A 209625-nucleotide genomic window follows, 5' to 3' on the forward strand; every position below is an offset into this window, starting at 1 on the left:
AATCTCACAACTAACAATGTCAAAGTTGCCCAAAACAATGTCTTTCAACCAAAAGATAATCTAGGTGAACAGAAATATTTTTAAACGCACTCTAAATGTTAGTAATGAGAGGGACATACCCACCTCACCAATGAAGGCATTCTATCAGCAGGGGGCTACTAGCAAAAAGGCATGGATATGAGACAGTGATATTAAAATAAAATATATTTTATTAAGGTGATTTCAGTTAAAAGAAATAAAGAGATACAGCGGGGAAGGGAAAGTGAGAGGGAGAAAAACAACAACAACAAACATACAAACATACATACATACATATAAAGCGAAAATATGCAAAAAGGGGGGGGGAAACAATATACGATATTCCCATACATTCTTGAATAAATTGGTAAAGTGTCATTGTCCTTGTGCTTATGCAAATGCTAATAGCCTACTACATTTTGTATAAGCTCATTGCAAATGTTATCGTATTTATCCATACAGAGTCTGCGTCAGTCCAGCATCATACTGTATCTTTATTTTTCCAATTCCTCAATATCAATTTCTTGGCTACCATTAGGGCATAGAAAATCCATTTCCATTGTCCCATTGATAATTTCCGTACTGCAGGTATATAGTTCAATAAAATAGTATCTGCTGAAAAATTTAACTTTTTCTGCACAGTCATAGTTACACAGTCTTTCTCCCAAAACTTGTTAATTAAAGAACACTGTACAAGCATGTGGTTCAGAGAGGCATTGTCCTTGCCACAGCTCCAACACTGAGCTATCCTAGCTAATCCTTTTTTATACAACCTTAAAGGAGTCCAATAAACTCTAAATATTATTTTCTGTTGTATTAGTCTTAATTTTAAATCTAATGAAACCTTAGGTATTGAAGCTAATACATTTCCCCACTGTCTGGGTAATAATGAAAGTTCCAATTCTTTATTCCAATCATCTCTTACAGTCTGCATATTGAACTTGTGTATTGTTAATAGAGATCTATAAAAAGTAATTGCTGCCTTTTTATTTTTGAAGGAGTTGTCCAATTACTTCAATATCTCAGGTATCTTGGAAGCCACACACCTTATTGAGAAAAAGGCAATATTGATTTAATGTTGTGAGCAAGGATCTGTGTTGACAGCATTGTAACTTTAAAATATTCTATCTATAGGCAAGGTGCAGCAACAGTGCAAACTGCCTCATGACCTGTCTTGGAACAGTGGCTTCCAGAGAAAAAAATCACTGAAAACTGAAGAGTAATAGCAGACAACCTTCCACTTGCCTTTCATCTTCCCTGATGAGCATAATACATTGCACTCATAAGGTTACCTACACGCTAGAATAGCCTTCCCAACCTGATGCTGTCCAGATGTTGGCCATGCTGGTTGGATCTGATGGGAGTTGTAGTCCAGAATTTCTGGAGAGCACACTAGGTTGGGGAAGGGGAAGTCTTTTCAAGAACATGCCCTAGACTCTTCTGCAACACCTGATTTCAATGGTGGACATTGCAGTTATTTTGGAATTAACATGGGGAAGGTTGAAAATTATTGTCCTAGAACAATGAAAGCAAGAGTGAGAATACATCCCCATTCTTAATTGCACTCTAATATTCCTTTTCCTTATTATTCCTTCCCTGCACAAAACTATCTGGTCACATACAAAATGATCACAACCAGAACCAAATGCTGACCACATGCTCACCCTCTCCAAGAGCAACCATTTATGTAATGCTGGACTTCAGTTCCTGGTAACCTGTATCACCTTCAAATGGTCCTGTGCTGCATCTCAAGATAATCACCTTCTGCCTCCAAATGAGAACACTTTTTTCATTATTTCTTGAAGACCAGCTTCATTACATCTGCTGATTTTGCTTGCAATGACATATTGGATCAGGTTAAGTTGTTACCTAGGCCCACTAGCCTACTTCCGAGCTACTTGGTCATAGTGTAACACAGCACCACACAAATGGCATGCAGTAAAGCTGCAGGCATTTCATTATTTGTAGCTCTGTCAGCTAAATACTTTAATCCCAACACATCAAATAATCTATTCTAGACAAATGGAGAAAAACCACCATCACCACTAAAAAACAACACATGAGCTGTGGGATTTTCCCCACATCATGTAGGCTTCCTGGTATAAAATGTAACACAAATGTTGCCTGCACCTTGGAATGCAGAAAGAGCTTTCCTTCGCCCTTCAGCCACATTGCAAAAGAGGCTGGTGGTACAGGTTTGGACTCAGCAAAAAAATATATATCTCTGAACAACCCTGGAGGAAGGATTATAGCTGTCTGTGCGTCTCATAATTCACCCTGCTTTCTGAGTGATGTTATCTGTGCATCTGTAAGAGTGAAAGGGTGTTCGAAGAATGGAAAATATGCAAAGTAGTATCAGTGACCTCTTAATTCTTTTTTAAAAAATGAACCCCCCTTCAGAAAAAAAATAGCTTTAGCACAGGATGACACTAGACCAACAATGCCATGATATAGATCAGCGACATGATCTCACCCTCGTGCAGTAAACATAATGGTCGGATATGAAAGAGAAATCGAGTCCATAGTGGAGCCATTCTGTATGAAAATAATGGTAATGTGTTGTTATTTTTAAGATGAGTTTGGTAAGATTAAAGCGGCTAGTTAAGGAAGACGATATCTACCGTGCATGCTACCCCAGTCTCTGAGCAATGTGAGATTGCAGGGATTCCAGGCGTTTACCCAGGATTTATGTTTCCTTTTTTGCAATGAGGCACAGTGGAGGTTGTGGTGTTTTCACGATACAGTGATACCTTGGTTTACGAACTTGATCCATTCCAGAAATCCATTCTTAAACCAAAACCATTCTTAAACCAAGGCGCGCTTTCCCTAATAAGGCCTCCCGCCCAAGGCCGATGCGTCCATAGAGGCAAGCTAGGCAACTTCCTAGAGCGCCGTCATCCGACGGGCGCCGCCAGCCTGCCGCCCACTCACCCTCCACTTGCCGCTTTCCCTCCTGCCGCTGCTTGCTGCTGGCTGCAGAGGCGCTTCCCTGCAATGCCCTGCAGGGGGCGCAGGGCCGCGCAGGCGGGGAGGTGGTGGAACCTGAGCGCACGCCCAGCTCCTTCCCCTTCCTCCGGCCGCGCTCACTTCCTCCGAGTCCGAGGTGACGAGCAGCAGCTGCAGCAGCAACGGCGCCGCCCAGCCGGCCGAGCGCCATGAGCCCAGGTGGGTTAGGTGTCCGGCTCCCTGACGGGGCAAACCCCGCACGTGGCGCAATGCTCCCTTTCGCAAAGCGTGCACAGGAAGAGGCACAGCCCACGGGGCCCAGGCACCTTCGCCTCCCCGGGCGCCAGTTAGGCGCTACAATGCCCAGGGCATGATGCCCCGAGGCATGGGCAGAGTGCGTGCTGCTTCTGGGCGTGTTAAAAACCAGTTACCAAATAAAGCAGAAAGCCAAACAAAGTTCAGATTATAGATAATAATAAAAAACCCAGCCCATTTTTTAATTATTATTTTTATTAATGGGGGGGGGCGCCAGAAGGTAATCTTGCCTAGGACGCAAAAAAACCTAGCACCGGCCCTGCTCCCGCCACCAATGCCCTTCCACCATTCAGATTCTGTTCTTAGACTGAGGTAAAGTTCACAAACCGGGACACTATTTCAGGTTTTGTGGAGTTCGTAAACTGAATAGTTCGTAAACAGGGCTGTTCTGAAACCGAGGTACCACTGTATATGGTTTATTTACACATATATACAACCTGAGCCTGTGATGAAGCTCTGAAGGCAGCCCTGTTTAGGGAAGCTTTTAATGTTTGACGGACTATTGTATTTTAATATTCTGTTGGAAGTTGCCCAGGGTATAAATAAATAAATTATTATTATTATTATTATTATTATTATTATTATTATTACCCCCAAAGGATCTTGTTTCTCTCATATCCACAGCCTTGGATTAAAACAGAAATCAAACATTGCTCTCGAATGTTGCTCTGACTCTCTCACCAGCTTGTTGCTTTCCTTTTAGGTCTTATCACTTCACACTCTATAAACTTAGCCTTTGTCCTTCTAACTATCCCAACTATCATTGAGACCCAAAAGCATTACAGAAAATACCTTGCAGGTACATGTGGGTTTTTTTAACTAACCTTTCCAGTTGCATCCCAATGAAAAGTTTCCCTGAAGGTCACCCTCAGACACAGCAGCCAATAAGATGCAACAAACCAACTGCTACCTTTTTTGTTTGGACAGATGCATGCGCCTCTCAGGATCCCAGCCAGAAGGATTTTTAACCTCACCACACCTACAGCATCACAGTTTCCTTGCTGCAATACTTACGTACGTTAATATGTGTTAATATGCCTGAAGTCATTTTCTCTCTCTCTTCCCTCCCACTCATGTCCTATTTGATGGCAGGAGCTTTTCCACAGAAATGCACACTTTGCTCTGCTGAAAAGATGCCAGGTTGTTTGGAGACAATTCAGGCTCAGATTCAGTGGGATGGACCACATATTCCCGTGCCAATTGGTTCTAAGGAATCTGAAGGGGAAGCAACAGGCAGTTTGCTTTCAACTGGGTGAAGGACAACAGAATGGTGCCTATCGCCACAGAGAAACATGTTTGGGATTAGAGATGAGGGCATTTGAGCTTGTGGTCACTAGAAGATAAATTGCCAAGCTCAGTCATGGAGAAGTATTCTTGGATCAAATAATAGACCTAACATTTTATTTGAACCTCAGGCATCCAAGAAGTATGAGGTTGAATGCTTACATTCCCACCTGAGCTTGAAGAAGTGTCAATACCAGCTTACACGAGGTGTAATATGTAATGTTTTATTATGTTTTTATATATGTTGGAAGCCACCCAGAGTGGCTGGGACAACCCAGTCAGATGGGCGGGGTACAAAAAACAATAACAATAAAATAATAACATGTTATCTGTGGAAATACAATCTCCTATTGTTTTTGGTTATTTAACTTATATGCAGAATTTGCTTATTTAACTTATATGCAGAATTCATCATGCGAAAGGCTGGACTAGATGAATCCCAAGCAGGAATTAAGATTGCCGGAAGAAATATCAACAACCTCAGATATGCAGATGACACAACCTTGATGGCAGAAAGCGAGGAGGAATTAAAGAACCTTTTAATGAGGGTGAAAGAGGAGAGCGCAAAATATGGTCTGAAGCTCAACATCAAAAAAACCAAGATCATGGCCACTGGTCCCATCACCTCCTGGCAAATAGAAGGGGAAGAAATGGAGGCAGTGAGAGATTTTACTTTCTTGGGCTCCTTGATCACTGCAGATGGTGACAGCAGTCACGAAATTAAAAGACGCCTGCTTCTTGGGAGAAAAGCAATGACAAACCTAGACAGCATCTTAAAAAGCAGAGACATCACTTTGCCGACAAAGGTCCGTATAGTTAAAGCTATGGTTTTCCCAGTAGTGATGTATGGAAGTGAGAGCTGGACCATAAAGAAGGCTGATCGTCGAAGAATTGATGCTTTTGAATTATGGTGCTGGAGGAGACTCTTGAGAGTCCCATGGACTGCTAGAAGATCAAACCTATCCATTCTTAAAGAAATCAGCCCTGAGTGCTCCCTGGAAGGACAGATCGTGAAGCTGAGGCTCCAATACTTTGGCCACCTCATGAGAAGAGAAGAATCCTTGGAAAAGACCCTGATGTTGGGAAAGATGGAGGGCACTAGGAGAAGGGGACGACAGAGGACGAGATGGTTGGACAGTGTTCTCGAAGCTACGAACATGAGTTTGACCAAACTGCGGGAGGCAGTGCAAGACAGGAGTGCCTGGCGTGCTATGGTCCATGGGGTCACGAAGAGTCGGACACGACTAAACGACTAAACAACAACAACATTGTTTTTGGTACTTGCCAATAATCCTTTTGTTTACAAAAGCCTACCCAGGTATGTAAGGTTGATATGCATTTTTACAGGTATATTTTTACTTATTTTATTTTGGGCAGTTTGTTTTGAACTCCAGACTTCAGTGTATATTTTCCATTCCACATAAACTGCTTAGAGGTTCTGACAACTGACCAGCATACAAATTCATAAAGCAAACAAGCACCCCCTGAGATAGGTTAGGCTGAGAGATATTCACAGACCTAAGATCATGAAGGGAGCTTCCTAGTTAAACTGGGATTTGAACTCAAATCTCCCAGGTCCAACACTTTATTCACTGCTTTGTACCAACTCTCATGACCAATGAATTGTGCACTTGTCTGAATAGCCCACATTTTCATTGGAAGACAATTCCTGGTGTAAGGTATTCCTAATTTTGAATAATAATAAAAATCTGTGTGAAAAGAAGAAGAAAATAAATTGACCTTCTTCATTTGACAGTACTAATGCACAATTTTGTTCTCTTCAAAGGGGAGGAGAAGGAATCGATGATCTTGGGGGGGGGGAAACATAAGGCACATGTGAAGAAGCTCCAGGTAGCTGGCATATCAATGGTTGTAGACCCCCCCCCCATAGCCAATTGATAAAATTATGAATAGCACAGTTCTGTTTCACTAGCTTTTTAAAAGATGCAGATCATTCAGGAAGAATAGGAGAGTCCTTTGTTGTGCAAGGTGCAGATGGATGTCTCCTGGGGGTATCTGTAACACACCACTGGCACTTCATGACAATGGAAAGCCTTACTGCTGAGCCCTGTATCCTTCCCAAATATCTAATGATCTTGCTTCTGGCTCAGATTTATACAGCATCATTGAGTACAAAATTACAGTGAGTATAAAAGCAAGTCTCTTTTCAAAGTCAGTTTCCAAGAGACCTACTGAGCATGGCTCATGCAAAAAGATCTTTGAAAAATCTGTCAAGCAACTCTTCAGAAAAAAGTACGCTATTAATGCTGCCATTTTACACAATTTATTTGTCATGTGATTTGGAGTGGGTGGGTTCAGGAAGATAAAAGCGGAAGATGTGAATAGAATTGGGCAGTATTCTCCCACCGCCCTCCTAATCTTCTCCAACCCACCTCAAATGTGAAGAACAGATAGTTTTTAATAAAAAAACAGACAATGCATTTATTTACAATATTGCTGCAGGAAAAAGAAAACTTGATTGACAGGCAATGATGTCAGATGAGCAAATAGGTAAATTAATACACTTTTTGTGGAAAGGGAAAAGGAGAGGAAAATGCAAGTGGTAATTTCAGTTTTGCTTTCATATTAAATCACCTGGAAATTGAAGAATACATATTACAGTATATAGAATGATGAGGGGGTCTGCCTTAGCTCCTCTCTCTCTCTCTCCCCCTCCCTCCCTCCCTCCCTCCCTCCTTCCCTCCCTCCCTCCTTCCCTTTTTTGGCTGCCTGCCTGCTTTGTTGAGCAAGTGACCCTACCCATGAGGCATTAATCACCACCACCTCCTGTGTATGATGTCATGGACCAGGAACTGACATCAGGAAAGATCCTGAAAACTAGCTTTGGAAAAATATGTCACACAGCCAATATTCATTGGCTTTGTTTTGTTTCCTCACCATCAGGGGAGACTAGACTAATTTTGAAAAGAGCTTTCATTTTGGCTGGAAAAGGGAGCCTCGTCTCCAGCAATTACACGATGTTGGATTCTTTTACTATATTGGTTAAAAGCTAAACAACACCCATTGATTTCACCGTATTTATTCCCAATTTAGCCCAGGTGCAGTGAATTTAATCTTCTGCACTTTTGACAGAGAACTAGCTGGAGTCAACCGCACCCCACAGCTAAGAATTCAAACCTATTTTGTAAGTGGGCCTTCTGCCCTTTGTTATTGCCTGCCTCACTATTCTGGGACATGCGAGACAGAACCAACTCCAGGACCGTTTAGCTTTAAAAAGTTAATTCTATGTGCAGATCACTGTGTGGTAGAGTAGCTTTGGTTGCAGTATTAACTAGGAAGGAGCAGCTGTTAGCCTCCCCACTCTGCAAATGAAACACGGAGAACTGGGAACAGATTGATGCTAGGATTCTGCCAATTTGAGTCACCCCTAGTGGTTGGAGACCAACATTTGCATCTGCCAGATATCTGAGCCAATTTAGCTATCCCAGGTCCAAAACAATGAGGACAGAGGCAGGCTTGCCAGCCAAAAACCTACACCCTGTTCCTTCCTTGAATTTCCAAGTGGTTGCAGCAAATTGATAATGATCACCATTCAGGTGACCAGTGGTCAGTGATGAAAAATGATGACAAGAGTCAGAGCTAGCTGGCATTTATTTATTTTATTTACTTGTTATATTTCTTCGCCAGCTCATGCATGAAGTCTCTAGGTGATGCCCAATACTAATACAAAACAAAAATTAAAAAGGATCTCTATCTTGGTTCTCCCCCCATCTTCTTCCCAGCATACCTTGCTAAAAACACTATTTCCCCTTCCCCTCTCTCTCTCTCACCCCATCACCTTGGCAACCTCTGTCTGCCAAGGCCCAAGATTCCTCTTAGATGAGCCATCAACACCTTTTGGCATGTTAACGCCTATATTCCAAGTGTGGAACTGGCTTGAAAAGGAAGCTTAGCTTGTATTTATCTACTGGGCTTGCATTTCCCCCTTCAAATAATCAAAATCCTACCATTTATTAATTCCTTAGGTTTAGGGAGCCCCTCCCCCCCAACTCACAATGATAGGAAGAGGTGTTCCTTTTGGTACTGAGGTCCAAAGTTGTGTAGGGTTTGTCAGTGTTTTGAAAAAATAAAAAGGTTCTGACCTCCTTTCCCTGGTCCTCGGACCCTAGTCAGCACAAAGGGTCCTCGAAAAAGCAGAATGCTGCTTTTATTACAAAAACAAAAACTTCTCCAACCATGACCAACAGCTTTACATATAAAAAAACGCAACCAGCTTTCTGCCCTTCAACCAACCAACCCAACCCAACCATCCGCCACTAACATTGACCACTCTATATATACAGGTACAAGAGTCATTGAAGGCCGCTGACTCATGCTGACCTAGTTCTTTTAGCATTAAAGAAACAGAGGCCAATTTTTAGCCATGATAGGGCTTTGTAGCACTTTGAATTGGGCCTGGAATAAACTGAAATCCAGCAAAAGTGAGGAAACACTCAAGTAATGTGTCAATATTCCCTGGTCCCTGTTAACTGTCTCCCCACCATGTTCTGCACCAGCTGAGATTTCTGGACCACTTTCAAAGGCAGTTCCACAGGCAACACAGTACTTGTAATCCAAACAGGAGGCTCCCACAGCACGAACACCAGCAACTGAATCTGGATAGGGATGTAGCTGGGATACCTGCCTAAGCATGTAAAAGGCTCTAACACCACGGGCACTTGTACTGCCAGGGATGGTGATAGGACCAAGAGCACAACCAAGGGGGAGTGTATGGAAAAGGTCTCACGTTCAACCCCAGAATTTTCATGTAGGACTGGCCAAAATTCCTTTCAAAAACCCTGGAGTGCCACTGCCAATCAGTATTGACAATGCTGAGCTAGATAGATCAATAGTTCAAATTGCTATAAGGCAGCTTCCTAGGTTTTACCACCATGCTTTGTTGGTGTCCTATGTTCAGGAATAAGCCAGGGAGGAATGCCACCCCTCCCCCATGATGTTTCACCAGTCCTAGACTTGACCACTCCCACTCCCCCACTTTAGTAGCAGTGATTTGATCTTCCACAGAACTATTTTTTTTAACGTGGCCATCATGTGACACAGAGTGACTGATACCAAGAAAATCTAAAGAAATCAAAGACTGTGGTCATTAGAGATGGAGTTAATAGCAAATACTGGACTGAATGCTTTTGAGGGGGCAATTTTAAGATCTGTAGTGGCTGCTCTGGGATGCCCATGAGAAGGAGGAGGACTTTTTTATAGAAGATGGTGCCTCAAGGACTGGCCTTTTCCAAGGGCAGGGGTTGGTCAAATTACTATCAAAAGGTAGCAGGGGAAAAATATTACGTCTGGCGTGATACAATTAATTTATGATGTTTATGAAACTCACTTCTTCTCTAGGTGAGGGTTTTTCTTCATGAAGGCAAGAGACTCTTCTTATTGTTCAAAAGGATCTTGGGCTCAATATCCCCTATGTATGGTCTCACAAGTGGCAGCAGCATGCAGTTGCATTACCATAAGGATGCTTCCAGGAGAGTTTGTTGCAGAGTCAATATTGCTCATGGATGTGCACGTTTTGCCACATCCACAGCACCAGAATTCCAGCCCAAACTTACTCTTTTTAAAAAACATGGTTTATTTGTATACCGTTTTTAGTGGAAAGGCCCCCATGTGGTGAACAATACAAGTACATAGCGTTGTGAGCAGGATTTGGGGCGCAGGCAGTGTAGGGTAGGTCTCTTCTCATTCCTGGGTCTATTCTCATTCCTGGATCCAGCAAGGACTTGATTGTTGAAATAACCAGGTCATCTTCTTGACAATAGCCCCCTAAGTATGGGTTGTTAAGGTAACAAAGGAAGAGGGCAGGCAGAGTTATGTGTGTGAGCTAAGCTAGAAGCAGGCAGCAACTGGAGAGACAGAGCCATGCTTGATTTCTGTTTGAATCTAAGGCTGTGGCTATGGGGGGGGGGACTAGACTGCCTTGGGGTATTAATGCTGTGAGCTCCTCCATCATTGGCTCAGGTTGTATATGTATGTGTAAATAAACCATAATATCATGGAGATGCCACCACAGTCTCTGCTGTCCCTCATTTTGAAGAAACTGAATCCTGGATAAGCGCCTGGAACCCCTGGAATCTCACATCGCTCAGAGATTGGGGTGGCATGCAACAATATCAATATACAGGAAACATGCAACAAAAATACAGCACAATTAATACATCAAACAAAACAACACAATAGCAAAGATTTTCAGTGGTCAACGCAAGTAAAATAAAAGAAAGGGGGGGGGAAACCGAGCAGAACTTTTCTCATTTAATCCGGATTTCCTCTTACCACAGAAACTGATCTGTTATACAGCTGCAATCACAGCTGGGGTGGAAGTTCATTAGCAGAACATTTTTGGCAGGCAATATGTTGTCTCTGTGGTGATGTTTTGCTGGGTGCCATCTATCGCCACACCCCCTACCTCTGTTTGCTCCTCAGGTGAGCACAACACAGCCATTTTGTTTCCAGTGGCCCAAATGATACAAGGGTGCCTATTTCCACCAACTACTGCAGGGACTCGGGTGGCACTGTGGGTTAAACCACAGAGCCTAGGGCTTGCCGATCAGAAGGTCGGCGGTTCGAATCCCCATGACAGGGTGAGCTCCCGTTGCTCAGTCCCAGCTCCTGCCAACCTAGCAGCTCAAAAGCACATCAAAGTGCAAGTAGATAAATAGGTACTGCTACAGCGGAAAGGTAAACGGCATTTCTGTGTGCTGCTCTGGTTCGCCAGAAGTGGCTTTGCATGCTGGCCGCATGACCTGGAAGCTGTATGCCGGCTCCCTCGGCCAGTAAAGAGAGATGAGTGCCGCAACCCCAGAGTCGGTCACAACTGGACCTAATGGTCAGGGGTCCCTTTACCTTTACTGCAGGCTGGAAGGCACATTCAAAACTTCAACAACCCGGTTGGGCAGAGCTATTCTCCCCAAATCTCCACACAACGAGCATGGAGACTGCAGCTGCAGAACATACATTGAACTTTTTTAATTTAAAAAAAATACAGATACAGAGGTCTTGTGCAAGACCTCTTATTCACTCTTGTGCTAGCCTTGGGGCAGCAGTGGGCATCTCAGACCCAGGAGCCAAATGAGAGGTAATGTGGTGTAGTGCTTAGTGTCAGCCTAGGATCTGGGAGATCAGGGTTCAGATCCCCACTTGGCGTTGACATTCACTGGGTGACCTTGGGCTGATCACTGCCTCTGAGCCTAGCCTACCACATGGGGTTGCTGTGGGGATTAACCATGAGGGGGAGAAACATGTTAGCTATAGCTGGTAAAATTTGCTCTTGCACGCTTCCTATGATTTTTTTTAAAAAAAAGTGTGCTGTGTCTGCGTGTCTGTAATGGAGAGGAGGAAGTGAAGAGCAGAGAAGGACTGTTTGAGGAACAAAGTAAAACACAACCCAGAGACATCTTGTCAGACTCCGTCCACCAGTGTGGATGGCAAGCAGCAGAATAGCAACAAATATCAATGACTGAAAACAAATGAGAATGCCTGGAAGCTGCCAGGGAGCCTCCTCCCAGTATGGGGCTGGCTGTGCTGCAAGAGGCAAAAAAATAAAATTAAAAATCCCCATTCAGTCCAATGGGAATGCTTTGCCTGTCAGAGCCACACACCAGGGGCCCACACATGACTCATTTGACCCAGGATCACAGCCCATGCTGCTCGGTGAGCTTGCCAGCGCACTGGAGCCCTTCCCAAGTCAGAGCCTCTAAAAGGACGATTACTTGGCTCTAATGTATCAGATTACTTTGTTCTTAGAGTTACATTTTAACTGAGAAAGTTTAACAGCGATGACTTATGGGCTTCTACAATTGGCAGCAGAAAAATGAGGAGAGGAAGTAATGGAAAATAACCACAAGCAAGGCCATTCCACGCTATGCACAATTCCTAGGCTCTTTGTCCAAGGTTTTTTGTTGTTTTTTTGGAGGGCGAGGATGAGGGGGTGGGGTGGGGGATTGTGGAAAATATTTTCCAGATACACAGGCCTGGCCTCACGAAGTACTTATTTATGCCAAGTTTATAAAAAGCAGCTGCAGACGGGACTGAATGGAAGGGTTACACTGCTGTCTGCCTTCCAGAATGTGCTTTGGTTCACACCCTGTCCCAGAGAGCAAAGCTGATTTCTCAAACCTCCGTAAATTTGTGTATACAGTGCTACCTCGGTTTATGAACACAATTGGTTCTGGAAGTCTGTTCATAAACTGTAGCGTTCATAAACTGAAGCGAACTTTCCCATTGGAAGTAATGGAAAGTAGATTAATCTGTTCCAGACGGTCCGCGGAGTACTTAAACTGAAGCGTTCATAAACTGAAGCGAACTTTCCCATTGGAAGTAATGGAAAGTAGATTAATCTGTTCCAGACGGTCCGCGGAGTACTTAAACTGAAGCGTTCATAAACTGAAGCGAACTTTCCCATTGAAAGTAATGGAAAGTGAATTAATCCGTTCCAGATGGGTCCGCGGCGTTCATAAACCGAAAATTCATAAACCGAGGTGTTCGCAAACCGAGGTTCCACTGTACACATGTTTGGATGCTGAAAGTGTGTGTGTGTGTGTGTGTGTGTGTGTGTGAGGGAGAGAGAGAGAGAGAGAGAGAGAGAGAGAGAGAGAGAGAGAGAGAGAGAGCGAGAGAGAGAGAGAGAGAGAGAGAGAGAGATTGTGAAGGCCCCTGCAGATGGGTCCTTTACTGGAAATGTATTCTGCAACAAGTTCTTAACACAATAATAGTGCCTTAGTGGTAGATTTATTCTGGCTTGGTTTGGTATCCTATGCTTCCCCAGTGCTTCCCCATTATTGCTGTCCAGAGGGACTTGAGCACAACAAAAGCAGGACAGAAATAAACAAGAACCTTTGTAGAATAAAAACTTACAGGCTTTCAGCAGGAGGTTACAAGAGCTGCACTGATGGGCAGTGAAGCAGTGTGACCAAGCCAAAACTTATGCAGGCACAAGCTCTTTTGCAAGTGCAATTGTGTGTGGCCACCCCAACAGCATCACGAGCACAAATCATCAGGAAAGCACAGCAAAAAGGATGTCTGCCGAAGCCCAAGAACTGTTCCTGTAGAAGAAAATTCATCCAAATATACATATTCAAAGGGTTGCCAAGTTTTTTTGTTTTTTACAAAGCCCTGCTCCAACGCCTTCAGCACCAGTACGATACACAGAAATTACACAGATAAAGCATTCCACCACCACTTTAATTCCATGCTGGAAAATTTCCCAATAGGAAGTTAGCATATTAATCAAATGCACACAGGCTTGCTTAACATCTCCACGCCAAACATCAGAAATAGCATGGTTTCAAATGTGTATCATGAGGTCTGGAAGCACGGTGTAAGGATACTTCCACAGTGTCTCTGTGTTGCATGTGGGATTCAATCACCTGCCAGCCAATTCAGGTTGCACAACTAAAGAAGATGTGACGATCCTGCTGGCCACACCTGCTTCAATAAAACTGGCCATTGTGCAATAAGCAAAAGGATGGGGAAATGCACTGGGAAGCATGGGATAACAATGGCTTGATGCAGCATCATATATATCATATGTATTTATGCTCAATAAACAATTCATTGTGCTATATAACCTCCCCACGGAACTTCATGCAAATAAATCAGGATGGCCACTCAGTAAACAGGTCATCTGGAAGCAACCTAATAAAGCAAGGGGGAAACTAAAGACACTGTGCCAACTATGATATGATATTCTGCACTGAACAGAGTGTGCCCTGCATAGTCAAAGATAAACAAGTCACTGTTCCTTACCTTCTCACTGTGTTGCTAAGCCCACATTTTGATCCAGGACACTTAAGACGGAATGAATGGACTTACAGGATCATGACTTTAATACTGAACTTGGGACTGGATTACTCTGTACTGTTATTAGTAAAGTTTCTGCAGTTTCCCTCCCTTCGTTTGTATCGCACACTGCAAACGTCTGCTATAGGCCGCAGGCTGAGCCAAGAATCCTTTGGGGTTTATTTTCCATATTTCACTTGGAGTGCAATTCAAAACATCTATCCTGATTCCTGGCCCAGAAGAAGCACAGTATGGCTGCTGTACACAGCAGAAGGTGATGTCAGAACAAGAGTCCCTACAGCAGAAGTTTTCTTTTAAGTTTAGATACCTAAAATGTTCTTGCCAAAGAACAGCAAACTCAGAGCAGATTCCATCGAATTTTGTCCCCAGTAGGCTGGGAGAGAGTGGTGAGATCCTTGGGAAGGAAAGAGGATGGGATGCAGTCAGTTTGTGTGCGAATATATATTATTGTTTCCAAAGATAAAGCCGCCTTTGCTCAAACTAATTATTGTCTAATGTTTTAAGGTATCCCAGATAGGTGGGCTGAGGTGCCAAAAATCCTCCATCAGGATTCTAGTCCAAGAGTGGGAGACCTCGGGCCCAAGGCAGCATGCGGATTTGAACCCCTGTGCTTTGGAAGCACTCGGAATAACAATGCTGAGAAAGCTGACATTGCATCAGAAATATCGGTCAGGACAATATTTCCTGGCAATTGTTTGAGAAAAGCTTTTCTCAGAACTAATTGCTCCTAAGGGGGTTGCATTTACCTGTTTTGGGAGAGGGAGCAAGGATGGATTTTGAACCATTGTTTCCTACAATGAGACACAACGCTGGGAACGGGTCCAAAACTACAACATTTGTAATGGATCATCAAACAATTTCCCCCTCTGTCTTCATAAGGCGGTGGATGAAATTATCAATTCGTGAGAGATAAAGTGAGGGGGTGGGGGGGGTAGAGTTTTACAGGAAGGAGAGGAAATAATTTCTCTAACTGCAAGAGTGCCACATTGCCATCTAGTGGTGGAGGTGTAGAACTCCTGCTTCAACCTCCCTGTTTTGGAGTGATCTCAGGCATTGATATATCAAGGTTTATATTTCCAGAAAATTTGGGTATTGTCATATCTTCTTACATCTCTAGAATGGGAGAGAAGTAACTACTGGATCTGAATGTTGTTACATTTGTAGTCCAAGTCTTTCACCGCTACTGGTTTTATCAAGACTGCCTCACCAGCGGGCACTCCGTTTAAATCCTGGGCTTCTTGATTTAGGTTTTTTCCTTTCAGGAGTGGTAGCAGCCATGGCTACCCATTTTTAATTTTGTTTCAACCCTGTTACATTATGTTTCCAGTCAGCCTGTAGCACATAATGCAAAGTGAACAAAAGCTAGTGGTTATCTGGAGCCCCTTCAAAAGTCTGAATTTAAAAATTCTGTGGTGAACCAAAACTTGCTTTCCATTCTAGTGACTTCCACACTTCAAGTACAGTACTGTCATATACATCCCCCCCCCTGCCCAACCATCACTTTTTATTTCAGGAGGAAATCTGGTATCTAACCATCACCAAACTGTTCCTCTCCAACTTCGGACTACAACTCCTCGCTGGCTTGGGCTGATGGGAATTGTAGTTCAAAACAGCTGGAAGAGATCAGGGTGGTGAAGATTGGCATATGGTGCCTTGGATAGCTATGATTTCTTGTTCCACCATGACCTATACAAAAGGTGCGGACCAGGTTTTGTGTATACACTTCCTGTCTGCTAAGTTACCTTACAGCCAAGCTCAGTCACCACAGCTGTCAAATGCAGTGAACTGGCTCAGATTCTTAAAAGAGGAATGTTGCTAACATTCCTTTGTCCCTCATGGTCCTTCACCCTCCCCTCTGACCAATGAAGAAGCTGTGTAACTTGTGAAGAAAGACCCTTTGCATGAGTATGCAGCTTCTAGACCTGACGTAGCTGGTTCTCCAAAACAAGCTAGTTCTCTTTATTTTCTTAAAGCACCATTATGCCCCTGCCAAAACCTTATTCTTAATAAATTATCATAAAAGTAGATAGTGGGGGGTCCTTGTGTGCATTTGACTGGACACAAAGGGATATTTCCTCCTCATGTGGCTAGGCTATCTGGCTTCATACTATGTGTGTGGGGTCAGACAGAGAAAAGCAAGCTACCTTATGCTCAGGTAAGAGACAGGGGGAAGCTGAATGCTCTGTCTTACTTTGTAAATATTTGCCTTGCACCCTGGGGCTTCACTTTTCCCTGAGGTTAGAGGGAATGGAAGGGGCCTGCGGTGGGAGCCTATTTACCCTGCATGACTGGCCTGTTGTTGAGAAAAGCCTTAGTTACAGCCCATAACATCACCTCTCCATGTAGGGCAGTGGTGGGGATCCTTTGGAACTCCAGATGTTGCTGAACTCCTATCATCCCTAGCCATTGGTCATGTTTGCTGGGGCTGATGGGAGTTGTAGTTCAGCAACATCTGGAAGCCCAAATGGTCTTCACACCTGATATAGAGTTCTGCTGGGCCTGTTACATTACTGTCTGATATAAAAACCCAAGAAGCCTATGCAATCCAACATCCTGCTTTCCACAGTGCCTAACTTTACTGGTCTTTTAAATACGATTTCTATTAACATGAGATGAGAGCCTGACATAACTCCACAAACTAGAGGAGGCAGGGCATGAGTGCAATAGCCTTTTCCCAATCCTGTTCCCCAGCAGCTGGCATTTATTTTTATTGAAATATTTTCATGGATAACAAGGGTACATATGTCTGTTTTCAACCCATAGAGCCCTTTCTACAGGTCAGTTATATTCAGTTTTAGATACTGCTGTCATAGACATTGTGAAGGAGAGAATCAGGGAAAGAAGAGGTGGGGATAATGATAACAACTGGCATTTAGAGGCCTGCTACCACTGATACTGAGGACGCGGGTGGCGCTGTGGGGTAAACCACTGAGCCTAGGGCTTGCCGATCAGAAGGTCAGTGGTTCGAATCCCTACAACGGGGTGAGCTCCCATTGCTCGGTCCCAGCTCCGGCCAACCTAGCAGCTCAAAAGCACGTCAAACTGCAAGTAGATAAATAGGTACCGCTCCAACGGGAAGGTAAATGGCGTTTCCGTGTGCTGCTCTGGTTCACCAGAAACGGCTTTGTCATGCTGGCCACAACCTGGAAGCTGTACGCCGGCTCCCTCGGCCAATAATGCGAGATGAGCACTGCAACCCGAGTCAGTCACGACTGAACCTAATGGTCAGGGGTCCCTTTACCTTTTACCACTAATACTGGAGGTGATAATATAGCCATCAGGAGTTGTAGCCATTGATACCCTTGTCCTTCCCATGTATTTGTGCCACAAGTTCACTGTTATATTGAGTCATGGTAACATACAATGACCAGGATTTCATTGGGGGTTGGTGTGTGCACTAGCTAGACATAGTAAGATTGGTTGGCCAGATGCAACTAAAACCACCACCAAGCTCACATCCCAACTGAGTACAAGACTTTACTTTTTGTGCTGCTGAAACCAGATCCAGTCACCTGGTGAGGAAGCCACTTCCCAAAGGAATTATATGAGCTGGCACTCAGCAACAATTTGTGATGGAAGATGGAATAATCCAAAACAGTATTGTTTATACTGAACTGTATCGATCATTGATAGGAATCTACCTGGACCCTCAGATCTTCATCCCAGGCCTCTCTCCAGATCGCTCCTCTGAGGATTATGACAAGGGAGAAGGCCTTTTTCAGTTGCAGCTCCCACCTGTGCCATGCTCTTCCCAGTGAGGTCTGCCTGGCACCTTCACCGACATCTTTTTGGAACCAGGTATAAACTTACCTTCCCCCCCCCCCACAAAAGGCCTTTGCTGGGCTGAGTTGATTATGTTTAATTGTTAGTGTAGAACCAAAGCTTTCTGTTGTTGGTAGGGGCTGCTATACATTTATTAAAAAGTTACATATTTTGTGGCTTTTCTTCCTTTCATGGTATGTTTTTTTTAATGTTTATAAATGCACGTCATTTGGAGACCTTTCTAGGTAACAAGCAAGTACGTAATGAGTAACAATATTTTTGCTGACGTTACGATTTTTAAAAATACATTGGGACAGAAAGTAGTTGTGAGAAGGAGACAAGTTGATGTGAGTCCACAATACATGCCTTGATAAATGCTGTGCCTAACCCTAACTTGGACTAATACATCTGCAGGGCCATGTCATGATTAGCTATAGAGTTCATCTGTCAGACCATTGAGCTAGCGCTCTCCACTTACTTCAGTGGGAGAACTGCAACATTCGTTTCACAAGAAAGCCTTCTACCGGCATTGGAGGTGAGCACAACTTCAGTGTGAGCATAGGATTCCAACTAGTCTCCACTCCTTGACCCCAACCTCTGCTCCTTTTTTGGCTCCTGTACCAACAGTGCACCACCGCTTCTAGTAGCTACAGCAGCTTAACAACTAGGTCAGTGTTTACAATGCCCGCAAAGCATTAAGGGATTTAGTAGCGATCCTTTCCTCACCCAGCACATCTAACCAGTAATCTGAATTATAGTTAAGCTTGACTTACATCAGCTGCACTGCAGTCTGCATTCCCCACTCCCTTCAGGCAGTGAGTTTAAGATTACCTTTCAGTCCCCATCTCCTCCTCCAAGCAGCATCACATTCCAAGCCTTTTCCGAGACTCCACCAACCTTCAGGAGATGTCCTTTTTCGGGGGGGGGGGGTGAGGAGCAATGAGGGTGGCAGTGGAGAGAGGGGATGGGAAATTTTCCCTTGGGCAACTGCTGCTTTGGATGCAACCCAGTATATGTATTTTATTTGGCCGGCTAATGTTAAGTAATGTTAAATAAGCAGGAAAATATTTCATTAAGGAAATATGTATGGACACAGCTGGGTTAAATCAATGATAAAGAATTCTGCAGGGAAACAAGTACATACTGTTGACTACATGGTCTGGACATTTCCTGGAGAACAAAATTGTTCAGTGTGTAATTCTGTCACTTAAAAAAAAATACAGCAAAGTTGTCCATCCTGGCAAACAATATTAAAAAAATCTCGACCCCTCCGTGAGGCTGGGCCTTCGCCGTCACGCTCCTGCGACGTCTCTCCACCTTCGCCATCGCGTTCCTGGGCGGCATGACCTCCAGGAACGCAACGGCAAAGGTGGAGAGGCGTCGCAGGAGCGCGACGGCGAAGGCCCGGCCTCGCGGAGGGGTCAAGAGAAGTGAAGCCGGGCCTTCACCGTTGCACCCCTGCAGGGTGGAGAGAGACATCGGCACGGGGTCGAGAGAAGCAGCAGCCGCCGACGCTCTAACCAGAGCTAGACGCACCGCAAACCACCCCGGCCAGTCCTGGCATCTGGCGGTGGCCGCTCTGAGGAGGAGGAAGGTCGCCCGGCCAGCACCGCGGAGAGAGAGGGATGGAGAGCCGCAGGCACTGCCACCATCATGCAGCGAAACGACTCGCCAAGCCACTCGCCGATCAGGGCAGAGGCTGTGTTGTGCAGGGGCTGCGGGAGCTGCAGCAGGGGTCTCCACCATGAAGCGGCTCGGGAGCGTCTGCCTGCCTCCTCCTCCACAGCTGCTGTTGCTGCTGCTGCTGGGAGCCCTTTTCTATGCGCGAGGTAAGAGCTTCTGAGGGGAAACACACACACACACACCCTGGGTTTCCAGCGCTGTTCTCAGCCGCCTTGAATGAGACGCGGCCGCAGTGCAGGGCACTTGTATCGGGGAAGAAAGGCTCCTTTCCGCGCAGTTTGCCTCCATGAAGGCATCGGAGCGCTTCCGTGACTGCGTCCCAGTCGTGGACGCTCTGATGCCTCCGTGGAGGCCTCCATAGGCCTCAGACACCTCGGGTTACTTACTTTCGGGTTTCGATTGTTCGTAAACCGAAAGTTCGTAACCCGAGGTGTTCGTAAACCTTGGTACCACTGTAATACATTTTTCTTCTCAGTTACCGGTATATTTTTCGAGATTGATTACAGTAAAACTGCATTTAAAATGATTTAGGAGTCATTTTTAAATTATTGTTTTGTTTTGTTATTTTACTTGGTATAAGGTTCCTTGTAGGTCCATTAGAGCCAAAGAACCAAAGACAAAATAAAGTTAATAAGAGCTATCTGAAAAATAATAGTCCCGGGCACTGTACAGAACATGCTGAAATTTGTCACAATCCCTTTGACATTTGAATGAGCACACATACACATGGGAGGGTAGGTAAGTCTTTTAATGCCTTAGCTTTGGGTTTTTCAAAAATGAGCACAGGGTTTTTTCATGTTGTAGTAATACATCTTTTATATGTACAATGCTGCAACCGTATCGGTAATAAATGACATGAATGATAACTCAACATGGTGTATTTATAAAATGAATTTATCAAAATACACTTTGCACTAGATAATAAATAAAGTCCAGCCAAACCAACCCACTCAAAGTTAAAATTAACTTTGGTCGGTTCAAATGTGGTATACAGTTCATGAGTTCTATGCTTACTCCTTTACCCTGCTCTCCCCTCCCTCCCCCCCAAGTGATGCTCATATTTTGGGCTAAGGAAATACTTGTTTTTCCAGCTGAAATTTCTCATTCCACATCATCTTCAGCCAAGCACTGTGCACTTACAATTCTCTGTAAAAGAAAATATTTGAACCATCTTAGAGTAATAAGACTCGTCGGGTGAATTACAGAATGAGTTGCAACCTGCAAAATTAAATTTAGATTCTCCCTCTTCTGTGAAAATCAACATTAGTAAGAAAACAGCAGGTAAACAGCAAGTGCAGCAAGGATCTAATAAGCTTGCTAATCAAAATACAGTATTTATAAAAATGAAATTGTGCAATATTTGGCCAAGCGAACATCAACCAAACTTGAGGCACCTGCGATCCAGTAATTAAACTTTCATCTATTACTGCTGTTAATATTTTACTCCACTTTATTTAGTTGGTTTGAAATTAACTAAATGAAAGAAATACCAAGAAATCTTGGTTATGCAGGTCTCTTATGTTAAGCCAGAATGAAAACACTGAAATAGCCCTTTAGCAGCTATAGTGTGGCCCATTTTCCAAATTCTAATTGCAGCTGCAAGGTCTTAAAAAGCCCAGGTCTGATTTGTTTTTGTTTGTGTTTAACTCAAGTTTTAGATCTGTCAGAAATGTCTGACGAGCAACAGGCTGTGGGTGAAATCCAAAGGTGTCCATTTGCCAGTGGAAGGAACATCCAGCCATGCTATAGGAGTCCACTTCCTGTCCTCTGCAACGAAGTGCTACCTAAAATATGATCAAGAATGTTGGGAGACCCTCCAGAGTAGGTTGGGGGCATGGGGAAGAAAGTGGAAGCCTGCTTACATGGCTTCTAATGTAACCCAGTGGTCTCCAACAAAGGAACTCATGCGCAAATAAGGGTTTTTACTGCTCCTCGTGGTGCTGCAAACACTTTTGGAACTCCTCTCTTTCAGGAATATCTTGTCCAATTCATACTTCCAGACATGCTCACATGAACAATATGGTTTGAACTAACCTCCTGAACAGATGAGGTTGCCAAAATGGTATAGGGAAAGTTCTATAGTGAGGAATCCATCACAAATGCCACTCTGCCCTTTATCAGGTGGCACTGACAATTAAAGCATGACTGTACCACAGAACAGGGGTAACAAACATCGTGGCCTCCAGGAAGTTGGACTAAAACTGTCATCAGCCCCAGCCAGAATCGCAAATGGTCAGATATGATGGGACATGAAGTTAAGGGCAAGCTCTGAACCCCAGTCATTTAGGATTTGGGAGCTGGGTGGACGGCTGCATCATGAACCAAATGAAGTTTACAGACAATCCTCAAAAGTGGCCTTTCACAGAACACATTATCGGAGGACATCTTGGGAGCTAGGAATATATAAAACTGCTAGATCATCTTTTCCCTTTAATTCTGAGTTATATGTGAGTTTGTTCAGACATAGTAAACCCTTCTTATTAAAGGGAAGCAAATAATTGCTCTTGCACATTGGAAATCTGCTTCAACCCTTTCAACAGGGTTGCATCAAATTGCGTTGTTCCACTCACAGAAGGCTCACTGATTCAATGAAAGCTTCTGTGAATGGAAAGCAGGAGGCAACTAATTCCCCCACCCCTCTCTGCAACCACCTTCCACGCTGCCCAGGAGATGGCCTGAAGGCAAAATGAGGCCACTAACTTGCTGAAGCTAAGCAGGTCTGTGTCTGGTCAGTGACTGGATAGGAGACTGCCTGGGAACCACATGTGTGCCATCTTGGATTTCATAATGGAAAAAAGGCAGGATAGAATACAAACTGCCGCCTCCTTCCATTCACTTCCTCCAGGAAGTTGGACTAAAACTGTCATCAGCCCCAGCCAGAATCGCAAATGGTCAGATATGATGGGACATGAAGTTAAGGGCAAGCTCTGAACCCCAGTCATTTAGGATTTGGGAGCTGGGTGGACGGCTGCATCATGAACCAAATGAAGTTTACAGACAATCCTCAAAAGTGGCCTTTCACAGAACACATTATCGGAGGACATCTTGGGAGCTAGGAATATATAAAACTGCTAGATCATCTTTTCCCTTTAATTCTGAGTTATATGTGAGTTTGTTCAGACATAGTAAACCCTTCTTATTAAAGGGAAGCAAATAATTGCTCTTGCACATTGGAAATCTGCTTCAACCCTTTCAACAGGGTTGCATCAAATTGCGTTGTTCCACTCACAGAAGGCTCACTGATTCAATGAAAGCTTCTGTGAATGGAAAGCAGGAGGCAACTAATTCCCCCACCCCTCTCTGCAACCACCTTCCACGCTGCCCAGGAGATGGCCTGAAGGCAAAATGAGGCCACTAACTTGCTGAAGCTAAGCAGGTCTGTGTCTGGTCAGTGACTGGATAGGAGACTGCCTGGGAACCACATGTGTGCCATCTTGGATTTCATAATGGAAAAAAGGCAGGATAGAATACAAACTGCCGCCTCCTTCCATTCACAGAAGCATCAAAAGAGTTAACAGAAACACACTTCTGGATATAACTTAGAGTAGCTGCATATAGTAGGAATGAATGTTATGGGGTTTGAGAGCTGCAGTTGTTCTGACAAGCAGTCCTTGGTCTCAAGGACAGCAAGCAAGCAGGCAGTAGGCACAAGTGCCAGAAAAGCTGCTTGCATGAGCTGCTTGAGAAGTCAGAATCGTGCCATAATATGAGACAGGCAAAAACACCACCAGGTTCCTGCTTCTGTTCCCACTCGACTGATCCCCAGGGCCTTTTAACACCAATTGCCTTGTGGGATGCTAGTTCCTGCTCAAGTGGAGCTGTTTTGTTTTAAGTGTCCATTGTATCTTCTGAGCTGCCTTGAGGACTAGAGTTGAAAATGGGATGTATTTGCACTAAATGAAACAAAACAGAGCCACCACTTGCTCAATTCCAGTTAGAATACCTCCCTAATTTTAAAGCCAAGTCTACCAATGTGATGAATTAGACACTTGTCTCAGTATCAGCAAAACCACCAAAATCAATTTGTAAAGTTGCAATCCTGAGCACACTTTCTTGGGAGCAACAACCCTGTTAAAAATCAACGGGAACAAACATGCACAGGAAGAGGCAAATAATGTTGATTGTGACTACTCCTATTTCAAAGTACGAAAAGGAGTGCAAAAAACAGCTTTTCATACCTGGCTAATTGTGGGGAGTTTAGTGAGAAGCATCTGGAACACTGGTGGCGGAAGTGTCTGCTGCAGAACTTGTAGTAACTGCTGCGGTTGTCCACACACAGCAATGGCATTCGTCAAGTGATCAACACCCTTTTCATAGTCTCCTGTAAAATATGAAGCATATTAAATTGGCTTTAAATTGCATGCCCTAAATTTCACCTTCAAAGTAGGTTTGGAAGCATCAATGGAACAAATGGACTATTTAGAACAAATGAACTAAATAAAGTATAGGGAGCAGAGCACACCAGCTCAATCTCCAATAGCCTTCTTGACTGCACCCTGAACCTTCTCACATTCAATGGCAAGGTCTGAAGAGGGATTCTTTGTCTGTTTGCCTAGACAATGACATACTTAGAATCCTACCATGATTCTACCGTGGTCTTCAGGAGGATTCTAGCTAAACACACTTAGAAAGGCACCCCTTCAGAATTCCGGCATCAATCCATAAAGGGATGGGGCTGTTAGGAGTGGGAAGCAACCCTTCCATGCTTTAGTTCCTCATGTAACCTCTGAAAAGCTGAAGAGGGCTTATGTTTTATCTCAAAGCAAAACTGATTAAACAATCAGTTTATGATTTGTCGCCAGAAAAAAGGACAACCATTAGCTTTGCACTTTCAGGCTTCATTTGTCACTCATCTTCAGTTAATAGCAAATCTTACTGTACAGTATATCCAAAGGAATTTAAATCAATTTACCAACACTTTATTCCCAGGTGCCATTTTTAAGTAGAAATAGAAATAATTCCTAACTACCCTTGAGACTATATTTGGGTTGTATGGATAGCTTAGCATCCAAAAACTGAGAAGGCATTCTCAAGATACTCATTACAACTAGAATAAAATTTTCAAGTAAATGGAAGACAGCAAACCTCCATTTGCCGATGGATAACAAAATACATTATTGACTTGAGACTTTGAGAAAGGCAGAAACGCCCAACTTGACACCATTTCACTGAGTACTGGAATGGACACTACAACCAGAAAATTCCCAGGTAGATTTTTTATCATTTATTATGTCATCTTTTTAAGATAGGGTGGTTGTGATGATAATGTAATCATGGTAGGAAATTTCTGACTTTTAAGAAAGCAATTTTAAATATGACTGGTCTTTGGCAGCCTGGATCAGGGTAACCAATGTGGCAATGCAGTTCCAGATGTTACTGACTCCAATGCCCATCATCCCTGACTACTGGCTGTGCTGGCTGGGGCTTGCACGAGTTGCAGTTCACACATCTGGCCAGTACATTGGTGATTCCCAGTCTGGATAGGGTACTAAATCTGTACAGTTGCGGATGGGATCCATTACGGAGTTCCAGTCGGATCCTGAGGTTTCCGCAACCAGAGGAACCACTTCTGCACATGTGCACAGGGCGAAACCCGGAAAAATACTTCTGGGTTTGCCGCACACGTATCCCGAAGGATACGTAACTGGAGGTGAACGTAAGTAGAAGTTCCACTGTATTAGATTTATATAACATGACAGTTAAGATATGCTATCATGTTAAACAATGGCTGCATCCGGATGATGATATCTAGGCTTCTTAAGCTGAGATATAAACAAATCTCACTGCCTTGCACATAGCCACTTCACATGCATACAAACCAGGAAGCCCTCAGTTAATTATTGTTCCCCATTATGTCCCATTTCAAAAATTAACATTATTTGAACGGTAATATCTTTTACTCCCCCATTCCCCCACATTTGTAGAAATTTCAACAACCTTGTGCTAGTAGTTCCTCGCCCAGCTGTATCTCTTCAAGGAAGAACTTTTGAACAGCTTCAGCATCTTTTAGATCAGGCAACTGTAACAATGATATTTATGCAATCAGCCATTTATAAGTCACAACAACCTGTTCCTCACATATGCTTTTAAATACAGTACTTAAGAGCATTCTAGTAGGGTTTTTTTTAAGTTAGGTTTTTAAGCATTGGCAAAATGCCTGAACTCCTGAGATCACCTCCATATCAGCATTTGCTACAGAACTGAGCCACACTCTGTGAAACTTCTTTCCATGGAAACAATTAATTTAGAATATATCCATGGAAGGGGTCCCCAGCCCCTCAACACTCCCCCCTCAAAAAAGCAGTCTTCTGAGGGTCAGCAATTCTCCTGAATTGCCTATGATTTGGGGAGCAAGGGGGACTGCCAGAAAACACAAAATACACTTTCGGTGAGTGGTGCAGGAAATTATCTGGATTCAAGTTGGCTAACATAGATCAAAACAGTTGTTAGTACAGACAACAACCATTTTACGTGTCCGATTAACGCACAATCATGCACACGCTTGTCGCTGCCAACCCAGAAGTGGCCCCAAAATGGGGTGGAATGGAGCAGGCTTATGTGTGCTTTCAAGCCAAAATCCAATTTGAAATTAATTCTGTACACCCTGTATAATGTACCACAACTAAAACTGAACTCAAGTCAACAAGGTATCAATACCTTTGAAAGTCCTGCTCTTTCTTTGGCGAGTTTCTGCTTCTTCCGTCCTATGAATTAAACACACCACACATTTTCAGTTTCTATATTTAGGTAATCTACTGGAAAAAAAGGATATATAGATCTTTGAATCACAATACTATTTGCACTCCAAATTGACTGGGGGGGGGAGAACAACACTTGGACATTTCAAAATATCATCTAGAAATAAAACATAATATAGCTAGGGGTCCATATTTGGACAAGCAACCATCTACAAAGGCCTGTATATAGAGCAATTATTTATAAGAACTTATGCAAAATTACATTTTATACTGCCTGGAAACATACTTCCTAGGATATCACTGCAGGCCCTATACAGCAGCAGGACCACTGCTACCAGGGAGTGGAGGTAACATTTTCATAACTGTGAGAAGCCCTACCACCTAGTGGCATAATTAAATACAATGTTGCCTTGAAGCACACTTCTGGGGTGGGGGAGCTATTCTGCCTCAATTTGTCACATGCCCTATAAGAATAGCGACAGAATGGCAGGAATACTGGACAGCTACAGAGAAACAGTTAACATATCACATCTCCCAACATCACTTGACTGCCCCATCACCCAGAAACAAGTTAACTGCTTCCTATTGTATTATCATGCTCTACTGCAAACCGTACTGGAAGACAATGTTCTCAAGAAAGGAAGACAAAGCACAAAATATTTACAATGTCTGTATAAATCCCTGAAAAAATTTCAGCACACACAGAAAAGCTACCAGCTCAATTCTGAGAACATGTTTTACAATTTGGCACTTTCTGTGAGCGTGTGTTTTAAGAAAGAACGATCACATTAAAGAATATGAGTTTTTTATTGAAGAGGTGAAATAATGCAGAAGTATGAGAGAACATTCTGCATTTTGGATAACTCTACATTTTTCTCTTGCATCCATCCTTATCCTGGAAGTTATAACAGCAACAGTACCAGGAGGGTTTGAGAATGCGTAACAGTATAGCAAGTACCTAATAAGTCAGGTTAACTTTACAAAATTCTTTCCCCACTCCCTGTGAGTCCACTTCCTCCATCCGGGGTCCTTAGAGGCTTCATCATCTTTCAGGGGGTACTTGTGTACTAGGGGACTTTGAACTCTCTAGGATTCTAAATCACATGGGAAGTCTACATGAGCAGAAAAGGCTGCATGTGTTCACTTTGCAATACTGTACTGTACTGTACTTGGAAGGTGACAAACCCAATCACAGCATGGGAGGGATGAACATGGGACAAAAAAAACCTAGGTGGGCTTTGGTCATTTTTCCATGCAGGGGGAAAAATCTCAACAGCTTGATTAAGATACTTAAGTTTTTTGGAAACCTGTGCAAAACAAAGTATCAAAAATGCAACAAGCTTCTGCACTCCCAGGGACCCTTCTCAAAACACGTGGCAGGAAACACGATATACATCACCATGCATATCCACCGCAGAATGCTACAGCCCATCCCAAACTCCAGTAGGATTCATGCAGCAGGGAGCATGTGTTTGCTACACACACACACACGATTTCTGCGTGCATCCAGCAAAAAACACACACTAGGTGGGTCATAACAGTGTGTGAAGCGATCCTCATCCAAACATATGCACCTTGTGACCTTTGAAATGAAGGCGAGCCTGGCGATGCAAGGGAGCAAGTGGAATAAGACCGCCCACGACAGAGGCATGCCCAGTTGGGAGGCCTGGTTTTGCTTTGTCCTCGGGGCCACCGCAAAATCCCCGCACCCGCTAATGGCGAGCAAGGACCCTCCTCCATCGCGCCGCGGAAGGAATCGCAGCCTCGGAAGCGGGCGAGGAGCCAGCGGGGCTTCCCCGGAGGGCCACCCTCACAGGCCCAGCCGCCAATCGAGCGGGGGACGGGGAGGGGGGGCAGGTCAGAGGGGCGATCCAGGGCCGGCTACAAGTGGGGTGGGGAAGCCCGGCGGCTGCACGAGGAGGAGGGCGGCCGAGAGAGAGAGCGCGACTCACGTTCCCGCAGCCGGTTCTTGAAGTTGGGGTCGCTCCTCCTCTTGCGGTCGAAGTAGATGCAGTAGCCGATGAAGAGAGCCCCGCAGAGGCCCGCGGCGATGGCGCTGCTCTTTCCCCCCATCATCCTGCCCGCCGAGCCCGCCTCGTACTTCACAGGCACCTTGGAGCGAGCAGAAGAGGAAGACCCCGCCCACCGCGGCTCCTCTACACACGCTCTCTTCGGCAGGCGGAGCGCGTCATCAGTCAGCGACCGCGGGCCGAGCGCATGGGCAGGAAATCGAGCCGTTTCCTAGCGGCACTGCGCACGCGCGCGTTGTTTCCGCGAGAGCGCGGCGCATGCGTTGTGGGTTCACGCGGGACTCTTCCTTCCCCCCCCCCGCCCCCTTGAACTATGTTGAATGAGTCACGTCTGTTTAGTGTCCCCGAGAGTCCGTTTACTCTAAGCGTGTCCCAGGCTAACCTCTACGTAAGGGTGCCGCGGGCTCGTTGCGTTTAACCGCCGCAGAGGCTATTACGTTGCAACCATAAAACTGCTAGGATACAGTACTACGGTAGCAAATATTGTGGGATCATCACTGCTGCAGTTTCCATGTAATATGTTTGATAGTTGGTACAGAGAATTCCCCAGTAGTTTCCTGTACTAGATTAGAAGTCAAGCAGGTGATCGTCAAAGAAACAGATGGTTTAATCAAAGTTTACCTACATTAGACAAATGCGTCTTAAATTTTGTTATTCATTTCCCCTATAACCTGTCACTGAACTGACCAAAATCACAAATAAATTGTTTACATGATGTCTCAGCCAGCTCTGGTGGCAACCTGGGAGTCAGTTGGGTTCATAAACCAAGTCTATCAAATATGTCTGTTCTGTTACACAACCCACAATAATCCATGATTAGCATGGCCAAATTTCTCCTGGACCTTTTTGGGATACCCGCTGCAAAGATAACAATACAACAGGAACAGTTGCAAGTCTGAAATACAGGAATGAAGTAAAATGCATTCTCTTAAAAAGTATTTTCATCAATTGGTTCAAATATGGGAAATATTTTTTTAAAAAAATCATCAGAAGCAGGAACATTTAAACTTGGACATGGAGAAGCTATTTGATAACGTGGTGAATTTCAGCTTAAAAGTACTGTTATACCGGTAAGTTTTGGTGGGTGGAAGTAGGCTATATGCAGAGACCCTTATAATTATTGGATCCAGCAAGGGCTAAAATCTAAGGAAGGATTCAAATTCCTGGAATAGCCAAGCTCGCTTCCTGGTGTGATAATGGCCCTCTAAATATGGGTCTTTAAGGTAACAAAAGAAGTGACTCAGCACCAGAGGACAAATAGGTGGGTCCTCTCCATCCTGGAGGTGGTGGTGGGCATCAAATGTTGCCAAATGCCACCCAAAAAGGCCTTGAGGGTGATGGATTGCCTTGAGCTAGAAGCAACAGGCTGGGAAGCCAGAGACACAACACTGCTGGAATCCAAGGCTGCAGCTATGGGAGAAGCAAGACTCTCTTGGGGTGTTAATGCTGTGAACCCCTCCATTGTAGGCTCGTGGTATATATGTGTAAACAGACCATATATCATGAATACACCTTAGTCCAGTGTTTCTCAACCTTTTTTGGGCCAAGGCACACTTGTTCCGTGAAAAAAATCTCGAGGCACACCACCATTAAAAAAGTTAAAAAATTTAACTCTGTGCCGCCCTATATTGACTATATAATTATGACTGTAAGAAACACTTGCCAAAAAGATAGTAATTTGTGTCTCACTTAAGATTGTATTTTTAAAGTTTGGTTGTTAATTTAAAAGAAATAGTGAAGCTTTTGTTTCATTAGTTTGATGAATAAAAATGATGTCCTTTTATGATTTTGTACTCAATAAATGGGGTTTTTTTTGGGGGGGGATTCCCTGGATGTGCACTTTAATGAAATGTGTGGCGTACACCTATGCAAAATTGTTTTGCTGGGATTCTCGACAGGAAGTGCTGTGTCATTAATCGAAATGATTTAGCCTGCCTAAAATGAAAATATGTGTTAATATCATGACAGACTTATGCTGAAGAGTTTATAAAGGTAAAGGTAAAGGGACCCCTGACCATAGGTCCAGTCGTGACCGACTCTGGGGTTGTGCGCTCATCTCGCATTATTGGCCGAGGGAGCCGGCGTATAGCTTCCAGGTCATGTGGCCAGCATGACAAAGCCGCTTCTGGCAACCAGAGCAGCACATGGAAACGCCGTTTACCTTCCCGCTGTAGCGGTTCCTATTTATCTACTTGCATTTTGACATGCTTTCGAACTGCTAGGTTGGCAGGAGCTGGGACCAAGCAACAGGAGCTCACCCCGTCACAGGGATTCGAACCGCTGACCTTCTGATCAGCAAGCCCTAGGCTCAGTGGTTTAACCACAGCGACACCTGGGTCCCTGCTGAAGAGTTTACTTTTCATCAATAAAAGTTTAAACACACCTACACGGAGTTCAGAGCCCCGCTGAAGGAGGAGGAGGAGCGGACCCAGCGACACACCCGCCCCGCGGCCGCCTGCTTGGAGCCCAGCTGGGTGCGCGGCGGCAGCCATGGCGGGAGAAGGGCCGCCGGCGGGAGCCGAGCACCTGCCTTGACGGCCTCTGGGCGCCCCGTGAGCTGCGCCGGGCTGCCAACCTCGGGAGGAGACCTGGCTGGCAGAGTCGGGAGACCATGAGAGCGTCAGCCCTGCCCCCTCCCACACAGCGCGGACTCCGGCGGGCGCCTCGCGACCGTCTGGAGGGCGCCGGACGACTACCGACGTTTGGGAGAAACCGCCGGAGTCCACAGCTGCGCTTTGCGCATGCGCAAAGGACTCCCGAACGTCGGGAGCGTCAGCGTCAGCCCCTGCCCCCTCCCACACAGCGCTGCTGTGATGACGGGCGCCTCAGGCGCCGCACGGCTCGGGCGCAACTGCCGCGGGCGCCGGACGACTGCCGCGGGCGCAGCGGCTCGGCGCCCCTGGCAGCCCGGCACCCTGGTGCATTGCGGGCGACAATCGCCCTTCTCGTCACCGCACGTCGCGGCACACCAGCCAGCGTCTCGCGGCACAGTAGTGTGCCGCGGAACAGCGGTTGAGAAACGCTGCCTTAGTCTCCACTGTAACTCATTCCTATGGAAACACAAACCCTAGGTAAGCGCCTGGAACCCCTGAAATCTTACACTGCTCGGAGATTGGGGTGGTGTGCAACAGTATACAGTGGAACCTCGGTTTACAAACACCTCGGTTTACGAATTTTCTGTTTACGAACAATCGTAACCCGGAAGTAAGTAAAACAAGGTTTCCGAGGCCTACGACGCTCTGATGCCTTCGCGGAGGCCAGGTCTTTGCTCCTGGCCTTCGCGGAGCCATGGGAGCGCTTCCGTAGCTGCCGCCCAGTCGTGGACACTCTGGGCAGCTGCAGAATGGCAGGAGAGAAGTGATTGTGGAAGAGGACCCTGAGCCCCCATTCAAACAATGACTATCATCAGCCCAGGTAAGAATTTTTTTTAAAAAAATTCATCTACAATACTGTCTTAATTATTTCATAGTACAGTACATTGATTATTGCCTTCATTTTATGGATCAATGGCCTCATTAAGACAGTAAAATTCATGTTCAAGTTGCTGTTTTAGGGGGTGTTTTTCATCGTCTGGAACGAATTAATCCACTTTCCATTGCTTTCAATGGGAAAGTTCACTTCAGGTTAAGTACGCTTCGGTTTAAGTACAGACCTCCGGAACCAATTGTGGTTGTAAACCGAGGTACCAGTGTACTGCTGAAGGTTTGGACAATCACTAGTAAAAACAGGTTTGTAAATGATCAAATTCTTGTGGTTAGCAAATCTTCTAAGTAAACTTTACTGGAGTAGATAGTTTCTTTTCCTTTTAGACCCCAAATCACTACATAGTGAGTGGAGATGGGTTGAACTTCCTTAGTGTGACTTCTGTTGTTAATATTATGAATTAATCCAGCTTAATTTCTAAACTCAAACTCTGGAGACAGAATATGCAGAACTCCCCAAAGACTATGAAATAAATTTTATTAAAAAATACAATTCAAAACTTGCAGTGTAACTATTTCAAATGGATTTTCTCGGTTTTTTCTTCATTATGTGTTTTGACTTGGTTTTTTTGCTCTTTGTCATTGGGGTTACTTTTTCACCAGCAAAAGAGTTACTCGATAATCCTTTTGCATTTTTCAGTGAAGGAGACTTTGAATACTTCAGTCCAACAGGGCTCTTTACATTCTTGACTAAACTCTTCTGTGGAGCTTTTTCTTTTTGAACACAGTGTTGCACTCGTAGCTTTCTTCCTTTCAGTTCAGAGTTGTTTAGCTTCAGTGCAAGGTGTACAGAATCTGTAGTCTTTAAGGAAAATAAAGGGCAACATCTAAAATTAGGCATTCATCTTACATCTTGGTAACTAATATTTATTTTCCTTTCAGAAAAATTGACAAAAAAATAAACACTTTACAACATAATCAATAAACAATAAAACAAAAATATTTAAAGCACCTAAATTAAAAAAGGGTTTTTTTTATAAAAAAAACCATGCCAGCACATCCACTTTAAAACTAGGCAAATACAGGTCTACCCAAAATGCACAGTACCGGTAACATAGCCACTGGAAAGCTATCCAACTGCCTACAATTTTCTTATTTTGCATTCAACTATTATTTGGAGCATGAGTATGCAAATTTTCCTGCTTACAAACACATCAACTGTGAGCAAGTCTGTGCTGCAAACAAGGTTTCCTACTTCAACTTCCTTCCTTTAATCCCCCCCACCCCCACAGACACACATGTACATTTCACTGAAAAATTAAATACAGATGGCCCGGCACATCAGCTTGGGAGTGTGTTGAAAAAAACCTGACTCTGTGAAGGTATTAGAAGTGAGACAAGAGTAAAGACACCATCTTTACTTTAGTTGTTGTCTCAGTCTGCAATCTTAACCCCACTTACTTGGAAGTAAGACCACTGAATTCAGTAGGACTTGCTTCTGAGTAAGAGATGATGAGGACAGAGCTTTTAGTTCTGATGAGAACAATTCTATTTGCTTGGCTACAAATTCACAGTTATAGATATTTCTGAGCGGAGAGATGATACTCAGCAAAACTCAGGAATCATGTTGTGTGAGACTGCTTGCTTTGAACTGTGTTTTCAATTTTGCAGAAGTTACTGCATGATAACGGGTGCCTTCCCTATGCCAGGGATTGGGAACCTGTGGGGCTTTGGACTTCAACTCTCAAAATCTCCAGTCAGCACAGGCAGTTGTCACGGATGATGACCTGCAGTCCAGAACTCAGCTCCCCAATGCTGCACCATTCAGTTCTAGAGGTGTCTAGCTATGATGTCACCCTCTGTGGAGTTGGCAGCAATTTCTATCAACTCTTTAGAAGGTGCATCATTGTGGCTGCCATTACAGTTTTAATGTTACAATGTTGCTAACAGCTGAGCATATGATCAGCTACCCTTCAATCACAGCAAGTGTTAAGTGTTAATACAATGTTAAGTTTCTGTCATCACAAATACTGAATAGCTGTTGACATACCTCAAACAGAACGTAACCAAAACCTTTGCCAATGCCTGTGCTCCGATCTCTCACAATTCGTACACTGATTACATTTCCACATTCAGAGAAATAGTCTCTTACTGTATCATCATCAATTTCTGTAAGCAAACATTTTTTTTAAAAAAAAAGTATGCTGGTGTTAAAACATAAAGAGTTTTAGGTATGTGGCAAAAATTCAAAATATTTTCATTTAAAATTTAAATGTAGGACTTTTTACTACCAGCAACTACTTTAATGTGAACAGTTGCAATACAATATATATATTTCTGTTAAGCTGTAACAATACATCATGAACATCATCTTGCTGTTTGTGGCAAAACAAATTATTATTGATATATCTGAAAGCAGCTTTTAAAAATGAGTATACATTTACATTAAGAGCTTTCCTGATGCAGTGTAAATCTTTTATAGTCTGCAAAAGCTACAAAAAAAAACATATTTCATAAGGGTTCCTGAAACTGTCATTTTTCTGCAAGAGAATTCTACATAGATTTGAAAAGAGTGTAAAATTTCACCTAACACTTACCATAAGGGAGATTTCCCACAAAAATAGATCTTTTGTTATCGTGCTGTAAAACAAGTGGAGAAGGAGAATTGAATCAGACTGTTGAGGAAGCAGCTGAGGGGGAGGGGGGTTTCTTCCAAAAGCAATTGAATTACTTACACATGCAGATTTTGAAGCAAGGTCAACTCTTATGTGGAACCCACTGGTAAATTCTGCTCCATTACTATTAAGGCCATAACAGGAAAAAATAATCAGAAAAAAACAGTCAGCTACCTTCCTAGTTTGCACAGTGTGTTATTTCAGAAAAGGTATTTACAATTTAGGATATGTCTTTTGTTAAGATTTATTTAATTAAATGCATGTTGTAATACTTTATAAAATCCAGCATCAAGTATTCTTTTTTAAAAAAAATAATAATACCATTTTAAGGCGTTATTGGCTCCACATTCCTCCTTGAAAACGACGTAAGCATTAATGTACTTCATATTAGGATGCACCATTCGCCTGAAGGGGGAAAAAATGAAGTTTACTATACATTTAATTACAAATTATATATGTACGTTTGCAAGCTGAATGGATGGCTTTAGAACAGGGGTAGGGAAACTGTGGCCCTCCAGTTGTAGTTGAACTACAACTCCCATCATCCTTTGAATTTGAGTCCAACATTTGAAGAGCCAAAGATTCTCTACCACTGCTTTAGAACATATTGCACAACCCTCAGCATGTTTGCTAAGACACAAATTCTACTGAATTCAATGGCACTTAGCAAACTTTTTAAGGAACTGTCTAGTTGTATACGTTCTTGATCCAGAATACACAGGATCAGTCTCTCTTGATATTTTTTCATCAGTACAAAAATGCAAGACAATTTTGCTGGAATAAGAGAGACAGGGCCCCTTCCTGCCCCGTTGGGAAGCATCTTAAGGAGTCTTCATTTGGCTAAAAAATGCACTAGTTTGGCACAATGGATGTTGAAATCAATCAGCAATAGTAAGGAAGTGGCTAGAAAATAGTTTCTACCTTTTCCAAGTAGGAAGCTGGGCATGGTTTTATTATGCCACACCTATAGCACAAAGTACTACTCATTGCTCTACCATTTACACCAACCAACACAATGAATGGCAGAATAACATCAGTTCCCAATTTGTTCCAGAACAGTAGAAAGAACCCCTGATCTTTAGCAAACTTACTGAATGTATTTATTTTTGAAAATAACAATTAACAAAATTTAACTGCTAAAGAGAAAAAAGATAATATTAAATGAAAACGTGTACAGTTTCCCTTTCCTAAAAATTAAACACATTTTATAAAAAAACTAGCTGACCCGGCCACGCATTGCTGTGGTTCTTTCCTGTGATCCCCCCCACCCTGTCCCAATCCATGACATATCCTGCCCCTCCTCCCTCCACCCCGGCTCATCCCTTTGTTTCGGTAGGATACCCTTCCTTCTGTTGTCCCGGGGGGGGGGGTTGGCCCCTCCCCCATGTATCTCCATACTTGGCCCCCACCCTTGGAGAAGGAACTGTCAGCTTCTAGGTTCTATTTCCCAGCATGCACTTTTATCTGAGCCCTCTGTTGTCCCTGGGGAGTGTTGGCCCCTACCCAATCTTCCTACATTGGCCCCCACCCTTGGAGAAGGAGCTGTCAGTTTCTGTGTTCCATTTCCCAGTATTTACTTTTGTCTGAGCCCTCTGTTGTCCCCTCCCCCCTGTATCTCCATACATTGGCCCCTGCACATGCATCGTTTCTATATATTTCTATATATTTAGATTAAGGATCGGGGGTGATGCTGCACCCTGGGAACCAGAGAACTACTTAAAGAATCCCGACGGGGGGGGGAGGTCAAATAGCGAAGCCCCACAGCCCCGTAGCAACAGACAGGCCCAGACAGAAGGAGGGAGTCATATGGGCCACTTGGCACGGGCCTCTGAATCCAAAGGTGGCCTTGGTCAGCATATTCACAATCAGTAAAATGAAAAACAGGGCCACATTATCTACCTGGCCTGGGCCTGGCAACAGAAGGCGCGTTCTGAAGCACCCAAGTTGTTCAGTTCCATAAAAAACCCAGGAAGTGGCATGGGGAAGGTAGGGGATTTTAAAAGGGGTGGGGCTGGCCACTGCAAATATCTGAGGATTTAAACTGGGAAGAGAAAGTGCATGGTTGTTGTTTTTTAAAAAAAGACACAGAGGCTTACAATCACTTGTAGTATATACCGTAAAGCTTAGGTTAAAAGGGGCACGACTGCCCTTACTTAAAATGGCCGCCGGAGCCTCGCATGTGACACAACGCCCACTAAATTATAAAGAGAAACCCCCTCGCTGTGCCTAGGGGTCTGATAATGGCCGACTTGGTGGTTTCAGTTGCTTGGTTGATGATGTCATTTGGTTTGTGGGTGTGGCTTAGATTTCACAGGAAGGGAGGGGGTGGAGGAAGGTATAATGCCACTTGAGGGCGCTGTTTGACTTGGTGGAAAACCAGGTCTATACCTGGCCAGGTGTGTGATTTGAGGGATTTTTGTTCCCAACAATGCTCGGGGAGTGGCCTGGATCGTTGTGTCAAAATTTCAGGACGATCGGTCAAGCGGTTATGGAGAAAAGTGGAACACACAGTTTCACGATTTTTACATTTATATATATATAGATGTATTAAAAATTATAACTTACTTTATGGCTGCCATTTTTTTGGATACAGTAGCCTCAGCTGGAATCTGGAAAGGGAAGGGGAAAAAGTAGTGCATTAGTTGGTAGGTGTTGTTCCATTATCATATCACATTATGAACTCAACACCACACTAGATCCTTCCCTAATCTCTTGCTGGAGGAAGGACATGGGTTTCTGAGGTCATGTTGATGCTACTTCCTGCTAGCTACAAAGCCCAGCACCATTTGGAAGAGAATGGATAGAGAACTTGGCAAGATGTGTGCTAACTAGAAATTATGCCTTGGCTAAGCCAAGCCAAAATTGGTTTACACTGGGTAAGATGCTTTTCTGTTCCTATCCTGCCATATTCCCCCTCACCTCCTTTGCTCCTCCAGCTTTACTTCTTCCAGTTCCAAATGGCAGCACCATCACAGCTGCCTGTTGTGGCCTTTTAAGACTGGAACAAGCAATAGGTAGGTAACAAGGAAAAACCAGCATCTTTTATACTATGACAAATTTCAAGCCACAAAACTACCGTAACCCTTTTGCTAGGGAAGCTGTATGAGAACAAAGTAGCAATAGCTCACGGGTAAAAGTGGAAGGAGCCACTACTTTCCCTACAAACAGCACAATTTTGCTCTTGCCCAGAGACTCTCTCCCCATGAAGATTAATCCAGCTAATATTATAAAAATCAACAACCAAACAAAACATACCAAAGAGCGGAAACGAACTGATTCAATTTGCCCATATTCTTTGAAAAACGTCTTCAGCATCTAAATTGAAACAATCATATGGTGCAATTTGTCAGAGCAAATGTGAGCAAAAATAATAAGCAGCAAATATTTCATCCATACACAACTTTTATCTGGCTCATGGTATTAAGGACAAGAAGTACAATATCATCTTTTTAAAAAAAATGGGGGAGGGGTAGGAAAACACAGAACTGGGAAATCTGATTTATCTGTAACTGAATTATATAATCTTCAATTAGGTCAAAGAAGCAGAGAAAAATATACGGCGCTAAAACTTCTATAAGGATTAAAAAATGGGGGCATGGACAACAAACTCCTGAAAACACTTGCTATACTGGGGACCACAACTCCTCTGCCCACATATTACAAACTTACCTGTGCCTTACAACTAACAGGTAAATTGCCCACAAAAATAGTTCTTTTATTCTTTAGCATTTCCTCAGCCAGGTTAACTTGTGTTTTCTTTTGTTTTAGTCCAGCATCTTCATCTGAAAGCTTTTGGGAAACCAATTTAGAACGTTTATTTTTCAGTTTTTGTTTAATTTGTATTTCTTTTTTCTCCTCCTCTTCATCTGCTTCATCCAAAGCACATTCCCTTGATAAACCATGAAAAAGTAAAACAACTTTGTTAGCAGGTGTTTTCTTAATAGTCACAAAAAAATCTACATTTTATCTCTACTTAACCACTGTCTGGGGAAGCAGCGGGTGGGGTGGGGGGAACGGACAACATTGCTAGAGAGACTGACAACAACTATATTGAAAACATGCAATTACTGTCACTCAAGCAACAAGCAGTCAACAAACCTTAGTGGGGCTGAGTGTGAAATAAATGAAAGCTACATTCTTACACACTTATAAGGGAGTAATTCACACTGAACGGAATGCGACTAAATGGGACTTGCTTCTGAGTAGATGATACAATTTATACTCTAGGAGTCAGTGCACATTTCACATGCTTTCACATGCTTATGTAGCCTCAGTTAATGCAATTCTGTGCATATTTACCTGAGAGTAAGCCCAACTGAACTCACGTTAGGTTTAATTCTGAAGGAACATGCACAGTTTTGTTCTATTAATCATTGCTGGCCTTCAAATTGTTTTAATCTAAGACATAGCACCTTTACTTCTACAACAGTGCCATTCTATAAAATGTACACTGCTCAATGAAAAAACCCAAAATTTATTGGCCTTAATTCGCTCTATATTTCTAAATTCTGTCTCATTCCTAGGACCCAGAGAAGATAACCAATCAACAGAAATGACAAGTATGATAAAATTTGGTTTATATTAAGTGCTGCAAACTAAAACAAACAGTTTAGACCATAATCCTAACCCCACCTACCTGGGAGTAACTGCTATTGAATTTGGTAAGATTTACTAATGGTCTTCAAGTCAGACCATAGGGGAGTGAGGACAGGTGGTTGCCTTTAATAGATTATTCTGAACTTAATCAGTTTTAAAGTGTTTCCACTTACCTGCTTGCTACTCTTTTCTCTGCAAGAGAGAGATCCTTCTTTTTAGCTTTTAGCTTTTTTTTCAAAGGCTCTCCTTTACTAGACAAACTCTGAACTTCTGTGGCAGTTTCTTCTTCCGTAAGCTTCCGTTTCTTATATTCCTTTTAGAAAAGTGATTTTAAAGAATTAGTTAGAACGTGGTCATACACGGGGTTGTGTAAATACAAGGTCACCGGGCAGCAATAAGATAACATGTACAGCAATAAGATAACATGTACAGTTTTATGATGCCCCCGCCCCATTCCTTTATTCATGTATTTTTATGTGAAAAAATACCTTAAGCAACTTCTCACATGTGATTTAAGATACAGTGGTACCTTGGTTCTTGAACTTAATCTGTTCCAGAAGTCCGCTCGACTCCCGAAACTGTTCAAAAACCAAGGCGCGGCTTCCTATTGGCTGCAGGAGCTTCTTGTACTCAATCAGAAGCCGCGACGGATGTTTGGCTTCCAAAAAACGTTCGCAAATTGGAACACTCACTTCCAGGTTTGCGGGGTTCGGGAGGTGATTTGTTCGGGAGTCAAGCCGTTCGAGTACCAAGGTACCACTGTATAAAATAATCTTGAGGATCTCATACTTTTGAGATGGTTTTTGTAATAGTTTGCAATTTTAGAATGGGAGATAATTGCTGAAGGCATTCAAGCATAATACCTTGTTTTGTTACGTTGAAAGTTATTTTTAAACAGCAATTTCAAAAAGGTACTGATGATTAGAATTAAACTGAATCAGGTTTAAAGGGCTTATTGACTCTCTTTTTAAGGTTTTTTATTTCACACACAGGTCATTTCATAAGCTGCATCTGAATAATCAGAGTCGATACTACATGGCCTAGTAGTCCCATACTACAGAAGCCCCGCAAGAAGCAGGTGAGTTGGGTTTATAATGCAGTTTCTATTGACAAACATGAACTGTGCAGCATTGGACCAGCCTTAGTGAAAACAGTTCTCACGCAACACTGGTGAAGTATTAATCAGGCCTCTACCAAAACTGAAAAACACATGTATTTATTTTTAAAAGAAAATTCTATGTTGTTTTTATCAGTAATCACACAACTAACAAGATTGTATTGGGTGGGTGGGGGGTTTTCATCAGGTAATTTGAGGGGGGGGGCATCTGGATAAAATTCTGCTTTCAGAAGCCCAATGTAACTTAGAGGCTCTGTCTATAATACTTGTTGGTAGCAAAGCACTCTGTTGATTCTCCTCTGTCAGAAAAAAAAGATGAAGCATTACCAATGACAGCTGACAAATATATTTTAAGAGCACCTTTAAGTTTCATAAGCTTTCAACGAAGGAACAATCATTAAAATATTTTATGGCACCCAAGACTTATCATGATGGCACAGCTGCTGTTTCAGATAATCTTTTTTTAAAAAAATTATCAGCTGCTTGTTCCCCCACCCGCAACACCAAAAAGGATGTATAAACAGTTTTAAACAAGAACATAGTGTGAAAAATACGGGTGCTATGACCATCCTTATGTTAACAAAATGATCTGTCATCTTCAGTGTCTGTAACATGAATGCAAACAATAGTCTCACAGCCTTCTTAAGGAGTTGAAATATGGAACTGTTAATAGTTAACATCTACAGTTTGCAGTCTTATTTAAGGGATGTAAAGCATTCCAAATGCCGGCATACTTCAGTACTGGGAACTGAACTCACATTTTGGGAATTACATAGGAAAAAATATGTGCTTACTCTTGGCACAGCAACATACACCGGCTGTATTTCAGTCTCAGGAGCACTGAAGAGTTGGACCAGGGAACCTGTGTCACGTGCAGAGGGTTTATTTTGAAACAGACTGTTGGCCACTTGACCCACAACATAATCTTCCTTTGATACAGTGGCAGCATCTTTCTCACATGCTTTGCTATTAAAGAGATAAATTTGATCATCAGATCCCATTTAGTACTGTCCTATAAAGCATAAACTACAGGTAAAACAAACTAATAATATCCATGCAAACAAACAAGCAGATTGTGCATATCATTACTTTTGAAGAATTAGTACAATGTGAGTGTTTCATTTGCTGTAAGTACACATACGGAGAAGTCTCTGCACATATGTCTGCTTCCTGAGCCAATGGGCCATGGACTTCTGGAAAAATAAACACATGGCACATCTCAAGCAATAGCCTGCAGTTTTTCCTACTTCTGCTTAGATGTTTCTACCTTGCCTTTCAATCTTACAAGATGATTTCCGCAGCAGTTTTCCAATTAAAGGAAAATGCAGAAATCATAGACCGCCAGGAAATAATCACTATGTAGGAGGAGAAAAACAAACAGGAGACAGCTCTGATTCTTGTATGATTACTTTTACATTGCCAGAAATCAATTTCAGGTACGCACTTGAGAGGAGGTGCAATTATACAGTACTGTCTTTCCAAAAATACTGCAAATGGCTTGTCTCAAAATTATTTTTATAACAAAACTTTATTAAGTTATTTTGTTGTGTGATGTGACAAATATTAAATTTAAGGGGTACCAGTCTTGGTATATTAGGAAAGATTCATGCAGGTCCTGCAGATGTCTGTGAGAAGAGGGGTATTGTTTTGCTATTTTGTTTTACTTAGTTACTTGCTTTTATTCTTTATTTTATTCTCTGATCTGCCCTGAGATCTTATGATGAAGGGCGGTATATAAATCTAATAAATGAAATAAATAAATGTTAGAAAAATATTTGCCAAGAGTGAAAGGCTACAGAAGTGCATAAATCTTCCCTAGTGTACCAAGTCTGGTACCCCTTGAACTTAAAGCTCTGTCACATCTCTGTCATATCACATAACAAAATAACTTCTTACAGTTTTGTTATTTAAAAAATAGCAAGTCAGACCACTTGCAATATATCTGCCATACATACTCAGATTAATGTGTAGCTTTAGCATTTTACTTCCTCTAGCTTTAAGGGCTAAAAGCCTTCTAAACTACACACTAACCTGAGTAAGTATGGCAAATTCCTTCATTTAACTATATTTAGGTAATTTATAGAAATCAGAAAAATCAAAACAAAGGCAGAACTTGTGTGCATTCAGCTTTACACACGTCAAAAAGATTTCTAAAAAGAAAAAGAAAAAAGTGGTGGGGATCCAGGGAAAATTATTTTGGCAATCTCACCTGCTACTGGACCCAATGGGTTTATGATTATACGCGATTTTAGCTTTAGGCACAATCCCCAGGAATGTAACCCCCTCATAAGCTGCGGGCTTGCTGTAACACAATTCCACAATTTAAATCCCCCACCACACACAATTAGAAACTTGCACAATGGGTTGTGTCCCCCGCCGCCCAAGGCCTGCTTGTGGTTTCCGATAAGTATCTGGCTAGCCACTGCCAGAATAGGATGCAGGACTTAGAAGGTCCACTAGCCTGATCCGGCAGGCTCATCTTATGTTCTTAAATGCTACAACAGTTCCAACTACCAACAGCAATATTATGTTTTGTTGATAAGGAGCAAGCTAACCATTCAGACGCTATAGGAGGTGTTCATGTTGAGAGACTCCTGTTTATGTGTGTGTTTCTTTTAGTCAATCTTGGAGCCCAATCTTGCTTCTATGAGAACTTTGGGGGCAAACTACTGCACAGATACACAACTGCTCCCATAATTGAACTTCTGTGGTGCAATGGGTCAGTGCATTTGGCTGTTAACCAGAAGGTTGTTGGTTTGAGCCAATGCTGGGACGGTGGTGAGCAGGAATCCTGCATTGCAGGGGGTTGGACTAAATGACCCTCAGGGTGCCTTCCAGGGCCAGATTTATTTACGGTAGGTTTGATTAGGCCCTAAGGTAATGGGGCCATTTATATGTCCAGCTTTCCTTTGTCAACAACAAATTGTTGCTGGGTTTTTGTGTTGAATATATGCTATATGGTAATTTATGGAGCTAATAGGTATCTAAAGCCACTTGCACATGCAGAATGTAGGCACTCTATATATAGAAATGAGCAAAACAGCTATATTTTAGGGAGCACTGTTGCTGTATGTAGGTTTTATTTCATTTGTTTTTTATCTTATATTTTGGAAATGTACATCCAGGTGTTTTTTCCTTTAATTTTTTTGGGGGGCCCAAGAGAGTGGGGCCCTAAGCTACAGCTTGTTTAGCTTATACCATTCTGTGACACAGGCTCTGCAGGGGACTGGGGCCACGAATCATGCCTATACAGTAGTGCCAAGTTAGGGAAGGGCATGTTTTTCAGCACCGGCCACAAGACGCGAGGAGCCGTTACAAAGAAGAGGGCAACTCTGAGCATCCGCAGAGCACCTCCGTGCTTCTTGCAAGCGGCATTCCCACATGTGGAGAAATCCTAAGGCGAATGGCGTGACTTGAGCCCCGGCACATCTAGGTTTCAGAAGCTACACGCGCGCAAAAAGTATCGCAGGCGGGGTCTGGAGGGTCGGCGGGCAAACGCCGGGGCAGGAGGGGATCTGAAGGGACCGCGACGGCGGGCGCCCAGGACTCCTCTAAACATTCGCTCCCAGCACCCGAAATGAGGGGAGCCTGGGAGCCGCAGGGCGGCGGGGAGAGAGGGCATGACGCGGGCCACGTTCCTCACCGCTTGGCCGCCTTGGACTGCTTCATCTTCATCTTCGCCTTCGACACGCTCCCACTTCCGCCCCCGCAGCGCCGCGTGAAGCTCAAAGGAACAGTCGGACGTAAACTTCCGGTTGTTTTACGCCATTTTACTTCAGCCTCCCCGTAACTTGGTGGCCACCAGCTGTTCTGCACTTCCGCCAGCCCCAGCCAGTTTGGTAGGGGATGGGAGATGCAGTTCAAAATATCAGGAGGGCATCATTTAAGTGTGTGTGTTGTAAGAATATAAGGAAACATTACTATGTTGCTGATGCTGAATTAAACCAAAACAGGCCCGGCGCCCTGTTCTTCTCACTCTAGGAAGCCCGCAAGCAGAGCGGGAGCACAACAGCGCTCTCCCCCGCTTGTGACTCCCAAGCAAGGAACAATGGGCTCTGCAGATGTTGTTGAACTACATTTCCCATCACTCCTGGTCATTGGCCATGTGCACTGGGGGCTGATGGGAGTTGCAGTTCAACATGATCTGGAGGGCTAAAGGTTTCCCCACAATTGAACAGCCTGGGACTAGCTTTCGAGTAAACCTGAACTGTGAAAAGAACAAAATAAAAAAATTCCTTCAGTAGCACCTTAAAGACCAACTAAGTTTTTATTTTGGTATGAACTTTCGTGTGCATGCACACTTCGTCAGATACACTGAAACAGAATCCACCAAACCCTTATGTATATTCAGAGGGTGGGGGTGGGGGTGATGGGAATGGGTGATGGGTTGATGGGAGTGGTAAACCTGTAGATGGCTGTAAAATAAAAAAATTCCTTCAGTAGCACCTTAAAGACCAACTAAGTTTTTATTTTGTTATGAGCTTTCGTGTGCATGCACACTTCTTCAGATACAGTGAAATGGAAGTTGGCTGTAGATGGCTGTTAACGACTGCTGATGACTGCAATTGGTCCTGGGGGGGAAAAACAAGGGCTGAGGCGTTAAAGAAAGCTTGATCATGCATAATGAGATAAGAATCCAATGTCTTTATTCATCCCAGGTGGGTAAGGCGATCTCATAGGACACTTAACTGTCCAGAGGTCCTTAAATCATTTGAATAAATAAGCAAAAACTCTCTGTGTGATTGTGAGCATGGTGAGGTGCTTAAAGGTGAAGGTAAGAAGTAACTTAAGCAAGCCACCCAACAGCTATGCATGAGTGCCAATTAGTGCATGGAGGGATTAAGATCAGAGAGTTCTGTTCCTAGACTGAGCTAGGCCACACACCCTCTTCTCCATGAGGGAGTGAAGCTGCTTCTATTCCTTTCATCAATCTCTTCTTGTCATGGATAGATGTGTCTGAACTTGGGAGTATGTAGTTCAGTTTACATGTGGTATTTTGCATCGAAGAGTAATCTACCATTGTTCTACCTTCTGCTGCACAGAATAATGCATGAACCAGACATTTGGCTATAGTAAGTAAAGCTTTTAAACTTAACAGTGTATGATTTGTTCATTGCAAGAGGGATAGGCAGAGTAGCCAAGAACTGTAAGCAGACATGCAAAGCCTCACATGTTGAATCTAGGCACCCAGCTGATTCTTTTGTTAATTGTTGTTGTTTAGTCATGTCCGACTCTTCGTGACCCCATGGACCAGAGCACGCCAGGCACTTCTGTCTTCCACTGCCTCCCGCAGTTTGGTCAGACTCATGTTGGTAGCTTCGAGAACATTGTCCAACCATCTCGTCCTCTGTCATCCCCTTCTCCTTGTGCCCTCCATCTTTCCCAACATCAGGGTCTTTTCCAGGGAGTCTTCTCTTCTCATGAGGTGGCTAAAGTATTGGAGCCTCAGGTTCGGGATCTGTCCTTCCAGTGTGCACTCAGGGCTGATTTCCTTCATAATGGATAGGTTTGGTCTTCTTGCCTTCATGGGACTCTCAAGTGTCTCCTCCAGCACCATAATTCAATAGCATCAATTCCTTGGCGATCAGCCTTCTTTATGGCCCAGCTCTCACTTCCATACATCACTACTGGGAAAACCATAGCTTTAACTATACGGACCTTGGTCGGCAAGGTGATGTCTCTGCTTTTTAAGATGCTGTCTAGGTTTGTCATTGCTTTTCTCCCAAGAAGCAGGTGTCTTTTAATTTCGTGACTGCTGTCACCATCTGCAGTGATCATAGAACCCAAGAAAGTAAAATCTCTCACTGACTCAATTTCTTCCCCTTCTGTTTGCCAGGAGGTGATGGGACCAGTGGCCATGATTTTAGTTTTTTTGATGTTGAGCTCTCCTCTTTCACCCTCATTAAAAGGTTCTTTAATTCCTCCTCACTTCCTGCCATCAAGGTTATTTCATCAGCATATCTGAGGTTGTTGATATGTCTTCCGGTAATCTTAATTCCGGTTTGGGGTTCATCTAGTCTAGCCTTTTGTTAATTACCCCCACATAAATCAGATACATTTTCCTCCCACCAAAATAAATTCAGTTTCTGATGCTACCGTGTTTCTCATATTTTAAGACATGTCTTATATATTTTTTTACTCAAGAAAATAATCCTATGGCTTATTTTTGGGGGTGTCTTATTTTTTGCCGAGCCACGACTGAGCGGGAACCAGCTTTGTTGGAGCTCGGCAAAGCGCCGCTGCTGCCTTTGCCGGCTCGAGCTCCAAGCCGGCGGCGGGCTGCTGCTTCGCGGCTTCTCCTCCTCCTCCTCCTCCTCCTCCTCCTCACTGCCGCATTTTTTGGGCTCCGGCTCCTTCTTCCCCACAGGCTCCTCCGTGGAAGGCCCGTCCGGCAGCTCGGCCTCTGAGTCGCCGCTGCTGCTGCCGCCTCTTTCTCCTTCTCCTCCTCCGCCGCCGGGCTCTCCTCCTCCGGGCCCCTCGTCCTGGGCGGGAAGAGCGGCGGCGGGGGTCTCGGCGGCCGCCGGGCTCTCCTGGGTCTCCTGCATGGGGGGCTGCGTGGCCTTCCCGCTCGCCTCACACGCGCGGCGCACGAACAGGCAAGGTGGCGTGCTGGGCCGAAAAGGGGGAGGGAGGGGGCTTCCGGGTTCAGCGCCAGCGCCGATCGGCGGGGTTTCGTCTCGTCTCCGAGACGGCCCGTCCCTGCTAGGAGTGGGGAGGGCAGCGAGAGCGACGCTGCGCCCCTTAGAACCTCGGGAAGGGCGTCCCGGGGGCAATTTGCTCGGCACAGGCCCAATCCGGACTCCCCAACTCTTCGGTTAGCTCTAATAAGAGCTCCGGAGCGAGGAGGGTAGAAGTCGCGGGGGCCATTTTGAGCGGCAACGTTATTCTAGCAGGGAGAAGCTTCAAGCCGAAGGCGGAGAGCGCTGGATTATTCCGAAAATAAAACGATTGGAAAAGACTGTAAGTAACCTCACGATTTGGATTATAAAACAATTTGGATCTGGGAGAGAGGGGAGAAAAGAGGAAGCCACCCCCCCCACGGCAACAAAAGAGACAGTAAATAGAAACCCGAAGCCATAAACAGAAGATTTGCAATTCAAAAGGATCCCTCAAAGGCATCAAAGAGAATCTCCCCTTTGATGCAGGGTGAGAAGGGGAGAGAGACTGTGGTTTATGACTGCCCTGCAGCAAGAGGTAAAGACTGAGAAAAATCTTTCTTTTCCTCGGGAGCCGGCAGCCCAGACAACCCAGTGAGTTGATCAGGATTTATGAGTCAATTTTTATTTCACTTTGTATTTCTGGACTTTCTGGAATTTCTTTTTTTGGTTTAAATGTTTGTGAAATGTGAGTTCGAACTTTATTGTTAATAAGACTTGAAGAATGCAGTCAGCTTGTTAAAATGGAGTCGAGAAAATAAACTGTGATCATATTCCACCTCACGTGACAAGTTTTGACCTTGGCAGGATTGAATTATGTCAACAAAAAAGTGTTCCCCTGAGTTCCAGCGGTCTGTTTTGACCTTAATGTGGGAAACAAGAATAGAGCTATGTCAAGAGGAGACACGACGGCAAGAGTTACAGCAAAAATTTCAGATGGTGATGGCAGAATATGATTTTTTAGGAGATGAAGCTTTTGACACTGAAAAAGATGAATGTGAGAATGACAATGATGATGACTGTGATTTGGAAGGAAAAGATGAAGATGAGGACTGTGATGATTCAACACAAAATGAAGCACACCACGAAAAAAATGAGGACTTTACTCTACAAAAAGTTGGATGGAGTGCCCTGCTTTTGAGGGGGGCACGATTGGTATTATTGGAACTCCAGAACGCCCACAGGGAAGAAGGAAAAAATATGCAGAGAAGAGAAGAAATTCAGGGGTCCTGTATGGTGGCCTGGATGGCAAAAGACTGTAAACAGGGGGTGGGGTGAAGGGAAAGTGATGTTGTGATTATATGGATGGATTAACAGGTTTATAACTGGTCTGCTGATTATGGAATTTGCTGGATTGGGGGGGTGGAGCCGGTAATCGGGGATGTAAGGTTAAATTGAGAATAGTTATAGTTTTAAAAGTGAATGGATTTTGGAAAATGTGAAAATATGGAGGCTTATAGAGGGAGAAAAAATTAGGCACGGGAAGATAAAATGGGAGTTTGATTTTTCAGTGATTTGAATATTAGATGAAAATGTTAGCAATTGATTTATAAGTTGTATAAGATACAAAGGTGTATTTTTATAAAGTAAGAAACTGTTGCAGATGATAAAAAAGGGATGAAAACCGGGGAAGGGGGGGGAGGGGAAGCCCACAAAATATGGTTTTACAATCATGAATGTAAGAAAAATTTTTATGTTTTGTATTGTTTTTTTCTCTTTTTTTGCCCTTTCTTTTTTTTCTTTTTTCCTATTTCTATTTTTCTCTTTTTTTGGTATGACAATAGATGGTTGGATGGATGGCCTCCTGCGTACTGCCCTGGTTTGCTGGAGCTCCCTGGTGGCAGGGGGGGGCTTTGGGGTCAGGGGAGGGGGAGGAGGACAGAAATCCAAGCATAAAATGGACCATCTCTGACTGTTCACATACATGGGATACTTCTGTGGCAGGGGAGGACCCATGTGGGTGGGTAGGAAGGAGGTGGAAAAGGTGTTTATGTATGTTATGTTTTTTTTGTTTTTTTGTATTCTGTAAAATTAATAAAAAGTATGTTTAAAAAAAATAAAAAAATAAATAAAAGGGGGAGGGAGGGGGAGGGAGAGCGCAGGCGCGTGCGCAGGGGAGGCTCCCTCTCACCGGGCCATGTGCGCGAGAGCGGACCCGGCGGCGAGTCTCGCGAGAGGGGGCAGGGACCAACTCGGCACAGGAGGGGGGGAGGAACGGATTCCAAAAGCGGTGTCTTACTGGGTTGTATATGTTAATCTCCTATGTTAATGGGCTAGGACAGGGTTTGCTATAGGTTAACACCCAGTTAGGCTTTCCCCTAGGAATTAGGCGTTTCGGTCTTGAAGTAAAGCTCGCTTCACATCTCACCCCCTCGTTAGAACAATCCTGGTGGTTAAGTCCAACATGGCGGCTCGAGGCCCCCGCATTAAGCCCGCCCTTAGGTGGGGTCGGATGGAGCATCCCAGAAGGAGGGTGGAAGTGAAAGTAGTGTCGTGAGTAGTGGCATCGTCATTGCGTCCTTTCGCTTGTGGCAGTATTGTCGAAATTGAGCGGGAAAGCTGCTTCTGATTCCTTGTGCTGCAAAGAAACAATTATTTGGAACTCACTCAGGTAAAGTCTGCAAGGATTGCCAATAGCTCCACCACATCACCCTCAAGCTGGCTCTTGTCTTTAATTGTAGCATAATAGAAATCACTGGGTTAAACTATACTGTTATTAAACTACAAAAGCATTGGGGTGGCGGTGGTTTATCTCTTATGCCAGGGACTGTAATCAGGCCAGTGCAAGTTGCAAGAGCACCATCCACTTGATGAGTACTGAAAAGAAATGTGAACTTCTTAGCATAAGGAGTGATATATAGCCATGTCTGCAGTAATAGGCTTAAGACTTGAAATCTCCTGTGAAATTAGGCTGAATTTTAAGGACTCATATTCAATAAAATACTATTCTTTGGGGGGGAATTGAGTGCCTCAATTTAACTTTTCGCAGAACAGGACATTTATGCTTCCTCCTTTCTGTTGCAGCTCCAGAAAAGCCACCCATGGGAACTGGGGGACCCGCAGGCCCAGACTATGATGTGGTAGGGGAGCTGGTGGAAACTAGAGATACCCCCTTGAATGCCTGCACTGTTGTTGCTTTGCTGTGATGACAACAAATTAAGTTATTGACAGAACCTGAAGTTTTAAACATCAATCTTTTGACAGTCATAGTGACTAAGTGGTGGCATCACAGGCAGTCACTGGGTGACCTCACCCACAATGCCTTACTCTATGAGGAAGGACTCATAGCTGCCAAGTTTTCCCTTTTCTCCCGAGGAAGCCTATTCAGCATAATGGAAAATCCCTTAAAAAAAGGGATAACTTGGCAGCTATGGGAAGGACCCCTTCCACCAAGTGAGGAATGGAAGCAGCAGGGCTGCCTCTGCTTTGTGGGCAGGCGGGCAGGGAGGGAGGAGGAGAAGTGGCTGTGTTGCTCAACTAGTCAACTATGGGTGACTGATCACATGCCCTCACAGACAGGACACACAGCGTTTTTTGTGAAGTCTAGGCAAAAGTCGGATAAATTTGATCCACCATCAAATTAAAACTTGCACTGCACTGTAAAATCACATATCCAGTACAGTCATACCTCGGTTAAAGTATGCTTCGGTTTGAGTACTTTCAGTTTAAGTACAGTACTCCGCGGACCCGTCCGGAACGGATTAATCCACTTTTCATTACTTTCAATGGGAAAGTTCGCTTCAGGTTAAGTACGCTTCAGGTTAAGTATGGACTTCCAGAACCAATTACACTCATACTTCGGGTTAAGTATGCTTCAGGTTGAGTACTCTGCGGATCCGTCTGGAACAGATTAATCCACTTTCCATTACTTTCAATGGGAAAGTTCGTTTCAGGTTAAGTACGCTTCAGGTTAAGTACAGACTTCCGGAACCAATTGTGTACTTAAACCGAGGTACCACTGTACATGCTAGTGCTACTATGGCATAGAAACATGGATCCTTGTAGATGTTTATGAGCATTACATAGGATGCCAACATCATCACCATTAAATCACAGAGCATATATGGAAACAGAGTAATATGATTGGATGGTGTAAAAATCATGAGGATTGATCAAGACTAGTTTCTCATATGTTTTTGATAATAGTGGTGCTGAAAGTGGTGGTCTGCGATTTTTATGCCGGGCACATCTCATATAAAAACTGTACAAGTAAGTTCAAGTGAATCGTTATTATGGGATTCCATTTCTACCTGTGGGTGGGTGTCTTGTTGCTCCTCTTTTCTGATCACTGTGCCGCCCACTGATTGCTCCATCCCCCTACCCCTGTTGCTCTGCTTTATCTCCTCCACCTATTCCTCCTAGCTTTCCCTTTTTCCCCTCTGGTTGCTTCATTTCTCTGTTTCCCCTGAGATCCCCATTTGAGTGGATACCATTTTAGGCTACCGGATAATATGATTAAGTTCACGTTAGGCAATGCATTTTGGGGATTCTAATTTGCTGCCACCCAAGCAGAATGACAACAGAGTGGCACCTACACAGGATTGCTGCCAGTGCTTTTGGGGGGGGGGCGGATAAGAGCCAGCTGAGTCACACCACATGACTTTGTAGCCACTGTTGTTCTTGAGGGCGGTACATGGCATGGGGGGGGCACCTACTGTAGACCTATCTTCATAACCTTCTGATCAAACACTCATCCAACCCAGCACTCTTGTAACTGGCTTCAAACAGAAGGGTGTCAAGAAAAGCAAAAGTGACATCAAGAGGATCTGTAATAATTAATTAAAAGACAGCTCTTTATATACCACAACTGTAAACAGATGCAATGCACAAGAAACATTTTAAGTTACATTTTCGGTGCCAGCTGTAAAATCTTCCTCGTTCTTCCTGGCCTTTCGAGTATCTTAGATGTATGGACCTGTGGATTAACATGATGACAGATGGATTTATTGTTTTCTGGTACTGAACTGCTTATTTATTAAAAATATATATTCATTTTAAAATCTCAAGACAATATGCAGCACTGTATTTTGTTTTATGTTCTTGCTGGTTTGATGCTTCTGCTGGGTTAAGGTAAAACGTAACTTTAAAAGTTGTCACCTGCCCCAAAATGATCTATGATGAAGGGTGTGATACAAATTCTACAAATCAAGAACGCTTGCTGTGCTTCTGTTTTTGGGAGCTCTAAGGACTGGGCCCAGCCATAGGAGAACCTACAGCAAGAAGCCTCTCTGAACAGAACCATAGTCAGCAACTGTTCTGGAATAGTTACAGGTAGGTAGCTGTGTTGGTCTGACGTAGTCAAAACAAAATAAAAAAATTGCTTCCAGCAGCACCTTGGAGACCAACTAAGTTTGTCATTGGTATGAGCTTTCGTGTGCATGCACACTTCTTCAGATACACAGAAACAGAAGGCACCAGATGCTTATATATAGTGAGAGTGTGGGGAGGGGTATTACTCCCTCCTTGTAATACCCCTCTTTGTAACTGCTCATCTTCTAACATTGTGTATGCCATCAAATGCCAACAGTGCCCTTCAGCTCTCTATATTGGACAAACAGGCCAAACCCTACACCAAAGGATAAATGCACATACGGTAAATCTGACATCAGGAATCACAAGGCAGAGAAACCAGTAGGAGAACACTTCAATCTCCCAGGACATTCTATACAAGATCTCAAAGTAGCTGTCTTATTTATTACAAAAGAATTTCAGAAATAGACTGGAAAGAGAAGTTGCTGAACTGCAATTTATTACCAAGCTTAAAACCATGGAGAGACCAGGACTGAATAAAGACATTGGATTCTTATCTCATTATACATGATAAAGCTATCTTTAGCCATTTCACCCCTTGCTTTTTCCTATAAGACCAATTGCAGTCCTTAACAGCTATCAGTCTGTCAATCACCCACTCCCACCACAAGGAGGGAGTAATACCCCTCCCCTCTCAGTATATATAAGCATCTGGTGACTTCTGTTTCTGTGTATCTGAAGAAGTGTGCATGCACACGAAACCTCAAACCAATGACAAACTTAGTTGGTCTCTAAGGTGTTGCTGGAAGAATTTTTTTTTATTTTGTTCTGGAATATTATCAGTCCATTGAGGTAAAGAAGGTATCAGCCTATTTTAACCGCACTATGTTTTGATCAATGGTGTGCTGGGCAAGGGGACATTCCTAGGTGCACTGCACATGAAACAGCATTTTGTAGTGTACTAGACATTTTTACAGTTTAAAGAGCCTGTTAGGTGCTGGTGTGAGTGAGTGCAACATCAGTGTCTGCAATGGAATCCAATGTTCCCAACTAATAACCAAAACAGTAAATATTAGAGCCCATCAGATACTTAATAGTTAAGTAAAAATGTCTCTGTCTGTGCCAGAGGGCCTGGAAGAGAGGTGTAGTTCTTCACTTTGTAGAGAGGAAACAGTGAGAAGGACCCTGCTGTTTTTTTACCTTCTCCTAGGCATAGTGCACATGGGAGAAATTCTTGCTTCTCCTCCAAGCCTTCTGCGTATGCCAAAGGAATTGGGAAAGAGGGTTTGATTGCAAGCACAATAGTGGCTGGCTAGCAAGCCTCGACGAGATCTGTGGAATCTAATGCATCATCAATGACAATGGTACCAACATTGTAGATTAGATTAACTTGAAATTTGGTTCATAGGTACATTTGTATGATGATTTGCTCCCAACTTACACTTGGTATAACTGACACTCTGGCAGAAGACACATGCCTAAGATATTTCGTTATCTATGGTTTTTTTTAATTGCTCTGGTTTTATATTTCATTTGTTTTCTCTATACTATATGGAATTAAGAGGGAAATGATAGAAATGTTTACCAAAAAAAACCCGGGTAACCACCTATATATTAGCTAAACTGAGTTTATAGCTGGTAATCTTGAAGACACTGAAATGTCTTAATTAAACTGTTAGAAACAGAATCCAATATTCACAAACTATGGCATTTTATTTCGGAGGCCTTTGCTTACATTTATACAATATATTACATAATTCCATTGTCAGCAGAACCTAATATATATTTTATAGCTTTTCTTTATATGTCTTTCCTTCAATGTTTGTCAACAATTTTTTACAGTCCTGTACATATCTAAATAGCTTGAAACCATTTTCAATAAAATCAGTTACCTTTTAAGCACACACTACTAAGACTGAAAATGCTTTTCTTAGAAAAGTCGAATGTAAAGATTCTGACACTCTAGCATCTACAAACAGAAGGTTTGAAATTCTTACATGTTGTATTGCCAGAAAAAGAAATAAAACAAAAAAAAGAAAAACATGCCAGCCCCAATAAGCCCAGCCAAAAAAAGTACACAGAACTACAATTAAAACAGTAAAACAATCTGTACAATAAAGTACTGTGTATTAACAGTGCCAGGTATTAAATAGCTTGAATGAACACTCCGCAATATACAAATGTCTTACAAAGTTGTGTAATTAAATACAAGTGCCAACCGAGAGAGGGCTTGGGATCCATACAACATAAAGTCAATAGAAGTGAAAACAGTTGTTGATTTGGGGTTTTGTACAAGGCAATTAAAAAAAAAGTATCTACCACTCAGTTAGCTATTTATATTATAAACAACTATCCCTTCTGTGGCAATGTTCTTCTCGACACCCATGTATAATATTAACACAGTTTACTCCTTCTTGAAGACCTCTCAGTTGTAGCTCATAATAAAATAAGCATTACAAATGAAATATTTGTTGCTTTAACTGAAAAGAAACTTTTACAAGAAAACACAAAAATATAAGTGTTATAATTCATTATGAATAAATATACACTTTAAACTGGCTAAATACAATCTTTATACATTAAGATTTAATACAGTTTGTTAGCCATTTTCTTCTTTTTTCACAATGTATTTTTATCAAAATTAAAAAAAATACTGATTCATAGAAAAATGGCAAAGTACAGTAGTTTCATTCCAATTCCTGGGTTATTTAAAAACCCACAGTAACCTATTTAGCCTAATTCAAACCTGTAAACATTAGTCAGCCTTTTAAACAGAATCCTTATATTTGGTTATCAGGTCTGATGAGAAACATCCTATTGACGGCAGGTTTGGAATTAAATTACATGTGCTTGACTTGTACAGTTATAGCCACCATAAGGTGACTTAGTTAAAAAACAATTGTCTTGTAAAAATGAAAATAGGTTCATTTTTCCGAAATAATGGAAAAATATCAAATGCTCCAGCTTTAACAAAATACCAGGGAATAGGTGAACAGTAAGCCACTTTTAACACATTAATTAGGCCTACCCAACAACTGTATGCTTACCGTATCCATTCTACTGGCAGTGAACAGCCTTCATTTGCCACAGTGGAAGGCCTTCAACTCACCACACAATTCCCAGACAAGTTGGAAACAATTATTGCTTGAGGAAAAGCAGTTTGTTGTACTTTTTCTTCAAAAAAGTGCACTTAAGTGCAAAGTTAGCTTGTCAAGAAAAAATTTAAATACAAAATAGTGCTTGTCTGAATTTTGTGCCACTGTGCAGTATAAAAAGTGGCCCTCAGCAGCCATTAAGTGCAAAGTGCTTAGGCAAGTCTTGCTGTCACCTGCACTCAACTGACATTCCATTCTGTGATGAACTCGACATAGGTGGATCTGCTAAACTTAACATAACTGCTGCTGTAATGGAACTGGAAGAAGGCGAGGAAGAGGATGACGACGTGGTAGCAGCACCTGTAATGTAGAGCAAAAAATTAAATACGCCCTGAAAAGAATAGTTACTGGAATCAAATAACATTTGGGGCATATATCGGTATGTAAATACCTCCTGTGTGCTTTTATAGTTGTGGTCGTCTCTTCAGTGATACGTGTTGCTATATTAAGCAATCTTAAGGGCATTTACAGCACCATCATATACATGTTTATACTGAAGTAAGCCCCCTGGTTTTCAGTGGGGCTTACTCACAGGTAAGTGGGTAAGACTGTAGCCTCAGTTCACTTTGGTGCACACAGACTGACACATGTTAAGAAGGTATAATTCATTTTAATGGATTCACTTCTGTTACCAAGTTCATTTTTGCATTGAAGAAAAGCTCTATGAAGCCCAGTCTTGCAACAGAAGCCCAACCAGTTTCTCACAAACGTGTGCGCTTCCTTGTGATTATTTTCACGTACACTGAATCATAGAATCATAGAGTTGGAAGAGACCACAAGGGCCATCCAGTCCAACCCCCTGCCAAGCAGGAAACACCATCAAAGCATTCCTGACAGATGGCTGTCAAGCCTCCGCTTAAAGACCTCCAAAGAAGGAGACTCCACCACACGCCTTGGCAGCAAATTCCACTGTCGAACAGCTCTTACTGTCAGGAAGTTCTTCCTAATATTTAGGTGGAATCTTCTTTCTTGTACTGTAGCTTGAATCCATTGCTCCGTGTTCACTTCTCTGGAGCAGCAGAAAACAACCTTTCACCCTCTTCTATATGACAACCTTTTATATATTTGAACATGGCTATCATATCACCCCTTAACCTTCTCTTCTCCAGGCTAAACATACCCAGCTCCCTAAGCCGTTCCTCATAAGGCAATGTTTCCAGGCCTTTGACCATTTTGGTTGCCCTCCTCTGGACACGTTCCAGCTTGTCAATATCCTTCTTGAACTGTGGTGCCCAGAACTAGATGGGAAAGAGGTCTACATGGAGCAATTCCTGCCCTCTTCTTTTACAATGCCTGCCCATAGAGAAGGGATGAGCATGAGCTTTATTAATGCCCCCCTTTTTTACTTTGCACTGGTTTTGTTTTTGTTTTTTAACTTTGCTCAAGTACAGAATCAAAGAGGAAGCCACTGAGCATGTGAAAAATAACAATGTGAGAAGCAAGGGACAACATTCAGGCTCAGATTAGGACAAGACTGAAATGGTCCCTTAATACAAAATAATACCAAGAGTCAAATTCTAACTTTGTCAACATGTTCAAGACCTAATTACTTACTTTCCCGCTCTTTTTTCTTCAAACGTTTTCTTCTTCTGTCAATGGAAGCTACTTCAGATTTTAAAGACAAGTAATGTTTCCTGATTTCTTGTAGCTTTTCTTGTAGGATTGCTATGCGCTCTGTGCTGCTCATATTTTCTAGCTCAGCTGCAGAGAAAGCAACATTCATTAGCTCAATGCAAAATCTTAATTCTTCCACCTTATGAAAAATAACACAAAATGAGGGATAGACCAAAACTGAAGGAGATGCAACAAATTTATAGCATTATACAAATTTTAGATTTAATTAAATAAAAGTTGGGCAGTGTCAAGAAATAAATGATTCTTTATAGAAAACTGGGAAGACTGATTGAGCCTACTTATCAAGGTTATTCTTGTATCAGTAGCTACTGCCACTAGGAAGCAAATAATCACCACCCACAAAAACCAACCAACCAACCAACCAACCAACCAACCAACCAACCAACCAACCAACCAACCATGTGTATTTATTTTGCCATAAGATTTCAAGGCAAATAGTCTGCTTCATTAGATGCAACATGAAAGCTTATGCTATAATAAATCTCTTAAGTCTTTAAAATACTACAAATGTATTTGCCTTTGTTGCAAAGCAGGGCAAACCTTGGGGTTGCAGAAGGTACACATTCAAAAGTGCAGGCACAGCAACAAGAAATCCATACTCACACATCTGAAAACTCCATTTGTAAAGTTTTGGCAAGCGATTGTTCTGTTCCTTGAGATCGGAATCCTTCTCTCCATTTTTGCCACACTTTCCAGGAGACTGTGTTCTTGCTGGAGATTTGGTATTCTGAGACTTCATTGCTGCAGGAACTGATTTTGCTGGCTGAGATTTGGTGATACTTTCTCCAGCAGACAATTCTTCACTATCGCTGCTGTTTGCTGAAGAAACACACAACAAATACATTGTATAGGTTTAGCATATTCCTAAAAATTTCAGCACCCCTTTGAATGTTTGTTTTCAATTATAAGACGCATCTCTTACTGCGGGGTAAAACTAATCTTGACGCAGACAATCTGGCTGCAATCTTCCAATAAAAACAGAATGGCAGTTTTAAATAAATAACTGGAAGAGAAAACGTAACACTTGTTTCCATAGAGATGAATGATACTGGCCCTGGTGCCAGAGGGCAAGGAATTCCACAATTTGATATGGGTTAGGCAGCCCTTATCACTTATGAGAACTCATTCTGATGGGGGGGGGTGGAATTTACAGATTTTTTTTGTTCGTACAGATTCTATAACTTCTTCATTCCAACAACAATGCAAAATGCATTCAGTTGTGAGAAACATGAATGATATTAAGGTTTGAGCCAAAAGCAGGCCCAAAACTGTTGCAAAGACATTTTCTAAAGTTTGAAGCTAAAGTTTGCTATACTTACGTTTGCTTTTCTTTTTGTTGTTCACCACAGATGCTTTGTGACTTCTTTTTTGCTTTTTTGAGGAACCACCTCCCTGGACATCTTTGAGCCTTTTTTGGCCTGGACAAGCTTTAGTAAAATAATAGCAAGAACAAGATATTACACAATGTATTTTACATACCAGAGACACCAATGTTTACTTTTTAAACGATGAAGTGGAATTAACTTAAAATATCTGCTTCCTGCTTCAATGCAAATTCTCTAAAGTAAGTAGGCCTAGACCAAAGAAGAGACATACCCATGTGGGGAAAAACCGCATGCACAACCTGAGCTTTGCTTGCTGCTTTTGTCTCAGCAGTTGCTACTGAAGAGGCAAACCACTGTTCAGTTTAGAAAGCATCTTGCCTCTAAGGCAGTGGAAACTAATGTGGCAAAAGCAGGATGTGAAGTTGCAGCTGTGTGTGTGGTCCTTTCCTGCACAGCCATATCCCTTTTTTGGGTCCCAGCCATAGAAAATATGAATGGTAGATACTCTGATTTATTCAAAGCAAGGATTTTGTTAGATGATTCCTTAAAACTGAGAGAAGAAAAAACAAGACATATGTTATTAAAATAAACTTTCAAGCAACAGTCTCTTCATTTTAATAGAATGATAAAGTAATGGCCACTCTTAAGTTTAGAAATCCCTTTAGGAAATGTGAAAAAATATGCAATACTCCTGTAATAAAAAGCCTACCATACTAGGGATGAAATTTAATAAAATAGGAACACTTAATCATGCTTGTACGTTTTTGAAATATTTAGTTATTTTCAACTGTCTATTAATCTAACTAAGTCTGATACAATTTTATCCTAGTTTCTAAAGACAGTAATCTACATTTCACAGGACATGTAAAACTACTATGCTGAACAACAGATAACATGAACAGAGCAGAAATGGAAGAATGCTGTAGAGCAAACCAGGATTGGTTGGCAGTGACAAGTGGATAAAGAAGATCAAATGTGCAGTCTGATGTCCTCTTCAGTCAGCTGCACCATTCTTTAGCAAAATATATAAATATTGTACTGTAGTTAATACTGTACTGAAATTCAAAACAATTTTGTTAGATACCATGGTCAACTATAATCTACTAGACCATATAATATATTAGACTGTAACCATTCAATTACATTTTTGGGGTAACTTTTGAGATAACAAAATATTTTCATTCTCATTTGTGAGATAAACTTGTGCAAAGAGTAGTGGCACATTAACATAGTTCAGTATTAATATCAGATTCCTAACATCTCTCATTTTAAATAAAGAATAAGAGGCATTCTTTCAACTTTAAAATATATGGGGCTGAATCTGTTCCCGGAAGGGAAGCCTTGGGTCCAACCCACTGATAATTATATTCCATTTTCTGAACAGTGCAGTTTTCACAGAGATTTAAGACATATTGAAGACAGACAGAAACCCTTGAACTCAACACATTAATAAAGAATTTGGAAAAGTGATAAAAGCTAAACAACACAATGTTTATACCTTTCTCAGTGTGTTCTGGTTGATTGCTGCTGCTGGAGCTGACACTGGCATCAAAGCCTGTAGGAGATATATTTCCTTCAGACTGCAGGTCCTGCAGTTCCCCTACAACACTGTCCACCTCAATTGTGCTATCCGTTTCACTCTTGATGCTTCGTACCTCTTCTTGATTTGGTGCCAGTGGTTCAGACACAGACGCGCTGGACTGATGTCTGCTGGATTCTGCTACTGTTACAGACGGGGGCGATTCAGGTGTTGTGGGAGGGGTGTTTAGTACGGAATTACTGCCACTGCTTGGGAATTCAACTTTTTTGTCATTCATTTCAGCTGGCTTCTCCTCAACAGGTTTCATTTCTGAGCTGAGAGGCAAAGGTATTTCAGATTTAGAACTGGGCAAAGAAGTTTCTTCTACGAGAGTTTGCAGGTGCTGCTCCGGTGTAGCATCCTCGGAAGACACATGTGGCGGGGAAGCTGCTGCCTCTGTGTCAGAGTCTGAAAAAAGCTCCTTGAGGGTTTTTTTAGGCCACTGCCCCTGAATACTCGACCAGACATCTTTTCGATCTTTAGCTCTGGTATTTTGAAGCCTTTCATCAGAGTTAGTTAGAAGCTTTACTCTCTTCTCTGCCACTTCAGAGAAACCTGAATAAAAAGCATTTGTCCGTAAGGATTTCCTTTTCTCATCCAAACCATTGTACTTCTTGGTTGGTGTTATTTTTAATTTGGTTTTCCCCTCATCTTCATCTGAGGAGCTGTTGCTACTGTTTTCCAAACTTAACATGTCTTTGCCATTTGATTTTTCATCCTTGATATTAGGTGACCCAGTTTTTACACAATCCTCTGGGACGCAATATCTTCGTTTTCCACGTTTTACTGGGGGCTTTGTTTTATCCACTGCCTCTTTTTTGACCTCTTTCTTCTTCTTGGTGGCTTCATTCTCTCCCTCATAATCAGTATCATCAGATAGTTCTGCCAATTCTTTTTGTAGTCTTTCTGGAGATTTGGATGCTGGTTTGGATGCTGTGGCATCTGAAAGGGATTTGACTTCTTCTGGAAAGGGGAAGCTGTTCTGCTCTTTTGGACAGAGTTCATTGTTACCTTGGCTCATAGCCTCATCTTGCGGTTCTTCCTTACCATTATTATAAACACTTGGAGGACTTTGGTCATCATCTTGCTCGCTGTCATCAGAGCTTTCAGAAGCTGGGGGAGGAACCAAGAAAATCAACTGCAAAAACCATCATCTTAACTATATTTCTGGATATATTACAATTATAATGATACAAAAACATTTGTTTTAGGCTTCAAAATCTTTATATCTATTAAAATTAGGCATACAAAAAAATCTTAAAAAGCAAATCAAACGTGGTTTTTTAAAATGCTAGAGCTATACTGGTGGCAGTTCTTGTTTTGCAATTCTCACAATGCTGCTGGGTAATTATTATACCAAGGAACTTGTATAGTATTTTGGAACTCTATAAAGTGATTGAGGCCCTGAAAAATACATCTTCACTCATAGGACCACGATACACATATGCATGCATGCAAAGATCTTCCCAGTTAAGCATACAAATTACATGCTCATCTCTTATAGCACTGATAGATAACCTGATGGAGAGAATGGGATGCCTAGGTTTTACACCTAATATGCAATCACATATAAGTAACATTGCTAATCACGTGTTTGGCAGTGTGTATGAAATACATGGGGTTTGTTTTTGCTCGTTTTTATTGTGTATTCTGAGTTTTTTATATTGTATTTTTATGTTGTGAACTGCCCCGAGATCTATGAATGAAGAGCAGTATACAAATTTAATAAATAATAATAAAGAATGAATATTATTTTGCAAATGCTGCCCATGATCCAAAATGGTGATCCCTGTGCAGAAGGCTTGTTTCTGTGTGCAGCTTGTGCTTGCCAAACTGAGAATGTAATGAAGGTTACTAGTTTTTTTTAAAATTTAAACTAGAACTTCGGCTTGAAACCTGGAAATGAGGTCCTGGGCAAGTGTACCCAGCTGCCCCATGCGTCTAGCCCTGGGCTAAAATGCCTTACCAGTCCTCAATCCAGTTGTGTAAAATCAGTCTCTTTTTATTTTTTAAAAAATCATTTAAGTGGACACTGGAAGCTGTAATAGAGTTGGAATATTGGTCCATCTAGCTAAGTATTGTCTAAACTCTAAACTGATTTACACACTTCTCCAAGTTTACAGGCAGGGGTCTCTTTCTCAGCCCTAACGGAAGATGCTGAAGATTGAACCCAGGTATTCCTGCACACAAAACTTGTGTTTTACCAATGAATGATAACACTTCTATTATGGGGTTTGTTGTTGTTTTTTCAAAAAGTAATATTATTCCTGCTTCTCCACAAGTTTTTGCAACTAAAACCATAATTTTTATGTTTATTAATGCAAACTGGATCTCTAGATACAATTAATAAAAACCATTACGCAAACACCACAAAAATAAATATTATTTTCACAAAAAATCTAAGATAACTTGTAACTTGCAATACAAATGATGAAACAGACTCAAAGGAAAGTGCACGAGACGAGAAGGAAATGAGGATGGTTTCAAAAGGCTTTATCAGAGAAATGGCTTTTAAAAGGAAATGCAATATTCTTTGGAGGATAAAAGTGAATCAATCCCACATGTTCTAAGAGTATAGAATTAGAAAGGAAAGGAGAACGAACACTCCCTAAAGAAGCAACATAAAGAGTATGCTTCCATTGTGAGAAATGACAGATTGATACCATATTGTATGGGACCAGGTCCAACATTCAAACAACTGAGCAATCAATTCCATGAGCCCAAGGGGACTTTATATTTATCTTCTTGATCAGCAGCTTGCTGATCAAGATGGCTTTTAAAACTTAGAAGACTTTCATGGAGAGCGGCTGTTCAGAAAAATCAGCCAATAATTCCATTCAGCAAACACGAGCCTTTGGGCTCAGCTAAAGTACCGCATTTTTCGGACCATAACACGCACTTTCCCCCTCCTAAAACGGAAGGGGGAACGTCGCTGCGTGTTATGGAGCGAATGTCAGAGCCAGAGCCCGCGCAAGAGCCTGAGCCCACGTGAAGAGCCAGAGCCGCGTGCAGCGGGAAACCAGCTCTCAGGCTGCTTCTGCAAGGTAAGAGGAGAGACAGAAGGGAGTCCCTTCCGCCCCTCCTCCCAGCTTCCATCCTTCCTTCCATTCTTCCTTCCCCCCTCTCTCTTTCTCTCTCTCACCCCTCCCTCTCTCTCTCTCACCCCTTCCTTCCCTCATTCCTTCCCTCTCTCTTCTTCTCTCTTTTTCACCTCTTCCTTCCTTGTCTCTCTTTCTCTCTCTCACCCCTTCCTGCCCTCCCTCCCTCTTCCAACTTTAATAAAATATTGGGGGGGCAGGTAAGCCCCACCTCACATACCGTATCAGCCTCCCCCTGCCTCCCCCAAGAAGCGGGGCGCAGCGGAGGGATGCTGCTCGTTCTTCCCCGCCAACCTCCGCTGCCTCCTTCGCTCCTCCTCCAGCACCCCCCTCCCAGCCTTTTAGAGGAGGAAAACCAGAAAAAAATCTTCAAAAAACTAGGGACGGGGGGGAGGAGGTCAAACCCAGCCTTAAAATGGACCCCTTTGACTCGTCACCCCCGCGGGTACTACTGGTGGCAGAAGTGGGCCTATGGGGGGGAGAGGATGAAGGGACAGAATTTATACTGTATGTTTTGTTTGTTTTGTCTGTATTAAAATCAATAAAAAATTATTATAAAAAAAAGGAACAGATGAATGTAGATGGTAGGAAACTGAAGAACAAAAACGGAGAGGAGGCAACTCACTCACACAAAGACATTCTGCTAGGAGAATACATGATTACTTACTCTGGCCTGCTATAGTTTTCCTGTTTCTTAATGAGCCTAGATTCTTATCCATACTTTATACTTAGTAAATGAATGGTCATGCTTAAGTAAGTCACCAGTACTATTGATTTAAAAATACATGAATGTGTTTCCCTCTTTCTTCTTTATCAGCTCTTATCTTTGCCTTCTGTTCTCTCTTTGGGTGAGATCCAACATAATGTTAGCACAAGATGTTTGAGAGTTGACATTGTCATGTGAGTCGGAACACACAAGCTTATGTGTCACAAAGACTAATAAAAATAATAATAATAGCAGTGGCGTTAGGTGTTACACACAATACTAATTGAATTTGGCTTTTGTGCTAAGCTAAGAACAATACTTCCATGATGGAGAAATAATTTCTAGAACCCTATATTTAAACAGATTATATCATTAGAGATAATTTCCTCAAGTATTGTAATTCTAAACATTCATGCTAGTGTGGTAGGAGTAAACATGTATTGCCTTGATCACTGCAGCAAAATAAGCATCATTTGCTCCATTTTACCTTTGGGTTGAACCCATGAAATGTAAAGAAATAAACAGAAAATTTTGAGAAAAGTATTTGCTTCAAGAAATAAAGACTGCATCTCTAGTGCAGACAATCCTTATACAAAATATTACTTCATTGCACAATGCATGCAGCATATGCCCAAAGTACAAAAAAACTAACAAACCAATTAAAACTTCCAAAACTTAATAAGAAATAGCTCTTTTCTGTGCAATTTTCCGGTTAGTGTTGGATTGTTTCTTAGCATCAGCCTTACAAATGTGCCCACAGAATTTACTAGTCCACCAGTGGAAAAATTAAAGAATTATTAACACGTATTCTGAAACACGTGTTTGCATAACTGTTGCCCTTGACACTGATACATATCACTACACGAAAACATTTAGAGATGAGTGTTTGTGTTAGTTATTAATGGCAGTTTGACAAGGGCTCACCAAGGCTTTCTTGTCTCCTTGTCTGAATGAACATGGTTCTTATTCACTAAAGGTGACTAGACGAGGGTCTATTTAAAGCCTGTGCTACATAAAAGATTCTCTTCCCTAGTACTAGAAAAATGTTTGCGCAATAAATTGGAATGTGTCTATTACCTTGCAGTCCATTAAGGATAGAAATAATCTCTGAAGATTTATTTGGAGCAGTTTCAGAAGTTTTGGCTTCAGCGCAGTCTGATTTGGATGCCATCTCAGGTGATATACTGGCATGAAAAGGTGGTTTTGATGAGCGCCGCAATATGAACGTTTTAGAAGAATATTTTTCATCTTTCTCTTTGTCTGCTTTATTCTAGTGTATAAGAAAAATATATTCAGTTAATTAAGCCATACTTTTTATCATAAGAATTTTGAGCGTAAAAAGGTATCACACATTCTGTGGAGAAGGAAGCCTAAGGGAGCGGATACAGTATTAAGCTTTCTACAAGAGTTCCATAAGTGGAATTTTATCTTTGTTAAATAATGAATTTCTGCCAACAAACCAAGAAAAATACAAACCCCAAATATGTGTATAGACACATATACACATTTTCCTGTGAAATCGGTGAGGGTGTATCTTCTGAAATTTTGGAAACAGTTCTGCTGCTGCGCAGAAGCTGTTCACGTCCCTCCTCATAAATGAACCTGGTGCTAAGAATGTGAGGGTTGCATCCAATAGTGTCACTCAGCTGAGTAAAGCTTCCATCAGTGGAATGGAGAGGGAAGCGTTATTTGGCAACCGCAACCCCCCCACAGACCCTCTAAATCTGTTCCAGAGGTTTGGGGAACCTTCAGAGCAGATTTAGAGGAAGGGGCCCTGCTGTGTAAAAGGGAAATAACAAAAAATGGCTTTCCTCCTTGCTCCACTGATTGAACCCTTTGTCTACTGAATGACATCACTGGATAAAAGCCTGCCAAGACAGAGCATTATTAAGACCCATGCTGAGTCCTGCTCACTCTCTGGGGAACAATGGACTAACCAGATGGTTGATTCTAGGTCCTGTCAAGGGACATCTCAAAACAGTGTGAAAACTGTAAGTAAGTGAAGAGCTTCTTTATATGTATGACACTGGAAATAGTCTCAGTGTAGTCTTAAATGGAATCTGGGGGTTTTCATTATTAAATTGCACTTCCTTTTCCTATCATGGATTTCTCATATTTGCTTGGAAAAAAGCTCTATGGTATTGGAAATTGTGAATGTTCCATACTGGATAAAGGGCAGTATATAAATCTATATAACAAACAAACAAACAGTTATCTAACTAAGCAACACTGGGCCAATAAAAAAACCCACACTGCCTACTGCTGTGTTTCGATGAATAAGTTGCCAAACGCATAATATGGGTCTGATATAGGATGACTGGCTTTGTCCTTCACAGTCAACAGTATTATGCAGTTCGAAAGCACGTCAAAATGCAAGTAGATAAATAGGAACCGCTACAGCGGGAAGGTAAATGGCGTTTCCATGTGCTGCTCTGGTTTGCCAGAAGCAGCTTTGTCATGCTGGCCACATGACCTGGAAGCTATACGCCGGCTCCCTCGGCCAATAATGTGAGATGAGCACGCAACCCCAGAGTCGGTCACGACTGGACCTAATGGTCAGGGGTCCCTTTACCTTTACCAGAGGTACATATGAAGCAACATTCTTGTGGCACTGAAATTCCCTCCAACTAGAACAGCTGCTATCATAAATGAATATGTGGTCTTTTCTCCTCCACTTATTCATATGAATATATTCAGCAGTACTCCAAAGTCATCTACCTTTATTTTCTTCCGATGCTTTATTTTTGGCACATTTTTGTCAGCTGGTCTCACTATCTTGTCTGCTTTGATCCATTCATCATACCTACAAGGAAATAAAATACATAAAGTTACACTTTGGGAGATATTCAAAGCATAGTCTTCAGGAGGGGTAGCCAACATGGTGCTTCCAGATCTTGTTAGACACCAACTCCCATCAATCCCAGACAACATGACAGATGGTCAGAGATGATGGGAGTCGGAGTCCAATAGTACCTGGAGGGTCGAGATTGGTTTTCCCCAAGTCTACAGGAACTACAAGTAGAAATATGTATTTTCCACTAGAAATGATATTACATGAATAGCAACAGCAACAAAACCTAACATTTATAGAGTACCTGAAAAACATGGAAGGGCAATCTTCAACATCCTGGCACTAATATGCTTTTTTCTTTAGAACTCCAAGGTCTATCAAACAGAGCCAGAAACAAAATCATGGGTGACAGCCTGATGCAACTGAAAACTCAGGTGGGGATAAATACCTCCTTCACTTCATAAGTCTTTCATTGGGATAACTGGCAGATGCAAGTAAAAATCTATATATGAGTTACTACAGGCAAAGGGTTCCAATCAAACCCTAGAACTGTCCAGCAGAGCTGTAATACTCATTTTGCAGTTGAGGAATCTTTGAGGCTTAGAGATTAGCCAGCCAAAGCAGTTTAAAAAACTATTGTTTAAGGATACGTGGATGAGCCGAAATAAGCCTGAGCAAAGCACAGAGCTTACATTCTCTCTCTCCCACATTGCCAGTAGGAGGGCTTCTACTAAATTTATTTTGTTTCAAAGAACCTCCTGGCTTAAAATGAAAAGTGGTTAGTTGTTAATGAATCTGGCTTGTTCAGCAGCTAACCACTCTAAGGCAGGATTCCTGCTTTGCACATTACACTGATGAGATTCTTTGTAACTGAACAAAACCAGTAGAAGCCTTCTTCCTATGTGAGTGGAGGGAGAGCATGTTAGTCCTTGGGATTGTTGAGGCTCATTCATACAGCACTAAACCACAGTGTTATGTGTGAAGAGCACAAAGAGAGTGAGCAGCTTGCTTTAAGACAATCCAATGAGTTCATGGATGGTACAAAATTAACACTTCGGAGTTCCAGAGCTCAAGCTCAGTTTCTAAGCCACTATACTATACGAACTCGCTTTTGTACTCTAGTTCATTTTCCTGGGACACAGAAGTACTCCCATTATTTAAATATGGAATATGGAAAGCTGACAATTCAAGCTAAAGACCACTGAGCAGATTTACATGCCGGAGCAAGTTTTTTAAGAGTAAGAATAACAAAATCAGCATTACTAGTAGTTTAATAATATCAGGAGTTTAACCCCATGAACCAAACCAGGTTTTATTCTGAAGGCCAGAGTATGAATTATTATTAATAAAGTATTGGTTAAAAAATCCTTCAAGATAATATCTTTTTAAGCGCACAAGAAGAGCCCTGCTGGATCAGACCAAAGTCCCATCTAGTCCAGTATTCTGTTCTCACAGTAGTAGGCCAAAGCACATGGGAAGCCTGCAGGTAGGACATGAGAGCAACAGCACTCTCTGCAGTTGTACTTCCCAGGAATGGGTGTTCAGAGGAATAACCAACACCATTACTGGAGGCAGCACGTACTTGGTTATCTCCAGTAATCACTTTGAAATAGCTCAGAAAATTTTCATGGCAATTAAAAGTAGCTTATGCTTTGACTAACTTTTACAAAATGAAAAATAGAATATTCAAAGCAGGAAGAACCATAAATACCTTATTTTAACTTACTGATAGCATATAATACAGAATTCTGGCAGTCATATTCATCCAACTTAGGAGACAGAATGAAAGTGGCTTAACATTTAAAATTCAGCAGAAAGAGTATGAATGAGTTGCTACCTTGTTAGTACTAGCTCTGTTGAACACATAGTTAACAGCTGTTTCAAGCTGAAGGCCACATTTCCCTACCTCAAAGAAGTGTCTAAACAGAAATTGTATGAGTCAGGCTATGAATCAATGCTATTTTCTTCCATAAAAGAAGACTGCAGGGTCTACATTTGATTGACAGAACTGAAACTCCTAGCTGTCTCTTTCCTTCCAAGAACTCCAGTCACCAAATAACAAACCTTCACCTATTGCTGGAACCTCCTAAAAATAACTATCTACTCACCTAAGCATTCTGAGTCTCTTAATGCACAAATGTATGTAGACCCTCCACCCATTCTGTCTCAGGTCCTGTAGCAATTTAATTCTGATTATGCAAAACTGACAATTCCTTGATTTGCTTAGAATTCACATGGGATCCCTAGCCTAAATCATCTGTGTAAATATTGATGTACAATAAACATATGTAGTCTGTCCAAGGATTATAGAATTACAAACAGTGAAGGGTCTACAATTATGATGTGAGGCATACATGATATATTATTAGTTGAAAGACAGATGTGAAAGGCATCTCAATTTGCTATTGCTTTTTTTGAGTTGGAGCGTGGAGGAAGGATACAGAGAACCACAAAGGTATGCTTTTATTATTAAATTGCTTTGAAGAGGCCGCAAAAGTAATGAGAAAGCAACTTATTAAGCGCACACACGCTAAATATAACCAGCAAATATCACTCTCTTGTCTCTCTCTCTTACTGATGCACGCACACACACTTCTGTATGCCGAGATTTCAGGACAAAAAGTTCTACTCTGTTTTCTACTTTATGGTCTGAGGCTGAAAAGTCCAAGCTACAGATTTAGAGCTTACATTTCTTGTAGGAAATTTGCTAGAGCCTCAGGGGACAACCTCTAGGGGAAATTTAAACTAGTGTCACATGCCTTTATGTTGAAAGTCTATTGAGTACAACATTTCTACCGTAAGAGTCACACTCAAAGTTAAACATACATAGGTAATAGAAACCTTTCAGTAACTAAACAATCACATGATTTAAGAGGATTCTCTAGCCCTTATATTGAAGTATTATCTCACTCCATCCCTCCAAAGCTAGAGTTTCAAACCACAATACATTCAACAGGAATCACCCAAGCCACAATTAAGACTTTATAGTCAACCGCTCACAAATCTATCATTTCTACATACTAACACCAATATCATTTCAAAACTTAACTATAGCTGCTCTTGGATCTCTTATAAATAAAAATAGTTTAAAGTCTATAAATAAAATTTCTCTTTCACAATGAAGCAAGTAAAGCCTGAGCTCAAATTTCAACTTCTTTCTAATGTTAGGGAGAAATAAAGAGTGTTGCTTAAGTAGTCTAAAATATACATCTCTTTCAAAGGAAATGAAATACGAAAAAACCAAAGGCTTTATACAAGTTCATTGCATCAGTTTGCAAGTCATATGTTGTGTATTCACTATTTACACTTGAACATAGAAGGCAAAACTCTTATTATTTTGCAATACATGCTCAACTTGGTTTGAAGACACATGTGAGCGAGTCAACAGTTAAGGAAACTAAATACTGCAAGAAAAACAAAAACAAAATCTTACAATTCAAAATCTTTACTAGCAGCCTCTTATTTGTCTGATTAGCAATGACTTCATTGAACACAGCTCCATTATGAAAATAAAGAAGGTAGCATGGCAAGAGTTTCTAACTATGACTCATGGTGGCTGACTTTGCCAACATCAGAGAAGTCTAATATGGCCTCTCTCCAACCTTCCGAGACAAAGATAACTATAAAAGCAATGTAGATCCAAATGGCAAGCAAAGATGATAAGAAGGTCTACATGAGTATTAAATGATAAATATGGGGCCTGTTACAAAAGCCCTTGCAGAAAACATATCCATAAAACAAACTTTTGAAAGAGCCTGAGGATACAGCAATTTGAGAACTGCACGGAGTAGAAAATTCAATTAATGGCATAAAAGACGTCAAGAACATTTTTGGCAAAAATTAAACCCACCATTTCCCCAAAGCACTAAATTACGGCAGCAAGCCATAATAAGAGGAAGATGCTCAGACATAAAATCAGTGACACAAGTAACTATGGCAAGATGAATATTCTTTAGAGGTGTATGGTAACAAGAAACCAGGTCTGGCCAAGTGAAAGTCAGCTATGTACTGTCCACAAAGGTGCACATAAGGATCCTAGGTGCTCAGAGAAGCTGGTCATTTGGTTTAAGTGCTGAAAATGAACGATAGATTCTTGCATGCATGCAATCATCCAGATAGAAATCCAGTTATTCCAAATGAAACCTCCCCTCTACTTCATGGTAAAATGTATGCTTTGCTTTTCCATGCTAGACTTTGAGAAATGTGTAGAGATCTAGCTGTGTGTTGCCCAATACTACATGATGAACAGAGCCATAAGCTATTTCTCTGTTATGTACTAATTAAAATAATGCTGAGAAAGGAGACCGAACAAGATTATATTTCTTGATCTATATGCTATTCAGTTGGTGCGGCTATATCCTATAATATAATTTAATACAGTACAATGATCTCCAAAGTGCAGCAATATTGAAAAAAATTCAATATTCAGTGTGTTTTAAAATACACAAGTGTATTTTAGAAGTATTTTTAAAGTAATCACTAGCTAAATCTCAATTACCTCACATTCCATCCGCAGTAGTGCACCAAGTAAAGGACTTCTCCACCTTCAATATCAGAATCTTTAATACTAGCTTCATACATTTTTTGATTTTTCCCTCGTCCATACCGCACTTGGACTTTCATGCCTGGTGGATAACACTCAAATTCTTCTTCTTCCTCATTGTTGTCATTGTTGTCATCTTCCTCTTCTTCCTCCTCCTCCTCTTCTGCTTCTTCTTCATCTTCTTCTTCTTCCTTAATGGTGCCATTGCTTGAAAGGTTTAAAAAATGTCAGTTAATAAAAAGATTGGAAAAAATGTTCTGTGCCAAATGGCGTATATTGATTAATACTGCGGATGCATAGAGGGTGAAGAACAGCAGGCTCCATATATATATGTAAATATATATGAAATCCCTTAAAAGATGAGAATTTTTAATTTATATTGTCAACTGACAAGAATATAGACAAGAATATAGCAATCAGAATAGTGACAGAAAGAAGTTTTAAAACTTACAAAAGATTGTAAAAAGATGACTTGTTTTAATGAAAAAAAAATGTTTACCACCATCTATGAAGATTAAAATTGCAGTCATAAGCCAAGATGCTCCTGAAGCTGTCTATCCCTAGCTGAGACCTCTTTTCCCCGCCTCTTGGGCCCATATTTCTCCGTCTCACCCTACAGAATGTATTTGAATTTTTCACTTGGTGCTTCATACATAACTAGTTTTCAGAACATAGAATCCTAGAGTTGTAGAGTTGGAAAGGACCACAAAGGTAATCCAATCCAAACCCTTGCAATGCAGGAATCTTTTGCCCAATGTGTGGCTTGAACCCACGACCCTGAGATTAAGAGCCCCACACTCTACCAACTGAGCTACAGTATATATAGTATACACTGAGGTCTTTTTTGTTTTGGAACATAACATTAATTGACAAAGGACTGCTTTAAAAGCACAGGTATGATTTAGTTGCTAAGGCCTCAGTTCAAAAAAATGTGCAATTAATTCCATACACTGAAAGCAGTAGCAACTCAAGCCTCATGATTAAATCTCTTTTGGCATTGGGAGGAATGTCAAAAGGAGCTTGTGAAGAAGGAGGCGGGTAAAATCTCAATGGGCACACCCACACCCTTGGGCAGGTATAAAATAGCTCTTTGGATCCTGGTCATGACACAGAGAGTAGTGGCCTAAGTTTTCAAAATTAAAACTCAACCCAATATTTATGAATTTTAAATAACAGATATTTTTTCAGGTCCTCTCCCTAGAAGTCGTGGACAGGAAGTATGGCACATTTCCCACTGAATTTAATCATGACTTTTGAAGAGACAAGCATCCAAAATTGGCGGCTATTTTTCATAAACCTTGACAAAAATCCAAAGAGGGACAATTTGGATGAGAGAGAACCACATGCACAGCAGAAGCTCTCCCTAGATGTTTTTGCCATAGCAGTTTCTGCTGCTGAAGAACCAAGCCTTTGTAGAGTATAAAAAGCAGTTTTTCTCATACCCAGCGGCAAGTGCTGTGACCAGAACAGATAGTTTAAGTTATGCATGTTTTCTCTCCTGTTACACACATCCATTCTAATTTGTCTCCAATAATAAACTGGATTTGGCAATGTGCTTACTTCATTATGCTTAATAAGTAAGCACTTCCTGGAGAAAATCTCAAAACCATAGTAAAATGTTTTTGAACAAGTTACAGCTAGAGAAAGAGGCTTTGCAAGAAATTTACAATCTAAACTTTATTTTTATTTCAACTTTATTATTTCAACTTTATTAGTATTTCATATAGAAAAAGCCCCTTCTCATATAAATGAATATTAATATGGTTTCCTCTCCCAGTGTTCCAAGGATACAAATTTCATTGTAATTCAGGTGCTTTTCGAACATAAAAAGGGATCAATTTCCCAGAAAGAACACGCTAAACCTTAATTTGCCCATGTGTCTTCAACAGGAATATCAATGAAACAACTGTAGGGATTTTGAGCTCAACAAGCTTGTCATAAAATAGCCCCCCCCCCACATGCAGCATATTCAGCCACACCTTTTCAAAGAATTGGAAGGGACCCTGAGGAATGATCATCTCAAAATGTATTGATTTTGTTATGCAGCACAAGGGGTGGGAGCATAAAGCCATTCTGTAATTTAAAAAGCAAACAAAAAAGCACTATTGGGTATGCGGGGTTAGTAATTGATTTTCAGTTTCTTATCTAAAAAGGGATCTAGGAACACTTGCATAGATTTCAGCATTTCTCTCTCATCTGTCCCCTGCTTTCTAACATCAATTTTACACCATGAGTGCTTTCAATTCTTTAAAAAAAACCCCACAAATCTATTAAATATTAGGCAGCACATTAATGAATAAGTTCCTGTTAAACAGAAAATTCTATTTTTTAATATTATGTTCATTTTTTGTATTAAGGTATTTTGAAATCTTAATTATATAAATCAGGAATAGGCAAAACACAGCCATTGGCGCCCTTCAGTTCTCACTCTTTTAAAGTGAGTATCTAACCTTCAATGTAGGGGAAAAATATTTAAAAGCTTGAAAAAATTATGGAAGCATGAAAATCTCAGCAAATTAAATAATCCTCAAATCCTAAGAGCAAGTTGTAACATCTTCGATGCAACCAATGTCCAGGGAACAGCAGAACTGTCAAGAATACATGCCTCCAAGTTTTTCAATAGATTTTTTTTAAATAGATCTATACTATGAAGACCACAGCATTCTATTCCCAGATTGAAAATCTTGCCATACAGAAAAGCAAAGCACTGAATACCATGAAGCAGAAGTCCTGAGGGAAAATGTTGCCAGGATAGGCCAGTATGCCTTCAAGAAACCTTACTTTACGTATCTGCATACAGACAGAAGCTAGATTTCTTGTATTCCAGATTCTGGTAAACCTAATATGAAAAGCATTTACATAACAGATGATGATGTCTATAAGCTTTTAAATAAGATTTAAAAAACTCCAGTAAAATGAAGGTTTTGGCAAAATGGTAGTGTTGTAAAGCAGACAACAGAAAGGTCAGTTCATTAGAACGATGGATCCCAAAGTACATCAATAAGATAACACAGTAAGATGATGATGCAAGCAGTTCCCATATGTAAGCTGCCTCAAGCAGTTCAAGTAAAAACTGTCCCAAAGAACAGGAGCTTCAACCTTCAGAAAAGGAAAGTGAAAGAAATCAGCCAGAAACAACAGAAGACTGCAACTACGTTAAAAGTTTATAGGGAACAGACACACTTGATAATCATCAAAGTAAATACTGTTAAAAGACCAGCCTGAATATTAGTGTATAAAGGATTTACTATCACAATGCAGTAATCGTTCTGATTACGGTATACAGTATTTGAAAGAGGAAAAATATTAATTGCCCCTGGAGTCTGCTTAGGGTAAATCCCTCTTCCAAATTTCAAACTACTCTGTTAGTTCTACATTAGTGGCCATTTTGCATAATATACAACATTTACTCCGATAATTACTCTCTTGAGAAACATCTTTTGCAAATCTCCAGAAACACAATCTAAGGAACCGAACACTTCACTCCTATATAATCAATAATGCAATTCAACCGAAATAAGTATATCAAGTAGCGCTTTGATATGCCTAACTAACTTGGACCCCCCCCCCCGGAAAAAAATCAATTGTGAGAATAGCACAGTATCCCGTGAAGAAAATCAATTGTGAGAATAGCACAGTATCCCGTGAAGTTTCCTTATTTCAAACCAAGTACAGTCAAACAACAGTGTCTAGTAGAAATCAATGAGGCTCGATCAGCGTCATCATTTTCTATTGCCCCTTACAATACTCATCTTAGTGGTCCTATAAACTTGATGGTACAAAATGATTAACCAATGATGTCCTCTGTGTGAACGACACAGGCTTCTACTTGCACAATGGTATTTCCCTTTCCCCTCTTCACCCATTCAGTCCACCCCAAGCCCCCAAAATCAGCTCTAACATTTGGGGAGTGTTGGGGGGGGGAATGGGAGGAAGGGCAAGTCCCATCATGGAAGATGAAGTCCACTTTGCTCTTTGCACTTCTAGGAAAAGCAAGTTAATTTTTCAGAAAAAAAAATCTGTTTTCACTATGCAGGCATCCCCACATACATGCACGTCGCCATGAAATAAATAAATAATTCAATTCACATGGCTCCTGAGGAGGGCCAGTGGGGGGGGGGAGCCCCAAACAGCCTGGAGGTGCAATGGGGCTTTGTTTAGGCTGCTCAGCCTCCCCCACCCTTTTCCATGTATCCTCCAGCCTCCTGCTGACCCCAGAGCTTCAATTCTAGTTGTGGATATTGTTGGATACAGTATTTTGGGGGGGTCTGGATTGGAGAGAGAACTTCAGATAAGATATTTAGATATTCAGAGAGTGCTCCCTATCTACACAATTTTTGCTTAAGAGTGCGAGGCCCGGAACATATAACTCCCATGTAAGTGGGCAGACGCCATATATTTGTTTAAGTTGCACATTTTCTGCTTGTTATCCCTAGGTTTCATATCTCAGGTGGGGACCTCAGGCCCAGCATCTGAATGTAACCCTTCTCACCTCTCTATCTGGTCTTTGGGACTTGGCCCAGGGAGCACACCCTCACCAGCCCTACTTCATAGGTGCTTTTGCCTTACTGGAAGAATGTAAGTTCTTCCTGATGTTTAGTCGGAAACTCCTTTCTTGTAACTTGAATGCACTGGTACAGGTCCTAGCCTCCAGAGCAAGAGAAAGCAAGATTGCTCCAGCCTCCATGTGACAGCCCTTTAGATATTTGACGATGGCTATCATATCCCCTCTCAGTCTCCTCTTATCCAGGTTCTTCATAAGACCCTTAGATCCTTTTCACATGTACTGTACTTTTGGCAAGCCAGGTGTCCCCCAATTTATACTTGTACAGCTGGTTCTTCCTGCCTAAGTGCAGAACCTGAAGTTTGTCCCTATTGAAATTCATTTTGGGCCCAATTTCCCAATCTGTTTAGCTAATCTTCAATCCTGATACTGTTACTCAGCGGCATTGGCTATCCCTCCCAGTTTGGTGTCATCTCCAGATTTGATGAGCACCTTTATCCAAATTACAATGGGCCCAGGACAGAACCTTGAGGCACCGCACTTGTCACTTTTTTCCAGGATGAGGAACTGTTATCACAGTTTCACAGGCTAACCAAATAGCATTTGGAAGTTTTCTGCACTTCAAAATGTATTCTGCACAGCTACGCAAGTTCTCTCAGTCTTTTGGACTACCCTCAAAAAGGTGGTAGTGGGGACAGGTTGTGGCAATTTTGACTTTGCTACAATTAACTAATTTCCTGATGGAAGCACACCATAACTAATCTCAAAGACTATGAAAGAAGCATAGCTATATTGCTTAATTTATTATCATTATTATTACACATTCCAATCACTGATTCACGAAGTCATATCTATCATAAGCGTTAGCAGATTGCCACCCCCACCCCCTGTAACTTGTAAATCTGTGTCCAAGCATTACTATATCATAAGTCACAGAAGCATGACACAAATATAGCAAAGCATAAGAAATCTGTTCTCTAGAAAAAATATGACGCCCATCACTATTGCAACTCACAATTGTAATTGACCCAGACAAAACACTAATAAACATATAGACTAAAGAACCAGGGCCTGAGGAATCAGAGCTTTCAAAATGTTAGAATTTGTATATTTGTGACTATAACAAAAGAGGCAAAATGTGCAAAACACAAGTACTGGATACATGATTTACACATTATTTTAAACCCATCTGTAATAACCACATAAATTAATGTATGTTATAGGAAGAGCAAAGACAACAGAACAACTTGTACAAAAGCCTCCTTTTGTATCCCAATATGCTAAAATGCTCTTCATTTCAATTAAATCCAAAGAGCAATGGTTCTCTTTACTACCTTATACCACAATAGCTGTTTTATTTCAATGAAGCTATTTAGCTAAAAGTTGCTAACCTCAGGATTAGTGGGGGTTTTAAAAAACAAAACTATACTTCCAGAAGGTTTTGATGAAAGTAGAACCACACAAAAGACTCAAGTGTCTGATCTATGCATTTTAACATTATGGTAATTACAGACCGCAGATACAATCTTTGTATGTAGTTGTACCCGAGATTCTTCAATTACATGTGTAACTTGCAAGAAATCTGATAACAGTGTTTGCAGATATGAAAGGGTGTACAAAGCTGAGGGTTGTTTTGATAAGTATTTTTATATGTGGGACTAAACAGCCCACTGCTGTTTCCTGATTGAAAGCGACCACAGAATTGAGGAAATGCAATGGCTAGCATGCTCCTCTAACAACAACAAAAAAGTGTCTAACAGCACAAGACTGCATATTCTAAGGCAATTCACTAGTGAAACTGAATTGCTAAAGATTATCAAGTGTAGAAAGAAAGAAAGAAAGAAAGAAAGAAAGAAAGAAAGAAAGAAAGAAAGAAAGAAAGAAAGAAAGAAAGCTCTCCCATGTAGCAAAAATATGTACAGATACAGTAACTCTGATATACAAAACTTACACAGCGAAGTGCTCTAGTGAAGTGTTCCTAAGCCCCAAATCAAGATACAGTACTAACAACCAATGTTTTAATCACATTACAGTATTAACATATACTAGATATACAGTGATATTATACTTGTTTGTCAAATCAAGAAGCGTATCTGAGATAAAGATGACTAGAAATGCACATTTTGAAAAATAATAGTTTATACTACACAAAAACACAACAGGGGCCACATCAGGCCACGGCTTGTAGATCCCCGACATAGCACAACCAAGTACTAATATTAGTAGTAGTAAACAGGAATGTGAGTGCTACTTTTTATGAGACAATACAGTGCACGGTTACATTTGCATCTTCTGTAAAAACATGTATACAGTACAAGGAGGCACATGGTTGCTTATCTAAGCCTAGAGCATGTGCAAGAAAAGAGCATGCATATTCCTCCCTTCATTGCTACAAACATCTTACAAACAGCTCCACAAGAAATACTCTTCCCTCACAATGCTTCCCTTCAGTGACTTTCCTGACTAGCTCCTTTTTACATTATTTCGCCACATTCCTCACAGGTCCTCGTAATAAGCAGCCCCCAACACCAGAGCACAGAAATCATGTAACACACTGAACTGGTAACAGCAGACACAATTCTCACTGTAGTCAAATATACAAACTTAAGATAGGTACAAACTACAAGTGTAAAACTGAGGATCGCAAATGAACTCAATAGTTTCACTAATAATGTCTGAAACCTGAACTGGAAAAAGCTATACTTTAAAAAAAAAAGTGTGCCTGAAAGATTAATTCACAATAAAGAAATCCACATGCTTCAATATCAATAAGCAGTGAACTCTACATGATACCAAAATATGAGAACACAATGGGTCAATTCCAACATACCATACATGTAAATCTGCATTTCAAAAAAAGGGAAGCATTATTTTTTATATACATAAAAATGATCGGTCGATTACCATTTTGCCTGAAAGGCACCACACCTTAATGCATGTCTGAGGGCCAACTACTCAGGCTTTTCGACTTGAATCTAGTCACATGCATGACACGCTGATAATAAGATACTCCTTTATTCATTTCAGAAGCAGAATGGCAATAAAATAATTTCATTCGGATGTTCAACATAGTGTCAAACCACAGCAGCAAAATTTGGGAAGTCTTGGCAGATCAATACAATTACAGTCATACCTCGGGTTGCGTACACTGCGGGTTGCGTACTTTCATGTTAAGTACTCGGCGGACGCGGAAGTGTTTACTTCCGGAAGTGTTTACTTCCGGGTTCCGCCATGTGCGCATGCGCAGAAGCGTTCTGCGTACTTCACGCGTGCACAGAAGCACTCTATCGGCACTTCGCACACACGCTCTATCGCCACTCTGGATACGTACTTTTTGGGGTGCGAATGGCACTCCGGATCGGATCAGGTACGTATCCAGAGGTACCACTGTACTACATCAGGTGCTTCAACAAAGTAGCGGTACCATCAGTGCTGATCTATAGTCAGCTGATTTCTGGATAAGAAATTGTTTCTTTCCTTTTGGTGATCCACCAGAGGAGACAAATCTTTAAAAACTCCAACCTATAATTCAGTGTTTTTCATACAGTTGCCTAGTGTCAAAAATTCCTTGCATGTTGAGTAAAGACTGGGAAAAGTGGGAATTGAAAGGAAGTTCTCCCTCCTCTGAGGGGGAAGGGTAAAGGGAAATGTTAAAGGTGAGATTATAGGTTAATATTTTTACAAGCTAGGAATAGAAAGTAAGAGAATGAGAGGAAAACTGTTGTAGGAGGAAGAAATTAATGCAAAAGGATTAAAGAGGAAGAGTTGAAAGAAACGCAGTCGGCTGGGGTGTGTGTGTGAATAAGGTACAAGTTGATTGTGAAAGGAAAATGGGAGAAGATCAGTAAATGTGGTAAGATGAGACAGTAAAAATACTTTAGAGGCATGTGGGAGTGTGAAGGGGGAAATATAGAAGAAAAAGCCTTCTCCACTTAAAGAGCCTCTGAAGAAGCAAATTCTGCCAAAAATAGGGAGTCACAATACCTACAGAGCAAATGTCTGTACTTAACCTGAGGAAAACTAGAGCTACCGGTATGGAACTCCTTGCCCCAAGGAAAATGCTGTGACAAAGAAGTCAGCAATTTCCAAAGATGGATTTGATATCAGTAGAAAATGATATCAGCAACTGTCAGCTGATTATGCCAAACTCTGTTTCCATCTGTCACCATTTTGTGACTAGCTCTGCCACTGCACCATTTTGTGACTCGCAGGCCTCAGGAAATTTAAATGAGCCTCGCGGGCAGAAAGTTTGAGAACCCCTACTGTAACTTCTTTTTTTGCCACAATTTAAATCCTACTCCACTAGTATCTTTCAGTATTGAAGTCCATCTGCCCACGATTACCAGTGTGGAGAATGCTGCTGCAACCCGGCCCTGCTTGCAGCCCTACCTTGGGTATCTGGATGACCACTGTGAGAACAGAATGCTGGACTAGAGGGGCCTATGGCTGCTTTCCCATCACTTTTAATTATCTTTTTATCAGAAGACAGCAGGTGACTTCTCTTACACCACCTTTATAGCATTCAGAATAATGAAGCAATTTAACTGGACATCTCAACTGGACAAAAAAAAGCACCAAAATAAGATGGTATTTATTGAGCTTTTTGATATAAAGGCTGCATTCCTAAACAAGTTGACAAAAGTAAGTCTCAATGAATTCAGTAAGACTTACTCTGAGGTAAATGAGGCTAGGATTACAGCCTAAGACATCTAGTTCCTCTTAAGTTCTAGTTCCTCTTTGACCTTTTAGAGATCAAAGGCAACTCTGACTTGAAGCCCAGTATTGCTCCCCTCATACAGAGGTTTTAGCTGAAAATTAAAGATTCTTACTTTTTCTCCCTCTCTTCCGTTTCAAGACTGGTATTCTGATTTTCCAAGTCCTTACTCTTCTCATCCTCTTTATGTTCCACATTGGCTTCATCTGTTTTCAGTATTCTTAATTCCTTTTCCTGGTCAGTGTGTGATTCCTGAAAACCTTTTTTGCTTCCCTAAGAGAAATAAAAACATTGATATAGCTCACAATTTAAAAACAAAACAAAAAACTGTTAGTTTTCAATTAGAAAGAATCTGCACCAGCTATTGGTATCTATACTGGATTTGAATCAACTTTATGTAAGTGCTGATGTTGTTTTAAACTCCCTGTCTGTCTGTCTGTCTGTCTCTCTCTCTCTCTCTGTGTGTGTGTACATTTTTTAAAAAAATGTTTTTATATATGCTGCTTTTTTATATATGTTTCATTATATTGTAAATCACTTTCATGAAATAATAACACATCTCTAAGGAAGTACTGCTGCAGTTTGCATTGGATCATGAATGCTGTCTCTTGATCCATTTCCAGGTTGCTGAAACATGACCATTGGTCTTACCTGTGAAGGGTATCTTTTTTTAGTGAAAGGATATTCTTAGGTAGAATGAGAGCTCCCTCAAGCACCTGCAACCACTGCAGCTAAACTAGAGATTTATCCTCTCAGCTGGCCAGCCCCCAAGCTGCAACATCCTGCACTCAACACATTAGTAAGAAAACATACCAACAACATGTAGCAACAACAACACACCCTGCCCCAACACACAAGGCGATCCAGATACAGACTCAATCAGATAAGAACAAACCAAATAGTGAATGGGTAGAGTAAGGCTATGAAAACATCTTTTCACTCAAAGAAAAGTAATCTTCATGTGTCCAAGTTGCCCAAAATAAGGTGGGTCTTGGCTGCCTATATCCCTGGAAACACATGGTGAAGCACGTGCCTCTCAAAAGTGCCCCTGAAGAGATGTAGGTATCAATATGGCAAAGTCTTGTAGAGGAACGAGGGCTCACCCAGGCCGGAGCATAACACAGAGCATTTAAAGAGAACGCTGCAGTCTCATGTATGCACTAAGGTAAAAGGTAAAGGTCAAGGACCTCTGGACGGTCAAGTCCAGTCAAAGGCGACTATGGGGTGCACTGCTCATCTCGCTTTCAGGCCGAGGGAGCCAGCGTTTGTCCACAGACAGCTTTCTGGGTATGTGGCCAGTAGGACTAAACAACTTCTGGCGCAACAGAACACCATGACAGAAACCAGAGTGCACGGAAACACCGTTTACCTTCCTGCCACAGCAGTACCTAATTATCTGCTTTCACTGGCGTGCTTTTGAACTGCTAGGTTGGCAGGAGCTGGGACAGAGCAACGGGAGATCACTCCGTTGAAGGGTTCGAAACGCTGACCTGATCGGCAAGTCCAAGAGTCTCAGTGGTTTAGACCACAGCGCCACCCACGTCATGTATGCGCTATTGGTATGACCGTAATACTCCATGACTTAGGGCACCTCTTTCTTTTGATCTGTTTGCATATCTGAAAAGTGAGTAATATTTTTATTCACAGATAATGCCACCTCAAATCCCCCAAAACTCCTCTTCAGAGGAAGTTTCCAGAGGGTTCTGAGGTGTACCCACTCTTTACACAGAACTTCCTTATCACAATCAATCTTAAAAGAGTGGGAAACTGAACCAGACATCCTCGGGTGGCCCACCTTACACATGAGTGTTTTAGCAATATTAGTCCTCTCAGCCATGGTATCCATGCCAACAGAGACAGAACCAGGTTTTGTGCCCATGGCAGTAAAGGTAAATGCCATCCAGGAGCATGGTGTTTATGAGCTGATTTATATGCTGCCTCAAGGGCTTTAGCCTTCAACTGCTATATCTTGCCCATGGCCCCAGAGTAGCTGCAGCTGATTACTGAGACCTAATGGGTGGTCACAAAAAATATTAAATAAAAAAAAGCTACAGAGCTGCTAGATGAGAACTGTGAAAAAATATCAGCGTTCCGGCAGGGAGGAAATATCCCCTCCATTGACCAAAAAACAAAATTGGGACACCGGGGATGAGGGGAGTTCACTTTAAACCAGGGACAAGCAACAGGGGAGGTGGTGAAGGGGAGATACAGAGCAGAAAAAGTGGAAAGTGGCAAGGCACATAAGAAACCCCAAAACTCACACACAAACAAGCACTGTACATCAAGATAAAAACTCACGGGACTCCCTAAGAGAGAAACAGCATAATCAATGCAACCTCCCCCCAAATAAGCACAGAAACACTAACAACAAATGATAAGCAACAATGTCATAAAGATAAGCTCCGAAAACTGTAGACAAAACACAACTCTGAGCAAAGCTGAATGGAGAATGTGAGATACAACCTCACAATGTAAATGCAGTAAAAACTGCTGGGAGCTGAAGAGCAGAAATCTCTAATTTAGCTGTGCTAGAGGGAGCTCTTATCCCACCTTACAACATCTCTGCTCAAAGGAAAAGGAGCATAAATATCATAGGAAACATTGTTCACCCGTAACTTTCCAGATATTTTTGACCAGGAGAACACCAGGAACATGGAGCTCTGATTTTCCACATGGTGCAAATTATAGCTACAAGGAATTTGTAAGGTCATGTGTATGTAAGGAACCTTCAAACTGTGTTATCAATTTTGTAGCTTGAGACTTCCTAGCTTAACGGAGCTTAGCAAAAGGAGGAGCAAAGGGACTAGGTGTTAGGACAAAAGTCTGGTTCGTATCTTGGGACACAATCTCCGAATGTGGCCTAGATATAGCAGACACAAGAGTGTTTGATTTCTGCCTAAACAGAGTTTTGAGGGCCTTCTTTAGAACTCTGAAAGACACCCACAAAGGTATTTCTTCTGTCAAAGTGAATCTGGACTGCAACAGGTTCTTATTAGCTCTGAAAATGACATCAATACTTTGAGAAATGTAGAAAGACTAGCAAACAGTATATTAATGCTAGAATGAAACACATTGCTTTATAGGCACAATAGCCACTCAAACAATATTTCAGCTTACTTTAACAGAACACTTTAACAGATTTACAAAATCTACAAAAGATATTGGAACAGCTCTTACCAAGGAGGACGTATCATTTTCTTTTCTTTCACTCTCATTCTCAGCTTGTGTGTCTTCTTGTTTCATCGTTAGTTCATCATCTCTTTCTTTGGTTTCCACCTTTATTTCTTTTACATTTTGCTCAGTTTCTTCATGCTTCTTCATATCTTTTTCAACGTCCTTACAGGGCTGGCTCGCTATTTTCTCTGGTAATGCCATTTTAAATTCAACATTAGCTGATGTACAGTACTCTTCAAAGCCATAGAGGTATCTAAAAGATGGCAATAACATAAAAGATTAGTTAACCATAGTTTGGTTTACAAGACAACTACACTTTTAAGGATGTAAATTAATTTGCTAAATAATGGTTTAAGATTGCTTTGTTTTTAAAAAAGAAACCAACAACATGGTACCAACTCAAAATTGTGTTGTTGTTTTAACTGCCCCAAATGTCAACTTGTTTTTGAAAGAAATACCTGAAAGAAGTTAAGTTGAGTCTGGTTAGTCTAGCAAAATGGAAGCTCAGGAATAAAATTTAATAACCTTCCAAACAAATTTGAAAGAGGGCTTACGGTTAGCTGCCAGAACAGCAGACTTGATTTGGGTAGTTACTACTACACATGGCATGATACAGCCAAAATAGATAAATACACCTTAATTAGAACTGTATCCTCCTATTTGGGAGTAAGCCCCGTTCCAGAGATCGTCCAACCCTTCAGAGCAAGGGTTGCAGACAGAAGGGGGAATTGGTGAAAACTACTTCCCCCATTGTTTTGTTCATGGAAGGCTCCACTGAAACAAAGCTGTTTGTGACTGAAGAAACACAACTGGATATAGCCCATTATCTTTTTTTTCATTTAAATGATGACAGCTTTAAAACAGAATACCTATGCAATGTTTATTTTGGCCGAGATGAAGCATTCAACGTTGAGTATCAAAGTGAGGGACACAATTTTATATATACAGGTCTACTTACTTTTTGTATGCACATTTAACATTATATCCAGCAGCGGAGTTCAAGACAGGGATCCCAAGATCCTGATACACTTGCTTCCAGACTGCTCCACTTTCAATCTATAAAGCAGAATGAAAGTTGTTACCCCAATAAAAAGCATTATGTCTATGTTTAAATGAATAATTCTGCACAGCTGTCTAAATAAATAATTTATTCTGAACTTTTAGGGTCTAAAATAGCACACACAAAAAATAGACGCCCATACTTTAAGAGTATTCTAATTCACTTCCACCTCCTGTGCACAGATTAATACATATGTATTTTGAAGTAAGTCTGTCTTCTATGGGGTTAACACTCAGATAATTGGGTATATATAACGACTGCAGACTTCTTACTAAACTACTATTACAAGCTGCTTTCTTTTTTAACCTAGAAAAGAGTCTTAGTGTTAGAAAAATTAATGCATAAAAGTCCTTAGTGTGATGTCCACCTCATCATCTACAAATCTCTTTTCCTAGTGGTTTTGAAGCTGCACTATTAACTTTTCTTCAAATTGCAAAATTATTTCTACTGTGATTAATAGTACTTACATTATCAAATCCTCCAAGCTTATGTACAAGTCTGAATAATTTGAAGAGATTCAAGTTTCTGTATCCAAGAACAGGTCGTTTATTAATAGGAGTCCCTGTGAAAGAAAGTATTTTGAAGTGCGGCTTTTTAGCTTGGAAAGGACAACTCATATTAGTGTTAATGCACATAAATCAGTCCAGTGTTTCAATCCCAGACTATACCACACATATATATATATATACTGTGCTGCTTAATACTCCTGCATATTTACTCAGAGGTAATTCCAATGGGGCTTACTCCAGGGAAATGTGCATACAACTGCAGCTGTGGCCTTATCTTCCTAATTAACAACCATGTAACAGAACTCATATTACACAGTTTTTCCAAGTAATTGGAAAAGCCATTATCAAATATGTGTGGGCTCCAAAAGTTGCTAAATGGTATAAAGGGAACAGAGTTCTCTGACATAACTTCTTTGCAAAGCTGAGATGAATTAATTTAATTCAGTTTGCTTGTCAAATCCATTCATTCTGCCCTATGATTACTAAAGGGCAGTTGGACAACTGGCATTATGATACAGTTCAAAATCAAAATATAATGAAATAGTATTTGCCCTGCAATCATTCTTCTCTTCAGGCCTGTGCAACATGTAACCCACAAAGTTGAACACACCACACCAGCAACATATGGTAGTCATGAAGGGCTTGATAAACTTCCAATTTTAGCTGCCTGCATAGGATTGCAAAAAATGGAGTCATGTCAAGCACCTGGCAGGCCACAAAACTTGGCTGGTGAGCTGTGTTTGATTTTGGTGGGTTACAAGTTGTGCAGGCTTATATATAATACAGAAACACAGCGCATAAGTTATTAGTTACTCTGTTGTTTCTTTACTTGCTGTATTTTCCTCCCATTTTAAAATTGCAATGCTGTTATTATATTTTTACTTTGATATAACCTGTCCAGGGAACACAAACTGGATGTACAGTACATGTAACAGGATACATGTTTTAGAAAAATAAAAATAACAGGTTTAATATATAAATGAAATATTTTACTGTAGTATACCAGCTAGAATTCATTTTTATTTCCAAAAAGATAGTGCTGATTTTTAAAAGGAACAACTTTCAACTGGCCTATGTGATGCAGTGGTTGAAATGGGGTGGGGGAGACTTTTTGAACCTTATGGCTGCATTCCCTTCTGGGCAACTTTATGAGGACAGGACTAGAAGCAAAACACTGATGTAAAATTTATCTTTGTACAGTAGGTTAGCTTCTAAACAAATGCACAACACCCCTCGCTATCCTCCATCCAAGCAAGGGAGAATAATTATCAGAGTTCAAGGATACATTCCAGCCAGGGAAAAAGCACCATAGGAGGATCTGAAACAAGGCCAGTGTGGCCTGGCAGGCCACCCAAAGGCTAGAGAGGCTTGAAGAGTCACATTTGACCAGAGGTTCCTCACCCCTGGACTAGGACCTAGGAGACCATGGTTTAAACCCCAAATGAGTTCTGAAACTCACTTTATGAAAAGCAACAAGACAAGTTTTCAGGGATGTACTACATTCTCGTACTGTACTACATCCCCTATATCGTAAAACAAACTATATGATAAATATAATGACATGCTTACCCCTGTCTTCCATGAATTTATAGAGTTGTTGTAAGAAGTTTTCTCTTTCCTCTGGAAAGGGTTCTATTTCTTCCTAATTTAAACAATGCGGTAACAAAAGCATGTTAGATTGCCCTGTTAATCGCCACAGTTTTCTTTAAAAAGTACTGCAGGGAATTACATTTATATTTTAAAAGTTCAGGAACCATTACATAATGCTTCGGTACTTTGGCTTTGAAGGCAAATGTCATTTCTCTGTATCTTACACTAATAACTGTTATAAGTGTATTTTAATTGCAAAACGTTTAGTTTCACTATGGGGAGCCATCAAAATACAAATAAATGCATACTTATAGCATAATCTTCTGCATGTCTACTCAGAAGAAAATTGAATGGGGCTTGCTTCCAAATAAGTGTATATAGGGCTGCCGTCTTAAAGTGCCGTAATAAAAACATAAAGCAAATTTGAAATAACAAATTAATTGAAATTTGTTATCTGTTATTCAGTCAAACTGAAATTCCATATTCCTCTCCAAGACAAAAATATTTCATTGTGGAGATGGCAACTTTTGCAGAAAGATAAACTAACTCATTTCCACGGATGTTCCACATATATTTTAGCACCATTTTGAGGGAGGTGGGTTTTTGGGTTGTACTTTTTAAAGTTTCCTTCTTCTTTGTAAACCAACAAAACAACTCCAGAAAAAATTCAGAAAAGCAGATGTTGCTGATGTTACAGTTAATCATGCATGTTAGAAGCGGGATTTAGCAAAACACAAAGTTAATATTAAGGAGGATTCTTAGCCATTCAATGCATGCCTGTGCAGGGTTTGCAGATCATGGTGTGTGTGACTGATTTCCCCCCTACTCGTATATGCTGCTAGTTCAATGTCTTATCCCTAAAAGCTATGGTATCAGCACAACATTCTTTTTTTTTACAAACCCAAATAAGAGATAATGTCCCTTCTTTATTCCAGTCAAGCACACTTATTACCACAATCATCCTGCCTATTTCTTTAATTTAAATAAAATTGCAACATATAGGTCATATACCATCCGTTAGTAGTTTTTCCCCCTTGCAGAAGTTCACGCTGATCACACACTAGTTTTCTTTGTTACATAAAGAAAACTGGTTTCGTAGACTAATCAGGGTTCACAAATAAGGACAATATACAAGTAAGAGGTATGCTAAAGACAATGTAATAAAAGGGTTGATATTGTCTGTGCCACTACTGTAATTCAACAATCAATATACTCCAAACGGGGAAAATTCCATGGCTCAACCAAATTACAGTGCTGTACTTGCCTCTTCTTCGCTGCTGTTATCTTCCTTTTCTTTTTCATCTTCCTCCTCCTCTTCTGCTTCGCTACTGGAGCTTTCCTCTTTCAACTCAGTCTTCCAGTTACCGGGAACGGTTTTGTTTTTACGGAATTCTAAGGCTTGATCAAAAGCTGTAAATTGAATGAAACTTATTAGCACTGAATGTCTAGTTTGCTCCTGCATGTAAAAAAAAAAACTAAACAAAAAAATAGGCCAGTTTGGCAAAACACAAAAAAAGAGAAATGGGACGTGTTCAAGTTTTCTCCTTGGGAACGTACTGGTGCAGGCCATATGCCTTTTCCTTGTGGGGAAAAGATGGTAAGTGTGTGAAGTGATCCTACTTTTATTTGAACATGGGATTTCCCTCACCCTAAGAAATAAAAAGCCCACCTTTGTTCTAAAGGAGTTTGGCTAACATCTCACAGTAAGCACATTCACCATCTATGCTTTCAGCATTACAAAACTATCTGCTATAGCTAGATACTATTATATTACTTTCAAGAAACCTTTAGCAGATTGGCTTGGAGCCACAAGTCCAACAGCCATGACAAACCGCTGGTATAAGTTCATAACTTTTGTGCATCAAAGTACTGCCATGTGCTCATTTAATCACAGCTCACCTCTCACTACCTTATACGCTAATAATGGTATAGTTTTATAAATATACAAAATTAAAAGTGCTCTCTGTCTTGATACAGTTTGCCCTGTTTAGAATGGAGTTGCACTTGGGTCTCTAAAGGATCAAGTCTGCAGCCTGGGTGTGGCTATTGATCTGGTCTTGCAAATGAATGCTCTGTGGGTCATATAACAAATTCTGGTGGGATCTGGCCACTAGATGGGTTTGAAGACACTTATGATGTGTTTGAAGACACTTGGAACTTCAGTTAGTTCTGAGTAGCAAGCATACCTGTTAATTGCCACAAATAGCAGGGAACATACCTTGTCACTACTTGAAAAAAAAGATCACTATGCCTATTTATTTCTGTACATGATTAAAGCTGCTGGCTTTGACTTATTAAGCCTTAAATGGCTTGGGATCAGGGTATATGAAAAACCACAAATTTCCATCAAAACATGTCTGAGTATTAGGATAATACACCCTGTTCACAATGTCCCATTTCCTGAAGTATGGTGGGTGGCAGTGAAGGACAGGACCTTTTCGGTTGTGGCACTTCATTTATGAAACTCACTCCCTGTCCATTAGCCTAGCAAATTCTGATAGCTTTCAGCTGCCAGCTAGAGATACTACAGTTTGCACAGGTGAGGTATCACTCAGCTGTTTTCTTCTGGCTGTTTTTAAAGCTATTTAAGATGGTATTTAACATGGTCTTTAATGATGGTATTTAATGACGCTTGTCTTGTATGGTGTTTGTTTTTGTTCTTCTTAGTTCAATTAGATTATTAGCACCCTCAGAAATTATAACTGAGAGGCAATGTGTACATATTTCAAACACATGAAAAGAATAAGTAATGAAAATTCAGCTGAACCCTATTTACCCCTTCTCTGATATTACAATTTGGGGGTTGCTTTTTTTAAAAGAGAAAATAAAATAAAAAGATCCCAACTGGGCTCAGAGGTTGTCTGCAGGATTCATCTCCTGGCTGTCCCTATAGCAAAAGCCAGAGACTGCCTGTATGGTTATAACATGAAGGAGCTGTGTGGGAGAGATGTAATGGAGCCAGACAGAACCAGCATATCAGGTGGCTGCTGACTGGAGAACAGCTGCCAGTCTGAAATTTCATGCTTTTTGTCGTCGTTCTTGAGCTGCACTGCAGGCTGGAATAGAGGACTGCTAATAGTTCACGGGGGGGGGGGGCAACCTGTGGCACTCCAGCTGGTGCTGGGCTACTACAAACATCATCCCTGTCCACTGACCATAATGGCTGGGGCTGATGGGAGTTGGAGTCCAGTAACATCTGGAGGGCTACAGATTCCCCACCCCTCCTGTACAGGAGCTTTGGGAAAGCACAGATGAAAGATGCATTGAGTTTTTCTTTCTTTCTGTGAATGCCCAAGGGATGAATGTATGTGGTGTAAATTAGCTGAAGAGGAACAGATTTGGGAGGTAACCTAATTAAAGGGAAATTTAACTGGGAAGTTTGGAGGTGAACTTACTCGGGCTCACCTCAGGGGACACCAGCCTGGAGCCTGTGAGTGCCATGGCGCCCACAAGAGTCTTCATTTGTGCTCCCAAACAGGGGCCCCAGACTGAACTTTCTTTCTTTCTTTTTAAGCAAGTCTCTAGCCCTGCTAGAAACATAGCTATGAAGCAAAATAGGCAGGAACACTCTTCTAATGAATTTCTGTAAAATGAGCAAGCTTGGCTCTCCCACCTCGTCAAGTGTTTTAGTCAATGTGTGAAGTGATTGATACTGGCCAGTAGGAATCCTGGGGTCCTAGAGAGCTGTTGCTTCCACTCCCCTTTAATGCACTTTTCCGGCCTCTGTCTCATTTTCTATGCAGAAATTCAACGGGTTAAGCACTCTGTCTAATTTTGTGTGAAGCCATGCTCCCCATGGTAGCCATTTTGTGCTTTGCTCACACCCCTAAGGCAGCCATCTTATGACAGAACCCTTTCAAAATTCAAAATGTGTTCCCTGGTCCAAAAAGGAAGGCAACTCCAGCTCTTCCTTATACTTAGGTTCTGGTTTTGGGTAAGTCACCCATCCCTCAGCTTCAGTCATTCACCTTCTTTAAAATGGTTTTTGCAGCAACAAATGTGAGAACACGGAAGTGGTCTGGTGTTTAAGACTCGGTTTCTGCCTGATGTTTTCTTTGAAGCCTTGGGCAAGTCACTCATCTCTATTTGGTCTAGCACTCTTGTTGCCAACATTGGTCAGTCAAATACCAGTGCGAAACTTATAAGCAGGTCGTGAAATGAACAAATTCCCCTGCTGTTTGTCCCCAGCATCCAGTATTCACTGAGTGTACTCAGTGAGTATACAATTCAAAAGTATACTACCAGAGAACATTAAGGTTCCATTTAGCTATCATGGCTAATAAGAGGAGCTTTCTGGGGTAGAGCAGGAAAGAGCAACTGTGAGTTGGCTGAACTGCAGGAAAGTATGGTAGGAATTGTTTAGCAGTTGGTGGGACATGTAGCACCCTCATGTTTGGGTAGCACAGCTGCCCCTCATAGTCTGTGCCAGATTTCTAGCCAAATTCAGCTGAAAAATGCTATCTTTTCTTAATTCTATATTGTCTTTACCTTGCTTTAATGCAGCATCAGGCTTTGGTGAAGAGTCACTAATTTCTCGAACATCTTTCCTTGGTACAGAAGAGCTAATAATAATAATAATAATAATAATAATAATAATAATACAGTATTACAAAACTTTTAAAACAAAAAATTTAAAACACTTTAAATAACAAATCATTCTTTCCATCCATGGATCAAACATACCATCCTGGTATTTTTTAAAAAACAAGGTCCACAACCATTATAATTAATATAAACCTTGTCTGCTGTTATTATGTTCATTTAGCAAGAGTATCAAGAAGGTACTGATTCCTGGGTCCATTACCAGAGCAGATTTAATTCTGTGCAAGAGCTTTCAATCCAAGCTTTCTGTGAGTGGAAAGCAGTGGGAACAGACAAGTGTATCCATGGCAGCTGCTTAACAGCGCAATCCTTACAAAAACCCTGCCTTCTTGTGTCAAGCAAGAAGACAAATGAGAGACGGGTGAGTAGTTCAGACCTCTCAAAAAATGGCTCCTCATTCCTGCCTTCCAGAGGCAGAACCTAAGCCACCTAGGAATGTCTGCCTCTCAAGTGAAGGGAGAAAATGACTTTATAAAAGGAGACAAGACTGACATTTCCTTGTTGCAACTTTCTTAAAGAAAAGAAATTCTTCTCAAGTGAAAAAGTGGCATGAATTAGGTCAGAAATGGGCCCGCCATTTACACTATTTTGAAGCCAGCTGAAATAATACTGTGTCATAGTGATCACTGATACACAGGCATGTTAACCAAATCAAGAAGAGACTATTTAGAAATTGTCCATCACAAAAACAAACTTTGACATATAGAACAAGTATGTAAAGCGGCCACCCTTCAACTTATGCAGCTGCACAAAATTGCAACCTGATTCCTAACACACATGCTAGCCACTCTATGTAAGTGACATGAGTGGGGTAGAAGGTAGAATGAACAGTTGGTTTGTGCTTCCTGCCCCTCCCTTTTACTGGCATTTAAAAATAAAGCCCTATATATGTCATGTCAGTGAGCAGAAATGACAGATTGTATTAGCTAGTTGGTATAAATAATGACACTGGAAGTATTTCTACTCACAATTTGCCATCCTTGAAAGAACGAACCAGAATGTTATCCTTTTTCACTGCAATTTCATCACTGCAGTCTGGACAAACCACCTGCGTAAAAAGAAAGGAAATACTTAAAATATTTTATATCAATATTTGGTACCATTCTGAGATATTTCAACGAAGATATTTTTTGTGTTCATATTCTAGAGTCCGAAAAATTGGTCACAGAGGTGACGGACTGCCCCTGTCATGGATGCTCAGCACACACAAAAATCCTTCCCAGAGTTCTCTGAAAACTTCAGAGAACTTGTGTGAAGGCTGTCTTCCATTGTGACATGCATGAAAAACAAGGCTTTGTTCCTCTCCAAGTGTTCTGACCTGTGCAGAGAATTCAGGGGAGATGATGTTGTCTTATTTTGCAGTGGGCTTTGAAGAAACAGAAGCAATAAGGAGGACAGGACTTGCATTCTACCTTCTCTTTAAGTCCAGTACTGAGTGAGATAAAAGGTACACACACACTTGCCTGAGTCCTCTGTTAGGGCTTTAAACCTAAGACGCTGGCAAATTAGCAAGGTCATGTGATTTAAGTTGTTAAATTTTGGATTATGCGGAATGCTTTATCTGAGTGGATGTAGCAACCTTCGTTGTTCCTGCAAGGGGACAATGACAATAAAGATATCTTATCTTATCTTAAGTCGTTAAGTTGTTAAGATGCTCAGTATATATAGAGCGTTTGTTTTGTTTGCCTGTGGGGTGTGGAGCAGTCATGTCTGAAAGGTCTGGAGGTGTTTCTGTTATCTGTCTGCAATAAACCTGTCTGTAGAAAGTTGGGCTTCCGTGGGTCGTTTCTGCTGCAAAGCTACAAAGTTTTACCACAACAAGAATACAGCCGCTGTGCTTGATTAATGCTCTGCGAAGAGAACTGTTTCTGGTCTGTGCAGCACAGCAGAAGCATTTTACTGGACCAGTGCAGAAAAACTCTTATCCTCTATGTGCACAGAGGACTTGGGGGAGAGCCCTTTCATCTCATTTCCCACAGAGCTTCAGAGAAAGAAGTGATGCTCCTTTAAACTGCTTCCTCAGTGTCTGGTGCAAAAGTGAGAGAAGGCAGAAGCCCCTTGCTGCCTATGTTTCTGAAAAGCCCAGCAGCAATTGAGATACCAATCTTTCCTCTCTTCAGAGTCTTCTAGAGCAGTGGTCCTCAACCCCTGGGCCACGGACCAGTACCAGTCCGTGGATCAATTGGTACTGGGCCGCCCAAGGAACATTAAATAAAATTAAATTAAAATTATTAAATCAAAACAATCTAAATAAAATATAAATAATCAACGCCCCCCCTCGGCGGGCCACAAAACAATCAATGGCCCCCCCTCAGCGGGCCGCAGTAAAATTATCAAACGTTGACTGGTCCACGGCGATAAAAAGGTTGGGGAGCACTGTTCTAGAGGACTTGGGGAAGGAGATGGATCAGTGGTGAACAAAAATAACGGTGGGTTAGTAAGCTAGGAAGAAATTTGTGGACCCCTTTTCAACACTGATTTCACAAAGAGTTTTAAATTGCTCAGCAATTTCACTCACATCATATGAATTAAGCCACTTGTTAAATTACCTTCCCTATTTAAAACTGGCACATTGCTTCTAAGATCTTTGATTTGCCTTATTTCAGTTTCTAAAAATGTGACTTTATGGTGCAAATTTCATGCTTCAGCCATTCCTTTATAATGGCTGTGACATGTGCATTGCTTTTGAAAGCCAAAACAATAAATTAAAAATAATGATGATTTATTTAATGTCATCTGTACAGTTTAGGATCTCATTTACAGTTCTGCAAATATTCATTAAAATTTATGAACAAGTTTTCTATCTGCGACCACTTAAATGTTTGTAATTAATGTGACATGATTTACACAATTTTGGGGAAGGGAGCATTTTATTTTAAAAATGTTAATATTCTCAAGTAAGTAAGTGTAAAAAGAATTCCATGCAGTAAAAGGATTGATAAAAACATTCCTGACTCAGGGTCAATCTAGTCTAGCCTGTTCTCCTAACCATGGCTAGCCAGATGCTTTCAGGAAGCCCACAGGGAGGGAATGAAAATAGTAGCCCACTGCTGCTGTTTCTCCCTAGCAACTAGTACACCACTTCGGAATACAGATCCAGCAATCTGTATGTTTTGTAGCATAAAATAGGAACAATACAGCAGCTTTTGCCTTTGACCTTCCTCTGCAATTGGAAGCTGGACTAATAGCACGGAAATTAATAGGGACCATGAAATAGGTAAAAAGAAAAGAAGCAGTGCTCTGTTTTACTTTTGTTTGTTTGTTTGTTTTCTTTAAAAAAATCTGCTTTATTGTATACAGACTGACTTGGCACTTACGGGTTATTAAACTGCACAGTTTTTACAATATATGCACTTTACTGCCCTGTGTGCTCAAACGAATTGTAGATAGTAAAACTATTCTGACCTTATTTGTTTAACGAGGTGGTTTTAAATTATGAAAGAGGAATATCTCAAAGTGCAAAATATAATTTCTAGGTACATTTTACTCTTCAAAATAAAGCTATTAAACAATATAAAAGTGAAACACTTACCAAAGCTGGGAACCAGAGGTTTTTCTTTTTATCCACACTAACGTAGTCTACACAAACAACTTTTCCTAACAGTTCATCAGTTTGTTTTCTGTCATCTTCATCTTCATCACTTGAGGATGAGGAAGATTCTTCCTCTGGGCTATAAGGAAAAGAGCTCCAAGTTAAATTGTGCTATATAGTTCAGAATTTTGATTAGGGTCAAACTACAAATGAACTTTAGCTTGAATTTTGGGAAGTGAGGACTGCTATAGGGTCCATCCCTTTCACTCTCTCTTTTTGTTCTTTCCCAACCCCCAACAGTGATGGTACAGTGATAGCAGTCTCCCAGGGTGTGAAAGCTATCTTCCATGCTGGTAGCCACCATGTTCCTCATAATGCCCTTGGAATGACACTACATCACATAGTATTGTTCTGAGCGGAATTGCGAGCAAGTAACAAATGGTAGCCACCACTTTTTAAATCCGTATGTGAAGGACGAATTCACATATGATGGTCAGACTCAGAAACCTACCAGGGCTGGGTGGGTTGTCATCCAATCAGAGGAGAGGAGCAAGTTAATAGCTAGAACCTGACAGTTTAACTGGTTAACCATTTGAGGCAAGTAACTGGACAAAATACATATGTCATTATTATTAATTATTGGAAATAAAGGGATCAGTCTTGTTCCCAAAGCTATGCAAGTCTCACTAAGAATCCTGATACAAGCAAAGTAGCAAGTAAAAGAAAAACCTGTTGATTTCAAGCTATATTAAAACCAACTACAAATACATTGTGTATGAAAATGAGAGGAGAGTACAGATGACACAAAGCTTTTAACAGTACAGTGGTGCCTCGCTAGACGAATGCCCTGTTAGATGATTTTTTCACTATACGAATAGGTTTTGCGATCGGAGGTTGCCTTGCAAGACGACGAGGTTTTCTATGGCCACTGCTTCATCTTGCGAACCTCTGATCACAAAACCTACAGGGCATTCCTCTAGCGAAAGGGGAACAAGCTGTAGCGTTGGAAGAAGGCAAAGGAAGATGAGCTGTCAGTGCCTCTCAGCTGATCTTCCTTTGCCTTCTTTCCGCGCTGCAGCTGGTTCCCCTTTGTGTTCTGCTGGTCTCTGCCGGTTGCCACGAGCAGTGAGGGGCAACCAGCAGAGACTAGCGGAACACTAGCGCGGGAAGAAGGGGGGAGAAGCAATCCCGGCTCTGTCGGGCGGGGTGGGGGAAAGGCGGAGAAACGGATCGTTCCTCCGCCTTTTCCCCACCCCGCCTGTCACACAGCCGGGGGACAGAGCCGAAGATCGGAGGGCGCTGCTTGCTGGGGTTGACAAGCCCCCCCCGGCAAGCAGCGCCCACAAATCTTCGTGTGACAGTCGGGGTGGGGGAAAGGCTCCGGGGGACGGATCTGAAGAGTGACGGGCGCTGCTTGCCAGGGCTTCAAGCAGCACCCGCCGCGCTTCGGCTCCGTCCCCCAGTGCCGAAGCGCAGCGGGTGCTGCTTAACAAGCCCTGGCAAGCAGCGCCGGCCGGCTCTGTCGGGTGGGGGGGAAGCGGAGGAACAATCCGTTCCCCCGCTTCTCCCCCCTCCCACCGCCTGGCACACAGCTCTCTTGGCTGGGGAAATAAAAAAATTCCTTCAGTAGCACCTTAAAGACCAACTAAGTTTTTATTTTGGTATGAGCTTTCGTGTGCATGCACACTTCTTCAGATACTTCTTCAGGTATCTGAAGAAGTGTGCATGCACACGAAAGCTCATACCAAAATAAAAACTTAGTTGGTCTTTAAGGTGCTACTGAAGGAATTTTTTTATTTTACTTCGATCCAGACCAACACGGCTACCTACCTGTAACCAGAACATTGGCTGGGGAAGGCAGACAGGCAAGAGAGCAAGTGCCTGCTTGCCTGCCTTCCCCGCCGCCAGTCCCCCGGAGCCCATAGAACGCATTGATTAAGTTTCAATGCATTCCTATGGGAAACCGTGATCTGCTAGATGAATTTTTCGTAGGACGAATTGAGTCCTGGAACGAATTAAATACGTCTAGCGAGGCACCACTGTACTATTAACAAGAACCAAGACTAGTCAAGAATAAGCCATTATCGAAGTGCTTGTATTCACAGTGCACTTGGAAAGGATTCTTCAGTGGAAAGGTTTCTGGTACATCTTTGCAACTTTTTGAAAAAAGATACAAACAGTGTTTTGCCATATGCAAACACACACAAAAAGACTAATATAGGTGCTTCATTACATTTGCAATTATGCTTCTATTTCAATGTTTGATCTGCTGAGTTAAAATTCAGAGAATAGCATCTCTGTCACCTCTGCCCCCCATAACCTATATCCATAATCTGATATCAATGACTACCCCCACTTTTTTCTGAATGTGCGCAATGCCCACCATATAGTCTACAACAAAAACATATTTAAATAAAAAAGAACGGCAAGATCCAATACCCATATCCAGTAGTACAAGCAAGTATGGCAGACTTAGAATCATAGAATCATAGAGTTGGAAGAGACCACAAGGGCCATCCAGTCCAACCCCCTGCCAAGCAGGAAACACCATCAAAGCATTCTTGACATATGGCTGTCAAGCCTCTGCTTAAAGATCTCCAAAGAAGGAGACTCCACCACACTTCTTGGCAGCAAATTCCACTGTCGAACAGCTCTTACTGCCAGGAAGTTCTTCCTAATGTTTAGGTGAAATCTTCTTTCTTGTAGTAACAGAGTAGCCTCTGTTAAGCCCACTACTAAATACAAGGGGAAAGTTGTACTTACATTAGGAGTTCAAGGCTGATTCTACCATACAACTACCAGAACATGAAGCCAACCTCCAAAAATAATGAATAGTCGATTCAGGACTGTCTAAAAAGTACCTCCTTATATAGACATATCTTACTTATGACTGGGCATTCACTGCCACAATATCTAATGATGGCCACTGGCTTTGATAGTTTTAAAATGAGGAACTCATGCAAGATCTTTATAGAAATGGCCAAACTTCTAGGTTCAGAAGCAGTATGGCTCTGAGTATTAGTCACTAGGAAACAGAAAAATAGTTTTGTTGTGTTTATGTCTTTTTTGTGTTACCCTAAAGCACCTTATTGTCCACTGTGGGAAAGAGTATGCTGGACAAGATAGGTCTTTACTCTAGCCCAGTAGGATTCTTCTTATGTCACTCTAAGATACAGTGGGTCAGCTGTGGCCTTGCCCCATTCCATTAACAAATTTGTCTGGGTTTTTTAAATAGCCCTTATGTCCTGTTTCCAATACACATTGGGCCACATAACAGCATTTTAGGTTTAAATTATGTAGTACATTTCTACCAACTTCAAATTACCTGCTGAAAATTAAGATAATAACAAATCAACAAACAATTACAAACAAAAACAACTTACATGTGATTAGATCTCCTTCCTCTATTTGTTTTCTTTCCTATGACAGGAGTCCCAAAATGTTCAGGGTTAGTAAGTGGGAGCTGATCTAGTGTCTGTTGAAAAAATACATTACATTTATCACCATTTGAACTGACTCAGGAATTTTCATCAACAAAGTATGTCTGAATATTAATGAATGCATTACACAGTACTGAAACCTGCAATTAAATTAAATTGAAAAGTGATCTTCTGGAGTAGGCAATGGCTCAGATTATACATAATGCTAAACCACACTTTTGTGCTATATGGACAGGGCTCCAATGGCTTGAGAGAAATGCTTCCTCATTTTCCTCCTGCACAGTCAGGAGGGTGTCCTCCCAAAAAATCAATTTGGGTTTAGCATAATTTATAAAATCATGAATTCTAGTTTAGAACAAAAAGTAACTAACTGCCAAACAAGCCAACTTCAAACCATGGATTTATTGAGACTGACCAGAATATGTTGTAACCCAAGATTCCTGGCCCAGACATAATGCTAAGCCAAGATTCTTTGAAAGTGAAACTACACTTGGCAGAAGTCCTCATGCAGCAGAAGGAGAAACGAGCACACAAGAAGTCTAAACAGAGCATTTGGATGGTAGGCAATTCCAACAAAATTTTGGAAGTGCTTTCCATAGCCTTTTAAAAGTTTTTTTAAAAAAAGTAAATTCTCAGTTATGAGTCTCTAGGCAACATACAACAGCAAAAGAAACAAAATTATAAACAAAGAAATTCAATTATAAAACAATAAAACCGGCCCAGCAATACTTCAGCAATAAGATCCAGTCATAAAATCCAACTCAGCATAAAACAGATGTAAACCAGCCACCAGCAACTAATTCAATTAGCATGTTGACAAGATTCATCCCCAACAAAAGCTAAAACTGATCAAATAATCATCTCTCTGCAGTGACTGGAAGAAATTATATTAAGAAATAAATAACAAATGATGCTATAAGGCCTGGGAGAACAGGAATGTTTTGCCTGGAGTCAAAAGGACATTAATGTAGGTGTCAGGTGAGGCTCTCTAGGAAGAGCATGCCACAGATTGGAAGGAGCAGCACTGAACAATATAATCTGCCTATCAAAATACCTAACATTTGGACACAAATGTGTAAGTACAGTCATTCCTGTTTTCTCTCCCCTACACCCTCTATTTAACTTTTGATTCTACAGCACTCTCAATGGCATCAGCTGCCCTCTGCAGCAGGATGAAGAACCATCAAGAGGAAATAATTAGAAAGCAAATAAGAGCAGGGTTGTAGGGATACAATGCATCTAGGGATCCATCTTAGGAGAAATTTTAAAATATCTGCTTCTCACTATGCTAAACAGCAGCAACATCCTTTTTTAAATCACTGTTGCTGCAGAAATTCCAAAATATGACATAAATAGCATTGAATTAGAGTCTGGGAATAGATTAAGGCAGGCTTCCCCAAACTTTGGCCCTCCAGATGTTTTGGACTACAATTCCCATCATCCCTGACTACTGGTCCTGTTAGCTAGGGATCATGGGAGTTGTAGGCCAAAACATCTGGAGGGCCACAGTTTGGGGATGCCTGGATTAAGGGCTACATTCATCCACACACCTGGAAGTAAGGCTCATTGAACTCAATGGGACTTACTCTTGAGTACAGTGGAACCTCGGTTTATGAACACCTCGGTTTACGAATTTTTGGTTTACGAACGCCGCGGACCCACCTGGAACGGATTTATTCACTTTCCAGTACTTTCAATGGGAAAGTTCGCTTCAGTTTATGAACGCTTCAGTTTATGAACAGACTTCCGGAACCAATTGCACCCATGCTTCGGGTTAAGTACGCTTCAGGTTGAGTACTCCGCGGACCCGTCTGGAACGGATTAATCCACTTTCCATTACTTTCAATGGGAAAGTTCGCTTCAGTTTATGAACGCTTCAGTTTATGAACAGACTTCCGGAACCAATTACACCCATGCTTCGGGTTAAGTACGCTTCAGGTTGAGTACTCCGCGGACCCGTCTGGAACGGATTAATCCACTTTCCATTACTTTCAATGGGAAAGTCCGCTTCAGTTTATGAACGCTTCAGTTTAAGAACTCCGCGGACCGTCTGGAACAGATTAATCCACTTCCCATTACTTTCAATGGGAAAGTTCGCTTCAGTTTATGAACGCTTCAGTTTATGAACAGACTTCCAGAACCAATTGTGTTCATAAACCGAGGTACCACTGTACTGTACACATGTATAAGATTGCATCGTGAAGAGCAACAGTTCTCAGTTGCTTATGCATTTTTTTATATTTTTCTGGAGAGGTAGCCACACATGTTAGCAATTTTCAGTTGCAAATTCATAGACTTTGGAGTTACTTACCAGGTTACCATGGTGTAGAAAGGTGTACACAAACACATCAAAGTGTAGAGAGACTATAGCTTATATACGTTTTCACAGCTAATTAAATGCTTGGGTTTCCTGTTATAGAATTTATTTGTCCTGTGGACATGTTGATGTTAGCTATTTGTTTTACGTCTGATTTACATAAGTATGCTTGTATACATTTAACATACACATTACCACCACTGAAAGCAAACACATTTAAGCATAATTTATGTTAAAATTTGTATTGTACAAATGGCACATCTTCCCTGCTCCACTTTCCATTCTACACAAAACTAATCTGGGAGTAAAAGATATTTTGGCTCAAGACATGGTAGCATGAGCATATGACTTCAACAGCAAGGTCTCCTCAATAAGTGGTAATGATTTCTTAGGCTCACATCATGGTCCATTATTTTCAGTAAGTCAAGTTACTTTAATTGGTGGGATAACTTTATAAGAACATGCCACATTCCTTCAGCATAACTAAATAAAATTCAGAATGGCATGGATCTATAAAAAGAAGCTACTTCTCATTAAATCAGAATACTTACTTCACTTTCAGCAAAATGTCTCTCTCCTTTCAGACAAAGCGAAGAACGTCTAAGAGTTTTTTCATCTCCATCATCAAATACTGTTACCAAACATAAAAAGGAAATACAATTAATCTATTTGTCCAATTACAATAAAAAGCAAGCAAATCTTGTTTTATGACTTAAAGTTGATTCAGTAGAGACCCAAGTACAATTTAAGTCCTATTCACTTAAACAGTAACTAAGAATTAACTGTTCATAAATGTGCTTTGGCATCTACCCAAAGTATGGCAGGAACATATCGAACAGAGTGTACAAATTTTAAAAATGTGTCTGTGCATGTGTATATATAATTTTTAATTGTATGTTTAATGAAACCAACGCCTATGCAAGGCATAATACTCTTAAGAGGTTTGATCAGTGACAAACTGATGAAGGCCAAGCTATTTATTGAAGTAAATCAACAAAGAACTCAAGGCATTCTCTTTCACTTTTAAATAGGTTTTGCCCATTACTATAAATTCATTGTAATCCATCAGGCATAATTTATGAACTTTCTAAGGACAAAACCATTAGTTATCCGTATAACCAATTGCAGTAGCAGAACGTAAAAGAATTATTAGCCTATATTTTTTGTGTCATCTGGCAATATTTTTTATAGAATTCAAATTAAGTGACCAGGATCCAAAGGACTACGATTCACAGGCTTTTCTGCTCCCCGGTTCCTTACTAAAATCCTCCTCCTTCCCCAAAAGAAATTCATGAAAGGTCAAGGGATCCCCTGGAGCACAATTTGACAAGTGGATGCATCCAGAAAAGATCAGCAACCTGCCTATCTGTGGACAAAAACACCTTCTGCTCATTCAACAAATTCCCAACCAATATTTATATCATGCACTTAGACAGTACTCTAAGAGCACATTCTCCTAAATGACTTATCAACTTGAAACTACAATTCCAATTTATAAGATTACAGCATCCAAAATCAAGCCAATGCTCCATGGAGCCCATAATCCGATTATTTAAACTGGCGTCTAAATGCTTCTTTGATCTCTTTTCAATAATTAATAATAATAATAATAATAATAATAATAATAATATATTATTTATACCCCGCCCATCTGCCTGGGTTTCCCCAGCCACTCTGGGTGGCTTCCAACAGAAAAATAAAATAAAATAATTGATTAAACATTAAAAGCTTCCCTAAACACGGCTGCCTTCAGATGTCTTCTAAAAATCTGGTAGCTGTTTTTCTCTTTGACAGCTGATGGGAGGGCGTTCCACAGGGCGGGCGCCACTACCGAGAAGGCCCTCTGCCTGGTTCCCTGCAACTTGGCTTCTTGCAACGAGGGAACCGCCAGAAGGCCCTCGGTACTGGACCTCAGTGTCCGGGCAGAACGATGGGGGTGGAGACGCTCCTTGAGGTGAATTGTGCTCGGAAACGTACTGGGAGCCAATGTAGATATTTCAAGGCCGGTGTTATGTGGTCACAGCGGCCGCTCCCAGTCACCAGTTTCAATGACCATCACTAATAATAATTCCCCATATTAGTCAGTCAAAGCATTAAGATTTACTTTGTCATTCAATATTTCATAAAAGGATAAAATGTTAATAATGGGAAACTCTTGCAATCTTAATGTTTGTTGCAATTTTGTTGTGTAGGTATTTTTCTTCTTGAGAGTTTTGCAAAGCAGAGTCTGGAGATGGCTCAGTAAGGGACAATATTCCAATTTATCAATAAAATACTCAAGAGTTTATTCCTGTGTTACATTATCTTTTTGTAGACATGTGTATCAGCAAATAGTATCTGCTAGGTCTAGAGATTGTTTCCCCTTTTAGGTACTTAGGGTCCCTTTTTGTGTACCACAGACTAATTTTGATCAAGGGTCCCTCTTCTCCTGATGCAGACCTTGACTGCCCATCTTGATCAGGAAGCTCCATATCAAGGTTAACCCTGAAGTCCACAAACCTAACAAATTTTCTACCTTGAGTAGAACTCAGATCTCTGAGTTAAGGCTACTGGTCATCTGCAACTATTATTGTTGGTAAGATCTGCCGTCAGCCTTATGCAGACAATTAAGAAAACATCTTCTGCAATAGTTAGCTGATGATCTCCAATTTCAAATTTTTACATGGATCTTATTGCATATTTGAATAGTTGTTGTAAACTGTGTAGATGATGTAAATCCAGTCAGTAAGGAGCATAGGGTCTTTATGCAGTATCTGCACTTCTGCAGATGACGAAGGATTCTTTGGAAGTCCAAAATTTAGTGAGTTTCCCTTTTCCTGAATATAACCCCCTGTACTTTGCCTTAGTGAGATGCTAGCTAGTTTAATGTCTTTAATGGAGGAAATGCTGAAATGATGAGGTGATCCTCTGATATTTGGACAATGGACAGGAAAGAACTTCTGAAATTTCATGGCATGACATTCTTCACTGTTTTCAGAACCCTTCCAAACATTTGAGAGTAATATCCAACCGTGATTGTGGGCTTGTGCTGCCACTGCCATCTTGGCTTTGAGTACTTGGAGGGCTGCTTTTAGGAGAACTTATAAGCACAAAAGAACTGAAGTTGTTTGGTGTCTCCTCCTCCGCTTTGGGATTGACACAGTCTTTCTCTTGTCCTTCGTTTCAATTAGTCCAGCTTCTAGAGAATCTTCAAATACATTTTCTTTCTTGGTGTTGTCTCCCCAGTTACATAGCTGGAGGATTTTACCTGGCTTGCATGCTGGATAACACTAGTTATCCATCTCCACTGGGGGGGGGGGAGGACTTATTTATGGTAGAAATGCAGCCTCTAAACAGAGCTTTTACAAATCCATTCACCAGGGTAATTATGGTGATAGGCCATCTCTTCTTTGGTAAATGGGAGGGTACTTTTAATTTTTTTACTATTGTTTGTAATGTTTAAATCAAACTAAAAAAGAAGTGTGGAGACAGAAGAAGCCTTGTGGGAGAATGCTCACTCTGTTATCCTATGACTAGTCCACTGCAGCTTAAAGAGACCGTTGGTGAACATGGAGGGTACAGCTTGATCTTCCCCTTCAATCGCCTTTTTGCATTCACTCAGTTCTAACATTTCAAACTATTTTGAACTGCAAAAGACTAAATAGCAATAAGCAATAGAAACAGAAAATAGTAAGAGTGAGGAATAGCATCAACAGATGCTGGTTACTTATTTCCTTTTCTTTGGATGGGTTACTATTTCAGACCAAAAATTTGTCTATATTTCTAAGCCATAAGGTTTGGTCAATTAAACAGTACTGTGAATGGGGTGCATGCTCATGCATACAGCCCTAGTGTTCCCATTTTGCTTCTCCCTTCCACAAGTGGATAAACAAACCAACAGGTTATTTATATTATATTCATTTATTTTTGCATGCATTCATTGCTTTATACAAATATAATGAAATGCAAACAAATAAAATCAATTAAAAGCCAAATTTAGGCTTGGTCAGTGTAAAATCTACACCTGGGATCATGGTTTGTTTCAGCCAGACAAAACAATTAACTTGAAGGTCATGCTTTGTTGTTGGCATAGCAATCATAGTTTGCTGCGTGAAGCAAATCAGAATCCCAGGTTTGTATGTACCTCTAAGCTTGACTGTTTGTGCTTTATCTACTGTAGAAAGGAGGAGTGATATGGGAACACTAGCACACAGCTCATGCTTGAGTTGTGTGCAAAAGCAGCCTTTGTAATATTGCTTGCATTTTTAATTAAAAGTAAAAGGCTGGATTTCTTACTGAAAAGTCTTCGTTAAACAAATGTTGGATGTTTACTCAAAACTAAGAAGTAAGTTCAAGTGGAGCTCACTCTCAAATAAGTACACTTTGTATTGCAGTCTTAAAATCAAATTTGTAAGCTGGAAGCTAGGCAGTGTTTTACAGGAGAAAGATCTACTGGATTTTTCCTAACCAGCCCTCCATGAATCTGAAATCTTTACTCATTTTAAAAAAAAGGAACAAGGCTTATGGAAATATTAATTAACTCTGGAAATGCATGCAAATAAGTTTTGCATCTTGAGAAATGTTATCTTTTCTTAGTAGGCATCAATATTAAAGTGATACATACTTGTCATGAAGGTTGTTGGAGGAGGAAACAAATCATCATTCTGAAGGCCCTAAATGCATGAGCTTACTAACCAGAACTATAGTTTCATCATTAATTCTAATTTAAAATCAACTCCAAAAATGTGGCTTGGAAAAACCTGCATCTAAGAAGTAGGCACTCTGTGATTTCTCACATGTTAAGTCTTTAGGCTTTTTTAAGGTACCACAGGACTCATTGAAAATCGATTGGTCCCCTTTTCTTGCCCCTTCTTTCTTAGACAGAAAATTAATAGGAACATCTTATTAGAAAAATTCTACACTTTCCCCACATGTTGTGGTTGTAACAGAAAACAGCAGTGTAAATACTATTCAATATTATAGATTTGAATAAAACTATATGTTTTTGTGTGGCAGGGAACACTCTTAAAATTTCAAAAGGTGGGGGAAACCCTTTCAAAAGTTGTTGAATAATCTCAAATTAAAACTAAAAAACCCACCAATTTGCATAAATCTGCATTATTTTCTTTTCTTCTGCCATATTTTCTTCATTTTCCCTTCCCATCTCCATGCCTACTGCCTGTTGTTGTCAAGCAGCAAGTCCAAGAATATTCTTAAGAAGCCATATATAGATTTCAATTAAAGTGATAATTTTGAGAGTAAGAAAACACCCACTAAATATAAAAAACCAGAACTCAATTCCACTACTTATTATGGAAGAAAAAAGAACATTTTTTCCTGACCTGTAATTTTTGGATTGGTGAAAAATGGAGTTGTTTTTCCTTACCTACAGTGTACCAACTAGCATCTGTTAATTTGTTGATGACAGCCTCCTGATATGTTCCATCTGGATTCCTTACTTCCACCACAGTTCCTACCTAAAACATAAAAGCCACTTAGGTAATCTCCAAGGCAATAATTAGAAAATATTGAACATTTCATTTTTTATTCTTTTAAATTCAGTTTCTGCTCTCAAAAACCAATCTACACATACAGTGTGCATGGCTGGATTTCGGGGGAAGGGGAAATCTGGAAAGCATACCATCTACACAAGAGGGTGGCTTTGTAACATGCCTCTGAGGCAATCTAATATATGTCAGGTTTTACTTTTCAGACTTCAAAATATATATCTATTTGTACCAAGAGGGTGCCTTTTAGAACTACTTAACAGGATTATTCTACAAGTGAGATTTTTTCCCCACTCAAACCAAGAAAGCTGTAAATATCAGAACACGCAATGTATAAAATTATATTAAGGCATTTTTTAAAAAAATAATAATGACAAAATATGTTCTATGATGAAGATTCAAAAAGAACTGTGTGCAAAGAGATAGGCAAATGGGGCAAATGGTCAGTTTTCTTTTCTGGCTGCAGCCCTTCCTGCTACTCTGGCCAGGGATGGAGGAAGTTGGACTTCAGGGGGGGAAATGGGAGGACCAAAGGTTGCCCACACCTTCTATGGAGGGTGATGATCTCCTGAAATTCAGGAGTACCTGGGCAGGGGAGATGACCAGCCATGGTGCACTGACAATACATTTTGGATCCTGGCCTACAGAAATTGCAGTTTTGAAATTACCCTCCAGATGTTATCTTATACCTCTAAATATAACTATAATAACCAATAATCCGGAACTGAGATTTTTAAAATTTTACTAGTACATATGGCACAAGTTCATGGGAAAACAGACATACATTACTGACTTCCACCAAAGTGAACACATACGGTAGTAATGTGACTGCTCAGACATGGCTGGAATGTATAGCACACCTGCCCAAACATTCAGTGAAGTTATTATTTATGGGAAACACCTCCTTCAGTTGGATCCAGTGAACAGAAGGGCTTTTGGGGACTAGGATCCAGTGGAAGCCACCACTGGAGTAAGGAAAGGAGATAATTATCACCATTTCCTCTTGGAGTCCCCTGTGCTACCTATTCTGAAGGGTCCTTCAACCCACCAGAGCGGGGGGGGGGGGGGGTGTTGGCTGGGAGGGGGAATAGGAGGCTGAAAAGGGAAGGATAAATCAGTGAAAACTGTATCCCCCTTCTTTTAGAGAAAATGTCTTATGAGTGAAGCTCCACTCATGGAAAGTCTGGATTCAACTCAGTATATAGAACTATAAGCCAAAGAAAATCAATTTGTTAGAATAGAACTGCTATTCTGGAGTAGACAAAAATTATGCTTAGAAACAAGTGTTTCTTATAAGTCAGTATGCCTAAATTATTTTTAAAAGACAGCTTTCCCAACATTTACCCCAAAATGCTTCCAAAAGTCACTTTTCAGAAATGCTGATCTGCCTACTTACTACTTCCTTACTGCCAGCAGATGGTGAACAAGAGCTAATGGTCAAAGTTATTCCCTAGAATAGTTGCCTAAAACAAAAACCAAACTTCTTTTTACTGTGTCTTAAAAGTCTAAACAAATAGACACTGATGTTTCAATTTGTCTGAATCTCAAAGATTAAAGAAAGAAAATCTCTAATCATTATAGCTATTAGATTTTTGAGGATGGCGGAGGGAGAAAGTCACCCATTTTCTCTCTAAAGCATTATTTTAAGTTTTCCTGTAAAAGAAGCTGCACGCCTCTTTAAATTAACCACCATCTTTCCTTTCTGGCTCCTATCTTATGCTACCTGGAGAGTTCATATGAAAGGAGAAAATTATATTATAGCAAACAAAAAGGAAAGCTACATTTCTTCCACCATACTGACTACCACTTGTTTTACATTTTAATGGCAGTTATGAGATCTTTAGTTACCATTCATTGTTTTCTAGAAGGAACAATGTTTTTCTGCCGTATGCTGTTTTCACTATTAGATGAGTGACTGCTGAGCTTTATTCAACAACTTAAGGAATCAGCAAGTAAAACACACACCATTTCAGTAAAGTCTAACGGTTACACTTGCTTATTTTAGGGGGGGGGGATGAAAAACCTCCAGCTTGTTGGCACGCTTGGCCCACCAAGCCATTTCCCCCAAATCACGTCCATCTGTCCATAAGCTGACATCATTTGTGATGTCACCTGATGGTTAGGAGGGCAGAGTTAAATGCTGCATCGGCTTTCCAGCAGAAAACAGGGAAACACACCCAAAGCAGCAGGATTTAACTCCCACACATATTCTTTACATCACACCACGAAAAGTGAAACATGTTACAAGGGATAGCAGGTCATCTCTGCGTGAGGTAGGATGTGTTTATGAGAACTCCATTGAATCCTGGAAGACCTTCTCCCTTCCTTGCTGGCCTTTTCCCCACCTGTCCTAGGAAGGGAGGGCATTGACTGACTCCTGCTACAAAAGCTGAGGCTGCTTATGCGGGTTTTGCCTAGCGGGTTTGTTGGGGAGGGGGATGGTTGCTCTTATTTTTTTGCATCTTTGTTTTAGATATTATGATTTACCGGTAAGTGGGTCTTTTTTCAATTTGGTTTTGTACTTTTTGACATTTCTTTATTGTTGATGACTACTTATGTTTGTAATTATGTCTTTTTCTTCTGTTGTAAGGCACCTTGATCATAGCTTTAACTATGGAAAGGCAGCATATAAATAAAAATATTTAAGTTTATGAGAAGTCTCTAAACTATTCATTCTTCTGGTTGGAACCCGGCATATGGTCTTGTTTACGCAGCACCAGCCAGTGAATCAGTGAGCTGAGCCGAATAGCTAGAAGTTGCTGGTGGAGAGATAGGCTAGTTCTTGTCATAAACATTAGGAGCTGCTGCTGAAGCAAGGGGTCTCACAGTCTGCACTGTGAAAGAGAGAAAGGGGGGAGGGAGGTTGCTGCCTGCCAGTATAACAACCCCTCTTGCCTGTCAGCAACAGTGTACTTCCACAGTGCTGACCACAATGCTCCCCTGCCTCCTAGCACATAACAACAGGAATTCCCTTCTCTCTTCACTGCTCTGCAGCAGCAACCAACAATTCCAACTAACAAACAGCTTTGCTGGCAACTACTGGATTTAAGGAAACCTTTCCAACCACTGTGGGAGTGAGCAAAGTATGCAGCTGCATGAATATGGTCAAGGCCACTGTAGGCAGCAGTTACCGTCTGTCCCATTAAAACTAAAATTTTGATACTGCTTAAAATAATAAATTCATAATTTATCTCAAAACCAACATTATATATTCCATAAAAAGTAATATTTGCAGGCATGCAGTTCTGAATGTACTTAATTGAAAACTATGTGTTTTAGATGTGCCAAACAACTGGAAAATACATGGATTTTAATGAAAGATCTGTGAGGAGAAACTGACAGGAATTTAACTATCCTGCTCATTTATCTTCACTGCAAAATTCACAAGATTATCCATTCCCAACACATTTTTCTACACTTATTCATTCACTACAATAATTTCAAGAAATTGCTGTAAACAAAGAATCACAGAATTGTAGAGTTGGAAGGGACCACATGGGTTATCCAGTCCAACCCCCACAGACCAAAATTGTCCTGGACTCTAAAAAATTACCCAGCTAGGCACTGTTTCCTTAACATGCTCAGTCAAAAATCTAATAGCTATTAATGGGGGCTCAAGACTTTTGTCCTTGTACAGCAGCCCCTCCACCACATGGCGAGCACTTTTCAAAATAAGGGGTATATCAAAAGCAGTTTGTGATAGGGGATGGGGGTGTGGTCCAGCTGTTCATAGAAGAAGAAGAAGAGTTTGGATTTGATATCCCGCTTTATCACTACCCAAAGGAGTCTCAAAGCGGCTAACATTCTCCTTTCCCTTCCTCCCCCACAACACTCTGTGAGGTGAGTGAGGCTGAGAGACTTCAAAGAAGTGTGACGAGCCCAAGGTCACCCAGCAGCTGCATGTGGAGGAGCGGAGATGCGAACCCGGTTCCCCAGATTACGAGTCTACTGCTCTTAACCACTACACCACACTGGCTCTCATAGGGGGTGTGAGAGACTTAAATTCAAAAAGACTAACACAGGTCCCTTGCATGATTCTCCACACAGCATACTAGACCTGGCCTAATTTTTTCTTCATCAGAAGAAATTGCATAAGCTACGCCAAGACACCGTACAGGACACTTGATCCAAGATCCAAAGAGGCCCATAAATGAACAGAAGACACTTCCACATGTGCATAGCAATGTGTGTTGTCAATTCCTGGCACACATACTGCACACCATTCTGCACTGTTCCCTGACCCTCAGGAGTGGCTTTTCTGGGTTGGGGAAGGGGAGCCCAGGAAGCTGCAGTGAAAAGGGGAGGCCAGAACACTGTGTGTTATCCTTTGGATCCCAACCCATTTATTTGCAGAATCTATTCTATCACTGTACGTACCATGCCAGAAACAAACTACTCTACTTAAATTCTATCGATCAGAACAGCTCATATTTTAATACTATGCGAACTATATTACATCCTGCTTAAATAATAACTATTCATTCTTCATAAGGTAATTGTGGTGCAATGTAGTAGGATTGTTCAACGTCTAACTTTATATCTATATATACATCACTGTAATATATTGATTAGTTAGAAAATATTTTTCATGGTTAATCATTCAAATATATTACCTTTAAAGGGCCTTTTATGTGATCATCCTGAACTTCCACAGTTGATGAATCATGCCTAAATGTTACCTGGAATGCACAATTTAAAGGATTGTTAAAGCAGTGCAAATGTACGTATAGCTATCTATTTACTGTATTTATTTAGGATGTTTCTAGGCCACCCTTCATTATCACCAATCTTGTGGTGGTGAACAATGCAATTAAAACTCATCCAAATTAAACAATTATAATTTAAAAAATCCACTTCATAACAAGAGCAAATATGACAAATATAATTAAAGCCCAAATCATTAAAATACAGGCCTTTATTCAAGCACAGAGTGAGCCTGCAACCTCCAGCAATTAATAAAGCTAATATCCTACGAATGCCTGGGCAAATGAATAGTTTTTTCACTTGGCAACAAAATGAAAAAATAGGCACTAAACATACATCTAACAGAAGGGCATTCCACAACTAGGGGACATCTGTTTTCAACATCCCCACATGGTGTACAGATATTTCAGAGTTTGAGCTTAGCCAGTCTATAGTAGCTGCAAATTATGCCATTAGCAGACAAATAACACTAAGATCTAAAATATTAGAAGCACCACCCATTTTATAATCTCCATTAACTTATTTTGCTTTTTTTTTCTTATAAAGGAAAATGAGACATAACGCAAAGGACATAGTGCTGGACTTGAACTAAGAAAACCTTTGTTCATATTCCTGCTCAGCCATGAAGCAGCATCAATTGTTGTGAGATTACCACATGCATGCTTCCCTAACTCCTTGAAGGAAGGGTGGCACAGAAAAGTAATCAGTAATAACACCATTAGCTTGGGACTGAAGTATTACACACAAACAATAGAAGATACATACATTTATACTGTCTATTTGTAGAAAACTGAATCCCATAGAACTTGAGGGTTTTGAGCAGGAGCTTTGGATTTGACTAACTAAACTGCTTAAAAACAAACAGCACTTTATATTAATACAAATAATTATTTTATAAAAGCAGGGTTTTGAAATTGACAGGGAACATGCACCACATGAGGCTTCCTGCTTCAAAACTTTGCCTTCCAACTTGTGAAGGGTGACAAAACAAGAAGGGAGACAGATGGAGTGTGCTTATTCCTGTAGCCTCCCCAAATCCAGATGAGAACATCTGAAGAGGGCTATAGTTTTTCTTTATTTTCAGATATATTGGTGGCATAATGAAATTTAGCAGGATTATTAAATGATTATGCAATGTCTACGTTTTGGTGTTGCTCTTAAAACAACACTAATGACATTTTAGTGCTACTTATGATTTGTGTCACTCCCTCAAAGTGATCTTAGAAACCATTAGGAAGTTAATCTACTGAAGGGAGAACAACTGGGTACTCAGTCCTAGTGAAGTATTCACTAACTCATTCCTCTTAAAATGCCTCACTGCAAGACCCATACTGTACATTGTGGAGTGTTCTGAATATATGCTATTTTTAAAATGAAAAATTACACACATACATACCTTGACCTTGACCAGTCTTTTTGTTGTCTTGATTTTGGCCTCACAGAAGGCCCCTCTATATTTTGCACTCACATCAGTGCCCACTGTCAAATATGGAGGCTCATCAAGGGCCTAGAAGAGAAGAAAAAGGAACACAACTGGCTTTTAATCTCTCGCTTGATATTTCAAAAGAGGCAAAATTACTACACTTATAAGAATAAGCAATTCACAACTAAATTTCAGTGAAAACCTTTCAATGGGAATAATGAAATTGATAGCCATCTTCAAATATCTAAAGGGCTGACACATGGAAGATGGAACAAGCTTGTTTTAGTCTGCTCTGGAGGGTAGGACCCAAACCAATGGCTTTAATGGCTAAATATCAGGAAGACTTTTCCATCAGTAGGAGTTGTTTGCCAGTGAAATACAGTAGATGCCCTGGGGAGGTGAAGTACTCTACTTTGTATGCAGAGGCTGGATAGCGATTTGCCATGTATGATTTAGTTGAGATTCCTGCATCACAGGGTGTTGGACTAGTTCAGCGTTTCTCAACCGGTGTTCCGCGGCACACTACTGTGCCGCGAGATGCTGGCTGGTGTGCCGCGACGAGAAGGGCGATTTGCATTGTCACGTCGCTGACCCGCCGGAAAGGAAGCCGGCCGGGTCACGACGCGAGGCGAGCGCCCGCGTCGTGACCCGGCCGGCTTCCTTTCCGGCGGGTCAGTGTTGTGTATTGGCGGCCGCCAGGCACGTGACAATGCAAATCGCCCTTCTCGTCGCCGCACGTCGTGGCAAAATTTAGAGTCGGCATCCAGCCAGAGGCCAGAGAGGGCGCCGCCGCCTGGGGAGGAGGAGGCAGACGGGGAAGGCTGTGCAGGGCTTCCCTTCGCCAGGGCCAGAGCAGCGGCGGTTGCCTGGGGCGGCTGGGAGGGAGGCGGCGGCAACTGCGCGCCCATGTCTGCCCGCCTGGGGTCTGTGCGTGCCGTCTAACGTGTCCCCGCTCGCTCCGCAGGCTCTGCGCCTGGTGGGTCCGCCTGGCTACCGCGCAGCAGTTCTTCAATGGCATGCTTTACGTCTCCCCTCCAAACTAAACTAAATATAGGGCGGCACAGAGTTGGTGTGCCGCAGGATTTTTTTTCATAGAGCAAGTGTGCCGTGGCCCAAAAAAGGTTGAGAAACACTGGACTAGTTGGCTCTCAGGGTCCCTTCCAATTCTACAATTCTATGGTTCTATATTGAACTTTTGAAAAAAAGAGTCTTCATATTGTTCTAAGTAAATCATGAATTATGCTCATGATAGTTCTCCATTCATTCAGTTCCCAAGCACTATGCCTGGCAAATTTCATCTCCTTCTATCCTTGTGAAACAGGACCTGTTTAAGCAACTAGGAAAGTGCACTGGTTTTTTATACTTGATAATGGGATTCCAACTCAAACCTAACCTGCTTAGACCTTGGCTAGACATTGATCACATCAAAAAAAAATAGCTAAGTCAGTCAATATTAATCTAGATCAGGCATCCCCAAACTTCGGCCCTCCAGATGTTTTGGACTACAATTCCCATCTTCCCCAACCACTGGTCCTGTTAGCTAGGGATCATGCGAGTTGTAGGCCAAAACATCTAGAGGACCGCAGTTTGGGGATGCCTGATCTAGATCCTACGAAATTAAAAAATCCTTCCAGGAGCACATTAGAGACCAACTATGTTTGTCATTGGTATGAGCTTTCGTGTGCATGCACACTTCTTCAGATACACTGAAACAGAAGTCACCAGACCCTTATATAAAGTGAGATGGTGGGGAGGGGTATTACTCAGAAGGGTGGTGGGAATGGGTGATTGGCTGATAGGTGTGGTAAACCTGTTGACGACTGTTAACGACTGCAATTGGTCTTACAGGAAAAAGCAAGGGGTGAGTTGGCTAAAAATAGCTTTATCATGTATAATGAGATAAGAATCCAATGTCTCTATTCTGACCAGGTCTCTCCATGAACAAAACAAATGCACAAAACAACAGAGGAGACTGAAGATGGGAAGGAGGCAGGGAGAGATGGGAGAAATGGGGGCAGAGGGGGGGGGGGAGAAGGAGCACTTACTGTATTTGAAGAGACAAGCTTGGCTGCTCCTGTTTACTCCTGGCCAACACTCCCCCCCACCACCTTTCAAATTTCTCCTCTTTGGCTTAATGGGGGATCAAATATATATGGCTGCCCTGCTGAACCAGCTGTGTGCATGTTGAGAACCTGCTTTTCCTAGAGTGAATAAGAGCTGCTCCCCCATTTTCCCTGCCTTTTCTTGCCCTTTTTTCCCCACTCCCACACCTAGCTATGCACCTGTCTTGCCCCCAGCCGCAATATTTTTCAACAGAAATGGATCTAATGGGACAGTGTGTGCTCATATGTGGTGTCAATAATGAGGGCTGGTGAGGTGGCATCTATGGCTGCTTCCTGTGTGTCTCCAAGCCCCTAACTAACATTAGTGCAGGGATCCAAGGGCAGCAATGACAGGGGCAGCACTCAGAGCTCACACAGAGGATGGAGAGGGAGAGAGAGGCGGCAAGACATGCACAAGCACACAAGGAAGAACAAAGAGGAAGGTGCTCCCAGGCTCTTAGGCTGTACTTTATGGGCTGAACTGCAAGCGCTCCTTTCTTCTTCTGCCCAGTGGGGGCAGACGCCATAAATAAACAGCTGGCTCTTAGGCATGAATAAACCAGGCTCAAAGCCCTGAACCAGCAGTGAGCCAGACACTTGCCTGTCAGCTTGTGGTATCCCTTCCTGAAGTTAAACTCAGGAGGAGGGAAACTAGTGCAGGTGTAGGCCCTAGATCAGGACCCAACAAGGAAGAGCTCGAGCAGCCTGCTCTGCAGTCTCTGCCCTGAGGAGTCTCTGTCTCCTCAGGGAGCCAGTTTCCAAATCTAAACTGCAAAGCAAGCCCCTTCTTTGCTGGGCAAGGGGCTAGACATCCAGGGACAGACTGCTGAGGGGCAGATGCTTTAGGCATCATGGGTGAGGGTGACCTCTTTCCCAAACAATAAAAGTGCAGGCCTCTCATCACAAATAACTTTTACTTCCTGTATAAGCTTATTGCTAATTCAAAGCTCACACAATCTTTTAGGTTTATTTATTTTTCAATCAGAAAAGCAGTAAGTAAATTTAAAAAGGTGTTTGTTTCCATTACATAGGAATCTAGAAATATTGGTGCACTTTTTAAATGCACCAATCATTCCCTAACTCTCCTATTTTTGCTCTTTTTTGCATCAGGCTCTTACACTTATCAAGAGCACAGAAATATTTCAACAGGCACTAATAAACTGTAAGATGAATAGATCTGTTTCAGATGAAATCAAGAAACATTAATTTGGTGTGTAAAAACCCAGGTATTTTGATACCTTTGTTTGGGCCAATGTCCTTTTTAAAGCTTTTGAGCTTGAAGTATTCTATAAAATATTGAAGTCACTGTCCAACAAACAGAATTTGATTTTTTTAAAACCAATTTTAAGATTTCTATATACAGGTATTTGGCAAGGAAACCAACCAAGCCCAGGCTGTTTACTAGGTGTGGGGCTCAGTTTGAACATGAAATTTTTATCCAAGCTTTTATACAGGAAAATGAAACACAGTGCAACATATTCCTTTATAGAATTAATGATGTACATTGTGTTGTATAAAATATAGCCTTCCTTGAAACAGGGAATAAAAGGGCCAGTTGTGTGCAGAAAATGGTAGCTGCATACAAGTGTTGGGAAATATAGCACAGTGTTATTTACCAGACAATTACATTCTGTCACTTGTGGCTTGCCTTGTGATTACATTGTTTTTTTCCAACAAAAATCACATTAGATGTGTTAATTAGCATACCTATGGCAGAATATTTTTGTTATCTGCCTGTTAGCTTAAAAGAGCTAGGAGTTCACTCATCATAGTGCTCAGCTGTGGCTGCTGGCAATCCTGGCTTTGAAGAAGCAGGCATTTTCTAGGCATTATGCAGCTGTGGTGTAAGCAGTGGTGTTGCAATGTGGGGGCGGTGCGCTCCTGGTGCCATGGCTCCAGGGGTGACAAGGCGGCACCCCACTGCAGCGGCGCAAGCAGTGGTTTGGCGGCGGCGCCACTCCTGTGCCATACAGACGGTACAGGGATTCTCTGCTTACAGCTGCAGCGTCATACGTAGTGACGCTGCACATGCGAGCTATGTAGCGATGCCCCGCTCATGGGTGCACGTCATGTTTGCTGCTCCGGGTGCCCGAGCAGCTTCCTCCATCACTGGGTGTAAGTGCACAAAGCTATACAGGGAGGGAAAGAGAAGTGCTTCTTTGCTACTGAGCAGTTTTCCCAAAACCAGTTGCTAGCACACTACAGCCTTCTGTGCAAACAGTTCTGATCAAAGAAGATAATTTAACTATCAATCAATGAAATACATTTCTATGCTGCTTCATACCAGAACAGTCTATAAGCAGTTTATAAAAAGACAGGAAACACTACACACACCCTACACCATAATGGAAATTTCCTCTCCTTCCATATCCCCCACGTCCTCCCGAAATCTGCTCTGGAGGGTTCAGACATAGAATCATAGAGTTGGAAGGGATTCTGAGGATCATCTAGTCCACCCTCTGCAATGCAGGAAAATGCAGCTGTCCCATACAGGGATCAAACACTGAAGAAACGCCGAAGGAACACTCCAGAACAATTTTTTTTGGGGGGGGGGGAGGTGCAAGAAGAGAGCAAAGGAATCTTCCGCTGCACAGTCAAAAGTTATTGTGTTAGCGGAACGACATCACTGGCTAACACCCAACAGATCCAAATGGAACAATAAAATCCCAGAAAAGCAAGAACTAAGACATGCATGGTTTTTCTGGGTGGGTTAATATTTTTGCCCAAATAAAAACCATGCCAACTTTGCCTAGCCTTGTGATACAAAATTACACTGTAACAATCGTAGATGTTTCGGACTTATGAAAGTTGTTATATGAGGTTCCAATCCAATCCACCATCAATTTATACCAGCTGGGCTGCTGTAGCGCAACTGACATCCACAAACACTTACACTGTAACCATTACTGAATAGCAGTGCTACTATAGCTAGAGACTATCTCACCTGCACAAGGGAGGTGTGATATCACAGCAAAGCACAATATGGTCTTTTGCTGCTGCACTACCCTACAGACGCCTTGATTCTCCTGGCAGGTGTGGGGTTTTTTTGGGTTTGGTTTTTTTTTTTTTTTGCACTGTGAGGCTGCCTGGTCTGGAAGCGGGGCAGCCCCCTCCAAAAAAAATGCCTAGACATTTTGTTTTGCCACCCACAACCTAGGTCCCAGGAGCCTCAGGGTTCCTAATGTTCCCCAGTTTCTAACACTGAATCCTTCTATTCATAGAGGGTAAGCCTGGATCCCACCCATTAGATATATTTGGGAGTGGAGGGAAATGAAAACTAAAGGTGCAAGACACAATATTCTTTGTTAACAGTGTTCTGCTTTAACAACAACAAAAAGATTCTTCTAGTTTAATGAGAATTATTGGCTTTTTAGGAAAGTACTTTTGAGTTCCACGACCATGCAAAAGATTAAGGAACAGCAACAGAAACATTTCATACATAATAAATATAAGACAATTTGTCTCCCCCCCCCTCCCCAAGTAGCATCTACAAAAAATATTTTTCAAAATCTAAACTAAAAGGTGTGATTTTGAATATTGAGGGTTATTACCACTACGGTATTTGGTGATCCCAGCCAGCTGAAAGACTCAGCTGGTGAGAAGGAACCCTTCACATTCCAACATGCCAGAAATTGTTTCTGCCAAAGAAATCCCACAAAAAGACACAGTTAAAAATATGTGGCTTAGAGAAAATCAAATGCTGCTAGACACAACAACTATACATTTCATTGAAGTCCAATCAGTCTTTGAAAAATTTCAAATGAATTTCATGTGGCTTACAATATGTGTCAAAAACTGGCACTGTGGGATAAACCACGGAGCCTAGGGCTTGCCGATCAGAAGGTCAGCGGTTTGAATCCCCGCGACAGGGTGAGCTCCCGTTGCTCGGTCCCAGCTCCTACCAACCTAGCATTTCGAAAGCACATCAAAGTGCAAGTAGATAAATAGGCGTTTCCGTGTGCTGCTCTGGTTCGCCAGAAGTGGCTTTGTCATGCTGGCCACATGACCTGGAAGCTGTACACCGGCTCCCTCGGCCAATAACTGGACCTAATGGCCAGGGGTCCTTTTACACACTTGCCAACAAACCTAAGAATGCAAACTAAGAAATATATAAACATATTGTCATCTCCAAAGCATTCAAAGAGCTGACATGGTATAACATTTCAGATGACGTATAAGAGACAAGGTGAAACAGGCAACATATCCTCCTGTCATGGCTTAGCAATACATCATGTTTCACACATGCATTCACATTAGGTGTTAATGGGGGGGGAGTCGCTACTCTTTGATTAAGGCTACACACAGGAATACAACTGGAGATGCACCTCAAAAATGTAATTTTTATATGATGTTATACCAAGGAGTTCAGTCTTGCTGCCAATTTAAGTCTGCCCCAGTAATGTATCTGACTCAATGAAATCCCATTTTGTCTGAAAGATGAACTATTTTTTTTAATATGAAAAAGACTTTATTGTTTAAAATAATACAGAGTATAACATATGCATGATATGAATACAACGATAATTTCCTCCTCGTCGTATCTCATACAAAAGAAAAATAAATAAATACAGAAGAACTAAATACATAATTCAAAATACAAAATAAATTCTTCTTCGCAATGTGAACCGTGTATTATCTTTATGTTAAATCCTATTTCTTCCTTCCTAGAAACTTCCCATCCTTCCAATATTACACTTCCAAATTCTTTGTTTTCTACGGGTCTTCGTTATAATTTTCTTCCTTTCTTCTCTATTTTCCCTTAATCTCATTTTTATGTTACAAACGTTAATCTATATCTGCCAGTATGGAATTATTAGGATAATACATTTTTAAGTATTTTTTGTAGACCTTCCACTCTTTGGATACTTTTTGTGTTGGTGAATCTCTTATTGAGTCAGTGAGTTTAGCCAGTTGTACATATTCTAGCATAAGTGTTTGCCACTCCAATATAGTGGGTAAGGTCTCACTCTTCCACTTTCTTGCCACTAGTACCCTGGCCGCGGTCATTGCATACAGCAGTAAGGATTTTGTTTCTTTTGGAGTTTCTGGTGGTAGTATGTTTAATAAGAATAATTCCGGCCTTTTTTTTATTGACTGTTTAAATAGTTTTTTGATTTCTTCGTATATATTATTCCAATATCCTTTAATTTCCTGGCAGGTCCACCACATGTGGTAATATGTTCCAATTTCTTTTTTACAACGCCAGCATTGGGGACTTGGTCCTCCATACATTTTTGCAAGTTTTTTGGGGGTATAGTGCCACCTATAGAATACTTTCATATTATTCTCCTGCAGACTATAGCATGCTGTGAATTTCATATTATCAGCCCACATTTTCTCCCATTGATCCATTTGTATGTTGTGGCCGATGTCCTGGGCCCACTTAATCATCACAGCTTTAGTCTGCTCCTCCTTTGTTTCCCACTCCAGGAGGTGATCATATACCAAGGAAATATTCTTCTTTTTAATCCTGATTAAATTTGTTTCAAATTTTGACGTTTCAGTTGCCAATCCTTCCTTTATATCTGTTTTAAATTTTTGATTTAATTGAAAGTATTGAAACCAATCCGTTAGATGTTTTTTTATTTCCTCATGCTCTTTCAACACTAATTTTCCTTCTTTGATTTCTAATACATCTCTATATGTTAGCCAATCATTTCTCATATTTCTTCTTTTCACCGCTACTGCTTCTAGCGGTGATGTCCAGAGTGGAATTTTTGGTTCTAATATTCCTTTGTATTTGGTCCAAATATTAAACAAAGATTTCCTTGCTATATGATTTAAAAACCCCCTGTGTGCTTTGATTTTCCCATATATTAAATAGGAGTGCCATCCGAACCTCGTGTCGTGGCCTTCAAGATCTAAAATATCCGTTCTTTCTAATTTAATCCATTCTCCCAACCAGATTAATCCTGCCGCTGCGTGATAGAGTTCTAGATCAGGCAAGGCAAATCCTCCTCTTGTTTTCTTATCAATCAGAAGTTGGTGCTTTATTCTAGGCTTCTTGCCATTCCACACAAATCTTGCTATCTCCCTTTTCCACTCTTTAAAGCATTTAGATCCTCCTAATATTGGGATGGCTTGAAATAAGAACATCATCTGAAAGATGAACTAAACAGGTGAAATTAGGGGAACCAGAGCAAGCTCATCCCTTACCATCTGCAGCAGGAGAGACTCTCACAAGTTATGCAGAGGGAGGTGACAACTGGAATATGCAGGGGCGTGCCTCACAAATCACAGGTAGGTAGCCATGTTGGTCTGGCAAAATAGAAAAATTCCTTCCTGTAGCACCTTAGAGACCAACTAAGTTTGTCATTGGTATGAGCTTTTGTGTGTGTATCTGAAAAAGTGTGCATGCACATGAAAGCTCATACCAATGACAAACTTAGATGGTCTCTAAGGTGCTACTGGAAGCCATACAAGATGTATCTACTACTAACTGGCCATCTTTCAGCCTTGGGGAAGGAAACTTGATGCCTGAGGCACTCTGAGCACCAGTAAGCATATCACTACTAATTAGCATCCATCAAAGTGAGGAATGTCAACCAAAATGTTGCACATGAAACCTCTCTTTCATTCTATGTACTTTGCACTTACCGGTATCTCCCATGGTGGGAAAACTTGGGTCCTACTAGGACTCCAGGTCCCCTTCTCCCCTTTTTGCTGCAGAAAAACCCACCCCACATACAGCTGAACCTTCATGAGAAGTAAACAACTAGAACTCTGGGAAGTATTCAACTTTTTGTGCAAGCTCAAGGATTAGCACTAGCACAAAGGGATTCTCCCCTCTTCTCCACCTGTGCAGTCTGCAAATCTGCTCTTGAGGGTTGGGGAAACATCCAGAACAGATTTAAGGGGCAAGGCAGGGGACAGTGTTCCATCACACAAGCAGAAACCTTGTTTGTCTATTCCCCCTCTTACCCTCTTCTCCCCCAGTTCTCCTTCTTCAACTGTATCTTTCTTACTGGTAACTATAGCTTACACCAGGCACCCCCAAACTGCAGCCCTCCAGATGTTTTGGCCTACAGCTCCCATGATCCCTAGCTAACAGGACCAGTGGTTGGGGAAGATGGGAATTGTAGTCCAAAAAATCTGGAGGGCCGAAGTTTGGGGATGCCTGCTCTAAATGTTAAAGGATGTTTTCAGGTACTTGAGTAACATTTCATGCCAAAGACAAGGGTAGAGAATTCCTGGGACATCCTGAGTGTAATTAATTCAATGTCATGCCACAAAGAAGAAATCGAAGCCACAAGATGTTTCTGCCCATTCAAACTGTTTTCAGCAAAATAATCTTGCTTTGCTGATAAAAAAGGTCAAGCTTGGAAGTCTTTAGAAAATGCAAACAGGCTTCTTTTTCACTTCATTAACACAGACTATGAGTAATGTGCCTTTGTCCTTGTACAGTATGAGGTTTGGGTTTCGTCTAAAAGTCAACAAGATTATTTTATTTGGGTTAGAGTGGGGTATGCTATCAATATGCTAGTGACTAGCATGTGTTTTGATTATCCCCAACATATATGCTAGACCTTTCCCTGTCCACCAATGTAAGCCTCCTTCACTTCATCTTGGAGAGTTCTAGTTGAACAGAGATTCTCAGCGACAGGCCCACTGGACTATGCAGAACATCTTGTGGTCTTTGTTCAAAAAAATACAGGAGCAGAGTCCAAAGAGGTGATTGTTGCTATCTAAACCTGGACGTGTACTCCTGGTCCTGGGTGGTCCCTGGCCACTATTAGATGTTATTCAATGCTCCACTGTGGCTTCAGGTGCACAAAGAAGGTTGGGTGGAGATAGTCCTCTTGGGTTCTCAATTAACTTTATGCAAAGGGAGGGAGGATTCCAACAAATTGGCCACTTCTAAGTTCTTTCCCCACACAACCGCAATTGTGCTCCTGGGCCTCTCCCTCTCCTTGTCATCCTGGCTCCAACGTCCATGGCAAGAGCAAGGGAAGTGACCAGCCTGAACTAATTGTGGATTGCATAATCCTATCTATATGTTGAGTAGACTTTAATGTGATCGAAACAAATTACGAAGATACAACAGAAATAATTCTAGACTAAGAACAACTTCACATTACCTTTTCTAACAAAAAACAAGCATGTATCAATAAATATCTACAAAAGTTACTGTTTACTTCAATACAACTTCCACCTCCAAGTATTCTAAAAATTGGTCAAGAAGCAAGAGAAAGTCATTCATAACCGAATGTATTCACACACATGGTTTCTTTCCCTAAAGCAGGCATGTCCAAAGTCCGTTCCGGGGGGCGTAATCCGGCCCGCTGGTCAGTTTAATCTGGCCCCTGTGGCAGTTTATTTCCTGGGGTAAAAACCTTAACAACTTCAATCCTAAAAGAAGCACAACAACTTTGGGATAAAATCCTTAAAAGCTCAAAAACTTTGGTCGGCCCTTTGGTCGGCCCCCACGGCCCCTCACTTCATCAAATCTGGCCCTCTTTGAAAAAGGTTTGGACACCACAGCGTGGGTGCTTACTCCTCTGTAGCATGGGAAGCATCTTAAAACAGGACCGTCAGTACCACTGCATTTTGTACTACTGTTTTCGGCAGTTTTGCCAATTTTTTTGCAACACTTAGCAATTCCTTCAATTGCAATTCCTTCACAAAGGCACCAATCAAAACATGTTGGAGACAGTGTCCTCAGCACTGTCTATGTAGAATTTCTGGTATCACACTGGGACTCAGATCCTTTTGATGTGTTATATAGAGAGGCTTATTGATCACTGAGATAAAGAGTTGTCTGTTGGGACTGAAATGGTAGTACTTACTCAACACAAAGCCACCAAGCCCCACCCCATGTTCCGCTCAAGGAAAAAGTTTAGCACATGGTTATAGTCCAATGTAGATGTAATGATGGCTCCCTACAAACAGGAAACCAGTCTAAGGCATGCTTATAAGACTTACTTGCCTACTTTGGAGCAAATATAGCCCTCTCTTCCTGTACTTGCCTCAACCATGATTTATTTAGCACATCTGTATCACTACTAGCCATGGCCATAAGAACTAGGATTCTCTAAACCAGAATTTGTTCGTAACCCCCGCTCTATATCAAAGTTGATTAGCCTTAACTATGGTTGTCACCAGCCGATGAATCTAAACCGTGTTTAGAGCAAACGAAGGAAGGAAGGAAGGAAGGAAGGAAGGAAGGAAGGAAGGAAGGAAGGAAGGAAGGGGGGAAGTCACTCCAGAAAGATAAGGGAAGAAGGAGAATATGCACACATTTCTGAAGCTAGCTCATGGCTTGATAAATCTGCATTGGACCCAAATTGATTTCCTTGAAATCAGTTGAACTTGGAAGTGTCCACCCTTGGTTGGAAAATGTCCATAGATATTTGCTTCTATTACTGATTTACAGCTTGACTATTATATTGTGCAGGTGTGGGAAAACTTTGGCTCTCCAGATGTTCTTGAGCTGCAACTACTCTTGGCCAAGCTTGCTGGGGCTGCTGGAAGTTGTACCGGTAGTTCAGCACCAACTAGAGTGCCAAAGGTTCCCCAAACCTGATATGGGAGGGATGAAATAAATATACTCATAATAAGCTCTGGGAATCAAATTCCCCCCCCCCCAAAGTATTTTGATTCAAACATACAGTATCACTGTAATAAAGTGCCCCATAATTCTTAAATAACACTGCTCTCCATGGGAGGGGGGCATGCAGTAAATGAACAGTTTTAATCATCCTGTTTGTGAAAATGGTATATGCAGTTATCAAGCAACATTTAGGATTATTACAACTGATGCAAGTTTATTCACTTTAGGCCTCCATGGATTTATTGTTGTGTGTGCTATGGTTCCTGCTCAGGGCCACAGCAGTGTCTAGCCTCCGTACAATACAGAATAGCTATGAGCCTGGCTCTCTAATAATCTGACAATATGCTGGCATTCTATTTAGCCTAACAATCAGAGTTCTAGAGCCTTTCCAGAGGTTTGGATTTCCAACTTTCCCAAGCTACACTCCTGCTCTCACATGTAACACCCTTCAACTCCTTTCAACTTCCCAAAGCATTTTGAGAAACTGCACCAGATATTTCCAGCTTCCAGAACAAATTAAAAGTAACAGAGATGGGCCAGCTGCTATGAAGCCACAGCTGTCTTCAACAGAATAGAGGAGCAGGCTTGCTTGATCATCAGTAATTGTGTCTGAGTGGGTCCAGGAACAAATTCTCATGGGTTCCCTCCTTACACAGGTGTTTCCTATGTAAATACCTTCACAGAAGAATAGATAGTAAGCACATTATTTATCTAACTCCCAGTCCCTCCCCCTTGATCTTGGCTCTTAATATTTATTTTATTTAAATGCATTTCTAAACCACTTAATATTTCAAAAATCTCTAAGTAGTGCACACTATGTAGTACATAAAACATATAAAAGCAAACAAAACAGATATTTGTGTGTTCTCAGCATCCCGTATCTCATACACAAGCACTAACAATCCCATTCTTTCCTCCCATATCTTGCTTGCTAACACACCTACCCAACATTTTTACCATTTGTAGCTAAGCAGCTGGGAGAAGCTGCAAGATGCGACACCATTAAACATTCCATCTTGATTCTACTAGCTGGGTCATTATCATGAAAGACTAAAACAGTTTCAAACAATGAAAGTACATAAAACAATGTCTTTTTGTTTCTCTGCCCTATTAAAAACCTATTTATTAATTAAATTTATACCCCATCCTTCCTCACAACTAAAGATCCCAAGATGACAAACATGGCAGTATTATTATTTTTAGGTTTATTGCCATCCCTTCATGAGACGCTTCCAGAGTTGGTTACAGCAGTATAAAAGACAGCATTAAAAAACTTTAAAATGCTTGATGTTTATTTCTGTATACGATCTTTCCTTTATTATTTCAAGCTTTAATAAAAAAATATTTTTAAAGAAAAATTACAGCCACAACCTGAGTGTGTCCTAAGAGTACACATTACAATTCTCAAAGACCAAGGTCTTCAGCATATTGAGAAAGTGGTAAAACAATGACGGCGCCAGGAGTGGGAATTTTTCCCATGAAAATTTTTCCTTTTCATAATTACTTTTCCCTGGAGGGTAACTATGAGAAGTAAATAACGAGTGGTGAGCAGCACCTCTACCCAGCACCATCCCATGCCACAGGTTCTGTTGCCACATTTGTTCTCCACATTTGTTTTGCTTCAAGATTGGAAAATGGAGGTAGTTTGAATTTCATTCATGAGCCCACTTAACCTGATCTCACACTTTCTCTGCATGCCTTTGTTCTGTGCCTTAGACTACATTTAATAAATATATTGTTCCACAAAAACGTGACAGAATGACACACGAACTGAATCCCCAGAGTGTCTCAAGTATGTGCATCGCTTAACCTCTGCAAGCATCTGCAGTGTTAACTGCATTACTTGCGAACTCAAAATACTATGGGTGATATCAAGCTAGGCAGGTCACTCAAGTTCTTAATGAGTTAGCTGCACAGTGGAAACGGGATTATTAGAGTTGTACAAATGGTTCTAAATATGGTCTTCCTGTAAATTTATGTAGTGGTAATATTACAATACTGCTAGAGATTTCAGTCGAGCAGAACTGTCCCCTACTAAAATTTCTCTACCATTATAATCCTTGCACCACTTGTCCCTCCCTTGTAATATTAGATGACTGTAGCCTAGCTTTCCACCTTGTTCAGTTCTTCCTCTGAAAAGGAAAAAAATATATCTGTCTACTATGAACAAGGAAAGAAGGTATGTACTAGAACTAATCTCTCAGAAGTATTTGCTTCACTCTGGGCCACTAATATAAAGCCCATAAAAGTTCTCTTCACTGCATAAACTTTGTTAGTTAATTTTTATTCTGCTTTCCTACCCAGAGATGCCAACTTACATTAGAATACCCAAAAGCCACAATTACATCATAAATATATTTGTTGTAAACTACTGGTTTTTAAAAATGAATAGCAATATATATTTTAATCAATAAATAGTCAGATTTTGCTACACCTAATCTTATAAGAAGGAATAGCAATGGTGGATATTATCAGTACAAGGGGCCAGTGGAGGTCCATCAGACCCTTCTCCCATGCTTGACCTTACAGAGAGGACTTCCTTTCTCTCCTCCTCACTAGGACTGTTTATTACTCAACATTAACGCACCTAGTGAGCTAGATAAAAGAGCTTTGAGAACTTAAAGAAGAAAAGTCACTTGATCCAGGGACAGTATTTTGGCCTATTCTGACCTCTTTTTTCTAATGGTGACTGCTCCTGCTCAGGCTACAGAAAAAGCAATTTGATTACAAAAAATTATTCCAATTTAACAGATAAAATGTAACTGATATAATTCCATAGGATGTGTTTGAAAACAGTCCAAATCCAATGATCCCCAGGTGGTAGAGATGTCAGGCACTATCCTGGCACCCAGGCTATTGCAAGCAGATCTTAGGTTTGTCCCAGGAAATTAATCATTTTGCAAAAGGGCTCCTTCCTTTTCCCTTTGTGGAAGGATCAAATTTAAATTAATCCATATTGTGTTTCTGTATCACTAGAAGTACTCCTATTAAAGGTGCTTTTCTCCTCCCAATGATATTAATATTTTGCTGCTTTTAGCTGTAAGTTGTTTCAAGAACTTTTCTGTGATTGGAGAGATTCTTCATTAGATCAGGGTATTTTGGAAACAATGTGAATACTTGTTTCTTGTGTGTATTTTATAATATTCGCAAATTCTCCCAGAGTATTTTTTCAGCTTCCCATTAAATATGCCATGTAGTATACCTGTTAGTAACTGAACCAGGAGTATCTAAATTTGTGCTACTAACTGAAGGTATGGGTGAAAGCTCTTGAAATTGTACACTTCAAAAGAAGTGTAATTTGTTACAGGCACTTAACGGGTATGAGGGTTTATCTGAGTGGAATAATCTGATGTGAGGGGCGGGGGGGTGGAAGAAATACATGACTGGATGACAAGTGCAATATGGGCGAGAGGAAGCCTGTTTCAATCATTACAGACAATTTAAATTGTGCAAAGGCATGTGCCAAGGCTGTTCCTTACATATTACACATTGGACCTCCAGTAGTTAACAGACCAAATGACAGAATCAGAGGTTGTGTAGATAGCATAAGCACTGCCAACAATATGGTCACATAAAACATTTACAATAACAAAAAAATTGAAACTAGAAATTGCTTTGAACAATTTAGGGATATAGAGTCACACCTCATGTTACATCCGCTGCGGGTTACGTCTTTTCAGGTCACGGACGCGCAGAACCCGGAAGTCCCGGAACGGGTTACTTCCGGGTTTGGTGCGTCCACATGTGCAAAAGTGCTAAATCGTGCTTTGCGCATGCGCAGAAGCGCCGAATTGCGGCACACATGGCATTTCAGGATGCGACCTTTTTATGTTGCAAACTGCCTCCAGAACGGATCCCGTTTGCAACCAGAGGTACCAATGTACAAGACTAAGTATTGCAGTTATGCTTTCAAATAATCTACCAGTTTTTAAATTAGTGTAATGCAGAATTAAGTTAGCCTCCCACAATGGAACATAATGCTATTAATTTTTCTCTAGGGTTAGAAAAATAACCCTAGAATTCACAGAAAAAACTATGAATTATTCTATTTAATTGAAACTTAATTGAAATAGTGTCCTCATGCTTGCAATTTATGTTTCGTTACATTCTGGTTTAAAGTACCATGTCCACAATACAGGAACTTAGAACAGGAATGTACCTTCATAAAATATTTCCTACAGAGAAGATGGAGTATATTTGCCTTACAACATATTTTATCTGAAATATTACTAAGTATCTTGGATAAACCAAAAGTTATTTGAATCTAGGATGTTCATATGCGATATGATTCTACCTTTTTGTGCATGTATGTTTATCATATAAGAACTACTGGTAAGTGGCCCTGATAGATACAAAAACTTGATAAACTGAACTATCTTAGGTGGAGAATAAAGAGGAAACTGCAAGGTGAGTTATTTTTGAATACCTACAGACACTGCACTTCCTGGCTAAAGCAAATCATGCAAGACAGTTAACCAAACATGAAATCTTTGTAGAAAAGTTATATAACCTGAAAACTGTTATATTCTTTGTACAACAAAACGATCACTATTTATGTGTGCAAGCTCCAGCAAGTGTTTAAATTCATATGGGATATGAATATACTAGCAAGAATCCCACGATGTACCAACAATGGGTATAGAAAAGCTGAAAAATGAACAAGTAGTGTATAAGGTGCTCTGAGAATGGCAAAATGAGTTAATTTTATATTATCAGTACAGTATTATTATTATTATTTCTCATTTTTTGATTTAATTTATTAGTTCCTTTTTCACAAAAGCAATCTAAAGCAACTTAGAAACCTGGTACATTCATTAAAATGAAGTATAAAAGCCAAAAAAGAATAAGAACCACTATACATACATGAGAGGCCATAAATACCTGAACCACTCCAGACTAAGGACTAGGAAATGTTTTTGCCTAGCACCTAAAGTAGATAGTGATGGTGCCAGGCATGCCTCCCCTGACAGAGCATTCCACAAGTGCAAAGCCACCCTTGAAAAGGCCCATTGTCGTGTTCCCACCCTCTACTCCTTACTCAGAGGACAAACACAGGGTCTGGGTTAGGTCATGTTTTTAAAAAAACTGATCTGAAGAATTATTTACAAATTAACTGAATTAATCCGACACATTCAAGAAAAAGAATAATCTTCCGATAATGTTATTATTCTTCAGGGGGCAGGGTAACTACTATTTTGTTAACATACAGATGTTAAGACCATATCAAATGTGAAGTACATTATTATACTTTCAAGCATGTACTTTTTTCTTTGGGCCTAGCCACTTATCATGCCGAATCAGTTTAATACAACCCTGGTGATAGGGTTTGGGCATTATTGCTTTTAAAGAAAAGCATGGGTTAACCCATGATTTGAACCCAGCTAGGATCTTTTCTGTTTCTGGAACTGTATAACCTAGATTTAGAAGCCAATGCATAAAGGACAGACATGGTAGCAACCGGCTTTCGTCTCCATGTTTGCAAGGAATAAAGGAACAAACATTCTAAGAAAATTTGAGTTCTACTTCTCCTAATTGCAATAGTATATAATTTGCACTAGACAGCTTCTTCATCGTTTTAAGTAATGATTTTAAGTTAACTAGGCACTGTACATGATTTCAATGCAAAGGTTCCTGCTCATGATCTAGAGAACATGAGAAAAGAGGGACATGATTGGAGGGATAAAACTTTGCAGTTGTTGAGTGATTTTACACAGAATCAAAAAGAAGAGAAGCTAAACAACAGGGAAAAGAATCAAAGGAATAGAATAGATCAAGAGGGAAATTCTAGAGGAACTTTAAACAATTTATTAAAAGAGGAGCAAATATAAGGACTACAAATGCCCCAAAGGAGAGAAATCAATATATAATCAAGATATAAAAGGTGACAATGAGAATGGTTAAAGATAGCAGTTGCCACGCCAGAGAGAAGAAACACATACCAGAGACCACTACAACTTAAGTGCCCTACTTGCCTACGAGCAAAGTGACTGTTGTGAATGTTCTGACAGAGAAAGATCTAATTTACAGAAAGCCATTACAGAGCAAAATCCTAAAACCAATCCCAGCAGTGGGTTTTAAGCTTGTGAGACACCAATGAAAGGTCAAAAGAGAAAACTATAGGATGAACCTATCGTACCTGCAAGCCAAGTATAGTACAGATGGGGAACCTCTGCCGCAATGAGGCTGTTTTCCCCCCAACCATGCCCACCTGCCTGGCATCTGATGCAGCAGGTAAAACTATGGCTGCAAAGGAACCACCAGGAGCCTTAGGAAGCACTCCTGATGGTTTGTCTGCAATAAGGGCTTAGATTTGGCAGCTTTTAAATCTGACATCAAATTCTAGGCCCACTAATTCTTAGATATGCATGTCGGCCTCTTCTGAGATAACCTGAAGGGTTGATATTTTGGAGGGTGATATTTAATGTTGCACAAGTGGATTTCCCCACCTCCCCGCCCCCACAACCCATCATATCTGCTCTAAAGGTCCTTCAACTCTTCAAAGTAGATTTGGTGGGTGTGCAGGAGGTGGAGGAGATGAAGGAAATGTTTCACTGGTAGACAGGCAGAATTGGATATTACCCAGCAACTTGCAATTTTGTTCCTTTTTCAGTACCCCAAAGAGTTGCAAACCTGTGAATTGTTAGGAAAACATTTGCTATATTTGCATAGCAGTAAGTTTAATGCTAACTTAACCGTATACCATTTACTAAATTATACTGCTCAACTGTTAATTAATTGTGAACATGCTAGGGACCAACTTTGAATGAGACCCTTGGGGTGTCCCTTTGTTTCTTCATTAATTGAAGACATTTACTGCCAGAAGTGGGGTTTGAATGGATTACTCCCTATTAGTTCTGTGTTTGTTACTGATGATTTACAGAGTGAGACTACTAGAATACTGGTCATGCTGGCCTTAGTAGCCAACAAGACTCTGCGGACATTGTAGGTCAGGAACCACCCCACTCCCCCAGCTCAGAATGGAAGTGGTAGCTCATCTTTGTCATACTGTGCTTCAGAGCCACTTGAAGCACTTCTGAAGTACTGTGTAGCTGCAGAGCTAATCTATTTCCCTCCTCCCCAGCTACAAATTTGAGGGGTTGCCAGAGGGGAGGGGAATGTTCAATGTAGTAAGATAATTTATGGGCCTCTGAAAAGGAAGTTCTCCAGGTTGTTGTTATTACAGGTGGTTATTTAAATGATTGCTTTTCCCCAAGGTTTTTTAGTTATTTTTATCTTATATGTAAGCCACCTTGAGTCCATGTCAGGGAAAAAGGCAGGAGACATGGACTCAAGGTGGCTTACAGACAGGATAAAAATAGTTTAAAAACCTAGGGGAAAACAATAATTTTAAAAAAATAAAATAAAAAGGGATTGAATAAATTCAATCAGAGATGTAATGTAATGGATAGTAGCGCAAACTAAAGAGAATTTAGAAGTCAAGTGATGTGTGGTGATTGGGAAGTTAATTTCTTTTTTAAAAAAATCAGTATCTGTTTGAATGATGTATTTTTTTGTATTGTATTTTAATTATTCAAATAAAGGTTACTTTTAAAATTTAAAAAACAACAAAAGAAAAAACAATAATTTTAAAAAATAAACATTAATAGAATTGAAACTATCTATATGATCTATTTAAAACATACAGATAATTACAATAAAAACAGCGTGGCACCAGCCTTTTCTTCAAAAGTGATGACCTGGTAATTCTACATACTATCTGGGTTCATAGGAAGCAGTTATATGGTGTATGAATTTGAAATATCCGCAGCCTCTAAATTTAAACTTAAAGTTTCTCAGATTTGTTCTGCAAAATCTTTACATGCTTCAGCATGTAACAAGACAGTGCTAGTAAATTGCTAACATTGCAAAGGCTGCATTATGCATATATGTTTTAAAACAAAGTAGTCTCACACTATACATGTATTATTTGTGGTATCCCAATGGAAGCCCTAGTCCAGTGGTGGTGAACCTATGGCACGCGTGCCAGAGAGGGAACTCAGAGCGCACTCTGTGGGCAAGTCCGCCGTCACTTCCATGACTTCCATAGTCCACCATAGCTTCCATGCGGGGGGGAGGGGGAGAGGGCTTGCGCGTGCCATCCAAAGCCTGCGGTACCAGGGCCTGGTGAGCATCGAGGGGCTGAGCAGGCATTAACTTTTGATGCGCTAGGGCAGGCATCCCCAAACTTTGGCCCTCCAGATGTTTTGAACTACAATTCCCAGCATCTCTGACCACTGGTCCTGTTAGCTAGGGATCATGGGAGTTGTAGGCCAAAACATCTGGAGGGCCAAAGTTTGGGGATGCCTGCGCTAGGGCCTCCTGCCAGTCCGTTTTCCCTAATCGGGAGTAAGCCGCCTTGAGTTCAGCAGGGCTTAACTCCTAGGTCAGTAAGCATATAAAGACGGCAACCTCAGAAGGGGCTGTGAATTTAACAGCAGAAATTCGCTGTATCCATTTTTCCTGATTTGAACTGTATTTATTTTCCCACGGTGATGATTTTCTTGAGTCAAACTGAGAGTACTCCTAAACATTTTTTTAGAAAAAAAAGACTGAGTTATATCATAAAATTATATATCAATGGAAAGATAATTTAATGAAGAATGTAATACAATAACTTTCATGAAGGATTATTAATTACAACAGCAGTCATAAAGAAGAAACGTGAAACACACAAAATGAGATATGTAGGTTAAATTGCCGGGTTGGCACTTTACGATAAATAAGTGGGTTTTGGGTTGCAGTTTGGGCACTCGGTCTCTCAAAGGTTCGCCATCACTGCCCTAGTCTGAACTATGCAGGGACAAAATATGTTTCAAGGAAACACGAATATGCAAAATAACTGCATCCATATTCAAATTCAGTTGTTTTTGTCCTAGGGAAAATGACACTTCCAAGAAGAAAGTGTTAGCATATCATTGTCCAAATATAAAGGGAAAATAACGCACAAAAACATTTCCCTGGTTTTGTATTTTATGATAATCTATCATTTTGTTTAAATTCACAGACAAGATACCTGCTACATCTGTCACTCTGGATTCTCTTGCTAAGTTCCAAACATTACTAATACATTTTCCCCTTCTGACCAGAAGATAGAAATGATGAGAGATGGGGTCTAACACTTCCTGAAGGACTGCAGTTTCCCCATCTCTGTTTTATTGTATTATATTTCTTTATATATATATTTAAAAATCCACACAACACCAAAACAATGTCTCTTATTTAACTGGGATAAACCCCACATTTTCTTTCACGCATTTGCCTATTTCTTGTTAGTTTCTTCTGTAGAATCAAAAATACGGTACAACTTCTCTACTCAACCCTTTAACAATTTGGAATTTTAAAAGAAGTTTAATGACTCACTTTTCCTATAAACTAAACTTACTCTTTTGACTCCAGAATTGTCCTCATGGGAGTTCCACTCACACAAGAGAAAGAGGGCAGGGTGGCAATTGTCACAAATTCTTCCTCCCCTCTGCAGCCACCTGCAGTGTTAGAAACTCAGCTAATCTCCAAATGGCACATCTTAAACCTAGGTTATGGTGCTACAACATTTCGTCTAAGCACCATTTTTTTGCAATGAAATTTATATTATTATTATTATTATTATTATTATTATTCATTTCTACATCACTCTATGTTTTAAGGAAAAAAATCTCAAAGCAGTTTACAACACATTAAAACATCAAATTAAAAAATCCAGAATAAAACAAAATCAAGCTTCCAAGAAAATATTTCAGATCCTTCTCTAAGTGATATTTTGCTTTCCCCATATTTATTTACCGACTTAATTTACATAGCTGCCCCATAGCAGAAATACTCTAGGAAGCCAGAGTCGTGTAGTGGTTAGTGTGTTGGACTAGGACATGGGAATTTAGGGTTCAAATCCCCACTCAGTCATGCAGCTCACTAGGTGACCTTGGGCCAGCCACTATTTCTTGACCATTTAAGGCAAAATAATTCTAACTGGGGATCCCTATCCTAATGTACACAGTCAACAAGGTTCTTGTCTGCCTCTCTAGTGCAGATATCCGCACTTTCAGCAAAACCAAATTCATAAGGCAAATTCACCGCATTTCCTCATCCAGGGGCGTCTTAGCCATAGAGGCTACTGGCGCAAGGCGCCATGGCGGGAAGTTCTGGAGGGCGCCTCTGCCATGCCGTGCCATGCCTGGAGCCTCCTCCCTGCCGGAAGAGCCGCCCTCAAGCCCCACCAGCAGTGCTGCCCTCGCCCGCCTCTTCTCGGGCTGTGGGCGCCGTTACGGGGAAGCTGGCCGCAAGCCTCCATTCGGCGCGGCAGCCAGGGCTCCATGGACGGCAGCGCCGCTTCGGCTGCGCAGGTGGAGCACAGCTGACAGCGTCCCCACCCGTCAGGCCGCCCCCTCCGGCGGCCCGCTGTGCCTGGCCCTGCCCACGGTGGGTGAGAAGCAGAAGACACGGCATGGTGGCGTCGGGGGGAGCGGTGCCTCGGAGGTGCACAAAGCGCAGTTGCTCAAACGAAGTGTGTGTGTGCGCACACACACACGTCCCCAGGGCAGCGTGCGGCTCCGGCTTTCTGGCTGGGAATGGGGGGGGGGGCGTGGCGCCGGAGGGATCTCTGAACCACGGCGCTGGATAGACTTAAGACGGTCCTGTCCTCACCCAAAGTCAGCTTGGAGGAAAAGAGTTTCTGTCAGGTGCAGAGCTTCTATAGAGAACTTGGGGGACTTGGGATCTTTCTGGAAGCTATGCTGCTAATGACCAGCTCCTAAATAATCCCAGCATACAGAAGAGAATCCCACCTCCCTTTCTCCACAAAGGATGAAGGAAAGGAGTAGTTTCTTATTCCACTGGATCACTGTACAGTATAAGGTAACAGCAGTCAAGATACTGTTTGTACCTTCCACTGAAGTCTACTGCAAGGGCAAACAACTTTCCCTTCTATGTGTTCTCTGCAATTGCCACTGGTCTCAAGAAAGCATGTGGTGGTGGCAACCACAAACAGATTTGTGAATTCCTAGTAACAAACAAACTAAACAAAATTATTTCAAACATTTCTTCATCACAATGTTTTGCAATTAAAGCAGATCTCTTGGATTATTCTTTGTAAAGCAACAGACCTAATAAAATAGCATACAATAGCTTTGTGTAAGTATTTTGTTTCTGTTATTGCATTAGAGTTACGTAAGCAAGATGGAAGGGGATGGAAAGGAAAAAAAATAGGGCAATAGCAGGTTAGATAGGTTATGAAAGTAGCATTTCTTTAAAGAAACACTTGTTTACATACCCTAACAATCAGTTCTAGAGATAAACATCCCATAACTATTTCCTTCCTGCCTGCCTTAACTTACTTGTAGTGTATGTACTCTTAAAAGCATTCCTATTCTAATCCTGTTTGCTTCTACACAGTTGGCAAGAAAAGTAAAACATTACTACATTCTTAACTAGGTTACAGCACATTGTCTGCAAGAACAATTGAGCTCTCAACCAATGCATGATAGTACTATTTCTCTTCAGGCTATTTGTGTAGAAACACCACCACAAATGGCTGGTATTCCTTCATAGTATTATATTGCAAAAAGACAGCACTGAAAACAATTACAGCCTCTCTTATTCATTACATCAGTGATTTGCATGGTGGCAGAGGTCATTTTTTTATAATAATAAAAAATAATTGAGCAGGGAGTTGGTAACGAGGAGTGTATATATAAACTAAATAAATGTTAACATACACTCTTCACAAGCAGGATTAAAGATACAGTATTTCACACAACCTGTGCCACACATCCAGTGTACACACCTTTAATGACTAAATTTTAAGACAAGAGCAACAGCACGTGTCTATTTGTCCTTATTCACTTATGTTTTATTTTTATTTATTTGTGTTTATTTTCAGATATAAAAAAGAAAGCAGCAATAACAATAGGATCAATAGCATAAAGCATGCATCAATTCATTCACTGTGCTATCCATCAGATTTACAGATTATCCAAAGTTGTTTTCTACTACTACTAAAAAGAAATTGTACCCTGCCCATCTGACTGGGTTGCCCCAGCCACTCTCAACAGAATATATGAGAACACAACAAAACATCACACATTAAAAGCTTCCTGATACAGCTGACTCATATGTCAGTAGCAGACCACATCCATGTTCCATGTTAGTAACCAATTTTTATTTTATTTTAAAAATTTATAGACTGCTTGATTGTCTATAAGCAACTCCCATATTGCATGAAATTGCTAGCAGTTCCTTTTCTCGACACTGTGTGTAAATTTTTCATGAGTGCTAGGTTCAAAATTTGCCAATACCAAGGATATATCATATTGAGACCCATCACTTTCCAGTGTTTTGTTATTGTGATCCTAGCTACCACCATCCTAGCTGTCACAAAGTCTTTATGCAATATATTCCTGGAATCTCCACAGACTACCATAAGACCAAATATGAATCTGTATTAATTATCTGATTGGTGACTTTATCTATATCTATGATTATTGCAACCCAGAATGTCTGAATGCATATACTGTACACTGCCACCAGATATGAAAAAAAATGTTCCCATCGCCACACATCCTCTTCCACATGTCAGACATATGAAATTTCCTAACATTTTCTAAAAGAAGATGGGGCACAAATGGCTATCAACAGACATTTATGGAGGAATCAGAAACGCAACAATCCATTCACAGTATACTGTATTAGTTTTTATACTGGAAAGCTGCATATACTGATCCAAACCTTCCAAAAATTTGACTCAAAGACTGAAGACTGCTGCTTCTATCAAATGCCTCCTTATAGTGGAATGTATGTTGCAAGCATTCCCTCTGATATTGGATAGTTAATATAATATATTCATCAATAAGAGTTGTTCTATTGAAGTACACTTATAATCTTGCAAGATTGGCTATTTGTGAAGTCGAGGGAAACGTGTAATAATTCCCATCATACATACTGTGAAGGCCAAAGGAAATATATAATAATTCCCATAATAAATAAATTACTACTGTTTTTCATGCTGTCCACTGGCACACTGTGCAAATCGATATGTAGTTATTAAGAGCACTATGTGATTAAAATGGGGAAAGATATATTTAACACATATTTGCACATCCAATGTTTCAGGATTTTCAGTTGATCACAAATCTATAACATATGAGTTTTGATACCATGCATTCATTCACACAAAGGGACTAATATCTTGGAATTCATATAGATGCTCCTAGGCAGTATCAATAAATCTTAATAATAAAGGCAACTTAAATAAGCCATAAGCAGCAATGTGAAACTATATTTTTACCTACTTTACGATGTCTAGATCCGAGAGTGTTCAACTCAAATTATATTTATCATCAAGTTGCCAATAAGGGCTGCAGCACAGAAAGGTCACTTGTGCAACTTCAAGCAAGAGCAAAACAGCAAGCTGGGAACAGAAATGGGAGTTTCCAGACTGATAGCCTTGAACATGAACCAAAGAAGACAACACTGCCTCCTTCACTTAAGGGAACAGCCAGTAGCCCCATCAGTCAGAGCTTGTGGCATTGTTCTAAAAATAATTTCAGTTCCTCAGAAGTACCTCTGTAAAGCTCTCAATTTCACTGCTTACTTTTATCTACTGAAGCACTACCCGTACCTTTAACATCACTTTACAGATCACATTCATTCTAGCAAAACATTGAATTAACAGAAGCAGAAAAACAACCACCCTTGCTTCCTGACCTATTACTCTAGTTAGTGTTACCCTTACAGTAGTAAAGGTATGCTAGTACTGTATAAAACATTCTTTAAACATGATATAAAGGGAAACAATGAGTACTTTTCTCAAAGTTTAGAGCTGGAATTTTAAACAATACGCTAGCCATTTGCAAATAAAAGGCAGACTGTTAAATTGTGACACAGTGAAACAGAAGAAAAGGTACTAGAGGGTATATAACACAGAGCCTGGCAACTTCTTCCACCGTACAGGGCAAAAAGGAGATGAGTCACAGCACTAACCATGCTACGGGGTGAGCTCCTGACTAGCCAGCTCTTAATTTTTCCTTCTGTGCACATGTATCACAACTATTAATCAAAGCTCTGACATGCAACAGAATGAGGTCTGAAGCAGGATATGCAGAATTCAATGCTGCCAGAGCATACTGAATGAACGAACTATTCTCTCTCCTATACTACAGCTGTCAGCAACCAAAGCCATACGGCACTGAGGATGTTTTCTTTTGTCAGCTAGTCCTCTCTATGGAGTGGCAAAAGTTTGCACCCTTTTGTTTTAGCCAAACTATACTTTCACAAAAGGGCAGAAGTTACTTCAATCTCTTAAGTAACTCATATGAGAATCTGGGAGGAAGCAAAGTGGGCATTTCCCAAAAAGTAGGTTTCCGTCATGATTTCTTTTTAAATAATATCTGAACCTCTTTATAACAGAGTGATCTATTTTATTTCAACCCTTTCAAACCAATTCTATGAACTTTTATTTGGGATTAAGCTCTGCTGAACACAGTGATACACTTCCGAGTAAACATATATATTCCAGACAAGTTTTTAGATGCTAAAAGCATTGGCCACTACAGAGAGAGTAAGCTTGTACAGAATCAGGCTGTGCCAAGATTGATATGACCCAAACTATAATGTTATGGGACTAAAATGCTAAATGCCTGACTATATCCATTTCTGAAGTATGAAATACACTGTAACTTTCATTTTACACACATATCCTAAGAAACTGAAAAAAAGCACTCAGCACTTTCGAAAGTGTTTATATTTAACACAGACAGGGTTTAAAGTTGTTACAGAGTGAAGACTGCACTGCATTTCTTACATTTTCAACAACACACAAACTGCATAGTTCCATACTTCAGAACTGCATGGCTTGCTATAATGATAATATCTGATCATGAATCTTTCATCCTACATAAGACTTCCATACATAAAGAAGAGTGAGTGCTGCATATTTCTAAAACAAATAATCTCTAGACTAAAAAGACTATTCTTTCACTATCAAAACAATCTTAATGTATATATATATATATATATGGATAAAACTCACCAATTCTCTGAAAACAACTATTTTATCAAGAGAAGACAGCCATGGAGCTTATTTCCAATTTAAATTGTATGAAACATTTGATTTTAAGTCAGTGTTTCTAGCACAACGGATGTAGCTTTCCACATCCCTCAAGAAAGTCCTTACTCAACAGAGGAAGTAGCTTACAATATTTAATAACAAATATAGTAGGCAGTACTTATTATTCAAGTACTGTGCAATATTCCATTTTCAGTTATTCAGTAAGTGCCTCTAACAGGTTTGTAAAGCCTTGAAAGCCAGATTTGGCCTTTGATAAGGGGCTTGTTCTGGATGTTTAGATAATATGCTACACCAGGTTCTGTGTTCATGGACAGCACAGATTTAAAAATAAGGAACACATTATTAATATTTTTTTTCCATCTCATTCTCTTTAAGACACTGACCACCAGCTGTCAGTGCCTTTCAGTTAACGGGCACATGTCATGCAAACACTTACTGCATCCAACAGTGAAAGGCTGTTTTAAATTTCTTTCTGCATCTTGCAGCATTTTTTTTTTTTTTGCTGCAGCTATTCCCTCCCAAACATACCCCTTCAAGCAGCCCACAAATATCAATTTAACGGGGCTCGTACAAAAAAAGTAAACTGAATCTATTGTTTAACCCCAACTGATTACAGTAAATAAAACTGCTTAGAGGAGCCTCTCGCCGCACTTCATACTTTACGATGCCCCCTATTCCTCCGCCAAACTACCAAGGGCTGGCCCAGGCAGACATGTCCTCAATCCCCACGGAAAGGGTGTTGCAGAAAAACTCCAGCATACCAGATTTATATTATGCTCTCAGCACAGTTCACGGAGGGTTTACCAAAACCGAACCAACACACGTAAGCCGGAGGGCAGAAAACAGCCTGCAGTCGAGGTCTGGAATCGTCTCCAGTCCTTACACCGAGGCAGACATAACCCTCCGCCGGTTCCTCACCCGCCCCGCCGCCCGCCCCATTAGTGCTTTACCTTCATGATGAACTCAGTCTGCAGTAGAAAAACCCGAAAGAGGTTGAGCTGCCGAGGCTGGACCTGAAATTTAAAACAAAGCACTAAGCCACCGCACCACCCCTTTTTCCGCGGTCCGCGAGGAGAGCATTTCTGCACGAGCTTCTTCCCCCACCGCCCCCCCAAGTACTCCCCCTGCCTCTCCCATTCCCTCTCCGCAGGCCCCTCTTTTCTCCACCGCCACAAACCGCGACCTCGCCGCTCCAGCTCCAGCAGCCGCTTCCTCTCGGAGCCTCACACACGGCGGCTCGGCTTCCCCCTCAGTCGCTGCCTTTGACGCCATTTCTGTCAGAGGAGAAACTTGCCACAACAACAACCGCTTCTTAACACCCCCCTCCGTCCCCGTCCCTCCTCCTCTCCGTCCGCTCCCCCTCTCCGGGTACCGCCTGAGGAGGAACGAGCCCTTCGCCTTCGGCTCTCTGGAAGCGGCTCCTAGCAGCCTCCTCCCCCCCCACAAAAAGTGGGGAGGGGGTGTCTCTGAATAAGGGAGACGAGAGAGGCAGGTTGCGGGGTGTCCAGCCAGGACGGAGAGGCGCTTTCTCGTCCATGCAGACTCACACTCTCTCTTCCCTGCGGGAGGGGAGGCTTCTCCATTGTACTAGGACAAGGAGCGAAGAGTGGAAGGGGGGGCTCCTCCCCATACCGTTTAAAGAAAAGCGGCTCCCCGAAAGATCTTCCAGCAACCTGTCTCGATGTCGCTGTCTCTCTCTCTCCGTGTCCCCCCCCCCCCAAATGCTGACTCCGCGGCAGGAGTTTAAGCAACAGCCGCAGCTCCCCTGCTCAGAGCTGGTCAGCGATCGAGGAATCCAGGAAGGCGACGGTCAGCGAAGGAGAAACAAGGGACGCCGTGCCTCCATCTCGCCTCCTCCAAAGGCGGCTCCCGGACCAGTATCCTCCCACCCCGTTTGCCCGGCTCCGTCCTCCGAAGGACCCAAAGATTTCGGATTCGGGAGAGGAGGGAGGGGGGCGATCGGCGAGTCCCGCCGCAGCCTCAACAAGGAGAAAAACAACAAACCAGGAGCGCTCTTTCCCCCCTTTCTCTCTTTCCCCCCATGGCCCCTGCAAAAGGCTCTCGCCTGCACGGAGCGACCCCGCCGGCCACTTGAGGCCACCGGGGCCAGAGAGATCTTCCCCGGGGCTACGTTACCTTTGTTCCTCGGCTGTCGCCCGCTTGCTCGCTGGTCCCCCCTAACCTGCGGAGAGGGGGGGCGAGGAGGATGGAGCCTCCTCCCAACGCTGGACCTGATCCCCAGGCCGAATACCACGCTTCTACCGAGCAATCGCTGGCCTGGCTCCGAAGGCAGCCGAGGGCTCCCGCCCGGCGACACCGGGGGCCAATCCCGCCCGTCCGAACCCCGGTGGCGACGGCGACAGCAGCGGCTCCTCTCCAAGCTGTTCACTACCCTCCCCCAAAACCCGAAGCGTGAGTGACAGCTCCAAGCCCGCCCTCTCCCCGCCTTGCCTCTCCGCCATTGGCTTCAAACCAGAAAGGCCCGCCTACTTCTCAGCGCCATTAGCCCCGCTCTCCGAAACACTGATGTAATTCTCTCGCCAGTTCTATGGAAACGGAGACTCGGGCGGCGCGCGGGCTTCTGGGTAGAGTGGTTTTCCATCCGTTCCTCTGCCGCAGCCCGCGAGGGGACTTGCTCCTCCTCTGTACTACAATTGCCGAAATGCCTCAGGAAGCAGAGATGAAAATGAGAAAATGGAGCGGGGCGGGGGCGGTGGAGGGAGCAGAAGGGAGATTATGGAAGCGGGGGTAGGAGGAGCTCGCGCCTGCGCCGACAGGCCCCGGTGGCGCATTTTCTCCCCCATCAGGCGAAGGTGGCGGTTGAGGCGGAAGGGGGTGGGGCTCTGTGCCCACCGCCACCCTGGGCTGAGACGGGCGGAGAGCCGGCGCGGAAGGCCGCCGCGGAGAGAAGGGGCTCGCTCCGGGGTGGCGGAGAAGCGGCGGAGACCTCGGAAGGTGAGAGGCGGCGCTGCTTAACGGGGGGGGGCTTGCCTCCGCCTCCTCCCCCCCACCCCGCGGGGCGGCAGAAAAGGGGTGTCGGGTTTCCTGACTCTTCCTGTCTCCGGCCCCCGCCCCGCTCGCTCCTCACAGGAGGCTCCTCCCTCCCCGGCTGTTATAAAGCGGAGGCCGCCGGGGAGGACGAGCAGCTGCGCCTTGACTGTGGCGGGAGAAGCAGGAGCTGGCCGTCCTCTGGCCTCGGAGCTCGCCTTTCCCTCCTCGGCCTTTCTCTCTATCGGTGTTCGCGTTGGAGGGAGGCTGCTATCCTCTGAAGCGGGTTACCTGTCTCTCCGTGGCAAGTGCCTCCTGGGTCTTGGCTGAGAGGTACAGGTGACTTTATGTTGCTATTTTCTTTGAAGTTTAGTTTTGTTCCCTTACAGTGTTATTCGTAAGCTGTCTTGAACTTTTGACACAGGGTAAAATGGGATCTATAGGGGTGCTTGTTGTAGGTCTGTACAGTATTCAGAAGTGCCTGCTTTGGAGAAGTTGGCCTGTTCAAAGATATGAGGGAGGGCTGCTTTGTGAAGCTCTGTTTTTCCTGAAAAAATTGATTTGTGTTTTTCCACTGTGTGTAATGTACAGAACTGTAATGTAACGTGTAGCTACGTTTTGATATAAAACTCAGTTTATTTGTTAACCATGTAAACAAAAGATGGAACCCTAATAGGTTCTACTATTTAAAATGCATAAGTTAATTATTAGCGCAGATACTGTACACATTTACAAATAAAGCTGTACTCGATGGATGTAAGGACATATGATTTTGGACATGATTGAGAATCGCATAGCCAGGGACGGAGAACTTTAAAGGTAAAAATCAGAATGTGGAAAATAGGGGAATAACAAGAAGGCAGGAATGAGAGATGGGAGATATACTTCAAAAGGTCCAGACTATGGCAAGCCTGGGAAAAAATTAATAATAATTTGGATTGCAATTTAGTCTCTTTTTTAGTTTGTTATTAATTGGATTATGATTATGTTAATTGACTTTTTATTGGGAAATTAATAAAAATGATTTTAAAAAAATGATTTCTGAACATAGGAGGGCTGAAATAGCTGCCTTGAACAGAACAAAATCAATTACCTAGATATAAGTGCTACTTTATGTAGGTGCGCTACAAAAATGTTTCTATAAGAGGACAAGTTAGTAATCTCATATATTCTGCACACTCTTTTCTTTGTTACTGCAGCAAAATAACAGAAAATTGCTAAATTGATTAGGTGTGAAGAATAATATGTAGCAGTTCGATGTAAAAATAATGTCATGTCATGTGATGTGGTCTTGACTCTTGACACTTTAGCTGGCGGTTTATGGAATAATTAAGTTATAATGGCAACCATTGAAATGTGTACATATATGTTGCTCTGGGCACCTGCTACAATTCAATAATGGAGACATATATGCATATGTATGCTCTTTTCTCCTTTATTAATATAACCATAGCAAATATAATAAATGACATAAGGATTGTGAACCTCTTCTTACTGAAAGATTCCGGATTTAAAAATGAGGTCATCATTAGGATGCTGGCCCAACGTGATTTAGGCATTAAGTGGCCATGTTCATTACCAAAGATGTTGGTAATGAACCTCCTGAAATTCTAGGTCAGCATTGAAACACAATTAAAACTTTATTGACATATTAAGGCATGCTTGGTGGAAGCTGATTACTTGGCTCTGTTCGAGTCTGGTTTCAGGTCTGATCATGGCACTGAAAGTTCCCTGGTCACACCCTGGTTGATGACTTTTGTTGGTAGGGAGATCAAGTGATGCCACTTGGAGGCTTTCATTTCAATACTGTTGATCACAGTTATAATTCTCAAGCCTCTCAGTGCTTCACTGGTTTCACTCCTACCTCCAGGGCTGTACAGTGGTACCTTGGTTCTCAAACTTAATCCGTTCCAGAAGTCCGTTCCAAAACCAAAGCACACTTTCCCATAGAAAGTAATGCAAAATGGATTAATCCCTTCCAGACTTTTAAAAACAACCCCTAAAACAGCAATTTAACATGAATTTTACTATCTAATGAGACCATTGATCCATAAAATGAAAGCAATAAACAATGTACTGCAGTCACACAATCAGTACCTGAACTGGGATCCACACAGTCACAAAAACAAAACAAAAAGAGCCGCAAAAACTCAAAATAAATAGCAAAAACAGACAGACCTCAGCATAACTCAAAACAGAAGTGTAGCCCTCAAATCGGAAGCATAACACTCAAAACAGAGCACTTTCAGCTTCCAAAAAAAGTCCACGGAACACTTACTTCCGGGTTTGCAGTGTTTGTTTTCCAAGTTGTTTGACTACCAAGGCATTTGAGAACCAAGGTGCCACTGTATTTAGAAAGTAGCCATAGAAGGTTACTCTTTGGCACCATGGAAGTTGTCCTGTGGTGTCCTGGAGAGATCTTCCTTGTCCCTCATGCTATTTAACATGTTTAAAAAGCCCCTGGCAGCTGTCATTGGGGGATTTGGGAGTGAAGTGTCATCAATATGTTCAGGACACCCAGCTCTGTCTACCCATCTGAATCAGGAGAGGTGGTTGAAGTGTTAGATCAGTGCTTGGAGGTGGTGATGGGCTGGATGTGGGCCAGTAAACGAAGCTGAATCCTGAAAACATGGGTGTTACGTACCCCAAGGGCTAACATCCTGGTGGAATGTCATGCACAGGTTTGCACTCCCCTGGAAAGGAGAGTATTAAAATTGGCAGTAGAAACCCTCTTCATTTTTTCACAGCATTCAGACGTTTGGGGACAGGTAGCCCAGGAGAGGGCATTCTGTGTGGTAGCCCCAAACTTGTGGAACTCCCTACAGAAGTGTATCTGGCATCTTTTATCATACAGCTTTCAGCAAATGCTGAATATGAGCCTCTTTACCCTGGCTTTTGACACGAGATCTATATTTATAGGACCCACCTTTTTCTGTGATTGTGAGCTGTTTTAAACTCTCTTTAAAACCATATTTTAATTGTTGTACAGTACTTGTAACCCATCCTGGGACTTTAGGGTGAAGAGTGGGTAATTAATAATAATTGAGATATAAAACTTCATGGGGGGTTATGTAGAATATACATCAGTATTGGTCTTCTGTAACTTTTCACTTTCCACACAGTCTGTGAAAGTGCTTTGTGGATTTTAAACTGGATAGTCAGCATTTAACATACAATGATAGATACTGATTTTATATTTGTTTTTTTGCTGCTTAAGTGTTTCACTATTTCTGTTAGACAGAACATTGGTGAAGCTTTCAGGAAATTATATGTTGGGCCACAACTCGTTATCTGCATGCTATTCAACAATGGCTGCAGAATTAATTTGGGACGATGATATTACAGCAGTTTCTGTATTTAAACTGCACAAGACAGATTGTTTCAGTTTGAAGCAGTTGCATCTGCAGTGCAGCAAGAAACATTGTAAATGAGAGGGAAGTCTACAGAAAAACAGGCCTACAAAACATGAGATTATAGGTTTCAAATATTTAGGAAGACCTAGATGAGGAAAGCTGTACAGGACAACTAAGAATGTAGCCCCAATTTCCAAGCAGTGCAAGATTCCAGGGGTCTAGGTCAGGCATCCCCAAACTGCGTCCCTCCAGATGTTTTGGCCTACAACTCCCATGATCCCTAGCTAACAGGACCAGTGGTTGGGGAAGATGGGAATTGTAGTCCAAAACATCTGGAGGGCCGAAGTTTGGGGATGCCTGGTCTAGGGGCTTACCCAGGACTATTTCCTAGCCTTTTAAACCCTGATTATGCTTGCTGGATTCTGCTTTGGCACAAATTAAGACCTTTGTCAGGGTGGGTGCGAAGAACAGAAAGCCTGCCTAAAGCAAGGGAGTTAAGAGAATTGGCACAAGGAGTATTTTAACTGTGCAGAGTTTTTGATGGGAGTTGGAAAACCATGACTAAATATTTTGGGATTGTGTAATGAACTTGCATTAGGGAGTTTCTGGAAGGGACATGCAGGGGACTCAGGCTTATGGGAGAACAATGTCATCTACATTATTAGGTCTTCTCCTTAATTCTATGGAAGGAATAGGGTACAATTCCTATGTAAACTCTTACTATATATTCTTGGTGGTTAGCAGGACCTGATTTTCAGACCCCTGGTCATTAATAAGGGTTTTTCTTAAACAGATTGAACTACTCCAGAAAATTTTAAAAATGGAACAAATAGAAGAGTCATCTAAGAGAATTCTGTTGGAGCCATACAACTACCTACTTCAGTTACCAGGTAACATTTCACTCTTTAAGTTCTAGTAATGTCTAAAACTAGTATCTAAACTGATGCCTGTAGCAATCACTTTGTTTTGTCTACTGCATGTTTTCAGCTTAAAGCCTAGGGTTGGTGTCACATATATTTCAAACCACCCTTTAATTTCTGACCAGTGCTATCCAACCATCACATATCCTGTGCTTTCTCTTTTTAAATTATACTCTTATCCTGTTCTTAATACTGGTGTTATCCAAACTTCTCCATCCAAATTTCTGACCAGTTCTAAATCTGTTTAGCTTAAGCAATACCGTGACCTCTTGAAATTTCCAGACTGCTCACTCCCTGTGTCTGATCATATGCTTTCTCAGTGTTCTGGTTGAAGAAGAGTTATAAATGGCTGTGCTTCTGCTCCTGGGTAAATGCTTTTATAATACCTGATTCTGATCTGTTTGGATTTTACTACTCACCTTTCTTTCATCTCTGTATTTGCTGTCCACTATAGCTAGCGTATTTTAAAGATCTTGGATTTTTAATATAGATTTGCACATGTTTGAAGATTACCTATCCAGATCCTAAAGTTATCTTCAGAGGCCTTTCTCCAGGTTTCCCCACCAAATGGGATATGATGGGTGGGTGGCTATATTTTATATTCATGGTTTTAATTTTTTATTGTTAACCACCTAGAGAGTATGTGTTTGGACTGTATACAAATGTTGTGTAAATATGTTTAACTATCTCACTGTACCGTTTTCTGATGCACATCAGGGCAATTCAAACCATGTAATACATAGATAACACCCATTAACACCTCACTGATTCTAGCTTGCTTCAATAAAATTTAATGTTACATCCAAACCAACAATTTCTCTTTAATAACAAACTGCAGTTAATTTAAAGCAGGAACTATGTGGTTATACTAGAGGAGGAAAAGGAAGAATAAAAGCCTGAGGTTCAAGTTTGCTCATTCATGTACCACTAAATAGGGACTAGGGTTGTGTCAAAACCAGATCACTATGTCTTAATAGACTTGGCGTTCAAACATGTTTTCACTGCCAGTACTCAACTTAAGCTTCATGCAAGAATACTTTGATCATTTCCAAAATATTGGGTATTGAGGTGGAGGCGGTATTAAGAGATCAGTAACCAATATAAGAACCTCCTTTGTGAGTTTATGCAAGTTATTCTTCATAACTAAATTTGCAATGTGGCAAGATACGAACACCCATTGAGCAAGGTATTCATCTTCTACATGCATCAAAATCTTAAGATAAGTAGAGATTCTGTGGAATCATCACATGGTGTGATGCATTTTTCTGTTTCATAACCAAAGCGTTAAATTACAGGGAATGTTTACTCATGCCATTTCACCTACACTGGTGGCATTCTACCTACACTTTTTTTACAATGGCGTGTCTTGCATGTGCATGCTCAGTTTCCTACATAATATCACCTCAGTTGAGGGTGGTTATTGATCTACAAGCTATATTCAGGTTTCTGAGCTCTGCTGGCTTGTTTCTGTTTTTAAGATTGTTTGAATTATGAGGAATAAGTTGTTGATGAAATAATTCTCCTGTATTTTCAATAAAGGTAGTATATGTGGGAAAACATTATTTGGCTGCCACTGTGCCACAAGCTTTAAAATACCTCCCGCCCTCTCAAGTGCTTGTGTATGATTGGAGGCCTAGATAAATCTCAACATAAGCTTTCATAATGCTAACTTGTTTAGCACACGGCAGCAGGATGAATACTAAATTGCTCTCATTCTCTCTTACTGCAAGAAGTAGTAATTCCTAAGCAATGCTTTCCTGTATGTTACTCATAGTTCCAAGATGCTTTGTTGCCAATTTCATATAACTCTAGAAAGGAATTCAGTTGTCTTTTATTAAAAAAAAAAGCAAGAACACAGTACAGTGGCGCCTCTACTTACGAATGACTCTACTTACAATTTTTTCTACTTACGAAGGGGGGGGAGTAAAAAATGGCGGCACGCTTACGAAATTTTTGACATCCGAACGGCTGCCCTGCGCTCACCGCCACCGGTGAATCGGGCCCCTGCCGCTGCCGCCGCTGTAAAACCAGCCTTCTTTGGAGGTCTTTAAGCAGAGGCTTGACAGACATATGTCAAGAATGCTTTGATGGTGTTTCCTGCTCGACAGGGGGTTGGATTGGATGGCCCTTGTCTCTTCCAACTCTATGATTCTATGATCAAGGGTTTGGAAACTAAGCCTTATGAAGAGCGCTTGCAGGACCTGGGTATGTTTAGCCTGGAAAAGAGGAGACTGAGAGGAGATATGATAGCCATCTTTAAATATCTTAAGGGCTGCCACTTACAAGAGGGAGCCATCTTCAGCTATCTCAAGGGCTTCCACATGGAAGAGGGAGCATGCTTGTTTTCTCCTGCTCTGGTTGGTAGGACTCGAGGCAGTGGCTTCAGGTTACAAGAAAGGAGGTTCTGACTAAACATTCAGAAAAACTTTCTGAGAGTAAGGGCTGTTCAGCAGTGGAACAGACTCCAATGAAAGGTGGTGGATGCTCCTTCCTTAGAGGTTTTTAAATAGAGGTTGGATGGCCACCTGTCATTGATGCTTTAGTTGAGATTCCTGCATTGCAGCGGGCTGGACAAGACCAACTATTAAGATTCTATGATCAGTACTATGTGTTTTAGGAAACATTGTTTTGGGTTAGGAGAACTTCTAGTATGTGCTTTTAGCCATGATTTGTGTAACATAGAATCATAGAATGGTAGAGTTGGCAGGGACCCTGAGGGTCATCTAATCCAACCTCCTGCAATGTAGAAACCTCAACTAAAGTATCCATGACAAATGGCCATGCAACGTATTTGTAGTTTGTATTAAAAAGGCATTTTTTTTTGCTAATGTTAGCAAATTCTAGTTCATTATTCTTCTGTTGCTAGGCAATGGTTTCTGGTCAGTCAGTCTCCAGATGTATGGAAGGTTGTTGTTGTTGCTAGGCAAGATTCTCCCATACCAAGCTGTGCCCTTGAAGAGTTTACAGTTGAAAAAGGCCAAAAGGGTAGAAGTTACGTGTGACAGGTGACGGAGAAGAAATTGCAGGAGAGGAGTTTAAAAGTTTGGGAGGTGAGGGGTAAATACAGTATCTGAATGCACAGCACAGATGGGCAGCTTTTTAAGGCATAGAAAGAAAAGGGAAAGGGGATATGTGTACGCTGAATCTCTTATATTTCCATTACATCCTTTAAAAGCTAGGCTTGCCAGTTAACCTGAAGCCCTGCTTGGCATGCTCCTATACCTTTAACAATTATACAACAGGCAGAAATCAGCCAGGGTGATTGTAGGGCATGGGAACAAACATGACCTCCATAATGAGCCAGTTGTTGGAGGTAGAGAGTCGGTCCAGATTTTCACTGTTTGAAAAATGGCAACCCTAAATACTGTAAGTTGCATGTGAATTATTTCCCTTCTAAATGGTATGATTTATTATTTCTTCCTTTCTCATTTTCGATTTCAGGTTGAAGCGTTATAAGCATAGATGCAAGACATAATCAAATTCAATTGACAAAAACCTTTTGATTTAGTTTATATGTCACCTTTCCACAGTGAGCTGTGCACTTCTGATGTTAGCATGCTGGGATAAGGGATTTCCATGTTAGCTCATGTTCCAAAATTCTGGAAAACTGTGGCTGTTAAGGGCCACACCATTGGCAAATGTGTTATTTAGGTGATGTTGTATAGAATCCTATCCTGTGATTAGTTCTGACTTCACTACTACTTTGGAGCTGGACAGGTGTCAGGGGCAGAATGGTGAAGTTAAGCCCCAGATTCAATTTTTTGTTAACTTGAATATATTAATCATGGGAAACTATTAAAATTGGCCTCTTTTTCTTGGTAATCTGTATTGGTCTACCCTGGAATTAGTAAAAAGCCCATCCCCCCACCTTTAAATTTCCTTAGTTTTGAATGCTTAAGTGATGGGATCTGGAGCCCAGTGTGCATGCTTAGGTGCTTCTGGAGTTTTATCCTTTTCCTCTTGCAACCACAATTCTCAGTACTGTTGGATACCACATAGGGCACGGGTGTCAAACACAAGGCCCGGGGGCCAAATCCGGCCCGCCAGACCTCATCATGTGGCCTGCCGAGCGCCCCAGCCAGCGGGACCTTGCTGCTGAAGCGCCGCGCCGACAAACAGCTGGGGCCGGGGGGGGGGGTAGAAAGGCGGCCGTAGCAGCGCTGCGTGGAGCGCCCCGAGCCACAGCAGGAGAAGGAGGAGGCAGCTTGCCGGGTCAGCGCCCGGCAGCGCCGCACAGAGAGTCCCGAGCCTCTGCAACGCAGCAGTGCTCTGTAGCACTTTGAATCCTCCTCCTCCTGCCACGGCTCGGTGCCTGGAAACGGCTGCTGCTGCTGCTGAAGCACAGACAAAGCACCCAGCAGCGCCGCGTGGAGGGGGAGGAGGATTCAAAGTGCTACAGAGCACTGCTGCGTCCCAGAGGCTCGGGACTCTCCGCACGGCGCTGCCGGGCACCGACCCGGCAAGCCGCCGCCTTCTCCTCCTCTTGCCTCACCTCCTCCTCCTCCTGCCGCGGCTCAGCCTCATGAACGTGAGCTCAGCAGCGGCTCAGCCTCACGAACGTGCAACTCTGAGGCTTTACGCACTTCTCCTAAAACGGACACCCGCTGCCTCACGCTGCACGGGAAATGCTTTTTACCCCTGGGTCCCTTCGCGCTCTTTTCTGGCGCTGAATCAAGGCGGCGACCCCCCCTTCCCTTTCTCTCTTCCTCTCTCTCGTTCTTATTCTTTCCCTCTCCTTCCTTCCTTCTTTATCTGTCTTCTCTCCCTCTTTCTTTTTCTTTCCTTCTTTATTCCTTCTTTCCTACTCTTCTTTCTCTCACCTCTTTCCTTCCTCTCTCCCTCCTGCTCCCTTTTTCCTTCCTTCCTTCCTTCCGTCCGTCCGTCCTGCCGTCCTTCCCATCTTTCTTCCTCTCCCTCATTCTTATTCTTTCTTTCCCTCTACTTCCTTCCTTCTTTCTCCCTTTCCGTCTTCTCTCCCTCTTTCTTTTTCTTTCCTTCTTTATTCCCTTCCTTATTTCCTACTCTTCTTTCTCTCCCCTCTTTCCTTCCTTCCTCTCTCCCTCCCACTCCCTCTTTCCTTCCTTCCTTCCTTCCTTCCTCCCTCCCTCCCCCCTCCCCCTCCCCTCCCCTCCCCTCCCTCTCCCTCTCCTCAGAAACATAGGATGCTGCTTTATACTTCTGGCCCTTAAACCCTGGAACCAGGAGAGCAGCTCCAGTGAGTCAACCTCAGCCAGTCCCTTTGGTGAAGGGTGGTGGCTCACTGGCAGAACATCTGTCCTGCATGCAGAAGGACCCCAGCATCTCTAGGTACTAGTAGCTCTGCAAAGGTCCTGCATGAAACCCTAGCGAGCCTCCACCACCCAGTGCAGTTACCAAAAATCATTTTTCAATAAATTGTACAATAATTGTACATTTGAATATCTACTTGCCATTAATCTGACTATGTTTCTGCTTTCAGAGCTAGTTATTACTTACATTATTACAAAAAACAGTAATAATTGAATGCAGTGACAATAGTTTATGATAATAAAGAGTGGACACATAGTCCTACAGATACAACCGGCCCTTTGAGGGTGACCAAACTGCTGATGCGGCCCCCGATGAATTTGAGTTTGACACCCCTGACATAGGGAATCCCTAACATCCAGTCACAGTTGTTCAAGTTGTTGCAGGAAGAAGTGGGAGCCTAATGCGCTCCTACATGCATAAAGAATTCCCATACCACATTTTGGAACCTAGCAAAAAGCTTCTGAGTAGATTTAAACTTAATCCTAAATTTATTGAAATATCTGGTAAGATAAAATTGGCATGTCACCCAGCAGTGCTTTGGGGGCAATCATGATCCTCAGAAATGGTGTCCATATTATCTATAATAACATGTCAACAAAATATGTGAATCATCTACATTCCTCTGGCTTGTTTTAACAGATACAGCTGCCTTATATACAGATTTGAACAAATGGCTGCCCAGAAGTAGTGGATTGTGGTACAACTGGGAGTGGTTTTTTCATAATTTTTGTTCTCTGCCTACAGCCTTAGTTTTGAAAGTACCAAATTAAAACCACACCTTAATACCTTAATGCTATAATCAACATATTGTATAAGTGTGATAATGTTAGGATTACCTGTGGTAGTGTTCAGTAGGTAATGAAATTGTAAAGCAACATGCAGGTGTGTCTGTCCTGGACTTCTCAAATCCCAATATGTGTCCTAGCAGGACCCTGAAGTACCATAATTAAATACTGTACTCCAGCTAGGCCATACAGCATGTATCATCCACTCCACCCCATACTATGAAAATAACTTTTTCTAAACTTTAAAAGTATTCATTGGTGAGCTACATAGCAAAGTTTTCTAGAATTTGAATAACTTGCACACACAAAAACACATGTTCCACTTGACCTAGTGAAGTGTAATTACTATGAGGAGAGTAGTGGCTTGGAAATTCCACAGACCTTAATGATTTCTCCAGGTAATAATACCTTTAACTTTTTTTAAAAAAATTACAGGAAAGCAAGTCAGAACCAAACTCTCCCAAGCTTTTAATCACTGGCTGAATGTTCCTGAAGATAAGCTACAAGTAAGTTGCATTCTTAAACTGATTTACCTGTAAATTTATCATTTCCAGACTGAAGCTACCAAGTATTTAAATGATCACAATAACGATTTTTACATGTACCTGGTTTTCACACTTGATAGGAGGTTTGTGTTTTTTGTATACCAAATCCGGTCCGTTTCTAAGGCTAGGTACTGGAACTATGCAGCGATCCACAATTATGCATGCTGTGATCATAAACCTTTTTGGGCTGGTGAGTACATCTGTAGTCTTGAGTGGAGGGAGACACAAAATGACTGACATGGTGGGTGTAGCAAATCACAAAACATCCACTTCACAGAAGGCCAAACTGGTGAGGTTGAAAGACATTCCCAAGAACCTGAGTACGTCAATGATGGGGTCTTAGCTCCCAAAATCAAACCACTCCTTTAAACCAAGTTTCCTGCTCTAGTAGAAAACCCATTTCATGGAGGGCATGCAAACTAATTTTAACAATTTACCTCTCAGTAACTGTGGGTTAAACCACAGAGCCTAGGGCTTGCCAATCAGAAGGTCGGCGGTTCAAATCCCCGCGACAGGGTGAGCTCCCGTTGCTTGGTCCCAGCTCCTGCCAACCTAGCAGTTCGAAAGCACGTCAAAGTGCAAGTAGATATATCACCCAGGCCTAGTCAGCCAGTTAACTCTGCTTCCAATCTCTTGTTTTCCTTCTTACACACATTTCCTCTTAAACAGGTCCTAGTTGCTCTGCTTTTTCTTTCTTGCTCTGCCCCTGGCTGTTTCGTTTTTCATCCACTCGCTTGCTATCCCCTCAGAGTTGTGTCGCTCACTTACTAGAACAATCCAGTCAGAATGGTTCATTCTCTTCTTTTCTGTGTCTGTTGACCAGTCAGAATGGTTGGAGGGGAAGTATGGGCAGCACAAGGGAGAGAGAAGAACGTGAGAGTGAGCACCACCATTATATTTAGTGGGCACACAAAGAAGTGGAGAGCCTGGTGTGCACTCTGCATGTCCTTTGGGTACACTGGAACCCACAGGTACCATAGCCATAACGCAAAGAGTTGAGATAAAATTGATACATTGGGATCAGAAGTTGAGATCTGCAACCAGGCTAAGGGAAAGTAAAAAGCTATTGAATTGTTAAGAAACAAGTAGAATACAAGACTTGATTACTGTTCTCTTTTTTTATTAGGTTATTATTGAAGTGACAGAAATGTTGCACAATGCAAGTTTGCTTATAGATGACATAGAAGACAATTCAAAACTACGACGAGGTTTTCCAGTGGCCCATAGCATCTATGGGATACCATCTGTAATAAATTGTGCCAACTTTGTGTATTTCCTTGGCTTGGAAAAAGTTTTAACACTTGATCATCCAGATGCTGTAAAAGTGTTCACCCGCCAACTGCTGGAACTTCATAAGGGCCAAGGCTTGGATATTTACTGGAGAGATACCTATACCTGTCCTACAGAAGCAGAGTATAAAACCATGGTTCTGAAAAAAACAGGTGGCCTTTTTGGACTAGCTGTTGGCCTCATGCAATTGTTCTCTAGCTATAAGAAAGATTTAAAACCACTCCTTAACACCCTTGGGCTCTTCTTTCAAATTAGAGATGACTATGCAAACTTGCACTCCAAAGAATATAGTGAGAACAAAAGTTTTTGTGAAGACCTAACTGAAGGGAAGTTCAGTTTCCCAACTATCCACGCCATATGGTCTAGGCCAGAAAGCACTCAGGTGCAGAATATTCTGCGACAAAGGACTGAAAATGTGGACATAAAAAAATATTGTGTACATTACCTGGAGGATGTGGGTTCTTTTGAATATACCCGGAAAACATTAAAAGAACTCGAGGCTGAAGCTTACAAACAAATTGAATCTCTTGGGGAGAACCCTGAGCTTACAGCACTACTTGAATATTTAAGCAAAATGTTCAAGGACGACGAGAACTGATATAATTGGTGATTATATTTGCAGGAAACGATTTTGAAATAATCAAGGAAACTAAACTACAATATTTCTATCACTGCTTCATAGGAAATGCTCTCAAGCATGTATTAAGGGGTTATGGGGTTTATATGTGCCCTAAGTGAACTTTGGACTTCTACTTTCAGCTGTGTATGCAATATTGCTGCACATTTCCATTAAAATAAAGTTGCCAACTACAACTTTCATCTATAATCCTTTTTGATTGTGAGTTTATTTTAATTCTGACTACAAGGCACATTTCCAAAAATGACTACAGAAGAAAATGAAGTTGCTTTTTATCTTGTTCTGATTTGTCCTAACATGTATTCTTAATCACACTTACATTTCCTTTCACATAGCCTTTGGGCAATGGATTAATGCAGTGCTTTTTTCTTTAAAATGTTTAGGGGTTCTCATTTTGACTCAAGAAAATTACCATTTTATAGTTCAAATAGGGAAAAATAAATACAGTAAATGGACAAAAAGTACAAATATTCACAAAATGTTTAGGGGTATGCATCCCCGTGCCCCCCCCCCAGAAAAAAGCACTGGATTAATGTATGCTTTAAAATGGAAATGTGTTGTCAAATAGGGTGAAGAAGGCAAGTAAAGCAATCCAGGGCCTAATTATAATGGGTAATAGCCACCCATCCCAATTGAGCCAGTGTTTTGTTGAAGCATAGGGACCACTGAGATAGAATGTGAGAGAGTTGGTAGCCATGCAGTTTCAATAGCCCACTCTTCCCATGTTTACCTATATTTAAGCCATTTTTGTTCTCATCTGCAGTCTTCTAAAAAGTGGCTGTGTGAGGTCCTGAGATTTCATAATAGTTTTTGGGGTAGCATTTCAGGGGACTGCAGATGTATCACACAGGTCACACTATCCAAACATGAGGAATGAGTATCGGAAACCTGCTTTATTTATTTATATATTACATTTGTATATACACACCGCAGATTCAGATATCCAAACAGCCAGACCTGTGTGTAGTAAGTACTGTAAACAAAAAAAGTAAAAAACAAAACACCTCTTCAGTGCACAAACCTGCTTTCTAGGAGAGAACTGAAGTTTAGCTTTGTTTACTTACAACTTTGTTTACTTCACAAGTGTACTAGTAAAGAGAGCCTGTTGTTCCCTGATGACTAACACTAGACTGATGCAGGAATGGAATGTAAATAGCATGCAGCTGCCCTCTGACCTGTAACGCCCAAGAAATAAGTAGGTCTGTCCTCTGTGTCCATTAGGCCACTCTCACACATCCGGTTGACTGAAAACCACTGATCTCTCCCACCTGCTTTTAAGCAGTATTGTTGTGAATGTCTGAGCTCTCCCAGATATGTGGGTGCGCTTAAGAAATACACAGTACAGTAGTTCTTTAGGAGTCCAGATTTGTTATAAAGACCTTTCATCTTGGTGACTTCAGAAAAAGAATTTCATGCCGGAGATGTGAAAATTTCAGGAAAGGTTTGTCATTAATCACAGAATGATAGAGGTGGGAAGACCCAATGGTCATCTAGTCCAACCCCCTGCAATACAGGCGTCCGCTAAAAAAAGGAGACACAAACCCTTTAACAACTTTTTCAAAGTGTTTAAAAGCCTGTGATTTTGGTTTGCTAAATATTCGAAGGCAGGCGAGGGCTTCCGCACGGCGACAAAGAGGCTAATCCCCCCCCCCCGTCCGAACTCCGGTGGGGACGGCGACAGCAGCAGCTCTTCTCCAAGCTGTTCACTGCCCTCCCCCAAAACCCGAAGCGTGAGTGACAGCTCCAAGCCCGCCCTCTCCCCGCCGTGCCTCTCCGCCATTGGCTTCATACCAGAAAGGCCCACCTACTTCTCAGCGACATTAGCCCTGCTCTCCGAAACGCTGATGTACAGTAATTATCTCGCCAGTTCCATGGAAACGGAGACTCGGGCGGCGCGCGGGCTTCTGGGTAGAGTGGTTTTCCATCGGTCCCTCTGCCGCAGCCCGCGAGGGGACTTGCTCCTCCTCTGTACTACAATTGCCGAAATGCCTCGGGAAGCAGCGATGAAAATGAGAAAATGGGGCGGGGCGGGGGCGGTGGAGGGAGCCGAAGGGAGATTATGGAAGCGGGGGTAGGAGGAGCTCGCGCCTGCGCCGACAGGCCCCGTTTCCACATTTTCCCCACCCCCATCAGGCGAAGGTGGCGGTTGAGGCGGAAGGGGGTGGGGCTCTGTGCCCACCGCCACCCTGGGCTGAGACGGGCGGAGAGCCGCCGCGGAAGACCGCCGCGGAGAGAAGGGGCTCGCTCCGGGCTGGCGGAGAAGCGGCGGAGACCTCGGAAGGTGAGAGGCGGCGCTGCTTAACGGGGGCGGGGCTTGCCTCCTCCCCCTACCCCCAGGGGCGGCAGAAAAGGGGTGTCGGGTTTCCTGACTCTTCCTGTCTCCGGCCCCCACCCCGCTCGCTCCTCAGGAGGCTCCTCCCTCCCCGGCTGCTATAAAGCGGAGGCCGCCGGGGAGGACGAGCAGCTGCGCCTTTGTTGTGGCGGGAGAAGCAGGAGCTGCGAGTCATCTTGCCTCGGCGTCTCTCTCCCTGGATGCTGGCTGGGAGGCCCAAAGAGAGGTGCCTCCTAACACTGCCCCAAAGGGACCTGGGAAGAGGATGCACCCAGGTTAGTGGCCCAGCGGAGACACCTTACCTTACCTTGCCTTGAGGTAGCAGTGTCAGCAAGGAGCGCTGCCGGGCGTGCATGGTGGAAAGGCTCCCCTTCAGCCCCGGGCTTTCGGCTGAGCTCCCAGGCAGGCCTTGCACACAGCAAGCCCAAGGAAGGATAGTGCAGCATTTGGCTGCCTGCCTGGCCTCCCACTTGGCTGTCCATTCCCAACAAGCAAAGGTTGCTGGGCTGGCTGGCATCATAGCTGCCAAGTTATCCCTTTTTTAAAGGGAAATTCCCTTATGCTGAATAGGCTTCCTCGTGAGAAAAGGGAAAACTTGGCAGCTATGGCTGGCATCCCTCACCCACTTGCTTGCTTACCCCGAGGATGCCTCAGCTCTGGCAACCAGCACCCCCTGGCCCAGTCCCAGAGGCACCATTTGGGGAGCTTGTAGCCAGCGCTGTGCAAGCCTTTGGGAGGCAGAGATGCAAGCATTGGATAAAAGAGGGACAGATGCCAGTTTTGCCAGACCATTCTTCAAGGCACCCCAGGGTGCCATAAGTGTTGTAAGACATCCTAAACTCTTGGCACTGCAACAACAACAAGAAATGTGTTTTTATTGAGCTTCAGTGATGCTTGTAGTGCGGCATGGGTGTAGCCCGGGGGGGCACCTCCGCACTCCCTAAATCAAGGAAATCAATGAAAATATTAACTAACTGTGGTTCTGCCCTGCTAACTTAAATTCTGGCTATGCCCATGTATTGAAATATGGCTAGTTTGCAGGAGTTGATCTGTACAAAAGTGTACTGGTGGATTTTCACTCCTCAACATTTTTGTGAAGCTGTATGTAGCAGGGGTACTCTCTAACCCTACCTCTTATTTGCCCTTATGGTGGGGGGGGGGTCTTGGCACCCTTAGAGCTGTCATAATATAGAGTGCTCTTGAGAGTTCCTTTAGTAGTTCATCATTTGGTGGAGGAAAGACTTAGAAAATACAGTATAAAGCCTTCTTGGAACTAGTTCCTTTTGAGTTTTGTCTACACTGCCTCTTTACCAGCCTCTTTATATTTCTTTAACATACCTTGGTTGTGGCCTTTAACATTCGTTAAAGAAACCATATTGCTGTCACCCCCCGCCCCAAACTTGCTTAACTATTTTAGACTGGTAGGTAGCCGTGTTGGTCTGAGTCGAAGCAAAATAAAAAAATTCCTTCAGTAGCACCTTAAAGACCAACTAAGTTTATATTTTGGTATGAGCTTTCGTGTGCATGCACACTTGTGCATGCACACGAAAGCTCATACCAAAATATAAACTTAGTTGGTCTTTAAGGTGCTACTGAAGGAATTTTTTTATTTTATTTTAGACTGAAGAGTGTGTTCTCAAGGAGCTCAGCTCAACTGGAACTCTGTACATGCCCTAAGGCACTGCATGTGATTTGGGCTTGTTCTGATCAATGACAGCATTGTTGTCACCAGGGAAAGGTGGATACATCTTGGCTGAGCTGTAGCCCTATGGCATGACACTTCGCTAGCATGACTTGGATTGCCCCAGAAAACACTCTGCCAATGTCTTTACCAATATTGTGTGAAACAATCCTTTCACATCCAGAGAGATAAGATGCCCCCTCACAACACCTATAACTGGAAATGGAGGTGTTGACTTCATGAATGAAAATAATTGGGTTATGCAAGTTTTTCAGACTCATGTTGCTACAGAATGTTGCCCTGGTACTTCATGTAGATGCTTCTAAGTGTCAAAACTGTTAATGTTTGACAGTTCCTTTATAAGTGTAACAGAACTTGAAGCAAAAAGCTTGTATAATAACTGTTGTTATATATACTGTGTGTAGGTATTGCCCTCATCTTTTTTTCCTAGACTGCAGCTATACTAATACTTTGGTATTAGATTGAATTATTGCAGCTGCTTTTATTTTTATTAATAATAATAATAAATCAATGAAACCATTTCTAGTGATAGCCAGGGTGTCTACTGATCTTGGGTGATAGCTAGCTACGTCATATTCTTCATGTCCCCTTCTTCATGTGCCCCCTCCACAAGAGGTCCAGAGGGTGGCAACACAAGAACAGGGCTTTTCTGCAGTGGCTTCCCATCTGTGGAATGCTCTCCCTAGGGAGGTTCGCCTGGTGCTTTCAGTGTACACCAGGCATAGGCAAACTCGGCCCTCCAGATGTTTTGGGACTACAACTCCCATCATCCCTAGCTAACAGGACCAGTGGTCATGGATATTGGGAGTTGTAGTCCCAAAACATCTGGCGGGCCGAGTTTGCCTATGCCTGTTATACACCTTTAGGCACCAGGCAAAAATGTTCCTTTTTAACCAGGCCTTTGGTTGATTGATATCCTATGCCCTTTTAAAATGTCTTGGGAGGCGGGTTACTGGGTGGCTCTTGTTCTTATTTTGATTATGTATTTTGTGGTTTCATACTCTGATTTTATCCTGTGAACTGCCCTGAGACCTGCAGGAATAGGGCAGTATACAAATTTAATTAATAAATAATAATAAATAAATAATACTCTCAATAGGCCCTAAAGTTGGATATCAACATAGCATGAGTTCCTGATTTATTGGGGCAACTGCTGGAGGCCACATTCTGCAGTAGGACCCACAACCCCATTGGGCCCCTGGTCAGCATTGCCATCATCACCAGATATACGCAGCTCACCTGTTACTGCCACTAGTCACTTCCTCACCCTTCCAACTAGAGTTACTCAGCAGGCAACAGTGGTGCTTTGGATGGCAACTGAACTACTGCTCACTTCTAGTATGCACTAGCAGCTGACATCTTCGATTCCTCAGATGTTGGGGCTGTCCAAAGTACCACTGCTCCCTTCCAGGTAAGCATGTCCTACTGGTGTGTGTGTGTGAGAGAGAGAGACTGACTGACTGACTGACTGACTGACTGCAGCACTAAGCTAAGACTGATGATGGCAAGGGCAGCAGCAATGCTGGGTGGAGCCCAGGTTGGTGCTGGGGGCTTGTCTGCAGCACCTTGATGATGAGACATTAAAGTCTTGCCCTAGGCATGCTTCTTAGGAAAGGTGGGATAGAAGACTTGAAAACAAAGCAGGGGTGGCCAACTCCCAAGAGACTGTGATCTACTCACAGTTAAAAACTGGCAGTTAAAAACTGGCAGTGATCTACCCCCTTTTAGGGGGTTCAGGTCAAAATTGTTGAGTTTTTTTAGGAAGGAGGAACGCCCATTTTTGAGGGGTGCAGGGCAAAAGTGTTGAGCTTCTTTTAGGGGAGTCAAACTTGTTGAGCTTCTTTGGGGGGAGCCAGTGATCTACCACAGATGTCAAGTGATCTACCGGTAGATCACGATCTACCTGTTGGACGTGCCTGAAATAGGGTATCCAGATTATGTTTTCCTGGCTCACACATAGATGTGGTCATATTCCACAGATCTTTAAAGAAGTATCTTGAACTCCAGTTTCTCATGATGACCAGCAGCATTCCTTCTGATGCAGTTGGTCGAAGAATCCTCCGTAATGGTGAATATGGAACTGTGCTCTATGCTGGCAAAGTTCCTCCTACAACAGGTAGGGAAATGTTTTTTCATTTCATCATATACTATCACTGGATGGCAAGACAAACAAAGTGATAAAACATTAATTCATTTTGGTATGTTGCTTCAGAAGGTTAGCACACTATGTTTTAGATAGTATCAATCTTGTATAGGGGTTCAAGCGAGCCCTTTAAAGTCCTAGCTGGAAGTAAAGTTGATTGTATTCAAAATGATACACAAACATTTATTTTAGTGGTGCTGGCACAGCAGAAATGAGTGGCAGGAGTTGGCTAGGCCTTGGATATGGCTGTGGCTGTCACTGACTGTGATTATGATTGTTCTCCGCAGGAGGCAGTTGCTTTCAGTGCTTTAGGAAGAATGCACTGCAAAGGAAAACTTAAATAAAATGTCCAGGCCTGATTCATCATTAGCAAATTGAGCTTAATTTCTGTTTTTGCAGCTATTCTGTAGCATGAATTCTATTTTTAGCAAAAACTTATTGAAAAATGCTAGATACAGGTAGGTAGCCATGCTGGTCTGACACAGTCGAAATAAATTTTAAAATTGTCCAGTAGCACCTTAGAGACCAACTAAGTTTGTTCTGGATATAACCTTTTGTGTGCATGCATCTGAAGAAGTGTGCATGCACAGAAAGCTTATACCCAGAACAACCTTAGTTTGTCTCTAAGGTTCTACTGGGGGGGGGGGAATTAAAAATTATTTATTTGGAAAATGCTAGTTACTCATATTATTATACAAATAATATCCAAGAATGGCAAGTACTGATAAAATGGAAGAATATCAAGCTGAAATTGTTTTTAGCTGATGTTTTACACAATGTTCATTAATCAGTTCTGATGTCCAGGGTGAAACATTGATTAGCTATAGGTCTTCATGTTTTAACAGCAGACTTTTTAAAAATTCATTGGGCAATAATATTTTAAAATTAATATTGGGATTAGAAGTAGCATTCATACAAAATTGGTGTCAGCTTTGAGGCAAAAAGCACAAACTAATCAGATGGCTTTTTGTTCATTCCTGAACCTTCAAGAGTTTTGACCTATTAAGCCCAGAGCAGAGAGTGTGGTGCTGATTAATTTTGCTCACTCATGTCACATTAAACCATGCTTTAGCATGTCATGCAGACTCTGCCAGTATATGCAAAAAAAATTATGGGCAGATTTCTTTTCACGTTGAGTTTTGCACTTGTAAAAGCAAAGTTTATAATTACTTTAGGATTTTGGCTTGGAGTGGAATGGGACAACCCTGAAAAAGGAAAACATAATGGTAGTCATGAAGGAATACAGTATTTCAGATGCAGGTGAGTTAATATTGACATATGCAGTACTCTTTTTTTTAATACCGTGTTTCTCATATTTTAAGGCATCCCTACAAAATAAGGCATGGCAGGATTTTCCTGAGGTGGAAAAATATAAGGCATACCTCAAAAATAAGCCGTACCGGGTGGTGGAAGAAGGTCTGTGGCAAAGAAGGGTTGCTGCTGCCGCGTTAACCCCCGAGACCTGGCTGCAGCCTCAGCGCACAGCGCGTGCAGCCCCAGAACCCGGCTGCAGCCTTTGCGCACCGCGCGCGGACACCCGGGACCTGGCTGTAGCCTCAGCGCGCAGCCCCAGGACCCGGCTGCAGCCTTTGCGCGCGGACACCCGGGACCCGGCTGCAGCCTCAGCGCGCAGCGCGCGCAGCCCCAGGACCCGGCTGCAGCCTCTGCTTGCCGCGCACGCAGCCCCAGGACCCGGCTGCAGCTTCTGCCTTCCGCGCGCGCAGCCCCAGGACCCGGCTGCAGCCTCTGCCTGCCGCGCGCGAAGACCGGTGGGAGCAGGTCTGTGGACTGTACAGATACCGGTACCGGTACTTAATTAAAAAATAAGACATCCCTTGAAAATAAGGCATGCTGTGTTTTTTTCAGGAAAAAATTAATATAAGACATGACTTATAATATGAGAAACATGGTAGCAAACAGATGAACCAGAGGATTTCGTGTGTATTTGTTTCATTAAATAAATTGTAAAAAAAATCCTCAAAGCAGCTGTCAAAAAGATAAAACAATAAAATGAAGAAATGTTTACAATAGTACACTAGAATATACAAAGTTAAGATACTGGGACAGATTAAAATTACCTCAGCTCCCTGAGCATCTGAGCAAGGCGGTTGAGTGGGCAAATGTGAGGTAAGGTGCTCTCCTGGGTAAATTGGTCCCAAATTGTTAAGGGATTTCTGTCTGATAGAAACACGTTAAGCCTGGCCTGGTAGCAAATCAGCAACCAGAGCAGATCTCTAAAGCACAGGTGTTATATACTGACAAGGCCTGTCAGGAATCGTGCTGCACCATTATGCACTAACTGCAGCTTCCAGATCAAGCGTGAGGGAAGCCCCACACAGTGTGCATTGCCGTAATCCAGGCCTGAAGTAACCAAGTGACAAGGAAGAGGAAGATTTTTAGCAAAAAATAAAAATTAGACATTTAATATAATGTCATGTTGCATACAAGAATTCTGAATATCTGCATAGTATTTTTGTGGCAAATGTTACTAAACTGTTTGAGAAATGAATGAAAGAAGAGTTTCCAGGCGCAGCCTTTGTCTTTTTCCTAAAAGCTCTCTTGTTTTAGGCTGTTTGCAATACTTATTAGGTTTGGAGGGGCGAAGACTAAGCAATTGACCTATGAATCAGTTAGAGTCAAGTGTCTCAGTGCCCCTGAACAAGTGTACATTTATTAATTTTGCAAAGCTCTGGAGATACAATAATATTGACACCTTGCAGAGCTACTGTAAGGATTGCTGAGAGTGTATGTGAAGCTCTACAGTGCAGGTAAGTGTGTTTATTACATTATTATCGTACCCGCCTCCACAGTTCTGAAACAAAAGTATTACTAAAATGTCAACAGCAGAAGCTTTTTCTTTCTTTTTTTTGGACAGAAAAGTGGTTTATAATTCTGTAATTTTCTATATTTTCCTTTCAGGCATCCCACAGGTGGATCCTTTATTCGTCCAAGCAAGGCAAATTTTGGAGTAGATTTCCTTTCTGCTGTCAAGAAGCAGTATGGATTGAATGAAGATGAAAAAGATGCTGAGGGTGGGACAGAATCATCATTAATGTTTGGAAGCAGGACCGTAGAAACTGTTGGGTTTGATTCCATTAAAGAAAAACAAATGCAAGTATGCTTTCTCTAGCAAATGAACAATATATAAGAATGCCATTTAATGTGTTTCTGGCAGTTAAGGAGGGTACAGAGCGGGGGGGGGGGGGAGCATGACCTAGGGAGAGACCTGTCAGGCTGTGTTTGGACCAGTGTTTGGACCAGGCACCCCCAAATTGTGGCCCTCCAGATATTTGGGCCTACAACTCCCCTGATCCCTAGCTAACAGGACCAGTGGTTGGGGATGATGGGAATTGTAGTCCAAAACATCTGGAGGGCCGAAGTTTGGGGATGCCTGGTTTGGACCATAGGCTGAAGGTTCCTCCCTCCTGCTTTTCACTAAAGTGTTTTATGCTAAGACACTCTTTTCTTGCAGGCAATTGAATACATTAACTGACATCTCAGTAGACGAATGTGCAGTAAGCCTTGCTGGTCCAGAAGAAGAAATCAGAAAAGCATGCCCCAGTATCCTTTTTTTTAAAAAAAGAAAACTGCTGAATTAGTTGTTATCAGTTCCCGCAAGTGGTTTTTTTAAAAAAAATTGTGAAAGGTTTTATCTTTTGCACAGTATTGACTGCAAGCTGTGCAGAGATTTAGAGAAACAGGAAATTGTCATACGGCAAGTCAGTCTATTCGTCCATGTAGCCCAGAATTTCAGACTTGTAAATAAGTGTGCAAAAGTTACTAGTCCGGGTAGGATGGGAAAGATTATTAGCCTGCATATGGACAGAACCCAGTTGCAAAAGGTGTTACTCAGAATAAAATCTCCCTTTATTCACCTGGAAAAAACAGTCATGGTTAGCGGTAGGTCTGATTTGGTTTGGAAACACAGGTTCAGAAGGCAGCACTTCTTAACTTTACAGCAGAGGAAGGAGGTAGCATACTTATAATCAACTAGATAAAACATTCTAATTTTTGCAGCTAGGATCACTTAAAGTGAGAAGTATATCAAAATGTCAAAGAATTGGGTGTTCTACTTAGGATTGATAGAACGAATGCAGATGATTTGAATTAACTCTTTGTTCTTGACTTTACTGACCAAGGTGCTGGGTGAGAGCTATACCTTTAAGCAGTACCTCTTTTCAAGGTGTTTTACTAATGACCCGTTCTAGAAACATTGACTGTGAAAGTAACAAGATGCAAGGTCCTACTTCTTGAACCTCACAATTCAGTTACATTTTTCTTTAATGTTCATGCCCAGATATCAAGCAAATAAGTCTATCAAAAAATCTTTTGTCTTCTTGGAAGGAAGTGATAAGCATTGCAAGCCAAGTTGAAAATCTAGAAATACTTAATCTCAGGTACTTATGAGGTATTTCATATTTCATGGAATGTAAGTGGTTATCAGAGTAGTTCCATTGAAATCAATTGACTTAAGTAGGACCAACTTGAGTCCTAATCTCAGTGGGTGCCCTCTGACTGATTAAGACAGATATCATCTTTGCCTTGCTTTATTTTATGTGGTATATTCTAATTTTGTCAAAACCCATGAAAAGAGCCATTTAAAAAGTCCTACCCTTGACTGTTGTTTGTATTAAAATGGGCACGGGGATCCCCTTGTAGGCTCAGCTGAACTGTCAGTGCTTTGCAAATAACTTGTTTCTGACGTACAATTATGTGTTTTTCAACTATTAATTATTTGATTTTCAAATTAGAAAATAATTTTGAGGTTAGTATGTTTTGAATCCAGATGTTGGCAAAGAAAAGTTTATTCATTAACATACTAGCAACAAAGAAACTGAAATCCTTTAAAAGCTTTGCAGTGTTGATCTATAACAGGCATGTCCAACTTTAAGTAGGCTGTGATCTACGATCCAGTATAAAAACTGGCAGCGATATACCACCTAGGGATGGGTGCAGGGTGGGCAGGTGGGCGCTGGCTGCCTCCCCCGAGATGGGTGCAGGGTCAGCAGCAGTGGTGGGTGCAGGGAGGAATGCACACGCCGCCGGCTGTCCCCACCTCCAGCTGTGTCCCCCCCCCCCCCCGCCGTGGCTAGGGTGGATGCAAGGTGGGTGGGCGGGCACCGATGGTAGGTGTGGATGTGCACGCAGCATCAAAACAGCTTGCTTCCCCTGAGGTGGTGGCTGCTCAGGCACATCTCCAGTGGAGAGGGGTGGCGATCGGCCAGAATTTATCCTAGGATCGACTGGTTGATCGCAATTGACACCTTGAACATGTCTGATATATAAGAAGTAAGAATCTTATAAGTGTTTCATACTTATCCATTCCAAGCTGACAGTAATGTGGAGCAGCATAAAGAACTTAATGTGTATTGGGCAAGGAAGAGTGACACACTGTTTCTTTCTGGAAAATCTAAGAATCAGGCAGCTGAGATTCTAAACTTGGGTTGTCCACACAACATGAGAAATCCAGGATCAGATCTATTTTTAGTTAAGCATCAGCAAGAGGCTCTTATTTGTAGCAGCAGGCGATGTTTTTCCAACACATTCCCTGTGCTGTTTTCCTGATCTTAAACCTACACACGTCCTAGCTGCCATATGCTCTTCTGGGGGAAGCCTGGGGAAATGGCACAAGGGAAAGGATTCATCCCTTCACATGCATGCACCACTGTTCCCATCAAATCTGAGACCCCTTCAACTGCTTTACACTAAAAATAGAAATATTGGGAGATTGGATCATGAATCAGATTACTGGCCCTTGGTTGAATGATTTGCCAGTTGGTTGGCACTTCGCTGTGGCTTGCATCACTGACATCTTATTAACACTTGACCATACATAAAAAATAGTTTGGCTTAATCTATCTCTGAAATACAACATTTGCACAATTTGTTTAAAATATAATCTGATTACTTCCAGTTGATATTTAAACTGTGAGCAACTCTCAGTTTATGTGAGGGTTACTTTACAGGGTTTTGCATTAAATCAAAGTTGCATATACCGGTAGTCAAAATGCATTGGGTACAATGACAGGTGGGATTGCTGAAGTTTTTTTCCTGGACGCCTGCCCCATTTTTTATTTTTTATTGCTAAACGTGTGAAGCTAAATGTGCACAAGTTAAATGTGCATAAATTGTGAGTTACCTGTATTATCTTAAACATGATAGTAATTTACAGGAATTTAAAAGAAGGGTTATAAACTTACTTTGCCTTAAGCACAAGATTTAAAATGTGCATTAACCAACAAAGATAATTGAGTTGAACTTATTCCATTCACTAAAAGCAAGACATTTTTTTCTATTTTTACATAGTCAAAACAAAATGAAATTTCCATCTACTCCACCACCTCCTTCAACAACATTTTGTAATCTCAAGACTTTAGCACTTAATCAAACAGGAGTGACATGGACAGAGGTAATGTAATTTAATATTGCATTGGAATTACTTGGCATGACCGTAATCATACGGCTTTGTTTTTGTCACAAAATATTTAAAGATTGTTATGGGTCTTCACTTACAAAATCATATGTAATTTATATGTGACATGAGTTCATCAATTGTTGTTTAGTCGTTTAGTCGTGTCCGACTCTTCGTGACCCCATGGACCAGAGCACGCCAGGCACTCCTGTTTTCCACTGCCTCCCGCAGTTTGGTCAAACTCATGTTGGTAGCTTCGAGAACACTTTGAGTTCATCAATACTTCTGTTCATAGCAAGAGCACAAATAATGAAGGAGATCTTCAATTGCCTTCAATTCACAAATACAAAATTAATCCTCTTGTGAGATCCTGAAAAAATTTCCCTATCAAAACTCCAGGGGAAGTGCACATATTTATGTTAATAGAACATTTCATCGTACCCAGCCAGTATCTGGCTGAAATATACCCCAAGAAAGCCATACAAACAAGATACTCAATAAAAGTTATTAAGGATGACACCATTTAAGACCTTCACTTTTTTCAATAAAACAATATTGCTGCACACAAATAATTGGTGTCAACAATACCGCACCATGTAAAGTACAAAATCCTAATAAAATAGATTTTATTAACTTTCACCTAGACAAATCATGTGTGTTTGCTTTTCTAATCACATTTAACTTTGAAGTTCTACTGAGGTCACTGGAACGTATCAGCAAAGATGTTTAGGGTTGAGTTGTATGTTCAACAAAATTGCTGTGAATATTAAAGCTGAAAATACTTCATTGTGATGGAACACCTCCAGTTACGTTTGGGAATTGCTTTTAGACACTTTAAACATATCTATTACTAAAAATATAGCAAAACATAGTATTGGCATTTTTTATTTGAAGCATAAAAAGGAAGGTTTCTTAATACCTCTGAAGGAAAAAAGATAATGCCTTATGTTACCTGTTGTGAGACACCTGAAAATGGCTTGATATACAAAATGGTATTTTTATGCTAAGTGAGGTTTTCCCATTAGGTTCTTTCATGTGCTACCGGGTGGCCAGCTCTTGAAGAACTACATCTTACTGCCAATGACATTTCACTTTTAAAAAGGTATGAGAGTAACTGTAAATGCCATAAGCAGTCTTCTTGAATTGTGATATTCCTTATTAGAATGCTGGTTGAACATTTAGTATTATGCCATGCTAACCATTTTGAATGATGGTGCTGGATCCAATTGATTTCTGAATGCTCTGGAGGATTTTCCTGTTGAGAGAACATCAGTGTTTTCACTTGGTACTTCGTACAATGGGGAATTTTCAATTTTGAGCTCCTCAAGTTGTGGACCTTGGGTACCAGGTTTGGGGGAAAATATGAGACTGACCAGCCATGCTAGTTAGAATGAACGGTACTGAGCTGGATGACCCAGTGGTCTGATTTGAGAATCTGCTTATACTCCATTCCTTGCATCTTGTAGGTAAATACCTCTAAAAGCTAGTGAGAGCTGGCAACTTTTCAGTTCTTCATCAAGCACAAATTCGTGGAACCAATCCTGGATAAATAGTTCTCTGTGATCATTGAGTTTGGATATAGCATTCCAATATTACAGGGTCTAAAACGAACAGTTCACAAAATCTTCAAAGCGGAAAAAAATTCCCACGTTGTATGATGTGGCAAAGGGATAAGAAATCAGTTACATTTCTTAATGTTTTTATTGTACTCTTAAATATGGTATCTTCCCTCAGACCTATTGATGTCCTACATAACTTGAAATGGTTAAACCTTTCAGACAACCTGTTAACAGATGAAAATCAACTTCATCTACTTGCAGATCTCCCAAGGTAAATGTTATACTGTACTACTGCTAATTTCACCGTTTGTGTAAAACATAACCATGGGTTAAGGTCAGCTGGGTGAGGACATGCTAGAGCCAAAGATCTGAGGGGGGCAATTCACAATCTTGTGTCCCCCTCCTGATTTTTTGGTCATGGAAGCTTTAACATCTGTGGTGCACCAGCCATATGGAATGATCAAGAATTATATTTTTTGCAGAATGTATTGGCGATTCCTCCAAAGAACAGATGTAGTTATTCTACTTTGCTCTACCACATAGCCATTTCATTTCTACCACATTCCCATTTTGAAGTCTGTAGTCTATAATCAATTTCTGTTCATCCCCCCCCCCCCTTTTTAAGTAACTTAATGGGATGCCAAGTAAGATGTTGTGCACTGAGCTTAAACCATGTTTTGTTTATACCAGACAAAAACTCCATGAATATTGGCTGCAGCTTATGCACTGTGGGCAGAATCCAATGATGCATAAGCGGACTTCTACTCAGCTGGATTTCACCTTCCTGTTGTCTCCTCTGGGCGCCCCTAAATCTGTTCCAGTCCCCTAACCTGCCTCTGGAGCATATTTTGAGGGTGCATTGGGATTGGAGGGAAGAGAGGAAGGTGAAGTTCCTGTGGTGCAAGCAGAGGTCTGCTCTAGTGATGCAACAGACAGCTTTAAATACAACTTAGACCATCAAAATGAGTTTGAATCTATCCCTTGAATCACTTGCTGCTTCCTGATGTCCTTTTCTCTAGATCTGGATTTGCTTTTCTTACCTTCAGTTTTCTCAAGCAATATATTCCTTTCCATAATTTTATTTCCATTGAGGAATCTTTCTTTCTTTCTTTCTTTCTTTCTTTCTTTCTTTCTTTCTTTCTTTCTTTCTTTCTTTGGATTTGATTAATCAGAGCATCGTGCTTGCTTTAATACCTGCTTATAATATGTTGTATATTATTAGCTTATATTTTAACTGCCTTACTCTATGACTTTAAATTTCAGATTAGAAACACTAATATTTTCAAACAATGGAATTTCTTCCATCCATTTTCCTGATGTAAAATTTGGTAAGTAAACTGAAGTAAACTGAGCACCATTAACATTTTTTGTGTATTCATTTTTCTTTACTATCATCAGTTTATTCATTTTTCTTCTTTTTCTTCTTTGAAGGTTGCAAGACCAGAATGTTCCCTTCTTTAACACATCTTATAATAAAGGACAACAGAATAGCAGAAGTAAGTAAAATATTGATGTAATGCATTGAATTGTGTATAGAAGGGTAGACACTGGTGTCTTATAACTTAACACTGCCTTTTATCTTTTAAACTTTCAAAACAGACTTTCAGTCAATTGAGAGTACACAGTGAAAATGTTACAATGTCAGGCCAGGGCATTTGGCTGGTATGATATTTGTGGCATATACTATGCAAGGGGTTGATGTAGGGACTATACACTATGTATTGTATCCATCCCATAATCTGCACCCTAGATTGAATTAATAATAGAGCACCTTCAAAATCGAGAACTTTTGCTTTTGTTGAAAAGTTGCTGGCTGTTTTTTCTTAGCAATATGAACTGTACAAAATAAAATGTAAAGGATTTATCTAAGTGATAATTAGAGCAGAGCCATAAAAAACCAATGGACTGAAATTAGCCATGTCTTGTTGATTTCAGTGAGTTTCTCTGGGTATGAATTTGGTGTGTGTGCACTATTTTTTATTTATTAAAGGTTTTCTTGGTTTACAGAGATATGTGCAATGTCTCTCGTAACATTTTTACAAATCAGTTTCATTTGTTGAGACATTGGGAAGAAAATGGGGAAAGAGGTGGGTGGGTGGAGGGTGGGGTATGTGTGTGCATTATTCTTGTTTTCATTAAGATTTTGCTATGGGGCAAGTACCACAATAACAGTAAGAGTTAACACATTAAGTCACTGCCTCTACACCAGGCATCCCCAAACTGTGGCCCTCCAGATGTTTTGGAGAACAACTCCCATGATCCCTAGCTAACAGGACCAGTGGTCAGGGATGATGGGAATTGTAGTCCAAAACATCTGGAGGGCCGAAGTTTGGGGATGCCTGCTCTACACAGCCTATTGAGATTTTCAGCCCCTGATGGTTGCAAGCTGATTTCTGGGTTATTTTAAGTAAAATCTGAGCAGTTTCCTCATTTTAGTTCCCTTTGCCTAAAACAAGAATAGTGTTAAAACTGCTTCAGAAGTATGATTCTTTAGCTGTAGAAGTTGAAATATATTAGTGTGAGACCAAGCAAGGTTTGTTTCCCCAGCTTTAGACTCCGTTAGGATTTGCCCCCAGTTTCTAAGCATTATGTAGATAATTAAGTGAAATGACTTATTCCTGTTTAATGTAATACATTGTCATTCCAATAGTGGCCATTACGAGAGCCTCATGTAGCATTTAATATGCAGCAGAGGAAAAATTTGTTTACATGTTGGCATATTTTTCCATTTTCTTGTTTCAGTGGTCCGTTATCAATGAACTTGATAAACTACAAAAGCTTCAATCTCTCGATTGCCGGAATAACCCTTTAATGGATATAGACAAAAACACAGCGACTGTGAAGCAGCTTATTATTGCCAAAATAGGCCAGTTAAGTTTTTTGAACAAGTCTGAGGTATGTCCTTTCTTTTCAATTAGCAGTGTTGAGGAGCATGAAAAGATTTCTTGTACCTGAGAACTTTAGGCACAAACCATAACATGGAATTAATTGTTCTTGGCGTGATCAGTTTTCTCAGATGACCAAAAATGTGATCCCAAAGAAGAGACTTTAAAAATAAGCTTCAACTTTTGATTGTGTTGTTGACTTTTTGTGAATTTGGGTTATTTAAACTTGGATGCTGGAAAAGCATCCCGTTGCTGAAGATTGTGTAACTTTTGACAGCACACAGAACAACTTGCACCAGTGTAGCAGAAACAAGGCAAGGGTAGCATACGCATACTGCAATGTTGAAATTATATACAATAAACCCACAATTTACCACGTGGGTTACATTCTGGGGATCACACCTAAAGTAAAATTGCATGAAGTCAAAGCACAGGTTCAGTGGTGGGTGAAATTGCCAAAGCCTTTTTTGTCCCAGGTGCCTGTCCCCTTACCACTTATGATATATATATATATCATTTGTCAAGCATATAAAGCTGAATGTGCACTAGTTAAATGTGGGCTTACTGTAAATACGTTTTAAATCCTAGTACACATGTATTATTTGAACCATGCTGGTTCTATGTATTTCTGATTCATGTAGTTCTGTACCTTTTGGTACTGTACCCTTTACTAAACTGGGTGAAGCAGCAGTAAAGCACCCAGGATATTCTGTTGCTCAGGGTCAGCAGTTGTTATACCCAATGCTGGCTGTTTCCTTTGGCGTTGATGTTTAGGGCTGGGACTTAAGACCCCTTTTTTCTATGGTAATCAATTGATGTTTATAGGTACCTCAAATGAAATACGCTTACCTTTCTTTCTGTGAGATGGTGGGCTAATAGTCCCATTACAGAAACTATGGCTTCAGGCACCCCCAGGGCTTGAGAAATTTTGCCTTTTTTTTCTTTTTGCCACATTACAGACTGTTTTCAGAAGTCCTCTTAGTGTACAGCAGCAGTTTGTAATGTAGAAGGGTGAGTGCTGCTTGAGAAATCCAAAGCCCAAAAGCCATTTATAGTAGAAAAGGAGCTGGAGCTGTGTTAAGTTGTATCGTTTGCTAATTTGAAAACCCTGCTGGAGTTGAAGCCATTCCCAGTTGCTTACATGAAAAGACCCGGCAGTTTTCATGGTCCAAGTTACAACCAGAAATGACATAAACTATAGCCTTCTGATCATACACACTTTTCTTTACATAAACTGGTAACAGCTGTTCTGGGGATACGTTGCAGAAACATGTCCTTTTTTTGTCACAGATCACCACTGACGAAAGGAAGGGAGCAGAACTTGACTACAGGAAAAAATATGGCATAGATTGGTTAAAGGCTGGTGGTAATCAGGATCCAAACAAAAACAATCCAAGTGAGGAATTCCTTGCTGCTCACCCCAGGTTCCAGTTACTCTGTGATAGTAAGTATAGTGTCAGAAGGAAGGGTTTTTCCTCTAGTGTTTTTGACTTGTTTTCAGATGCCTGCCTGCCCAAAAAGTAGTGTGACTATCCTTTTCACTATTCCCCTGGGTTAGTTGAATCTGGCCCAACACTTCCACCGCTTTCCAGAACCTTTGGGCTCAGTAGTATCTAGCCCACATCTTTCTAGGATGGAGAGGGGGAGCCTGTCTTCCAGCAACCTGCCATGGGAGAGGGAGGAGAAAGCATATTGGCACGGAACACATATTTGCAGCTTCAAAGAAATGTGGCTCTCCAGTCGTCTCTGTTTGGCTCTCAAGACTCTACAGCCCATGCCCACCCACAAGCCATATCCTTCACCAGCCCTGCTCTGTGCCCTCTCTGGTTGCTTTTGCTTGGCTGGTACGTGTCCTTGAACTGCAGTAATACCTGTTGGTTGCCTGGGGGCGATTTTGGAGGTGGGGCCAAGTAGAGACCTCTGGCTTTTGCTGTAGCTGGAATGTAGCCTGCTGAAAAAGGTAAAGTAACATCCATTCTTGAACCAACTTTTGCCTCTTGCTCAACGCAGCACTGGCACGCAGCTCTCAGAAGGTTGTCCAGGAAGCAATGTGGCCCTCCTGGTCCAAGAAGGTTTCCTGCTCCAATCCCTTGGAACTACAGAGAATAAAACTCAATAGTCTTTATTTTTGGTGGGGCAAAACCCGCTTGCCAGCATCATCTGGAATGCTGAGTGACCGCATCGTCCTCTCAGTATCCTTGCAGTGTAACCTGTCTGTAGCCAAGAGGAGATGCTCTTCCAGCAACTGCCTCCCTCTTGCACCCTGGCAGAATTCATAATGTAGAATAACAAAACATTGGCTTTTCTGATCCTCAGGTGATATGTGTTTGCAAGGTCAGTCAGTGTAGGACACACCTGCTCTGCACACGAGCTTTTTGATTTGAGCAAAGGTTTGACCAGGGCTTATAAGTATGTTCTTTCTGGTACTGTAGGATTCCTGGGTGCATAGAAGCTTCTACAGTGGTACCTCTGGTTACGAACTTAATTTGTTCCAGAGGTCCGTTCTTAACCTGAATCGTTCTTAACCTGAGGTACCACTTTAGCTAATGGGGCCTCCCGTGCCGCCAGCGCGCAATTTCTGTTCTCAGCCTGTGGCAAAGTTATTAACCCGAGGTACTACTACCGGGTTAACAGAGACTGTAACCCGAAGTGTTTGTAACCCGAGGTGTTTGTGACCCGAGTTACCACTGTAATTCCTTTCAGATGAATGTGCTTATGAGATCTTTCAGACCGTTCTACATCAGATCTTTTTCTTCATTGTTGCCCTTGTGTAGCCATTAAAGCCCCAGTCAGAAATGTCTGAACCCTTGAGACGTTGCAGTCCCTATTTTACCTGTTAGCATGAGCAAACCTACCCACAATACTAGTATTCTGTTTTAAGCATTAAAAGTGAATTGTTATTCTTGTCATTTTTCCTTAACAGAATATGGTGCCCCTGAAGATGGAGAGCTGAAAAGAGAACAGCCTTTCTCACTAAAAAGTCAGCTGTTGGGTAAGATATAAAGGCAAACTAAAGAAAAGTATTTTTAAAAGTTTGTAATCCTACAGTGCAGTATTTGTAGAGCAGGTAACTTTTTTAAAGGATGTCTCAGTTATGATGATGTACACATCCCCAACAGACTATTTAACTGGTGACTCCTCCCCTCCTCGCCATATAGCTTCTGCAGCCTTAAACCAACAAGGATGTGGGGTGTTAAGATCATGATTCCTATTACTATACATCAGGGGTGTGGGACCTGTGTCTCTCCAGAGGATGTTGGCCTCCGAACTCCCTCAGCTCCAGCCAGCATGGCCAGTGACTGAGGATGATGTGAGTTGTCCAGCAACACTGGGAAGGTTGCATGTTCTGCACCCCTGCTATATGTGATGAGCAACATGTGATATTACTGTACAACTAATTCTTGAATCTAAGTCTAATATTCTTCAGTACACTCAGGATTCCTGGTGAGGCCAGAGGTTTTTTAAAAAAAATGCTTTCAGATGGATGTGCTTATTTTAGAGGGGAGGGAATACTCTTAATGTATTTGGTAACAAGGAGGCATGGTGACTTCCCCTGTCCTAAAGACATTTTAAACTCTGCTTGTACCATTGTGGTGTGACCCAGTTATGTCAAGCAAAGTTTCTCTGTTTCTTGGCACCCTGAAATTGTTTCTTAGGATATAGTCATGCCCAGGTATTGTAAGTTATCAGTATTAATCTATTGCCTTTGAACTTGCCATATGCTTTTCAGTGTCAAGAATTCTTACACCCAACAGTGCATTAGGGGTTAATTGGAAATATGCTTAAGGTTTTTTCCCCCCTTGCCTATATCTAATATACATTTTATAAAATGTTAGGATTACATAAGCTTTTCACTGTTCTTTATTTTCTAAGCTTTGACCTTTAAGTGTCCTGACAGACCTGATCAGAAGCCCATAGAGAAGAAACTGCCAGGTAAGGACAAGAATCAGTGTTGATTTCAGGCATGATCAAATCCCGGCTTGATAAGCCAAGATATGCATGAGTTCTGTGCACCAACATAAAACTCATTCAGGTGACTAGGGAACTCAGGAATCCAGAGTTAACTGTAACTTCCCATTACATGGGAACCAGGGTTAATGCCTTCTAAACAAACCAATATGGTTTAAAGTTAGCTTAAGAGTCCAAGCTTCTTTGAAAGTCATAAACCATAGGTCCCATTTGGCATGTAATGGGTAATTTACAGTTAACTGTGGCTCCCTGACTTGTTTCTCAGCTTGCACAAAGCGACTGTCTGCTGGTGCACAGAGCTTAGTTATATCGTTATTATTATTATTATTATTTATTAAATTTATATCATGGCATATTAAGCCAGGATTTCATCATTTGACATAGCCTATTGTTTCTGTGTGTCAGAATTATTTTGTGCTTCTTGGCTACCTCATTATTTGTTTTCACATAAAGTGGATTAAGCTCTTGAAGGGTACATAAGGCACTATGCAACAAAGTTAGTTGGATTACAGCAAGGATTTTTGTTGATTTAACAGAACTTCTCCCTGTGCACCCCAATCTCCCTTCCCAAATCTGCTCCAGATTAGGGGGAAACCCAGAACAGATTTAGGAGATGAGGACCTGACCTGTAAATTCTGTTGCGCAGCCACAAGTCCTTGCGTTAACAGAATTATTTCATTGGATACCACCCAGCTTTCCGCCTATTGTAAAAGGCATTGAGAAACTAGCCTCATTCTGCCTTTTTGAAGGCAGCAGAATCACCCTCAGCCTGCACACTGATGTAAGAAGCATCTTTAACAGAGTATTCCTTTGAAGGAGAAAAGGAGAAATTAGGCTATTGTAAATTTTTTACAGAGTACCCTAATTAGGATTCCCCCCCCCCCCCCCCGGTTAGGTTGGATGACTGCTTAATACATTCAAAACTTCAGTCTAGTTGTTCAAGTATGTATTTTGAATAAATGGTGAATCCTCTTAAAGCAGCATCTGCTTAACGGGGAGTATTTGTGGGAAAGCTAAAATAAATTAGGAATATATGCAAGATTATCTTTTGGGTAAGATAATCAGCAACATTAGAGGATAATTCCTGTTGTTATTAGAATACAACATTCAGATTCAAGATTAATTTCTGCACCTAGAGGGTGCTACCTTCTTAAGAACATACAGGGCCATCATTTTCTTGCCTTATGCTGGCTGTCTGGTGATCTTGTTTGGAGGCATTAGGAGCAAGTATCCTGTGTCTGCTGTCCTTTATACAAAACTCAATGCTGCAATTCTATACTCAAATATGATTGAACTTTAATGGGACTTACTTCTGAGAGACATGTATAGAAGTGCAGCATAAAGTATTTATACTTTTGGGTCTGCAAGCCTTTGCGTGCTTACCTGGGCTTTACTTATGAGTAAATATGACAAATAATACCAATTTATATGCTAGCTTTTTGTTAAAGCAGTAAAATAAGTTTTAAAGGAAAATTGCATATTTCAATTCCATGTCCTGTTTTCCCTTAAAAATCCCAGTTCTCTGCCCTGCTTCAAAATTTTACACCTTTAGTACTTACTTGATGAAACAGCATAGAGTAGTTTCTGCTGACTTAATTGTTACATTGGAGAAAAGCATTTAAGCAGCAGTTGCTTACACAATTACATACAGGTCCCAAGTAAAATAAATACCAGTGTGACAAAGTGGAAGTATTTTTCTGGTGGATGGGGACACACACAGCCAAGACCCATTTCCATTCTTGTGTAATATCCCAATATAGGCAAAACTGACCTGACTTTAGAATCTATCTTGTGGAAGAAGAAATAGCATATACACCATGGATACAAATCCCATCATTCTCCATGGGAATTTCTCATGAAAAAAATAGATAGTGGAGTAGCGGGAATACAGTTTAACACACTTGCATGACCATGTGAGCAAATAGTCTTAATGAATTTGAACACTGTATTTTGAAAAGTATTTATTCTAAAATAAAAATCACATTTATCACAAGTTGCATAAAATATACAGCTTTTCCAAAAAGTTAATAGAAAAATATTTTTCTAAGTACATTTTGTGACAATAGAGTAACTCACTATTGCTGTGCCTTCAGATAAAGCTTTAAATGAAAGGGGAAGGGGGTTACCCACAACAGCCAGTATCTTGCATTGCTCAAATTTCGAAGATAGTTTTAAAAAACTAACTTACTCCTTCAAGTCTCATTACAAAAATACACCTCCATGTTCATATGTATTGGTTTGTAATGCAAGCACATAAAGCTAGTGGTAAACTAGAACTATTTAATATACATGATTTTGGACCTTGTCATAAGGTCCTAGAATGACAATCATTTTTTTTGCAGAGGGGAGAGCTTCAGTCAAAGTACAAAAGAGCCAATGCCATAAACTAAGTCCTGAAGGTCACTTAGGTCAGTCAATGTGTTGTATACATAAACTATAGAAACACCAATTTGGTTTATAGTTTTTATATTATTACCTTTATGTGAAACTGCTGAGGTGCTGCTGCTAATTGCTTCAAGAGAGCAACTTCAGGAAATCTACTTAAATGCATTAAAAGGTAATTATTGATCAATTTTCTTTTCCCTATACAGAGTCTATGACTATCCAGAAGGTTAAAGGATTGCTGTATCGGCTACTTAAAATCCCAGGTTCAGAACTGAAGCTATCCTACGAAAGTTCTAAAGTAAGCTCATGTTCATACAATACAGAACACAATTTGTCACACTGCTATTGTCAACACTGCACTCCAACACTATTGAATTTGATTGCTGTAAGGACAGTAACCGTAACCATAATTTTAGACCTTGTTCGGCTTTCTTTTGAGAGGTAGCAGCTGCTTGATCTCACATCTTTTGCCTTTTTAAAAAAGTTATGCAAGATTAAAATAGTCTAATATCTGGATCTTTTCTTATCCTAGATGAAAGGCAAGGAATTTGAACTAGACAATGACCTAAAGCCATTGCAGTTTTACTCTATTGAAAATGAAGACTCCATTCTAGTCCGATGGTAACTGCTGCCTTCACATCTTTCAATAAACAGTTGTATGCTGCTAGCAAAGCCTAGTCATATGTTGATTTTTTTATAAAAAAAATTCTGGAAGAACCTTGATATGAAAAATGGAATGCTTATTTACTAAACAAATTACTAGGTGTTGTACTTTGTTAATAAATTTCTCATTAAAAACAGTGCCATGCCTCATTGAGAAAAGGTAAGCTTTAACCAGCTTAATGGAAATGCATTTAACCCATGGTTTGTGCTACACTGCTAACTTTTAGAAGTGGATGGGACTATAATAAATTCTACTCTCATTATTATAGATATAATCATAAGATCTAGAGAATTAAAAACTGAGGTATTCTCATTGTCCACCTGGCCTGAGGGCACTGCATTACTAGCAAGCATAACACTACTAAGTAAACACAGCTACTTACAGCACAATCCTACACCATGCCTGCCCCCCACCCGCCCAATGGGGTATAGGATTGCTGCCTGAGTGCTCCATAGTCACACCACCACATGGGAGAAAGGACCTGCTACCCTGATTCCTTCATCCACTGGTGCAAGGAATGGAGAAATGCAGCATTCACCACCTTTCTTTAGCAAGTTGTAGAATATATAGTGCCCATAAGTAGAATACTGGTACACTAACTTATGCTTCCCTCCTGCGTTGGGAACCTCTATAGCACAGTAGTGCGGGCCTCATTACGTATATATTTTTACAGTAGTACACTTACATTCCTAAGGCTAGACTTAAATCCTTGTTCTTTTTGCATATTAATGCATGAAAGGTCAAGCTTATCTACACCTGTCATTTACTAATAAAGAAAATTGCTTTACTTCACATTTAGCTTTGTAAAACTCCCAATAGAGAATATGGAAATGGAAAGGCTCCCTTTACAAAAGAAAAGATGTACAAAACATTGTTAAAGGGCCATTTGACACAAAACAAATTACCTGTGTGAAGCCGCCTAGGAGAATAAGTGAATTCCATGTATAGTTTGGCACCCACAGCAAACATACTTCCTCTTTTTCCATGTAACCTGGGGGCGGGGGGACATACACACAACTGCCACTTACCCACACTAAATATTTGTCACAAGTGACAAACTACACAGGAGACAGATGATGTGTCTTATGAAAGGTAATACTTTTCAGAAACCACTGAGAGCCTTTCCTGTTATCACTGAAAACTAGTTTTCTCATGGTTGGGCCAGTGTTCATCTTTCATCACATTTGCAGGGATCTCCACAACGTTCCTTGACTTTCCAGAGCTCTACAAGTTCCTCCGAAGAATACTGTGGAGAGGACAACATACCACTCTCACATGTCTTCTCGCACAACCAGAGATCGTCCTGTTTGAGAGAATTATTTCAGAGATTCTTTAATAGGAAACAAAACATGGCAAACATTGATAAGAAGAGGTCACAGTGATAGTTCCAAAGGCAGTTCAGGACATATTAGTTATATAAGTATCCTCTTGTAACAATCTTTTAAAATACAGACAGCAGGGGTAGGCAGATAAAGGAGTACAGTAGTGAGAAACTAAAGAAGAGCAGAAGTCAAAGGTTTCCTCAATAAATAACTAGAAATATATTGCTGGCAACAGGAACCAAACACTTAAGACTGAATCTAAGTTACTGGATTGCTTCAACCAGCAAGTCACCAGGTTAGATGCCATGCAGCAATCAGGAGCTTTGTGGCATTGCAGCTCTCATGGTCAATGGGTAGGGATGACTGGAACTGTAGTCAAGCAACCTCTGCAAGGCCACATATTCCCCATCCAACACTTTCTGTTTGGCAAAGATCTGCTAAATACAACAGATTCTCAGACCACTGGAATGGATGCAGTGCTTTGCTACCCTGAGCCAAGAAACTAGGAGAGTGATGGCAAACCTTTTAGAGACTAAGTGCCCAAACTGCAACCCCAAACCCACTTATGTATTGTAAAGTGCCAACACGGCAATTTAACCTGTATATCTCATTTTTTTCTGTGTGTTTCATGTTTCTTCTTTATGACTGCTGTTGTAATAAATAATCCTTCATAAAAGTTATTGCATTACATTCTTCTTTAATTGTCTTTCCATTGATATATAATTTTATGGTATAACTCAGTGCTTTTTTTCTAAAAAAAATGTTTAGGGGTACTCTCATTTTGACTCAAGAAAATCACTGGGGGGAAATAAATACAGTTCAAATCGGGGAAAATAAATACAGTGAATTTCTTCTCCTGTTAAAATTCACAAAATGTTTAGGGGTATGTGTCCCCACAGGAAAAAAGCACTGGTATTACTCCAAAACAAAGTTGTGTTATGAGCCATCAAACCTCGGAAATACATTTTTTTCAAGAGGTTCCACAATTTGGGCCAGTAGTATACACTGGAGGGCTGTACTAAGAGCCACCCTCTCCCAATTTTTAATGAGATAATAATGATTGCATGCGCATATACCAATATAAATAAATAAATAAACCCAGCCAGATGGGCAGGATATATAAATAAATAAAAATAATATATTATTATTATTATTATTATTATTATTATATTTTGCAGTTTCTTTGGCTGCCGTTTGATCGCAGCCTTCATGGAATGAATTTCTCTGTTAGGTTGCCGTCTTTATATGCTTACTGACCTTGGAGTTAAGCCCTGCTGAACTCAAAGCGGCTTACTCCTGAGTAGGAAAGAGACTGGCGGGAGGCCCTGACGCATCAAAAGTCAATGCATGCTCAGCTCGATATTCGCCAAGCCCTGGTGCTGCAGGCTTTGGATGGCACGCGAGAGCCCTCCTCTCCTCCATCCTCGGCACAGGAGCTATGGCCTTGCTGGGGCAATGACGCACATGCCCACAGAGAGGGCTTTGAGTGCCCTCTCTGGCATGTGTGCCGTAGGTTTGCCAGCACTGCTGTAGGAGGAGCAAAGTACACACATAGCATACTGTGCCAGGAAAATACAGTCATGGGGAAAAGGAAGTACGCCCTCTGAACTCTGTGGTTTTACATATGAGGACATAATAACGATCATCTGCTCCTTAGCAATCTTAAAATTCTTTAAAGCTCAATCTAAGCAGATTTGCACTGAGTGAAATGGCGCTAATTCCCAAGTACATGCATGTAGGATTCTCAGTTACTTATCAAATCAAGTAAAAACATACCTGATAGCGTTTTGGCCCAATGGCTGCCATCCAAATACCCATACTCACATCTTCACCCTAAATGCACACATTTAAATCAAAATAAAAACCAAAATGAGGAAATGAGTTCAGTTTCAACAAAGACTCAAGATGACACACACTTCATCATTTAAGTTTGTGCTGAGTTTCGCAAGTAAATACTTGCCAAAAAAAACTATGGTGTACAGGTGCGTTGTTGCGTTTAAAGCATATAAATGTCATCACATCCATATTTGAGGTAATGGAGCACTTCCATGCAACCAGAAACCCCCAAGCCAAGTGTAATGCTGTGTAACTTTTGGCTTTGATCCAAAACTGCACAAGTCTAACAATGGACATATTCCTTAATGAGGGAAGCCCTTGCCAACCTGGGGATTGTGTAGCCACTGCAGAGTTCACATATCCATATAGAAGCTCTTGGAATGGACTCCTCCAAAACAACAACAACTCTCAATCCCAATATTAGAATGTTAGGCTGAGGGGAAATTGAATGTCTGCTTATAAAATAAATAGGATTACATATACACAAACCTATCTCCATTCCTCCTGTCAAATTACTTGCCTGATATATCTTTAATCTCTCTGAGTTTCTTGCAAGCCATTCTACAATGTCTTTGGAAATTACATAACCAGATCCACAAGCAAAGGCTGGGTATGCAGGACTTGGATACTCTAGCTCTTGCCACTTCCCAGTGCGGTCAACGGCCCAATTTAATCTGAAACTTGAGACCAATATCAAGTTATTTTGACAGAACATTAATAGCTCTTTAATTCTGACTAAGGAGAATGAAACCCTTTCTCTAGGACTGGCAACTGGACAATTTAATCATCAGGACTAGTCCTTACAGAGAAGGGGCTCACTCTCTTATCTGACCCCTTTAATCTTTCAGGCAGCAACTTGCAATTTTGTGTGCTGCCACCTGTTCCTTTTTTCAATATACAAGTGCCCTTATGTGCACTTTTTGGCTTTTAAAGTTTTTTACACATTTAATTTTTCCTATTTTTGTGGGGGTTTGTCGGCACTGTGAAATAGTGAAATCATTCACCTTTTAGTGCAGAAACGTTTTTATCACAGGATTTATGAAAAAACAATGAAGGCTAGTTAACCTCTCTTCTTTCCCCCATCTCCCTTATATTTGCCTCCTTTACAGTATCAAGAGAATTATTGATACCTCTAGAAAAAGCTTTGACATCCACCTTCACTCCCACCCAGCATTTTTGCCAGTCTAAGCAAAGGCATCATGAGGAAATCCAAAGAAGTTGCAATAGAAGACTGATACCAGGAACCAGCCCCCAAAACAAACCAATACATCAACATGCAACTCAATCTCTGGAGCATGGATGTAGTAGGCAGTATTGATTATGCAGTTCAGCTGCTTATTAAATAAACTTCATATCTGAATGAACCCAGCAGGAAACTCATAGGGCAAGCACCAGTAGATGCAATGGGACTTTCCTTCCTTCCCTTGCCCAGAGCAGATGGATGCCGTAGATAAGGGGGAGGTCTGGTAGCACAAGCAAATGGAAAACCATCCATTACTTATGCTATCTAGAAATATTGTCTTTGATTCTGCAGTTAGAGGTTTATATAGAATGCAAATCAAAATATTGGTTCAAGCATGGCTTGGTTCAACCAGAGTTGCAAATTTCCTTAAATATACTTTCTGTGATTAGTGTGTTCATGCTTGCTCACTTATACTCTGCAACAAGATGAAAATAAAACATTTAAAAACAATATTTGGTGTTTGTTTTTTTTGGCTTTAAAATATCCCCTATGCTCCCCATTATTCTTCAACCATAAGCTCCTTCAGTGCAAGGATACCTATTGCCTATGAAACCGCACAGCAGCAGAAACACTGCTGGTGTAAACTATTTAAATACAAACAAACATACTTTCCCCACCAAGTATTTGGTCTGCCTAAGTTTTTAAGCTTTATTCTGTTGAACACAGCCTCCAAATCTATGTAGCAGTCATCATCCGTCTTCAGCAATACATTGAAACTAGCTGCTTCTACTGTCCTGTAGCCAAATAAAAAACAATGAGATTATTATTGGGTTGTTTTTATTTTGATTATGCATTGTGGTTTAATATTCTGATTTTACTCTGTGAACTGCCCTGAGACCTGTGGGCATAGGGCGTAATACAAATCCAATAAATAAATAAGTAAATACTAGGAAAGTCCCTTAAAATGCATTTTAACTGCTGTAATAACTACACTGAAACAGGTGTGATGCAATAGCATGATCAATGTTTCAACATTTCGGCTTCTATACCTTTAATACAGGTTTTCCCAGTGCAGCACCCATGCAGCACTCTTACCCTTCCCACATCCAGCCCTAAAGCCTAGAGGTACTTTAGAAAAATAAAGACAGCAGAGAGCTGCACATATCCAGTCACCCTGAAGAAAGGTGAAGAGAAAAAAGGAGCCCCTTCCTGCCAGCACTAGGGGAGTGACAAGGGGTTGGACAGTGGAAGGGGAGGAGAAGGCAAGGGTAAGGGGAAAAGACATCAGCCTTGTATTTTGGTTTTTGGGAAGTAACTTATCTTTTAGTCTCACCAGTTTGCCTTCTTTGCAATGGGTGTTTTGCCACTGGGCATGCCCCCTACCATGGCAGAAGGACACACTCAACATTCCATTGGCCCCAAAGGTTCTGGCCCCTTGCTTTAATAGCTGCATTGAGGAAAGAATGCAACTTTTCAGTTGCCCAGCACCATTGCATGATAATCCACAGGAGCTGAAATTCTCTTTCCAACAGCAGTTAAAAATAAAGAGCTCTAATTCTGAAATGTTTGTCATCTTCAGCCTAATAAGATATGCTGTCATCTTTCATATTCCTCTTCTGGCACTGGGAGGCAACTGTTTGTTCTAATTAAGACTCACTGAAACCCGAAGAAGAAGAAGAAGAAGAAGAAGAAGAAGAAGAAGAAGAAGAAGAAGAAGAAGAAGAAGAAGAAGAAGAAGAAGAAGAAGAAGAAAGGGGGGGGGGCTCCAATAATATTTTATTAGTAGTAGGATACTCCTGTAAGCTGTGATAGAGGGAAAATAGTGCAATATCCCACCCTTACATTAGGAAAGTGAAGGTGGTAGCCTTCTGGAAAAGGGAAAGCCAGGCTCCTGTTTACCCTTTTAATTGAAGAGAAGTATACTTTAGCATTGGAGAGGAGTGCAGGCTGTTTTTTATTTTTTTTTAAAATCCCCAAAGGATGCATTAAATAGGACAGAGTAGAGGGCTAGGAGACTTCTCGATGCTTTTAATGACCCTACATATGCACTCAAGCCCTGAAGTTTGTATAGGAAGGAATCCACAACTATTACAATACTTTAAAAACTCAAAAATAGATGTCAAGTTAATGAAATTTGGTTTTTTGTTTTTTATTTGTATTTTTGTTGTAGTTGTTATTGTCTATTGGCTGTTATTATTTGTTGTGTTATGTTCTGTTTTGTTACATGCTGTTCAAAAAAATAAAATAAAAATTGAAAAAACAACAACTCAAAAATAGGAAGAAAAGCAATAATGCAGTAATGTTAATATGAAGGATTGGGGAGGGGAGAAGTTTGTTGTATGTATGTAATATAATTGTCAAGAATATACCATGCTGTCATACTTCATGTGACAAGCATAGTAGCAAAGGACATAGTAATTTGGGGAACCAGTTTTATTTTAATATAACATACATCTGTTGCTGTGAAAATGTGGCCCCTCAGGGAGGAGAGCAATCAGGGAACAGACATACACATACAGTGGGGAAATATGCACATTATAATTGTATTGGAATTTTTAAGAAGGCCCATGGTCATTTCAAGTTACAGTTACAGTTCATTCACACCTGCAAATAATCCACAACATCAAGGCATTTATAATTCTGCACCAGATAAACCAGGCAAATCCCTCAAACATTTCTCCCAACTTACCATCGATAGAAGTTCAATAATTTGGCTGGAACATTTCTGTATGTATCAATTACATCAACAAAAACAATATCATCATAAGTGTTGCTTTCTACTTTCAATAAGGCATCTTCCTCTTCAAGTTTATTTATATGATGTGTGAATCTTTCAGGGCGACTCTGTAGGCTTTTTAGGAGTGCCTCACCCTCTGAAAATGAAATAGGAAAAAGGTAAGCTTTCAAAAATCACATAATTATCTTTCCTAGATTTTTAAAAAATACACTTTACTTTGCAACAGATATATTCTATTCCTAAGTAAAGGGTATTAAAAAAGGTATCTGCAAGATGAGAATACTGAGATTCTCAAGAATATTTAACATCTAATGTACTTCTACTTTACCTTTCTAAATACTGAAAGAAACTATCTTCACATATTGGAAAATGACCCCCCAGGGACTGTGCTGAAGCTTCTCTGCCCCACAGAACACAGGAAAAGTCCAAATAGCACCTGCGAGCTAGGATGCAGTATGGCCAGGTGGCTTTGCGCTTTCTGCCAGAGCTATTTGTAAGCAATCAAAGAAGTTGCAACAGTTTCTGTCAGATGCGGTGTTCCAGGATTGTGGTAGCTGACTACAAGGTGCATAACCCCAGAGCCATACAGTATTTCAGGCAGATCTGTCAAGGGTCAACTAACTTTAAAACATTAGAAGGAGCAAGCACAAACAGTAGCGCCTTAATAAGAGTATATGTTTTGATGTTTACCTTGAATTGTGTAAATAAAGCCTCCGGCAATCCCTTCCACGCCTTGTGTAAATTCATGTGGCAATGACCCTTCCCCTGCCTATTGCGCACAATGATTAAACAGAAGAGAATTGGTTAAACTTTTGCTATGGAAATATCACTTCTACAAAACTAAGATGGTTTGAAACTTTTGACCAAAGAATTGATTAAATGTTGCAGCCCTAATCAAATGTAACTGTTCAGAGCAGCTACGGTAGTAAACCATTACTCTGATTGCATAAAGTGGTAAAATATGGCAAAGCTGCAATGAGTTCACCTTTATTCCCAGCAGGAATACTAGATCCCCATTGCATCTAGTATTAGAAATAGAGATTCCTAAGATAAGTCAAGTTTATGGTTATCCAAAGTAGACCTGCAGTTCAAAAAACATATACTAGAAGATGGCATGATAAAAATATATAAAGAGGAATTATATATTTTGTTCATTTTATACTCAACATGCCCGACATGCTTGTTATCAATATAGTTATAACAATTCAGAGCAATTTGTTCTAGGCTAAAATGCAACTCAAAGGTCATTAGCTAATAAGGCAAATGCCCTCCATAATGGCTTTCAAGATGGAAGTGGTCATAAAGAGTTAGAAGCATTAGCATTTCCCCTTTGGGGATTTTATTTAAGATTATGAATTTAGACAGATGCATAAACTGGAAATACTCAAAACTATTATATGATAAAATTATCCAAATGCACCATTTTGATTTCAAGTAAAACAAAAACATATTTAAGAGGTTACCTAAGAATTTGACCTGTTTAAAATGTTTACCAAAATGCTGCCCTATTATAATCATTATATGGAGGAATAAAAGGACAGACCGTAGTGATTCTGAAGACACCTCCGCCATCATTCACCATCACTTTGTGAAGATTTCTAGAAACTAGGCCTTGCAGATCCAGGCTCTCCCACACAATAGTGCCTTCAAAACTCTGTCAAAAAAGTCACCACTTACAGTTAACAATGTATCTGTATGTGTACACACGAGACAAATGAATTTTTTTACAGATCTTTTAGACTCTTTGCAGAACAGAATAAAGTTGAAGAACTGAAGTTTAATTTTCATGTACAAATCCTTAAATCCTGGATTTGGAGAGCAGTACAGAAAATGAAGGATAAGACAAATATTTAATAATTTTCAGCCTTATAATGTTCCTCACCAGAAATATTTAACACAACTCTCCAAATTTTAAAAGCTGTAGTTTAACAGTGGTGTTTTTTTAATCCTCTTACATCTGAGATAAAAAACAGTGAAGTACTTGAGAGTTTTTTATGTATCTGGCTAAGGCCACAAATCTACTAATTATGAAACACCACCAAAAATCAACAGGGCCAAGAATACTAGCAGTGATGTGGCTGAGAATAGTCTGAGAAAGTCTGCTGAGAATACTAAATTGTTTGGGGTCATTAAAGGAAAGAGATTGCGAAGAGCTCCCAAAGGACCTCTCCAAATCAGCGTTTGAAACTCCCATTGTTCTTGAGCTCTTGCTGTGCCTAAGATTTCAGATTAAAATTGCCACTGTTACTCGGAAGTAAATCCCAAACAAGTTCAAGGGGGCTTTCTCCCAATTAAAACATGCATGCATTGGGGACCTGAAAAATTTCATTTCTTTTAAACACAACATGTTTTGTTTAGGTTTTAGTTGCCTAGTTTAATGTACTTTTAATTTGAAATATACTAGCCAGTTAGTTCAAGAGATAAAAGGAACAACTGGCAAGTTTGGCCTTGGAGTTCAAAATGAAGCAGGGCAAAGGCTAATAGAGTTCTGTCAAGAGAACAAGCTGGTCATCACAAACACTCTCTTCCAACAACACAAGAGACGACTCTACACATGGATATCACCAAATGGGCAGCATCGAAATCAGATTGATTATATTCTCTGCAGCCAAAGATGGAGAAGCTCTATACAGTCAGCAAAAACAAGACCTGGAGCTGACTGTAACTCAGATCATCAGCTTCTTATAGCAAAATTCCAGCTTAAACTGAAGAAAGTAGGAAAAACCACTGGGCCAGTAAGATACAATCTGAATCAAATCCCTTATGAATACACAGTGGAAGTGAGGACCAGGTTTAAGGATTTAGATTTGGTGGACAGAGTGCCTGAAGAACTATGGATGGAGGCTCGTAACATTATACAGGAGGCAGCAACGAAAACCATCCCAAGGAAAAGGAAATGCAAGAAAGCAAAATGGCTGTCCAACGAGGCCTTACAAATAGCGGAGGAGAGGAGGCAAGCAAAATGCAAGGGAGATAGGGAAAGATACAGGAAACTGAATGCAGATTTCCAAAAAACAGCAAGGAGAGACAAGAGGGTCTTCTTAAATGAGCAATGCAAAGAAATAGAGGAAAACAATAGAATGGGGAAAACCAGAGATCTGTTCAAGAAAATTGGAGATATGAAAGGAACATTTCGTACAAAGATTACCATAATCAAGGACAAAAGTGGTAAGGACCTAACAGAAGCAGAAGACATCAAGAAGAGGTGGCAAGAATACACAGAGGAATTATACCAGAAAGATATGGAGGTCTCGTACACCCCAGGTAGTGTGGTTGCTGACCTTGAGCCAGACATCTTGGAGAGTGAAGTCAAATGGGCCTTAGAAAGCACTGCTAATAACAAGGCCAGTGGAAGTGATGATATTCCAGCTGAACTATTTAAAATTTTAAAAGATGATGCTGTTAAGGTGCTACACCCAATATGCCAGCAAGTTTGGAAAACTCAGCAATGGCCAGAGGATTGGAGAAGATCAGTCTACATCCCAATTCCAAAGAAGGGCAGTGCCAAAGAATGCTCCAACTACCGCACAATTGCGCTCATTTCACACGCTAGCAAGGTTATGCTTAAAATTCTACAAGGCAGGCTTAGGCAGTATGTGGACCGAGAACTCCCAGAAGTGCAAGCTGGATTTCGAAAGGGCAGAGGAACCAGAGACCAAATAGCAAACATGCGCTGGATTATGGAGAAAGCTAGAGAGTTCCAGAAAAACGTCTACTTCTGCTTCATTGACTATGCAAAAGCCTTTGACTGTGTCGACCACAGCAAACTATGGCAAGTTCTTAAAGAAATGGGAGTGCCTGATCACCTCATCTGTCTCCTGAGAAATCTCTATGTGGGACAAGAAGCTACAGTTAGAACTGGATATGGAACAACTGATTGGTTCAAAATTGGGAAAGGAGTACGACAAGGTTGTATATTGTCTCCCTGCTTATTTAACTTATATGCAGAATTCATCATGCGAAAGGCTGGACTAGATGAATCCCAAGCCGGAATTAAGATTGCCGGAAGAAATATCAACAACCTCAGATATGCAGATGACACAACCTTGATGGCAGAAAGCGAGGAGGAATTAAAGAACCTTTTAATGAGGGTGAAAGAGGAGAGCGCAAAATATGGTCTGAAGCTCAACATCAAAAAGACCACGATCATGGCCACTGGTCCCATCACCTCCTGGCAAATAGAAGAGGAAGAAATGGAAGCAGTGAGAGATTTTACTTTCTTGGGCTCCTTGATCACTGCAGATGGTGACAGCAGTCACGAAATTAAAAGACGCCTGCTTATGGTGCTGGAGGAGACTCTTGAGAGTCCCATGGACTGCTAGAAGATCAAACCTATCCATTCTTAAGGAAATCAGCTCTGAGTGCTCCCTGGAAGGACAGATCGTGAAGCTGAGGCTCCAATACTTTGGCCACCTCATGAGAAGAGAAGAATCCTTGGAAAAGACCCTGATGTTGGGAAAGATTGAGGGCACTAGGAGAAGGGGACGACAGAGGACAAGATGGTTGGACAGTGTTCTCGAAGCTACGAACATGAGTTTGACCAAATTGCGGGAGGCAGTGCAAGACAGGAGTGCCTGGCGTGCTATGGTCCATGGGGTCACGAAGAGTTGGACACGACTAAACGACTAAACAACAACAACAAGCCAGTTAGTTATGATGGTTTAAGTCAGGCTTCCTCCAGATGTTTTGAGACTACAGTTCCCATCTTCCCTGACCATTGGTCCTGCTAGCTAGGGACCATGGGAGTTGTAAGCCAAAAACATCTGGAGGGCAGAGTTTGAGGAGGTAGTGCATGTTAAAGTGTTACCTACCTCAAATTCTCAGTGATGCTTAAAATAAAATATTGGAGTGGGGTCATTGAAGGACCCTTAAGTCTTAGGTTTGCGAACCAGACAGTCAAGGTGGGTGTCTCTGCCATCAGTTGTATAGGCCTTTAATATGTGTTAATTGTGGTGCCAAAAAGATATATTTATATGAAGGAAAGGGGGTGTAGGGAGAATCCAGGGCTTGTTTGCAGAGTAGAAGGAAAGGACAACCTTTTTCTGCCTCCCCACTTCCAGCTACTCTCTGAAGACTGTAGAAGGGACCCTCTTTAAGAATATTAGGGGGTGGGGCAGGGGAAGCATGACTTTGTTTTTTGAAAGCTTCAGGTGAGGACTAGACCATGTGAAAAATGAATGTAAGATTTTAGCTGCAGTTCATTCATTTTCACCTTTGTATTCTTGTTATAAAAAAGCGTGCCTATACATTCCATTGTTGCTCCCATAACCTTGGTTTAAGGTGCCATTTAGCTCCTAGCTTTCATATTTCAGTTTCTAACACTGCTCCAAATTGAGTGAATGGGTAGTAAAATGGCAAATGTAATTCAATACAGGCAAGTTAAAAGTGATGCATGCTGGGGCAAAATATCTTAATTTCACATATATGCTCATGGGGGTCTGAACTGGAGGTAATGTACCAGGAACAAGACCTTGGGGTCTTAGTAGATAGATCAATGAAGATGTCAACCCAGTGCACAGCAGCCATGAAAAAGGCAAATTCCATGCTAGAGATCATTAGGAAAGGAATCAAAAATAGAGCTGCCTGTATCCTAATGCCATTATACAAATCTATGGTGTAACTGTCGTTGGAAGACTGTGTATATTTCTGGTTGCCTCGCCTCAAAAATACCTAATCCTTCCCCCGAAAAATCACTCTTCCTAGTTAGTCCCTACGCAGTAGTTTTAAGGAATTTTTCCTGTCCCAACATTCCCCATTATCTTCAGATGCTTAAGGAAGGGATTTCATACTTGCCAGGATATTTTTTCCCACCCTAAAAGAGTGAGCACATTGAAGCATATATTAAAACATGGTTCTACTTCGTTTCACATAAACATTTTCCTGTTTAATAGTTGCTTATGAAAGAGGCAGCTCAATAGTTTCTGGTCTATTTCTGATGGCCCTTCTCATGTTTAGTGACTCACATTTAACTTATACCCCAATTTATTCACTGGCTATGAAAGAAGAACAGAAACTTGTTCCCCTTTACAGGCAAACCCAAATCCTTCTCCCAAGCCTATTTGGGGAAACTACAGAGGTAAGTATCCATCTCTCATCTTCCATTGCAGTATGTTATCATGGTTATGTTTGTGACTGGTTGGAATGGCATGTTACAACAGTAGTGATTTTCCACAAGCACTGTTATTTCCCGAGCCTGTTTTCCCCTTTACTGGCCACCTCCAAGGCACTGTGTGTGTACCTGCATCCAGTTTACAATTCCATCTTGTCTCCTTAAGGAATTAATGTATGTTGGTTTGCTTTATGAAGCGGGGAGTGTAGACATTCAAACATTTTTACAGTGAAAAATAAATGGCTGGGGCTTAAAATTGGTAGAGGTCTCTCTGAGAAAGTCTAGCAAAATCAATTATCACGCCTTGCTAACTTTCGTTGAAGGCTGCCTACTACAGCTGAATAATCAAAGAATAAAACGTAGACTATATGCAATTTCCCCCAGTGCACTCAGGTCAAATCTGCTGCTTTTATTAATGTGTTGAACCATAGTGAACATTAACCACAGTAAAAACTGAGGCACTATTGTGTCAGCTGTTGTTCAGATTGCTGCTCATTAATAAATGCATAAAAGACATAACTGTGTCAGGGATGAATAAACGCTGCTTTAAACTAGTGTCTTACAAACTCTTCTTCTTTAGCTATTTATTTTGGCTGTGGGCTCCCTGAGCCTAAAGCTTTAAGAAACAGAATAATTGTGGCATGAAAAACAAGTGTTCAGAGATTTCCCTCCTACAAAAATACAAATGCAGTTTAACCTGTAGACGGATAGACTTTATTTTGCAATGCCTCTTTCAGTGTATTATCCCTGGCACACAATAAAAAAGTCTGCTAAAATTAAATTGAATAAAGATAAGACGCATCAAAATATCAATAATTTAAAACCAACCATACTTTTTACTACACAATCATCTAAATTAAAATGTTTTATGTCATCTAAATATCTGGAATAATGGGCTGAGATAGTTCCCACACAAAGCTAATTGCAGGGGAGTAACAAAAAAGCTGCTGATTAAGCAAGACCTCCATATTCTGCTCTTTAAAGATAGGGAGGGATGGTCAACCTATGTTGACCCTTGGTAATAAGCAACATCTTTCATTTTAACAGAAAAGTATTGTTTTGTTTGTTTATTGTGCATTTCTTGAATTTCTATCCCACCCTTCCTCCCAAAGAAGCTCAAACCAGCAATAAAACAACAAACAAATGTTAAAAACATGCTCTCCCACAGGAGCATTAAATCTATGGTTCATTAAAATCAGGACATATGTATTTTAAAAGTAGTTTGTATTACAGGCAACTCTCAATTTATGTGGGGGTTATTTTCCGGGCCTCCCTGTTTGTAACCAAAATAACATCACTGGAGGAACGTGCAGGAGGGATAATATTTTTTTTATTTCGTTCATTTTTAGAATAGGCCCATGATGGAAATATCTAATATTCCAACTTTATAGGTGGAAAATAGGCTAAGAAATAGAACTGTGCTCTAGGGCTCTCTCTATATTTTAGTCTACATTAGGATTTGGACCCAAGTCTAAATGTAGAACTTCATTCTCTGGCCAGATCTATTCATTCTCTTCCATATTAAGTATGAAGCAGAATTTTAGAATGCAATATAATGCCTCTTCTTTTTTTACCCCATGAATAAAAGCTGCCTAAAATCCACTGCCTCTACTCAACAGGGCTTGGAGACAATTCTCTTGAAAGCTTATAATGCCGCCTCCCCATTAAGTTATTGGGATGTTAAGAAGATTTCAGTTACTTACAGATGAGCAGAATCAGAGCGCACTGAGCTACAAAAAGATATGGTTGCACCAAGTATGTGTGACATTTCACAGACTCAAATCCATTAATAATTTAATAATGACAGAAAAAAGCTGAAGAATTCTTAATAGATGAAAAAACCAAATGCCATTGTAAAGAACCAGTTTAGATATGCTCCACACATACCTCAGGCAGAATGAACTGTTCTACAGGTTTATACCAGAGTCTGTTTACTTGCACTCCACAGCTAGCTGGACTAAAGCGAGCGCTGAAGAGCGCCTCCTATGAAAACAAAAAGCAACACATTTGTAAGCCATGAATGCTATTAAAGTTAATGAATATTCACACCAGTTTACAACCTTCAAATATAGTTGTAGATACAGGAGAACATGCAATCACCTGCACGCTTTTTGTATGGCCTGCAGACTTTTGATAAAATCCTATAAAAAGGTAAGCTTCAAAGACTCTACACCTAAAATGCAAATATGCATTGCTAAATAATGGAGAGGGGAAGCTTTCAAGTCCCTATATCAAGACTTCAGGGCCTTAGCCAACACCTTGCACACTTAAAGTACCCATGTCAGAACAAAAATACCAGAGACTACATTTGAAATGTCCACTGAGTCCAATACGATATATTCCAGGTTCACATCAATAATATGCAAATCTCCATTTCAGGATATCTCAAATGCAGTCCTAATAGCAGAACAACCCACATTTGCATTCAAGTGTTACCTATTTTAACCCAATCTCATACAAGCCTTTATAAAATTTTTGGAACTGGTTGTGGGATGAATAAGGAAAATGGTTGTGCTTGTTTACTACCCATACATTAGTAGAGATTATCAGAAACCACTCCTGGGAGATCTGGCACATGCAAGACTCTTCTCTCATGTGAGGGCCAAAGCAAACTATCCCCTCTGTGTTCCCATGCTGATGATAGAAGGGGCTTTCCTCCTCCTGCTGCTAACATAAAAACCAAGCAGTCTGGTGCAGGAGGAGTACAGTGACCTGTTCCTCCTCCACAAGCCTGCTTGGAATTTCTGGTCTCCAGTGGCTACCAGGCGAGTTGTTAAATACAAAGGTTTTTGCATACTTCCTTTATTATTACTATTATTACTGCATAAGTAAAGCCAAATGTAATCCCACATACAAAACATTCCCAAGATGCTAATTTAAACTCTAAAGTGCATTGCAAAGCAGTCCTCTGACTCAAGTTGCTAAGCAGTCCTGTGACTTAAGCCTGGACTTTCAGCTACCCTACGTAAATAGCTACTTTAAAGTCCACTGAAAGAATTCTACCCAACATAACTCTCATTTACCATGATCCTCTGGAAAGCCATTATATGGAATATGCCTTCCATTACAATGGATTCAAAGCATCAGGGCTGGCAGGGAGCAAATTAATATCTAGTTTTAACTAGATATTAACAAGGTAGAATCATTTATTTACTTATTTAATATCCCATCTTTTAGGCTGCAACCCCTTTCATTGCATCTTATAAAACCACCAAAAAACACAACCCATGCAAGCAAGCAAAGGAGCCAAGCCATGTCCTACGGCAGAAGGAGACCCACCTAGATTCACCAGCCATTTAAATCTAGACAAAAATTAATTTAATGGCCTAATAAAGAAAAAAAGAATCTGTGTTCCCTTTCCCTGTGCCATGAACCTAATTATTTTAGAGCATACAAAAGACTATTAGAAATCATGATTAAACCATCTTCTTCAATGTTTTGGCACAAAACATAGAGAAGGCAAAGAAATCTCTGACTTTTTGCCCTTTTCTATTTATTTTTTCCTCCCATATACCCCCACCCCATAAATCCTATTCTTACTGACTCACAAGTGTCAAAGAATTGCAGGTTATGGCACTACAGTCCACTGTGTGTTCGTTTATCATAGGTACCTGTTACCTCTCCTTTATTCTACACTTAGAAAAAGGCTGTGGATTTTGTTCATTCTATTAGGATAACTACAGCAGCATACCTCCTGTTCTGCCTGGTATAGTTTCACTGTTATGTTTCTCTGGAATCCTACATCCTCAGGATCGTAGAACACCCCAAGACTGGTGATGACAATCGGGTAAAGGACTTTGAAATGCACACTGACAACTCTATCTTCCAAGAGCACTGAAGTGTCATCCTCTGGCAAATTGAATGCTTCAACTTCTTGATTCAGAACTATTGGAAGGGGGAGGGAGTAACAAAGAGCACAACAGAAGTCAATTTAAAGAAGGTGATTGAGATAAAGCAACTCTTCTTATTACAGAAGACATGGAATTTTTCCATATTAATTACAATCACTGGCAAGTGCAGTGGATAATGTACTTAGAAACAGCTTACACTTTAATCCCTAAGACATTTACTTAAAAGTATATCCAACTGCACCAATTAAGAAGAGTGGGTGGGCTCAATGTAAAACAAAGAAGGGGTCCTTGCTAAAACTGTCATAACAGCCTAAAAATGTTTGGCTTAGTATGAGAGCTTTCTAATACAGTATTAAAATAGCTCAATGGGCAATAAACTGCAGCAGTTGCAATGTTTGCACAGCTAATTAGCTATAAGCATATGCTACATAATAAGCAATCCATCCAAAAGATCTCTAAAAAATTTTACCTGGGTTAGTGATGTTCAGAAGTCTGCATGAATAAGGATCTTCTCTATCTTCTACTGGCACATCACATCCATGTGCACCAATTATAAACTTCACAAGGACACTAAAATATTGTTATTAACAACATTTACTGATTTCTGTTCCATAATTTCCAGAATTATGAAGAATGCTTCACACAAGAAAACCACAACACACTTCACCCACTTTTGTGCTTTATAAAAGATTAAGGCTGCAACCCTAAAGCAGGGGCGGGTGGGGACAGGAGAACTGAAGACAGATTAACTGCTCCATCGATCACACTTTGCCATCCTTTTCCAGGATATTTTTTTAAGCTCCTGGGCTATAGTGTTTTCTGTGGTTTGGGGGCATGCAGTGGAGGTGGGGGGGATATTTGATCCTTTGGATCCAAGCCATCTGCTAATCTTCCCTGTCACATCCCCTATTCAGGGGGATGTTTTATACCCCCACCTTTCTCCCTTACAGGGACTCAAGGCAGCTTACAGATAAACTAAGAACAGCTAAAACATAGAAAAAGAAACGATAACTAAAAAAAAACACAATTAAAGGCAGCTGAAGTTTCTGTAGTAGTGAAGGGCATCTAATATGGGCACCCAACATCAGAGCTCCCTCTCCAAGGTTGGAGCAATCCTCCTACCCTTGAAGGATGAGCTCTGATGTTTCAGATGGTTCATGGGATGCTGTCCAAGAAACCAGAGAGTTTCAGGGCTCATAGTATAAAAAGGAAGGACTTCCCTATGCAACTTGTTTACTTGTTTCTGTGGAGTAGCAATTATAAGTTCCCTCAGTTATTTGAAAGAGAAAACTAGACACTGGTATTCATTCCAGATTAATTAAAATGAGATTAATGATCTTCTAAATGTTTTTCCCCATAAAGGATTAATAATCACAGAAATGATTTATTAAAAGCCAGTAAAATTAGCATGGAAACATATTACATCCACTTGCCTTGTTTTGCTGCCATCTTTTTCAACAGTAATGCATATCTTAATATGTAATGAAGTGCCATCCTGGAATATTCCAGCTACATAGGACAGTATTATTACATGTTCATTAAAAGAATAAAGAAAAGCACTGTCAAGCTGATGAGCATTTTAATTTAGGTCAGGACACTTCTTGTTGGAGAATTCAGAAGCAGGGAACAGAATTCACTATAACTTAGCGGGTGTTTTTACGTTATTTAAAGAATATTCTGAACTAATTCCAGTTATTGAAGATTCTCATAAATGAGCTTAGATACTCTGTTTTGAGGTTCATAAGAGAAGGAATAAGCAACTCTTTGGAATTACCGTTGACTCAGTCCTGGGTGCTGCTTCAAATGCCTGAACCAAGTGTTCCTTATAGCATTCCGCAACCCATCATTATGTCGTGCAGACAGTACCCCTACGATGACATCATAATGTTTCGGTTTCCAATGAGGAAAGAAAGCCAGTAGACCTAGGAAGTAGAAATTAACAATGCCTTACTAGAAAAGCAAGTGCACAAGTAGGGTGGCGAGAGCTATAGGCAGGTCATTCAAATGGTGGTGAAATTTACTGGGGCAGTAACTTAAAAAAAACCCTCAACAAACAAGAGAAGAAATCTTTAAAAAATAATAAGCTATTTCTTAGATTAGGAGTAGGTAAAGAACACAAGGGATTTAGAAATGCAATTTCACATATTTGAGGAGTTTGAGGCTTTGGCACAAGAGCACTTTACACACTAAAATGAATGGACTGCATATCATTTGAAGCCTGCAATACTGAGAAGATAAAGCTATTATTGTATAGTTAACATTAAGATAAACCAAGGCAGAATTTGGGGAGTCTCAGTGGTTTGTATACAATGCAGTCCTATAAGCTCAAGGATTCCCACTAGAACTTCCCCCTCCCGTCCCCAATGTGTGTCCCACACCCTCCAGACGGTTGGGAGAACTTCCAAAATAGATTTAGGGAGCACATGGGCGGGGGAAAGAAAAGTTTATTAAACAAGCAAGAATCCTTGTGCTAAAGGGACACTTACTTAGCACTGCATTGGAAATGAGCCAGTACTCTGAAATTTTCATGAGGGAGAAAAGGAAGGTTACCTGTTTTAAACTGCATTCTCAGCTAAACATATGCATATCCAACTGCTATGGCGAAAAGCTTACAATAAACAAATTTTCCTTTACATTAAGGCGTTTTCCTAAACTGAGACTAAATAAACATGGCATAATCCTAGTCAATTGAGAAAGATAGGCTTGTATCTTCAGTTATTCTATAATGGAAATGCTCAGATGTATATTTAGCACTGGCAAGAGATCAGTTTCATCTCACTCTGCTTAATTTGAGATTGCATCCAAAAAAATTAAGATGACAAATCAACTAAGTGCCTGGACAGCTTAGAACAACTACTGCACGTAAGGCAGGAAGAGGTAATTTTAGCATATCCCAAAAGATTTTCAAATTTACATTGCATGTTCAAGATTTAACAGCATGGTGACATTTCATAATATCACTGTCTTCTATGAGTATCTTATATAATATATTGTTGCTGGCACACAGTTTCAAGAATGAAATCCTGTAGTCACAAGATTATAAATTTGAATTACAAAAGGTTTACACCAGGCATAGGCAAACTCGGCCCTCCAGATGTTCTGAGACTACAATTCCCACCATCCCTGACCACTGGTCCAGGTCCCAGATCACTTCTTCAGTATCTGAAGAAGTGTGCATGCACACGAAAGCTCATACCAATGACATACTTAGTTGGTCTCTAAGGTGCTACTGGATGGATTTTATTTTGTTTCCACTGGTCCTGTTAGCTAGGGATGATGGGAGTTGTAGTCCCAAAACATCTGGAGGGCTGAGTTTGCCTATGCCTGGTTTAAACAATAGGTTCAATCTAAGGGGGAAATGCTCTCTCCGGTATATTACCATTCACACTAAAAGAAAATAGCTGGGCACAAGTGCCACAAGTATGGAGAGAGTGAGTTGGTGTTATACAGCCAAGGAATGTTCCCCTCAGAGTCAATTAAGTGAGTGGAAGTCACTTTACACTCCTGTTCTCATTGCCATGAGTCCACAATTCCACCCATATCTCCCTGCAAGAACAGGGGAGTGGGCATACTCTCCAATTTCACACTCCAATTTTAATCTAGTCCTAGTCACCAGTTATGCAGTGGTACAATAAAGGTTGTGACTGTTTAAATCCCATATATCTGTCCACCTCTTACTGCCCCCAAACCCCAAGCTTCCTCTCCAATATGGAACTGAGGAAGAGACAGGAATTATTCGTGCAGTTTCACTCTACACAGAAATATTCTGCAACTGAGGGGAAGATCCCCGGTCCCACATTCCAAAGTGGGGCTTGGGCTGAGCTGAGCTGCTCAGCAGTCCAGCACCATTCAAATCCCCTGTTCCCCTGCCCCAAAGGCTGTCCAATTTAGAGCTGAAGAGGAAACCGAAGGTAGTGGTGCCCGCCCTGTGGAACGCCCTCCCATCAGATGTCAAAGAGAAAAACAACTACCAGACTTTTAGAAGACATCTGAAGGCAGCCCTGTTTAGGGAGGCTTTTAATGTGTAATAGATCATTGTGTTTTATTTTTCTGTTGGAAGCCGCCCAGAGTGGCTGGGGAAACTCAGCCAGATGGGTGGGGTATAAATAAATTATTATTATTATTATTATTAAGGTAACGAATTGATGGGTCTATGGACCGTAATAAAGATTGTTGTTGTATTATTATTATTATTATTATTATTATTATGGTCCACCTCTGTGGGGAAGCAGGGACAAAGAGAGGGAAAAGATCTTGGCTACCAATACCAGTCAAAATCTGTGAACCATGTTTTCACAGTTGTTGGTTTTAGACATGCTATACACTTGACCTAAGTTTTTGAAGAAAGTGATGCCAACCTAAAAAAAAAAGTCTGCAAATGTGTTTTCGTACTCCTGTCTCCAGGATGTTTTTTGATCTGTGGAAAGCATGCTTGTTATTATTCTTGCGGAAAGATTATGCAAGTATTTGAAAGCCAGTAGTAGGACAAAGTAAAACCCATCAAATATATCCTGATAATGTCTCAAGGAATCTAAGGAGTTTCTGGTCGAAGAGTCTTTTCTTTGTACATTTTACTAGAATTTCTTGGAATATCTGGGTTGCTTCTGAAGCTATAATGTGTATTTGTCCCTACTAGCTATATGAAGCTATTGGAAGTGGTTATCAGGGGATTTGGAACACTGTGTCATCAGTACAGTATGCTGATAATACCCAGCTCTATTTCTCAATTACATCTAAGTCAGGTGTGGCTGTGGAAGTCCTGGACCAATGCCTGCAAGCAGTGGTGGGCTGGATGAGGTCCAGTCTGAATCCTGGCAAGATTAAATTTCTCTGGGTGTGTGGTTCTTGGGTGTAGAAATTAGGCAGATTGCACTTCTTCTAAAGGAACAAGTACCTGATATTGGGGTTCTCATTGAGCTACCTTCGTCACTGGAGGCTCAGGCAGCCACAGTGGCTAGGAGTACCTTTCACCAGCTAAGGTCATTCATGGACAGGAATAGCCATGGCACATTGGTCCTTGCATCAGTAACTCCAAAATTGGATTACTGCAGTGTTCTCTATGGAGGGCTTCCCTTGAAGCTGGTCTAGGAGCTTTAGCTGGTACAGACCTCATAGTCCTTAGATTCAGGGACTATTCTACAACTCCAAGTTGGAAATAAAGATTAGTATGAATATAACTTTGTCCTATCATTCCGAGGTCAGACAAAGAATTGTGGACACGGAGAGACAGCTGGACAGCATGAGGTCCCCGGATTTCAATATAGCTGAAAACAAGAAATACGTTGTTGCCCCGGCAGCGTATCTCTTTTATCTTGAATCCAGAAACTCAAGAAGAGCCTTCATGCTCGCCCGAAGCTCGGCATTGCCCTCGCCAGTGCTGTTAGGCTCCTTCGGAAAGATCCCATACGAGCAGAGACTCTGCTCCTGCCCATTGGGGCAAGTAGGCAGCCCCGAGCATCTTTTTTTTTAGATGCCCTCTGTTCGATAAGGCACGGAGAGATACCATCGCCCCCATTGTGGAGAGCCTGGCCGACCTCCCAGATAAGGCCAAACTAAAGGCCCTACTATTAGGAAAGGAGCAAAAGTTAACTCGGACGGTAGCCAGATTCTGCACGCAGATCTGCAGGACCAGCCTCCCCCTCCCCCAGAACAAGAGAGCCATTGGAATAGCAAACTTGGTATTGGACTGTGGGAAGTAGTTCCTTCGCTCGGGTACGAAACTGAGAACTTTGAGCAGCACCAGGGGAAAGGCCAGCTGGACCCGCCCTCTGGAAACATAGCCCCTTCAAACTCATAGACTCTTATATCCACCCTGAATGACAACTCCCATAGCCTTGTAAAGCATTTTTATTTTTAATAGCTGGTATATGACCGTAATAAAGCTTGATTGATTGATTGTCCTATAATTCAATTCTAACACAGTTTTGCTCCCCAAAACACTAACTGATGTGTTCTTAAACCTCACAAAAAAACCACCTTTAATCATCACATGGTCTCTGGACCACATGGAGCAGTAAGCCGCCATGCACATAGCTCAATGCACTTTTTGTGTCATAGCCCTAATGCCACATCCACAGTAAAAGGCAGGTAACTAATCAGAGGTACAGCAATAGGATGAAAACACTGGTGTTTGCCACTACATGTAACTAAATAGAAACGCAAGGGAATTAGAATTAGAATTCAATTCGCAAAGCCACTTAAGGAACAGGTCTAACACATCATTAACTCCCAGTTCTAGTTACTTTTGAAAGCTAAACTGCTACAAAGCAGGATCTCACAGAAGTGGGATCACCTGGACCCCAGAGGAGGATCAAGAATGGAGGCAGACTACAAGTCTGAATGAAACCAATTTGATGGCTTTATGCTGTGAAGCAGTCTATAAATTTATTAATGAGAATAGGGGAAAGCAGGAACCTGGGATCCCAACTAAATGCCCAACAGTTCACTGCACTCTGCAGGAGGCCCTCTCCTGCAGACACCATCTTACAAGGAGGTTCATTCCACATGATACAGGAAACTGACTTTTAGTGTGGTGGCCCTTTGAAACTCCTTTCCATTAAACGTTAGGCAGGTGCTAGAGACAACAGGTGCTGTCTCATTGTCTTTTCAGTGCTTATTAAAGATCTTCCTTTTTCAACATGGCTTTCAAGTGGAAAGCTTAATCCTCATCTGTATCAGTTACATATGAAATTGTTTCAACCTATGGAATTGTTGTTGTTAAATTTATGTCTTGCCTTGTCCTTCCTCTCAAAGGAGCACCCAGCAACAAACACAGTAAAACACCAGCATCTCGTAAAACACCTCATAACATTCTGAACATGGATACTGTATAGGCTAAGAAGTATCTCTACTTAAAAGTCTTGTTGGAAGGAGCTGAGGATGGTTTTACTATAATATTGCTCTGGGATATTTTATGGAATACATAAATGGAATAAAAAACTAACTAACTAACGAGATGGACAAAGAGCACAGTGGTGTCTCTTTCTTGAATCCTCTTGGTAGAAGCAGACAGGTAAACTTTGTAAACAGAAACTAAGCAAAAGGTCTGAGGTGCAACAGAGCTTTTCGGATCACTTAAATACTCAAAACCAAGGTTTAAAAGTTTCACCAGATTCCTATCCTAATTTCAAAAGAGATTTGATGATCTTGAAGGCAGCATGTTTGTCACAATTACTAAAGAGAACAAAGGGACTGGGGTCTAATTATTGTGCCATTTTCTTTCTTCAGCATGTGACACACAAATACATACTTAGTTCACTGATTGATGACAAATACGGTAATTTACTCCAAAGTACTCCAGTATTTAGTTTCATTAAATCTATTTCGTATGATCAGCCCAGTAGATGGCCAAATCATACAGTATTCTGTCAATAATTTAATTTGCCATTCTTTTTCTCCAGCAGTTCTTCCCAAGTTTCTTAGTGCAGACTTATTCCTTTATTTAAATAGTTTTGCTAGCACATATTCTTTTCCAATCTGTCTTGAACCAACAGAAATCCCCAAAAATTAAATTTTAGGAAAGGAATGCCTGGAGGCCTCCTCCTCATCTTTCTTTAGTTGCTCCAATAATAATGGATGACTGGATAGGAGTCCCCACCCTCATCAATAGCCAGGTTGAGGGTTCTTCCTGCCCACAATACATACACAGGATTTCCTTTCCTACACTCAGGCATGTTAGTTCTTAGCTCACCTCGCACTTTCCCCCTAGTCTAGATGAACATTACAAGCCAAAAATGACTTACTTGAGAGGAAGGCTCATTGAACTCATTCACTTCTCAATAAGAATGCATAAGGTCCTCTTCTCTAAACCACCTTTTCCATCTCTTATTTATGCTTTACAATGGAATCTTTTGCAGCTATTCAATTCTCCTACAAACCAGGTGGGGACGAAGCCGACCTCCTTTCTTCTCATTTGCTCTCAGCTTTATCTGTGCGCCTTATTTTGACAGCACTTCCCTCGTACCTTTGTCCCAACTTCTCTCCAAGTGCCTGGGCGAATTATGGCCTTCATCCCCTCAACTCGCTTCTGGTTGAAGCCTGCCTCCCTCATGCCTCCTGATCCACAATCCCCTGCTCTACACTTCTCCCTCGGGTGCCCCCTCCCTCCCCATCTCCTAAACTCCCTCCATAACGAAGGGAGCAAACCACCCCACCCCACCCTCTGAGGGGACGGTTTTTGCACCCCACAGTCTCTCACAAAACTCTCCGTTGCTTTCGCCAGTAACCTCGCTTGCCTTGTGGGGAGGGAGGGAGGCAGCACGTCGCCACCCCCTGCTCGCCCAGTGCCTAAGTTTTTTGGAGGGGAGGGAGGAGGCACTACCTTCGCCCCTTGCCCTTCTCCCTCGCCCTCAGGAGGCAGCAGCCCACTACGGGCGACGCCAGGTGAGCCCTCCTGAGAGCGGGGAAGGGGGCTCAACAGGCGCTTGGCAGGGCTCCGTCAAGGGCAGCCTGCCCAAAGCGCCCTCCAACCAACCACAGCGCCCCCCAAAAGCTGGAGTCGGGCCTGCCTCTACCCGTTGCCCTTCCCTTCCCTCCACACAGGGCGAGAAAGGCGCCCGCCCACCGTCACCTCTCCCCCTCCGCCCCCCATGCAGGCGGCTTCTCTCCTACCTCACCTCACGCGCGGGGGAAGAGCAGGGTGAAATGCTGCCCGCCTGCCCCTCCCTCCTTCCCTCAGGGAGGAGGGCAGGCGGGCGTCGCTCCCCGTTTGCTCTATTCCCTTCCCAACCTACCTGCCGGGTGCTGCTTCCCGGGGCCACTCGCCGGGCAGCTGAGGAGGAGCAGCCAGAGGTGCAGCACGACCCCGACCACACACGGGCACAGAAGGACCAACCAATTTCGCATTGGCCGCCGCCGGCCCCTTCGCAGCCGTTACGGATCTCTTCGCGGGGACCGGGAAGAAGGGGCTGGGGTGACCCGGAGGGACAAGAGGAGGCGCCTCGCTTCCTCCCCCGGCTCTCTCGGAGGCAGCGCGAGCGACGGCGGGGCTCTGCCGGCCGCCTCTTCTCCAGCCCCTCCCGCGGCCGGCCCAGAGCCAGAGCCCCGCCCCGAACGGGGAAACGCGTGTGCGCACAGCCGAAGCTCCGGACTACAATCCCCACAATGCCTGGCGGCGAAGAGGAGGTCGCCGGAGGCCTCCAGCTCCTCCCATGGGGACCCCCCCCCCCCCCGCTGCAAGCTGCGGAGCGAAATAATAGTGATAATAACAACGCATTTCCTTTCAATGGCGCGCGCGCGCTCTCTCTCTTCTGTTTTATATAACCTTGTAGGGAAATGCCTTTCACATGGGAGGCTTTCTGTCTTGTCAGGATGAGCTCCCCTCTCTGGACTGAAGCGCTTTACCAGCGTTTGAACGTGGGAAGCAAGCATTTTTAAACGCCCACGCCTCCGAAGAACTTGCGGGTGGGAGGCGGTAGCTCGGTAGCTAAACCTGGCCATAGCCGTCAAGTTTTCCCTTTTATCGCGAGGAAGCCTATTCAGCATAAGAGAATTTCCCTTTAAAAAGGGAGAACTTGACAGCTATGGACCTGGCTCATCCCCAGCAGCAACGTCCTGCGCTTCTCAAGGGAAACAAGCAGATGCCCCGGCCAGGACCGGCTGTTTCCTGAGATGCAGGGTTAAATCTCGCTACATTTGCAGGCGGGCGGAGTGGTACGTGGGAACACATGTCCCTTCTGCTAGCAGCACGCCTTACTAGCGATACAGGGTTATCCACTGATAACTCTGAAGAATCCACCAGAATCCCAAACTGGACTTAATAAAATAAAAAAATTCCTTCAGTAGCACCTTAAAGACCAACTAAGTTTTTATTTTGGTATGAGCTTTCGTGTGCATGCACACTTCTTCAGATACAGATATTCTTCGTGCATGCACACGAAAGCTCATACCAAAATAAAAACTTAGTTGGTCTTTAAGGTGCTACTGAAGGAATTTTTTATTTTACTTCGACCCAGACCAACACGGCTACCTACCTGTAACCTGGACTTAATAAAATTACCTGTACGAGGGGAGAGGAGGGCAAGTTGGTGGGGGACTCTTCGCAATTGTGTTTAAACACTGAAAATCGAGAAAACTTCTTATAATAGAAACCAGAAGTTTACAACGATCCACCTCTGTTGCTGAAAAAGCAAATATGGATAAATGTAAATTACCAGTGTCATTGTTGATACATGAGTCGTTAGTCCAAAGGGCTTCTTCACCAACTGTTGAAATGAGGTTAAATTGAAAAAGCGGGTGGTTCCGAATCCTACCTGATGTTTAAACTGACTCTTTTTTAATGATGCTGTATGCTGTCCTGGGCTCCTGATTGGGAAGAAGGGCAGTACAGAAATTAAACATGTAATATTTTTTTCCCATCGTGTATGTGTAGGGAATGGCCCACCTGTTACAGCTACGTATTGACTCTCTTGCTTAAATTGGTCTGATCCAGTCATTTAGTCTCCTAACCCTACCACCATGCACCTATTGCTGCTAATTGCTTTACTGGTACTGCCCCTATGATTTTAGCAACAGCCTGGCATGCAGAAATCTAGCAGGTGAAGCTCTTCCTAATATGGAGATGAAATGATTGTGGGAAGCTTCATCTGCTTAATTTTTGCATGGCAAAGAAGCAGGAGTAAGACCATTGAAATGCTGGCAAACCCTATATGTGAGACCAAAAAAACCCTTTTGTGCTCACACCTTCTGCAATGATATTAACACCTTAATTTTCTAGAGCGCACTTGCATTATTCACTGCAATTTCTTCCACATTATCCACATGCTGCAAATTTTAGAATGTATATATGTACCCTGACTTATCCATCAGGTTTCTTTATAGTTTTCAGGTAGCTTATAAAATACTTTTCAGCTGTCATAGGTAACGAGGTGCATCTTCAGCAAACATTGATCATGCTAAGGGTGTGTCTCTGTAAGGAGGTAGTTCCACGATTTTGGGGCTACCACAGAAAAAACTCTTGCCTGTGTTGCAAGGGGGGGCAAAACTGAAATCTGATTTCTCTAGCATAGCTGCCAAGTTATCCCTTTTTTAAAGGGATTTTCCCTTATGCTGAATAGGCTTCCTCACGAGAAAAGGGAAAACTTGGCAGCTATGTTCTCTAGGCATCTGCATTTTGAAACAAGCTACCATTCCCAGCAGTGACACAAGTCCTATGTCTCCTAGTTCACCATTTCTGGTTTCCCCTGAACCATAGGTCTCTCTTCAGCTGAGATTTGTATAGGAAAATATTACTGTAAGAGGAAGGTAAAGGTAAAGGTACCCCTGACCATTAGGTCCAGTCGTTACCAACTCTGGGGTTGCGCTGCTCATCTCGCGTTATTGGCCGAGGAAGCTGGCATACAGCTTCCAGGTCATGTGGCCTCTGTGGTTTAACCCACAGCGCTACCCGCGTCCTGTAAGAGTAATGTACTGCAAATAGTTAAGGTAAATGATAATTCTTTCTATAGGTGCTATTTCATTGCATGCTTCAGTCCACTGCCAGTCTCTCACAATATAATTGCATGATCAAGCCTTCCCTTTCACTTACGGTACAACATGCATAATTTTATTTATTCATCCAGCAGGTGGCAGCAATAAATCAACCTACAAACCATTTAGAGAGGAGGTTGAAGGAGGAATAGAACAGCTGTAAAAAAGTCGCAGTATTTTATAAGTATTTTTCCCAAAAAAACGATTGCCAAGTGGGAAGGAGCATGTAATGCATACAGTGTAATACACACTGCACACATTTGCTAGAAACAAAATACTGTACAGTAGTTACTTTGTTGTACCTACAGAGACCAGGCAGCTATAATAGCAGGGGTACAGAGAGTCGAACAATGTTGACAGCAAAGTCAGAGGGAAATGGCATGCAAGAAATGCAGGCTGTGATGATGAAAGTAAACGTAAGTGTAAAACAAGTGCTGTTTGTGCAACAGTGAACAACACAAACACCTGTAGTCAAAATAAAATCTGCTGTCTCAATTCAGAACTGATGGTAGAATTTGACTTCTTGATGAGCTGTAATTCAGCAGCGTCCCACTGGAGTTTCCCTTCAAAGTTCCTTTGTTCAAGGATGGCTTCCTCAATGTCACTAACAGAGTGTCCTGGGAGGCTGACATGTTCTCCAAGCAGTTTCTGAAAATTTTCCTTTCCGATGTGTGTTTTGCATACATTTATTGTTTTGCATAGAGGTTAGTCTACCTGTCCTATGTAGAACACGGGTGTTGCCCTGCAGATGGTTGTATATATCATATTGGAAGATGAACAGGTGAATAAACCTTTGAAGCATAGCTGCCAAGTTATCCCTTTTTTACAGGGATTTTCCGTTATGCTGAATAGGCTTCCTCGCGAGAAAAGTGAAAACTTGGCAGCTATGCTTTGAAGCTGGCCAACATTATTAGGTCCTGTTGCCTGTGTATAGATGGGGGTAGAGTTGACTTCTGGGTCACTGCAGGGTGTTGGTCCCTGTGCTTTTGCCTTTTGTTGCTAGTGAGCAGCTGTTTAAGGTTCAGTAAAATAGCAAATATATAAATAGTATAATGCAATGGCTAGGAGGATGAGCTGTAAGTGGTGGTTCCTGGTTCAAGCAGCATCTACTAACTCACAATACGGCCTTACGGTTGCCAGCTTTTTTACTGGCCCTCATATTGTGTCTAACATTAGCAATATAGGTTAATATATTCTCCCTAATGCTAGTTTTGTTCATGTAGTCAGGGTTTTTTGTGCCCCCTGACAATTGTACGTACTATACTATGCTGGGCGTGGGCCATAGGACTCCATTTTGTCCCCCAGTCTGTTCAACATTTATGTGAAATCTCTGGGTGAGGTCATTTGGAATGCAGTGTTTTCCTTCCTTTTTTCCCTTCTAAAAATATATTTCTTTAGAGACACTGTGAAATAGTTTACATCTGCATTTAACTTAGTTTCTAATGTCTTAGAAATCTTTAAAAAAGAGAGAGAATACAACACACTATGGCCTACATCTTCTAGGTTCACTGTGCCAGTTGGGCCTTTTCAATTGGAAAAGGATAAGTAAACATGTTGCCATGGTAACTTGCACAGCCTTGTTAAAATTAAATCAATTATGATGTAGAAAGGGTTCCCTAGTGGAGCTTATTATGAAGAAAGCAACTAATTGTTTTTCTTGCTTTCTAAAGGCATTTTTAAACAAATTGCCATATCTGCTAAATATCTTTTAAAATGAGAGTCTGGTTTTATTGAGCCCAGATACATTACAATATGATGAAAGATAAGGAATGGAATGGGTTTTATCTTCATAAAACTCTAGGAATGGAAACCATTACATGTGTCAGCTTTTGTCTTGAATTTCATATTTAGGATTCAAAGCCAGAAACATAAATTTACATTTAATTAAGAGGCAGCTTCTACAGTGTCCAGGGTGGGTGGAGATGGAAATGGCATACCATGAAGAATTTCGGTGTCAGCTAGCATCCCACACTTACAGCTGCTTACAGACAGACAGCCTAAGCTTCATCTTCCCTCCAAACACACACACTTGACCTACCAAAAGATGTTGAGGATGTATGCAAGAGCAGAAGCCTTTGGATATTTCTTGCGGGGCAATAGCATGAGAATGTGAAAGTACCACTGACTTTAGACAACAGTGAGAATGCTCAAAAGTCCTGAACACTCAAGGGTAAACATATGTAGTGAGCCAGGCACACATGCACTAGCCTAACCTTCAATTTGCCCCGTGCACTGGTCATCACCTTCAAGGTGATGTCACTGACAAGCCTTAATGGGTTCATAGTTACAACTACCCAGCAGGACAAGCCATATTACAGTACATAGCTATCAACCCCTTGATTTGAAGATAAGGAATCCTATGGGGCTGCCAACTCCCAGATATGAAAGTAAGGGCGCT

At 41.4% G+C, this 209625-nt stretch overlaps 6 protein-coding genes and 1 non-coding gene across 16 annotated transcripts; 2 read left to right on the forward strand and 5 right to left on the reverse strand.

The window, feature by feature from the left end:
* Positions 1–20556: 20556 nt before the first annotated feature.
* On the reverse strand, positions 20557–28692 carry TOMM20 (translocase of outer mitochondrial membrane 20). The gene is made up of 5 exons (XM_035108420.2): positions 28475–28692; positions 26482–26528; positions 25762–25843; positions 24003–24145; positions 20557–20970 (listed from the first exon to the last, which is right to left on the reverse strand). The coding sequence occupies exons 1-5, from the start codon at positions 28596–28598 to the stop codon at positions 20926–20928; spliced, it is 441 nt and encodes a 146-aa protein (XP_034964311.1). The 5' UTR covers positions 28599–28692; the 3' UTR covers positions 20557–20925.
* Positions 27323–27463, reverse strand: LOC118083291 (small nucleolar RNA SNORA14). Its single transcript, XR_004692367.1, has one exon. It is a non-coding gene; the product is annotated as a small nucleolar RNA SNORA14 (small nucleolar RNA).
* Positions 28693–32495: 3803 nt separating the features above from the next.
* On the reverse strand, positions 32496–44105 carry RBM34 (RNA binding motif protein 34). Its single transcript, XM_035108419.2, has 11 exons — positions 44006–44105; positions 41157–41328; positions 39419–39558; positions 38319–38538; positions 37905–37964; positions 37215–37258; positions 34971–35054; positions 34710–34773; positions 34572–34614; positions 34025–34143; positions 32496–32836 (listed from the first exon to the last, which is right to left on the reverse strand). Exons 1-11 carry the CDS (start codon positions 44035–44037, stop codon positions 32552–32554), a joined length of 1263 nt encoding a protein of 420 aa, XP_034964310.2. The 5' UTR covers positions 44038–44105; the 3' UTR covers positions 32496–32551.
* An 8960-nt stretch (positions 44106–53065) lies between these two features.
* ARID4B (AT-rich interaction domain 4B) lies at positions 53066–141264 on the reverse strand. Of its 3 annotated transcripts, none has more exons than XM_035108413.2 (24): positions 141002–141235; positions 139816–139878; positions 112129–112239; positions 110642–110707; positions 105908–105998; positions 101094–101173; positions 98169–98260; positions 94786–94924; positions 92222–92301; positions 91140–91213; positions 87916–88061; positions 86631–86703; positions 85020–85114; positions 84451–84548; positions 83496–83745; positions 80434–80591; positions 71056–71307; positions 66485–66569; positions 64844–65036; positions 59882–61075; positions 58378–58485; positions 57662–57877; positions 56978–57124; positions 53066–55723 (listed from the first exon to the last, which is right to left on the reverse strand). In XM_035108413.2, the coding sequence occupies exons 2-24, from the start codon at positions 139819–139821 to the stop codon at positions 55593–55595; spliced, it is 3885 nt and encodes a 1294-aa protein (XP_034964304.2). In that variant the 5' UTR covers positions 139822–139878; positions 141002–141235; the 3' UTR covers positions 53066–55592. The 3 variants fall into 3 exon arrangements, with proteins under 3 accessions (XP_034964304.2, XP_060128839.1, XP_034964305.2); XM_060272856.1 differs by having other exon boundaries at positions 53067–55723; positions 71164–71307; positions 141002–141264; XM_035108414.2 differs by lacking the exon at positions 71056–71307 and having other exon boundaries at positions 53067–55723; positions 141002–141264.
* Positions 141265–141695: 431 nt separating this feature from the next.
* On the forward strand, positions 141696–154848 carry GGPS1 (geranylgeranyl diphosphate synthase 1). 3 transcript variants are annotated; one of them, XM_035108416.2, is made up of 4 exons: positions 141696–141820; positions 146000–146096; positions 152636–152706; positions 153872–154848. In XM_035108416.2, the coding sequence occupies exons 2-4, from the start codon at positions 146027–146029 to the stop codon at positions 154631–154633; spliced, it is 903 nt and encodes a 300-aa protein (XP_034964307.1). In that variant the 5' UTR covers positions 141696–141820; positions 146000–146026; the 3' UTR covers positions 154634–154848. The 3 variants fall into 3 exon arrangements, with proteins under 3 accessions (XP_034964307.1, XP_060128843.1, XP_034964306.1); XM_060272860.1 differs by lacking the exon at positions 141696–141820 and adding an exon at positions 141831–142192; XM_035108415.2 differs by lacking the exon at positions 141696–141820 and adding an exon at positions 141832–142186.
* TBCE (tubulin folding cofactor E) lies at positions 141722–178753 on the forward strand. 4 transcript variants are annotated; one of them, XM_060272859.1, is made up of 17 exons: positions 156754–156953; positions 160686–160822; positions 162025–162109; positions 163769–163960; positions 164322–164410; positions 165147–165246; positions 167156–167258; positions 168287–168363; positions 168996–169091; positions 170084–170148; positions 170252–170316; positions 171563–171715; positions 172996–173149; positions 174629–174697; positions 175579–175638; positions 178266–178357; positions 178592–178753. In XM_060272859.1, the coding sequence occupies exons 2-17, from the start codon at positions 160720–160722 to the stop codon at positions 178682–178684; spliced, it is 1596 nt and encodes a 531-aa protein (XP_060128842.1). In that variant the 5' UTR covers positions 156754–156953; positions 160686–160719; the 3' UTR covers positions 178685–178753. The 4 variants fall into 4 exon arrangements, with proteins under 4 accessions (XP_060128841.1, XP_034964298.2, XP_060128842.1 ...); XM_060272858.1 differs by lacking the exon at positions 156754–156953 and adding an exon at positions 141722–141820 and having other exon boundaries at positions 178266–178753; XM_035108407.2 differs by having other exon boundaries at positions 156749–156953; positions 178266–178753.
* A 501-nt stretch (positions 178754–179254) lies between these two features.
* Positions 179255–204779, reverse strand: B3GALNT2 (beta-1,3-N-acetylgalactosaminyltransferase 2). 3 transcript variants are annotated; one of them, XM_035108411.2, is made up of 12 exons: positions 204494–204779; positions 197536–197683; positions 196231–196331; positions 195602–195795; positions 193798–193893; positions 187345–187455; positions 186492–186570; positions 185754–185937; positions 183742–183858; positions 182402–182561; positions 181822–181878; positions 179255–180026 (listed from the first exon to the last, which is right to left on the reverse strand). In XM_035108411.2, exons 1-12 carry the CDS (start codon positions 204603–204605, stop codon positions 179892–179894), a joined length of 1494 nt encoding a protein of 497 aa, XP_034964302.2. In that variant the 5' UTR covers positions 204606–204779; the 3' UTR covers positions 179255–179891. The 3 variants fall into 3 exon arrangements, with proteins under 3 accessions (XP_034964302.2, XP_034964301.2, XP_034964303.2); XM_035108410.2 differs by having other exon boundaries at positions 183733–183858; XM_035108412.2 differs by lacking the exon at positions 182402–182561 and having other exon boundaries at positions 179890–180026; positions 183733–183858.
* Positions 204780–209625: the final 4846 nt, after the last annotated feature.

The sequence above is a fragment of the Zootoca vivipara genome, chromosome 3 (genome assembly GCF_963506605.1).
Source record: "Zootoca vivipara chromosome 3, rZooViv1.1, whole genome shotgun sequence".
Classification (NCBI taxonomy): Eukaryota; Metazoa; Chordata; class Lepidosauria; order Squamata; family Lacertidae; genus Zootoca; species Zootoca vivipara.

Coding starts and splice junctions, on each gene's coding strand:
- TBCE (XM_060272858.1), top strand. CDS start 160,720: ATGATGACCAGCAGCATTCCTTCTGATGCAGTTGGTCGAAGAATCCTC. Junction 160,823..162,024: donor CAAAGTTCCTCCTACAACAG/GTAGGGAAATGT, acceptor TAATTACTTTAG/GATTTTGGCTTGGAGTGGAA. Junction 169,092..170,083: donor CTACTTGCAGATCTCCCAAG/GTAAATGTTATA, acceptor TTTAAATTTCAG/ATTAGAAACACTAATATTTT.
- B3GALNT2 (XM_035108410.2), bottom strand. CDS start 204,605: ATGCGAAATTGGTTGGTCCTTCTGTGCCCGTGTGTGGTCGGGGTCGTG. Junction 196,332..197,535: donor CACCCAGGACTGAGTCAACG/GTAATTCCAAAG, acceptor ACAATATTTTAG/TGTCCTTGTGAAGTTTATAA. Junction 193,894..195,601: donor TATACCAGGCAGAACAGGAG/GTATGCTGCTGT, acceptor TTGTTTTCATAG/GAGGCGCTCTTCAGCGCTCG.
- RBM34 (XM_035108419.2), bottom strand. CDS start 44,037: ATGAAGATGAAGCAGTCCAAGGCGGCCAAGCG. Junction 37,965..38,318: donor CTGTTAGTTGTAAGGCACAG/GTAAGTTTGTAA, acceptor GTTTCAATTTAG/ATGCTGAAGACGTTTTTCAA. Junction 37,259..37,904: donor CAGTTCGTTTCCGCTCTTTG/GTATGTTTTGTT, acceptor TTCCCTTTCCAG/ATTCCAGCTGAGGCTACTGT.
- GGPS1 (XM_035108416.2), top strand. CDS start 146,027: ATGGAACAAATAGAAGAGTCATCTAAGAGAATTCTGTTGGAGCCATAC. Junction 146,097..152,635: donor CTACCTACTTCAGTTACCAG/GTAACATTTCAC, acceptor AAAAAATTACAG/GAAAGCAAGTCAGAACCAAA. Junction 152,707..153,871: donor TTCCTGAAGATAAGCTACAA/GTAAGTTGCATT, acceptor TTTTTTTATTAG/GTTATTATTGAAGTGACAGA.
- TOMM20 (XM_035108420.2), bottom strand. CDS start 28,598: ATGATGGGGGGAAAGAGCAGCGCCATCGCCGCGGGCCTCTGCGGGGCT. Junction 24,146..25,761: donor CGAGGAACTACTAGCACAAG/GTTGTTGAAATT, acceptor CATATTTTACAG/GAGACTATGAAAAGGGTGTT. Junction 20,971..24,002: donor AACTCCCCACAATTAGCCAG/GTATGAAAAGCT, acceptor TTTCTTTTACAG/AGAATTGTAAGTGCACAGTG.
- ARID4B (XM_035108413.2), bottom strand. Junction 105,999..110,641: donor ACATAAAAGGCCCTTTAAAG/GTAATATATTTG, acceptor TTTATGTTTTAG/GTAGGAACTGTGGTGGAAGT. Junction 57,878..58,377: donor CAACAAAAAGAAAAGCAAAC/GTAAGTATAGCA, acceptor GTGTTTCTTCAG/CAAACAGCAGCGATAGTGAA.